This window comes from Budorcas taxicolor, chromosome 17, assembly GCF_023091745.1.
Source record: "Budorcas taxicolor isolate Tak-1 chromosome 17, Takin1.1, whole genome shotgun sequence".
In the NCBI taxonomy this organism is placed as follows: Eukaryota; Metazoa; Chordata; class Mammalia; order Artiodactyla; family Bovidae; genus Budorcas; species Budorcas taxicolor.
Window position 1 is genome coordinate 29,918,577 of NC_068926.1, and position 246,641 is coordinate 30,165,217.

The window sequence follows — 246,641 nt, forward strand, 5'->3', positions numbered from 1 at the left end:
TCCATGACTAGGGTGGCCAACTCACCCTTCTCATTGGAAGTCCCATATCCCTGGAAAAACCTCTCAGGTCTATGCAAACTGGGATGGCTGATCAGCCTATTCATGGTGCAGATATGATTCAAAGTAACTTAAAGCTGTTATCAAAGCATATGTTCTCTACCTCACTTTCATTTGCAAAATTCATTATTATATGATCAAAAACTGGACCAGATCTTGCTTTCTAATACCATTCTCCTACAAAATGAACCATGGCTCCCTGTAGAAATGGCTGATTCTAGGGCTGGTCCAACAATATACAAGATAGCCCAGAGCATCCTCTAGCACCAGAAAACAAGGAAGTGCTCCAAAAACAAAAATGACGGGTACATATCAAAGAGACACAGGAATTAGCTGAAAGAGTTTCCAATGACCAAAGCTGGAACTGTCTGGAAAACAAAATAAATAACAAAGTATTTTATTATAATACAAAGTATAAAGCAAATATAATGTGTTCATACTGGTACAAATAAATGATTAAATAGGTAAGAAGAGACAAGTCTCCCTTACAGCAGAATTCACGATAATACTTTCCCCCTCCAACAGAAGAAACTTAATTTTCCACCCTATTACTCCATTTAGAGTAGGCTGGCCCTTAAGACTGGCATCAAAAAGTAGAGTATTGAAAAGGAGTAAAAAGTAACTTTGCAGTATAGAAACCTGACCACTGTGGCAAGGTTAACATCAACATGATGAGTCATGTTGACTATATGTAACCTTAATATGATGTAATAAGAGTGGCACTACTCTTCTGTGGTCTTCTTCCCCAAAACCCTTGTCTAACCATGAGAAAAACATTGAAGAAATCAAGATTGAGGGACAGTCTTAAAAAAAAAAAAAACCCCGACTAACACTTTTAAAACTGTCAGGGACACCAAAGACAAGAAAAGTCTGAGAAACTGTCACAGACCAGAGGAGGCTAGGGAGACATGTTAACTAAACATAATGTAGTGTCCTCTGTGGGATCCCAGAATAAAGAAAAGGACATTAGAGAAAAATTGGTGAAATCTGAATGAAGTGTCAAGTGTAGTTAAGAATAATGTACCAGTGTTTATTTCTAACTTGTGACACATGTACATACTGAAATGTGATGTTAACAATAGAGGAAAACTGGCTGAGGTGTTCTCTGTACTATCTGTGTAACTTTCCTGGAACTCTAAAACTACTGTAAAATTTAAAAATTATCTTTAAAATAATAGACCAGTTCATGTTCTAAAGGAAAGCCCCACTATGAAGAATGATATGCCTTCAACCATTTCAAAAACTTAACCTAAAAAAATACACTATAGAAAGGACGGATTTTATGCATTTTATACAGTTTCTGTATAAAGTAACATGCAGTGTAGTGTCATCTGTCTGGACAACTTTTCCCAGTATAATTGGAAGTTAGCTGTACCATAAGATTTGATTGACCTACTTAGAATTTCAGTTCTTCTAAACATTCATTAAACTTACAAACTAAATTAATGCTTGTTCTTACATGTCTTGGCAGAATAAATTAATACTATGTGAACAAATTAATAACCTTGGCTCCTAACTCCTGTGATTTTGGCAGGTTATACTTTCAGTTTCTAAAGCCTATACACAGAGGAGTCCTGAGGTAGGGAACTGCTCTCCTGTCTATACCCATATGGAGTTATCCTTAATGAGTGTTAGAAGCATGCCCCAGAGGAAGAGCAGACCTCATCATACCTTCTTGTCAAAGCCATGAAAAGTTGGCCTGGTGCCCTATTAAGAGACTTAGATGACAACGTAAAACACAAATCCTCACAGTAAGGAAGCAACTCATTCACTCAACAACACTTTTCTTAACACCTGAGCTAAGAATACAAAAATGACAGACACTGAAGGGTTTCCATTCTTACTTCAGGGGCAAAATAGCAACATGTTGTTAAACAGGAGGTGTAGAGATGTTAAACAGATGAAACTGAGTTCTTCAAACATGCAACTGAGTATTTCTAGTATATCAGAAGCAGTGTGTAGTAGGAGTAAATACACATTTCATGAAAATACACTGATCATGTGTCTCCCATCAACTGCCTCTTCTAAGCCCAATAAAGGTTGCAGATTAGGACACAGTCCATGTCCTCAAGGCACTGGCTGTGTCGTAACCGAGATGGAGGAAGTACACCATTAGTTACAAGCACAAAGTAGAAGTTGATATGTCCCCCCAAAAAAGTACAAAGTGCTCTTGGATGTCAAAGAGGAAAACATTAAATCTAGTTACAAATAGGGAAGTACAGACAGCATTTTGAGATAGGCTTAAATTGTGGTACAAACTAGATAGGGTTGAATGGGAGTATCACAGACAAAGATATAATCTCAGCAAAATCACTCAAGTTTTCCTCTTTATTAAGGGTATGTATATGTGAGTCTTGAGAAATGTGTTTTTATAAAGAAACCAAGACAGATGCTAAGTCTAGAGGAAAGAGTAGGGTAAGTAAAAGTGAAGTTGCTCAGCCGTGTCCTACTCTGCGACCCCATGGACTATACCCTACCAGATTCCAGTCCATGGAATTTTCCAGGCAAGAATACTGGAGTGGGTTGCCATTTCCTTCTCCAGGAGATCTTCCCAACCCAGGGGCTGAACCCGGTTCTCTCACATTGTAGGCAGACGCTTTACCATCTGAGCCACCAGGGAAGTCCCAAGAGTAAGATAAGGAGCATACTTATCCTCTATGCTCATAACACATCTCTCCTCAGAATGCTTACCAGCTGTTAATGGGGAAAGTCGCAGCCATACTGTGCAGAAATCAGATACTTTAATCAAATGATCAATATTAACATGACCAATGAGGAACAGATAGACATCATGTGACTCCAGATGCCACATGCTGAGAAGAACATGACATTTCTTTTGTAGTTTTCTAGCCAAACATTTAATTTCCTCAGGAAGAAATCTGAATCTTATCACAAAGAAACATCAAACAAATTCAAACTGAGGAATATAAAATAACTGGTCCATATTCTTCAAATATGCCAATATCATAAAAGACAAAGAAAGGTGGGGAAGATTAAAGGAAACTAAAGAGACAAGATGACTAAATACAATATATGACCTTGGACTGGATTCGGAACTGGAGAGGGGCAAATGCTAGAAAACAACAAGGTTAGGACGATGGACAGTTGAAATATAAACTGTACATTGTTTCAAGTTTCATATATCCATGTTAAATTTCCTGAATTTAATAATTCTACTGTATGTACACAAGAGAATATTGATGTTTTTAGGAAAAATGCACTGAAGATTAAGGGAGTAAATGGGCATGATGTACCTGCTACTCTCAAATGATTCAGGAAAAATATGTACATATATAAGGAAAGAGAGAAAGCAAGTAAAACAAATAAAACAAAATGTTAAAAATCAGGGACTATAGGTATAGGGTCAGGGAGAGTTACTGACATCATTCTTGCAACTTTTCTGTAGTTCAAATTATTTCAAAATAAAAACTCTTTTAATGTTTTTAAAACAAAATAAAGTCAAAATTATTTCCAGGGACTTCTCTGGCAGTACAGTGGTTAAGACTCCTTGCTTCCACTTACAAGGGGCACAGGTTCGATCCCTGGTCAGGGAACTAAGATCCACCATGCTGTATGGCCTAGCCAAAAAATTTGAAAAAAAGTTAATTATTTTCATTCATAAAAATTTCATAAGCAATTTCTTCTAAGGTATAAACTTTTCACATAAGTAAAAATTACTATTTATAGTACTTAAAATAGCAATAGAAACTTTAGGATCTTCTTTTTTGTTTAATATTGTCTTATTTAAACATTTCCATGTAAAAACTTGGCCACATATCAATCATTTTTAGTATCTATATATTCACTATGATATAATCATTCTCCTATTGAACAGTTGTTACCTCCAATTTTCTCAATTATAATATTACTGATATGAGTATAGCTATAAAAACTACTTTACTTCCTTTGAGAACATTTGCTAGGGATTTTAGAATAATTCTGTAGAACGAGATACAAAAAGAAGACTACTATTTTAGATGTCTAACTTACATGAATTGAGATCCACTCACTCTAGAGGACATTTTCCATACTTTTGAATATGGAATAGGTTTTGAAAATCACTCATGAACACTGGCACCATTGCCAGACAACAGCTCTTACACATACACACGCCATTCACCAAGCCTGTAGAGTAAACAGAAAGAGAAAGAGAAGGATGCACAAGGAGCCAAGCTGACAGACTACATTGTGTTGATTCACCACCAACTCAGCTGGAAAGCTTTTCTAGTTAACACAAAGCACAGCAGACCAAAGATGCCCATGCTTAGATACACTGCCTTTAGTCAATACATCTTATTCTTAACAAAACTTTCTCAAGACTTTAATACAAAAACTGCTTGCTGCTGCTGCTGCTAAGTCACTTCAGTCGTGTTCGACTCTGTGTGACCCCAGAAATGGCAGCCCACCAGGCTCCGCCATCCCTGGAATTCTCCAGGCAAGAACACTGGGAAAAAAAAAAAAAAACCATGTATACTTTGACTCTAAGTGTGTATGGGGAGCTTGAGCAGCAAACAACTGAAGAATTCTTTTGTATGTAATAATAATTATGTCAGATGGGGAAACAGTGTCAGACTTTATTTTGGGGCTCCAAAATCACTGCAGATGATGATTGCAGCCATGAAATTAAAAGACGCTTACTCCTTCGAAGAAAAGTTATGACCAACCTAGACAGTATATTCAAAAGCAGAGACATTGCTTTGCCGACTAAGGTCCGTCTCGTCAAGGCTATGGTTTTTCCCGTGGTCATGTATGGATGTGAGAGTTGGACTGTGAAGAAAGCTGAGCGCCGAAGAATTGATGCTTTTGAACTGTGGTGTTGGAGAAGACTCTTGAGAGTCCCTTGGACTGCAAGGAGATCCAACCAGTCCATTCTGAAGGAGATCAGCCCTGGGATTTCTTTGGAAGGAATGATGCTGAAGCTGAAGCTCCAGTACTTTGGCCACCTCATGCGAAGAGTTGACTCATTGGAAAAGACTCTGATGCTGGGAGGGATTGAGGGCAGGAGGAGAAGGGGATGACCGAGGATGAGATGGCTGGATGGCATCACTGACTCGATGGAAGCGAGTCTGAATGAACTCCGGGAGTTGGTGATAGACAGGGAGGCCTGGAGTGCTGCGATTCATGGGGCTGCAAAGAGTCAGACACGACTGAGCGTCTGAACTGAACTGATAGACCAACTGGAGTGAATGATAAACAATGAACACCAATTAGCAATTTCATCAATTAGAAACTGGTTTGCAAAAGGATAAAAAGCTCATGGGACTTTGTGAAAATCCTATTTCTGTCTTCAAGGAAGTATACACACACACACATTAAGATGTATCTTTGCTTAGATAGGTAAAATGTATGGATACACATAAAATGTAAGTACTTGAATTCTTACTAATACACACAAGGAAAGTTTTCAGAGTTGCCTAATACAAGGGAATGTTCAGGAGCAATGGAAATGATTTTTATCACAAGAACTAAATCATCTATATGGTTCTGAAATTGGTTACATGAGTACATGCATTTGATAAAATTCTCAAACTATTCACTTAAGATCTACAAATTACTCCACGTAAGATATGTCTCAAAAATGCAATAGAAAGCACACAAAATCAGCAGAACTGCTCTGTCACTAACTAGTTTTATGTGCTTAAGCAAGTCATACAACCTCAGTTTCCTCATCTGGAAAAACAAGAAGATAATCTCTTTAACATAATCCCTAGATTCTTTACCAGCTTTAAGAGTCTAATTGACAATTTTTTCAAGTAGCAACAAATTTATGGAAATTAATAACCTGACTAAGGACTTTCACAATTTTAACTTTACAAGTTTCAATCACATTTAATACATGAATACATTATCATCATAAATAAAAGTTCTCGCAATCCTAGAGGGGACTTGTCCTGCCAGGTTTCAGTGCATTCTTCTAGACATTTTCGTTATTGCTGCAGAGGCAGTACAGCTCTATGGATGCACATGAAGACTGTGGAGTAGTGTTGTCTGGCCCACAGCCCAGCAGCACCTCTAGCCAGGGTAGACCTTGTTGAAGTCATCCAAAATCCCTGTGCTTCAGTTTCCCCATCTAAAAACACCAACAAAACTGGCAGCCATTCCTGGGGTTGTAGTGAGAACAACATATGATATACATAAAACACTTAGAGCCTGGCACCCAGGAAGTGTCACTTACTACTGATAAAGTCTTCACTATTTCATAATAAAATATCTACACTTGTTCCTTAAAGAATAAGTAATTCAAACACTAACTCTACTTCAAAGTCACTTAAAATGCAACACTAAATACAAAGGCACTCAGAAAAATAGGTCTCTTAGCATATTTAATCATTGGTCTTGAGCCAAAATATTTCTTCAGTATCATTCAATGCCAGGCCCATCAAATTTCTGTTACCAATATTTCAGATTTTTAAATATAAAAAGCATTAAATGAGTGAGGTAAAGTGAAAATTGAATTCAACAGAGACACATCCTGTCTTATCGCTGTAGGTCTGCCCCATCACTGAAAATCACCAAGCAGTCATGATACCTAAGGAACCAAGGATGCCATAAAATGCTGCAACACACAGCCTGATGAATGACTGAGCTTTGTATCTCGAATTGGGAAAGGGGGATACAACGTGCTTCCTATTATCCACTCTGCATTTACTCTGTCAAATTTTTTCATTTCCTAATGCAGAACCCTTTAGTGAAGAAAAAAAAAAGCCTGCCTGGTAGGATTTGCATTTATTATTTCAGTGACACAGAAAGACATGGGAACTAAACTTTCAACTGACATGAGGGAGAATAAAACGCCACATTTTCTTCCAATCAATTTTTCACCTTTTTGTAGAGTGATAAGAGCCTGAGCCAAAAGTTCTTGACTCTATCTACGTGAAAAGACTCTGACAACCATTTAGTCCACAAGTCAACAGCCTTAAATATCAAAAATGTGAGGACTCTGAATGTGGATTAGCACAGTTCGTGGCTCTCCTGGAAACTGTCTGTTTCTGGAACGACCTACCTGCAGAGGGTAGCCAGGTAGTGCCCTGCTAGAGGTGAAGAGAAACCAAGAGGGTGGGGAGAAAGGCCTGGAATTGCCCTTTAACCAGACACAAGCATGTCTCCCTGGTTTTCTTGGCTGAACATCATATCAACGTGTTTCCAAGAACAACAGCTGACCTCGGGTAGCAGAGTGAACTATGCCCCTTTTGGTTTGATTTAAAGATCCCTCTGCCCCAAATTTCCCCTCACTCTCCTTTGCAACTGCCTGATAGCATGTATTTGAGACTTATTCCTTTAGTTAACATGCATTGTCTTAGAATGCCAATGACAGTTTTTTCTTTTTTAATTGAAGCATAGTTGAATTACAATGCTGTGTTAATTACTGCTGTACAGCAAAATGACTCAGTTATATATACATATACATTCTCATATTCTTTTCCATTATGGTTTATCACAAGATATTGAATATAGTTCCCTGTGCTATACAGTAAAACTTTATTGTTTATCCATTCTATATATACATCAGTTTGTATCTGCTAATCGCAAATCCTCAACCTAACCCTCTCCTACCCTTCTCCCCCTTGACAACCACCAGTCTGTTCTCAATGTGGGACAGTTTGTTAATGCACTAAGTCATCCATCAGTCACTCCCACTAGGGCATGTGTGCATTTATCCATTCTTTCCTTTCTACTACATGAAGTCGCTCAGTCATGTCCGACTCTTTGTGACCCCATGGACTATAGCCTATCAGGCTCCTCCGTCCATGGGGTTTTCCAGGCAAGAGTCCTGGAGCAGATTGCCATTTATCACCAAATCTACAGGATAAGAATTACTGGGTTATGGATTGTGCATAGTCCATAAATGCATATGGATTATGCTTTATTTCTGCCATTCTGTTTTATCTTTTGACTCAGGAGAAGACCTTCAAAGGGAGGGAAAGATGATTTTGGAGCATGGAGCACTATCAAGGAAAGAAGAGGAGAGAGAGGTGACAGAGTAGGCAGCTGAAGGACAGCAGGAGAGACCTGACGCCCCAGGGTGAGGAGAGGAACCAGGAAGTGAGTTTAACTCAAAAAGCCCCAATATTTCCCAAATTTGGGACCAGTTCACTTTCAGGGAATACTATTTCCAGATCTGGGCAATGACCTAGAGTTGCATAAACTCTGCTTATCTTTCAAATTAAACCACTGAGTTTAATGAGGGAGCAATTATTCAGTGCATAAACTGACTTTTAAACAACCCAATAACCACATGAAGAAAGCATTAGAAAAAATTCTAAATGTACACACATCCCATCATGTACATAATTGTAATTTCAGCGAGGAGTAGAATCCTGGAGCTGCAAGCGACACAGAGAAAATTACCCATCTACACATTTTTCCCTCTTCACTAAGGCAAAGTGACGGCTGTGGGCAGTCTTCTGCGTGATGACTTTGGGTGGGTAAGATGATCTTTCCACCTGGTCTGATCTCCTGTGCTATATTTCATATGGCCATGGCCACAACAGCTATGAATTTGCTTCAAATAAACTATTGTTTCTCAAGTCTGCTTAGACTGTAAGAATTGTCCAGGGTGCTTATTTAAAGCATGCTGTGTGCTGTGCTTAGTTGCTCAGTCGTGTCCAACTTCTTTGTGACCCCATGGACTACAGCCCACCAGGCTCCTCTGTCCATGGGATTTTCCAGGCAAGAATACTGGAACGGGTTGCCACGCCCTCCTCCAGGGGATCTTCCCAACCAGGGACCGAACTCAGGTCTCCCACAATGCTGGTGGATTCTTTATTGCCTGAGCCACCAGGGATGCCCAAGAATACTGGAGTATAGGGTAGCCTATCCCTTCTCCATGGGATCTTCCCGACCCAGGAATCGAACCAGAGTCTCCTGCATTGCAGGCAGATTCTTTGACAGCTGAGCTACCAGGAAAGCTCTGTTTAAAGTATCGGTCAGTTCAGTTCAGTTCAGTTGCTCAGTCGTGTCCAACTCTTTGTGATCCCATGAATCACAGCACGCCAGGCCTCCCTGTCTATCACCAACTCCCAGAGTTCACTCAGACTCACGTCCATCGAGTCAGTGATGCCATCCAGCCATCTCATCCTCGGTTGTCCCCTTCTTCTCCTGCCCCCAATCCCTCCCAGCATCAGAGTCTTTTCCAATGAGTCAACTCTTCGCATGAGGTGGCCAAAGTACTGGAGTTTCAGCTTCAGCATCATTCCTTCCAAAGAAATCCCAGGGCTGATCTCCTTCAGAATGGACTAGTTGGATCTCCTTGCAGTCCAAAGGACTCTCAAGAGTCTTCTCCAACACCACAGTTCAAAAGCATCAATTCTTCGGCGCTCAGCTTTCTTCACAGTCCAACTCTCACATCCATACATGACCACTGGAAAAAACATACCCTTTAAAGTATACTATTCCTCAAAATTCAGATTCAACAGGCCTGGAAAGGATCCAGAAAATTGTTTTTCACCAACACTTTAGATGATATTTATAATCAGGCAAGTTTTACAAATACTAAGATAAGAAATCCACAATTTTAGAAAGAAAACTAGGAAAAGGGAGAGGCCAGAGGAAGTTGTTTATCCTCTGAGTTTGGGAATACATGTTGCTGTCCCTTTGAAAGAATTAGGTAGATTATTAATTCAGGCCCCATCCACTGCCTATCTTGAGCTGAGAACTTTTCAACAATATACAGGAATCCAAGCTAAAGAGGGAATTCAACTCTTATGTGTAAAGGCCTATTAATACCCATAAACTCACTATATACAACAAAACATACAATGAACACCTAGTATTGTATAGCTCTTCTTCCATGCTGCTGCTGCTAAGTCGCTTCAGTCATGTGCGACTCTGTGTGACCCCATAGACAGCAGCCCACCAGCCTCCCCCGTCCCTGGGATTCTCAAGGCAAGAAGACTGGAGTGGGTTGCCATCTCCTTCTCCAATGCATGAAAGTGAAAAGTGAAAGTGAAGTCGCTCAGTCGTGTCTGACTCTTAGCGACCCCATGGACTACAGCCTACCAGGCTCCTCCGTCCATGGGATTTTCCAAGCAAGAGTACTGGAGTGGGTTGCCACTGCCTTCTCCTCTTTCATGTGCTGATGGTAAAGTCATAGCCCCACCATCAACACCAAAAAAAAAACAAAAAACAAAGATACATCTCAATACTGTAATGGTGCCACCAAAGTTCTAAGATACCAGATTAAAGCTAGCTAATTACAGTAAGTTAAATGTGGGTACTACCAGAGCTGGTTTGAAGCATAACCCTCAAATGGAACACAATTTTTCATAAGAATTCCTCCACCACAGAATTGCAATAGGAACCTCATTTAACAGCTTCACAAACACAGAGCCTAGGCCTAGAAAAGAACATTGGAGAATAATAACAGTAATTATAAGTGAAGTCTTTCCATATTTTTTTCCTTCATTGTTATTTTAATGATATGTCATAAAAAATTAATAATTGTTGATGCATTACTTACCACTTTTCCTTTGTTTATTTGTTTTTTGGCCATAACTCCCAGCTTGTGGGATCCTAGTTCCCCGACCTGGGCAAAGTGTGGAATCCTAACCACTGGCCCACCAGGGAATTCCCCAATGCATTACTTACTATTAATATTTTTTAATCACTATTAATCAGAGAAGGCAATGGCACCCCACTCCAGTACTCTTGCCTGGAAAATCCCATGGACAGAGGAGCCTGGTAGACTGCAGACCATGGGGTCACTAAGAGTCGGAACCGGCTGAGCGACTTCACTTTCACTTTTCACTTTCATGCATTGGAGAAGGAAATGGCATCCCACTCCAGTGTACTTGCCTGGAGAATCCCAGGGACGGAGGGGCCTGGTGGGCTGCCATCTATGGGGTTGCACAGAGTTGGACACGACTGAAGCGACTTAGCAGCAGCAGCAGCAGCAGCAATCACTATTAACAAATCACTATTATGTCAAACAGAAAATTTAAGTATTCCTTCATGACAACTGAGTCAGTTTACTAATTGCTCCCATTGATGGAGATATTATATTCTATCAACACATTTCTTTGTCACAAACTTCATATTCAGACATAGAAGTGACATGAGGTATTGAGAGTCACATCCCAATTTCGGGCAAAGCATTTAATATACTATAAATACAGAATTAAACGTTTATTAAAATAGTACTAATTAAAAACAGAATTAAACACCTATTATTCTCAGGTAAAATCTGATATTATATATTTATACTTTCATTTTATAATAACTGGAATTACTACAACTATTTTTATAATATAATATTGACAGCTTATATACAGGCATATCTCATTTTATTGTGCTTCACTTTATTGTATTCTATAAATACATTTTTTAAAATTTGAAGATTTGTGGCAACCCTGCACTGTCAGATGATGCTTTGCATTTCTTAGCAATAAAGTATTTCTTAATTAAGATTGTATGTTAAAAAAATGTTATATGTTGTTTTTTCAGACATAATACTATTGCACACTTAATAGGCTACAATATAGTGTAAAGATTACTTCTATATAAACTTTAAAATTAAAAAAAATTCATGTAACTAGCTTTATTGAGATATTTACCTTATTGTTGTAAGCTGAAACTGAACCTACAATATCTCTAAGGTATGCCTGTAGATGAGTTGATTTTATTTTCAAGTAATGCTGCTAGAGCTTTACAGCTGTAATAGGCAGTTAGAACACTTAAGGCATCAAAAGCAGCCAAATGAATGAATAAAAGAGAAATAGACAATGCATACTACATCTAAGGACGATGACCAAGATGTAACCAACCACAGCAAGTATTTTGACAGCTCCCATTTTAATAGTCAGTGCCCCCTTCCCAACAGGAACACACTATAATGTATCTGCACACACACCCCTGAAGGGAAGAGTCCCTGTCATCTCCTCTCTTCCAGATTCCCTGGTAACGTGGGCTTTCTTTCTCTGAAAGTACCTCTGAATCCATAATTTCAGAAAGTTCCTAGCAAAACAGTCATGACATATAGAAAATGTGTGCTGGCAGAGCCTCACTACGAGTGCAAAGAAATTAGGAGCCTAGCTCCTGAGCACAAGAGTAGGAGAGCACAATGGTAAGTCCTGGCCCTACTGGCTGGTGATCTTGAACAAGTGACTTAATCTTTCTAGGTCTCAGTTTCCTCATATGTAAAATGAAGATGAAACTGCTCCTACCCCATAAAGTTGCTGGGAGAACTGGTGAGATAATGTAGGTAAAGCACTTCCTTCATTACCTGGCAGGTAGTAAGGACTCAATGGGTGTCAGCCATTGCAGCCTTTGGAGATTGCTGAGTGATAGCAGCCATGTCCCACAAGAATACTGTGGGACAACTTAGGCACAGGTGCCAGCATGGGAGAATCCTGACCCTCCACTGAGCCCCTGCAATGCCATGTCAGGGGAGTCCACATAGTACAGACTGCCTGGATGCAAGTGATCAGGGTTTAGTTGTGTGACCTGCGATGGTTGCTTAACCTCATTGTACCTCAGTTTGTTCATGTGTAAAGTTGTGATAATAATAGTACCTGACCAACACATTATTGTGAGGATTAAAAGGAATATATGTGTGTGTGTATGAACTTGCACAAACATGTATGAACAAGTCTGGCAAACAACTGTATAAATTAGCTGCTATTATTCTAAGCCACCCTCAGTTTTCACTTGCTACCAACATCTCTGTGTTGAAGTAGACAGATAAATGACATTTTATGTGGTCACTGAGGGAAATTTAAAATATCTTGCTATATTTTTCAAATAATCTGAGAAATACTCTGCATTCTATATTTCTGTTGGAAGAAGTCTGAGACGAGCATATCAATAAGTCCCTTTCTTGTTTCAAAATATTTATTATTAAACTGAAAAAGCCTTGAACAGTATGTGACAATGTACAAGAATTCATATTTTTCCTAAAAAAATCAGACTCTTCTGCCCCTAAGTGTTTCAGACAGTGAAAGAGAAAACTCTAGCTTAAGAAAATTGTTTTGTCGAATAAAAGTGGCCTCAAAAGTGTTTACAGTTCTCATTTGATTATTCTTACTGCTGAAAAAAGTGGAAATGCTTATGAGGACTTTAAATAAAACTTTCATTACATGCAAAGGAAATGGTACAAACTATACACTAGACTGTTCTCCAGTTTTTTAATTAAGTCAAGTAAAGTAAGGAAGCATTCAAGATAAGGCTGAAACACACCCTTCCCACTGGTTATCTGCCACTCCTGATTAAAAAAAACTGTAATTGAAGCCAATCCTGGGAAAAGCAATGTCCTGGCAAAAGGCACTATTTCCTCCTACAAATATTCACAGCAAGGTTGTACCAAGCCATTTTTTCACGCAGTGCTTTCTCAGTCACTAAGCGTCCACCACCCCCACACCCTCCTCTCTCCCCTGCTCTTGTCTCTCTGTCTCTCTCTCTCACCCTGTGTCTCTCTCCCTCTCAAACACATAGTCAGTCTCAATGATGGTTTGGAGCAAAGATGAGAAAGAATAGACTGAACAGCTTTTCATACAGTTGACATGCAGAGCTCTGTTGTAAGTACTGAGATACTTAGCAGTAACCAGCTCTCCCCACCATCCTTTCCTGGCCAGTTTCCAGACATGAAAGAAACAATCCCTTTAAAAGGCTATGTCAAAGATAGCCACAATGTCCACCTAATTTTGCACATTCCAGAATTCTTCAGAATTCAACTGAACAACACAGGTATGAAATGCATGGATCCAACTTATATACAAATTTTTTTAAAATGGTAAATATTAGAATATAACACAATCCACAGTTTGTTCAATCCATAGATATGGAGCTGCTGATATGGAGAAAGTGTACCCATGAAGGGAGAGCCAATTTTAAGTCATATGGGGACTTACAACTCCACCAGAGGGTCCCCCAATTACACCATCAGCCCCCTGCCATTGCTGAAGGGTTAACTGCAGCATTTAATGAACCCTAGAAATGTCAGACTATTAAAATTCTTCTGGTAGTCATACCTAGATGTATGACTGTTGCATCTTAAGCTAGACTAGGGAGAAAACTTTTGTTGACCACAATGGCTACTCCATTTCTTCTGAGGGATTCCTGTCCACAGTAGTAAATATAATGGTCATCTGAGTTAAATTCACCCATTCCAGTCCATTTTAGTTCGCTGATTCCTAGAATGTCGACGTTCACACTTGCCATCTCTTGTTTGACCACTTCCAATTTGCCTTGATTCATGGACCTGACATTCCAGGTTCCTATGCAATATTGCTCTTTACAGCATCGGATCTTGCTTCTATCACCAGTCACATCCACAACTGGGTATTGTTTTTGCTTTGGCTCCATCCCTTCATTCTTTCTGGAGTTATTTCTCCACTGATCTCCAGTAGCATATTGGGCACCTAATGACCTGGGGAGTTCCTCTTTTGGTATCCTATCATTTTGCCTTTTCATACTGTTCATGGGGTTCTCAAGGCAAGAATACTTAAGTGGCTTGCCATTCCCTTCTCCACTGGATCATGCTCTGTCAGACCTCTCCACCATGACCCGCCCGTCTTGGGTTGCCCCGCAGGCATGGCTTGGTTTCATTGAGTTAGATAAGTCTGTGGTCCTAGTGTGATTAGATTAACTAGTTTTCTGTGAGTATGGTTTCAGTGCGTCTGCCCTCTGATGCCCTCTTGCAACACCTACCGTCTTACTTGGGTTTCTCTTAACTTGAGCATGGGGTATCTCTTCACGGCTGCTCCAACAAAGCACAGACACTGCTCCTTACCTTGGACGAGGGGTATCTCCTTATCGCCGCTGTTCCTGACCTTCAACGTGGGATAGCTCCTCTAGGCCCTCTACCGCTCCTCGGGATGCTCCTCCTGGCCGCCGGCCCTGCCCTCGGGCATGGGTGGCTCCTCCCAGCTGCCACCCTTGGCCTCGGGCTCGGGGTGGCTCCTCAGGGTCACCACCCTTGGCCTCCAGTGCGAGGTGGCTTCTCCCGGCCGCCCCTGACCTCAGATGTGGGGTGTCTCCTCCTGGCCGCCGCTGACCTCAGACGCAGGATAGCTCCTCCCGGCCGCTGCCCCTAACCTCAGGCGCGGGGTAGGTTCTCTCGGCCGCTGCCCCTAACCTCAGAGGCGGGGTGTCTCCTCCCAGCCACCGCCCCTGCAGTACTTGGATGCAATCTCAAAAAAGACAGAATGATCTCTGTTCGTCTCCAAGGCAAACCATTCAATATCACAGTTATCCAAGTCTATGCCCCAACCAGTAACACTGAAGAAGCTGAAGTTGAATGGTTCTATGAAGACCTACAAGACCTTTTAGAACTAACACCCAAAAAAGATGTCCTTTTCATGATAGGGGACTGGAATGCAAAAGGAGGAACTCAAGAAACACCTGGAGTAACAGACAAATTTGGCCTTGGAATGCGGAATGAAGCAGGGCAAAGACTAATCGAGTTTTGCAAAGAAAATGCCCTGGTCATAGCAAACACCCTCTTCCAACAACACAAGAGAAGACTCTACACATGGACATCACCAGATGGTCAACACCAAAATCAGATTGATTATATTCTTTGCAGCCAAAGATGGAGAAGCTCTATACAGTCAACAAAAACAAGACCAGGAGCTGACTGTGGCTCAGATCATGAACTCCTTATTACCAAATTCAGACTTAAACTGAAGAAAGTAGGGAAAACCGAAAGACCATTCAGGTAGGACCTAAATCAAATCCCTTATGATTATACAGTGCAAGTGACAAACAGATTTAAGGGCCTAGATCTGATAGAGTGCCTGATGAACTATGGAATGAGGTTCATGACACTGTACAGGAGACAGGGATCAAGACCATCCCCATGGAAAAGAAATGCAAAAAAGCAAAATGGCTGTCTGGGGAGGCCTTACAAATAGCTGTGAAAAGAAGAGAGGCAAAAAGCAAAGGAGAAAAGGAAAGATATAAGTATCTGAATGCAGAGTTCCAAAGAACAGCAAGAAGAGATAAGAAAGCCTTCTTCAGCGACCAATGCAAAGAAATAAAGGAAAACAACAGAATGGGAAAGACTAGAGATCTCTTCAAGAAAATTAGAGATACCAAGGGAACATTTCATGCAAAGATGGGCTCGATAAAGGACAGAAATGGTATGGATCTAAGAGAAGCAGAAGAACTTAAGAAGAGGTGGCAAGAATACACGGAAGAAGTGTACAGAAAAGATCTTCACGACCCAGATAATCATGATGATGTGATCACTAATCTGAAGCCAGACATCTTGGAAAGTGAAGTCAAGTGGGCCTGAGAAAGCATCACTACTAACAAAGCTAGTGGAGGTGATGGAATTCCAGTTGAGCTATTTCAAATCCTGAAAGATGATGCTGTCAAAGTGCTGCACTCAATATGCCAGCAAATTTGGAAAACTCAGCAGTGGCCACAGGACTGGAAAAGGTCGGTTTTCATTCCAATCCCAAAGAAAGGCAATGCAAAAGAATGCTCAAACTACCGCACAATTGCACTCATCTCACATGCTAGTAAAGTAATGCTCAAAATTCTCCAAGCCAGGCTTCAGCAATACATGAACCATGAACTCCCTGCTGTTCAAGCCGGTTTTAGAAAAGGCAGAGGAACCAGAGATCAAATTGCCAACATCCGCTGGATCATGGAAAAAGCAAGATAGTTCCAGAAAAACATCTATTTCTGCTTTATTGACTATGCCAAAGCCTTTGACTGTGTGGATCACAATAAACTGTGGAAAATTCTGAAAGAGATGGGAATACCAGACCACCGGACCTGCCTCTTGAGAAATCTGTATGCAGGTCAGGAAGCAACAGTTAGAACTGGACATGGAACAACAGACTGGTTCCAAATAGGAAAAGGTGTACGTCAAGGTTGTATATTGTCACCCTGCTTATTTAACTTCTATGCAGAATATATCATGAGAAACGCTGGATTGGAAGAAACACAAGCTGGAATCAAGATTGCCGGGAGAAATATCAATAACCTCAGATATGCAGATGACACCACCCTTATGGCAGAGAGTGAAGAGGAGCTAAAAAGCCTCTTGATGAAAGTGAAAGAGGAGAGCAAAAAAGTTGGCTTAAAGCTCAACATTCAGAAAACGAAGATCATGGCATCCGGTCCCATCACTTCATGGGAAATAGATGGGGAAACAGTGGAAATAGTGTCAGAGTTTATTTTGGGGGGCTCCAAAATCACTGCAGATGGTGATTGCAGCCATGAAATTAAAAGACACTTACTCCTTGGAAGAAAAGTTATGACCAACCTAGATAGTATATTCAAAAGCAGAGACATTACTTTGCCGACTAAGGTCCGTCTAGTCAAGGCTATGGTTTCTCCTGTGGTCATGTATGGATGTGAGAGTTGGACTGTGAAGAAAGCTGAGCGCCGAAGAATTGATGCTTTTGAACTGTGGTGTTGGAGAAGACTCTTGAGAGTCCTTTGGACTGCAAGGGGATCCAAGCAGTCCATTCTGAAGGAGATCAGCCCTGGGATTTCTTTGGAAGGAATGATGCTAAAGCTGAAGCTCCAGTACTTTGGCCACCTCATGCGAACAGTTGACTCATTGGAAAAGACTGATGCTGGGAGGTATTGGGGGCAAGAGGAGAAGGGGACAACCGAGGATGAGATGGCTGGATGGCATCACTGACTCGATGGATGTGAGTCTGAGTGAACTCCGGGAGATGGTGATGGACAGGGCGGCCTGGCGTGCTGCGATTCATGGGGTCGCAAAGAGTTGGACACGACTGAGCAACTGAACTGAACTGAACTGAGGGAGAATACTTAGGAAATTTTAAATTCTAGCTCCCTTAATAATGTCTATCGTTTATCATCCAAATTTACCGTATGTCAACTTTGGCAGCTTTTTAGCAGCCTATGTAAAGAGTCAGAGTGCTTAGTCCAATTCCAGGCAACTGATGTCCAGGTCACATACCACCTGTACTCAGGACAGCTCTGGATACAGTGTTCCCCTGAGGCTTGCTGCTGCTGCTGCTAAGTCGCTTTAGTCGTGTCCGACTCTGTGCGACCCCATAGACAGAAGCCCACTAGGCTCCTCTGTCCCTGGGATTCTCCAGGCAAGAACACTGGAGTGGGTTGCCATTTCCTTTTCCAATGCATGAAAGTGAAAAGTGAAAATGAAGTTGCAGAGTCGTGCCCAACTCTTAGCGACCCCATGGTCTGCACCCTTCCATGCTCCTCCGTCCACGGGATTTTTAGTGGGTGACAAAACAGTCCAGAACAAGGAAACCCAGAACCCCACAGAGTCAAGAGGAAAGCTAGTAATGAAGAAGGGTTCCAAGAGGAACAACTGGTGGGAGGAATTCAGTATCTTGTTGTGTTATGGTCAGTTCCTAAGTCATTTCTGACTCTTTGTGACCCCATGGACTGCAGCAAACCAGGTTTTCCTATCCTTCACTATCTCCCAGAGTTTGCTCAAATTCATGTCCACTGAGTCAGTGATACTATCTAATATCTTGTTGCAATAGAGTAATGGAAAGTACTGTTGGACTAGAGGAATGAATGTATGTGTGTCTGCCAGGCATTATAGTCTGACAGGAGGGAACTTTTAAAAGCATATGCTTTCTCAGCCCACAGAAAATCTGGGGTCCCAGGAAGCACACCAACCCAGAGAGGGGACCAGCTGAGGCCAAGTCACCAATCATAGTGAAGTGTGCCACATCAGATCTTTTCAAGACTTAGTGATGGTATGGTTAAACACATAAATACATAAAACTATACATGAGAGAAAAACTCTAGAAATTATAAGATTAGGTATCTAGTCTCATGTTTACCCCTTCTAAGTTAGGTGACCTTCAACAAATCACTAGGCCTGTTTCAGCAGCTTTTCCTTTTGGCTGCATCATTCAGCATGTGGGATCTTAGTTCCCAACTCTCTGCACTGAAAGGGCAGAGTCTTAATCACTGGACTACCAGGGAAGTCCCTATTTCAACAGCTTTAAATGGAAACAATAACCATTATAGCTATTGTATGTGTTGTAAAGTTCTGATACAAAGACAGATGTGAAAACAGTTTATAAACCAGCTCTAGACCTGTGACATGGCTTCTTTTCACTTTAGTGCATATCCAAGGGATGCTCTGGACTTGCAAGAGGAACAGCGGCTGACAATGTTAGGGCTGTCACCACAGCAGGAAGTAGGGAAGCATTTGGGCTGGTAAAGTCTCAGAATCTGTGCAACTCTTTAAAGCCTCCTCCTGCAGACTTTAATGCCCTGCTGCCCTACTCTGCCCCAACAAACACATATTGAGAGTCAGTCCTCTAGTCCAATAGTATTTTCAATTACTCTATTGTCAACATAATACTTGACTACCCTATTGTATGCTGAAACTGGAAGCGTGGAGACCCCAAGGCCCACAGATGTGCTTTCCTTGGCCTTCAGTTTGGCCTACAAAAGGCACCTCTGCTCCCACCCAACAAAAATTACACATATCCTCTAGTTTTTACAATGTTTAAAAATCATGAGACTCCCATAAAAATTTACTTTTCTAGCTTCTCTTGAAAAATCAAAAGATCTAGCAATACTGGGCCCAAATTCCCAGAAGGCAACACTCAAACTTTCAGGAGTATAATAATCAAAGGGAGAGATCATTAAAATACAGATTGCAAGACCCCATCCTAAGAGTTTTTGATTCATTAGGTCTGGGATGGGACTGAAAAACTGCGTTTCTAACAAGTTCCAGGTGATTTTGATGTTGCTGGTCCAGAGATGATACTTTGAGAAGTACTGTGCTAGATCCTTGCAAGGGCTATTCCTGTTAAATACGGACTCCAGTTTACCAAAGTCCACACCACCTTCTACTGTCAGTGACAAAAGTATCTGTTGTTAATTACCATGTTTACTCTGTAGTTTCTCTTACACATGCAAAGCCACTTAACTAACTTATTTGTCTGACCTCTTAAGTGTTTGAGTTACCAGCAACCTCTGCTATTTGTGGGCAAGAAGTCTGCCTTCTGCACCCCCTCCTCCCTCTTCAACCCCTGTCTCTCTGCTTCTCTCAAACATACACCCTCACCGTCTTACAGTGACTTACACATAGCGTTCAAATATGTTAGTTGATTTGAATACTGCAGAAAGTCTGAATCCTTCAAGGCCTGAGCTGATAGCAAGACTTTTTAGCCAGGAACTAGTTTAGGTTTCCTTCCCCTCATCTACTGTATCCTGATCTAAGACACGATGCTGCCTCAAATGTGGAGGTGGAAGGCAAAGAACCAACATCATCATGCAGGATAAGCGTAAGTTCTCCCAAGACCCACTTCTCCTATTTAGCTTCTTGGACTCAGTACTTAGCCCCAAATCCTCAAATTAGTTATTATCCAGGTATATTATCAATTGATCGATTCAACCAACTGCTTTCACTAATTGGTTTCATGATCATCAGCTCGAGGGCAGGGGACAGGCCTGAGTGATAAATCTAGGTTCCCTCTAACTTTCTTTTCTATCTGCCCACTAATGATGACTTAGAATGAATTTGGTTGTACGTTTTAAAATCCACCAAAATGCAGGCCAGGCCCTAGTGTCTATTCCCAATCCACACATGCTCTATCTTGTATCCTTGGCCCTGAGTTGTGGTTTGCATACAATGGTCTCAAATATATAATTTCCACTAAGAGTTTAAATGTTTCTCTTTTTGATAATGAAATATAGGCAGTTCATTCCAGAAAGCTGTAAAGAATGCCAGTCATTAAGGTTAAGAAATTTTATCCTTCTTTTACAAGCTGACAGCAAATGAAAAGAGTTTGTTTTGCCAAAAGGGATATCAAGGTAATTTGTGAAGACCTGATCTCATTAAAATATTCTTGAAATGTGACCAAAAAGGAAGAAACATCTAAATAAACTGTTAGAAGCCTATCCCATGTCAAAAACTGGCCTCAGAGCAGTATTATCACTTCTATTTTATGATAAAGGGCCCTGAGGCTTATAATAACCTCCCCAGGATTATACAGCTGTAATCAAAGACAGAATCAAACCTCCTCTTGAACCTCCTCTAAAGCCCACAACTTCCCCATTACCAAGTTATCTTCACTATCCATAAGTCTTACACCCAGGGCATATCTTCCCTCTAAACTGCCTCTAAAAAGTTTAAGAACTCAGAGGCTAAAGATGACTCAAAACACAGAACATAAAATAGAAGAGGCCATGGTAGTTGCTTCTTAAAACTAGGAGAAACAAAATGAGCACATAGTAAATAAGACCAAAAATATGCAAACGCATTTTTGTAAGTTACAAATGACTCACAGGCCAGAAAGGCTTTGCTGGAATGTAGTAACAAATCTCAAGAAAACAGATCCCTCAGGAGACTATGAAGTAGCAGCAAAGGTAAAAGAGCCTGAGAAAAGTCATCAAAGACCATTAAGCACTCTTCAAGGAGAGTCCTAGCTGATTGCTCCAACTCTTAATAAAGAGAGATGCCTAAAACCTGTTCGGAGAAGGCAATGGCACCCCACTCCAGTACTCTTGCCTGGAAAATCCCATGGACAGAGGAGCCTGGTAGGCTGCAGTCCATGGGGTCGCTACTATTTGGACATGACTGAGCGACTTCACTTTCACTTTTCACTTTCATACATTGGAGAAGGAAATGGCAACCCACTCTAGTGTTCTTGCCTGGAGAATCCCAGGGACGACGGAGCCTGGTGGGCTGCCATCTATGGGGTTGCACAGAGTCAGACACGACTGAAGCGACTTAGCAGCAACAGCAAAAATCCAAGAAGCTCAAAAGCCATGAGGGAAAGACCAACAGATTTGAGCACAAACCAATTAAACTAAAGGATGCCTTAAAAAGGCGAATGAACCAACAGAAGAAAATATTTGAACATATGTCAGAAAAAGGGTTAATACTACTGCTACTATAAATATGTTCCATCCCCCCAAAATGATCAAAGTCAAACCATCCAACAGAAAATATGAACCTGAGAGGAAATTAATAGGCAAATCATGGAACAGGAAATACAAATATCTCAAAACACACAGAAAAATTCTCAAATTCATCTATAGTCAGGAAACTTGCAAATCAAAACAAATGTGCACTGTTCCTACTAACCAAAGAACCCTTCCCCCAAAAAAACCAAACCTAAAAATATCAGTATCATCAGAACTACTGAGGAACACACTACTATCCCATGATTTTGGGAAATATAAAATTGCTACACAATCCCTGTAAAATAATTTGGCCATGTACTAATTTAAAAATAAGTATGACCTCTGACCTCAAATCCCACTTTGGAGAATTATATATTGAGGCATTTTAAGTGGCAAAAACAACCTCAACATTCATCAACAGAAGAACTGAAAAAAGTCTGCTGCTGCTGCTGCTAAGTCACATCAGTCGTGTCCGACTCTGTACAACCCCATAGACGGCAGCCCACCAGGCTCCCCTGTCCCTGGGATTCTCCAGGCAAGAACACTAGAGTGGGTTGCCATTTCCTTCTCCAATGCATGAAAGTTAAAAGTGAAAGTGAAGTCGCTCAGTCGTGTCTGACTCTTAGAAACGCTATGGACTGTAGCCCAAAGTCTGGGCCCCCATAAAAATATTATATAGTCACTGAAATGAACAAAAATAGCATTATTTGGGAGACAGCAAAAAGCAGTGGACTTGAGAACCACATTGCTCAAGTTCAAATTGCTGCTCCCATTATCTTTGCAACCTAGGGCAAATTAATTACATCTCATTTCCTTGTCTACACACTGGGGATAACAGTACCTACCTTATATGGTAGTTGTGGCATAAATACGATAAAGCATAGGGCCTGGCATTCAGCAAACACTGGATATCCTGTTGGCAGAGCAGGAGAGAACTATACAAATTTTATAGCATAGATATATTTTAGTTGAAAGTATATATATTTCAAAGCACACTATGTATGTATGTGTGGTACTGAAAAGAAAAGAAAGTTTTTGTGCAAACTCTTTCTTTGCACATCTCTGGGTTGTCTGTCTTGTTGCAAAGAACATATATTGCTTTACAGTTTGGAGGACTAATCCAACAACATTTTTTGAAAATGGTGTGAGTGAGAGTGATAGCAGGAGACAGGCATACAAAAGCATAATTAAAGACTGGGAAGTGAATCTGGAATCTGAGAAGTTTGGCGTGTCTGAAGCACAATGTGCAATGGAAGCAGCAGGCTGGATCAATGAAGGATCATGTGTTCTCAGAAAAGGAGAGTAGACTTTCTCTAGATATTCATAGAAAGTTCTTTGGGAAAAAAAAGAAATGCGAAGTATCAGCTCTACTTTGGCAGGGTTAAAGATGTACTCTGCCCCTCCACCAAAACAAAAACTTTCAGTGGCTCCTTTTACAGGGAGAAACTCCAGACCTGCTTAGGTCTGTGAGGAGCTCCCCCATGGCTCAGCGGTAAAGGATCCACTTGCAAAGCAGGAGATGCAGGAGACACGGGTTTGATCCCTGGATGAGAAAGATCCCTGAAGAAGAAAATGGCAACCCACTCCAGTGTTCTTGCCTGGAGAATTCCATGGTCAGGGAAGCCTGGGGGCTGCAGAGCATGGGATCACACAGAGCACACACGCACACACTTAGGTCTGTGAGTCTGAAAGCCAGGCTTCTCATCCCACCTCCCTGAACTACTTGTAATGCTTAGAAAGTTGTGCTCTCTCCAGCTTCCAGATCTTTGCTCAGGCTGGCGTTTCTGCCCGCAGTGCCCTTCCCCACAGCCACCCCACCCCCTGCTGCCTTGTTCTGCCTGACTGACTTCTCAGAGCTCAGTTCAAATAACCCTATCTCCTGAGAAGCTCCAAGGCTTGATCCCCCAAGGCTCAGTTTCCCTTCAAGGCCCTCCTATGTCACCCTGGCATTAACCTAAAAAGAGAAGTTTTGACACTGGTTTTTAATTGTTGGTTTGTTGTCTGCCTCTCCAACTAAACTGCAGATCCAAAAGAACTGGTGCTTAATAGTATTCCTTGTTGATTCTTCAGTGAATAGCGCAGAACACAAACTGAAGTCAGAAATATATAAACACTTATTAGATGAACATTTTGAAACAGATAAGATATCTGACTCTTTCTCCTTTTTTGTATTCTATGTTTTCCCCAAAAGTTTCTCATTTAATGCCCTATCTTATGTATATCAGTCCATAGCCAAGTCTGGGTCCAAGTGACAGTTATACTGCTCACTGAAAACTAATAAATTGGCATATGGATTTTATATGTCAATCTTATACTTTGGTTAACATAAGTTCTGCCCTTGAGGAAAAAAACTCCATGCGCTGGCAAAAGCTGACATCTGAGCATTTAAAACAAAGGGCCACAACCCTGAACTATGGTAAATTACTAATGCAAAGGCCTCTTGGGAGGCCCCCTCGGGCTACATCTGGACTTGAGTCTTTCATTCATCCAGCAAATATTCAATAAACTTCCACTAAATGACAACCTTCATTGCAAGTTCTGAGAGTATAGCAGGGAACAAGACAGATGAGCTCTACCCATTATGGAGTCACATTCTACTGGAGGTTAGTAGAGAGATAGATAAAAAACATGAAAAATAAGATACTTTCAGGCAGAATCAAATACTGTGAAAACAACTAAGCAGAATAGGAAATGAAAGTTTGGGAGAAGGGGTAACGGGCTTTTTAGTGTTTTCAGGATAAGGCTTCTCTGAGAGATGGACATTTTGTGCTAAGTCGCTTCAGTCGTGTCCAACTCTGTGATCCCATGGACTATAGGCCACCAGGCTCCTCTGCCCATGTGATTCTCCAGGCAAGAATACTGGAGTGGGTTGCCATTTCCTTTGCCAGGGGATGGACATTTTAGCTGAGACCTAAGCAACGAGAATGAATCAGTCATGAGAAAATCTGGGAGCAGATAATTTCAGGCCTGAAAAAGAGCAAATGCAAAATCTCAAAGATAGGAATGAGTTTGGAGCACTCAAAGACAGAAAACCAATCTGACTGGAGAACAAAGAGCAAGGAATGTGACTCAAGAGCAATCAGAGGGTAGGTGCAGAACAGATCATAAAGGCCGTGATTATGAGTTCAGATTTTAATTGCAAGGTAAAAACATCAGTGAAGTATAGGTAAGGAAGTGATAACCTGATTTATATTGTTAAATGGCTAATGACTGAAAGTAAACTCTATGAAGGTAAGAGTTGCAACCCAGGAGCCAGACAAGAGGCTGCTGTCATGGACTAAATGAGAGCTAATGATGGCTTGTACCAAGATGGTAGCAGCAGACATGGTGAGAAGTGGTCAGTCTAATTTGGAATAATATTTTAGAGCTGGGATCAACAGGACTTGATCTTTGATCGGATGTTGCAGACAAGAGAAAAAGAAGAATCAAAGCAGTGATCTTTTGGTTCATCTCATCAGAAATTCCTGTACCTGCTTGCCAATAAAAATCTGTATTCTGCTGGAGAACCTCCTCTCAGTAACCATAACAAAGTCAAAGCCAGTCAAAATTTCCACTAGCATATGACAATATTTGAATTATGCATGCCAATTTATGACAGAAGATTCAAGAACAGTTTATACTGCATTAACCTAAGGCTTTAATCTCTTTTTTTTTTTTCAATCTAAAAAGCAGATCATTTTCTAAAGACCCAAGTTGCTTACAAAGCAAAGACTGGGTCCCTTTAAAAAGTGTTAGTTCCCCTGAAATATTAGAGATCTATAGGCTCAGAGCTTCTATTATAGTTATCAGATATTTATTTTGTCTTATATTTTCTCATATGAGGGCCATCTTTTATATTATGATTTTATGAATATTAAAAGGCAGAGCAGGCCAAGTAACTTACAGCACAGGAAGAATGGCAAGACTGATCTCCTTAGAGTCAACCCCTTAACATATTCATTCACCTTATTTGAAACTTTGCCAATAGTGTGTCTTGAAGAACCAACTGTTTAAGGCTATCGAGCAATTATCTTTCTCCTGAACTTAACTCTTCTGATGTTTTATATACCGCCCAATAACAGTCCTTTAGAAAACATTTTGAAAACAAACTATGCTCATTAATATGTATAGACCTATAAAACACATACAAAAGATTATTAGAAACAAAAAGGCTGGATTGAACATAATTTCTTGACTTTTTCTAGGAAAATTCACAGTAGTATTTGCTGTGTTAATATGAATAGCACTGATAAAGACTGAGAACCTTTAGGGGACTCTTCCTACCAAGTTGTGAGCCAACCGAAAAACAGGAAAAAGAGTAGACAGCTGAGAACACCACTCATACTGATAAAGTTGATCCTGGAGGCAAGATGGCACCAGTGGGCCTTCCAACACTGATCCCTAGGACAAGGCAGATTTACAATGGAGTTGTTGACTGGCAGAGCAGGATGAGAGAAACTCTCCTGCCCACCTACTCCAAAGATCTGTCTTTATAAATTCTGCAGCAAAAAGGAACGTACTGTAAGTCATGATTCCTGGTAGCCTGGCCCCAAGATCAAGACTAGCCAAAGGGCTGACCTTTCTCACCCACTTCCTCACTAGCATTTTACTCAATAGGAAAGAGAAAGGGCTGGCCCAAGATGCCAAGAATGTTAATAAAACCCACAACTTACATCACACTGCCCCATAATTTCATTCTCTTAACCTAGTAATCTACAAACTGGAATAACTCTACCCTGGGATTCTACTTTCCAACGGGAATACAAGCACAGATAATATTATCAACTTTCACCTACTCTTTCCTAAAATTGAGTTGTCTAAAATATTAGTGAGGTTGAGATGTCATCTCAATTCAGTTTTTCTAATTCCATTTTAAAATCATTCTTTCCTCACTTATAAAAGACAGGCATCCTCTCACCCATCCCAGATCCTACTATGACAACTTGCTCCCATGTGCAAAAAGCTTCTAAGGCACCAGACAAAGGAATAATTCTGAATACTGATGTCAATATTTACTTTAATCAATGCATCATAAGTAGCAAGGAGATTTCTTGGCTTTCTTTCCTTATCTTAAATATATTTCTATTATGAAAACAGCATGGCATTAGAAATTGAGTATTTTGGTCTGGGTTGGAATGTTCTGAGTTCAGATATATTGCAGAGTGGGATGGCAGGAGTTATGATCATTTTTGTCTAATACCATTTCCTCTTCCATTCCCTGATAGTGTTAAAGAAAACTGTTGAGATAACAAAAAGGAATGCTGAAGGGAGCCCTACTTCATATGGGTAACAAACTCACAGTAAAGTTTCATGCCCCATATATCTCTCTCAGAATTCAAAAATGAAAGATCTGTGGAAAACATTTTGGGAAATATCAGTCAGTTACAAGGTTCATCTGCTCAATAATGAGAGAGAACTCTGTGTCTTTCTCCTGTGTCTCAACTGCATATTTCAGATAATTTCAAGGAAAAGGATGTTAAAAAACTCCAAATTTCCATCCAACAGATCAACATTACATATAAAAGGAACATATCTCAGAGATACATTAATGTTTTACAGTGTTTTTTGAACAACTATACAGACTTATGGGAGAAAATATTTTCACTAGTTTTCATCTGAAGATTACTGAATACAGTAAGTCTATACTCATTTTTTTACCCAAACACTGTTGTAAATAATGCACTGAACAACAATCATTTATTCATCTTTTGTAAGCCCCAAGCCTAACAGTCCCCCAACATGTTTTCTTATTCTGTGTCCTAGCAGAAAATTGGGCTTCTCAAATGGCTCAGTGGTAAAGAATCTGCCTGCAATGCAGGAGACAAAAGTTCGATCTCTGGGTCTGGAAGATCCCCTGGAGGTGGAAATGGCAACCCACTCCAGTATTCCTGCCTGGAGAATCCCCATAGACAGAGGAGCCTGGCAGGCTACAATTCATAGGGTCATATAGGGTCAGACACAACTGAGCACACAGCACACCAGAAAATTATATTCAGGAACTAATTGGAGAAGGGGAGTTACATCCATTTCATTGTAATAATTATAATAATAACTCAATCCAAAACAAATTTTAGAAAGTTTTGGAACTTTTAAAAATTATAAACAACTTTGTAATCACCTAAAAAAAGGACAGCATAGGCAATAAAATACATTTGAGCATAAAATATATTTTTAAGACTTTTGTGGGGAAGTAAAATAAAAATACAAATTAAAAGAGAAAAAAAAAAGAATAATGTAGGGACTTCTCTGGCAGTCCAGTGCTTAAGACTCTGTATTCCAAATGCAAGGGGCACTGGTTCAATCCTTGGTGGGGAAATTAAGATCCCATGGCAAAGCACTCCCCCAAAAAACAGAGAATGCAAAATTTCTGTAAAAATGGAGACGTGAGTATTCAATTTCTATTGGATTTAATTTCACTAAATGCATTTTTAAGTAACATAAACCTTTTTACTTTAAAATAGTCATATTTACATTATACCAGAAATTACATTTTTTGCCACTAAGGACAAAACCTTTACACGTGAAGCTAAAAATTATTTTGGGTGGTATGTTAGTATAAATGTATGAAGGTCATTCCCTTAACCCTTTCAGCTTACCCACTGAGATTACCTTGGGATATGGTTAGCTCCCTTGGGTAAGAAGTCAGCAGTTAATTGGAGTAGTCCTGTTCCCATCTTCATAAGACCACTTCAGTACTAATTTCACTTTTTTTGTGGAATCTCATGGGACCACTGATAAAGTATAGGTTTTGTTGTCAGAATGCCCTGACTGAGTCAGAACAATACACCAATTAAATGAGCTCCCATGTCATTCTGTACATGGGAGCTGTAATTCACAACCTGTTCTATTGCCACTTCAAATTATGTCCCACTATCTTGTTCAACATTACTGGAACAAGATCAAATGGTAACATAAAAATACTCTAAAAATTAAGAGCCAAAAAGATGTCTTTAATCTGATTATGATCGACTCCCAATATGAATTTTCCAGCAAGAAATGAAAAGCTCAGAAATTACATTATCTTGCTCTGCTGAATTATAGCCCAAAGTAATCAGGACTGACTTGATGTTAAAGTCCAAAATTATTAACGTCCAACTTGTTAACTCTCTTGCTCTTGTGAACTTAAGTTCAAATAACAGATTTTATCACTTCTTGCCAGTGAACTTAGCTCCAGCCTGAAGTTTCCCTTCCCCCAGAGCACTTAAACTATTAAGCTTACCCAAGCCTCCCTTGGCCTAGACAGGTCACCCTCGGCACGGGCAAACCACTGTAAAACTTGTGGTATGAAGCAGCAGGGTAGAAAGCATACTTTCTGTGGGCGGCCTGGCTCCCATGAGAAAAGAGAGAGGAAGGTGGGCTGCACATGCCAAACTTACACATCAGGAAACTTGCTAGAAGTGCTGGAATAAAGTATCAAGTGTTATGTTAGTGGCACCCCCTCCATACTTCAAGAAACATCTGATGTGGGAAAGAAGTGTTTTCTCCTAAAATAGAGAAATAGAACAGAATTATAAGAAACAGTCTCTCTTATTTAAGAAATATTTATTCAGCTCAAATTTCTAAGCTAGGTTTGCTGAGAGATTCCTTGGTGAATCAGAGCTGGATGCTGCCTAACAACCAACCAACCACCATTTGTAACATATTCATATATGTCAATGCCATATATTTTAGGTTTTTGTTACAGCAGTGCTCTACATCCAGTACCAATTTTTGTATTAGGTCAGTCTTCATTTGCTACCAAACAACCCCAAATATCTCAGTGACTTAGTATACAGAAACATATTTCTCACTCATACAACAATATGTGTTAACTAAGGACTCTTTTCCACTTCATTCTGACTCTCAGACCCTGGCTGATGAAAGCAGCCACCATGTGGAACACTGTTAGGGTGGTAGATTAAATAAGGCTACAAATTCTTTGTCACTCTTCTCCCAAGTCCCCATCAAGAAGTGGACTTTATTTCCCCTCCCCTTGAAACTAAGTTGGCCCTGTGACAGCCTTAACCAATAGAATGAGTTATTTCCACACCTAAGTCTTGGAAATAGACTGGAAGGATCTGAACACTTTTGCAGTTTTGAAGGGTCCTGAGCCACTATGTAAGAAGTATACTCTGCAGGAGAAGCCATGGGAAGTGACGCCCTGGAATAACACTGAGAAAAGAAAGGCTCAGTCATTCAAGCATCCCTGTCACACCTCCAAATTAATCCAGCTGGACAATACCTGGCTGGAACCACATGAGAGACCCCAAGCAAGATGAGACAACTGCCCGTGAGACCATTCAATCCCCAAAACCAAGAGAGATTATGAAATGGTTATAGTTCTAAGTCACTAAGATTTAGGATGGTTTGTTATGCAGCAATATATAACTAAAACATTCAGTCACTATGCCAAAAGGAGACATGGGAAACTGTGCACAGGTTCCTATATTAATCACTTTTGCTTGCAAGTGACACAGATCACTTCAGTCACATTTCAGTGGCCATGCTGAGTTCAAAGGAGTAGGGAGATTCAAGTCTGCTACGTGTCTGAGAAAAGAAATGGAAACATTTGTTGGTTAGTACTAATACCTCACAGAAAGGGGTCAAGCTTAAAGAGGTATATCTTCCACAGAAATGACAAGTTAATCAGTAAGCACTGGATTACATTTGTAAGGGAAAGGCAGGGAAGCCATTTGTGGATTTACAGAGTGCCAACAGAGTTTCTGAGTTGGGTGAGCAGCACTGGAGATAAAGGAGTAAAGGAAAATCAGTATACATGACTAGTCCATGTAGGATTGGAGGGAAAGACAGAGCAGGCCACCAGTCTGAAAGCTATTGCAGTATTCAAAGCAAGAGTATCCTACTGGGAGAGAGATTTTCCTGTGGGGGGGAGAGGTGAGGGGAGAAGACTTAAAAAAGAAAAGAAAAAAAGAGAAAGGTTTCAAGTGTAAAACTGAGGTATTTATCAAGAATATAAAAGAAAATGTTTAATTCTCATGGCAGACAATGTTAGTTACCTATTCAATATTCCCTCTCCTTGCCATTTCCTTGACAATGTAACTTCAATACTGTTTGACTCCTCTCTTCCCTCCAAACCAATCAGAAACAAAAAAAAAATCTATACACACATAACTCAGTTCCAAAATAAATTCCAATTGGTCTAAGCCAGTGGTCCTTAACCACTATCATCTCTTGAGGGGGTGTGTGGGGGATAGAGGGATTTGGTTGGTTGGTTTTTTTTTGGGGGGGGGGGGCGGTGTCACAATGTCTTGGGTTGCTACTGACATTCAGTAGGAAGGCACCGGAGATGCTAAATGTCCACATTTTTGTGTAAGAACTGTGAAAAGCCAGAAAAACACTAACAAATCAAGGTAATCCTATGCTCCTTGTCAGTAACTGGTTTAGAAACTAGCTAACAGCCCAACTTTGGAAAAATAACATACAAGGAGTGACTTGCTACGAAGCCTCTGGGGAGATTTTTGTCCACTGATGTTGTATGAACTATGTGACACCTGGGACTGCTATAGTCATCTTCCACCAAAAACCAGTTTCTTCCCAAGCTCCCTGTTTCCATCATTGGCACCACATCCTTTTTACCAGGTCCTAAGGTAGCTTTGATTTCTCTTAATCTCTAACCTTATGATGACTACATGAGGTTTGTCTGGGACAATTTTCACTCCTATTCTCCCAGGGTGGTTAGTGAGAAGCTGCGACATAGATTTAACCGCTTCACGCCCCGAAAAGGGGTGTCTTTTCTCTCGTGGGCGCCGTGACGCCTGTCCAGAAGCCCGGAGCGTGGGCGCGCAGGCAAAGCTACGGCCCAGAAGTTTTGGCGACGTGCTGGAGTCGCCTGGCGCCAAGAGAGTGCACGGAACTCGCACTGGGATTGTTTGGCGAAAGGAATCTACGTGCTGTCTTCGAGGACACCAAGTAGCCACTTCCCAGTGGTTTTGGCCAAGGCTGCTCCTGTAGAATTTTCTTTCACATTTTAGACGAAAAGTGTCGTTATTCCTTAAGTCGCACTCACTGGGGCAGTAGGGAAGTGGATAGGGTGAGGTGGTCGTCCAGTTCGCTTATTTAGCTTAATCTACAGTTCCATCTACCTAGGTCTTGTAGTCTTAACCTTTCGAGTCCGTAAAATTTCGGTGTAAATATCACCTCTGAACCCTTACACTGAGCCCCTCACCTCACGCTCTGAACTCCTTTGTTGTGCTCCCTCTCGCCCTAGTTTGTTTTGTCACTAGTTCCCCGACCCCTACCCCCTCGCTGTAAACTACCCTTGTGGTGAATGAGGTGTGTCAAGGGAGTAACAGTTTGCCTCATAGAGGAAACCAGCCATAGAAAATACTTAAAGGAATGACTGGCTGTATTCCAATATAACTTTATGGACACTGAAATTTTAATTTGATACAATTTTCGATACCATGAAATAAGTTTTTCAGTCACTTAAAAGTGTAAAGAACTTTGTTTCTTAAAACCTTCCAAAGGTATAAATTTGAATTCCCTGGCGGCTCAGAAGGTAGAGTCTGCCTGCAATGAGGGAGAACCAAGTTGGAACCCTGGGTCAGGAAGATCCCCTGGAGAAGGAAATGGCAACCCACTCCAGTATTCTTGCCTGGGAAAATCCCATGGACAGAGGAGCCTGGCGGGCTACAGTCCACGGGGTTGCAAAGAGTCTGACACGACTGAAGTGACTTCACTTCTTCATTCTCCCAGTGTAGTTAATAGTGCCCACTTTCACTTTAAAAAACAGCCTAGATTGGAGGGTTACTCCCCATTGTTCACTCTGCCTCAAGAAAATACGTTTAAAGCAGAGGTTCAGCCCATGGACTGCTTTTATACCTCTGAAGTGAAGTCGCTACGAGGCAAAATTGAGTACCTGTGACAGAAACACCTAAAATGTTAATATCTGGCCCCTTAGATTCCCGCACTTCCTGCACAAATACCTTAGCCGGCTAACTGATTTCCCATTCTTTTCCGCACTCCAACCCTTCATACCAATCCTAGTAGATAATCGCTCTAGGGAAGAGTTTTGATCCTACCGCTTTCCCTTCAGTATCTGCTGAAAGTGAAAGTGAAGTCGCTCAGGGACTCTGCGGTCCCATGGACTATAGTCTACCAGGCTTCTCTATCCATGGGATTTTCCAGGCAAGAGTACTGGAGTGGGTTGCTATTTCCTTCTCCAGGGGATCTTCCTGACCCAGGGGATCGAAGCCAGGTCTCCTGCATTGCAGGCAGACGCTTTACCCTCCGAGCCACCAGGGAAGCACCAGCAATGTAAATCCAAGCCAATCCCATGATACTAAGATTACAAGCTTAGTTTTCCAGACTTCACTCCTCTGCGGTACTTAAAGCCGAAATGGACCACTTGCTGTCTCCCTAATTAGCATACCATACGCTCCAGTTTGCCCACGTCTCTCCTCCATTCCACAGGTTCCTCAAGATTAAAACAAGTGAAATCGCTCAGTCGTGTCCGACTCTTTGCGACCCCCTGGACTACATGTAGCCTACCAGGCTCCTCTGTCCATGGGATTTTCCAGGCAATAGTACTGGAGTGGATTGCCATTTCCTTCTCCAGGGGATCTTCCTGACCCAGGGATTGAACCTGGGTCTCCTGCACTGTAGACAGACGCTAAACTGTCTGAGCCATCTGTTACTCCCTTGACACACCTCATTCACCACAAGGGTAGTTTACAGCGAGGGGGTAGGGGTCGGGGAACTAGTGACACAAAACAAACTAGGGCGAGAGGGAGCACAACAAAGGAATTCAGAGAGTGAGGTGAGGGGCTCAGTGTAAGGGTTCAGAGGTGATATTTACACCGAAATTTTACGGACTCGAAAGGTTAAGACTACAAGACCTAGGTAGATGGAACTGTAGATTAAGCTAAATAAGCGAACTGGACGACCACCTCACCCTATCCACTTCCCTACTGCCCCAGTGAGTGCGACTTAAGGAATAACGACACTTTTCGTCTAAAATGTGAAAGAAAATTCTACAGGAGCAGCCTTGGCCAAAACCACTGGGAAGTGGCTACTTGGTGTCCTCGAAGACAGCACGTAGATTCCTTTCGCCAAACAATCCCAGTGCGAGTTCCGTGCACTCTCTTGGCGCCAGGCGACTCCAGCACGTCGCCAAAACTTCTGGGCCGTAGCTTTGCCTGCGCGCCCACGCTCCGGGCTTCTGGACAGGCGTCACGGCGCCCACGAGAGAAAAGACACCTCTTTTCGGGGCGTGAAGCGGTTAAATCTATGTCGCAGCTTCTCACTAACCACTAGCCCGCGACCTCGGAAAGATGTCTGAGAGAGGTCGCCTCAGTAGCCGCCTCAGCGCACGTGAGACTCTCACGCGCAGCGCAGGCGAAGAGGCGGGAGCTGGCGGACGCAAACCCAGACCAGGGAAGGGGCGGGGTTCGTGGGCGCATGCGCAGAACCAGAGCACTGGCCAGGCCGTGCCTCCCAACGGGTTTGCAGAGGAAAGGAGAGCGCGTGGCGCCCCGGAACTCGCGCACGCGCTGTAGCCTCGCCCCGCCCGTACGCGCGCGCGCGCGGCCGGCGCAGAATCTTCTCTTCAGACCCGCCCCTCTCTTGTACTTCAACTAGAGGAGGAGACAGGCGAGAGCAGGGAAGTGTGGGGCGAGGTGGGCGGGGCGTCGCACGCGAGCGCGGCCAGCAAAAGGAAGGGAGAGGGAGAGATCCAAGACAGCGTTACCGCGTAAACACCCAATCGAGAGCCGGCCTGACCCCGCCCCCTACCCTCACGTTATTGGCTAGGAACCCCCCATATGGGCGGGGCCTGCCGTGGGGTTGGGGAGGGCAGGGGGCGGGGAGGAGGAGGAAGGCGCTGGCGGGCAGTGATGGCGGCGGGTGATGGGGACGTGAATTTAGGCACCCTGGGGAGTGGCAGCGAGAGCAGCAGCGACGGTAGTAGCGAGAGCCCAGGCGGCGCGGGAGCAGCAGCAGAAGGGGGCGGCTGGTCGGCAACGGCGTTGGCGCTTCTGACGGGGGGCGGGGAGATGCTGCTGAACGTGGCGCTGGTGGCGCTGGTGTTGCTGGGGGCCTACCGGCTGTGGGTGCGCTGGGGGCGGCGGGGTTTGGGCGCCGGGGCCGGAGCGGGCGAAGAGAGCCCCGCTGCCTCTTTGCCTCGTATGAAGAAGCGGGACTTCAGCTTGGAGCAGCTGCGCCAGTACGACGGGTCTCGCAACCCGCGCATCCTGCTTGCGGTCAATGGGAAAGTCTTCGACGTGACCAAAGGCAGCAAGTTCTACGGCCCGGGTGAGGAGGAGTTGGAAGGGGAGGGTGAGGACCCCCTGCAGCTCAAGCTCAACCCCCTTCTGATGGGGAGGCCCATGGGCACCGGGTTAGTTTGCCAGCCTTTTGACATCTGGACCCCCGAGCCTTATCTGCCGCACCTAAGACGGCCTGCCCCCCACACGCCCCAGCCGCGGGCCCCACCGGTGTTTACCCTTCGAATTCGGATCCCAGTGTCGCCCGAGCGACACTGAGTTTTCATCTTTTTCCTATCCCATTTCTCCTCTCAGCCTTTTCTTGGGCTGAATTTTTCAAAATCCTTTTAGTTGTCGCCAGTCACGCTGGCCCTCAGCCTTTACTGAGCTTTCTGATTTCTGGAATCGTTGCGGGGAAAGAAGGAAGATTTCTGAAGTAGGGACTTAAAGTTTTAGACCCTGTAATTCATAACTTTCTTTACTTGTGTGTGTGTGTGTGTGTGTGTGTGTGCGCGCGAGCGCTTATCCACTAGTTCCCATAAGGCCACGTTTAAGTACACGTAGTTCCAAGTCCCAGCCTTTTAGAATCTATTAAATCCGGTCCCATATGCAGAACCTTGACTTTTTTTAAAAAACCGGTTTTGATACAAAAATGCTTTCCAAGATTAACAGTATATGAGGGATGAAGCTGATCAGAATGCAGATCCTAATAAATACTGGCAAGGTTATTCGCCCTGAGTTTTGGAGGTGGAACTCATATACCCAGCAGGCGTTCTTGTCCAGTTGTTTTTTTTTTTTTTTTGTAGCAGGAAGGCAGGTATTCAGATACACGTTGATTATCACTTACTTTGTTTTCACTGAGGAGAAAGAACTTTATAAACAGCTATAAATTCATATCACCATGCACCAGTTCTGCAAGTTAAATGTTTCTAAAGCTTTGCTTTCAGAGAACTGTGTATGTAAGGTGGTTTGTTTAGAAACCCTTTAACAGTGTAGTTATAGCAAACGTTTCAGTTCAGACTCATGAAACCTGTTGGCCTACCATAAAATTGAGCAACATTGTACATGCTGGTTGTGTAGTTATTCTGAGCTTTTAAGGAGTTACTACAGTCAAAGTAAATAAAATTAGAGACCTATAGTGACCTGTTATTTGAAAGAGGACATCCAAGTCTTAAAGTCAAGGGGTTGGCAAATCTAAAAACAAGTTGGTTTCCTCTAATATGTTAGTCCATGTTGTTTATTGACACCTGCAACTATACACCTATGATTTATGTGCTTAGTGGATGGAAGATATTTTAGAAGTGTTTTGGTTTGTTGTTTGTTCATTGGATTAGAGAAGAGAAATGGGAGATTCTACACCCGGTAACAACAAACATGTTGAACTATATTTCTTAGTTACTTGTATTTTGTGTATATATTTACATTCAATTCAACCAAGTCACAGATCGCTTATAAAGTACTTGCTTCTTGTATAAAAAGAAAACCTGATGTCTACCCACTCATATCAGCTGAAGCAGTTAGTACATTTTTGCTTACTTAAGCAAATATGGGTAAGACAATGGGGCCAAAGGACAATATTTAAAGGAACAGACCAAATTAGTTAATTTTTTTTAATCGCGAATTTATACAGTATTATGTATTCAGTGATTAGAAATTGTGTACAGGTTTAAGTTTTTAATACAGAACTTACCCAGACTAAAAACTCTTGCTTCTGTAGCCCCTATCTAAACGGACAGTGAAGCAACCAAGTGTTTAGTGCAAAGAAGCCTATCAATCCTCACACATTAATGCCTTGCCACTATCTGAAAATAGCAAAGAGAGACAGCCATGGACACAATTTGGCAGCACCCAGTGGCAAATGTTCTGCAACAGAAATTTTTAAATTAAGATGAGAGTCATAGTTATAATACAGATAGCCTTTGTGTGGCTTGAGCCAGTGCTCGGTTTTAGGTTAGCTTTCACTGATTTCCATCCAGGTCCTTCCTGATGAACAGGCAGAGTGATACCCCATTATTTCATTCTAAGTAGTTTTGAACAACCTAAACAGATACTTGGAATATTTTTTTATTGAAAGGAACCTTAAAGTTAGCCAGATCAGCTTTATGGATTTGGAATGTATTTCACATTAAGAGGAGATCTAACATTTCCCAGAAGTCTTGAAGCAAAATTTTGGGCTATAAAACAAATTCAGTTTTTATTTTAATTTTTTTCATCCTCAAATCAATTAAGGAATTTTGTAGCAGAGTAATTCAGAAGTAAAAATCCTTATATGAGACTTTGTAGCTTGAAAGAATGAGTTTAGGGAGTCTAGCCAATATCCACTCCCAGTTCTCAATAATGGTTTTAGAGTTAAAAGATTACTTGTGAGGCTTTTTCTGTGTTGAAGTTATTTTTATTTTTAGTCATAATTTTTAAAGTTTGAGTTCTAAAAAACGTGGATGTTGGCAGTTTAATTTAGTGGAGTAAACAGACATTGGGAAACAGTTGGCATTAGCTACCTTTGTCAATATTAAGTTCAGTAACAGTTCAGGCACTTGGCCAGTGTGTGAGGAAAGTGGATCATGTAAGAAGCAAAGAATATAGGAGGAGAAAGGAAGCAGACTTGTTAAGCAGCTACTACTTCAAATCTATTAATTTGTCATCTCCATCTCCACAGTGCTTCAGTGAGGTTAGTGAACATTCCTGTCCTTAAGAGAGAGAGCTTGGGGTTTAGGAATTTGGGGTAAATTGGCTTGGATCACACAGACATGGTATTCAAATCCAGATATATTTGACCACAAAGCCTGTCTACTCTATTTCAGATAAACTGCATTCTGAGATAAATAGAGAATCTGTTGTTATTTTTATACTCTCTCCTGGTTCCCATAAGGATTTAAAGCCTCAGAGAAACGTACTTTCATGGCTTCATGTTGTGCTGTTCAGTATGGTAGCCACAAGCCGCATGAATTGAGTTTCTCTGTATTACCCATATTTCAAGTGCCCAAACAGTGCACTTTATAGAGCGTTTCCATCTTCCCATCAAGTTCTATTCAATAGCATTGATTCTAGAAGTTAAGGTAGGAGGAGGAGGAAACTCCCATTTGGGGCTTATTATCGTTTAATTTCCAGACAGCTCTAGGAGATAGGTAATGTTCCCATTTTACGAATGTGGAAACTGAAACTCAGAGATTTTGCCCAAAATCACATATCTAGTAAATGGCCAAGCTAGAAATCAAACACACTCTAACTGGCTTCACAGGCTATGCTTCCTACTATATCACAGCATAATATAATTTCATGTTTCCAGCATCATAATAGATGAGGAAGACTCATCTATCATTTTAAATATTATTAATTATTAATAATTTGGTGTAATATTTCTGCAGTGGGATTCTAGCAAAACTGTGTTTTTTTATTATGTAGAATGGCAAGAAATTATAGTTTATAATAGTTTATTCACATTTCTGGTATTAAGATACATAGCTTCCCCCTTATTCCATGTAGAGTATTCTTTGACATAACAAAGCTGTAATTTCTCCAACATACCATTTAAATTCCACTGGAAAGAAAAAGAAGTTTGTAAGCAGTACCCCCATGAGATGCCTAATGTTTAGGAGATGGGGAAAAGGAGTTCATACACCTTTTATGTGTTCTTCCTCCTTTTTTAACTTCATATTCACATGTTAATTTTATTTGTAGTTTGCAAAATTGCAGCTGAAGCAAGAGTTGCAACATATAGACAAACATATTCTTTCACGAATGTCCTATTGACACTACCCAACTTTCATCCTAGTCTTTTGTTTTGAAGCCGACTGGGTCTGTGTTAGGTCTACTGCCCATGCACATTCATTACCTAACAATCAGGTAACAGGACCAGCTAAGTTTACTGATGAATTTTGATACTCTGCTCAAATTTATACTAATTTCTTTTCTTTTCTTTTTATTTGGCTGTGCCATGTGGTTTATAGGATCTTAGTTCCCCAACCAGGAATCAGACCCACCCCCTGTATTGGAAGTTCAAAGTCGTAACCACTGGCTTGGCAGGGAATTCCCTTTACTAGTAATTTCTACAGTACCTAGTTGGTTGGCTTCTCTGAGTTCAGCATCATTCCATTGTTTTTAATCAAAGAGGGAATTGTATTAAATACTAACACAGAGTATAAAAGGATAGCTTAAAGCATGTATGAGACCAGAAGATGTTATTCAGGTTGAAGAAAAGGAATAGATTAACATCTGGAGGTAGCCCTTTTTAAGTTCTTTTCATAGTTCTTTCAACCATGTGGCAAAGGTCACTCATCCCCCACATACATACTTGTGAGATACATCACTAAATAACTACTGTACAAGAGCCAGCATTTTGTCTCAACATCAGTTCTCAGAAGGAGTTACCTGGATTTCATCACACTGTTGCCTAGATAAATGTTTTGAGTAATTCTCTGGGTCTGCAAAACTTGTACTTCCCAGCTCTCATGGAGTTTATGTTCTGTTAAGAAAGACAGATAATAAACAATCATTCAATACATGATTATAATAAAGGACTTTATTTATTAGCATTAGATGGTAAAGAGAAGTACTTATTTATGTTGGTTTGTCAAGAAAGTGGAGATTGATAACTTAAACAAAAACCTGAGGGAACCAGCCTTACGAAGATTGGGTGTATCATTGTTTTGAAACTATCTCACAAAGGTCCGTCTAGTCAAGGCTATGGTTTTTCCAGTGGTCACGTATGAATGTGAAAGTTGGACTGTGAAGAAAGCTGAGTGCCGAAGAATTGATGCTTTTGAACTGTAGTGTTGGAGAAGACTCTTGAGAGTCCCTTGGACTGCAAGGAGATCCAACCATTCCATTCTAAAGGAGATCAGTCTTGGGTGTTCTTTGGAAGGAATGATGCTAAAGCTGAAACTCCAATACTTTGGCCACCTCATGCAAAGAGTTGACTCATTGGAAAAGATTCTGATGCTGGGAGGGATTGGGGTCAGGAGGAGAAGGGGACAACAGAGGATGAGATGGCTGGATGGCATCACCGACTCGATGGACATGAGTTTGGGTGAACTCCGGGAGTTGGTGATGGACAGGGAGGCCTGCTGCTGCTAAGTCGCTTCAGTCGTGTCCGACTCTGTGCAACCCCATAGACGGCAGCCCACCAGGCTCCCCCGTCCCTGGGATTCTCCAGGCAAGAATACTGGAGTGGGTTGCCATTGCCTTCAGTGCATGAAAGTGAAAAGTGAAAGTGAAGTCGCTCAGTCTTGTCCGATCTTAGCGACCCTATGGACTGCAGCCCACCAGGCTCCTCCATCCATGGGATTCTGCAGGCAAGAGTACTGGAGTGGGGTGCCATTGCCTTCTCCGAGGGAGGCCTGGTGTGCTGCAATTCATGGGGTCGCAAAGAGTTGAACACGGCTGAGCGACTGAACTGAACTAAAGCACTAGATCTAGAACTGATACCATGTTAATCAGAGGAAGAAACATCCTTATCACCTTGCTGATTTTCAGATTTGACTTCAGGCTTCATTTGATAAGTATTACCTCAGCAGTTCTTTTTCCATCCTTTTAAGCAATCTTTTATTTTTTTTATATAAACAACATTACCTGGATTTTTAAAAACTAAATTTAATGCCAATACTGTCTTTTAACAACTTAATCAATTTATATTTTTTGTCACTACTCACATATTTAGATTTATTTCTACTATCTTATTTAGTAATTTCTCTTGTCAACTTTTCTTTGCCTTCTTTCCCACTGTTTTTTCTTAGATGGATTTTTTATTCCACTTTTTCTCCCCTACAGATTTTTGTTATTTCATTTTAGTATAGTTGATTTACAGTTGTGTTAATTTCTACTGTACAGCAGAGTGTTTCAGTTACATACATACATACATTCTTTTTCATATTCTTTTCCTTTGTGGTTTCTCACGGGTATCAAATATAGTTCTCAGTGCTATATAGTAGTACCTTTTGTTTATCCATTCTCTATATACTAATTTGCATCTGCTCATCCCAAACTCCCAATCTCTGCCACCCCCGACTCCACCCATCCCTTGGAAGCCAGAAGTCTGTTCTCTATATTTGGGTATCTGTTTCTGTTTCGTATCTCCCTGCTAATTTGGATGCTGTCTATTTGTATTCTTTTGGTGACAAGAGTCTTTTCCTTTAATTTTTTCTATAGGCATTGTTACTCTGAACAATATATGAATGTTAACCAAACATTCTTGTACGAATTAGAACTGTCACTTTAAAACACTTTACTGCCATTTGACCGTATTTCTTAATATTAAATATACAAAACAATCGTGTAGAAAAATGTGAATGGTGTCCCTTGGAGTTGTACACAGCCATATGTTGTGGCCTTGGTTAGAAAGCTTAAACTCTAATCCCTCCCCACTCCATTTTCTACGTTATTTTTATTAGACTTAGAGTTTTACTGTAGTTTTTCAAACACTACCCTCAAACTGAATAATAAACTTTTTTTAAATAGCCAATTTTCATTTAAATTTACCCAATAGAGTTACCATTTTCTTCACTCACTGTCATTTCTTGCATCTCATACTTTTGTTCAGAGTTCAGTTTTAATTTTAGTGAGGTATGTCCTATAGTTTTGTCACTGATAGAAAAAAAAAAAAATCAGTTCCTATCTGCCCTCACTCAGGAATTATAGTACATATCCAGTTCCAGTTCAGTCATTTCCCAACTCTTTGTGACCCTATGGACTACAGCATAAGCCTTTCTGTCCATCACCAACTCCAGGAGTTTATTCAAACTCATGTCCATTAAGTCAGTGATGCCATCCAACCATCTCATCCTCTGTCATCCCCTTCTCCTCCTGCTTTCAGTCTTTCCCCGCATCAGGGTCTTTTCAAATGAGTCAGCTCTTCGCATCAGGTAGCCAAAATATTGGAGTTTCAGCTTCAACATCAGTCCTTCCAATGAACACCCAGGACTGATCTCCTTTAGGATGGACTGGTTGGATCTCCTTGCAGTCCAAGGGACTCTCAAGAGTCTTCTCCAACACCACAGTTCTTTGGTGCTCAGCTTTCTCTATAATCCAGCTCTCACATCCATACATGACTACTGGAAAAACTATAGCCTTGACTAGACAGACCTTTGTTGACAAAGTAATGTCTTTGCTTTTTAATATGCTGTCTAGGTTGGTCATAACTTTCCTTCCAAGGAGCAAACATCTATTTATTTCATGGCTGCAGTGGCCATCTGCAGTGATTTTGGAGCCCAAAAAAGTAGTCTGTCACTATTTCCATTGTTTCCCCATCTATTTGCCATGAAGTGATGGGACCTGATGCCATGAACTTGGTTTTTACTTTAACAATGCAAACCTTTAACAATATTTTAATATATTGAGAGCCTTCCTTATGAGTATATCATTTAATAGTCCACTTTTAATGAATATTTGTTTCTAGTCTCTTGTTATTACATACATGCATGCGTGCTCAGTCACTTTAGTCATGTCCAACTCTTTGTGATCCTATAGACTGTAGCCCACCAGGCTCCTCTGTCCATGGGATTCTCCAGGAAAGAATACTAGAGTGGATTGCCATTTCCTCCTCAAGGGGAACTTTCCTACCCAGGGATCAAACCCATGTCTGCCAGAGCCTTCTGCATTGCAGGCAGATTCTTTATCTACTGAGCCACCTGGGAAGCATGGTATCATGTACATACCATTTCAATGTGTTACTAAAATCATAATTATCTATTAAATAAATTCCTAGAAGTAAAACTACTGAGTCTTATGTTATGGACCTTTTTAATTTGGATACTTCTTTCTAAATTGCCCTGCAGAGATGTTGGACCAATTTACAATCACATGAAAATGCCTATTTCTCACTCTCGCAAAAAATGTGATATAAAATTTTTTGGTCTTTGTCAATCTGAGAAGTTAAAATAGTATTTCAATATTATTTTAATTTACGTTTCTCTTTTTCTCAGTGAATTTTGGTTAGTTACATTCGGAATTTATTTAAGATGTAAAGTAAGCATCAACTTTTGTTTTTGTTTTCTTACAGTGGGCTATTCAGTTGTTGCAACACCATTTATAGAATACTTTTTCTTCCCTAATACTTGTAGTTAGGAGATTATCTTGTTTGACCTCCACAATTTTAGGCATATAAAATTTGCCTCAAATGTAGAGTGTGGCCTCGAACCCAAGTATCTTGGCTTGGAAGAGGTATTCTTCCAGTTTTACCATGCTGCCTTCCCTCTAAAAGTCCTGGGAGTTCCTCGAACCAAGTATAAAAAAGATGTATTAGTTGGATTTCATTTAATCACTTTCATATATGGTTTGATTTGTTCCTAGGTCCATTATAACCATATTTGGAATAAATTACTCAGTGTGCACATGTGCTCAGTTGTGACTGATGCTTTGCGACCCCATGGAATGTAGCCTTCCAGCTCTTCTGTCCGTGGGATTTTCCAGGCAAGAATACTGGAGTGGGTTGCCATTCCCTTCTCCAAGGATCTTTCTGACCCAGGGATCGAACTTGCATCTCCTCCATCTTCTACATTGGCAGGTGGATACTTCACCACTGAGCCACCTGGGAAGCCCTATACCAAGTATTATTAGATTTTTTGTTTTTAACTTGCTTTAATAATCACAGAAGACTGTTGTCAAAACACACCAGAAAACTAGGCTGTTTAACTTTTAATGAATTAAAGTTTGTCTCTGAGCACTATGGTTTTTATACCATGAAAATAAATATTCCTTCTGGAATTTTCTTCTCTTCATAAATACTAATATATTCATAGATACATACTCACCCTAGTAGAAAATTATCTCTTAGGTATTTTAGATGTTTACTTTCTCCTGGAGTTTTTTGCTCATTAGTGTTTTACAATAACCATATGTTGTTCCCTTTTCAAAACTATGTCACTCCATTATATTTGACTGTATGATAGTAAGCAGTTTCAGGATGTAATTGATTTTTGAACTTCATAAAAATTTTTATCATAAGTTATGTTAACTCTTAAAACTATTAATGAAATCTGGATTCTAACTAGTATAATGTCTTTTTGGTATATTTAACAGTATCATAGAAGTAAGATTTATCTGTAAAATGATGTCTTAGAATATTTGTTTTATAAATACATTTAAAAGAATCTGTCTTGGCTAAATAATTGGGTTCATTTTTTGTAGCAAGAATATTCTTGAAATAGTAAATCTAGTTTTATATCAGCATTATATTTTAGTTTTTTAGAAGGCAAGAGTTTAATTCTTTTATTATTACTGAAATGTTAGTGTTGAAATGAATGTTAATAGTTAAAACAATCTGATTAGTTTATATAAGCTAGCCTTTTAATTTTTTTTTAATAAATTATACCATACCAAAAGACCTAAGAGCATTTAAAATATGCTTTCCTTAGGTAGTTCTCTGTTATAGTATTATGGATAGCCAAGAGTAGTCACCAAAATATTAGAATCATAACATTTAGGTCAGTTATATAAGGGGGTAACGGAAAGGGGAGGTATTACTGAACTCTCGGCAGAGGAATATACTTTAACTGGACTTCAAATCCTTTCTCAGCAGGTCATCCTTTTCCAACTCTAGTTCTTAGTCTTAATATGACATTCTTTATGATCTTACAGGAAAAAGAAAACTATTTTCAAGAAGACCTTTTCAGAAGTTAAATGCTTCCTGTAGGAAATTTGAAATATGTGGAGAGGTCATTCTTTTCAATAGTTAACAACATCATTTTGTCTAGGATTAGGCTTGCATTATTAACTGTTGCCTCTAGTCCACTCTTCAGTTAGTCAAACCAAAAAACAGCATTCCCTCTTAGGGAAGTTGGCAGGAAATTTTACTGGTATGTTATCCATATACTCAAAGATGGAGGTTCTTATGACTGCTGTTCTTATAGTGATCATCTTTTTGTCTCTCCTTTTTACCATTTGGATGTGTTTAAGGTTGATGAAGTATCCTCAAGTAGATTGAATTTTGTAGAGCAGGCAGGTAAATATTATATAACATAATGCTAAGAAAAGCTGTTGATTTCTACAGCTTTTTTTGGTTAATGTTCTTCCATTTTAAGAGGTATTTTAAAATAGCCATTCCCCTGAAATTTTGTGATCAGTGAAATGCTCCAGTTTTCAGGGTTGTCATTTCACCTTTGGGTTTGTGTGTCCTCTGTGTTTTCTCAAGATGGACTGTTCGGTGTAGTTGGAAAAGTGGTTGATTCTGTTAGTAACTTTAGGCAAGTCATTGAATACCTTTGCATCTTTTCATCTGCCAAGAAGGGAGGGCAAAACTATCCCTTCTACTTCGTGATACTATGAGAAGGAAGTGAGATTGCAAGGAAATTCTTGAAAAAGTTGAAATTCTCATTTTCTAGTTGTAGTTTTTTATAGCCTTAATCAGTTTTATTTTTTCTTTTATGTTTGACTCATCACTGTTTTAAGTTTGTAAGCATTGGTCCAGTCAGCATTAAGATTTTTTTGGTCATTATTGTTTCTTAAGAAAATATTAGTGTTATATATATATATATATATATATATTTTTTTTTTTTTTTTTTTTTCCATCTCTTGAAAATAGCCATTGCCAAGTGGAGTTATACCACAGAAAAACTAAACTGCTTTAAGGTGGACCACTTTTCTTTCCCTCAGGACTGTTCTCGCTTAATTTTAGTGTTGGGTTTTTGTTTTTGTTTTTTTAACTTGCTTAGTTTTAAAAGTTAATGTTAGGAATTCCCTGGCAGTCCAGTGGTTAGGACTCAGTGCTTTCACTGCTGGCGCTGGGTTCAGTCTCTGGGGTCTTGCAAGCCACATGGCTTGGTCAAGAAAAGCAAAGTTAACGTTTCTCATTTTTTAAAAAAAAAGAAATAATGTCATTTGCAGCATCATGATTGGACCTGGAGATTATCCTAAATGAAGTAAGTCAGAAATATTATATGATATCACTTACATGTGAAATCTTTAAAAATGATGCAAATGACTTACTAATAAAACAAATACAGACATAGAAAAAAATTTTTATGGTTACCAAAGGGGATGAGGGGAAAATAAATTCCGAGTTTGGGCTTAATGTATATACACTACTATATAAAAGCTTCCCTGGTAGCTCACTGTCTGCAATACAGGATACCTGGGTTCATTCCCTGGGTTGGGAGGATCCCCTAGAGAAGGAAATGGCAACCCACTCCAGTATTCTTGCCTGGAGAATCCCATGGACAGAGGAGCCTGGCGGGCTATAGTCCATGGGGTCACGAAGAGACACGACTGAGCGACTAACCACAAGGACAATATAAAAAACAGGTAAGCAAGGACCTAGTATAGCACAAGGAACTAGACAACGTCTGTAATAACCTGTAATGAAAAAGAATCTATATATACTTTTTAAAAATCACATTTTAAAAAAAATTACTTTGCTCTACACTTGAAACTAACACAGCATTATAAATTAACCATACTTAAATTTTTTTAAAAAAGTTAATGTTTCTCCGAATCAATTAACTCCAATTAAAGAACTTCAGATTTTACTTTGTAAATAGAAATGTACTACTGTTTACTCTGTTCAGTTCAGTTCAGTCACTCAGTCATGTCCGACTCTTCGTGACCCCATGGACTACAGCATGCCAGCCTTCCCTGTCCATCACCAGCTCCCAGAGTTCACTCAGACTCACATCCATCTAGTCGGTGATGCCATCCAGCCATCTCATCCTCTGTTGTCCCCTTCTCCTCCTGCCCCCAATCCCTCCCAGCATCATAGTCTTTTTCCAGTGAGTCAACTCTTTGCATGAGGTGGCCAAAGTACTGGAGTTTCAGCTTTAGCATCATTCCTTCCAAAGAAATCCCAGGGCTGATCTCTTTCAGAATGGACTGGTTGGCTCTCCTTGCAAGGGACTCAAGAGTCTTCTCCAGCACCACAGTTCGAAAGCATCAGTTCTTTTGGTGGCGCTCAGCCTTCTTCACAGTCCAACTCTTGTGACTGTCATCCATACATGACTACTGGAAAAACATAAATAGTATTAAATTTCTTTATCTTAAACATTTAAATACCTTTTTGAATGTCAGTTGAGATGATGGGCAATGTTTGAAAGTTACCAATATTGACCAGTTGTAAGTAGTGTCCCATTTTCTTATATAGAAGACAAATTTAGAAATAGAAAATGGTAGCCTAAGTTTATATTAATGGGCTTCCCTGGTGGCTCAGATGGTAAAGCGTCTGCCTGCAATGCAGGAGACCTGGGTTCGATCCCTGGGTCAGGGGTTTATGTTAATTAATAGGTATATCCATTCAGTGAGAAAATACATAATGATTAAGTGAGAATTGTGATATTCAGCTAATGTTAAGGAGCAATATGGAAAGTACTTAAGAATGGAAAAGCAGGATAAAAAAGTACTTTACTGGAAGTATTACCTTTATTTTTCTGTTAATATATTATTGCTTAATAATGGTCCTTAAATTTATTGCTAAGGCTCCTTTTTTGTTCCATACAAGAAACTTGAAGAGAATGAATTTTCCTAATTCATTCCTAAAACTCGTTAGTTTTCCTAAGTAACCCAGTAAGCTTTATAGTGCAGTGCTCACTGTAGTTCAAACTAAGGTTCATAAATCTTTAGAAATTTTTGAATTTTCTTCTTAAAGGTATAGATGCTTTTCTGACACATAACCTTCTATAATCATTATTTTACTCATTTAAAAATCAGGGAATTTTTTTTTGTACTGTGTACTTCTCACTAGAAAATACTTTACTCTGTTAAATGGACAGTAAGTTTTTTCACTGACCACTCTGTGGCTCATAATAGTTAAGCAAGCAAATTTGGTCTTTAAACTGTTTTCTCTACATTTCTTTTGTCATGTATTGATAACTTTTCAGACTCAGGAAAGAAATTTTTATATATTAAATCACTCAGTCGTGTCCAACTCTTTGCGACCCCATGAATTGCAGCACACCAGGCCCCCCGTCCATCAACTCCTGGAGTTCACTCAAACTCAACGTCCATTGAGTCGGTGATGCCATCCAGCCATCTTATCCTCTGTCGTCCCCTTCTCCTCCTGCCCCCAATCCCTCCCAGCATCACAGTCTTTTCCAATGAGTCAACTCTTCGCATGAGGTGGCCAAAGTATTGGAGTTTCACCTTAATCAGTCCTTCCAAAGAACACCCAGGATTGATCTCCTTTAGAATGGACTGGTTGGATCTCCTTGGAGTCCAAGGGACTCTCAAGAGTCCTCTCCAACACCACAGTTAAAAAGCATCAGTTCTTCAGTGCCTAGCTTTCTTCACAGTCCAACTCTCACATCCATACATGACCACTGGAAAAACCGTAGCCTTGACTAGATGGACCTTTGTTGGCAAAGTAATGTGTGCTTTTGAATATGCTATCCAAGGAGTAAGTGTCTTTTAATTTCATGGCTGCGATCACCATCTGCAGTGATTTGGGGGCCCAAAAAAATAAAGTCTGACAGTTTCCTCTGTTCCCCATCTATTTCCCATGAAGTGATGGGACCAGATGCCATAATCTTAGTTTTCTGAATGTTGAGCTTTAAGCCAAGTTTTTCACTCTTTCACTTTCATTAAGAGGCTTTTTAGTTCCTCTTCACTTTCTACTTCTCAAAACGTTTTAAACAGGGAAATCTACATAGTCTGTTCTACAAACTAAGATGAAAAAAAATTAACACTTAAAAGATTTATATTATAAATATTGTTTTTTAAATAGCCAGACTTGGGAATCCTCTGGCAGTCCAGTGGCTAGGCCTCTTAACTGCTGAGGGCCCAGGTTCAATCCCTGTTCAGGGAACCTAGGATCCCACAAGCTGTGTGGCATGGCTAAAAATAAATAAGTAGCCAGGCTTAACCAATTAAATGAAGTAAAACTTTCCTCTCCATTCCCCAGAAACATTACTACTGTTAAGTACTTGGTTTGTATTCTTCCTGGTGCTTTTTTTGTGCATATACAAATATGGGTTAAATGTGCATGTATGTGCATCTCTTTTAGTTCAAAGGAGGTCATGCATACTGCGGACTTCTCTGGTGGCCCAGTGGTTAAGACTAGGCTGCAGGGGGCATGGCTTAACCCCCTGCAGGGGGCTGGATCTCTGGTCCAGGAACTTAAGTTCCCACATGCCATACAGTGCAGCCAAAAAAGAATAAAAATAAAACTAACTAAATGAATCATACTGTGTAATCTAATTGCTTTTTTCAGTCACTATATCATGGACTTCGTGCATCTGTACATAGAGTTACCTCATTCTTTTTTATAGCTATGTGCTATTTCATTAATGACCTATGATTTATGTAAGCAAATTCTTGATTCAGAAAGTTCGGTTGTGTGGAGTTTTGTCTGTTAGTCTGTGTTTGTTTTGTTCCTGCTTTCTGTCAGGCGCTGTGGTGAGCATTGAGGACACAGAGATGTGCAAGAGAGTTGCTGCTCTCAAGGACACACTTTGGGAATGACTTGCTTCTGGTAGCCATTCCTCCCTAGACAAGGTGGTTCCTGATTCTTTACACTAATTATTTTGTGTCCTTATAGCCATATATATATCCAGCCAGTGTTCTGTTGATTCTTTTTAGATGCCACAACTAATTAACAGTAATCAATAAGGCATCGTTTCCCCTCAAGAAAACTGGCTTCCAAACCTAACTCTTCTAGGTTTCCTCTTTTCTCTAATACCTCACAGTCTTCATGTTTAAATTTTTTTTTTTTTTAATATCTAAAGTAGTTGAAATCTAAATTTTCAGTGAAAAACTTTACTTTGGTCAAAAGGTGGATTTCTAAGAAATTTCTTCTCATCCTGTTTAGTGTCTGGGCATGTTTTGAAATTAAGGCTGAGTACCAGATAAGAGACATGAAGTTTCTTTTATTTGACATTTTCGCTTGAGACATTCTAAAATATTTTTAGATAATCTAAATAATTTCTTTTTTTTTTCCCCAGCGGGTCCGTATGGAATATTTGCTGGTAGGGATGCCTCCAGAGGACTGGCAACATTTTGCCTAGATAAAGATGCACTTAAAGATGAATATGATGATCTCTCAGATTTGAATGCTGTACAAATGGAGAGTGTTCGAGAATGGGAAATGCAGTTTAAAGGTACCTTCATTTTGTTGGGTTCTTTACAAATACTAAATTTATGGCCAAAGAAAGTACATACCATTCCATTACTCCTTAAGAGTCTTAGGATGCTGTTTTCGTTGCCATCATTATTTGATGATAAGCATAGCTAACTATCAAAATGACTGTTACATGTGCTTATTGTTAATAAAATCCATATTTAAAAATTCACTTGTTACAAACTAAAATTTATAAAAACTTGTGACACCTTTAGGCTTGTTCATTAAGATAAGAGTTTTTTCAACATAGGTTCATAGTTAAAACTGAGTTGATTACTGATACTGAATTTTAGTTTATTTTTAAATGATTTAATTTATCTTACCTTCAAACCATAAAGGAAAAATGTCATTCTCATTCATTATATGCTTGTGACATCAGTTTTTACTGCCTCAGTGAACACTCTGGACTGCTACTTATGTGACTTATGGATCCCTTGAAATATCTCTTCTGGCTTCTTGGCACTTGTACTGGTTCTGCTGAACCAAGCAGTCCTTCTATTTCATCCTCTTGATTTGTCAGTTAATTCACTTAAACTCAGTTCAGAATCCTGACCAAGAAATGACTAAATATTACCATAAACATAACAATGGGTATAACAGTGTTCTAAATTAAACACATGGTAACATAAAAACAAGTCACAAAAACATGTCACATCTAAGAGATTTTAATAGGAGAAAGAAAAATAATATACTGAGAGTCACATATCGGAACCTCGAAGAACACAAGATAATAAGTAACAAGTGAATTTTCATCTGTTCGTTTGGTTTGTTTTCTTAGGGACTAGTACGTGTGTCACATTTTCTCCCCAAGAATATGTCCAGGTTGTATTTACTTTCCATGTGATTTTCCACCTCATATTCTTCTCCCTACTTCTTCAGCCCCAGGAAAGTCACCATTAACTTTTTTAAGATCTTCTCACTGTTGGAAATGCCCTGTGTTTGCCACCTTATTTATTTAATTACAATAATTACAGTTACTTTGGGTTATTAAATTTAAAGATCTGCTCTGAGACTCAGTGCACATTAGAGGTAAACCAGTCATCAGACGTATTCCAAGAGCCTGGCCTGGGTCCTGGACTCAACATATATTTTTAAAATATCTTCAGGTGATTCTGAGGCAGTGTCCTTGATTAAGAACTGGTTGTATGAAACACTTTCCTCCAAAGCACAAATCCGAAGCTTTATAAGTTCCCTGATCCTGTTTTCTTTTGTCCAAGCCTTACATGAGTATAAAAAGATGGGATAAGGTAAATGATAGGGAAAACTTACCTTATTCTCTATGACTGAAAGAAGCATACACCTTCCCTACTGTATAATGGAATTGTGAAACAAATTTGATTGCTACTGATTTTCTTTTGATGTATCTTTCAGAAAAATATGATTATGTAGGCAGACTCCTAAAACCAGGGGAAGAACCGTCAGAATATACAGATGAAGAAGATACCAAGGATCACAATAAACAGGATTGAACTTTGTAAACAACCAAAGTCAGGGGCCTTCAGAACTGCAATTCTTACTCCCTTTCACAGAATGTCCAGCATCTTTGGGTTTGGTTCACCTGCTGCAAAAAACATTCAACAGATTGTACAAGCTACATGAGTCTCACTATGAAGATTTGAATACTAGACATTATGTGTGCTGCCAGACTCATTTGTTGCAGTTATTTGTAATGTCTGGTGGGGCTTCATCCTGAAAGGAAGGAGACAGGGATATTTTTAAAGAGCAAGAGAGTCACAAAATTACTTTCTCCTTTTTTTCTTTCCTTTATTTTAATCAAAGACAACCTGATATGTATTTGCTACTTGAGTGTATAAGAGATTTTTTTGAAATCTCTTAAAAAACACACAGCAAGGAATTTCTATTTCATGTGCTGTGTTTTTGTTTTAGCAGTGAGGAAGAGAGGAGACCTGGGCAGGAGAGGTTAGGGTGTGCATCAGTTTTAAGTGGTTAAGGCTACTGAAACATTAAAATGGTAAATGTGAATCCCAAGGTTTTCTTTTTGGGTTTTGTCAGGGAAAAGAAGAAAACCTTTTATTTCTAAGAAATCTTTGGAAATTAGAAGAATGGATTTCAGGTGGATTTAAGTCAAAGCTAACTCCCCAACAGCAAGATCATTTGAAACTAGTTTTTATCCCTTTCCTTCCCCTAGATCAAATCAATATTAATTGTGCCTTATTTCACTTACATAGACTTGAATTATTTTTAGGGAAAGCCCCTATGTGAATTCTGAAGTCACTACAAGCAGCATTGAGACTGAAGTTGGAATATTCTGTTGACTGCGAAACCTTGATGTCATTCTGTGTATATAGAATGTAAAAGGAATATTCAGTGTTACTGCCATATATATGTTAATATACACAAACTTCATTAGCATTATAATGGCCAAATGTATTCCCCCATGCTTTTCTCTTTTCAAAAAAAAAATTGAAAAACAAATCAACAACTCTGTCCCCTAACAGCTGCCTAGTTTTAAGAGTCTTGACTCTCACATCTCACTGGTGTGGGTGCATGGGGCTGTAGTATGGATGTCGTGTGGGTGTGTCTTGAGTGTGTGTGAGAGCGCCTTGGAAGGGACTCTGCTGATACTGTAAATACCCGTACCCTTTTAATAAAGCATGTACAATAAACCAAAATAAGCTTGAGTTGGACTTTATATACAAACTGTAAACCAGTGCATTATAATATGGTAGTCAAGATTGTGTATTTGATTCAAGATAAGGAAAAATATTGGAATGAAAGGCAGGCACTGGTTAACCAAGTTGTACACATTGTACCACATTCACTGTAACTTTAGGAAGAAATTCCACTTTGTGGAACATTCTCAAGAGATCTGAGATTATTCAGGTAAGAAATGATATATTAAAATGTACATATTTTTACTTTATATTTTGATGCCAACTGATTATACTAGAAGTAATAGCACTTCAGGTGGTAGTTACTGAACACAGAACAATAAAGGATATTATACTGATAGGTTTTAAATTCTGTTGTTTGAAAATGCTCTTACTAAAAAGCCCTATATATGTATCATTTGATTTCATCATATCATGACTGTTTAGGTTCTTAATTGGAGACAAGTTATACCCCAAAAGACCATTTTATTTAGTAAGTCACCAGTTAGAGAAAAGAATTCTCCTGCTGTATGAGTATAATATATGCAGAAGCCATCAAAGAAAGAGGAAGTTTTAATTGCAATAATAAGCTAAAGTATGTAAAATACTACATTCTATTGTACTCAGTCTTGGAGTGTTTTGTAGAAAATGATGAGTTTCAGCCAAATCTTTGCTGAAGGCTGGTTGCAACAACTGAAGAGTGTTGTAATGCTTTGTGTGTTTTTATGTAAAATATTTTCTAAACAGATTTGTTAAAAGTACGTGTCCTCTGGAGTAAATTGATATGGAGAAATATATATATATAATGAATCATTTCAGCCTAAAGTAAATTTACAGTTGTGAATAGAGAAACCCTAAATATTCATGCAGTAAAAATTATACAGTCTGTTAAGAAAAATGATTAATTATGTGTTTTGGACTTGAAATAAACAGTGTTCTATGGATAATTCCTCAATTTCAGTTGAGTGGTCTCATTCTCAGGTAGTTTGATGGGCAGTCATCGAGTATGGGGATGGGAGCTGTGGTGACTGGTGTTGCTGCTGTTTCTCCCTCTCCTCCTCCCTTAACCACTATTTCCCCAACCTGCCTGGTTATTAGAACCACTTGAGGTGCTTAAAATTCAAATTCTTGGTCCGCAGTCCAAACCTGCCACCCAGTGAGCCAGAATGGAAAAAGTGAGTCTCGGACTGTAAGGAGTCCCTTGGTTAATGCTTATGATCAGGCACAGTTGAGAACACCACACCAGTCTTCAAGCTATACAACTGACCTTTGAACTACAAGGGTTTGAACTATGTAAGTCCACTTTTATGCAGTATTACTATATGCGATAAATATTATAGTACTTTATGATCCGCATTTGGTTGAATTTGTGGATGTGGAACTGTAGAATTCAGAGGGCTGTAAGGGGAATTTCTGTCAGCACAGGTTGGTACCTCTAAACCCCCACATAATGTTCAAAGTTCAGCTGAATTGTCTGTCTTTGTCTTCTACTTGAAAGAGACAACCTTTGAACAATTTTGATCTGATTCGCTGTATTTCCTTTTTTGTTTAATTACCTAAACGTCCATAGTGGTTCTGAGTAAAAAATGAGATTTCACATAAAAATGTGTGTGATTTTTTTTAATAATTTTATTCTCTTCAGTTTACTTTTTTTGATAGTGTCTTTAAGTTGGCATTATGTTTCCCAAATAAAGACTATCCTGTGTGTACTAGCCACTTTCTCTTCATTAGAAGGTGAACCCATTCATATTACAGGTCAAGTTTTTTAAAACTTTGACTGTGGTGCACGTTTTCCTGACAGTGATTCTACCTGCCGCCTTTGAAATCTGCAGAGTCTTAACACATTTATCCCCACCTGTGATCAGAAAGCAAAAGTTAATATATTGAACTAGTACTGGGGGAAATTATTCTATTGAAAACGAGATAAATCAGACTCCTCACCCAAGTAGCCTGTTTACATCTTGATACCTGAGAAGTGCTACACATTGCTAGAAATAGATATCTCTGGCATATTAACAGTGTAGCCTTGCTTACACTGTGCCTTTATGGATTAGAATAAGCTGAAGGAGGAAACTTTAATTTGCAAAGACACCTGTACCCCAATACTCATAGCAGCATTGTTGACAATAGCCAAGACATGGAAGTAACCTAAATGACTTTATCAATAGATGAATGAATAAAGATGTGATATATATACATGGAATACTACTCAGCCATAAAAAGAATGAAATAATGCCATTTGCAGCAACATGGATGGACCTAGAAATTATCCTATTAGGTGAAGTTATTTATATGTGGAATCGGAAAAGATGATATAAATGAACTTATTTGCAAAACAGACCCACAGACATAGAAAATAAACATGGTTACCAAAGGGGAAGGGAGGAGGGAATAAGGTGTCTAATTAACATATACACATATAAAAGAGAGAAATGACAAGGACCTGTAAAACACCAAGAAGTATATTCAATAGGTTATAACAACCTATAATGGAAAATAATTTGAAAAAATATATACATAACGTATAGGTATAACTGAATCTATTGTACACTTGAAACTAACACAACATTGTAAATTATACTTCAGTTTCTTAATGGTTTAAAAAAAGCTGGGTAGTAGTAAATAATTTATTAAATGTGTAAATTGCTTTGAGCATAATGGAAATAAGACTGAAATGAGCATGGTTCTTTTCTTCTAATGAATTAAAAGTAGCAAATGTTCATTGATAGCTTTTGAGTATGTATGTTCCATGTAGGTCAGCTATCAATCTGCTAGGTGATAGTAATCACAGAGTATGATCTATTTGTTGTGGCAAGGAAGTTCAAATGAAAACCACCCAACTTTTCGTTACTGTTTTTAGGCAAAATTCATCATTCCCAGGCAATGTCAGAGAAGCGTGAAACTTCTCAGACACACTTGTGAGTTACGTTTCTGATGAGACACTGGGCTAGATATTTCCGGTTTGCATTTGTTCTGCCATCAATGGTGACAGAACATTAGGAGTGCCTAATGTTCATTCAAGAAAGCACTTAACATGCTGTGGACACTTTATTCACAAGAGATTTTTCTGTTTTACTGTATCTACAGAGTCCAACTAAACCAAATTGTGAAGTTTAGTGTAAGAAAACTGGTAAATTATTGCATTTTTCTTTCGCAATCATGATTTTTAGTGGCTGCATAGTATTGTTAGTGAAAATGCAGGTTATTACATGCTATGCTGCCAGTTGGGTTAAAGAGCAAAGTTGGAAGATAACAGACTTTATGCCTTTTCCCATTTAGAAAAGTAATATATGTTTAGTATACAGAAAAAGGTTAAGAAAAATGAGAAGCAAAATTAGTTTAAGCAATCTCTTAATTTAATCTCTTAAACTAATCTTCCCACATCTCTTTTTATTATTTGGCTGCACTAAGAGGCTTGCGGGGTCTTAGTTCCCTGACAAGTGGTTAAACCTGCACTGTCAGCAGTAAAAACTTGGAGTCCGAACCACTTAGGCTTTTTCCCTTAGATACCCATCTGATCATGCTGGACATCTGTACCTGGAACCTCAACGTGATGCATCCTTTTCCTCCCAGACTTGCCTCTGCTCTCATGTTCTCTTATCAGAGAGCTCCTGCTCTTGACTCTCCTGGCTTGTCTTCCTACCTCTCTGCTAGTTCTCATCAAGGTCATTGTCCCTATGGGCAATCTGAAATAAATTTGACCTCTTTGTTTCCGTACCTCAAGGCCTTAAGTGATACCACCTTACTTTCAATTTCAAGACAGGGAGGGCTTAGGCCTCTTCATCAGTTCCCATTGAACTATTACATAAAATGCCTAGTAGCTTCCAGAATATACCTCTAGCTACTTACCCACTCCATTTTTCAGTCTATATTATACTCTTCCCCACACCTTTCCAAGTTTTAACTGCCCTCCTAGCTAATTGGCCCAGTCATAGAGACTCAGGCTCACACTCTGAATTCACCCCCAGACTGAATTAGAGAACCCCAGTTCCATGGCTCCAAGTTTCACAGGTAATTCTGTATCACTGAATTTACTATTGTGCTGTAATCATCTGCCTTCCCTGATAAACCAGGGACCAGAGCATACCCGTATTTTAGGCCCAGTGTTTTTCCTAAGGGCTTCCCTGGTAGCTGAGCTGGTAAAGAATCCACCTGCAATGCAGGAGACCCTGGTTCAATTCCTGGGTTGGGAAGATCCCCTGAAGAATGTGTGGACCACCCCCTCCAGTATTCTTGGGCTTCCCTAGTGGCTCAGACAGTAAAGAATTTGCCTGCGATATGGGAGACCTAGGGTTGATCCCTGGGTTGGGAAGATCCCCTGGAGGAGGGCATAGCAACCCACTCCAGTATTCTTGCCTGGAGAACCCCCATGGACAGAGGAGACTGGTGGGCTACAGTCCATGGGGTCACAAAGAGACAGGACTGAGCGACTAAGCACACTTTTTCTAAACTTAGTACAGTGCTAGCTAGACACAATATTTGTTCAGAATTTTTTGTTAAGTTCATAAAATGAGAGGGTAGACTAAATCAATAAACTTTAAATGAGGGCTCCAAGGAAATATTAGGAACTGAGGGGAGGCACTTCTTACTCACTCCCAGCTGAGGCTGCTGAGGTGCCTCAGTCCACTGATACATGATTTTCTACCATTTCTTGGCAAAAATGGCAACCAGAGATGCTGTTCTGAAGTGATTGTAGCAGAAAGGTGCAGAAGCAGATCAAATTATTGAAGCAGCAAATTGCTCTAATTAAGGAGAAAGAAATTTTGCAGACAGAGAAGAGAAGAAACTTCGAGTTGAAAATGCTAAATTGAAGAAGAAGGACTAAAATGAGCTAATTAAGGCAGAAATTCAAAATGGAGTAAAATACCATTTCCATCTGGTACTCCACTAAAAGCTGATTCTACAGTTTCTGAAAATGAGATACAATCTATACCAATAACAACCATATCTTCTGGTGCTAAAGAGCAAGTAAAAGAGGAGGAGGAGGAGAAGAAAAGATGAAAGAGAAAACTGAAAAGAAAGGAGAGAAAAGAGAAAAAACAGCAACCAGTAGCTGACTCTAAGCCTGTTGATGTTGCCCCATCTGGATCTTCGAATTGGGTGTATCATCACTGCCAGAAAACACCCTGATACAGATTCTTCGTATGTAGATGAAGTAGATGTTGGAGCCCCAAGAACAGTGGTCAGTGGCCTGGTGAAGCATGTTCCTCTTAACAGATGCAAAAACATGGTGGGTTTACTTTGTCTCAGGCAATGGTGATGTGTGAAAGTTCACCAGGGAAAGTTGAAATCTTGGCACCTCCTAATGAATCTGTTTCTGGAGACAGAATTACTTTTGTAAGAAGCTCGGCAAAGTAACTTTCTTCTTTTGAGCAGATGTATAGCACATTCTTGGGAAGGCCATGTGGAAGGATGCTCTCCAGTCCAGTCAAATGATCCAATCCCACTATTGTCTTAGTCCCCTCTGAGTTTTTTCCTACTTGCCACCCCTCACTGTACAGAAAACAGCCAAGCACCATGCAGGTCAGTCATCAATGGTGGGTAACCAGAAGGCCATGTTAGAACAAGCGCTGGCAAAGGTCATGAACTTGGGGTTGAACTGCAAACAGGTAATGGGGCCTGTGTGTTTGCCATCCAATACAGCTACTTTTATACCACTCTCTCTATTCCAGCATGGATCTTGCCATCCTCTGAACCAATCATAATAAACTGGAAGTCTGGGGTAAATGAGACCTCCAATGTGACAGCCTTGCTTTTAGCATAACCCCCAAACATGCATCACCACTCCCTTGAATGCATCAATCAGACGGATGAGGCTGCCATTGGTGGAGATGAGGATGAGCTTGTCATCTTTGCTGAACTTAATCCCTGTCCACTCACAAGTCCAATCATACTTCATCTTAAATGTCACAAATGGCCCCTTATCAAAAGAGCAAAGATCATAAAGTTTGACCATTCCAGAATTGACACCTGCAGCAAAATTAATTCTTCTGGATCAAAAGAACAAACTGGTTTGCCCTGTATATGCATGAGACCCTGGCAGTTAGGAGAGTGGAGATCCCAGAGCCGAATGGTCTTATCAAGAGACCCAGAAATGAAAGCGTCATCCACAGGTGACATGGACAAGGCCATCACCCTTTTGCGATGTCCAGGAAAGTACCTGATATATTTGAGGTCATGCAAGGACAGGTAACGAACAGTATCGTCTCTTTTGTTAGAGCTGTTCAGTTCAGTTCCATTCAGTCGCTCAGTCGTGTCCGACTTTGTGACCCATGAATTGCAGCATGCCAGGCCTCCCTGTCCATCACCAACTCCTGGAGTTCACTCAAACTCACGTCCATCAAGTCGGTGATGCCATCCAGCCATCTCATCCTCTGTTGTCCCCTTCTCCTCCTGCCCCCAATCCCTCCCAGCATCAAAGTCTTCACATGAGGTGGCCAAAGTACTGGAGTTTCAGCTTTAGCATCATTCCTTCCAAAGAACACCCAGGACTGATCTCTTCTAGAATGGACTGGTTGGATCTCCTTGCAGTCCAAGGGACTCTCAAGAGTCTTCTCCAACACCACAGTGAAGTGAAGTGAAGTCGCTCAGTTGTGTCCGACTCTTTGCGACCCCATAGACTGTTGCCTACCAGGCTCCTCCATCCATGGGATTTTCCAGGCAAGAGTACTGGAGTGGGTTGCCATTTCCTTCTCCAGAGGATCTTCCCGACCCAGGGATCGAACCTGGGTCTCCCCCATTGTAGGCAGATGCTTTACCGTCTGAGCCACCAGGGAAGCCTAAACTACTGTATTTGCTGCATGAGTGTATCTGATGAGATCCACGCCGTATTTCTTACTGTACGGGGTTCTCTTTGGTTTGCCCTCCTGGCAGTCATAGAGCGCGATGGAGTTGTCGTCGCTGCTCGTGATGACCATCTTCCCGTTGGAGCTGAAGTCGAAGCAGTTGATCTTGTCAGAGTTTTCGTGGAACACCTTGGCGACGCGGAAGCTCCGCAGCAGGCTGTTGGTCAGATTCATGGCGGCGGTTGCCCACCATGACAAGGAGCTAAATCCTAAGACGATTTCGGAGCAGATCCAGCCTGATCTTTACACTAATGATGAATGCGTGGCTACATACAAAGGCGCTCCCTTTGAGGTGAAAGGAAAGGGAGTGTGTAGGGCTCAAACAATGGCCAACAGTGGAATAAAATAAAACACTTCAGTTTCTGAAATACATTAGAGAAAACAATAAAAAGAAATACATTTGTCAGTCATCCCTTAAAAGAAAAAGAGACAGAACTGAGAAAAGAGCCTAAGAGCTACATCAGAGCAGCACCTCTTCTTTGTTTTGTTTGTAGGCTTAGAAATAAGTTTGAAAAGGTTTTTGTGCTATTAAAAAAAAAAGTGAGAAAATCACTGGACTAGATAATCTCTAGTACCCTTTAGTTTATAAATACAATTCAAGGGAAGAACCATATAGTCTTATTCACATCTAGCAATGCAATATGACAGCAGAATACAGATTCGTCTTCATGACTAAATCAAGGCACAAGCACCATAGAGCAATTTTGACCTGAGTGCCTATTTAAACAAAATTTGCAGGAACAACAGCTTACAGGCTTCACTGAAGAGGTGAGCAAAGGAAAACCAGAGGAAAGGAGAGGACTCCCTTTTCTCTTCTCTTATAACTAAAAACACTCATCAGTGCCTTGAAACCCCACCCAGGGCGTTGTTTGCACTCTCCCACAATGACCCCTGGTCTCCACCCCCAACATTCCCATCACTGTGGCACTGATTGCAGCTCCTGGTCTATTCCAGTGGTGATGCAGAAGAAGGCAAGTAAGGCGAGACACAGGTTTAAATTTGATCTAACCAAAGACAAACTGCAAAGTAATAAAAGCATACTGAAAACAGTCCCACCTGCTGCGCTCACCTGGAAAGAAATGCCTTATTTGTGGGGAAAGACCTTTACACTTAGTACTGTGCTAAAGGTGAGAAAGGAGACAAACACAAGATAAGAATAAATCACCTTTGTTATGTGAAGAAACACCAGAGCAAACATTTTAGTTCCTTCAGCTGGGTCTTAGAGGAAGTGTTTAGGCCTTGAAGGGAATCTGCTGTTTTCTGGTGACCTTGAGCAAGTTTCTGAATTTATGAGCCTATTGGGTTTCCCTGGTGGCTCAGACGGTAAAGTGTCTGTCTGCAATGCAGGAGACACAGGTTTGATCCCTGGGTTGGGAAGATCCCCTGGAGAAGGAAATGGCAGCCCACTCCAGTATTCTTGCCTGGAAAATTCCATGGACGGCGGAGCTTGGTAGGCTACTGTCCATGGGGTCTCAAAGAGTCGGACACGACTGAGTGACTTACTTCACTCAATGTTCCTATTAGACATTACCAGATGGTCAATACGTTGATTATATTCTTTGTAGCCAAAGATGGAGAATCTCTATACAGTCAGCAAAAACAAGACTGGGAGCTGACTCCTTATTGGAAAATTAAGACTTAAATTGAAGAACGGAGGGAAAGCCACTAGGGCATTCAGGTATGACCTAAATCAAACCCCTTATGATTATACAGTGGAAGTGACAAATAGATTCAAGGAATTAGATCTAATAGACAAGAGTGTCTGAGGAACTATGGACGAAGATTCACAACATTGTTCAGGAGGTGGTGATCAAAACCATCCCCAAGAAAAAGGAACGCAAAAAGGCAAAATGGTTGTCTGAGAGGGCTTACAAATACCTGAGTAAAGAAGAGAAGCAAAAGGCAAAGGAGAAGAGGAAAGATACACCCATTTGAATGTAGAGTTCCAGTGAATAGCAAGGAGAGATAAGAAAGGCTTTTTAAGTCAATAGTGCAAAGAAATAGAGGAAAACAATAGAATGGGAAAGCCGAGAGATTTCTTCAAGAAAATTAGAGATACCAAGGGAATATTTCATGCAAAGACAGGCACAATAAAGAACAGAAATGGTATGGACCTAGCAGAAGCAGAAGACATTAAGAAGAGGTGGCAAGAATACACAGAAGAACTATACAAAAAAGATCTTAATGACCCAGATAATTATAATGGTATGATCACTCACATAGAGCCAGACATCCTGGAGTGTGAAATCAACTGGGCCTTAGGAAACATCACTCCACACAAAGCTAGATGGAATTCCAGCTGAGCTATTTCAAATACTGATGCTGTTAAAGTGCTGCACTCAATATGTCAGCAAATTTGGAAAACTCAGCAGTGGCCACGGGACTGGAAAAGGTCAATGTTCATTCCAATCTTAAAGAAAGGCAATGCTGAAGAGTGTTCAAAGTACTGCACAATTGCACTCATTTCACATGCTAGCAAAGTAATGTTCAAAATCCTTCAAGCTAGGTTCCAACAGTATATGAACCGAGAAATTCCAGATGTACAAGCTGGATTTAGAAAAGGGAGAGGAACCAGAGATCAAATTGCCAACATCCATTGGATCTTAGAAAAAGCTAGAGAATTCCAGAACAACTGCTTCACTGACTTAGCTAAAGCCTTTGACTGCATGGATCATAATAAAATGTGGAAAATCCTTAAAGAGATGGGAATACCAGACCACCTGACCTGCCTCCTGTATACAGGTCAAGAAACAACAGTTAGAACTGGACATGAAACAATGGACTGGTACCAAATTGGGAAAGGAGTACATCAAGGCTGTATATTGTCAACCTACTTATTTAACTATATGCAGAGTACATCATGTGAAATGCCTGACTGGATGAAGCACAAGCTGGAATCAAGATTGCCAGGAGAAATATCAATAACCTCAGATATGCAGATGACACCACCCTTACGTCAGAAAGCGAAGAGAAACTAAAGAACCTCTTGATGAAGGGAAAAGAGGAGAGTGAAAAAGTTGGCTTGCAACTCAACATTCAAAAAGCAAAGATCATGGCATCTGGTCCCATCACTTCATGGCAAACAGATGGAGAAACAATGGAAAGAGTGACAGAATTTAATTTCTTGGGCTCCAAAATCACTGTGGACGGTGATTGCAGCCATGAAATTAAAAGACGCTTGCTCCTTGGAAGAAAAGCTATGACCAACCTAGACAGCATATTAAAAAGCAGAGATATTACTTGGCATACAAAGGTCCATATAGTCAAAGGTATATAGATGTGAGAGCTGGGCAATGGAGAAGGTTTTTCCAGTAGTCATGTACAGATGTGAGAGCTGGGCAATGGAGAAGGCCGAGCCCCAAAGAATTGATGCTTTCCAACACTGGTGCTGGAGAAGACTCTCCAGAGTCGCTTGGACTGCAAGGAGATCAAACCTGTCAATCCTAAAGGAAATCAACCCTGAATATCCATTGAAAGGACTGATGCTGAAACTGAAGCTCCAATACTTTGACCACTGATAAAAAGGCCGACTCATTGGAAAAGACTCCTGATGCTCAGAAAGAATGAAGGCAGGAGAAGAAGGGAACAACAGCAGATGAGATGGTTGAATGGCATCACCAACTTAATGGACACGAATTTGAGTTTGAGGAGATGGTGAAAGACAGGCAAGCCTGGTGTGCTGCAGTCCATGGGGTCACAAAGAGTTGGACACGACTAAGCGACTGAACAGCAACAATTTTCCTGTTAGTCTCTTCAGAGACACTAATAATACCTATCCCACAGATAAGAAATAAGACAAATGCCACCAACTCCATGGCATACACCACACACTATTCCTTCCTTTGCAGTGGCAGAAAGACATTTAAATGTCTTTTAAGTGGTATATAATTTTGTTCTTATCTGAAGGTAACAACCTTTTGTTAATTAAATTGATAATTCTAATGACACTAGTTTTTCTTCAGTTTACCAGTAACAAAGAATTGATGTGTTTACTAACAGAGCATCAAGGCAATACTAAACTTCAGCAATAATGCCAGGGGCAACAGATCCATATTTATTAATATTCTCAAATGCCCAACTCATAATTTATTTAGAATCCACATTCAGGTTGAGATTATCCTGAAATCATTGGCGTAACTTAGTTAACCATTTGTGTAACTTGCAGATGAGATGTCAGAGAGAAGTAAGTGATTTTATCAAGTTGAACACACCTTATTACTGACCAGTTTCACTGTAAAGCATAGTCACATTGTATCTAGGCTAGCTATCTTTAACTAAGACCAAATGTGAAAATGCATGATTATAGCAATGAATTCAGTGTGTTTACTGTTAGCTTTACAGATTTGTGTGCATTGTTTTAGTTAACCTTATTTCGACTGCCATGAAATAATTCAGAATTATCTCACAACCTAGTTTGTGTTAAGCAAAACTGGTGATTAGAATAGCTAAATATATTGCAAATGCACTATACAAATGTTTTTTTTTTCAAATGACTGAATCTTTTAAAGCAAATTAGAACGTCAGTCATCCTAAGTGAAAAAATCACTAGACTTTCTGTAAATCAATTATCCTTCAATTAAAAAATGAATAAATTTTAAAAAATGAAACAACAAAAAAGAAGCAGTATTGTAACAAATTCAATAAAGATTTTTTTTAATGGAAAAAAAATCACTAGACTGGCATATCTCTAACATATATTTTTGAGCAGTCAGAATTTAGTTCAAATTAGACTTTACTCATATGGTTAACTGTGTTAACCTGGCTGGGGCTTCCCAGGTGGCATGGTGGTAAAGAATCTGCCTACCAACGCAGGAGACACCAGAGACACAGATTCAATCCCTGGGTTGGGAAGATTCCCCTGGAATAGGAAGTATTCCAGTATTCCAATATTCCGAGTATTCCACTCCAGTATACTTGCCTGGAGAACTCCATGGACAGAGGAGTCAGGTGGGGCTACAGACCATGGGGTCCACAAAGAGTTGGATATGACTGAGCATGTACACGCATGCACACAAATTGGCTAGTCTATGATGCCCAGTTGTTTGGTCAAACAGTAGTCTAGATGTTGCTGTGAAGGTATTTGTGTTATGTGATTAACATTTACAAGTCAGTTGACTTGAAGTAAAACAGATTACTCTCTATAATGAGGGTAGGCCTCATCCGATAAGTTGAAGATGAGGTTTCTGCAAAACAGAAACAGTTCTGCCTCAAGACTGCAACATATCAGTATAAACCCTGCCTGAGTTTTCAACCTGCTGACCTGCCTTGTAGACTTCAGACTCCAGAGTGTATCAACTTTTACCTGAGTTTCTAGCTGGTCAACCATGAAGACTTCAGGCTCACCAGTTCCCCACAAATGTGTAAGCCAATACTGATTCTCTCATTATCTATCTAGCTGTCTAGAGAGAAGATATAGATAAATAGATATCTATAATTTCCCAAAGATTTAGATCTGTATTCGAAGATTAGACGTACCTCTGTCTGTATCTCCTGTTGGTCTGTTTCTCTGGAGAACTCTAACACACTACTATTTTCTAATTATTAGTACATATGAGACTTTAACAGAGAAGGCAAGGGCACCCCACTCCAGTACTCTTGCCTAGAAAATCCCATGGGCGGAGGAACCTGGTAGGCTGTAGTCCATGGGGTCTCTAAGAGTCAGACATGATTGAGCAACTTCACTTTCACTTTTCACTTTTATGCATTGGAGAAGGAAATGGCACCCCACTCCAGTATTCTTGCCTGGGGAATCCCAGGGACGGGGGAGCCTGGTGGGCTACCGTCTACGGGGTCACACAGAGTCGGACACGACTGAAGCAACTTAGCAGCAGTAGCTGCATGAGACTTTAAAGTTCCACTTCATTTTTGTAATTAAATGACAAATCCCTTCTTGATTTAGTTCAATACTTAATACTTGATCTGATATGGCTACCTGGGCTTCAGTTTCTGAAGTATCTCTGAAAGATACTTCAGCCATGTAATATAATACTCTCACCAATATGCATCCCATTGTTCCAGACAAAACCTGAAATAGCTTTTTAGCTAATCTCTGAAATAAGATTCCATCAGAGGTTATGAGATGGACAAAGAGGAAAGAGTAACACAATTAACGCTTCTACTCCCAAAGATACCAAAGTCAATGTGAAATTTAGGAGAAGAGCATAACCTAGTGATTTTATGCAAAATCACTTCCACTGACCACAAGAATTTAAAATAATTTTTACATTAATTTAACAGAAGTAATCTGAAATCATTATCCTGGGGGAAATCTCTTTGGGGAGAAACGAAACCCTCAAGCATTGTAGCTAATGGAATATTTGACCTGCCCAGTCTCCAATTCCTGATTTCTTTCCAAATGCAACCATGATTTTCAGTTTAGTATATATCTTTCTGATCTTTTTTCCTAAGCATTTACATTCATTTAGCTGTTCCTGTGGAAATATTGCAAAACTTAAGTTCCAGAATCTATAGGCAAACCGCCCTGGGTTTAAATCCTAGCTTTGTGACATTAGGCAAGACACTCAACTTTGCTGTTTTCAAGTCTGTAATATGGGAATGATAATTATAGTACCCAAGTCATGGAGATGTTTTGAGTGTCAGTGAGTTCACCTACGTAAAGCACTTGGAGAATGGTGTCTGGTATGGCACATAGTAAGTACTACAAATATCATCTGTGTGTTAGTCATTCAGTCACATCCCGACTCTTTGCAAGCCCATCGACTGTGCCTGCCAGGCTCCTCTGTCCATGGAATTCTTCAGGCAAGAATACTGGAGTGGATAGCCATTCCCTTCTACAGGGGATCTTCCTGACCTAGGGATCAAATCCAGGTTTCCTGCGTTGCAGGGAGATTCTTAACTGTCAGAGCCACCAGGGAAACCCTAGCTATTATCATTTCACCTCCTTTTTGAAAACCATATATGGCATCCTACTACTGTATGTTACTTTGCAAATTTGTTTAGAACAGGGACTCTCTTGTGGCCCAGTGGCTAAGACTGTTCTCTCAACACTGGGCCAGGTTCAATGTCTTGTCAGGGAACTAGATTCCCCCATGTCACAACTAAGAGTCCAGCTAAAGATCCCACATGCCACAACTAAGGCCTGGCCCAGCTAAATAAAAAAAAATATATTTAATTTGTTTAACCCACTCATGTATTTTGGAAATATTTCTGTAATATTATAAATAAAATCTACCTCTTCTTTTTTCAACTATTTCAAGTCTCATTTTCCATGTAGTGATTTCAATCTACTCCTCAGTACCTAAAAGAAATATCTACATTTATTTACCCGAATAGTTCTTTTCTTTTTCTGTACGGTTCAGTGAACTAATGTATCTGGGGCCTCGGGGTGTGGGAGGGAAGTGCTTGGTGAACTAACAAGCATTATGGAAATATTTGTAGATGTCTTCACTGGGTATCAAGTGGAGGAGATAAGACTCCGCCCTTATCTGGGTCATACCCATTACTACCCTAGGTAGCCTCCATTCATTTTTGAGGCTTGGTTTTCATTTACTAAAGGTGGTGACTCATCAAAGATGTAAGCAGTCTTTGGCAAAGCTACCATACTCTGACTGTTCTATTTTTCCGTTCTTCCATTTGAGTTGCTGCCTCACTGCCTTGAATGAAGCAGCATGTATGTTTAAAGAAAAGCAAGGGAGGACAAATGATTGGCATGGTTGAAGGTGATGTTTACATTGCAGTTCTACTTCTTTTTGAAGTTCCCCTTTGAGGGCATCTCCTCTTTTGGACACAAAAAACGTTAGGAAGTGCTGCCACCTCATCTGGTGCTGTTGGAGCCCACTGCAGAGGGCCAGGTGAGAGAGCAAGGGAGAGGGCAAAGGGAGGCATGGGATGCTGCTGCTTTGATCTTCCTTATGTTACCCTCAGGCTGTTCTTTAAGTAGACACAGCATCTGATACAGTTCCTAGAGCAAAGCAGGCAACTGGCAAATGTTTGCTGATTAAATAAATGAATCAATTAAACCTTTACTTGCCATAGCAGAAGAGAGTATATTTTCACATTATAAAAAAGTGGGGGAAAGGGTTCTGTATTATCAGCATCTATTTTTATATCTCTACCCCTTCCCTCTCTTAGATCCTCACCCTACGACATTAACTCTTAGGAGCAGAAATTCTGTCTTATCTATCTTTGTGTCTCTAGCCCTAGGACAGTATCTGCTTATAAATATTAATGAACAAATGAATAAATAATTTTAGCTAAATTAGGTTTGTGGTAAAGCAATACTTACTTTTTATTGATAGGTTAAATACAGAAATACAGAAGCCCCTGAGAGTGCTCCAAAAGGCAGAAGACCTAAAGTGAGGCTCACTCTAGCTTCCTCCGGGGAAAACTCACCTTTATGAGTCTGAGTCAGACTAGTCAGTCTGCGAATCCTCTAAATATTGGGAAACAAGGCAGATGCTCCTGGGGCATTCTGTTCTTTTGCCATCCACCAAGCTGCAAAGTACTCCTCATTCTTAGCCAATTAAGTCTTTGAACTGATATTTCTTCCCAGTCACAAGTCTGAACTGATGCAATGGTGTTCTAGAGGTTATAAGAGAAAAGTTGCTGGCAATCATATCTGAAAGACCCAATCCTTACTTCTGTTTATGTGGCAAAGGTTTTTCACAACAATCAGCCTTCTCAAGAAGTGTACCCACAGCTTGCCTGACCAGGCCTCAGTGAGAGACAGAGTGTGAAGCCATGGTCAGGCAGAAAACACTGTTTGCACTCTTGAGAGAATAACATCACTGTCAGCACACTTGCCAGGGTGCTCAGAGGATGAAAAATGTATATAGTGCCTTAGAAGAAAGAAGAACAGAAGTCTGAGTCCTGGTGAGAGTTTTCAAGTGGATCCCAAGGCTAAAGAAATGAATGGTGTGTCTCTTCATACAAATATAGCTAGCAAAGGAAAAGGATGGAACACTCAAGTGGGCCCAGCAAAGACACTGAATTTTCACTTTTACAAATGACACTGTGAATGTGAGAGCTGAAAGTCGGGAGGAAAGTTAAAATGGTGTGGTAGCAAACAATTGCTTCCTTTGCCTCCCACATCTTGCAGTGCTCATGTTTGTCTAACTTGGCAGAAATACAGGATCCGAATCCATTTCATCACCACATGTGAGTTCCCAGAGAATCCTGGGGGAGATAGGACTGATCTGATGTGTTGAGGCAGAAGGAAAGGCAACTCAAAGAGAGGAAAAGGGCCAAAACAGCATTTTTCAAATTAAGAATTCTTCCCCTGCCTTCATTTCTAAGAGCAGAAACTTTTATTTTCGTGAGGAGATCACAGGAAAGTTTCCTGGTGTAAACTACAAGCTCTTCCACATTGATTTTTCAGAGGATATACCAAACTCCAACTCTGCCCTGCCCTATGTCATTTTGGATATGGTATTTGAAATAAGAGTGTTTACCATTTCCCTCTCCGTCGGCTTTGTGCCTGCACGTTAACTTGGCAGTCACCAGGACTTCCATTGCATTTACCTTCAGCCAGGCCTTACCTTGCTAAAACAAATCATATATTGTGAACTTCACATAAAGAAAAGATAATTTCACAAAAGTTTTACCCTTTTTAGAACTTAGATAAATTATGACCCTAGGCTATTCAAAAGTCATACTCTTTATGTGGTGGTGGCGGTTTAGTTGTTAAGCTGTGTCTGAGACTCTTTGTGACCCTAAGGACTCGAGCCCGCCAGACTCCTCCATCCATGGGATTTCCCAGGCAAGAATACTGAAGTGGGTTGTTGTTTCCTTCTCCAGGGGATGTTCCTGACTCTGGGATCATCCTGCATGTAGACTGATTCTTTACAGACTGCACCACCAGGGAAGCCCCATACTCTTTGCATATCCCCTCAAAACAGGGCCTAAGCTTACGGGGCTCTAAAGATGGATTTCTTGCCTGGGCATCTACCAAGAGCTGAGGCAGCCAAGAAATGACTACTGCAAAGAGTCAGGAAGACACCCTCTCTGCAAGCTCTCAATCCTGTCAAAACATACCTCACAAAGACATGAACACTCTGTTCAACACAGCCCCTTTGAGACCAAATGGAGCAGTTTCATATTCAAACCATATAATCAAGAATATAATATATAGAACTTCTTTTTTTCCTATAAACCTGTAACCCAATTAAATCTCTATTTTGAACTTGCATTTCCCTTCATAATGGATATAAAGAGGCCCCAAGTTCTTTGTAGCTATTCACACGGAGGTGAAATCCATTTCTGCACTCCCTGAATATGGAAGGGTCCTGCGACTTGCTTTGACCAACAGAACGTAGTAGAAGGGCCAAGTGACTTCTGGTCTTGACCTCAAGAGGCCTCACAGCTTCTGCTCTTATCTTTTTAGAAAGCTTCCACCATTCTGTGAAGAAGACTGTGGAGAGAGAGGCCCAAATGTCCCATCTGAGGCAGCAGACCTATTAATGACTCCACGTTGGATGGTCTAGTCTCATGCAATCCCCAGATAACTGCAGTTCCAAAAGTGACCTCAGGCAAGAATGGCAGAAGAGCCTCTCCAGCTAGGTCTGGCCCAATGTCAACCAATAGAAACTGTGAGCAAATGAATGATGGCTTTTTAAGCCATTAACGTGGGATGATTTGTTATGCAACTCTAGATAACTGATACAACTCTGGTGGTTGAAACCATAATTGTAGCCAATTCCAGAAAAGTGAGTTTGATTTAAACTCAATCAATTTAAAATTTCCTCATCCGTAGCCTTCTCTCAAAGTGGCATATAAAGTTCAATACGATCTGAACAATGTACTTGATTTACTCAAGCTATTACATAAAATGGTACATTCAACAGAGAGTACACTTTAAAGGGACCCTGGCAATCCAGTGGTTAAGATTCTGTGCTTCCAATGCAGAGGGCACAGGTTCCATCCCTGGTCAAGGAAATTAAGGTCCTACATGCTGAGTGGTGAGGCCACCAAGCACACACACACACACACACACACACACACACACACACACACAAAACAACAAACAAACAGAATACAAAGTGAATCTCATAGATTTGGGGCATACACATAGTGTTTCCACCATAGGGCTTACAGTCCATGGGGTTGCAAAGAGTTGGACATGATGGGCAGCATGGTGGCAGGGGTGGCTGAGGTGGTGGCAGCCGTGGTAGAGGTCGGCTCAGCCTGGCAATTTGAGGAGCTGCTGCGCCTCAGAGCCAAGTCCTTCCTTGTGGTCCATTTCTGGGCACCATGAGCTCCTCAGTGTGCTCAGATGAACGACGTGATGGCAGAGCTTGCCAAAGTGCTCCCACAAGTTTCATTTGTGAAATTGGAAGCAGAAAGTGTTCCTGAAGTATCTGAAAAATATGAAATTAGTTATGTTCCCACCTTCCTGTTTTTCAAGAATTCTCAGAAAATCTACTGATTAGATGGTGCCCATGGCCCCAGAGTTTAAAAAGTTCAGCAACATGCATCTAGTGGCTCCTTCTCACCCAGTGGTAGTGAGCACCTGAAGGAAGACCTCAACCGGCCCCCGAAGAAGTTATTTCTCGCTGCCCACTGCATGCTATTCATGAAAGGAACACCTCAGGAGCCACACTGCAGTTTCAGCAAGTAGATGGTGGAAATTCTTAACAAACATAATATTCAGTTTAGCAGTTTCCACATCTTCTCAGATGAAGTTCGTCAGGCCCTCAAAACCTATTCCAGTTGGCCCACCTATCCCCAGCTCTATGTTTCTGGAAAGCTCATAGGAGGACTTGATATAATTAAGGAGCTAGAAACATCTAAAGAACTAGATACGATTTGCCCCAAAGCCCCCAAGTTAGAGGAAAGGCTCAAAGTAAGGACAAATAAAGCTTCTCTGATACTCTTTATGAAAGGAAACAAACAGGAAGCTAAGTGTAGCTTCAGCATACAGATTCTGGAAGTATTATATAGTACTGGGGTTGAATATGAGACATTTGATATATTGGAGGATGAAGAAGTTCAGCAAGGATTAAAAGCTTACTCCAATTGGCCAACGTACCCTCAGCTGTATGTGAAGCGGGAGCTTGTTGGAGGACTGGACATCGTGAAGGAAGTGAAAGAAAATGGGGAGTTGCTGAAAGGAGAAAATTAATGAACGATAGACTTGGTGCTCACCCACTGCAGGAAGGCTTCCTCCAGTGGAGCAGTTCATGATTTAGTCCTCAGAAATGGACTAGGAGGAAAAAATGCTCCTCCCCAGTATCACTTTGTGTATTTCACAAGGTTGTGCTAAATAACATATGTGACCTTTTTTCCACCAAAAGTAGAACCCAATATACATCTTCAAGTTCAATTTTTTAAAAAAAGTGGAAATGACTTAGTGACTAAAACAACAACTAAGTCTTTAAGGTAAGTCTTCAAGCTTCGGTGTCCTGGAAGTTGAAATCAAAATTATGCCCATGATACCAGGCCTTCAGTTTTTGTAAAGGTTGCCATCCTCCCATTTGTGATTGATTCTGAAAGTCTTCTCTTAGACAACTACAGAGAATATCTGAATGTCAGGCTATGCGAGACTTTTTGTATTTAATTTTCTCCTGTTCAGCTTAAAAGAAAAATTCAGGTTTTATTGAGGTACTTGTTGTTCAGTCGCTAAATTGTATCCAATCCTTTTGCAACCCCATGGACTGTTGCCCACCAGTTGCTTCTGTTCATGGAATTTCGCAGGCAAGAATACTAGAGTGGGTTGCCATTTCTTTCTCCAGGGGATCTTTCTGACCCAGGATCATAGCCATGTCTCCTGCACTGGCAGGAAAATTCTCTACCATTAGCCACCAGGGAAGCCGTTTATTGAGGTACAGTTGACATATAAAATGGTAAGATATTTAAAATGGTCATTGTAGTGAAAGGATCCCCCTCATCTTAATGCATCTACCAGATTCCTGCTCAACCTTTACCAAAAGTCCAGTTGAAGGAAATATGCAAAGTATACATCTTGAAGAATGTAAGCCTTTTCCCTAGATGCCTCAATTTATTCCTTGGATTATCATAGAGTTGCATATGAAATCCACTGTCTTCCTTCAGTCTGAGCATTCTTTGGCATTGCCTTTCTTAGGGATTAGAATGAAAACTGACCTTTTCCAGTCCTGTGGCCACTGCTCAGTTTTCCAAATTTGCTGGCATATTGACTGTAGCACTTTCACAGCATCATCTTTTAGCATTTGAAATAGCTCAGCTGGAATTCCATCACTTCCACTAGCTTTGTTCGTGGTGATGCTTCCTAAGGCCCACTTGACTTCACTTTCCAGGATGTCTGGCTCTAGGTGAGTGATCACACCATCGTGATCATCTGGGTCGTGAAGATCTTTTTTGTACAGTTCTTCTGTGTATTCTTGCCACCTCTTCCTAATATCTTCTGCTTCTGTTAGGTCCATACCATTTCTGTCCTTTATCGAGCCCATCTTTGCATGAAATGTTCCCTTGGTATCTCTAATTTTCTTGAAGAGATCTCTAGTCTTTCCCATTCTATTGTTTTCCTCTATTTCTTTGCACTGATCACTGAGGAAGGCTTTCTTATCTCTCTTTGCTATTCTTTGGAACTCTGCAATCAAATGGGAATATCTTCCCTCTTCTCCTTTGCTTTTGGCTTCTTTTCTTTTCACAGCTATTTGTAAGGCCTCATCAGACTGCCATTTTGCTTTTTTGCATTTCTTTTTCTTGGGGATGGTCTTGTTCCATCTCCCGTACAATGTCACGAACCTCTGTCCATAGTTCACCAGGCACTCTATCAGATCTAGTCCCTTGAATCTATTTATCACTACCACTGTATAATCATGAGGGATTTGATTTAGGTCATACCTGAATGGTCTAGCGGTTTTCCCTACTTTCTTCAACTTAAGTCTGAATTTGGCAATAAAGAGTTCATGATCTGAGCCATAGTCAGCGCCCGGTCTTGTTTTTGCTGACTGTATAGAGCTTCTCCATCTTCGGCTTCAAAGAATATAATCAATATGATTTCAGTGTTGACCATCTGATGATGTCTATGTATAGCATATAAAGTAACACTAGCAAAGTAATGCTCAAAATTCTCCAAGCCAGGCTTCAACAATATGTGAACCATGAACTTTCAGATGTTCAAGCTGGTTTTAGAAAAGGTAAAGGAACCAAATTGCCAACATCCTCTGGATCATCAAAAAAGGAAGAGAGTTCCAGAAAAACATCTATTTCTGCTTTATTGACTATGCCAAAACTTTTGACTGTATGGATCACAACAAACTGTGGAAAATTCTGAAAGAGATGGAGAATACCAGACCATCTGACCTGCCTCTTGAGAAATCTGTATGCTGGTCAGGAAGCAATACTTAGAACTGGACATGGAACAACAGACTGGTTCCAAATAGGAAAAGGAGTACATCAAGGCTGTATATTGTCACCCTGCTTATTTAACTTATACACAGAATACATCACGTGAAATGCTGGGCTGGATGAAGCACAAGCTGGAATCAAGATTGCTGGGAGAAATATTAATAACCTCAGATATGCAGATGACACCACCCTATGGCAGAAAGTGAAGAGGAGCTAAAAAGCCTCTTGATGAAAGTGAAAGAGGAGAGTGAAAAAGTTGGCTTAAAACTCAACATTCAGAAAACAAAGATCATAGCATCTGGTCCCATTTCTTCATGGCAAATAGATGGGGAAACAGTGGCTGCCTTTATTTTTTGGGGCTCCAAACTCACTGCAGATGGTGAATACAGCCATGAAATTAAAAGGTGCTTACTCCTTGGAAGAAAAGCTATGACCAACCTAGACAGCATATTCAAAAGCAGAGACATTACTTAGCCAACAAAGGTCCGTCTAGTCAAAGCTATGATTTTTATAGTAATCATGTATGGATATGAGAGTTCAACCATAAAGAAAGCTGAGTGCCAAAGAATTGATGCTTTTGAACTGTGGTGTTGGAGAAGACTCTTAAGAGTACCTTGGACTGCAAGGAGATCCAACCAGTCCATCTGAAAGAAAATCAGTCCTGAATATTCATTGGAAGGACTGATGTTGAAGCTGAAACTCCAATACTTTGGCCACCTGATGTGAAGAACTAACTCATTTGAAAAGACCCTGATGCTGGGAAAGATTGAAGGTTGGAGGAGAAGGGGATGACAGAGGATGAGGCAGTTGGATGGCATTACCGACTCAATGGACATGAGTTTGAGTAAACTCCGGGAGTTGGTGATGGACAGAGAGGCTTATACTGCAGTCCATGGGGTCGCAAAGAGTCGGACACGTTCATCACCATCTCACGGAGTTCACTCAGATTCATGTCCATTGAGTCAGTGATTCCATCCAGCCATCTCATCCTCGGTCGTCCCCTTCTCCTCCTGCCCCCAATCCCTGCCAGCATCAAAGTCTTCTCCAATCAGTCAACTCTTCACATGAGGTGGCCAAAGTACTAGAGTTTCAGCTTTACCACCATTCCTTCCAAGGTAATCCCAGGGCCGATCTCCTTCAGAATGGACTGGTTGGATCTCCTTGCAGTCCAAGGGACTCTCAAGAGTCTTCTCCAACACCACACAGTTCAAAAGCATCAATTCTTCGGCGTTCAGCCTTCTTCACAGTCCAACTCTCACATCCATACATGACCACAGGAAAAACCATAGCCTTGACTAGACAGACCTTAGTCGGCAAAGTAATGTCTCTGCTTTTGAATATGCTATCTAGGTTGGTCATAACTTTTCTTTCAAGGAGTAAGCGTCTTTTAATTTCATGGCTGCAGTCACCATCTGCAGTGATTTTGAAGCCCCCCAAAATAAAGTCTGACATTGTTTCCACTGTTTCCCCATCTATTTCCCATGAAGTGATGGGACCGGATGCCATGATCTTCGTTTTCTGAATGTTGAGCTTTAAGCCAACTTTTTTGCTCTCCTCTTTCACTTTCATCAAGAGGCTTTTTAGCTCCTCTTCACTTTCTGCCATAAGGGTGGTGTCATCTGCATATCTGAGGTTATTGATATTTCTCCCGGCAATCTTGATTCCAGCTTGTGTTTCTTCTAGTCCAGCGTTTCTCATAATGTACTCTGCATAGAAGTTAAATAAGCAGGGTGACAATATACAGCCTTGACTCACTCCTTTTTCTATTTGGAACCAGTCTGTTGTTCCATGTCCAGTTCTTCCTGACCTGGATACAGATTTCTCAAGAGGCAGGTTAGGTGGTCTGGTATTCCCATCTCTTTCAGAATCTTCCACAGTTTCTTGTGATCCACACAGTCAAAGTCTTTAGCATAGTCAATAAGGCAGAAGTAGATGTTTTTCTGGAACTATCTTGCTTTTTCCATGATCCAGTGGATGTTGGCAATTTGATCTCTGGTTCCTCTGCCTTTTCTAAAACCAGCTTGAACATCAGGTGGTTCACGGTTCACATATTGCTGAAGCCTGGCTTGGAGAATTTTGAGCATTACTTTACTAGCATGTGAGATGAGTGCAATTGTGCAGGAGTTTGAGCATTCTTTGGCATTGCCTTTCTTTGGAATTGGAATGAAAACTGACCTTTTCCAGTCCTGTGGCCACTGCTGAGTTTTCCAAATTTGCTGGCATATTGAGTGCAGCATTTTGACAGCATCATCTTTCAGGATTTGAAATAGCTCAGCTGGAATTCCGTCACCTCCACTAGCTTTGTTCGTAGTGATGCTTTCTAAGGCCACTTGACTTCACTTTCCAAGATGTCTGGCTTTAGATTAGTGATCACATCATCATGATTATCTGGGTCATGAAGATCTTTTTTGTACAGTTCTTTTGTGTATTCTTGCCACCTCTTCTTAATATCTTCTGTTTCTGTTAGGTCCATACCATTTCTGTCCTTTATTGAGCCCATCTTTGCATGAAATGTTCCCTTGGTATCTCTAATTTTCTTGAAGAGATCTCTAGTCTTTCCCATTCTGTTGTTTTCCTCTGTTTCTTTGCATTGATAGCTGAAGAAAGCTTTCTTATCTCTTCTTGCTGTTCTTTGGAACTCTGCATTCAGATACTTATATCTTTCCTTTTCTCCTTTGCTTTTCGCCTCTCTTCTTTTCACAGCTATTTGTAAGGCCTCATCAGACTGCCATTTTGCTTTTTTGCATTTCTTTTCCATGGGGATGGTCTTGATCCCTGTCTCCTGTGCAATGTCACGAACCTCATTCCATAGTTCATCAGGCACTCTATCAATCAGATCTAGTCCCTTAAGTCTATTTCTCACTTCCACTGTATAATCATAAGGGATTTGATTTAGGTCATAGCTGGATGGTCTAGCGGTTTTCTCTACTTTCTTCAGTTTAAGTCTGAATTTGGTAATAAGGAGTTCATGATCTGAGCCACAGTCAGCTCCTGGTCTTGTTTTTGTTGACTGTATAGAGCTTCTCCATCTTTAGCTGCAAAGAATATAATCAATCTGATTTCGGGGTTGACCATCTGTTGATGTCCATGTGTAGAGTCTTCTCTTGTGTTGTTGGAAGAGGGTGTTTGGTATGGCCAGGGCATTTTCTTTGCAAAACTCGATTAGTCTTTGCCCTGCTTCATTCCGCATTCCAAGGCCAAATTTGTCTGTTACTCCAGGTGTTTCTTGACTTCCTACTTTTGCATTCCAGTCCCCTATAACGAAAAGGACATCTTTTTTGGGTGTTAGTTCTAAAAGGTCTTGTAGGTCTTCATAGAACCATTCAACTTCAGCTTCTTCAGTGTTACTGGTTGGGGCATAGACTTGGATAACTGTGATATTGAATGGTTTGCCTTGGAGATGAACAGAGATCATTCTGTCGTTTTTGAGATTGCATCCAAGTACTGCATTTCAGACTCTTTTGTTGACCATGATGGCTACTCCATTTCTTCTGAGGGATTCCTGCCCACAGTAGTAGATATAATCGTCATCTGAGTTAAATTCACACATTCCAGTCCATTTTAGTTCGCTGATTCCTAGAATGTCAACGCTCACCCTTGCCATCTCTTGTTTGACCACTTCCAATTTGCCTTGATTCATGGACCTGTCTTCCTTCAGATCACCTTTTTGAATGATGTATGTTATATCTTTGGTTTACATAGAGGAATGGTAGAGGAAACTACTGAAAGTATCTACTATCATGTTTATTGAGGAACATTAAAGATGTCCATGTGGCACTTGCTGACCACACATGAAAACCCATACAGATGTCTTACAGACCTAAGAAACAATAAAAGTTTCCTTTCTCCTAAAAAGCTGAATTGTCATTGCTTTAACTGAAGTTTTAACCTATCATGTTTCTCTTTTTACCTTAGCTATTAAGCAGCTCAAAAAGATATTTTCATCCCAATTGTAAGAACAATAAACTACTTTAATCTATAAATCTGCATGCTATCAAAGCTTTAAAACTCTAGTTTTTTAAATTTCCACTTATCCTAAGGTTAAAATTCTTGTAAATCACCTCAATTCCTTTATAGAATGAAGTAGGCAAACATAAATTTTAAAAATGTCTCCCCAAAATTGATATTTGTTGGTCTTCCAAGCTGGTGAGTTATATCTGGCAAATTATTTTCACTCTATTTAGTGCTTTTCAGTTTTCAGTTTCCAGGACAAGAATGTTACCCACAAAAGTGGCTTGTCTGACCAGTCACAGACTCTCTGGAGGCTACCAACTGAGTAAACCACAGGCATCCTAACATCAGGTGTTTCTTGCAACCTCTGTTAACCCAGTCCTTTCAGTCAGTTCAGTTCAGTCAGCTCAGTTCAGTCATATCCGACTCTTTGCAACCCCATGGACTGCAGCACGCCAGGCTTCCCTGTTCATCACCAACTCCCAGAGCTTGCTCAAATTCATGTCCATTGAGTCGGTGATACCATGCAACCATCTCACCTTCTGTAGTCCCCTTCTTCTTTTGCCTTCAATCTTTCCCAGCAACAGGGTCTTTTCCAATGAGTCAGTTCTTCACATCAGGTGACCAAAGTATTGCAGTTTCAGTTTCAGCATCAGTCCTTCCAATGAACACCCAGGACTGATCTCCTTTAGGATGGACTGGTTGGATCTCCTTGCAGTCCAAAGGACTCTCAAGAGTCTTCTCCAACACCACAGGTCAAAAGCATCAATTCTTCAGAACTCATTCCTTTAGAGGCCACCTAAGGAGCATCTGGGAAGGAAGACAGCTGTTCTCCAAGGGGCCCACGCCCTCCCACACCTTCATTAGACTGCTCTTTTGTGAGTAGTAATCCTGCTTCTCAGGGTGCCAGAATGTTCTTAACCTTATTACAGATCTGATCATTCCATAGATGTTCCTCTCAAGAGAAAAGAGATTCACCAAATATGGTCAGATAAGTCTAACTGCAATTACTTCTTCTAGACAAACACTTAAAGGTATTAGAATGACCAAATGCAAAACACTGCCAACACCAAACGCATGTGAGGATCTGGAGCAATAAGAACATTCATTCCTTGGTGGTAGGAATGCAAAATGATACAGCCACCTTACCTTGGAAGACAGTTTGAAAGTTACTTGCAAAACTAACCACGCTTTATTTATATAATCTAGTAGTCCCCCTCTTTGGTATTTAACCAAAGGAGCTGAAAACTATGTCCACACAAAAACCTACACACAGATGTTTGTACCAGTTTTATTCATAATTGCCAGAACTTATAAGCAACCAAGTTATCTTCCAGTAGGTGAGTAGATAAACTGTGCTATACTTAATGGAATACTATACAGCACTAAAAAATAAGTGAGCTTTCAAGTCATGAAAAGACATGAAGGAACCTTGTTCATGGAAGTGTAAGTTGCTCAGTCATGTCTGACTCTGTGACACCATGGACTGTAGTCCAGAAGGCTACCCTGTCCATGGAATTCCCCAGGCAAGAATACTGGAGTAGGTAGCCATTCCCTTCTCCAGGGGGTCTTCCCAACCCAGTAATCAAACCTGGGTCTCAAACATTGCAGGCAAATTCTTTACTGTCTGAGCCACCAGAGAAGCCCTGAGAAGGAACTTTAAATGCATATTACTAACTGAAATAATCCAATCTGAAAAGGCTATATATTGCATGAGTCCAACTATACAACATTCTGGAAAAAGAAAAATTATGGAGATAGGAAAAAGATCAGTGGTTTCCAGGGTTGTGGGAGGGATGAATAGGCAGAGCACAGAGGATCTTTAGGCAGTGAAAATACTCTATATGATACTATAATGATGGATACATACTATTATACATTTCTTCAAACCCATAGAATGTACAACACCAAGAGTGAACTCTAAACTATGGACTTTGGATAATTATGATGTATCAATATAACATATCACAATTTATGTGATATGAGATCTTTTTTTTTTACCAAGGGTGTTTTTTACAAGCATCCTTGGTTAAAAAAAAAAAAAAAAGAAAATGTACATTCTGGTGAGTGATGTTGACAGTGGGGGAGGCCATTCATGTGGGGGGGCGGATACAGGAAATCTCTGTACCTTCCTCTCAATTTTATTATAAACCTAAAACTGTTCTAGGAAAAATAGTCTTTTTTTTAAATTTTTTTTAAAGCATGTTTAGAAACCCTCTAGGAAATACTCTGGAAAGGTATTCAGGAAATGAATGGAGAAACAGGGAGAAACAAGTGGGAAGAAAGACTTTGTCCATATACTGATGTGAATTTTGAGCTGTGTGAATGTAATGTCTATTCTAAAAAGAAATAATTTTTTAAATATATTAAGATCCAAATTTGGAAGGCCTAAATACTACAGAATTTCTTTTCAGCAACACTGAATGACATGATTAAAGTGGCATTTATGAAAGGAGGGTCTCGCATTAGAGGACAGGCTAGAGAAAGGTGGGAGGGACTAGACGAGGCTTTCCTAGACACTTTGAAAGCAAGGGCTTAAACTTCTATTTGTAGCCCTGGCTAGTAAGCCTGCCCCTAGTAGGCTCTGGTAACATGTCCATTGCTCCTGGGTTGTTATTGCTATGTTATAAATGTTGACGGAGGTGACAGCAATGAGGGCAATGACGACACTTGGTGTGGTAGGGATTCAGGAAGCTTTTGGAGCAATTCATACATGCTGTTTGATTCTCACTTCTCTAAGTCCCCTCTTCTGTTCTGACAACCACTGCTCCAGTTTAAATCTGACCCAAAACAATGAATAAGATAGTATCTTCGCTACTGAGAAATTCACAAATGGTGGAAGAGTACAAAAACAATCCATTAAGTGAAACGTCTTCTATGGTAGTGAGTGCTTTAGAAGTCTCAGCCTCCAACCGTAGCAGAAAGGATAGAGCAAGCAAAGAACAACGTAAAATCCTTAGGTATATTCAGAATTTTCCAACTCAAAAAATTCTTATTTAATAATCACCGTAAGCCCGGGAGGTGGATACTGTTGTTCCAGTTCTTAGCCAAAAAAGTTGAGATCAGCAAAATAAGAGCAGGGGTTCTGGAGGTGATACTAGGTTTTAAATCCTGGCTCTGCCACTAATTAAGTAAATTCTTGAGCAAGTTATTAACCTAAAATTATGTTTCCTCACACAAAACATTAGGTTCATAACAGTATCTACCACACAGAATTGCCATGAGGATGGAACAAAAAAGTGTATGAAAGTTTTCTCATGGAGTCTGGTAACTCATAGTACTCAATACTTCTTGCTCTTTTCCTTCTTTATTCTTCAGCCTTCTCCATAAAGCTATCTCCAACTCACTCATCTTGGTTTCAGCCACTCAAGGGCTGTCTCCCTCTTTCCAACTAATTATTTTCTGAGAAATTACAAGTTCCTGCTTCTGTATCTCTACAAAGCACCTAGCTCATAATTTATTTTGTTTTATATCCAAATCTTTTTATAGTGGTAAAATATACATACCATTAAAATTAAAAATAGTATCATTTAGCATTTTTAAGTGTATGATTCAGTGGCATTAAGTACCTTTGTGATATTGGGCAACTGTGCATTTTCAAAACTTTTTCATCAAGACTTCCCTGGAAGCCCAGTGGCTAGGACTCGGCACTCCCAATGCAGGGGGCCCAGGTTGGATCCCTGGTCACAGAACTATATCCCACATGCTGCAACTGAAGATTCTGCATGACGTGACTTAATATCCTGCATGCTGCAATGAAGATCAAAGATCCTGCATGCTATAACTAAGACCCAGTGCAGCCAAATAAATACATAAACTTAAAAAAAAAAACTTTTTCATCAACCCAAACACAAACCTTATACCCAATAAGCAGTGACTCCTCCTCTCTCCAGTCCCTGGTAACCTCTGCTTTCGTTTCTGTGAATTTGCCTATTGTATGTGCTTCATCAGAGTGGAATCATATGCTATTTGTCCTTTTGTGTCGGCTTCCTTTCACTAAGCAGAATGTTTTCAGGTTCACCCATGCTGTAGCACGGGCTTTTTTATGACTGATTAATATTTCACTGCATGGATAAACTGCATTTTGTTTGTCCATTCACCTGTCAATGGACATTTGTTTTATTTCACATTTCAGTTACTGTGAAAAATGCTGGTGTGAACATTGGTGTACAATTATCTGTTTGTTTCCCTGTTTTCAATTATTTTAGGTATATACCCAGAAGTAGAATAATTGGTTCTTAGGGTAATTCAATGTTAAACATTTTGAGAAACTGCCAAACTGTTTTCCACAGCAGTTGTACCATTTCTATCAGCAGTGCACAAAGGTTCTAATTTCTCCACATCCTTGCCAACACTTTCCATTTCTTAATTTTTAATTTTTTTTGAAGTATAGTTGAATTACAATGTTGTGCTGTTTTGTTTTTATAATAGGCTTCCTAATGAGTATGAGTGGTATCTCCTTGTGGTTTTGATTTGTAGCCCCCTAATGGCTAACAATCCTTTAGGTTAGTACACTGATGCACTTGAAACTAAGGTGGAGTTAATATTTTGAAAACAAGGTGATTTGTTCTGATGGCTTAATGAACACTTTACTGTTACTCTTTTGCACTGAAGTTTGCATATTTCTGGGAAGAGGTGAATTTGTCCAAGGAAAAAAATTCCACAGTTCACAGGGAAAATAAGTTGTCTGTAGTATTGATATAATGTCACTTTCTCATATGATCATGGTTTAAAGGATTATCTTGGTTCAATATGTATTGGTTAGATGTGTAAATGCTCATATCGTTAGCACACATTAAATGATTTTATACATAGTTTCCAAGGGTGGGTTAAGAGTGGCTTGTGAAGCAACTGCAAGCAAATGGTGGCACAGAGACTATGCAGGGAAGACTTTGTGATAAGGGTCTCTCATAAAGAGAGCAAGGGAGAGAGAGACTGTGTAACAGTTATTATTATAGATTCACTACATGCAAAAATATTTTCCAGAATTATGAATTAACAGCCTAGAATTTTTTTTTCATACTTATGAACTATGTAATGAAGGACTGCAAGGCATTTTACATAGCTTTCATTTCTTTAAAACTGCTGCTTTCTAAAATTCTCTTGTTTTCACACTTTGTTGGGGAATCCAACTACTTGAGTTTCAACCAAGAAATAGCAATAGTTGGACATTTCTGAATTTTTCCATATTGCCTTTTTTCTTGTTATATTTATGCTTGATTTTGAAGGATTGCTTATGCTTGTGTCACTGCAAGCAATCAGTACCCAGTCATTGCATAACACATAATGATACTTATTGTACAACAAAGCCTGAGTTTTATCAACTGTAAACACTTAGAGTTAGGTGTCTCCCTCCTAATCCATTCATCTATACCATGGCCTTTTCTCTTCACATTCAGCAGATTCATAAGGTTATTTGCCTTTAGTGATTTTACTTTCTTACAGTATGAAATGATGAAGGTTGATAAAAGGAGAGATTACATTTTAAAAAAATTAATAATAAAGAACAGGAAAGAAAAAAAAGTGAAAAGTGAAGTCACTCAGTCATGTCTGACTCTTTGCGACCCCATGGACTGTAGCCTACTAGGCTCCTCTGTCCATGGGATTTTCCAGGCAAGAGTACTGGAGTGGGTTGCCATTCCCTTCTCCAGGGGATCTTCCTGACCCAGGAATTGAACTCAGGTCTTCCACATTGTAGGCAGACGCTTCACCCTCTGAGTCACCAGGGGAAGTAAAGAACAGGAAAGCAAAGCTAAAAGAAACAGCAGCTCTAGCTTATTTCTCTGTGAGAGTCTCAGGTGTCCTTAAGTGTTTTCCTGTTTTGGCTCTTCAAATCCAGCCTAAGCTAAAATGAAGAGGTATGATAGATGCTGTTACACATATGTGCAGATCCCAAAGGTCCCAATAGGGTAAAGACCAAAAGGAAGCAAAATTAAAATAAGATAAAACAGGAGAGCTGGGTTTGCTCCTGGTTTGGGAAGATCCTCTGGAGAAGCAAACGGCAACCCACCCCAGTATTCTTGCCTGGAGAATCCCATGGACAGAGGAGAGCCTGGTGGGCTACAGTCTATGGGGTCGAAAAGAGTTGGACACGACTGAGCGACTTTCACTCACTCACACTCAATGACTAATGATGTTGGTCATCATCTCACACGTTTACTGGCCATTTGTTTATCTTCTTTGGTGAAATGTCTATTCAAGTCTTTTACTCATTTTTGAATTGGGCTGTTTTTGCTGTTGAATTATAGAGGTTGTTCACATATTCTGGACATTAATCTCTTATCAAACATATGATTTGGAAGTATCTTCTCCTATCTTGTAAGCTATGTTTTCATTCTTTTTACAGTATCATTTGATGCATAAAAGTTTATTTTGATAGTGTGCAATTTATGTATTTTTTGTTGCCTATGCTTTTGGTGTTATATTCAAACCATCAACAAATCCAAAGCCATGAGGATTTTCTCCTATATTTTCTTTTTACGAGTTTTATAGCTTTAGCTCTTAAATTTAGGTCTTTGACTTATTCTGAGTTAATTTTTTTATGTGGTATAAAAGAAAGGTCCAACTTCATTCTTCTGCATGTTGGATATCCAGTTTTTCCAGCACTATTTTTTGAAAAGATGGTCCTTTCTCCATCGAATGATTTTGGTACCCCTGTTGAAAATTCATAGACTATATATCTGAGGACCGTTTCTAGGCTCTGTATATATTCCTTTGGTCTGTATGTACATCTGCATGCCAGTATCACATGTTTTGATCATAACTTTGCAGGAAATTTTGAAATTGGTAAACATGAGTCTTACAACTTTGTTCTTTTCCAAGTTTCCTTCGATAGCTCATAACCTGTATGCAGATAGATTTGAATATGTAGCAGATGCATTCAAGACAAGAAGGGAAAAACTCAAACTCATGACCTCACAGTTCTCCACCTGTGACAAGGTCCCAGTGAATGCCTTTTTAATCACGCAGGTCTACTCTGCACTCCTAGAGGTTTAGTGCAGTGTTGAGGAGGAAGAAATTTTCCTCTCTCCTTCTAGGTTCTCTGGGATGATCTTAATTAATTCTTTAATTCTTAATTGACATAAGAGAGATTAACAGGGAAAAAATAAACGTTTCACAACATGTGTACATGGGAGAAGCCCAGGAAAGCTGATTAACTTGCCCAAATGGCCAAAGCCCTCACCTTAAATACCATCCCCAGGCTAAAGAGAATGCTGAGGGTGGGGAGAGTAAGTTAAGTGAGTACAGGGAATGAGAGTAAGACTTATTTGGCTTTAAGTCCTTGCCTTCTCCAATGATGAGTTCTTAAAGATTAGTCATTCTCCTCTTCTAGGTAGAGGGAGCTGCTGCTGCTGCTGCTTACAAATGGTGATTTCCCTTACAAATGTAAATGTTTCCTGCTGCTGCTAAGTTGCTTCTGTCCTGTCTGACTCTATGCGATCCCATGGACTGCAGCCTACCAGGTTCCTCCGTCCATGGGATTTTCCAGGCAAGAGTACTGGAGTGGGTTGCCATTGCCTTCTCCTACAAAAAGCCAATTCCTACTTGGCTTTCAGAGTCCTTCCCATGTCTGTATATGTTTATCAGAAAATAACCAGCTTAAAACAAAATATATTTTAGGGTGGCAAATTCTGCTCCCCTACAGTAGCTTGTGGTCACATTACAAATAAATGGTCATGATGCTACAGTCAAAAAAGATCTTCACGACCCGGATAATCACGATGGTGTGATCACTCATCTAGAGCCAGACATCCTGGAATGTGAAGTCAAGTGGGCCTTAGAAAGCATCACTACAAACAAAGCTAGTGGAGGTGATGGAATTCCAGTTGAGCTATTTCAAATCCTGAAAGATGATGCTGTCAAAGTGCTGCACTCAATATGCCAGCAAATTTGGAAAACTCAGCAGTGGCCACAGGACTGGAAAAGGTCAGTTTTCATTCCAATCCCAAAGAAAGGCAATGCCAAAGAATGCTCAAACTACCGCACAATTGCACTCATCTCACATGCTAGTAAAGTAATGCTCAAAATTCTCCAAGCCAGGCTTCAGCAATATGTGAACCGTGAACTTCCTGATGTTCAAGCTGGTTTTAGAAAAGGCAGAGGAACCAGAGATCAAATTCCCAACATCCGCTGGATCATGGAAAAAGCAAGAGAGTTCCAGAAAAACATCTATTTCTGCTTTATTGACTATGCTAAAGCCTTTGACTGTGTGGATCACAATAAACTGTGGAAAATTCTGAAAGAGATGGGAATACCAGACCACCTAACCTGCCTCTTGAGAAATCTGTATCCAGGTCAGGAAGCAACAGTTAGAACTGGACATGGAACAACAGACTGGTTCCAAACAGGAAAAGGAGTGAGTCAAGGCTGCATATTGTCACCCTGCTTATTTAATGTCTATGCAGAGTACATTATGAGAAACGCTGGACTAGAAGAAACACAAGCTGGAATCAAGATTGCCGGGAGAAATATCAATAACCTCAGATATGCAGATAACACCACCCTTACGGCAGAAAGTGAAGAGGAACTAAAAAGCCTCTTGATGAAAGTGAAAGAGGAGAGTGAAAAAGTTGGCTTAAATCTCAACATTCAGAAAACGAAGACCACGGCATCCGGTCCCATCACTTCATGGGAAATAGACAGGGAAACAGTGGAAATAGTGTCAGACTTTATTTTTGGGGCTCCAAAATCACTGCAGATGGTGACTGCAGCCATGAAATTAAAAGACGCTTACTCCTTGGAAGAAAAGTTATGACCAACCTAGATAGCATATTCAAAAACAGAGACATTACTTTGCCGACTAAGGTCCATCTAGTCAAGGCTATGGTTTTTCCAGTGGTCATGTATGGATGTGAGAGTTGGACTGTGAAGAAAGCTGAGCGCCGAAGAATAGATGCTTTTAAACTGTGGTGTTGGAGAAGACTCTTGAGAGTCCCTTGGACTGCAAGGACATCCAACCAGTCCATTCTGAAGGAGATCAGCCCTGGGATTTCTTTGGAGGGAATGATGCTTAAGCTGAAACTCCAGTACTTTGGCCACCTCATGCAAAGAGTTGACTCATTAGAAAAGACTTTGATGCCGGGAGGGATTGGGGGCAATAGGAGAAGGGGATGACAGAGGATGAGATGGCTGGATGGCATCACTGACTCAATGGACGTGAATTTGAGTGAACTCCGGGAGTTGATGATGGACAGGGAGGCCTGGCGTGCTGAGATTCAGGGAGTCGCAGAGTCGGACAGGACTGAGCGACAGGACTGAGTGACTGAACTGAACTGAACTGATGCTACAGTACTGTAATTAAGTGGCATATGGAGAACCCTTTGTAAGGAGACCAGAAGTGAAACAGGAGGACCCTGTGGGGCTTCTGGGCATGGAAGTGTTTTTGTCCCCCATTCCCTGTAGGCGGGACTCCAGCCTCCATGACCTTCTGAGTTCCATCAAACAGTTACTAATCAAAGAAGCAGCAGCCAAGAAACCACCTGAGGCAAGATTAAAGGGACCAGAGAAGCTCATCAAGATTAGGAGACCTGAGACTAATCTTCTCAGCAACACTGCCCTTGAACTACTGCTATAAAACAACTCATCAAATTCTTCTTGGGACACATAGCTTTTTAAGTGTGTGCCCCTTTGCCTGGTATAGCAATAAATCTATCCTTTTCTACTTTTCCCCAAACTGTGTCTCTGAGGTTCAATTCAGCACTGGAATACAGAGATGCTGAGCTTTCCACATCGGAATCAGGATTCTAGTTCCAACTCTGCACTTACAAGCAGTAACTTTAACAAATATCTCATCTCTCAAAGGCTCAATTTACTGATTTTTATTGATCTATAAAATGGAGATTATGTACCTCCCCTGCGTACCTCATGGGGATAGGTACACAGAGGTTCAAGTGACAGAAATGTGTGGCAGGCTTTGTAGACATAGGAGATCCACCCATGTCCTTTGCCTGCCTCTTGTTTTAGAAAAGTTGCAGTCTCCCAGGCTTCTAAGTCACAAAAGCCTGGCTCAATGATTGAAAGGATATGAACATGTAGCAATAAAAATAGCAGTTGAGCCAGGAGAATGGGTAAGAATTCAAACGGTAAATCAGCCATATGGCAGTCACAGAATCTTTAGTTCCTCTCTGAAGTACCTAGATAACAGTATCTGATGCACCAAATGGAAGAAGTTAACTACTTGATGACCATGAGCACACAGCCCCCAGATCTATTGGAGCCTGAGCATTAATAATGCTAACCCTTGTGACACTACCCTATTACCTCACCATCAACCAATCAGAATTGTGCATGAGCTGATCACATATCCTGAAACTCCCCTCGTTCATCTTGATTTTAAAAATGATTCCCTGAAATTCATCAGAGAGTTCAGGTTTTTTGAGCATTAGCTGCCCCAGAGTCCTTGTCTGGCACTTTACAATAAACAATGCACTTTCCTTCACCACAATGTAGTGTCAGTCAACTGGTTTCACTGCCCAAGGACAGCAGAACCAAGTTTGGTTTGATAACAAACAGAAACTGACTGATAAAGAGAACAAATTAGTGGTTACCAAAGGCACTTCCCCTGGTGACTCAGAGGGTAAATTGTCTGCCTACAACGCAGGAGTCCCGAGTTCAATCCCTGGGTCAGGAAGATCCCCTTGAGAAGGAAATGGCAACCCACTCTAGTACTCTTGCCTGGAAAATTCCATGGGCAGAGGAGCCTGGTAGGCTACAGTCCATGGAGTGGCAAAGAGTCGGACACGACTGAGTGACTTCACTTCACTTAAAGGCAAGTAGGGTTGGGAGAGGGGCAAAATAGATGAAGAGGATTAAGAGGTACAAACTATTGGGTATAAAATAAATTATAGGGCTATCAAGTACCACACAGGGAATAAAGCTAATATTTTATAATAATTTGCATGGAGTATTATCTATAAAATACTGAATTACTATGTTGTGCACCTGAAATTAATATTGTAAACCAACTATACTACAATAAAAAAATGAATGAGTTCATCGTTTTAGTTGGCATCTTTTTAACCCATTACATTTCACGTCAACAACCAAGAGAAAGTAGACTCCATAATAGGCTGTGAAGGGGAACAGATTTTGATGCCCCAAAATATACCTATTTTAAGCTATTTTTTGTTTTCTCTTTTTTTTTTTTTTTTGGCTGTGCCATGTGGCATGTGGGATCTTAGTTTCTAGACCAGGGAATCTAATCCAAGCCCCCTACAGTAAAAGTGCAGTGTCTTAACCACAGGACTGTGAGGGAAGTCCTTAAACTATTGTTGTTTTTTTGATATCAGAAATGAGAGAAGTTCTGAAAACTGAGTTAGAAATCAGCTTTTTGTAAGAAACATTTATATATGTTAGAAAATTTTCTATTTGTAAGGGTGTCTCCCTCTTTATATCTGGAAGAGGAGGATCACCAAATCTCTGGGAACTTATCACAGGAGAAAGGCAAGACTTCAATTTTCACAAATATCCTTGTTTACTGTACTTTTCCTGATAACCTCCCATAACTAAGTCCTCACCCTAAACATCTTATTTTATATTTAGCTAAAGATAGTGAGGTCTTCCGACATTTTGGTGAGTTACTTTTTCTGGGCATCTTCCATGTATATATGTGTACATGGAGGTATACATGTTATTACACTTTTGTTTTTCTCTTTTACATTAATTTATTAGGACGTCAAAGAACCTAGAAGAGAAGAGGGAAGTTTTTTTTCTGCCCTTATAACTGCTTTAGTCTATCGATGTCATATAGATAAGTGAGGACCCTGTGAGAAAAGCGGAAGACTGTGGGAGATAAAACTCACAAGCATCTGGGAAAATCCCTTATTCTGTCTCCTGAACCTGAAAGGAAATATACAATTGCATACTCATTTATGAGAATCTTTAGCTGGTGAAATAGCAAGGGCTAGTCACAACAAGCCTTTTCAAAAAGACGAAACAAGTGAAAACAACAAAAGCCCTTCCCATTAGCTGTTGGTTTCACTATAAGCAATTACCAGGACTCTGGCAGCAAGTCATTTGGGGCCCTCTTGACAAGATTCAGACACGATCTGCAGAAGGTAGGGAGAAATCTCCTCATCTCTGCATGTTAATTAAGGAAGACAGATGGCCCTGTGATTATTCAACCATATGTAGGTCAAGACTAAATGAATTAATAAGCAACTTAATTCTCAGCCGGCTCCAAGAGCTTATGGGGCATCTATGAACAAACAATTGCCACAGTATCCTGGGAAACAGGAGATGGGAGTGGGAAGAGAGATTAAATTTCTCCCCATTGCACACTAAGTTCCACAGCCTGGACAGGAACAGCTCAGTCCCTCCACTACACATTATCTTCTATATTGTATTTGCAATGTTAAATGAGTCACGTTATAAATCTTAGTTTCCCACATATAAAACATAGTTCACAGGGTCACTCTTTTTTTTTCTCCTTGAAGTTAAGCTTTCCTTAATTGATCATTTTAGGACTGAAAAAAGCACAGGAACTAGAGCCTAGAGCCAAAAGGAGAAATGTAACAAGACAGGCAACACATGCTGAAGGCGAAAGGTTGGTGTGTGTGTGTGTCAGAGAACAAGTTCTGAAAGGGCTCAGAGGACCAGGGGCTGTGGGAGGGAGAGCTTGATCTGGACCTGGAAAGGCAAATGGACAGCAGTGGGGTGGGGGAAGGGGACCAGGAAAACTGCAAAATGCAGGAAGCCGTGCAAGGCATGCCAGGGACGGTGATCAAACCAGTGTGACAGGATGACGCAGGAGAATCAGGAGAGAGGGCAGTTGGTAAAGGTGTTTAACAGCTGATAGAGCCCTGGATGCCAGCAGTGCTGGGTCTTTATAGGAGAAATCAGCCTCTCTCCTCTTCCCAGCATTGCTACCACTCCCCAGGGCAGAAACTAAAAACCCTCCAGGAGTCTGTACTGGAAAGAGTTATTTCTGTGCTTCTCTCAGCTCTCAATCTTCCTGTGCGAGTGACTGGTGAGACTGGCAAAAGAACTGAGTTGCCCCACTCAGCTCCTCTCTCCCTTCCTCTTACCAGGTTGAATTCCATGTAGAACTAACCAGTTTTCTGTCTTAACCTCCTCTCCTCTTCTAAATCGTGAGCCTCTTGCCTCTGAGGAGAGGCCTGAATTTGTCCACTTGTCTCTGGATGGGCAAGTTTAATTTTTTGAGCAAAGGTGTGAGTATTAAACCCAGTTGTCAGTGTTAGTAGTAAGTGATAGATATTTTGCTCCCTTTCTGACTCTATATACCTGAGTTTGTTTGGAGCACTGAAGAGGGAAAAAAAAGAAACATAATTTATTATCTCTTGTGTAAAATCCCAACATCCAAAAATGGGGAAGAGATATACATAGAATTGCTGTACTAGTCACCTTACAGCAAAACCAAAAGGACATATTAAGATGAATCAAAGTAACAAATCTTAGTTTCTTAGCATTGTGAAGCTTAGGAACTTAAAAAAAAAATCTTTAAAAAATGTACACATAACAAACAGGTTATATAGCTCAATATTAAAAAAAACCAAACAACCCAATCAAAAAGCAGGCAGAAGACCTGAACAGACATCTCTTCAAAGAGGACACAGAGATGGCTAAAAGGCACGTGAAAAGATGCTCAACACTGCTAATAATGAAAGAAATGCAAATCAAAACTACAATAAGGTATCACCTCACACAGGTCAGAATGGCCATTATCAAAAATTCTTCAAATAATAAATGCTGGAGAGGGTGTACAGAAAAAGGCACCTTCCTAAACTGTTGGTGGGAGTATAAATTGGTGCAGCCAGCATGGAAAACAGTATGGCAGTTCCTTAAGAAACTAAAAATAAAGCTACCATATGATCCAGAGATCCCACTCCTAGGAATATATCCAGAGAAAACTGCAATTCAAAAAGATACATCACTCCAATGTTCAAAGCTACATTATTTACAACAGCCAGGATATGGAAGCAACCTAAATGCTCATGGACAGATGAATGGACAAAAAGGAATATTACTCAGCCATAAAAAATGAAATAATGTTATTTGCAGCAACATGGATGGACCTAGAGAGATTATCATACTAAGTGAAGTAAGCCAGACAGGGAAAAAATAAATATCATATAGTATCACTTACATGTGGAATATAAAAGGAAAAAAAAAGAACAGATGAACTTATTTCCAAAACAAAAAGAGACTTACAGACAATGGAAAACAAACTCATGGTTAACAAAAGGAAAAGAGAGGTGGGGGGAGGGACAAAATATGAGGCTGGGAATCACATATATACACTTCTGTGTATAAAATAGTTAACTGGGACTTCCCTGGTGGTCCAGTGGTTAAGAATCTGCCTTCCAAAGCAGGGTACTCAGGTTCAAGCCCCAGTCAGGCAACTAAGCTGCCACTCTGCAATTACTGAGCCTGAGGGCCACAACTAGAGAGCCCACATTCCTCAACGAAGATCCCACCTGCTGCAACTAAGACCTGATGCAGCCAAAAATAAATAAAATAGATAACTAACAAGGGCCAACTGTATAGCACAGGGAACTATACTCAATATTGTTATGTAGTAACATATAAGGCAAAAGAACACATATAATATACATACAACTGCTACTATGCTATATCCCTAAAACTTATACAATATTGTAAATCAACTATACGTCAACAGAAAAACTTTAATGTACACATGGCATAACAGCATTTTGAAAGCTATTGCTAAATTTTCAATCATAGAACTTTTATACCAGTTTATACTCCTACCAACACTAACATTTTTCATAATGTGGTTCTGACTTTCTATGATCCCTTCCCTAAATGCAAGAACTCTAGTGATAAATCCAAATTTTAACAGAAAGGTCGGCTGACACCAGGTACTGCATTTGCCCTGTCACCAGGCATGAACTTCCCAGTTCAATAGCCATCACAGCCAGCCATGATGACTAACATTCATCTGCTGAGTCAATAGGTTCACACTGTGATCAGAGGTATTAGGTAAAGGAACTGCCATACTTAACCTCTTGAATTCTCTCAGAGATTTAAAAGATTTACGAAAGAAACAAACACAGGTGGCAGTTGACCTAGTTAATTCTCTGGCATCACTTGGGATCTACTTAAAATAGAAGTCACACACAAGGGAGGAGATTCATAAAGCACATGCTATTTATGATACATATAAAATAATTACACCAACTTAAAAGCAATCTTTTGAGTAACTTTAAAATGTAAGAGCTATTTTAATTGCATGGTAGGCTAGAATCAACAATGTAAGTTAAAGCAAATTTATGTTTCCTTCTTATTTTTCTTTGACAAACAGCCCTGCCATCCTTAATATCCTCTCAAGTAAGGTCCCTTCCAGTGCCATTTTGTCATGTAACAGAGCTTCTTCCCTTGCTTCACACTCTAAAATTATCCCTCCTTTCCAAAATAAAAGCTTTTCACCCTGTATCCAATAAATTCACTCTCATATATAAGGGATTTGATAAATTGTTTTTCACCTGGAGTGGCTAGTTACATATACATATACAGTGGCTATTACATATACATATATCCTTTTTCAGATTACTTTTCATTATAGATTACATGATATAATTACCTTGTTGTTTATCTATTTATATACAATAGTGTATATAAACTAGATATAAGTTCCCAAACTCCTAATTTACCCCTCTTTCCTCATTAAGATTCTTAACAGCAAGAGCAGGTTAGCACCAAATGTTGTTGTTGTTTAGTTGCTCAATGCTATCCGACTCTTTGCAACCCCATGGACTGTAGCCCACCAGGCTCCTTCTCCATCCATGGAATTTTTACATGTATTTTCATTTAAATACTAGAGAAGAATAAGGAAAGATGGATTAACCTTACTTGTCCACTGATCCAGCAGAATCAAAATTTGGATGCAGAGCTACATAACTCCAGAGTCTGCACCTTCCCCCCTCCCATCAGTGTGCAAACATTTTTCCTTGAAAACCTTGTAAGATAATTTTCATAAAGGTATGTATCCCTCACAAATTTTAAGTTGTTTAAAATTTTTCAATTTAATAGCTGCAAAGGTCATAACTTTCAGCATACTATAACTACAGTCTTACAAAGTTATAAATATCACTTTTTCCAGGCACTATTTTTTATAAAAACGCATAGTATCATTTTTCACTCTTTAAAATCACATTCAAAAATCAGCAAAGGAATGCCCCGGGGAGTGTAGATGGGAGGGGAGGGCCCGACTCAGCCCCAGGGGAGGGCGCGAAACCACAAGGCACTTTTTAAGTAAATTCAATGAAACCCAAATATAATATTTAAATCCATTTTCAAAAAGTGTATAAGCAAGCTCTTCTTTAACATTTAGAAAACTTCTACCTTTCTCTTTTCCCCTTGAACTTGTATTTCCATTCCATTTTCTCCAGATTTTAATCCTAGTACATTTTAATGTTTGAATGTCTTATTGAACATCAGATATTTATCTACAACAAAATAAGTATACAATTAAAATTTTTTATTTCCTTCTGACCATAAGTGGCTTTGACAAACATTTTTTTTTCTTCTGTATTGGAGTCATTATTACAAATAATAATACATAATGATTGAGACAATATATATACATAGGTAGTAAACTTTTCATTATCAGTAAAGATAATACTAACTACTGTAACTCCAAGCTCTTGATGGCTTAATAGATGACTATTTTTTTTATAATATAGAGTCTCATAAGACATTAGTAGAGATAGGGACACGGGTTCCTCCATGTGGAGGCTCTGCTTTCTTGAACATGTGGCTTCCACACACTCAAAAAAGGAAAGACTGAGCATGGAGATGGCACTTAAGCAGGTCTTAAAGTAGTGCCCCTTACCTCCTCTGCCTTTCAGTATCCAGAACCAGTTATACTGGCAAGTTTAAAGCAGAAGGAGAACGAGCATGCAGTGTGACCAGGGGAAGGAGAAATGAACTGGATAAATAACTTGACAATCCTCACCACAAGTTTTATGGTAAATGCTTATCGTCAGAAGAATCATGATCTAACATTTTAATGAAATTTAATGAAAGAGGTTTTCGCCAGCTAAAAACAAATCTGCTTGGCAGCTATTTTTAAAATGATGTATCTTATAAATAGGAAGTGGAAAAATTTAAACATTTTATCAGGTGAAATTAGATGAGGACCGACAGTAATTATAGTATACATTTTGTATGATTTGGTAAAAACATGTTCTAACTCTCATTAAATAACACATTGAACACCAACCAAAATTACACACAGAACCTTCTGTTACCCTTAACAGAAGTATTTATAAAGCAGAGAAATTCAGCAAGTCTTATGAGTTTATGAGAGCCCAACAAATCATTAGATTTCAACCTTTATGTGGCCCATGATGGCCTTCACATCTAGAGTAATATTTTGGATGGGTAAGGGCAATGGCTTTCTTTTCTAACATAGGGAAAAAAAGACTATTAGGAACTCGAGCATATTATTGGATAAATCAATTTTAGTAAAGAGTACTCATGTAACCTGAGAATCTGGACACTGATTCCTTTAAAATGATCTATAACTATGTAAACTCCTCCGCAAGGATTTATGTTCTCCTGGGCATACGCCGAACTTGACAACTACTACATTTACACCATAGTTCCTAGATGACCCAACACAAGCTCTGAAAGTGTGTTTTTAACAAACTTGTGAGATATTTCGATGCCTCCCTTGGCTCTTGCACTGTATACTCTGCCTCTTACAAAAGAAAGTAAGTGGCAATGAATGGCAGTGTGGCAGTCACTGGAGTGTGTCTGAGTCTGGGAGAGGCATGGGCCATGGAAAGGCAGATTCTCATGTCTTGTTCAGGGACTGGATATTTATGATGAGGCAGAAGTAACAGATTGTGGTGAGGTTGGGAAAACACAATGAGCAAAACTGTTAACTGAATAATTTAAAAAAAGAGGCAAGAACTAAAAGTGAGACATTTCCATAATCAAATCTATGACATGGTGACTGCTTCATGGAATTCCTACCCTTGTCAGTTGTTCAGAGTCAGCAGAAATTTAGCAGCATCTAAGCACCCTACTTCTCACATGGAGGTAAGAAAGGCAGAAAAGTATTCATATGTTATTATCCCAAGACAATGAAACGATAACAAGGAATCTCATTTTTTTCTACTGACTAAAATGTTTTAAATAAATTAACTTCACATGAAGATTTAAAATGAAATTCACTGTTTACCGGAGAAAATATCTTTACAAATGTGAAGATAATCAGTCCAGCTCTTAATCCTAATAATAGCTAATGTTACTGAGTGCTTATTGCATGTCAGTTACTGTGTTAAATGCTTTACATTTAATCTTTATAACACTATGAGGTAAGTGCAATTTTGTAGATGAAGGACTGTAACTTAATGAGGGGAGCCAGGATTCATGTTTCTAATAAATAAGTTGTTTCTAGAGAAGTGGTTATTAAACTTATTTGGGATCATAAATCCTCAGAGAAATCTGATAAAAGCTATGCATTATTACCCCCAAAAGTATGTAAAATCCTACATATTAAGTTTTGGGGTCTCATAGACCTTCCCTCTCAAAGCCCTTCTATTGACTCATTAAAAGTCAGTCTCAGATTATACTCAAGGACCCTCAACTAGAAACCAGAAATTTTTAACATTAAAAACATTACAGTACTATGATTATGTTCATGCTGTAATGAAGGTCTAACATACCTTAAAATACCCTGAGAAAGGTATTCAGTTTTGTAGATCTATTACCTGGAAGAAACAAAATCAACACAAAAAACAGCACATTCTGATTTTTTTAAATCTGAAGCAAATGTGTATAGTGTATTGGCAGAAACCAGTCTATTAACCAAATCATGTCTTTAACTGGACATGTTAAAAGCAAGCTCATTCCCTGGAGAAGGACTTGGCAACTCATTCCAGTATTCTTGCCTGGGGAAATCCCATGAACAGAGGACAGAGGAGCCTGGCAGGCTAAGTCTATGGAGTCACACTACCAGCATGCAAAACAAAATGAAATATTAACAAAAATTGGAAAATAAAAATTATTTTAAAAATTTAAAAAGGCTCATTGTAAATAATTCAGAAAATTTTTTTTAAAAGTACACGTTTTAAAGCCAGAGGTGCTTCCTGTTAATTAATCATGTCGCATATTTCCTTCAAGCTTCTTAAAAATTAAAACACTTATTTCTAAATAGTACAGGATCTTATATCTGTAGTTGACAATAATAACTCTAATGTAATGCAAAATTTCTAATCATATTCTGAATAAAATGTTTACTTTTTATTTTACCTTACCTAATTCTAGGAAAATATTGAAACACATGAATGATATTGTCATTAACCATGACTCATTTAATATATATATAATTATTCCACTAGACCACTCGTTACTACAGAAGATGCCCAAGATAAAACAACATTAGTCTTAACCACAAGAATCTAATCTTGATTTTATAATAATTAAGAATCACAGCATTCTGAGTTTTAGAGTCAGGGTTCATATGTTTCAATATTTCAGGCTATTAAATAACAGTCTCTTTAGGATGAAGAGCTTGAAGTCTGGGCCAGACTACTTGAGTTCAAATTCTTGCTCTGCCATTCAACTAACTGCATGATAACTTTTAGTTCAAGTCATAAAAGTACCACCTAGTTTTAAGTTTCTTGTGTTTCAGGAAGGATTTAACTACACAGCTTAGGTTAACTAGACAAATTAAACAGATACATCTTACAATTTTCTTGCTTTGTTTACATCTCAAGAGTTAATCACAAATAATGCTAATGAAGTACTACAAATTTTTAATGAAATTACCAAAAAACCCAAACCATTTTTATCTTTAATCATAAGTAAACCTTAATTTATCTGTATTTATTTACTAATAACTAAGCAGCTTGGCATCACTATAACAAGGTAATCACAAGCTGTTAACATGTGACTATTAGGAATGCAAGAGTAATTGATATAATTACATATTACCACAAGATGGAGTAAGAGTGGAGTGAGAGTTACACACACACACACACACAATCACAAGATGGAGTAAGAGTTACACACACACACACACACACACACACACACACACACACACACTGTCAAAAGACTTACAGATCTGACTTATTCCATTCTGCCATCTAGTGGTGATAAAATTAGGTATTACTCTGTTAGATCAGTCTCCTATGTAATAAATTAAAGCAGCTTCATAAGAGCTAAGAAATTAGGTGAAAGATAAGATTAAGCACAGAAAGGAAAGAGGTAATATCATTTAGTATAATGGCAAGAGGAAGCATCAGAGAATATTAGTGTGAAGTTCCAATCTGGCAAAACAAGTTAAAAAAATCTGTTTAGAAACTAAAATGATATCTCTGTTAACACGTAACTTTCTTATTTAATTCCTTTTAGTATAAAGAATTCCAAAGATGGTTTCAACCATTCCTTTAAAAGGACAAGCAACTTAATTTAAACATTTTAATGTTGCCTTTTTTATTTAATAAAACTGAAAACTACAAAATCCCAAGGACAGAAGCATCTAAGGTCTCCAGTGCTGTGCCATGCTGTGCGTAGTCGCTCAGTTGTGTCCGACTCTTTGCGATCCCACAGACTATGGTCCGCCAGGCTCCTCTGTGCATGGGAATTCTCCAGATAGGAATACTGGAGTGGGTTGCCATACCCTCCTCCAGGGGATCTTCCCAACCCAGGGATTGAACCCAAGTCTCCAAGGTGGATTCTTTACCATCTGAGCCACCAGGAAAGCTCTCTAGGAACTTACATAAATTTTAAGTAGGACTATTTAGATTTATAGTCAATAATGTTTTTTTTTTCTTTGAATAGCAATGCTTTTATTTGCTTAAGTTTCACATTTGGCTTTAAGTGGTATAATTTTTTAAACTTTTACCAAAATAATGTACATATTATGTCAAATATACATAAACAAAATTAGAAAGCAAAGGATTAATAGTCTTGCTAAGTAAAAAAGCTCTATAAATTAATCAAAAAGATAAAATCACGCTAAAAGGAAAACATAAAAGATATGACCAAGCCATCTACAAATATTATTATAATAAACAATAATATTATCATTCATTAGTAACTTGATTAAAATGATGACCTTAATAATGACATTAAAATAATATGTTTTGCTTCTCAATCTATCAAAGATTTATAATAACCAGTAAAAAGCAGATGCTATTGGTAAAAGGGTAAACTTTACAACCATTCTAGAGTACGTTAACTGGGAATATATTTTTACTTAGAATTTCAACCTCTAGGAGTTTATGTTAGGCAGTAACTCCAAGTTTACACACAGATTTATCTGTGATATTATCAATTAAACTGTTGTTTGTAACAGCCCAAACCTGGCCACAGACAAAATTTCAACCATACGTGATTTAGCTAAATAAACTATGACACATCCGCATGCTACAATACTATACAACTTGCAAAAGTCACGGTGCAGAAATATTAATGAGCAGAAAACGCTCACCGCCACAAGTAAAAGCAGGTGATAGTGCTCTATGTATAGCACGATTCTGATTTTGTTTTTTCCTTTTTTAAAAAAGTGCTTTATTTTCATCTTTGTGCTTTTCTAAATTTCTCAATGTACATGTATCGTTTTTATAATCAAAATAATGATAAAACTACTAATTTATTACACATCATAAAACTCTTGATTATTGTATTTTCACATAAAATATACAATTTTCATATACAAATTTCAAATATACATTTGCATATTTAGGTGAGTGGAAGTAATCTTAACATTAAATACAGGTTTCAGATGCAAGTGTTCAACACAAAAAGGGTATTGAGAAAGATTTTTAGATCAATTCAAGAGAGTCCTTAAAGCTAATAAGCATGGTTTGGAAAGTCCTCACTGAAAAGCCAGAATGTATATGCATTCTGGATGCATGTAACAAAACATTTTTAAATGTATTATCTAAATCTATTTGTTTTACTTTTGATTCTCTTCCCAAGATCTAAGTAGATTTTCTGAATATTCAAATTTGACAGTTTCTTAGAAGTAATATATCAAAATGACTTCCCAAATACTAAATATTATATAACTGCAGATTATTACTTATTCATGGGAAATAAAGTAATGAAAATCTCTTATTTATTAAAGGCTAGTCCATTTATCCAAAGAAAATATGTATTTCAATACTGTCATTCTATAAGAGCAAGACATCAAAGAGAAAATAAATTAATTTAGTGTATTAAATTAGTTGCTTCTTCCCAATACAGGAAAATATATGTTAAATAAAAATAGATAAAAGTTTAACACTGAAACTTCATTCACAAAATACAATGGTCTTCTACTAGAATTTGAAAATTACAGCTTTTCAACTATATTCTAAACAAAAATAATTAAAATTCAATTCAAATAATTTAGAATAAGTGCTTTATTTTAATTCCCACAAAAACTAAAACTATCATTTACATCAGTTGCAACAGTAATAAAAATTAGAAGTTTGTTTTTTAAAACACTTATAAGCATAAAACAAAACTAAAAGACACAAAAAAGGAAAAACTAGGTATTCCTTTTAAACTGAGGATATTCTGACTACTTGTGACATACAGACCTGCAGATGTACAAAGAGCAAATGCATTCAAAACAGTGCAAGATTTAATTAACTTAGGACAGTATTCCAACCAATCCCAACTCCAATTTCAATTACTTGTGCAGGTTTATATAGTCACAAAAAGTAAATCAATCCTAATATGTAACTGACTGATGTCAATTCAGAACACTCCACATCAACACAACAATAACTATGGAAGTCATGAAGTATGACTTGGTGGGGGAGTGGAAGCAAAACCCAACATCCAAGGTGCATATACTTCAATATAACTGCAATATATCTCTACTTTTGTAAAAAAAATTTTTTTTAAACCATACATCTAAAAGCAAAGCAAATGCGGTATTTCATTCTTTTTCTGAATTAAAAAAACACATATGTAATCTTCCTTTGTTTTTGATAAGTTCAAATATGAATTGATGATGGGGTAATTGGATTCTTTAAGAGAGCTCTACAGAAGAGATGAATACAACATACTATATCTTCTTTAAGAAGTATGAGCTGTAACGTTAGGCATTCCTTGTGATGTTTTTATATATATTTAAGGAAGGCTGTTCTTGTAAACAATGGCTTTGAAAAAGAAATACTGAGACTAAAATATATTACTAGAGGATCTCTATAAAAGGTTACCAAAACTATCTTTGGTGAAATCAAGGCAACATTTTTAGAATTTATCCTGCTAGAAAAAAATGCTACCATTTTTCTTCCTTTTTCTTTTTTCTGATTATCACAATTAAACATCAGAAGATTTTCCCAAATAAATACTGATGTAAATGTTGATTTCAAGGGTAAACAACTTTTGTTAAGAGTCTATTTCTCAGGCAGTTCACCATTTGTTGGGACTGAGGCAGCATTGTTCTGGTGTGAACTGTCACTGGACTCCTGTGAAGTGTTCCTTCTGGGAGAATTTATTGGAACCTGAAGCTGATTAGCAGGTGTAGGCTTAGCAACACTTGGTGGCTTTGTAGAGGAATTAGATGGAAGTCTATGACGATTACTCTCCTCACCAGAAGTAGATGAATGTCTTTTTCTTCCAAACTCCTCACCAATAGGGGGCTGCAAATTATGAAAGACAACATAGTGATGATTTTACTATTTTCTTCACCCTTCAAAATCTAAGGTCAGAATTTTCTAACAGAGGGAAACTTTAGTAGATTTTATTAGTATAAGGAAAATTTAACAGAAATTTAAGGTATTAAACTTAAATTTCCTTCCTGTCAGTTAATTCTTTCATTCAACACATGTTTATTAAGCTTCTCCTATTTTTAGGGCTTGAACTATATGGTAGAGCATAAACATACACTGGGTTCCATAATTCTGGGAAAACGTTTCAGAGAGGCTATTTTTGTTCTTTATGCCACTTTCATCAAGTGCAAAGCATTTATAACTCTAATCTTTTCCTTCTCCAAACTTCTACTGTATTTAAAAGCAGAGGTCTGAATTCTTGAACGCTCTTCAGATAGGGCCAAAGTCATTATAATATTATAAAGCAAGGACATCTTTGTGACAGAACTGGCCGGACCATTCTGGAAACACAGCTCTTTAATTCCAGAGATGTCGGCACTTTTATTAACTGCACCCCTGGGTTATCAAATCTATTTACACAAAACTGCAAGACAAATTATAGTACCTAGTTTACCTTTCACCTCTCTCTTTTCTGCTCCTTTTGATTCTTCTTTCCTTTTTTCTCTTTTCTCTTCTTTCCCCTTTTCCTTTATCTTATGCTCATTCCATTCTCTAAAAAATGTTTCCTTTTCCTCTTGAAATCAAATTGATCAAAGTGACTGACAACTCCACTGTGGTTATGTAAGATATTAACATTTAGGGACTCTGGGTAAACTGAGTATATGGGAATTCTCTATACAATTTTTGTACCTGTTTTGTTTTTTTCTTCCCTTTTTGGCCTCACGGTATGTGGGATCTTAGTTCTCTGACCCAGAATCAAACCTGTGCTACCCACATTGGAAGTGTAGAGTCTTAATCACTGGACTACCAGGGAAGTCCCATTTTTGCACCTATTTTAAAATTTGATTTCAAAACTAGAAAGTTGAATTTTTAAAATGAAAGTTAAAAAATAAAAATTATAAAATTAAAGTTAAGAAAGTCACTGATAAGCCCAAATAGCTCAAATATAAGAGTAATAAAAATAATACAGTGAAAGAACTTAAAACTTACATCAACACGGAAGTCTTCCAGCTTCTTAAAGCTACAGAGGTATTCCTGAAGTTTGGGGTCAATAGATTGTGTTTTAGATTGAGAATATTTTAGATAAGCCCAAAACTTTTCTAATCCATACAGCTGACCTAGTAACAAAGAATATATACAATCAAATATATAGAATCTTAAAAAATGATTCATATTGACTATGATCCTACCAGCATTAAGCCATGTCTTCTAATATACACTTTATCTAGATCTTGAGGCTAACACTGCAATGAATAACGGCAGCTAACATTTATTAAGCATTTGCTATATAACAGGTATTATTTAAGTGGTTTATTGTATATTAAACTAATCTGAACTATACACCACCCTGTAATATAGGTGCTCTTGTGTAAATATTACTGATGAGTCAACTGATCAGCAAGTTAATAGCAAGTTAAATAAGGTTAAATTAAGCAACTTAAGCATGGCCACAGAGCTACTAAGGGGTGGAAATGGAATTCAGACTTAGGGATCTAGCCCAGAGCCTGTATTCCAAGCACACTTGCTCATAGTACATAGAATTTTCACATAATGGAACATCAGTGAGTAGTCATGTAAGTCAAAGGAATAATGACAAAATGCAAATCCATAAAGAAACTCTTGGGAGTGATTATTTTCCAACATCTCACATGAAAAACCTTCTTACTATATGGTGCTCCATCCTTTATAACAAATCATAATAGTGGTACCACCCCCCAAAAAAGGATACAATCTCCCTGTTTATTGACAGATTCACATTTACAATTTTCAAATTGAATAAGGTTATTGTTTTTTTTTTACCAGATTCGTAGTCTTTCTTGGTTTCTTCTTGGAAATCCTTAAAAATTTCTTGTCTGAATTTTTTTTCCAGTCCATAACTATAAAACCTGAACAGACATTCTAATCCATACCTGCAGCGGGGGGGGGGGGGGGGGATGGTTTATAATAAAATTTTCACTGTGACAATGCAAATAATAATACTTAATAGCACTGACATAAGCAAACATGGCACAAATAATCCCAAAAAAGCATGTTTAATTGTATGTAGTTTTTTAATCCACGGCTGGTTTTCCTATTTTTGTTGACTTGGACACAGTATCTCATGGAGGTATACTGGAGATGTGCAAAATAAGAGGCAGCCCATGAACAACTAGAGCATGGCTTCTTTGAACAGAGGATCTCTTTCTGTTATTTCTGAAGAACTCTTGGTATTTCAAAAGATTTAGTGACAAATTGGCAGTTTTAGATTTTTTTCCAAACCAAGGCTTGCAATGGTGTTTTAGTACATGGTATTAAATGCTCTTAAAGGAGCATTTAATTTCCTACTCTAGGAAAAGCATTTCCTACTCTAGGAAAATAAAGACCATACTCTTGGGTCATAGACCCTAGGTGTGGTTGACTCAATCAACTATAAAGTGAAGTGAAGTTGCTCAGTTGTGTCCAACTCCTTGCAATCCCATGTAGCCCACCAGGTTCCACCGTCTACGGAATTTTCCGGGGAACAGTACTGGAGTGGGCTGCCATTTCCTTCTCCTGCGGATCTTCCCAACCCACAGATGGAACCCAGGTCTCCCACATTGCAGGCAGATGCTTCACCGTCTGAGCCACCAGGAAAGCCCCAACTATAAAGGGACAAACCTAATTAAAACTGTCTTCTAAGAGTACCTTCCTGTTTATAAAGCACATTAAATAAAAGATAATTTTCCAGAAGAATTGTATCACTGCATAAATCAGAAAGTAAATTTCTTTCTTCTTACAACCACCTAGAGAACCTGAGACAAGTTTTGGACAATGGATCAAGAAACTACATGGGCTCAACCTGCAACTAACGGGGATGAGCAGAATCCATGAGAGTGGACATGGATAAGTTGATGGACAACAGAAAAGGTGCCATCTAGCTCATTCAACTATAACATGTTACAATTTAAAAAACTTCCTCAGTTAGAATCTCTAAATCATTCTGGACACCTCAGTGGAGGAGAGGCAACATTTCTTTATTCCTGGTAACATAACATTGCCTAGCTATTATTCACAAGAGGACGTGTGTATGCATGTCTTTTGTAACCAGCTTATTTAAAATGGAGTGACAGTCTGCCTGGAAGAATAAACAAATTTCTTGGCAAGGTGCCAAGAGAAATGTGGGCTTACCAACCACACTAACCTGAGTCCTTTCCTTTGGTAGCCATAAATGATGCTTTTCCTTGAGTTTGTCTGACTGAAGACTCACGAAACAACAGTTAAGAATGAAAAACCTATCTTAAAACTCTTCTTAATGGAATCATATTATATTGATACCAGTGGTCCTCACCTTGACTACATATATGGACCATCTAGGGAGCTTTTTAAAAAATGCAGGCTCCACTCCAAACAAATGAAATAATAATCTCTTGCAGAATTGAGAAATTTTAGGTTATACTGAGTGAATGATATTTTAAAGGAATATTAGGATTCTTAGATTATTGGTAAAGGACAACTGACTACTACAATATCTGGATTCCCAGTCTAATTTTTTTAGAAAACTAATTTCAAAGATCAAAAGCATGACATTAATACTGCAACTCAAATATGTAGCATAACTGCTGGAGGAAAGAGTAGGGGAATATGACCAGCCTCTCAGCTGTCATTTATTCACTGACACATCACTGTGAGACAGCTTAGATGAGTGGAAAACAAAAAAGTTGAAAACCAGAAAGAACTATATTTGAATTCTAGTTTATAATCATATCCCTAAAAATGAGGGTAATAATATCCTACTTTTCAATGTCAGATAATATTTGTAAAGCACTAAAAAACCAGACCTGGCACATTGCAGATATCTATGAAATGTTGTTTCTCTCCTTCCTTCTTGAAATCATCTTATGCTAATGTTAGTTAATGGATATATTTAGTACTGATCTTTCTAATAAGAATAATCATTTATTGAGCATATCAGGCAATATGTTAAGCCCTTTAAATGTTGTGTTTTCTTTTTTAAATCTTCACAATAACCCTATGAGGGTATCTACCATAGTTTCCCCCACTTTATAGATAAAGAACCTAAAGCTTACTGGGATTATAACTTGCCAAGGTCACAGTAAGTTAATGGGTTTGATTTGAAAGCCTTCAGGTGCTTAACCATTGAGCTATACTTGCTAAGGAATAGCTAATGCAGTCTCATCATGAACACTGCAGAAATAGATCAAAATTATAACACTGTTTTAAAAATCTATATACAGGATAGCACAGGAACAAAGAAGGAGAGCTGCCAATCTATACTTGGGTAGAAAAGTTACTAGAAAGTCCTGAGGAACAAATAGAAATTGTTTGCATAAGTACCAAAATATGATGAGACTAATTATAACAAAAGCCTTAAAACTTAGTTCTAACAGTAAGAAAAATACTTTACCTTGTGACAGTCAATACAACACCTATTTGTATACATAAAAATATACATAAGTTTCACAAATAATTTAAAAATTTGCATTTATCTATGAATTGTAAAACATATTAACTTCACTATCATCAGTGAAGTCTCATATTTTCTATGTAAAATGAAAATTATTTACTTGGCAGTACTTGGGTGCATCTTAAAAATGACAGAATGATCTCTATTCATTTCCAAGGCAAACCATTCAATATCACAGTAATTCACATCTATGCCCCAGCCATTAATGCTGAAGAGGCTGAAGTCAAACAGTTCTATGAAGACTTACAAGACTTTCTAGAACTAATAAAAGATGTCCTTTTCATCATAGGGGACTGGAATACAAAAGTAGGAATCAAGAGACACCTGGAGTAACAAGCAAGTTTGGCCATGGAGTACAAAATGAAGCAGGTCAAAGGCTAAGAGTTTTGCCAAGAGAACACACTGGTCATAGCAAAGACCCCCTTTCAACAACACAAGAGAAGACTATGGACATCACCAGATGGTCAATACTGAAATCAGATTGATTATATTCCTGGCAGCTGAAGATGGAAAAGCTCTATAGAGTCAGCAAAAACAAGACCTGAAGCTGACTGTAGCTCAGCTCAGGAGCTCCTCATTGAAAACTGAGGCTTACTTAAATTGAAGAAAGTAAGGAAAACCACTAGACCATTCAGGTATGACCTAAATCAAATCCCTTACGATCATACAGTGAAGGTAACAAATAGATTCAAGGGATTAGGTATGGTAGACAGAGTGCCTGAAGAACTATGGATGTAAGTTCATAACACTGTATAGGAGGCAGTGACCAAAAACATCCCAAAGAAAAAGAAATGCAAGAAGGCAAAATGGTTGTCTAAGGAGACATTACAAATAGCTGAGAAAAGAAGAGAAGCAAAATGCAAAGGAAAAAGGGAAAGATATACCCAACTGGATGCAGAGTTCCAGAGAATAGCAACTAGAGATAAGAAGCCTTATATGAACAGTGCAAAGAAATGGAGGAAAACAATAGAATGGGAAAGACCAAGGGAACAGTTCATGCAAAGATGGGCACAAAAAAGAAGAGAAATGACAAGGACCTAACAGAAGCAGAAGAGATTATGAAGAGGTTACAAGAATACACAGAAGATCCAAATAATCATGATGGTGTGGTCACTCACCTAGAGCCAGACATCCTGGAGTGGGAAAGTCAAGTGGACCTTAGTAAGCATTACTACAAAGGCAGTGGAGGTGATGGAATTCCAGCTGAGCTATTAAAAATCCTAAAAGATGATGCTGTTAAAGTGCTGCATTCAATATGCCAGCAAATTTGGAAAACTCAGCAGTGGCCATAGACCTGGAAAAGGTCAGTTTTCATTCCAATCCCAAAGAAAAGCAATGCCAAAAAATGTTCAAAATGTCACACAATTGTGCTCATTTCACATGCTAGTAAGGTAATACTCAAAATCCTTCAAGATGTCTTCAACACTACATAAGCAAAGAACTTCCAGATATTCAAGCTAGATTTAGAAAAGGCAGAGGAACCAGAGATCAAATTGCCAACATCCGCTGGATCATAGAAAAAGCAAGGGAATTCCAGAAAAACATCTACTTTGCTTCATTGACTACACTGAAGCCTTTGACTCTGTGGATCACAACAAACTGTGGAAAATTCTTAAAAGATGGGAATACCAGACAACCTGACCTGCCTCCTGAGAAACTTGCATGCAGGTCAGGAAGCAACAGTTAGAACCAGACATGGAACAAAGGTCCGGTTCAAAACTAGGAAAGAAGCACATGAAGGCTGTATATAGTTACTCCGTTTATGTAGAGTACATCATGCGAAATGCCGAGCTGGATCAATCACAAGCTGGAATCAAGATTGCCAGAAGAAATATCAGCAACCTCAGATATGCAGATGATACCACTCTAATGGCAGAAAGCAAAGAAAAACTAAAGAGCCTCTTGATGAGGGTGAAAGAGGAGAGTGAAAAGGTTGGTTTAAAACTGAAAGGTTGTTGTTAAGCCATGAACGACTCCAGTATTCTTGGTGTCCTGAGGAGAGGAATTCCATCTGGGGCTAGTGATGAGGCTTGATCGCTCAGAGCTTTTGTGTGATAAAATTTTATTAAAGTATAAAAGAGATAGAGAAAGCTTCTGACATAGACATCAGAAGGGGGCATAAAGAGTGCCCCTCCTGCTGATCTTTAGCCAGATGTTACATAGCTACTAGCAGTTAGCTAATTAGAGAAAGGAAATGTCTCCAAACTCAGAGACTGGCACCAGGCCCCTCACCCACAACATACATTTTGAGATAACAATGGCACAAGGTGAGTTGCCCCAGCCATAAAATGATGGACATGAATCTTGAAGAAAGGCAGGTTTCCAAGCAAATACAGTCTCATTAACATAGCTTAAGAGAACATTTGCATGAGTAAAACATACTGGTTTGTCAAGTAGGTTCATGAGTCTTAGGCAGAAACAACTTGAAGACAGAGTCTAGGATCAATACATAGTTCATTAACATAGCTTAAGACAAACATTTCCAAAAGAAAAACGCATCTCATCAGCTAGCTCAAGGTTTGAGAAACGTTACGTTCTGGTGGAGCCAGGTGTCCTCACAGCAACACAGAATTTTAAAAGAAACCTCTTTTTAAATTTGGTTCAGGTCAGTTCAATTCAGTCGCTCAGTTGTGTTTGATTCTTTGCAACCCCATGGACTGCAGCATACCAGGGTTCCCTGTCCATCACCAACTCCCGGAGCCTACTCAAACTCATGTCCATTGAGCCTACTCAAACTCATGTCCATCGCATCAGTGATGCAGTTCGACTATCTCATCCTCTGTCATCTCCTTCTCCTCCCACCTTCAATCTTTCCCAGGGTCTTTTCAAATGAGTCAGTTCTTTGCATCAGGTGGCCAAAGTATTGGAGTTTCAGCTTCAGCATCAGTCCTTCCAATGAATATTCAGAACTGATTTCCTTTCGGATGGACTGGTTGGATCTCCTTGCAGTCCAAGGGACTTTTAGAGTCTTCTCCAATACCACAGTTCAAAAGCATCAACTCTTTGGTGCTCAGCTTTCTTTATAGTCCAGTTCTCACATCCATACATGACTACTGCAAAAACCATAGATTTGACTTGATGGACCTTTGTAGGCAAAGTAATGTTTCTGCTTTTTAATATGCTGTCTAGGTTGGTCATAACTTTTCTTCCAAGGAGCAAGCATCTTTCAGCTTCATGGCTGCAGTCACTATCTGCAGTGATTTTGAATCCCCCCAAAATAAAGTTCTCACTGTTTCCATTGTTTCCCTGTCTATTTGCCATAAAGTGATAGGATCGGATACCATGATCTCAGTTTTCTGAATGTTGAGTTTTAAGCCAACTTTTTCACTCTCCTCTTTCACTTTCATCAAGAGGCTCTTTAGTTCTTTGCTTTCAGCCATAAGGGTGGTTTCATCTATGTATCTAAGGTTATTGATATTTCTCCCAGCAATCTTGATTCCAGCTTGTGCTTCATCCAGCCCAGTGTTTCTCATTATGTTCTCTGCATATAAGTTAAATAAGCAGGGTGACAATATACAGCCTTGACATACTCCTTTCCCCATTTGGAACCAGTCCATTCTTCCATGTCCAGTTCTAACTGTTGCTTCTTGACCTACATACAGTTTTCTCAGGAGGCAGGAGAGGTGGTCTGGCATTCCCATCACTTAAAGGATTTTCCTCAGTTTGTTGTGATCCACACAGTCAAAAGCTTTGGCGTAGTCAATAAAGTAGATGTTTTTTCTGAAACTATTCTGCTTTTTCGATGATCTAGCAGATGTTGGCAATTTGATCTCTGGTTCCTCTGCCTTTTCTAAATCCAGCTTGATCATCTGGAAGTTCTTGGGTCATGTACTGTTGAAGCCTGGCTTGGAGAATTTTTAGCATTACTTTGCTAGCGTGTGAGATGAGTGTAATTGTGTGGTAGTCTGAACATTTTTTGGCATTGCCTTTCTTTGGGATTGGAATAATAATGGACATTTTCCAGTCCTGTGGCCACTGCTGAGTTGTCCAAATTTGCTGGCATATTGACTGTAGCACTTTCACAGCATCATCTTTTAGGATTTGAAATAGCTCAACTGGATTTCCATCACCTTCACTAGCTTTGTTCGTAGTGATGCTTCCTAAGCCCCACTTGACTTCACATTCCAGGATGTCTGGCTCTAGGTGAGTGATCACACCATCGTGGTTATCTGGGTCATGAAGATCTTTTTTGTATAGTTCTTCTGTGTATTTTTGCCACCTCTTCTTAATATCTTCTGCTTCTGTTAGGTCCATACCATTTCTGTCCTTTATTGAGCCCATCTTTCCATGAAATGTTCCCTTGGTATCTTTAATTTTCTTGAAGAGATCTCTAGTCTTTCCCATTCAATTGTTTTCCTCTATTTCTTTGCACTGATCACTGAGGAAGGCTTTCTTATTTGGAACCTGTTTTTGGAACTTTGCGTTCAGATGGGTATATCTCTCCTTTTCTCCTTTGCCTTTACCTTCTCTTTTCTCAGCTATTTGTAAGGCTTTGTCAGACAACCATTTTGCCCTTCCTTTTCTCAGGAATGGCCTTGATCACTGCCTCCTATAAAATGTCATGAACCTCTGTCTTTAGTTCTTCAGGCACTCTGTCTACTGGATCTAATCCCTTGAATCTAGTTGTCACTTGCACTGTATAATCATAAGGGATTTGATTCAGGTCATACCTGAATGGTCTAGCGGTTTTCCCTACTTTCTTCAATTTAAGTCTGAATTTTGCAATAAGGAGTTCATGATCTGAGCCACAGTCAGCTCCCAGTCTTGTTTTTGCTGACTGTATAGAGCTTCTCCACCTTTGCCTGCAAAGAATATAATCAATCTGATTTCGGTGTTGACCATCAGGTGATGTCCATGTGAACAGTCTTCTCTTGTGTTGTTGGAAACTGGCTGAATAATATTCTTATGACTGAATAATATTTCACTGCACATACATACTGCATCTTTTTTATCCATTCATTCTCTGAAGGGCATTTAGGTTGTCTCCAGCTCAGTTCAGTTCAGTTCAGTCACTCAGTCGTGTCCAATTCTTTGAGACCCTACGGACCGCAGCACACCAGGCTTCCCTGTCCATCACCAACTCCCAGAGTTTATCCAAACTCATGTCATCCAACCATCTCATCCTCTGTTGTCCCCTTCTCCTCCCATCTTCAATCTTTTCCAGCATCAGGGTCTTTTCAAATGAGCCAGTTCTTTGCATTAGGTGGCCAAAGTTTTGGAGTTTCGGCTTCAGCATCAGTCCTTCCAATGAATATTCAGGACTGATTTCCTTGAAGATTGACTGGTTGGATCTCCTTACAGTCCAAGGGACTCTCAAGAGTCTTTTCCAACACCACAGTTCAAAAGCATCAATTCTTTGGCACTCAGCTTTCTTTACAGTTCAATTCTCACATCCATACGTGACTACTGCAAAAAGCATAGCTTTGACTAGATGAACCTTTGCAGGCAAAGTAATGTCTCTGCTTTTTAATATGCTGTCTAGGTTGGTTATAACTTTTCTTCCAAGGAGCAAACACCTTTTAATTTCATGACTGCAGTCACCATCTGCAGTGATTTTGGAGCCCCCCCAAAAATAAAGTCTGTCACTGTTTCCATTACTTCCCCATCTATTTGCCATCTTGGCTATTGGGAACACTGTGATAAACATGGGAGTGCACTTCTCTCTTCAAAATACTGTTTTCATTTCCTTTGGGTATATACCCAGTAGTGGAACTGCTGGGTCACATGGCAGATCTATTTTTAATTTTTTGAGGAAACTCTTTATTGCTTTCCATAGTGACTGGACCAATTTACATTTCCACCAATAGTATATAAAGGTTCCTTTTTCACCACATCCTCAACAGCAACTGTTATTTTTTGTTTTCTTGATGCCATTCTAATGGGAGCATAACTCTTAAATTTTTAGTGTGAATGGAGAGATCACTAGCTAAGGCTAGAGGGAAACCCATTCAGATCTTATTCAAAAATTGCATTTTGATGAAGATGATGAAACAAACATACATCCAGACATAACGTATCCTTCCTCTTTCCAAGCAGGTAGGTCCAAACTTATCCACAAACATCAGAGACTCTCTCTTTCTAAAATTATTTTGATTATTTCTCTTTTTTCCTCAGATAATAGCTTAATCAAAATTTTTTCAGTGCCCAACCCCAATTCCTCAAGCTTCACTTCAGCCTTATTCCTGCTCAGTCTTCCTTTTTTTTATTTTTTAATTGGAGGATAATTAACAATATTGCGATCATTTATGATATACATCACTGCTCAGTCTCCTTATTTATACAGAATAAAGAAGCCTCTCTAGAAACAGATTTAAGAAGGCACTCACCTTCTCCTATGTGACCAAGTCATGCACTCATCTCCTGTGAGGCCACCAAAATTGCAACTAGCTGGTTAATAACCATCAACAGGACACTGGAACCCAACAATGACAAAGGACTAGGAATCCCCAGCGAATCTGACTTCGAAGGCCAGCAGGACTGACTGCAGGACTTTCACAACTGTTCATTGGTTACACCTCAATAAAGATTAATAAAAACTTTTTTTAAGAAAATAAGTCTCTAAAAAACCATTCAAAGAGTTGAAGCCAATGCGAAATTCTCTTCTCAATCACTGCTTTCTCACCTTCTTCTCATCTCTGTATTCAGGCCTAACTCTCCTTTCATCTTCTCCACATTCCACAGGAAAATAAGCCTATTCTAGGAGTCCTAGGCATTCCTTGGGCTTGTGGTCAATACCTGCAGGCACCTTTGTTGGCAGGATTTTCAGCAAAGTGGCTGGTGAGGAACTTGCTTGAAGATTAATAAAGCTGGGGGAGGGCTTGGCTTGACAAAGAGGCACAGTATTACCCTCCTCTTTGGCTGTGGTGTTAATAGAAAGCCTCAACTCCAGCACCCATCCTTGTAGTTGACACACATGCGTAGTGGTGTGCGGGCCAATAGTCCGAGCCTCTGTGCTTGCGCGGAGGTTTATGTTGCACATGGCCACCCTATTTAAATTTGCATAGAAAAGGTGAAAAAATCTAGACACTTGTAGTTTGTTTCCTCCTGCTGCTTAAGAGATAGAGAAAATATGTCTGACACTTGCAGTCTATTTCCTCCATTTGGAGACCCCTGGCCTTCCTGCCTGTTACCCTCTCAAAACTCAACATTCATAAAACTAAGATCATAGCATCTGGTCCCATCACTTCATGGCATATAGATGGGGAAAAGGTAGAAACAGTGATAGAATTTATTTTCTTGGGCTCCAATCACTGTGGACAGTGACTACAGCCATGAAATGAAAAGGTGCTTGCTCCTTGGAAGGAAAGCTATGACAAACCTACACAGCATATAGAAAAGCGGAGACATCAGGTTGCTGCTGACAGTCTGTATAGCCAAAACTATGGTTTTTCCAGTAGTCATGTATGGATGTGAGAGTTGGACCATAAAGAAGGCTGAGTACTGAAGAATCAATGCTTTGGAATTGTGGTGCTGGAGAAGACTCGAGAGTCCCTTAGACGGAAAGGAGATCAAACCCATCAATCTTAAAGGAAATCAACACTGAATATTCATGGCAAGGACTGATGCTGAAGTTGAAGCTCCAATACTTTGGCCACCTGATGCGAACAGTCAACTCATTAAAAAAGATCCTGATGCTGGGAAAGATTGATAGAAGGAGGAGAAGGGGGCAACAGAGAATGAGATGGTTGAATGGCATCACCGACTCAATGGACATGAGTTTGAGCAAACTCTGGGAGATAGTGAAGGACAGGGAAGTCTGGTGTGCTGCAGTCCATGGGGTTGCAAAGAGTCCGACACGACTGAACAACTGACCTACAATTTATTTGGCTGAGTCAGGTCTTAGTTGAGCCACATGGGTTCTTCATTGCATCATGTGGAATCTGTAGTAGTTGCAGCATGCGGACTTAGTTGCCCCACAACATGTAGGATCTTAGTTCCCTGACCAGGGATGAACCCACGTCCCCTGCATTTACTGTTATTTTTAAGTAGGTTAAAACCACTAAATTGATTTCAACCCATTAATGGGTAGCATACCACAGTTTGAATGAGAATATCTAGATCAGGCACTATGAAGAACAGTACAGAGAAGAGTGAAAAATAGAACTACCATATGACCGAGCAATCTCACTCCAGAGCATATATCTGGAGAAAACTATAATTGGAAAAGATGCATGCACCCCAATGTTCACAGTAGCACTATTTACCATAGCCAAGATATGGAACCAATCTAAATGTCCATCAACAGATGAATGGATAAAGAAGATGTATACATACATACAGTGGAACCTACTCAGCCGTAAATAAATAATAAAATAACGCCACTTGCAGCAACATGGATGGACCTAGAGATTATCATACTAAGTATAGTCAGACAGAGGAAGACAAATACCATTTAATATTATATATGGCATCTAAAAAGATGATACAAATGAACTTATTTATAAAATAGAAACAGACTCACAGATCTTGAAAACAAACTTATGGTTATCAAAGGGGAAAGGTGGGGGTAGGGGTCAATTAGGAGGTTTGGATTAACATATACACACTACTATATATAAAACAGATAATACAGGAAACTACTCAACCTATCTGGGCAAAGAATCTGAAAAAAAAAATGGATATATATAAATGAATCACTCTGCTGTACACCTGAAACACAACACTATAAATCAACTATACCCCAATATAAAATTTAAAAAAAATTTTTTTAAAGAAATGGCAAATTTTGCCTTTTGTGCCAACTCAGATAAACTGGCAGTAGCCATTAAAGGTGTGAGAAGAAAGACTATAAATCTGAATTTGAGAACAATATTAAATAATGCTGGGATTGATTAGAGATGTCAGTAATGAGGTATACATGCCATTTATCTATCATTCCTGATCAAGATTCTAGATGAAAACTAAACAGGCTTTATTTTTACACAAGTTAGAGCAAGTATAAAAAAATTTTTTTTTCAGAAAAAAGTTTTTGCAGCATCTTGTATTTCTCTTGAAGATCACAACTTGATTAACAATGGATTCTTATTTGAGCTTTATAAAAGAAATCCACAGATCCAATCACACATAGATTATGTAGTACTATAGTATTTACTATTGAAAAAAACATGCAGATAAGTGGACCCATTCAGGTACAAATTGGTATTGTTGAAGGGTCAACTGAAGTAGGAAAAAATGAGATTGAACAGGTGAGTCATGAGGTATCATGAGAGGCCTTACTTCTTGTCTCAAGGAATCTTAACAATTGGTTTGGCTCTAAGCATGTATCAATTTGGGGATGTATATATGCACATCCAAGGGAAATCTGTAATGGTGAGGGCAAGAGAGAGAAAAATGTCTCTCAAATTTCATTTGGCTTTTGTACCAGCCACTAAGACAGTTCCAAATAGTCCCACCTCCTGATATACACAAACCTGTGTAGCTCCCTCCTATATTATACCAGGGTTGGTTTGTGTGAACACAGTAATATGGCAGAAGTGATGTCACTTTCAGGTGTAGGTTATGTCAGACATTGATGCGTCCATCTTGGAAGTTCTCCTCTTTCTTAGATCATTCACTCTGAGTGAAGTCATATGGTGAAATGCCTATGGGGAGGCCTAGGTGGTGAGGTACTTAAGCCTCTTGCCAATATCCAAGTGAATGAGCTTGAAGAAGATCCTCTATCCTCTTCAGAGACGGCAGCCCTATTCAATACCTTGACTGCAATCCTACAGGGGAACTGAGCCAGAGAAACTCGGTTAAGTTGTTCCTGGAGCCTTGACCCTTAGAAACTATTACCTAATAAATGATTGTTATTTTAAGCTTTTAATTTCTGGGGTATTCTGCTATGCAGCAACAGAAAACTAATACAGTCTTTTCCTTAGCTATCACATGGTATTTTCACAGTCCAAAATCAGACTACTTCAGGGACTTCCCTGATGGTCTAGCGGTTAAGAATCTCCTGGCCAAAGCAGGAGACATGGGTTCTATCCCTGGGTCAGGAAGATCCCACATGCCACAGGGCAACTAAGTCTGTGAGCCACAACTACTGAGCCCACTTGAACCAGAGCCTGTGCACCGAAAAGAGAGAAGCTACTGCAGTGAGAAGCCCATGCACTTGGTGCAACTAGAGAAAGCCCATGCATAGCAATGAAGACCTGGTTCTTCCAAAAATAAATCAACTTTAAAAAATAAAAAATTCCCTCCAAGTGTAAAAATATGAGAAAATATTTGACCTGTAATTTTCTTTTGCATCTTCCCAAGCAAGTTGTCTAAATTCCTCATACATTTTTTTATTGAAGTGATCTCTGAGGAAGAAGGACCAGAAACGAAAGAGGGTATTCATTTCTTGGGACTGGCCAATTCCCAAACATTTTCTCTCTGGAAAAAGTCAAAATGGCAGAATTTTACATAGCATAAAATAAAGAAAGCTGAAATACATTAATCTCCAAAAACATATTTGGGTTTCTTCTAAACAAAGAATAATCATTTTTCTGACTCATTGCTCAAATTTAAGCATTTGTCAATGGTAATGAGAATACAGTAAACTTTATTCCCTAATGTATCTAAACTATAAAATACATGAATAAAGAATATATAAAAACATTTAAGGTAATTAAAACAAAACAAAATAAAAGAATATTTAACCTGATATTAAATGTTACAAATTGAATTTGCTACAATTATGTTTTAGTCTTAAAGCTGACTATATAAAGGAAAGCATCTTACCACTTAGGCATCTTCTACGATACTTGTGGTACACTTGTTGGGTAAAGCCGTTTTCCTTCAAAAGTTCATGGGAAGGGTGCTGGAACTTTGGGAATGAATGAGGAGTACATCCATAACTTCCTATTAGTGGTGTACCTTCTGAAGGCGAAGCATTTGAACTGCTGTTTGAGGAGGGGGAAAAAAACCTTCAAACTGAAATATCGAGAACCAAGTGTTTAAAACAATTTGCACTGTTTGCTACTGAGAGTTTGAACAGTGAAGGCATTAGCCCCTAAAACTCTCCTAAACTAATGATATACAGCTATTCATGTTCAACACATGGTTTAATTCAGAAGTTGATAAAGGACATGGTCATAAATCCTCAAACTGAAACAGTAAATAGAAGCAGATAACTCACCAGCTAGCTTACTCCTCTTTTCCAGATCTGTTAATTTAGTTTACATTTTTTTTTCTTATGGTACTGGAGAAATTTTCAATTTTTATGAGTAATTAGGTTAATAATACAAATTGAATAAGTAGAAATGAGGAATAAAATCCGGCAGACAATATTTTCATTATCCTAAAGACATACCTGCTGCTGCTGCTGCTGCTGCTGCTGCTGCTGCTGCTGCTGCTGCTGCTGCTGCTAAGTCACTTCAGTTGTGTCTGACTCTGTGCTACCCCATAGATGGCAGCCCACCAGGCTCCCCCGTCCCTGGGATTCTCCAGGCAAGAACACTGGTGGGGGTTGCCATTTCCTTCTCCAATGCATGAAAGTGAAAAGTGAAAGTGAAGGTGCTCAGTCGTGTCCGATTCGTCGTGACCCCATGGACTGCAGCCTACCAGGCTCCTCTGTCCATGGGATTTTCCAGGCAAGAGTACTGGAGTGGGGTGCCATCACCTTCTCCAAAGACATACCTACATCTCTGTAGATCAATTTCACCTCTGAAATTTCACCTTTATCCATCTTTTCCTTTTCATCTTCACTCTATTATTCAAATTGAGATTTTCTTTCTTTCACTTGAACTAACTGGTGTCTGGGTTTTCCAACCTCCTTCCTCTATGCTGTCACCAAAGTGATCTCCCTAAAACTGATTTAAATCACTGGTTCTCAATATGTGGTCTGCAGATACTTAGAGGGGTTCCTAAGAACCTTTCAGAAAGCCTGCAAGGTCAAAACTATTTTCAAAATTTTAGACATTATTTGCCCTCTTCGTTGTGTTCACATTTGTACTGATGGTACTAAAGCAATGGTGTATAAAACTGCTGATGCAAACTGAAGCATTGGCACCAAACTTTACTTACTACTGATTGTATTATTCACTGCTATGTAATACTTGAATTTTTTTCTTTTGCCAGTTTTATCTTAAGAGATCCTTGATGAAGCAAACAAAATTAACTTTATGAAATCTCAACACTTGAGTACATCTTACTGCGTGTGACAAAATGGAACAGAAGCTTTAGTTTTGCAAAATGAGAATGTTCTGGAGATGTTTCACAACAATGTGAATATACTTAACACTGCTGAACTGTACTCTTCAAAATGGTTGAGATGGTAAATTTCATTCTGTGTGTTTATTATAACAATCAGGAGGAGAAGAGCACTTTTGAAGCATATCAAAGTACGATGGCTGTTGTTATGGACTGTTTGTTGACTTCCTAACCCCCAATGGGATGGTTTTAGGAGTAAATATGTCATGATGGCAGAGCCTTCATAATAAGTGGGATTAGTGCCCTTACGAGAGGAGATATAAGAATACTTGCCGTTCTCTCGGCTCTCTGCTATGTGAGGATACAACAAGATGGTCATGAGCAAACTAGGAAGCAGGTCCTCACCAGACACAGGATCTGTGGGCACCTTAATCTCAGATCTGTGAGAAATAAACACTTGCTATTTAAGCTCCTCAGTCTATAACATATTTGTTACAGCAGTACTATGACAGTTGTACTAAGTCAAAGCACTCCTGGAAAAAAGTTGTGACCTGGACTAGCTGATTTTTTTCATGGAATACCATTTTTAATTAGAAGATTAACCAACAACTTATAGTTATTCAGACTTCGTTTTGGCTCAGTCATTTCCTTGAAAATGAACACATGAATCTGTTTGTTTCCTCAACAAAATGTTGAGGAAAAATCCAAATTTCATGCAAAAATAAGGATTTTGGAAACTTTTTGTTTGTTACCATAAGCCTAGTAGTTTCCATTCATACCTAAACACTTACCTAATGAAATCAGTGGTGGGTTTTTTTTTTTTTAAGACTTTGTGTGTAATGTAAAATATATATGATATTTGTAATTTTAATCATTCTTTAGTGTAGTGGCTCATCAGCATTAAATATTCACATTATATCACTACTATATCTACCAAAAACTTCTTTATCATCCCCAACAAAACTCTATTCATTAAATAATAATACTTTCCCTCTCCCTGTAGCCCCCAATAAATTCTATTCTACTTTGTCTTTGAAATTTGACTGTTCTAGGTACTTCATATAAGTGGAAGCATACTAAATTCATCCTTCTGAGTCTGCCTTATATCACTAAGCATGTTTGTTCTCAAGGTCCATCCATGTCGAGGCTTAAATCAAAATATCATTATTCTTTATGGTTGAACCACATTCCATTGTATGTATATACCTATTGTGTTACCTAGTCATATGTTGATGGATTATGTATTGTTTTCACCCTCTGGCTATTATGAATACTGCTTCTATAAACATGGGCATAAAAGTATCTGTTCAACTGACACTTTTCATTTCTTTTGGATATAGATTTGGGATTAAAATAGCTAGGTTATATGGTAATTTTATGTTTTACCATTTTGAGAAAATGCCAAACTTTTTTCCACAATGGCTGCAGCATTTTATATTTCCAAGAGCAAAGCACAAGGTTCTAATTTCTCCACATCCACACAAACATTTGCTTTCAATTTTTAAAATCATACACATCTGTACTAGTCAGCTCAACTGCCATAACATGATTCTGCAGACTGGGTGGCTTAAACAATAGAAATTTCTGCTCTCACAGTCCTAGAGGCCTGAAGTCCAAGATCGTAGGGCCAGAAGTTTTGGTTTCTCGGGAGGTCTCTATTTCTGGCTTACAGAGAGCCACCTTCTCAAGGTGTCCTCACAAGGCCTTTCCTCTCTCTGTCTACATGCAGAAAGAGAGAGATCTCTGGTGTTTCTTCCTCTTCTTCTTAAGGTCACCAGTCCTATCTTATTAGAGCCCCATTCTTACAACTTCATTTAAGCTTAATTTCCTTAGAGGTCATATCTCAAAACACAATCACACGGCAGGGTTAGGGTTTCACCATATAATTTTGGAAAGACAATTCAGTCCATAACACCATCATAATGGGTGTGAAGGGATATCTCATTTTGGTTTTTGATTTACATTTCTCCAATAATTAATGATATTACACTCCTTTTCACAGGTTTATTGGCCATTTGTACATCTCCTCTGGAGAAATATCTATTCAAATCCTTTCCCTATTTTTGAATTGGGTTTTTTTTGGTTACTGTTGAAGTTGTTGAAGATTTTTTTAGACTATTAACCCCCTTATCAGATATATAATTTGCAAATGTTTTCTCTCATTCACTAGGTGGGTGTCCCTGGTGGCTCAGATGGTAAAGAATCCACCTGCAATGCGGGAGACCTGGGTTTGATCCCTGGGTGGGGAAGATCCCCTGGAGGAGGGCATGGCAACCCACTCCAGTATTCTTGCCTGGAGAATCCCCATGGACAGAGGAGCCTGGCAAGCTACAGTCCATAAGGTTACAAAGAGTTGGACACGACTGAGTGACTAAGCACAGCACATTCAGTAGGTTGTCTTTCCACTTTGATAGTATTCTTTTTTATACAAAAGTGCATAATTATGATGAAGTAAAATTTATCTATTTTTCTCTTTTATTGCCTGCGCTTTTGTGTCATGCTCAAGAAACCACTGTCAAATCTAGCATCATAAAGATGTTCCCCTATGTTTTCTTCTAAGAGTTTTATAGTTTTAGCTCTTAGGTTTATGTCTTCAATCCATTCCGATTAATTTTTTTGTATCTGGGGTAAAGTATGGATCTCATCCTTTCACACACTGGATATCCAGTTTCCCAGCACCATTTATTAAAAAGATGATCCTCTCCTTCATTGAACAGCACCATTGTAGAAAATAAACTGACCATATATGACAGTGTTTATTTCTAGATTCTTTTTACAATTCCATTAGTCTACATGTCTGTCCTTGAGCCAAGACCAAACTGTTTTAATTACTGTTTTGTAGTAACTTTCAAAGTTGGCAAATGTTGGTCCTTCAATTTTATTTTTTAAAGGTCATTTTGGCTTTCCAGGGTTCCCTGCAATTGTATAAAAAATTGAGGATAAGCGTTTTCCATTTTTGTAGGGACTGTGTCAAATATATATAGATCACTTAGAACTGTAATAATGTCTTAACAATGTTAAGTCTTCCTATCCATGAAAATGGGCTGTCTTTCCATTTATTTAGGTCTACTAAATTTTCTTAGTTTTCATCATGTGTCTTTTGTTTCCTTGGTTAGATTATTCCTAAGTATTTATTTTTTTAAGATGCTAATGTAAATAGAATTGCTTTCTGAATTTTTTTCAAATTGTTCAGTGCTGCATATAGAAAGACAAGTGATTTATATGTATTTTGTACACAGGAATTCCAGCACAACAGTGAATACCAGTGACAAAAGCATGTATCCCTGTCTTGTTCCTGATTTTAGGATGACAGCTTTTAGTCTTTCACCAGAGTATAAGGCCCACCATGGTTTCTCATAAATACCTTTTATCATGTTGGGGAATTTTCCCTCTAATTTTTGCATTCTAAGAGTTTTTAATCATGAAAGGACATTGGACTGTATCAAATAACTTTTCTATGTCAGTTAAAATGATTACATAGTTTTTTCCCTTTTTCTATTAATATGATGCATTGTATTTATACTACTGGGATAAATCCCACTTGTCAAGGTGAATAATCCTCTTAATACACTGTTAGATTTAATTTGCTAATATTTTCTGAGGACATATGCATTATATTCATAAGGGATACTGGGATGCATTGTATTTTCTTGTGATGCCTTTATCTGGCTTTGGTATTAGGGTAACGCAGGCCTCAATAGAATAACTATTCCCTTCTCTTCAGATTTTTGAAAGAGTCTGAGGAGAGTTAGTGCTAACTCTTCCTCAAATATTTGGCAGAATTCACTAGTGAAACCATTTGATTCAGAATTTTGTTAGAGGTTTCTGATTACTGATTCAATCTCTTTATTTCTTATAGGTGGGTTGAATTTTTTATTAAATTAGTTTAGGTAATTTATGTGTTTCAAGGAATTTATTCTAGGTTATGTAATTTATTGATATATAACAACTTGCTCATAGTATTCTCTTGGAATCCCTTTTATCTCTGTAATGTCAGTAATAATGCCTCCATTTTCATTTCTGATTTGAGTTTCTTGCATCTTCTTTTTTTTCCTTCATGGATGAGAAATCCATGGATATGGAGGGTCAAATGTATTTTCTAATTTCCACTGTAATTTCTTCTTTGACCCATGGGGTACTTAAGAATGTGCTATTTAATTTCTACGTATGTGTGAATTTTCATTTTCCTTCTGTTAGGGATTTCTAACATCCCATTGTTGTCAGAGAAGATACTTTGTGTGATCCCTCTTTTAAAATTTATTAGAAATTCTGTTATGGTCAAACATATAGTCTATTGTGAATGCCCCACATGATCTTAAGAATTTGTATTCTTCCACTGTTAGGTAATTCGGCCTTCCCTGATAGATCAGTTGGTAAAGGACCCACCTGCAATGCAGGAGACCCTGGTTCCATTCCTGGATCAGGAAGATCTGCTGGAGAAAGGATAGGCTACCCACTCCAGTATTCTTGGGCTTCCCTTGTGGCTCAGCTGGTAAGGAATTCGCCTGCAATGCAGGAGGCCTGGGTTCGATCCCTGGGTTGGGAAGATCCCCTGGAGAAGGGAAAGGCTACCCACTCTAGTATTCTGGCCTGGAGAAGTCCATGGACTGTACAGTCCATGGGGTCACAAAGAGTCAGACATGGCTGAGTGACTTTTCACACTATTCACACACCATTGTTAGGTGAAAAATTCTTAAATGTGTTAGGTCTAATTACCTTATAATGTTGTTCATGTACTCTATTTTGTTAATCATTTTATGTTGGGTTGGCTGATCTATGCATTATTGCAAGCAGGGTATTGAAATCTCCAATTATGCTTACAGAATGTTTATTTTTCCTCTTAATTCTGTCCATTTTTGTTTCATATATCTCCTGAGGGGCTGTTATTAGTTACATAAATGCTATGTCTTCTATATTGAACCTTCTATTAATATATAATGTCCTTATCTCTTGTATTTTTCTTAGATTTAAAGTATAGTTTGTCTGATATTAAAACAGCTACCCCAGCTCTCTCAAATGTGCATCTTTTACCATCCCTTCACTTTCAATCTATTTGTGTCTTTGAATTTAAATGGCAACCCACTCCAGTATCCTTGCCTGGAAAATCTCATGGACAGAGGAGCCTGGTGGACTGCAGTCCATGGGGGTCGCAAAGAGTTGGGCACAACTGAGCGACTAACACTAACTAACACTAACTAGTAGATGTATATAGTCGGATCATGTTTTTTACCATTCTACCAATCTCTGTCTTCTGATTGGAAAATGAAGTCTATTCATATTTAAAGTAACTGCTGGTAAGGAAGGACCTGCCATTTTGTTATTAGTTTTCTATATGCCTTAAAGATTTGCCGTCCCTCACTTCCTCTTACTGTCAACTTTTGTGTTGTTTCTTTTCCTTCTGAATAAAATATTTTGACTCTCTTATCATTTCCTCTTATATATGATCTATATATTTTTTCTTTGTAGTAGTCTTGAGGATTATAATTAATAAAAACTCTACTCAACATATCTGTTCCCTACTTTCTGTTACTGATTAAATTAAATCTTTATATACTATATAACAAAGCAGTAATTTTTTAAAAGTTATTTGTCTTTTAAATAACATAGAAAGTAAAAAGTGGAGTTATAAGTTAAATTACAGTAAAACTCTTACCAAAATTGCTTCTTTCTTCATATGTCTTCACGTTACTGTCAAGTGTCCATTCATTTCAAACTGAGGACTACCTTTAGCATTTCTTACTGGGGAAATCTAGCAAACTCTGAAAATCTAGCAAATCTAACAAACTCCTTCAGCTTTTTTTTTTTTAGTGAATATTTTATCTTTTAAAGAAACATTATTAGCATTATGGCAAATTGAATGGAAGGCATAGAAATTTCCCTTATACCATCTATACTTCCTGCTCCCCAGACCATGACCTCCTCCACTATCAACATCCAGCATATCTACCACCAGAGTAGTAACATTTGTTACAAATGACCAATCCACACTGACAACATTATAATCACCCAAAGTTCACAGTTACATTAGCCTTTACTCTTGGTGCTGTGCATTCTATACTTTATAACAAGAAGTAGCTATCATTACAGTGTCATACATAGTATTTTCACAGCCTAAAAATCCCCTAAGTTCCAACTATTCATCTCTCCTTCCCCTCAACCCCTAGAAAAAACCGGTCTTTCTATCCATAGTTTTCCTTTTCCAGAATGTCAAATAGTTGGAATTTTACAGTGTGTAGCCTTTTCAGATTGAATCCTTTCACTTAGTAATATGCATTTAAGGTTCTTCCATGTCTTTTCATAGTTTCATAGCTCATTTCTTTTTTACTATCAAATACTATTTCATTGTCTGGATATATCAGTTTATCCACTTGAAAGACATCCTGGCTGCTTCCAAATTTGGGCAATTATAAATAAAGTTGCTTTAAATATCCATGCACAGATTTTCATGTGGACATAAGTTTTCAGCTCCTTTGGGTAAGTACCACGGAGGGTGACTGCTAGATGGTATGTAAGAGTATGTTTAGTTTTGTAAGAAACTTCCAAACTATTTTCCAAATGGCTGTACCATTTTAGATCCCAAAATATTGCCAGTGAATGAGAGTTTCTGTTAATCCATATTCTCACCAACATTTATTAGTGTTGTCAGTGTTCTGGATTTGGCCATTCTAACAGGTGTGTTGTACAATCTCATTGCTGTCTCACTTTTCCAATTCCCTGATAATATATGATGTGGATGGAGTATCTTCATGTGCTTATTTGCCATTTGTATATCTTATATCTTTGGAGAGGTACCAGATAGGTCTTTGGCCCATTTTCTAACAGGTGCTTTTTAATTTTGTTTGTTTTACTGTTGAGTTTTAAGAATTCTATAAGAGCTTTATTGTTGAGTTTTATTGTATATCATAAACAATAGTCCTTTCTCAGATGTGTCTTTTATAAATACTTTCTGCCACTCTGTGGCATGTCTTTTCATTCTCTCGTCAGTGTCACTCACAGAGCAAAAGTTTTCCACTTTTATCAAGTTCAGCTTCTTGATTTCTTCCTTCACATATTTCACTTTTGGCATCATATCTAAAAAGTCAACATCCAACCCAGGATCACAGATTTTCTCCTGTTATCTTCAAGGAGTTTTATAGTTTTGTGAGGTCTCTGATCCACTTTGAGTTAGTTTCTGAGAAGCACATAAGATCTATGTTTAGACTTGTTTACATATGAATGTTCAATTGTGCTAAGCACCATTAGTTAAAAAGATTATTTTTGCTCCACTGTATTGCCTTTGCTCCTTTGTCAAAGACATTTGACTTTATTTATGTGGATCTATTTCTGGGCTCTCTAGTTTGTTCCATTCATATATTTATCAAATTTTTCACCAATATCACACTGTTTTGATTACTGTAGTTCTACAGTAAGTCTTGAAGCCAGGTTATATCAATTTTCTAACTTTGTTCTTCTTAAATATCATGTTGGCTATTCTGGGTCTTTTGCTTCTCCACAAAAAATTTAAGAATCAGTCTGTTAACATGCGCAAAATAACTTCCTGGGATTTTTTTTATTGGAATTGTTTTGAATATGTAGATCTAGTTGGGAAGAACTGACATCTTGACAGTACTCTTTCTATCCATGAACACGGAATATAACTCCATTTATTTAGTTTTTTAAAAAATTCCTTTCATCAGAGTTTTATACTTCTCTTCATATAGATCTTGTACATATTTTGGGCAGGGTGATCACGCAAATAGTATTTTGCCCTTAATTTCAAATTCTACCAGTTCATTGCCAGTACATAGGGAAGTGATTCACATTTGTATGTTAACCATGTAACCTGTAATGCTGATGCAATTGCTTATTAGTTCCAGGAGTATATTGATTATTTATGACTTTCTACATAAACAATCATGTCATCTGTGAGCAAAGACAGTTCTGTTTCTTTTTTCTAAATCAATGTATCTTTTGTTTCTTTTTTCCCCCTTCAGGCTTTATCTCTGACTGTCTTTCAAATCTGAAGGGCAGTTTTGCCAGATAAAGAATTCTTAGTTGACAGGTTTTTTCCCCCCCCTGCACTTTGAATATATCAGTTTACTGGCTTTTGGCCTACAAGGATTCTGCTGAGAAATTGGCTGATACACTTACTAAGGATCCCTTGTATATGATGAGTATCTTCTCGTGTGCTGCTTTCAGGATTTTTTCTTTGTCTTTGGTTTTCAATAGTGTCATTATAAAGTGTCTTGAAGTTAGTCTCTTCTGGTTTATCCTACTTCAAGTTCATTAAGGTTACCAGATCTGTAGATTCATGTATTCTGTCAAGTTGAGAGCCACTATTCTTTCAAATATTCTTCTTGCCCCCTTTCTCTTTTCCTTCTGAGATTCCCACAGTGTGTGTACTGGTCTAGTTCATGTATCTGACAGATCCCTTAGATACTGCTTGACTTTTTCTTCATTCTTTCTGTTCCTCAGATTTGATAATTTAAACTGTTCCATCTTTAAGTCTGCTTATTCTTTTCTTTCTGCTTGATGAAAGCTACTTTTGAACCCCCTTGTGTATTTTTCATTTTAGTTACTGTATTTTCAGCTGCAGAATTCCTTTCTGGTTCCTTTATATAATTTCTCTCTCTTGGTCATCTTGTTTTCTTCATACATTGCTTTGCCATCTTTGTCTATATCTATTTAACTCTTTGAGTATCCTTAAAACAGCAGTTTTAAAGACTCTGATTAAGAAAAATGGGAATCAGAGCTTCATTAGGTACATTTTCATCAATTAATTTTATTCCTTCAAACGGACCATACTTTATTTCTTTGTAAGCCTTGTGATTTTTTTGTTATTTAACAATGAAAATTTGAATCTTATACTGTGGTAACTCTGGAAATCAAATTCTCCCTCTTGCCCAGGGTTTGCTGTTTTTTTTTTTTTCTCAACTGTTGTAGGGTAATTCTGTGCTGAGGTAAGTCTGAGGTGAAAGCTTAAAATCTCTTAGATCTTTTTCTGAGCCTACATCTTTTCTTGGGCATGGGTGATCGTTTTCTAAATTTCCCTCCATTAGTGGTTGCTTTTGAATGTCAAAACAAAAAAAAGACATTCAGCCAGTGTGGAAGAAACAATGGCCACCGGACTCTGTCTGAACTTTGTTGATCAGAAGCAGTTAGCAGTGAAGAATCAAAGCTACTCCATTTTGTAAGGTTCCAGGAAAAGAGCCTTTGGAAATCCCCTGACCTCACCCCACCACCTGTGAACCAATCAGAACCCTTTGCCAGCCTGGGAAATTCGAATCAAGCCTGGGAAAGAACCAATCAGAACTCAACACCTAACCCTTCACCAGAAAGTGACCAATCAGACCCGGAGACTCCAGTTTTTTTAATTTTTCAGGCGAGAATACCCTATATAAGAAATGTAACCCAGAGCTCAGGGCTCCTCCCTATAGCTGCTGCATCGGTATCGGTGGGAACCCCAGCTCGAGCTTGGTAATAAAAACTCTCTTGCTTTTGCATCGGATATCGGCTCCCTGGTGGTCATTGGGAGATTTTGCAACTTGGGCATAACAGCAGTCGGAATACAAACTCCAATATTTGGAGGACAAAGTCCTTATTGCCTATTTTGGATCCAGCAAGTCATACCAGAGTGGGGGTTGCCATCTTCCCAAACGCCAGTTACAGGGCTGGGGGTGGAGGAAGATAGACAGCTGCTACTACACAAAAGGCTGACATCAACCAATATCAACAATTTACCCAACATGCTTTCCTCTGGAAGCTTTAAGTGTTTAAAAAGACTGTAGAGTTCCAAAACTGTTGATACAGACAATTTCTGAAAATATAACTGTTGTTTAAGTGGTGAGACAGATACCTACCTATTCCTTCCCACTCTGTTATCTGCCTGACATTACTCTCCTTAGTGTGTTTATTTTAAGGCACCAAGCAAGGCATCCAGGAAGTTAATGCTTCAAAGACCCGAAACTCCCCAATGGCTTTCAGAGAAAGGTTTTTAAAGACAGGGTGAGGCAGACCAAGATCAGATATGTGGTTACCAAGGTAGAAGGAGAGGGCGAGAGGGATGGTCTGGGAGTTTGGGGTTGGTATATCCACACTATTACACTTAAAATGGATAAACAACAAGGTCCTACTGTATAGTACAGGGAACTATATCCAATTGCTTGGGATAAACCATAATGGAAAATATGAAAAGAAAAAAAAAGAATGTATAATAGGCTTCCCAGGTGACTCAGTGGTAAAGAATCTCCCTGACAATGCAGGAGACGCAATCCCTGGGTCAGGAAGATCCCCTGGAGGAGGAAATGGCAACCCACTCCAGCGTTCGTGCCTGGGAAATTCCAGGGACAGAGGAGCCTGACAGGCTACAGACCACAGGGTCGCAAAGAGTAGCACACGACAAATGTGTGCAGCACAGCAGCACTTATATATGTGTAACTGAGTCACTTTGCCGTACAGCAGCGATTGCCACGATACTGTAGACTGACTATACTTCAACAATAACAACAAAGAAAGACAGGGTGAGGGTGGGGGATTGTGGGGTACATGATCAGCTAGTTCTCATTTTGCTGACTGGTTGGTGGGGAGGTGTCAGGAGTTAATTTTGGTTCCAGTGGGTATGGGGTATCTATGCTTATGGGCAGCACACAGTTAACTTCTTCCACCTGGTGGGGGTTTCAACATCACCTTTGATAGATGCTGCTGCCCTCATGGGGTCTCTATCATGAGATTTGAGAATCTTCCTTCTGCACTTGCAGTTTTGAGGCCTTGTTTCAATAAACATCCAGAACTGTGTGTACTCCTCAGTGCCTGCCCACCAGGCTGGCCTTCCTCTCTTCATCACATATTTAACGCTGTGTGTTAGGCACGTGTGATATACTCATTCATTTTGTGTTGGTTGTATTTTCTCTTGGGATCCTCTTAAGAAAATACTGTAAGCTAGCCAGCAATAACTTTTTAATGGTTGCAGAATTCTTTGTATCTTTGGAAAGCAATATGTGTAACTGATGCCCTATTGTTGGACATTCATGGTGTTTCCTTCTCTCTTTCTTCTCTCTTTTCTCTTGCTTCCTCTTTCCCCTCCTCTTTTCCTCCTTCTCCTCCTCAGGGGTGACTTTTTAAAATGTGATTACTTTGAAATTTTATTTTGAGATATGTCATCATTTAGAAGTCTGCATAACTAAGTTAATCAAGTTTTCCAGGTGACCAATGACTCATGATGTTACAAAAGCATGCATGACAAAAGAGCCATTCAAAGTGGAAGAAGTCCAGTGGATTTTAATGTAACATAGTATGAAAACTTCACTGAGTATAAGAAAGTCATTAACATATGGTTTCAGATTCCATATTGCAACTAATATTTTCAAAACTACCACTTGTTCAACTTTGGATAAAATCAAAGAATACCTACTTTGGATAATATCAAAGAATAAATTTTAATTATCTGAAAAGGCTATTAAAACATGTCTCCCTTCCCTGGATTTTATTATTCTATTTCAACAACAAAAAAACCCCACAAATGACAAGACTGAATATAGAAACATATGAGAATCCAGTCATCTCACATAAAACAAAACATTAAACAAATATGTAAAACTTTAAGACAAATACCACTTTATTCAGGAATCTTTTGTTTTGAGAACTGTATCTCATTAAAATGTTTATTTATGTTAATATAGAATATTTATCATTGTTATTTTAAATGAATGTTTAATTTCTTTCAGCTTTACTTTTAAATTCAATTTAATTTTTTATTAAACATTTCTTGTTAAATAAAAACTAACAGAATTCATTGCCAATAGACCAGCACAAGAAATATTTAAGAAATGAAGAGCATTGTAAATGGAAAAAATGAGAATATTTTTCAAACTTCCTTTTTCCTGTTAATTGTTTTAAAATCTTATTGTCTAAAAAATAATAATAACAAAGGATGGGAAGAGATGGAACTTTACTATAGTAAGGTTCTTATCCTATACATGTAATGATGTATCATTTGAAAGGAGATTATATGTTATAATGTACACTATAAACCCTAGAAGACTAGTTTAAAAAAAGAGAGAGAGATACAACAAGCCAATAGTAGAGATAAAACAGAATCATTACAAAAACCAAGCTGATCCAAAATAAAGTAGGAAAAAAGAAAAAGAATAGATAAGACAAATAGAATACAAGATGACAGATTTAAATCCAATCAATACTTACATTAATATAACTGGTCAAAAGATTTGTTAAAGCAATTAAATAACCCTTCAATTAAAAATAAATAAATTTTTTAAAAAGATATGAATGTTTATAGTGGGGAAGGTTATGGTGAGGGAGGCAGGCAATGCAAAAGGTATAAGGGAACTCTGTACCTTCCACTCAATTTTGCTTGTAACTAAAACTCTACAAGGTAAGTTAATTAAAAAAATTCACCCCTCATTATTGTAATTACATATTTGTCTGCCATCTCCAAATTAAGGTTTGTAAAGGCAGGGACTATATATATCGTCTTCTCTGCTATATATCAGTGCAACATTTTTCATCATTATCTACTTATCTCTAAACATACTCCTCCAATAAAAAATAATAATTAAAGAAACAAACTCTGAAAATGACTTAGAATACAAAATAACTAAGTAGACAATAGATGTGCAAGAAGAGCATATAGACATTTTATCTTTTAAGGAAAATATATCTAATGAGAACAAAATGAAAAGTATCACATGAATATCCCTGAAAAGAAATACTTCGAGATTTTCAGATCATGATAAACTCTCTAGTTTTTCTTTGAATAAAACTAATTCTTCCCTTATAGTAACCAGTCAAAAAAGATTTGTTTTCCTAAAACTCATTTTCCAATTAGAAAGTTGATTAGATAATTATTTTGAAAATATCTATAGAAATGCAAGACAGGTTTTCAAGAAACACAAAGCAATAGTAACTTACCTCTGCAATCACTGTACAGGACATAGCATAACCATATTTTTATAATGTATTTAACTGGCATAGTAAAAGTTCATTCTGTCATCTCTTTTCAGATAAATAATAGTCTTTTGTAAAATTAAAGCTAAAAGAAAAATAACCAGCTAATCTAAATTATTTTCCCCCAAAGGAAAAACTCTAAAATATTAATGTGTTTTATTTCCATATCCTTTACATAGTTTGAACAGATTGTTTAGCACATTAACTCACTAAGAACCTACTGTGCCACAAAATATCTGGAATCTTTCCAAAGATAATAACTTTAATAGACCTAAATATTTTTAATCTAAGAGCACACATTTGTGGAAATTACTTCAAAAAGGGGAAAAAAAAATAACTATCCTACTGAATTATTCCTTAACATACTTATTGTAAAACTGTCCCACTTATTTCCTCTTCTTTGGCTTCTTTTTACTATTTTCCTTGTTCTATAACTTGCAAACATATCAATTTTTAAATGTTCCCAAATATCTAATTAGTTAACTGTTTCCAGTCAACTTAAAATCAAGAACAAAGCAATGTTTGACAGATACAGTACCTGACAGAGGATGTTCTTGGTCCGTGATCTCTGGAGTCCATTACCCACCCAACATGACACTCTACAGGGGGATTTGTACTATGTCTTGTTTTTCTCTTTCTTGGACTCTAAGCAAAAAGAAGTCAAACATTGCAATTACTTTCAGTAGTGTGAACCTCACAAGTAAATTAAAACCCTCTGACTATAAACCAACTCAGTTTCAGACTGTAGATGACACATTATGAAATCATATGAAGTCACAAAACTCAAACATCTCACATACAAGTTACAAAACTTAGCATGGCTAAGGTTTCAAAACAAGGATTAAAGAAAACACAGCTTAAAATGATTCTTTATTATACATTCTGATCATCTTTAATTAACATTATCCATTGTAAAGAAGTTATTCCTTAACCTGAGAAGACATCACTGTGGTAAAATACCATTTTTTTAACGAATTCCTGCAACTTAAAATACAATTTTTTTATTGTGATAGAAACTAAAAAAGTTTCATTTTGTAATGGTGAAGTATACAAAATGTAGGCTTTATATTTTTGGTGTTCTGTATACCTTTACATCAATAGCTTTGGGTTCTTTAACAGGATAAAATCTTGGTGTTCTGTTTGGATCTTGTAATCGAGGTGTTCGCGGTGTCTTGGGTGTCCTTGCAGGGTAAATTCTGGGAGATTCTGGAACTGCTGTGGGCAATGAACGGGCCATTGTTGCTGAAGATTCTTCTGAAACATCAAACAGCTTCTGAGCTAATTCATCAGTCAAATCTGCGAAAAAAAAAAAAACTGTTAAAAGTATTTCAATGCTAGAAAAATTATTTTATTACTGAGAACAAGGATAATTCTGAAATTCTCTATTCTCAGAGTACTTTTTTCATTAGAAATATTTCAAATATACAAGAAAAAATTTAAAAAGAAAAAACACTTGTCTACACATCATCTAGATAACTAAATTTTAATTCTTTGTTCCAAACTTTTTTTTTAAAGAAAAATATGCCTAATAACCTTTCCTAATCCCATTTTGTTTTTCCTCCTCAGAGATAACCAGGCTCTTATATTTGATATTTTTATCTATTACTCTATATATGTAGTAATATTATTTTGCATAATTAACTTGATATAAATGGCATCACAGTATAATATCATTTTGCAGGCTTTTTCAGCCAATATTTTGTTTGTGACCATTACTCAAGTTCTATTCATACAGCTTTGGTTTATTCATTTACACGGCAGAATATCATGTTGTATACAAAATATTAAAATTTATTCATTCTCCTGAAGACAGTGTTTTCACATTTTTGGTATAATCAATAGTGGTGCAGTGAACATTGCTGAACATGTCTCTTTGTACAAGTATGAGTATTTCTCTAGGGTTTATATCTGAAATGGAAATACTGAGTCAAGCGCAATGTGCATCTTCTGGTTTACTAAATACTGTTTGCCAATCTGCTTTCTATAGTGGTTTCACCAATTCATACTTTGACTAGCAGTTATCCTGGTCAAGGCTAGGTTTTGCTTAGACTTTTAAATATTTTTCCATCTCAGGGGATTTAAAAGGTATTTGCATTTCTTTGGCTACTAGTGAAGCTGAGCATATTTTTATATAGTCAGCACTCAGATTTTCCTTGTGTGAGCTTGCCATTCATATCCTTTTGATTATTTTTCTGTTGGGTTGTTTTTATTAATTATTTTGTGAAAATCTGAAGGTAAAACACTAAGTAAGCAAGCAAACAAACCAAGTTAAAGTGTCAAAACTGCAGGCTCTATTTCTATGTGGTTTTTATTCAGACTTATCAACTTCTTTTGATTCATACAATAAACTTTTGTTCACTCAACAAATATTACTGAGTACCTAATACATTCCAAGTACTATTTAGACACAAGTTTGTAAACTCAAAAGGGAACAAACCCACTCTGTTACCTAGTCTCACTATCTTGGTATTTTCCTTCCTAGTCCATTATCTTTACTGTTGCCAGAATAATTATTCTGAGAAGCAAATTAGGTCATTTCATATTTCTGCTTAAAAATTTTCAGGTTTTTCCCCATTGCCTCTAGGAGAGGCATAGGCTCTTTATCATGGCATATAATACTCTCCTATTTTGCTTAAGTTTTGCTTCTATTGTCATTCTCCATTTCAATCTTGGTGCCCCAAATAGCAACCTACTTGTTATTCCTATTTTCTGTTGCTCTTGTTTTCTTGCATCATATCTTTTCATATGCTTTTTCCTGTATCTAAAAGTCCCTTTCCCTCATCTTTTTACACCCAACTAGACTCATATCATTCCTTTAAAATCCAGCACAAATGCTGAGTACTTTCTCTGGGAATGTGTAGCATTCTTCAAACATCTTCTGCCAAAAGAATTAATCATTAATCAATTTTTTTTGTGCCACCTCTGCATTTTTATCCATTTATTTTTAGATTTGTTAAATTGAAATTTATTTTCTTATACATCTTCCATTAAATGCTAGCAGTAAATCTCAGTGCTTCTCTGAAAGCAAGGGCCACAATCTATATATGTACACCGGGATCTACAATTGTGCCTAGGAAAAAGTATATCCCCATCCAATGACTGAAAAACTTAACTGAATTGTGTTAATGGTATTTTTCTGTATGGTAAGATGATACACAATCTCAGGGGTTAAAAGTAGGAGCATACACTGAAAAATATGGTAAATCCAGTGCCCTTGTAAAAGAAATATTCAAAGATAAAGGAGCAGTAACAACCCAGAAATAGTAAGCTTCCTAGCATATAGATTATGGCTTCTAAATTCCACTTCCCACTGATCAGTCTCCTTAAAAAAAAAAAGTTGGAAGCACAAAGTATTATAAAAGCCTAGGAAATCTTGAGCCAGAAAGCAATGAAGTTAAAAATGAAAATATTAGCATGGTTCATGGAGATATAGCAGCAAACTTTAGGAGACACTGCCAGTCAAAACAATGACTGAATTGGCCTAAGAACATCAAATAAACAGACCCCATGAGTTCAAAATAGTTACTTTAAAATTTAATCAAATTTCTAGGCTGCTATGGCACCAACTCATTATTCTGAAAATGATCAATAGAATATAAGGAAAGAAAAAAGAATTTAACCTGTCTTTTTTGTAAACTGAATTCCAGACTAAATAAAGAGTTAATTAAAAGAAAAAATTCTTCCTTACAGAATTCTAGGTTAAGAAACATAAAAGGAATAACAAAATTAGAAGATGACTATATTGCAACTCTAGTGAAATAGAGGATCAGGAAAATATTCATCAATATCTGCTAAAATCATTGGTAAAATGCTGAGGAGAGATTTAACGACCCATGAAAGAAATATAAGTTAGTTGCTATACTAACTTCTGTAAAAGGAAAAACTTCGGCTTTGAGAACACCACTTTGAAAAGAATAAAAAGACAAGCCACAGAATGTCAAACAGTATTTGTAAAACACACATATGATAAAGGACTATTATCCAAGATATACAAAGGACCGTCAAAATTCAACAACAATAACAACAAAAACCTGATAAGAAAATGGACCAAAGACCTAACAGAAGCCTTACCAAAGAAGAGATATAGATGGCAAAAAGCACACGGAGATACTCCACATCAGATATCATCAGGGAACTGCAAAGTAAGACAACAATGAGATTCTGCAACACATCTATTAGACTGGCCAAAATCCAGAACACGGACAACACTAACAAATGCTGATGAGAATATGAAGTAACAGGAACTCTCATTCACGGTGGTAGTGTAGAAATGAAAAATGGTACAGCCACTCTGGAAGACAGTTTGGAAGTTTCTTACAAAACTAAACATATTCTTACATACCATCAAGCAGTCACCCTCCTTGGTATTTACCCAAAGGAGCTGAAAACTTACGTCCACACAAAAATCTGCACATGGATATTTAAAGCAGTATTATTTATAACTGCCCAAACTTGGAAGCAACCAGATGTCCTTCAGTAGGTAAATGGATAAATAAACTGTCATATAGCCAGACAATGGATAGTTATTCAGTGAAATGGGCTATCAAACTATGAAAAGACACAAAAGAACCTTAAATGCATATTACCAAGTGAGGGGATTCAATCTGAAAAGGCTACACACTGCAAAATTCCAATTATTTGACCTTCTGGAGAAGGAAAACTATGGAGATGATAAAAAAAAAAACCAAACAGTTGTTTCTAGGGGCTGGTAGCAGAGATGAATAGGTAGAATCCAGCGCAAGTTTTTAGGGCTGTGAAAATGCTATATATGACACTATAATGATGACTACATTTCATTATACATTTATCCAAATCAACAGAATATACAACACCAAGAGTAAATGCTGGGACTTCCCTGGTGGTCCAGTGGTTAAGAATCCTCATACCAATGCAGGGGACACGGGTTTGATATCTGATCTGGGAAGATTCCACATGTCACAGAGCAACTAAGCCCAGGAGCTACAACTACTGAGCCCACATGCTGCAACTACCGAAGCCTAGGGCCCATGCTCTGCAACAAGAGAAGCCACCATAATGAGAAGCCCTCACACAACAACTAGAGTAGGCCCCACTCACTGCAAATACAGAAAGTTCACACACAGCAACAAAGAGCCAGAACAGCCAAAAATAAATTAAAAACTTTTTTAAAAGAATAAGAAAAACAGAAACTAAAAAAAAAAAAAGTAAATGCTAATGTATCTATGGACTTCTGCTGATTATGATGTGTGAATGTAGGCTCATCAATAGTAACAAATGTACCACTCTGATGTGGGCTATTGCTCTGAGGAGGCAACCTCTTTCACCAGATGGGTAATAGCAAGTAAGCTAGGGTCAGGGTGTAAACGTGAAATCTCTGTACCCTCCTCTAAATTTCGCCATCAGCCTAAAACTGCTCTAGCAACAAAAGCCTTGGGGAAAAAAAAATTAAGGAAAACTTTATGATGAATAGATCTGGCTGATAACATCTAAACTCAGTGATAACACCAGTAAACATGCTCAGGTGCTTCAGTCCTGTCCAACTCTCTCAAAGAGAGAGTCCAAATATCAGGGACTATAGCCCTCCACGCTCCTCTGTCCATGGGATTCTCCAGGCAAGAATACTGAAGTAGGTTGTCATTTCCTTCTCCAGGGGATCTTCCGGATCCAGGGGACTGAACCTGAGTCTTCTGTGTCTCCTGCATTATGGGCTGATTTTTCATGGCTGAGCCACAAGGGGAAGCCCAAGATAAGTACATGGGAGTTCATCAACAGTTCTCTCTGCTTTTATTTTTATCTGAACATTTTCATATTAAAAAGTTAAAGTTTTATTTCACTTTTACATTGATTTTATTCCAAGTTGAATTCGGCCTGAATTTGACCCATCACCAAGAGCAGATATATCAATGTTATGAAGATTAAGATCTATAGAGTACTTTTTGTTATCTCAAAAGAAACATTTTAAAAAATTTGTATAGTGTATCATTTACCAATTTATAATATTTTGACAAAAAAATTACCAAAAATAGTTAAGAAAATTGCAAGTACATAAAATATATTCAGTATGAAAATTACATTACTAGAAATATAACTAGTTAGGAAATAAGAATATATTAAAAAGAATTTTTTTTATAAAATACAAAGATGACATACAAATATCATTTAGATATTATAACTTCTTTTTAATTAAAATCATGGGCCATCTCTTATATGTGAATGTTCAAAATAGCATTTTGCATAATAGCCAAAAGTGGAAAAAAAAACCCAAATATACAACTATTTAATGGATAAACAAAATGAAATATGTCCATACTACAGAACACTACACCTTACAAAAAGGAGAGAAGTACTAACATAAGCAACAACATGGATTAATGTCAAAAATATTATATTAGTTGAAAGAAGCCAGACACATTGACTACAAATCATATATCCCATTTATATGAAGTTTCTAGGAAATGCAAAAACATAAAGACCAAAAGCAGATCATTGGTTATATCAGACTGAAATTGAGTGCTGACACTGACTGCAAATGATTGTGAGGTAACTTTCAGCATGATGCAATTTAAAAATAATTATGGGGGACTTCCGACCCCAAGGGAATATGGTGGCTAAGACTTCATATTCCTAATCACGGGGCCTGGGTTTGATACCTGGTCAGGGAACTAGGTCCCATGTGCTGCAACTAAGACCCAGCACAGTCAAATAAATTTTTAAAAACAGAAACAAAACAACTAGATTATGGCACTGGTGTACAAATATACAAATTTACTGACATTAATCACACTATACACTTCAAGTGAGTTAATTTTGTGGAAATTATACCTCAAAAAAGCTTTAAAACACAGAAGACCAGGCCATCTACTCTTTGGGAATATCAATTGTGATTGTCTACCATACAGTTTCTGAGAAAAGTTTATCAGAGAAGACTGATATTTCAAGAATTAGGCTAAAGTACTATTTTCAAAGTGTAGTCCCAACCAGTGGGAATAGGAAGAGAACTAGAATTATAAGTGGAGACTGAAGATGTGACTAAATTGCTGTAATCTCATAAGAAAGTGGTTTCTTAAGATAAGATCTACTTATTCCTAATGAAGATGCTGTGAAGAATGTTGAAATGACAACAAAGAATTTAGAATACTGTATAAACTTAGTTGATACAGCAGTGGCAGGGTTTGAGAGGACTGACTCCCAATTTTGAAAGATCTACTGTGGGTAAAATGCTATCAAACAGCATTAAATGTCACAGAGAAATTGTTCATGAAAGGAAGAGTCAACCAATTCAGTGGACTTGATAGTTCTCTTATTTTAAGAAACTGCCACAGCCACCCCAACTTTCAGCAACCACAACCCTGATCAGTCAACAGCCATCAACACTGAGGCGAGGCCCTCCACCAGGAAAAGGACTATTATAACTTACTGAAGACTCTGATGATGGTTATCATATTTTTTAAGCAATAAAATACTTTTAAACTAAGATATGCTCATTTTTATTTTAGACATAATGCTATTGCACACTTAATAGACCACAGTATAGTATACACATACTGTATACAGACTGTAAAACCAAAAATTCTTGTGACTTGCTTCATTGTGGTATTTACTTTATTATGGTGGTCTGGAACCAAATCCATAATATCTCTGAGGTATGCCTGTATCTCTAAAGACCCTACAAACATTGAAAGAATAAAAAAGGAATATTACTAAAAACACCCCCCAAAACAGACAAACTCTTTAATATATAAACTACAAAAGTTCACTCAAGAAAACCTAGATTACCTAAATAGGCCCATGTCTCTTTAAAAAATTAATTAGTAGTTAAAAACATTCCAACAATTTCAGACCCAGGTGACTTCACTGGCAAATTCTACCACTCCCATAAGGAATCAACAATAACAACTGTATACAAACTCTTCCAAAATACAGAAGAGGAGGGTATGTTTAGTAACTCATTTATGAGGCAGTATTCCCTGATACCAAAATCAAGCAAAGATAATCCAAGAAAAACCAATATTCTTCATTCCTCTAAAAAAAAAAAGCAAATGGAATCTAACAGTGTATAAAAAGGGTAATATGTCACAGTCGAATAAAGTTTATCCTGGGCTCATTATTTGAAAATAATTCAATGTAATTCACAATATAAATAAGCTAATTAAAACAAAACATGTAATCATTTCAAAAGACCCAGAAAAAATACCCCCCCACCCAAAATCAGCATCCATTCATGATTAAAAACTCTCAGGAGAATAGCACTGAAACATGTATATGTCAAACAGATCACCAGTCCAAGTTCGATGCATGAAACAGGGCACTCAAAGCCAGTGTATTGGGACAATCCAAAGGGATGGGATGGGGAAGAGGTGGGGGGCGGTTCAGGATGGGGGACACACGTACACCCATAGCTGATCCATGTCAATGTATGGTAAAAAACCACCACAATATTGTAAAGTAATTAGCCTTCAATTAAATAAAAATTTTTTAAAAACTCTCAGTACGCTGGAAATAAAATCTACAACTAACATCATACTTAATGGTGAAACACTGAATGCTTTCCTCCTAAAATCAGAAACAATGCAAGGATGTCTTATAACTTCTATTCAACATCATGTTGGAGTTCCCAATCAATGTAATAAGACAATAAATGAAAATATATAAAAATAAGCAATGAACTGCAGCTATTCACAGAGAACATGACTATGCAGAAATCAATCAATGTAAAATATATCAAAGAATCTACAGAAAAAGCTACTAGAACTATTACTGGTAAGTTTATCAATATCACAGGATACAAAACTGTATTAGTCAGGATTCTCCAGAGTAAAGGAACCATTAGGATAGAAAAGAAGATTTAATATGAGGAACTGGCTTACAAGACTATGGAGGATGAGAAATCCCACAATCTGTCATCTATAAGCTGAAAACTTAGAAAGGCCAGTGGTGTAATTCAGCTCTGAGTCCAAAGGCCTGAGACCTAGGGAAGTCAATGATATAAATACCAGCCCAAGATGAGATGAGACGTTTGTCTAGGGGGTTGCACAGAGTCAGACACGACTGAAGCGACCTAGCAGCAACAGCAGCTCAATGAGACAGCAAAAAAGGAGCAAATTCCTCCTTCCTCCACATTTTTGTTCAGACCTTCAATGGGTTCGATGATGGACTGAGGATGACAATCTACCATGCCCAACAATTCAGATACTATCTCATGTAGAAAAAGCATCACAGAGACACCCAGAAGCAATGTCTAACCAGACATCTGGGTATCCTCTGATTCAGTTAAGCTGACACTTAAAATTAACATCACAAAGAATAATATGAAAAATATCTATCCTATTTCTATATAATAGCAATAAACAATGGATAATAAAAATTTTAAAGCACCATTTATAGCGATACCAAAATCATACTATACTTAGGGACATGGGCAATAAAATGTGTACAAAACACAACAAAAACTATAAAACACTGAAGAACAAACAAATACTTAAAAGGAGAAGTATATCATGTTCATAGACTGGAAGATTCAATACTGTTAAAATTTTATAATTCTTCCTAAACTGTAGATTCAATGCAATTCCTATCAAAATACTATTTGGAGTTTTTATAGACATAGATAAGCTATATTTTTTAATAAAAACAGCTTAACAGATAAGCTACTTTTATAATCTATGTGAAAATGCAAGGCAACTAGAATAGTCAAAATATTTCGGAAATAAAAAGAGAAAAAAGGTGGATGGCACATATTGATTTTTAAGATTACAGTTATAAGGACTTCCTTGGTGGTTCAATGGTTAAGAATTTATCTTCCTATGTAGGGGATGTGGATTCAATCCCTGGTCAAGGAATTAAGATCCCACATGCCACAAAGCAACTAAATCAATGCACTGAAACTACAGAGCCTGTGCACTGCGACCAGAAAAACCCCCTTGCACTGCAACAAAGACCCAGTACAACCAAAAAAAAGAAGTTCTGCTCTTCAAAAGGTGCTCTTTTTTTGGCCACACCACGCAGTTTTTACAGGATCACAGTTCTCCAACCAGAGATTAAACCAGGCCACAACAGAGAAAGTCCTGGATCCTAACCACTAGACCACCAAGGAACTCCCAATAGGCATTCTTAAGAAATGAAAAGACAATCTTTAGATTGGGGGAAGATATGTGCAAATTATATAGGTAATAGACTTGGATTAGAATAAAGAACTCTGAAAGCTCAGCAAGGAAACAACTAAAAGAAAAAAAACAAATCTCAAAACACTTGAGCAATCACTTCACCAAATATATACCAATAGCAAAAAAAAAAAAAAAAGCTCACCACTGTTAGTCATAATGAGACACTGCTGCTGAGTAGCTTCAGTCGTGTCCGACTCTGTGCGACCCCAGAGACGGCAGCCCACCAGGCTCCCCCGTCCCTGGGATTCTCCAGGCATGAACACTGGAGTGGGTTGCCATTTCCTTCTCCAATTCATCAAAGTGAAAAGTGAAAGTGAAGTCGCTCAGTCGTGTCTGACTCCTAGCGACCCCATAGACTGCAGCCTTCCAGGCTCCTCCGTCCATGGGATTTGCCAGGCAAGAGTACTGGAGTGGGTTGCTACTACATACCTAATAAAAGGCAAAAATATTTTAAAACTTTGCAATACCAAGTGCTGGTGAAGACATGGAGCAATGGGAACCCTCATACATTACTGGTGGGATGCAAAATGACATAGCCACTTTGGAAAACAATTAGTTTCTTATAAAGTTAAAAACACTTACCACAAGACCCTGCAATCCCACTCCAAGTATTTACCCAACTGACATGAAAACTTATTGTCTTACCAAAACCTATTAAGCAAATATTTATAGCATCTTTATTCACAATCACCAAAAATTAAAAACAAGCCACACGTTCTTCAACTAATGGTAAATTGCTTACATCCATGTGATGGAATATTACTTACCAATTAAAAAGGACACATAAAATATGGTGAATCTCAAATGCATTACAGTAAACAAAAGAAGCCAGACACAAAGGGTTACACTCTATATAATTCCATTTATATGATATTCTGGTAAAGGCAAAATTATAGGAGTAGAAAACAGAAAACAGGCTGCCAAAGGCTAGGCATAGGGTTGGCTACAAAGAGACATAGGAGAATTTGAGCAGAGTAACTTAGCAGCAGCAACAGAACTGTGCTGTAATTTGAGTAGGTGGTAATTGCAAGACTATGTATTTGTTAAAATTCCCAAATCTGTATATGCAAAAAGTGAAATTTACTGAGTATAAATGATATCTTATCTTTTAAAAAAAGAAATAAAAAAGACAATTTTGGATCCCTGTAAAGTAGAATGAAAGGAAGGAGAAAGATTAGGAGTTATTATAATTAACCAATGTAAAATGATGGTAGCTTTTGTAAGAGTGATAGAAGTAGTGAAGATGAGAAGTGGTTAGGTTCTGGGTATATTTTAAAGGATAATGGAAATAATCTGCCAAGGAATAAGAAATAAGAGGTTGAAAAAGAAAGAGATCAAAAATAATATCAAGATTTTTTTCCCCCTGTACAACTAGAAAGATACAGTTAACATATCATAGAGGTGTGGAAGTCTAGCAGAATTCCTTGGAAAGGGGTGAGAATTAAGACTTTGAATTTTCACCATATGAAGTTTGACATGTTTATAAAATATCCAAGTGAAACTGTTGATACACAGTTATTTATTCAGAATACAGGATGGAATCTATACATATAAATTTGACACTCATTAGTATAAGGATGCCATTTTAAAACATGAAACTAAATACTATTACCTGCAGAGTTACTGAGACTCAGAAAGAAGAAATTTGAAGATTAAGTGCTAAAGCATCCAAAGCCTGGGGAAATGGGAAAGAAGCAGCAAATAAAAGACTCCTTGAAGTTGAATGAGAACTAAGCAAACAGTGTCTAGGAAGAAGAATGTTTCAAGACAAAGAATGACTGATCCATTGCTGTCAGGGAAGATGATGTTGACTTGACCCATCTTAAACACAAAGATCTCTAGAGGCACTAGCTAAAGCTGATTTGGGGTGTGAGGGCCGGAAGTGTGTTTGGATCAGGTCTAGAGGATAAAAAGGAAGATAGATATTAACGACAGTGAAAACAAAATACTTTTTTTTTCACCTCAAATTCTATTTTTTAAAGCAACAGCAATTCTTTTTTATTACTATCAGTGTTTTACAGCCTTTCCCAACCTTTCACCTTTCAATCTTTGTGTATACTTATGACACACAAACAGCATAGAGCTGAATATCCTTTGAATCCAATCCATAACTGTCTTTCTAACTGAAAGTTAATCTAGTCAACATTTCTTAGCAATATATTGGATTGATTTCTGTCTTCTTAATTTGTGCTTAATTTTATTTTTGTTCATATTTTTAAAAATTGGAAATTATAGCACATGAAGGTTTATACACACACATACACACACACAGACTTTAAAATACAGTTGATTTAGAAATGAAAATGAGAACAAGAAACTAAGTATGGAAAAAATTCAAGTTTTCCAAAAACACTGGATTAAAAAAAAATCTTTTGGTAAATATCTGAGACTTTACTCAAAGAGCATAATCATTTTATGTGGGTACCAGGTTGGTACCCAGAAACCCACCAAGGCCAAAACATAAATTTCAGATGCAGGCAAACCATTTGCAGACTCTCCAGACAGAATTCCATCCGTTTCTCAGGAATTAAACACTGTATATATATTAAACACTATATATATATTATGGATGAAGCACAAGCTGGAATCAAGATTGCCAGGCATACAGCACAGTGACTCAACATATTTATGGATTTTATTCCATTTAAAGTTATTACAAAACAGTGGCTATATTCCTATGTACTGTATATTATAATGTATAATGTAGCTTATCAATTTTATACATAACAGTATGTTTTTCCTAGGGATTTCCCTATGGCTCAGATGGTAAGTAATCTGCCTGCAATGCAGGAGACCCGGGTTCAATCCCTGGGTCAACAAAGAGATTATTGTGAACTATAATAACCTCAGATATGCAGATGACACCACCCTTATGGCAGAAAGAGAAGAAGAATGAAAGAGCCTCTTGATGAAAAGTGAAAGAAATGACTTAAAACTCAATATTCAGAAAACTAAGATCATGGCATCCAGTCCCATGACTTCATAGCATATAGATGGGGAAACAATGGAAACAGTGACAGACTTTATTTGGGGGGGCTCCAAAATCACTGCAGATGGTGACTGTAGCCATGAAACTAAAAGACACTTGCTCCTTGGAAGAAAAGCTATGACCAACCTAGACAGCATATTAAAAAGCAGAGACATTACTTTGCCAACAAAGGTCCGTCTAGTCAAAGCTATGGTTTGTCCAGTAGTCAATGTATGGATGTGAGAGTTGGACTATAAAGAAAGCTGAGCACCGAACAATTGATGCTTTTGAACTGTAGTGTTGGAGAAGACTCTTGAGAGTCCCTTGGACTGCAAGGAGATCCAACCAGTCCATCCGAAAGGAAATCAGTTCTGAATATTCATTGAAAGGACTGATGTTGAAGTTGAAACTCCAATACTTTGGCCACCTGATGTGAAGAACTGACTCATTGGGAAAGATCCTGATGCTGGGAAAGATTGAAGGTGGGAGAAGGGGATGACAGAGGATGAGATGGTTGGATGGCATCACCGACTCGATGGACATGAGTTTGAATAGGCTCCAGGGGTTGGTGATGGACAGGGAAGCCAGGTATGCTGCAGTTCATGGGGTTGCAAAGAGTCGGACAAGACTGAGCGACTGAACTGAAACACTATATTAAATGTTTTAAATTAATTCCCCTTGCTCTTTATGGTTTCTACAAGCTATCCATGTATCCATGAATTTTATGTAAGACAGCACTAAATTTAGTGAACTGATTTTTTACATCCTCTACTTTTAAGATTAAACCATCACAAATAGCTTTAGATCTTTTATTTCCCACTATTGCATATTTTTCCTTTATGTGAATATACCAAAGAGGAGAGTGAAAAAGTTGGCTTAAAGCTCAACATTCAGAAAACTAAGATCATGGCATCTGGTCCCATCACTTCACGGCAAACAGATGGAGAAACAGTAGAAACAGTGTCAGACTTTATTTTTTGGGGCTCCAAAATCACTGCAGATGGTGACTGCAGCCATGAAATTAAAAGACACTTACTCCTTGGAAGAAAAGTTATGACCAACCTAGATAGCATATTCAAAAGCAGAGACATTACTTTGCTGACTAAGGTCCGTCTAGTCAAGGCTATGGTTTTTCCTGTGGTCATGTATGGATGTGAGAGTTGGACTGTGAAGAAAGCTGAGTGCCAAAGAATCGATGCTTTTGAACTGTGGTGTTGGAGAAGACCCTTGGACTGCAAGGAGATCCAACCAGTCCATTCTGAAGGAGATCAGCCCTGGGTGTTCTTTGGAAGGAATGATGCTAAAGCTGAAACTCCAGTACTTTGGCCACCTCGTGTGAAGAGTTGACTCACTGGAAAAGACTTTGATGCTGGGAGGAATTGGGGGCAGGAGGAAAAGGGGATGACAGAGCATGAGACGGCTCGATGGCATCACTGACTCGATGGACATGAGTTTGAGTGAACTCCGGGAGATGGTGATGGACAGGGAGGCCTGGCGTGCTGCAATTCATGGGGTCGCAAAGAGTCGGACACGACTGAGCGACTGAACTGAACTGAACTGAACTGAACTGAAAATGAGTAACATGAAGAGTGGCAGATATGATGCAATTCAAACTGCATATGGGAGAATATTTACTTTTGGCAATGGAAGATACTAATGGTTGACTAGATCACTGTCTTTAAGAGGGCTCCATTTTCAAATGAATCACATGTATTTTTGTAGCTGTGAACCATATCCTCTAGGCTTCTTTCCTTTTGAAAGTAGAGTGCTATATTTTTTCCCTTTGCACAGAGCAATACATTTGCCCAGTTAACAATAAAAATTATTGATATTATCAGTGGATCAGAGGGTAATCTATAGTTTATTCCAAGACTTTACATATTTCTTTAATAGTTCTCAGAGGATATAGCCCAAGGTGCCAAACCAAACAAAGATGCTAACATGAAACCTTTGTTTATTTAAAATGTGGTCACTTCTAAACAGACATTTCTCTAAAGAAGACATATATACAACTAATAAACACATGAAAAGCTGCTCAACATTGCTTAACATTAGAGAAATGTAAATCAAAACTACAATGAGCTATTGTCTCACACCAGTCAGAATGGCCATCATCAAAAAATCTACAGACAATAAATGTTGGAAAGGGTGTGGAGAAAAGGGAACCCTCCTGCACTGTGGTGGGAATGTAAATTGATACAGGCACTGTGGAGAACAGTATGGAGATTCCTTAACAATGAATAAAACTACCATAAGACCCGGCAATCCCACTCCTAGGCATATACCCTGAAGAAACCATACTTGAAAAAGACACATGTACCCCAACGTTCACTGCAGCACTATTTACAATAGCTAAGGACATGGAAGCAACCTAGATGTCCATTGACAGATGAATGAATAAAGAAGTTGTGGTACACATACACGTAAGTGTATACTTGAATCTTATTCAGCTATGAAAAGGAACGCATTTGAGTCAGTTCTAATGAGGTGGATGAACCTAGAGCCTATTATACAGAGTGAAGTGAAAGAGAAAGACAAATACATATATTAATGCATATATACGGAATCTAGAAAGATGGTACTGATGATCCTACTGCAGAGCAGCAAAGGAGATGCGGACATAAACGACAGACTTTTGGACACAGTGGGGGAAGGAGAGGGTGGGATGATTTGAGAGAGTAGCATTGAAACACATGCATTACCATATGTAACAATAGACAGCCAGTGGGAATTTGCTGTATGATGCAGACAACCCAAAGTCAGTGCGCTATGACAACCTTAGAGGGGTGGGATGGGGAAAAAAGGTGGGAGGGAGGGGACATATGTATATCTATGGCTAATTCATGTTGACATATGGCAGAAAATATCACAATATTATAAAGTAATTATTATGCAATTAAAAATAAAATGAAAACATGGTCACTTCTTTAACCATGAAAAAAATACACATGCTAACTCTGACTTTAATAATCACTTTAAATGACTTTGAGTCACTGAATTTTAAAACTGCATTGTATAGCATAGCATAGTTTATAAAAAGTTAAAAGTGGATCCCAGGAATTTAAATAAATAAAAAAAAATAAAATATACCTCATGGGACTTTAATTCTATGATGTAGGGAGGGGCATAAATTTTTAATTTTAAGGTATTCAAATTAAACAACATGAAAAATCTTATAATTACTCTGAAGATCCCTATTGGAATACCCTAAGAACATTTTTAAAGTTTAAAAGTATAAAGTTTTAAACAGTTCAAATTTTAAATGTTTAAAGAACTTTAAAACAAGTAAGCTTTTAGTATTTACAGTAATATTATTGTTATTCTTAAATTATTATAGGATAAACAATTCTGTTACTGTACATAGGAATATTTTTTATGTAAGTAAAAAGTGGTACAAATATAAAATTTAATAAAACCTTTAATATTAAATGTGAACAAAAATTATTAACGTAAAATCATAATGTAATTTTCCTTAAAAAAATTTCCAAGCTCTTTCAGTGGAAAAGGCCTAGAAACAATAAGCAACTCAGTAGTAACTAGAATACTGACAAAGCTTAATTAACATCAGGCCAGCTTGCAAATAAGACAGTTAAGAATCCAACTCCATTATCACAAAACAAAGCAATGAAAGGTAGATAAAGTCAATAAACTGATCAACAGCACAAGTTATCAACAAGATGAGAGTATAATTCATCTAATACATTTAAGAGATCATCAGTTCAGTTCAGTTCAGTCGCTCATTCGTGTCCGACTCTTTGTGACCCCATGAATCGCAGCACACAAGGCCTCCCTGTCCATCACCAACTCCCTGAGTTCACTCAGCCTCACGTCCATCGAGTCAGTGATGCCATCCAGCCATCTCATCCTGTCGTCCCCTTCTCCTCCTGACTCCAATCCCTCCCAGCATCAGAGTCTTTTCCAATGAGTCAACTCTTCACATGAGGTAGCCAAAGTACTGGAGTTTCAGCTTCAGCATCATTCCCTCCAAAGAAATCCCAGGGCTGATCTCCTTCAGAATGGACTGGTTGGATCTCCTTGCAGTCCAAGGGACTCTCAAGAGTCTTCTCCAACACCACAGTTCAAAAGCATCAATTCTTTGGCGCTGAGCCTTCTTCACAGTCCAACTGTCACATCCATGCATTACCCCAGGAAAAACCATAGCCTCGACTGGATGGACCTTAGTCGGCAAAGTAATGTCTCTGTTTTTGAATATGCTATCTAGGTTGGTCATAACTTTTCTTCCAAGGAGTAAGAGTCTTTCAATTTCATGGCTGCAGTCACCATCTGCAGTGATTTTGGAGCCCCAAAAAATAAAGTCTGACACTGTTTCCACTGTTTCCCCATCTATTTCCCATGAAGTGATGGGACCGGATGCCATGATATTCATTTTCTGTATGTTGAGCTTTAAGCCAACTTTTTCGCTCTCCTCTTTCACTTTCATCAAGAGGTTTTTTAGTTCCTCTTCACTTTCTGCCATAAGGGTGGTGTCATCTGCATATCTGAGGTTATTGATATTTCTCCCGGCAATCTTGATTCCAGCTTGTGTTTCTTCCAGTCCAGCGTTTCTCATGACGTACTCTGCATAGAAGTTAAATAAGCAGGGTGACAATATACAGTCTTGACGTACTCCTTTACCTATTTGGAACCAGTCTGTTGTTCCATGTCCAGTTCTAACTGTTGCTTCCTGACCTGCATACAGATGTCTCAAGAGGCAGATCAGGTGGTCTGATATTCCCATCTCTTTCAGAATTTTCCACAGTTTATTGTGATCCACACAGTCAAAGGCTTTAGCATAGTCAATAAAGCAGAAATACATGTTTTTCTGGAACTCTCTTGCTTTTTCCATCATCCAGAGGATGTTGGCAATTTGATCTCTGGTTCCTCTGCCTTTTCTAAAACCAGCTTGAACATCAGGAAGTTCACGGTTCACGTATTGCTGAAGCCTGGCTTGGAGAATTTTGAGCATTACTTTACTAGCATGTGAGATGAGTGCAATTGTGCAGGAGTTTGAGCATTCTTTGGCATTTGGGATTGGAATGAAAACTGACCTTTTCTAGTACTGTGGCCACTGCTGAGTTTTCCAAATTTGCTGGCATATTGAGTGCAGCACTTTCACAGCATCATCTTTCAGGATTTGAAACAGCTCAACTGGAATTCCATCACCTCCACTAGCTTTGTTCATAGTGATGTTTTCTAAGGCCTACTTGACTTCACATTCCAGGATGTCTGGCTCTAGGTGAGTGATCACACCATCGTGATTATCTGGGTCATGAAGATCTTTTTTGTACAGTTCTTAGTGATATTTTAGTCAAAGTATAGCTGATGCACATTATATAAGTTGGAGATGTACAATATAGTGATTCACAATTTTTATAAAGATAATACTCCATTTATAATTATAAATAATATTGGCTATATTCCCCATATTATACACTATACCCTTGTAGCCTATATCACACATAATAGTTTGTATCTCTTAATCCCCTAACCTCATAATCTCCCCCATTCCTTCTCCCCACTGGAAACCACTAGTCTGTATCTGTGAGTCTGTTTCTTGTTTTGTTATAATTCACTAGTTTGTTGTATTTTTTAGATTTCACATATAAGAAATATCATAGAGTATTTGTCTTTGTCTGATTTATTTCATGTAGTATAATGCCCTCCACGTCTATCCATGTTCCTGCAAATCACAAAATTCTGCTCTTTTTTTTATGGTCATCCTAAAGGATTGCAGTCCTGGGTGTTCATCGAAAGGACTGATGTCAAGGCTGAAACTCCAATACTTTGGCCACCTGATGCGAAGAGCTGACTCATTGGAAAAGATCCTGATGCTGGAAAAGATTGAGGGCAGGAGGAGAAGGGGACAACAGAGGATGAGATGGTTGGATGACATCATCGACTCGATGGACATGGATGTGGGTGAACTCCGGAAGTTGGTGATGGACAGGGAGGGAGGCCTGGCGTGCTGAGGTTCATGGGGTCACAAAAAGTCAGACACGACTGAGCGACTGAACTGAACTGAACTGAGTGTATCTATACGTACCATACCTTCTTTATTTATTCATCTGTTGATGGACACATAGGTTGCTATAGATTTGTAGTATAGTCTTAATTAGGGATTCTGATTCTTCCAACTGTTATTCTTTCTCAAGATTGCTTTGAGTCTTGAAAAATAATCATTTGGCACCTTTCGTGCTTCCAATTTATTCTAGCCCTGTGACAAATGTCATTGGCATTTTTTTGCAGGGGGGTGGGGCCCTGCACTTGGTCTTCATTGCTGTGCATGGGCTTTCTCTAGTTGTGAAGATTGAGGGCTAATACTCTCCAGTTGTGGTGTGTGGGTGTGTCATTGTGGTGGCTTCTTTTGTTGTGGAGCACTGGCTCTAAGGTGCGAGGGCTTCGGGAGCTGTGGCTCACGGGCTCAGAAGTTGCAGCTTGTGGATTCCAGAGATCAGGCTCATTAGTTGTGGCGCAGTGGCTTAGTTGCCCCACAGCATGTGGAATCTTCCTGGACCAGGGATCAAAACCTGTGTTCCCTGCATTGGCAAGCAGATTCTTTACCACTGGAATACCATGGAAGTTTGTCATTGGGACTTCATTGAATCTGTTCATTGTCTTGGACAGTATGTTCACTTTAACAATATTAACTCTTCCAATCCAAGAACATGGTATATCTCTCCATCTGTCTCTGTCCTCTTCAATTTCTTTCATCAGTTTCTGACAGTTTTCCAAGTACAGATCTTTCACCTCTGTAGGCAGGTTTATTCACAGGTATTTTATTATTTTTAATGTAATTATAAATGGGATGGTTTCCTTAATTTCTCTTTCTGATACTTTCTTGATAGTATACAACTGGTATCTATATATATATTAATTTTGTATCCTGCAACTCTACCAAATTTATTGATGAATGAATAGTTTTGATCATAGTGATAATTTTTAAATTATTATTAATTATTAAATTTAAAATTTTAAAATCACAACCGAAAAGACTCCTCATTGCTCACCAAAGAAAGATGTAGACAACCAGCTCATTACTTTGGAAACAGTAAACAAAACAAAGAATTAAGTATTTATTCCTTTACCTGTTAGGACTCTATCTCAGGATAAACAGTCAGTTAACGGAAATTCTCTTTACAGATGTAATCTACTAAATTAAGAAAGAATTATGAAAACAGAGTTATCACTATTTTGAAGCCCCATGTGACCCAAAAGCTACAAGCAATGACTGTCAATAGCTAACACCAACACAAAGAAAGAATCAAGCATTATGTGCCTCATGGTATAGTTTTCAAAACAATATATGACATATTCTTACAGAAATGTGAGCCTCAGTCTGTTCAAGCCTCTGTATCAAAATCACAATTAAAGAAAATTCAGGACCAGAAAATGGCTGGATGACCATGGGGATGCAATCAGCAAAATCCAGAATGTAAGATACTATACAGGGCAAACAATCTAGTTTCTACAACAATAAAGTTCAAGGGGAAAAAAAAAAAAAAACCAGTATGAACCTATATACTAAAAGAGACATATCAACATATTGCAATGTTTGGAACTTTTAAGGATCCTGATTTTTTTTTAAAGTGAGGAATGAGAAAATCTGAACACCAACTAGATATTTCATATTAAGGAATTTTACTAACAATTTTAGTATGATAATGGTACTGGGTTATTTATGTGTTAAAATAGATGTCCTTTTTAATAACATATATAAAAATATTTACAAATAAAAAATATGAATAATATGATTAGGAGTTTGCTTCAAAATAATTCAATGGGAGGTAAAGAGAATGAGTGGAGTCAAGATGAAATAAAATTGGCTACAAGATGATTAAGTAGCTAATGCATAGGTAGATAATGGGTAATGGTATTTCATTATACAATTTGCTCTATTTTTACATATGTCTGAAGTTTTCCAAATTAAAAGTTTTTCTTTAATCTGCCTTCCAGAAAAACTATAATAAAATCAGTTACACTTGTCTGAAAATATCAGATTCAATTTATGAATCTCCCAAATGTATTTCCACTTTCACACAAAGCTAAGGCTTTAAAGCAAAAGAATTATACTGATGGTGTATTTTAAGAAATCAGCAAGTCAGTGAAAATTTTTCCTTATTTCACGAAGAGAAGGATTCCTAGCAAACTTAAAATCAAGAAAGACACATAAAGAACCAACCAATTCAGCTTACTTTTTAAGCAAGCATTTGAGTTTGAGCATGATCTAGTAATATAATAGACAACTCCTGGTTCACCTGTGTCATTGATTACCTGCCTGTTTACCAAGAGTAAGATGGGATTTCAACTATGTCCACTTACTACATGGCTGTCTTACCAAATTTACAATCTGTATTTTTTAAGGCTTTAAAATGTTTTGAAGTTCATCAAAGGATATATAAAAGCTGAGTTTTAAAATTCTAGCCTTTTATCAGACATCTAAACATTTTCCACAAATAACAAAGCAGCAAACTTTAAAAACAATTTAGAACTGCTTTAATATTATTTAGACACTTACAGAAAATCAGACTTACATACCTTGCCTGGACTGTGAAGCTGCTACAGGAACTTCTTGGTTTGGCTCAAAAGGAAGCTCAGGTGTTAGGTTTTCAAACTGCTCTTTACTAATGAGATTTAGCTTCTTAAAGTTCTCAACTTCTTGCTAAAGTAGAATGGAGGAATCTAATTACTAAACTGGCTAAGAGAGTAACCAACAGACAATAACTGATACCAACCTCAAAATAATGAGTTTTAAAAACCGGAATTGATTGCAACAGAATAAAAAAAGATGTTCCAATAAAGAATCCAGCATCATACTTAAAAATAATTAATATTCAGAGTCTAAAGGTGGCATCAAGAACCCTAAAATGTTATAAACATTTTATAATTAAAACATATTATAAGAACATACATTCTTATCATTAATTACTTATCGAGCATTGAGACACAAGACCATTAAGGTATTATAGAGGTTACAAAGTAATCTAATACACATTTCCTATCCTTAAGGAATTTACCAGTTAGATGGAGAGAAAGAAATGTACAAATAAAAATAATATTAGACAGTATCTGAAAAGTGTAATATTTGGTATAAGAATTGAGATCATAAGGGAGGCATCACAGAGGAGGTGAGACAAAAGAAGCTCCTTAAATGAGAATTTAGAGAAAGGGAAAAGAATCCTAAATTAGGTACTATGAGCACAGATGAGAAGCTTGGAATAAATGGTCATTTATTAGAAGATAATTCAATAAATGAGAGAATTTATTTAGAACTAGTGGCAAAAAGCCCTGATAAGGAAGTTGGAGAAATGCAACCCACTCCTGTACTCTTGCCTGGAAAATTCCATGGATGGAGGAGCCTGATGGGCTGCAGTCCATGGGGTCTCTAAGAGTCAGACACGACTGAGCGACTTCCCTTTCATCACTTTTTCCTTTCATGCACTGGAGAGGGAAATGGCAACACATTGCCTTGAGAATCCCAGGGACGGGGGAGCCTGGTGGGCTGCCATCTATGGGGTCGCACAGAGTCAGACATGACTGAAGCGACAGCAGCAGCAGCAGTAGACGTTTAATACTAGTCCAAGAAGTTTCTACCTCATTTTCTAATAGGGGAAACATATGATGGAAGATAAATCTAGATGGATCTGAAGATTCATTTCCAAACCCCTTTTATAAACTTAGCAGCAAGGATGCCGAGTAGGTCTACGTTGTTAGCTCTAAGGAAGAATGGGCCCATACATGTCCCTAGGCCCCCTTCTAATTTCTGTTACATAATTACTTAGATTTTCCTTGCCCTGAACTACAAATATGCAAAACATTACAAAGGTAAAGGCCATTCTCTACTGGAAGGTCATTTGGCCATAGTGCATGAAGACTATCCAAGCCTGGCCGAAGCCATGAGGGGAGGGGGGAAGAGTTTGAGGGGCTACTTACATTGTATTACGTCTGGTTATTTTCCCCAATAAACCCTATATCATGTCTACATTACTCAGTGCTAATATGTCCATAACCTTAAAATTTACAGCGTAACATCTAAAAAGAATGGACACAGGTAAAAGACAAAGTTATCTGTCTGATGAATCAAATTAAACAACATAATTCCAAAGTAGTTGTGACATCTTGCTCTTAATAGCTAACCAAACAACCTTTTCCTTCTGTCTTCAAATATGAATAGCTACTTGCCAGTTCACACCATTTATGAGATCCAATTAGCCTTTCAAAATAGGATCTGTCTTTTTTCCATGAAAATGTCTTAAATGATTACTTCCCAAAATTACATACCAAAATTACTTTCCCAAAAGTCTTCAATAAACTCTTCAAGCTAATTCAGAGTTATTACTCTTCACTGGCCCTTCTCTTGCTATAGAGCTTGCTATTAGCAGTTCTCACTTCAGTGAACATTTATTGTATGCTTCTCACATGCCAAAAATGAATAAACAGTTCTATTCTGACAGGAACACAAATTATATGTTTCTGTTTTGTTTTTAATTTTTAAAATTAACTAAGGTATAACACAGCCAAATTTATATATACATATACACATCATTGAGGACATAAATCATAAGTTTATATCTCAATGAGGGGTCAAAAGTGAATGAACCTGTGGGATCACCTTTTGGGTAAAGACATAACTAAGCACTGCAGATGGTGATTGTAGCCATGAAATTAAAAGACGCTTACTCCTTGGAAGAAAAGTTATGACCAACCTAGATAGCATATTCAAAAGCAGAGACATTACTTTGCCAACAAAGGTCCGTCTAGTCAAGGCTACGGTTTTTCCAGTGGTCATGTATGGATGTGAGAGTTGGACTGTGAAGAAAGCTGAGCGCCAAAGAATTGATGCTTTTGAACTGTGGTGTTGGAGAAGACTCTTGAGAGTCCCTTGGACTGCAAGGAGATCCAACCAGTCCATTCTGAAGATCAGCCCTGGGATTTCTTTGGAGGGACTGATGTTGAAGCTGAAACTCCAGTACTTTGGCCACCTCATGCGAACAGTTGACTCATTGGAAAAGACTCTGATGCTGGGAGGGATTGGGGGCAGGAGGAGAAGGGGACGACAGAGGATGAGATGGCTGGATGGCATCACTGACTCGATGGACGTGAGTCTAAGTGAACTCCGGGGCTTGGTGATGGACAGGGAGACCTGGTGTGCTGCGATTCATGGGGTTGCAAAGAGTCGGACACGATTGAGCAACTGAACTGAACTGAACTGATAACTAAGCACCCTAGAAGTACCCTTCATGCACCTTTCTATTACTACCCTCTTTCTTCCTAAAGATAGCCAACACTCTGACTTTAATTCTACAGATTCATTTGCCTGTTTTTCAATTTTATAAAAAAGTAATAATAAAATGGTTTCTTTTACACGAAAATATCTTTACGAGATTCATTTATAGTTTGTGACCCTACACCAGAGATCAGCAAACTACAGCCCCTAAAAGCCAAGTTTGTTTTTGTTAAGTAGTTTTATTGGAACACAACACACCTATTTGTTCATATACTGCATATGGCTGGCTCCAGTGCTACAATTGCAGAAAAAGCTTGTCCATCCCTGCAATGATCAAACCATGATTTTTAAAAAATCCATTCCACTGTTGATGAGCATTCAGGTCCTTTTCAGACTATAGTCATTATAAAAAATGTTACCATAACTGTTTTTACAGAACACTTACTTTGGTCAACAGATATATTTTTTCCCTCTTTTTAAAAAATTCTTATAGGCATATAGTTGATTTACAATGTTGTATTACTTTCAGGTGTACAGTAAGTGAATCAGTTATATATATATTCACTTTTTTAAGATCCTTTTCCCATTTAGGTCATTATAGAGTATTGAGTAGAGTTTCTTATGCTATACAGCAGGTTATTATTAGTCATCTGTTTTATATATAGTAGTCTATATATGTCAGTCCCAGTCTCCCAGTTTATCTCTCCCTCTGCTCTATCCCCTGGTAACCATAAGTTTGTTTTCTATATCTGGAACTCTTAAAATATAGGTTTCTTTCTTTTCTCTCTCTCTTCTTTTTGGCTGCATAACAAGGCATGCAGGATCTTAGTTCCCAGATCAGGGATCAAATCCATGCCTCCTGCAGCAGAAGTGTGGAGTCTTAACCTCTGGACCACCAGGTTAGTCCCTTTCTCTCTTTTTCTTTTAAACTGAAGTATAATTGACATTTATTTTGTGATTGTGAAAGCTGGACCATAAAGAAGGCAGAGCACCAAAGAACTGATGCCTTCAAACTGTGGTGCTGGAGAAGACTCCTGAGAGTCCCCTGGGCTGCAAGGAGATCAAACCAGTCAATCTTAAAGGAAATCTACCCTGAATACTCATTAGGAGGACTGATGCTAAAACTGAAGCTCCAGTATTTTGGTCACCTGATGCGAATGACTGACTCATTGGAAAAGTCCCTGATGCTGGGAATGATTGAGGCCAGAAAGAGAAGAGGGCATCAGAGGATGAGATGGCTGGATGGCATCAACGATGCAATGGACATGAACTTGGGCAAACTTTGGAAGATGGTGCAGGATAGGGAGGTCTGGCATGCTAGAGTCCATGGGGTTGCAAGGAGTTGGACACAACTGGGCGATTGAACAATAATAATTGATATATAATATTCTGTATTATAAGGGCTATCCCCAGGGGCTCAACAGTAAAGAATCTGCCTGCAATGCAAGAGACTTGCAGGATATGCCAGTTCCATTCCTGGATTGGGAAGATCCCCTGGAGTAGGAAATGGCAACCCACTCCAGTATACTTGCATGGAGAACCCCATGGACAAAGGGGCCTGGTGGGCTAGAGTCCATGGGGTCACAGAGAGTCGGACACAACTGAGCAACTAAACAACAGTAAGAACAATTCTATGTGATAGGGGTACAACACAGTGGTGCACAATTTTTAAAGGTTATATTCCATTTATAGTTATTATAAAGCATTGGTTATATTCCTTGGATATGTACAACATACAAAGGATATGTACAAGCTACCAAGGATAAGGTAGCTTATCCTATACTCAATAGTTTGTACTTCTTACTAACCCACCTCTATATTGCCCATCTCTCCTTTCCTCTCATGCTGGTAACCACTAGTTTGTTCTCTACATCCATGAGAATGTTTCTTTTTTGTTATATTCTCTAGTTCACTGTTTTTTAGATTCTGCATATAAATGAGATCATTCTTCCTCTGACTTACTTCATTTAGCATAATGCTAAGTCCATCCACATTGCCACAAATGGCAAAATTTTGTTCTTTTTGTGGCTGAATAGTATTCCATTGTGTCTGTGTGTGCACATAAACACATATAAATACATACACCACATCTTTATCCACTCATCTGCTGATGCACATTTTGGATGCGTCTATATTTTGGCAATTGTAAATATTGCTGCTATGAACACTGGGGTGTGTGTATCTTGTTAAATTAAGTGTTTTTGTTGTTTTCTCAGATATACACCCAGGACTGGAATTGTCAGGTCACGTGGTGGTTCTACTTTTAGATTTTTGAGAAACCTCCATACTGCTTTGCACAGTGGCTGCACCAATATACATTCCAACCAACAGTGTAGGAGGGTTCCCTTTTCTCCATACCCTCACCAACATTTGTTATTTGTGTTCTTTTGGATGAGTATCATTTTGACAGATGTGAGGTGATATCCCATTGTGGTTTTGATTTGCATTTCCCCGATGATTAATCATGCTGAGCATCTTTTCATGTGCCTGTTGGCCACCTGTCCTCTTGGGAAAAATGTCTATTCAGTTCTTTGATCCATTTTTTAATCTTTTTTGTCTTTGTTTTCCATATTGAGTTGTATGAGCTGTTTATACATGTTGGATACTAACCCTTTACTGGTCATATAATTTGCAAATTATGTCTCTCAGTCAGTAGGTTGTCATTCCCTTTTGTTGATGATTTCCTTCGCTGTGCAAAAAATTTTTAAGTTTAATTAGGTTCCATTTGTTTATTTTTGCTTTTATTCCCTTTATTTTAGGAGATAGACACCCCCAAAAATATCCCTGTGATTTATGACAGCAGACATGACATACATTTTTATTGAGTATTTACTAGGAGTGGAATTGCTAAATTAGGTGGTGCACTTCAATTTTGGTAGAAATTGGCAAATACGCTTTCATAGTAGTTGTGCCTATTTATATTCCAACTAGCAATATGTAAGTTCATATTGCTCTACATCCTCATCACCACTAGAGATTGTCAGTTTTTAAAAATTTAGTCCTTTTGAAAAGGATGAAACTATGGATATAAACATTCTGAATGGACCTCAAGGGCATTATGATTGAAAAAAATGTCAATCTCAAAGGGTAACATGCTATATGATTCCATTTATGTAACATTCTCAAAATGATAACATTGCAGAGATAGAGAACAGATTAGTGGCTACCAACGATTAGGAATAGCAGAAGGGAGGCAGATGGGTGTAAGTTTAATAGCAGAAGGGAGATCTTTTTTTTTTTTTTGAACACAAGGGAGATCTTCATGCTGAAAAACCAATTCAGTGCCTTGACTTTGAGGGTAGTTATGTGAATCAACATGTGATAAAATGACACAGAACTACACATACATATTATCATTGTGATAATGAACATCAATTTCCTAGTTTTAATATTGTGCTTTAATTATGGTTTATCTAAGATATTAGATTTAATTATCTAAGATGATAACCTTTCAAGGTTATCTGGATGAAGCGTACAATGGACCTCTCTGAACTATTTTTCCAACTTCTTATGAATCTATAATTATCCCCCAAAACTTAAAAATTTAAATATTTAGCCACTCTGGTAGATATGTTATCTGACTGCGGTTTTAATCTGTATTTCTCTGATGACTAATAATGATGAAAACCTTTTTACAAGTTATTTGGATAGCTTTTTTTTTGTGGTAGGACTATTTAATTCTACTGCTCATTTTCCTATACAGTTGTCCTTCTCACTGACTTTTAAGAGTTCTTTACAAGATGTTGTAAATGGTTTTTCCCCTACTCTGAACCTTGCCTTTTCACTCTCTTATGGTGTCTTTTGTAAGAGACAAAAAGTTAAATGTAGTACATTTTATCAATCATTAGCATCATTGTGTTATATCCTGGTTAGTAAATCTTTCTGTACCAAAAGATCATGGAAATAGTATCTTAATCTTCAATTCTCACAAAGCCTGGAACATAACTGGCTATTAATGAATATTTGTTGAAAAAATAATAAATGCTATCCCTTTGGTTCAGCACTTCATTTCATCCCTGGATTACAATTAATGAATTGTAACTCATCCTCTGCCCTCCCCTACTCTGACCTAAACTAATGCCTCTGTGAGATTAAAACCTTATTAAACCATATTTTGATCATACTACTTTTCTTTATAAGAAGTACAATCGCTCCTTATTCTAAATTTCTACATAGCTTTTAAGACACTTCACAATCTGCTCCCATCCCATCTACCCAAACAATCTTTAGCTTCAGTACATTAAAACAATATTGATATTTAACTTATAGAAATTTGATTTTACTTGTTCAACAACAAAAACTTTTTTCAAGTTACTATTTTTTAATGCAACAACCATTTTACTCAAAGAACATATGCATGCACTGGAGAACTTAAGCCCTAAAATGTTACCTCCCATAAAGAAAAACACAACAAAAGGATATATACATTTTAATAATGTCTTAACCATGAAAAGATAAAGTGTTCAGGGAATCCCCTGGTGGTTCAGCAGTTAGGATTCTGCACTTCCACTGCTGGGAGCCCTGGTTGGATCCTTGGTTGGGAAAATACTATAAGCCATGCAGTGCGGCCAAAAAAAGGATTAAAAGGTAAAGTGTCCATCCAAACAACTATAGTTTCACTGAGCACCATCACCATGTTTTTTTTAAAAAGTTGAGAACCATAGAGAAACACTAACTAAATCTAAATATCAGCTCTTAGGAAAAAGATGACCATGAACAGAAAGAGCCACCAAGTTAGAATCTTCATAAATTTGCTCCAGTGCTTCTAACAGTGAAACACTTGAGTGTTATATAAATATGATCCTGCTACATTATCAAACACATAATAACTTTACATATGCATATTATGATATGATGTTGTGCTTAAAACCATATACATACTTTATAACTGGTTAAAGGGAATTTTACGAGGATTTTGGCCATACTCAATTTTCAACTTAAAAAGGACTCTAGAACCAATTCCCAAATAATTTTTGACTTCACTGCATTAGAGAAGACACAGTTATGTCTTCTTAGACCAATCAATCAAAAGGTTGAGCAACTTATCTTTTCTTTACTCAAGAAAGTCATTTAAAAATTACAAACTATATTTTTCTTTTTTTTAAATCTCCCATTTAATTTATTTTTTAATATAAATTTATTTATTTTAATTGGAGACTAATTACTTTACAATATCGTATTGGTTTTGCCATACATCAACATGAATCCGCCACGGGTATACATGTGTGTATTTTTCATAAATTATCTTTTATCAAGATATTAAAAAGTACACCTGTGTTACACATCACTGGAATTCCATCAAAGAAGGAATAGGTCAGAATTTTTATTTAGAATTTCATAAACTACATATTTCATTGTAACAGCTAGCTTTAACATTATCTTTGAAGGAGATATTTTAGAAACTGATTTGCTTTTCATTTATTGACATATTATTTTAGTGTTCTTGGTCATTCTTCAATCCACTTTTTTAAAACACAAGATTTTCATTATCATTGTTCTTAGCAATAATCACAAGATTTTAACATTTCTTAAGAGATAGTTCACCCATTTCCAGCACCAGTGGCTACTTTCTGTCCTCACCTCTCTTTTCTCCGTTTTCCTGCTTCAAGTCAACTGGCTACCTTTGCTAGCTGGACTATCTATTCTGATTTTGTACATTTCCAAATACTGCCTAAAAACCAAGACTAAGCTCTTGCCTGCATCAAGGGATGAAAACTTGATAGAAGTTAAAAGGGGGCAAAACTTTTCAACCACTGTTTTAGCAGTTGTAAAAACATTTCTCTGCCACAGAAACCTGTAAAGGAAATCAAGCAGAGTCCCAGGAAAAGGCAAGATATGAGTCAGTTGTAGGGCTGACTAGTCTATACCTTAAACTGAACATACAAAAGAGGTTCCTAGTCCAACTTCAACAAACAGGGGAAACATAAAGGACCTTGGGCCTGTAAATGCCATGGCAGCAGGAACTTTTTATTTAACTCAACACTGTATACAAGTGCCTACCAGTATACCTGACACCTCACAGGTAGTCAGATATCTGTAATGAATGAACAAATGAAGGACGGGGTGAAGGACAGGGGAAGGGACAGTTAGGGAGTTTGGGATGGGCATCTACACACTGCTCTATTTTAAATGGATAACCAACAAGGACCTACTGCATAGGACAAGGAACTGTGCTCAATGCTATGAGGCAGCATGCGTGAGAGGGGAACTTGGGGAAGAAAGGATACTTGAATATGTATGGCAGAGTCCTTTTGCTGTCCACCTGAAACTATCACAATATTGTTAATTATAGTCCAATAAAAAGCTAAAAAAAAGTATACTGTATGGTAACATTTAGATAAAGTTCAAAACCAGGCCAAAAGGGGAAAAAAAAGATGGTTGTAACAATTTAATCTAGCACTACCTATAGTATCTGAGTTCCTATTGCACTATTCTTTACAAAGACTGAATTGTCAGACTAACTTTATGATGTAAGAGTTATGATCTTCTGCTTCTTCATATGATAGAGGGAGCTGATACAAGCCTATTTCTCCCAATGAAAATAACTGAAAACCAATATAAGACTCCCTAAGACATAGCCAAAAGTGGCTGCAGTGAAACTGAGCTAAAGACATATATTAAAGGCCAATAGAGTTGGAAAAGGAGATCAGCCCTGGGTGTTCTATGGAAGAAATGATGCTAAAGCTGAAACTCCAGTACTTTGGCTACCTCATGCGAAGGGCTGACTCATTGGAAAAGACTCTGATGCTGGGAGGGATTGGGGGCAGGAGGAGAAGGGGACGACAGAGGATGAGATGGCTGGCTGGCATCACTGACTTGATGGACATGAGTTTGAGTGAACTCTGGGAGTTGGTGATGGACAGGGAGGCCTGGTGTGCTGCAATTCATGGGGTCGCAAAGAGTCGGACACGACTGAGCAATTGAACTGAATTGAGTGTTGGAAGATGATGACATATAAACCCAGTTGAGAATGGAGACCCCTTGTTAACTACTCATCAACACGCAAGGGATCCAGTTGAGATAACCTTAAAATTAGGCCATGCTATAGAGTAAGGCCCACACCCTACAGTAAGACTTACTCTAGATTCTCTAGCAGAGGTGTAACCCAATACTTGACAAGATTTTGAGGGGGCACAGAGTTTACAGGTTAAATTCTATCAAGTTAGAGGTTTTTCAAAGATCTGATCCAACAAAGAGTAAAATCAAGCCAAAAAAATTTTAAGTTGGGCAACCAATAAGAAAAAAGAATCAACATTCCTCAGAGAAGATAACAATCTATAATCTCTACAGTACAAACAGATAATATCTATAATGTCTAGTAAAAAGACATTTCTCATTTAATATTTAAAATGTAAAATAAAACAGACAATTGTAACACACAGTCCAGAAAATAACAGTCAATAGAAATTGTCTTCCAGATATTTCAAATGTTGGATTTTACAATAGGGACTTAAAAATAACTATCACAGAGTTATGTTTGAGGCACTAAAGGAAAAGATGATCTTAATGAGTGACGAGATAGGGAACTGCACCTAAAAAAGTAAGACTACAACAAAAATGAAGCAGGGCAAAGGCTAATAGAACACACTGGTCACAGCAAATACCCTCTTCCAACAACACAAGAGAAGACTCTACACATGGACATCACCACATGGTCAATACCGAAATCAGATTGATTATATTCTTTGCAGCAGAAGATGGAGAAGCTTTATACAGTCAGCAAAAACAAGACTGGGAGCTGACTGTGGCACAGACCATGAACTCCTTATTGCCAAATTCAGACTTAAATTGAAGAAAGTGGAGAAAACCGCTAGGCCATTCGGGTATGACCTAAATCAAATCCCTTACGATTATGCAGTAGAAGCAACAAAAGATTCAAGTGATTAGATCTGTTAGACAGAGTACCTGAAGAGCTATGGACAGTGGTTCATGACACTGTACAGGAGAGAGGGATCAAGACTATCCTCAAGGAAAAGAAATGCAAAGAGGCAAAATGTTTGTCTGAGGAAGCCTTTCAAATAGCTGCAAATAGAAGAGAAGTGAAAAGGCAAAGGAGAAAAGGAAAGCTATACCCACCCGAATGCAGAGTTCCAAAGAATAGCAAGGAAAGATAAGAAAGCCTTTCTCAGTGAGCAATGCAAAGAAATAGAGGAAAACAACAGAATGGAAAAGACTAAAGAGCTCTTCAAGAAAATTAGAGACACAAAGGTAACATTTCAGGCAAAGATGGACACAATAAAGGACAGAAATGGTATGGACCTAACAGAAGCAGAAGATATTAAGAAGAGGTGGCAAGGATACACAGAAGAACTATACAAAAAAGATCTTCACGACCCAGATGATCATGATGGTATGATCACTCACCTAGAGCCAGACATCCTGGAATGCGAAGTCAAGTGGGCCTTAGGAAGCATCACTATGAACAAAGCTAGTGGAGGTGATGGAATTCCAGTTGAGATATTTCAAATCCTAAAAGATGATACTGTGAAAGTGCTGCACTCAATATGCCAGCAAATTTGGACAACTCAGCAGGCCACAGGACTGGAAAAGGTCAGTTTTCATTCCAATCCCAAAGAAAGGCAATGCCAAAGAATGTTCAAACTACTGCACAATTGCACTCATCTCATTTGCTAGCAAAGTAATGCTAAAAATTCTCCAAGCCAGGCTTCAACAGTTCAAAGTTCAACGTGAAACGTGAACTTACAGATGTTCAAGTTGGATTTAGAAAAGACAGAGTAACCAGAGACCAAATTACCAACATCCGTTGGATCATAGAAAAAGCAAGAGAGTTCCAGAAAAACATCTACTTCTGCTTTATCGACTACGCCAAAGCCTTTGACTGTGTGTATCACAACAAACTGTGGAACATTCTGAAAGAGATGGGAATACCAGACCACCTGACCTGCCTCCTAAGAAATCTGTATGTAGGTCAGGAAGCAACAGTTAGAACTGGACGTGGAACAACAGACTGGTTCCAAATCGGGAAAGGAGTATGTCAAGACTGTATATTGTCACCCTGCTTATTTAACTTATATGCAGAGCACATCATGAGAAACACTGGGCTGAATGAACACAAGCTGGAATCAAGATTGCTGGGAGAAATATCAACAGCCTCAGATATGCAGATGACACCACCCTTATGGCAGAAAGTGAAGAGGAGCTAAAAAGCCTCTTGATGAAAGTGAAAGAGGAGAGTGAAAAAGTTGGCTTAAAGCTCAACATTCAGAAAACTAAGATCATGGCATCTGGTCGCATCACTTCTTGGCATATAGACGGGGAAACAATGGAAACAGTGAGAGACTTTATTTTTGGGGGGCTCCAAAATCACTGCTGATGGTGACTGCAGCCATGAAACTAAAAGATGCTTACTTCTTGGAAGGAAAGTTATGACCAACCTACACAGCATATATAAAGCAGAGACATTACTTTGTCAACAAAGGTCTGTCTCAACAATGCTATGGTTTTTCCAGCAGTCATGTGTGGATGTGAGAGTTGGACTATAAAGAAAGATGAGCACCAAAGAATTGATGCTTTTGAACTGTGGTGTTGGAGAAGACTCTTGAGAGTCCCTTGGACTGCAAGGAGATCCAACTGGTCCATCCTAAAGGAGATAAGTCCTGGGTGTTCATTGGAGGGACTGATGCTAAAGCTGATACTCCAATACTTTGGCCCCCTGATGCGAAGAGCTGATTCATTTGAAAAGACCCTGATGCTGGGAAAGATTGAGGGCAGGAGGAAAAGGAGACGACAGAGGATGAGATGGTTGGGTGGCATCACCGACTCGATGGACATGGGTTTGGGTAGACTCTGGGAATTGGTGATGGACAGGGAGGCCTGGCGTGCTGCAGTTCATGGGGTCGCAAAGAGTCGGTCACGACTGAGTGACTGAATTGTACTGATCTCTCTTCATGTATTGCCTCTGCCCCTTCTTTCCCTGCTTTTTCTGGAACTCTAATTACATCTGTACGTTCTATCCCCAATTCCTGAAGCTCTTTCATACATTCCCTTTCACTCTGTGCTTTATCCTGGGTGATTTCTTCTGACCTCTCTTTCAATTTACAAATCCTCAGTGTCTCATCAACTTTGTCTCACCTGCTATTAAACCCAACCATTGAATTCTTAACTTCAAATAAACTTTTACTTCTTAAAGGAGCTTTGTTCCTTTTTTTCAAATCTGAACTGTTAATTTTCCCCTTCACATATTTTGAACCTCAGTTCAGTTCAGTTGCTCAGTCGTGTCCAACTCTTTGCGACCCCATGAATTGCAGCACGCCAGGCATCATTCGTTAATTAAACCATGTAAACATTTATATTCTGTGACTCTTCTGTGCTTTGATAATTGCAGCATTCAAAGGACCTATGGGTCTCTTTCTGCTGTCATTTCAGCTACAATAATACACTTGCTAACTTATTTCCTTGCCTGCTTAGCCATTTTTTTTCTTTGATCACTTAATTTTCCTAGAAAATACTTATGGCAATATTTGGAGGAATATTACATTCTAATAATATTAGAATGAAGTCATTCTACATCAATGGGCCAAATTTGGCCTGTAGTCTGTTTTATGTAGAGCCCTCTAGCTAAAAACAGTTTTTACAATAAATGGCTACATTTAAAAACAAAACAAAAAAAACATGAAGCAAAGTACATGCTACAGAGAACCGAAATCCTAAGTAGCCTGAAAGGCAGAAAATACTTACTACCCAGCCCAGTACAGAAGAGTTTGCCAACCTCTGAAATAAGTTCCTCCAGAGAGGATATAGGCATGCTTATGTCAGACACCTGTGATGATTAACAGTCTAGAACTACTTTATATTCTTAGCTCTAGTTTTTTCAGACAGAGCTATATTATGAATTTGAGCTGCAAATCTACAATGTCTGACCATCAAGTGGTTACTTCCTACCTGCCTCCATTCAGAATCAAGACAAAAACATGCAATTTTTCTTACAGCTTCTTCTCTTTACTCCTCAGTTGAGTGGTACATTTAAGATGTACCCCAGTCTCCTACTTTACTTCCTAACTTGGGTGAATCTTAGGGTTTCTCTACAGTCTCATGCTGATGAGGATGTGAATTTTAAAACTGAGTTCATCTGATTTACTACATTTCCTCTGAGTATATGCTCATTTCTGAGCTCAGTTTCTTTTCTCTGGGATCTCATTTTCAATCTGTGAAATGAGCATACCCTTATTGTTTTGTCTAACCAAGTCTGAAACACGACTAGGAGTTTGCGTAGCAAAGATGATAGAGGCAAAAGCATTTCAAGGGTTTGGAGAAACACATGTAAAAGCTTAAAGATGAGAAGAGTATCTTTGGGAAACTTCAAGTACTTCAGTGTACAGAGAAAAGAACAGTAAGATGAAGCCGGAAATATAGAAGAATTCATGAAATTTGAGAGTAATATAAACAAGACTACTGACTAATGTGAGGCAACAGGGATATATCCATGCCAATCAATATTCAGGGGCTGCAGATCCAATCACCAAGATGGGAATCATAAATCAACTGGGGACTTCTGTTAAGTTGGAAGAGGAAAAGGAACAAAGAAGCAGGTTCTGAATGGAGAAACTTGGTTTGGGGCATGTTGTTTTTTAAAGAACTATACAATAAATATGATGAAAATGTCCCAGGAAACAGCTAGATCCATTGTATCTGAAATTCAGGGTCAAAATCTAATTTAGATATAAAAGAGTTGGGATTTAAAAAAACAGTGGTAATAGAGTCCTGAGTAGAAAGAGTGCTTAGGGAGAGCAGTTAACAGTAAGAATATAGAGGGTTTAAGTCATAAACCTAGAAATTGCTGAAAATTAAGGAACAGATGGAAGATAATTGTAAATCTGATGGAAAAAAGAATGGCTACAGAAGTAGAAGGAAAAGCAAGAAAATGTGGTGTAATGGGAAAGTCAAAAAGTTTCAAGAAGTTAACAGCTTTATGCTCGTGACCAAGTAAGATCAAGACAGGATCTTATCTACCATTTTTAGAATTAAATCAAGAAGTATCTTGGTACTGTCCTCCATTTTCCTGTCTGGTCTCTTTGGTCTAAAGCCTCTCTAGTAAAATTTCTGCAAAAGAAATAGTCTGTAGCCCTGCCCCGCAACTGCTCACCAGGAATCTTTGATTTTTCTAAGAACCTTTTTCTCCCGTTCTACAAAAATGACTTTTTAACTTTGTCACTCTCGACCCTTTGACCAACCACATACCCTGACTCATTTCATTGAGAAGGGTAAAATCATGAGAAGAAAATTACTTTTATTACCAACTAATCTACAAACCCATCTACACACTCATGTTCTATTTCTTTCCTCCAGGTAAAGAAACCAAAGCCTTTCTTTAAAAGACCAATACTTCTATATCAATTATTCTCAACTAGAGGTGATTTTGTGCACATAACTCTCTTCAAGGTACATTTTTTAAAAACTGTCATGGGGGTGGGGTACTTCTGGTATCTAGTGGGTAAAGGCCAGGGATGATGCTAACCATTCTCTGTTGCACAAGACAGCTTCCATGAAAGAATTATCTTGTTCCAAATGTCAACAGGGCCAAGGCTGACGAATTCTGATCCATATGCTCTGAATCTTATTCAGTTTCACAACCTCAAGAATTTAACTCCATTTTCTATTTCCTTTTATATCCTCAACTCTCCCATTCCACTGGACCATTCCGATAACCATATAAAATGTTCCAGTGCTTTCCAATCTTTAAAAATATATTAATACACAAATACACACAACTTTGACTCCTTATCTCCCTTTGTTGCAGGGAAAAACCAATTCTGCTTCTTTGACTTGCTTTTTGTTTCTTTTGTTACTACAATAATACATAAAATGGCCTGCCTCAGAGGACCCTGTCCCACTGCCTGGCTGTTAAACTAAAGAGCCTTTGTTCAGCTCACACAGAGATAGTCTCCCCTGCCCACCTGTGAATAGCTACAACAAAAAGAAGAGATTAACACATCCCTTCCAAAGGCTGACCCTTCCAGGAGATGTTTTGCAAGACTGAAGACTATTTACTTCCTCACTGCCTCTCCCTCCCTATTCTGCCTTTTGACTTTAGTTCCTCATTGCTTCTCTTTCTGACTCTATAAAAGAACCTGGCATCCAGATCCAGTAAACAAGATGCTTACTTTGAGACATTAGTCTGTCATTTTCTCTGTCAGCTTACTTTCTAAATAGTATTCCTTGCCTCAGCATGTCTCGGGGATTTATTGGCCTGTTGTGGGGCGAGCTGAGCAAGCTTGGACTCAGCAACTTTTAGGAACTGCCATTTCTCCAATATATTACCAAGCTTCAATATTCATATTATATTGCTAATATTCAATACTTACATATATCTGAATGTACTACATTCTTCCACTTGTCATTTCTTTATTCAGGCTTTTCCCTTAACTGTTCCACTGCGATAACTCAGCAAGTTTCTTATTTCCTATTTGTGAAGCAACTCATAACTAAATTCAACAGTCAATCATGGCAGTTATCTATTATCTAAATTTTCAGGATTAATTATCTCCATCTACACTTTCACCAATGTCACCATCCTGAAATACCACATTTCTAGCCCCCAACACACAGCAGGCACTCAAACATATGTTAATGAATGAATTCCTGACAAAGAGTTAACTTAAAACAAAGCTACCATACTGTACCAAGGCTGTATATTTTCACTCTGCTTATTTAACTTATATGCAGAATACATCATGAGAAATGCTGGACAGGATGAAGCACAAGCTGGAATCAAGATTGCCAGGAGAAATATCAATAACCTCAGATATGCAGATGACACCACTGTTATGGCAGAAAGTGAAGAACTAAAGAGCCTCTTGATGAAAGTGAAAGAGGAGAGTGAAAAAGTTGGTTTAAAACTCAACACTCAGAAAACTGAGTTCATGGCATCTAGTCCCATCACTTCTTGGCAAATAGATGGGGAAACAATGGAAGCAGTGAGAGACTTTATTTTGGGGGGCTCCAAAATCACTGCAGATGGTGACTGTAGCCATGAAATTAAAATATGCTTGCTCCTTGGAAGAAAAGTTATGACCAACCTACACAGCATGTTAAAAAGCAGAGACATTACTTTGCCAACAAAGTCCATCTAGTCAAAGCTATGGTTTTTCCAGCAGTCATGTATGGATGTGAGAGTTGGACTGTAAAGAAGGCTGAGTGCTGAAGAATTGATGATTTTGAACTGTGGTGTTGGAGAAGACTCTTGAGAGTCCCTTGGACTGCAAGGAGATCCAACCAGTCCATCCCTAAAGGAAATCAGTCCTGAATATTCATTGGAAGGACTGATGTTGAAGCTGAAACTCCAATACTTTGGCCACCTGATGTGAAGAACTGACTTAATGGAAAAGACTGTGATGCTGGGAATGATTGAAGGCAGGAGGAGAAGGGGACAACAGAGGATGAGATGGTTGGATGGCATCACTGACTCAATGGACATGAGTTTGAGTAAATTCTGGGAGTTGGTGATGGACAAGGAGGCCTGGCACGCTCCAGTCCATGGGGTTGCAAAGAGTCAGACACGATTGAGTGACTGAACTCAAACCCGAACCATATTTGAAGTATGTGTATTAAAATAAGGATCTGACTTGTGCAGGGGCTTTGGCTGGAATTAAACAGTGAGCTAAAATTAGGTTTATTTCACTTGTCTCTTCAGCAGGGAGAAGTCAAATCAAAACCATTTCTAAAGAGAGAATGACTATAGTTGATATGAGGCCTCATGTTGAAAGGAAATTTGAGGAAGTCTTTCAGAGAAAGATATTAGGAGGAAGAATTAAAAGAGTTTTGCATTTTAAAATACACAACACAAAAGGACTAATTATGAAAATATCAGACCCTATAGTACTTCCCTGGTGGCTCAGAATCTGCCTGCAATACAGGAGACCCAATCTACCCAAACTACCCTGGGTCAAGTAGATCCCCTGGAGGAGGAATTAGCAACCCACTCCAGTATTCTTGCCTGGAAAACTCCATGGACAGAGGAGTCTGTAGGGCTACAGTCCATGGACTTGCAAAGAGTCAGACATGGCTGAGTGACTAACACTTTCACTTTCACAGTGCCTGTAGAGGGGAAGACCTCTACAGACTGCACTTTGATGTCACAATTTCTATGTAATGCCTGAAGTTTCGGCATTGTCTTTAAATTCCTGATCTCACCTCCACTTTTTTCATTATTCCTCCATATAACCATATGGCCTTTGTTCTTTGTCACACATGCTCAGTCTTTCACAGTTTTCAAAAGTCTTAAAAGCAATTTCCCTGGTGATCCAGGTGCTAAGATTCTGCAGTCCCAATTCAAGGGTCCCATGTCACAGAACTAGATCCCACATGATGCAACTTAAGAGTTCACCTGCCTCAACTAAGACATGATACAGCCAAATAAATAAATAAACAAAATATATTTTTTTAAGTCTTTAAAACCCATTGAGGTAAAGAAGACGAGAATGATCCTCATCTGGGGTAAAAAAAAACAGAATGATCCCCATTTGAAGTTCAGAGAAGTTAATTTTTGGTCCAGAATTGCACACAGTGAAACTTGCACACAAGTTGACTCCTGGTCAAGAACAGTCCCCAGCTTTTGGCAGAGAGGTTCCCAAGTTGGTGTCCTTCTCTAGTGAGAAGAGGAACAGCTCAAATGGTGGTGGTGACTCTTGGCTTGCCTAGTCAAGATGATGTCATGCTTCTGTCTGCCAAGTGATGATGTGGCATCTCCTGGTGAATTTGTACACCACTTCCAGCTACATACCAAAGACTTCACCACAACTGAAGTTCCTCTCACCATGTGCAACGAATACAAAGAGCTGCCTGTATTTGTAAGGGAAATGCAACAGAAGACGCAAAGTAATCTACAGAGTAACAGCCATCAGGTCTCCCAAGGCTTTAGGCTCCACACACTCAGAATAGGTCAAAGCAGAAGAGAGCCTATGTCCAGTCTACCCTCTCAGCAATGAGCCTGCTGATGGTCTCAGTCATCCAGCAAAACTAAGTATGTTCTGTCATACAATACAAAGGCAGGAAAGCCAAGGAGAACTCTGGAAACTGACACAAAGACCTGTGTTAACTTCACATAATCCTCGCAGAAGTACTGGGCAAAACTGACATACTGCACAACAGCAAATGCTGTAAGCCTAAAGATGAGACTGACTGACTGACCAGTATAATTCAAAAGCTTCTAATTTGAAGATTCTTCCTGAAATGCTAGAAAACAAGGCATGAGCATGTTTAGGTTTCCACACAAGCAACTTGGACAGAGGGTATAATGACTGAGGAACAGGTTGTGATGGTTTCTCTCCTTTGTTCGGCAGTTTCAAACTCAAGATTTCTCATTAGGGAGAGGTATCATGAGAGACAGTAGGCTGGACAACTCTTTACCCTCACAAGCCCAGAAGCCAGCCAGCAATATGAGTGACAAGATGCAGAAGCCCAGCAGCCTGTTTCTTCAAAGAAAGCCCTATCTTTAAGTCCTCTGTTAATAAAGCCTTCAACAACATATCGCTTTACACCACCACCCAAAGGAGACTGCTGAACAGGAATACAAATAGTTGTAAACAAAAAACGAGCACAGGTTCAACATTACACCTGAAAATAACACAACACTGTAAATCAACTATACTTCAAATAAAAATTAAGTTTAAAAAAAGCCGGGGGAGGGCCAACCTAACCTTGATTTTAGCCCAAGAACAACCTTGAAGCTCCAAGAAGTAAATAACTCATCTTTGGCTTACCTCTTCTTGTCCCACACATTCCCATTCCTACCAGCCTGTTCTTTGCATTGTCATAAAATATGCCACATAAGAAAATGTGTTATACGTACGTGTGCAACTTGTTTAGAAAACTAGTATGTAAAAGCTACTAGAAACATAACACTGTTAGTACATTGGAAACCTTGTGTATTTTATTCCCCACAAAAACAACTCAGATTCTGACTTACATGATCATTATTCCAGACTTTTTCTTTATATTATATGTATGCTTGTACATATTTCTAAAAAATGCACCTTTGAATTGACTTGTTCTCAAGAGCTTTATGGAATCATAGTCTGTAAGCAACTGTACTTAACTTCTTGTACTCAGCATTGTTTTCTAGATTAACAAAGATGTGTACTACCTGTCACTCATTCTTACTACTATATAGTATCACATTGTTTACTGTACCACAACATAGCCAGTCAATTGCTGCTGGACATTTTGGCTATTTCCAGTTTGTGAATATAATGAATAATTTTGCTATACTGTTATATATTGTTCCTGATGAACATTTCTTGGGTTCTGCTACAGAAGTACTGTTCAATACATACATATCAAAAAATCACAATTTAAAATTTTCCAGTAGCTACATTAAAAAGGTTTTTTAGGGACTTCCCTGGCTGTCCAGTGGTTAAGATTCCATACATCCAATTCAGGGGACACAGGTTCAATCCCTGGTTGGGGAACGAAGATCTAGTGTGCTGTGTGCTACAGCTTAAATAAAGTTTTAAAAACAGTTTTTAAAAAGGTTTTTTAAAAGAGCAATATTTTACTTAACCAAATTTATTATCATTTCAATGTGATTATTTTAAAAATTGAGATTTTTTTACATTCTTTTTTCTTACTAAGTCTCTAAACTATACATTTAAAGCACATCTCATTTTAGACTATCCACATTTTGAGGACTCAATAACCACATGTGGTTATAACAGCTATGACATTTGAACAATGCAACGCAAGAGCATATTGAGATGGTAAGCATAGTACCTTTGGCATTACCACAGACAGATTAATGAAGTTCTCCTTCTAAATACTCCCAAACACTTCTGCCTAATGTTTTAACTTTGCTAATGTGCTTTTTTACAATGAAATTTTAATTTGCATCTTCTTTACTAATAACTTTGAAGACCTTTTCATGATTTCAATTACTTGGACTTCCTCTTTTGTGAAACATTTGTTCATGTCTCATAACTAGTTTTTACTGACTCTTTCAGTTTTGTTTTTTTTTAACTTCTGTATACATTTGTTTTATACCTATCAAATCATGAATGAGAACCATCTCTTCTTCACTTTGTGAATTATGTATGCCCTCTCTTTGATGTTTAATGAAAAATTCTGTTTTTAAATTTACCAATCTTGTCATTTAAGATTGTGATTTTTGTGTCCATTCAAGAAACTTTTCCCTACTCTGAGTGCATTAAGACATTTTACTGTTAACCACTAATAATGTTTTTGCCCTTCACTGAAGTAGATATGAATGACACTGTAAGCCATTAGTCTGTAATTTCACTTTTTCACCAACAACTTTTCCAGCACTATTTATTAAAAATCAGCTCTTTGATACATAATCATGTCATTTGCCAAGTGTGCACAGATGAATCCAATTGTTTCTGTACTTCCTATTCCATTCTTAGTCTGTCTCATATCTTTAATAAATTGTACCTTTAATTTAATAAAAACAAGTTGCCTCGCTTTTAGGAGTGTGATGGGTTTCCTGTCCCTTACATTTCCATATAAATTTTAGAATCAGTTTATAAAATTCCTTAAAAAAAAAAACACTGTTGAAATATTTATTGGAATGTAATTGACCTTTCAATCCATTTGGGGAAAATCACCTTCATCACATTGATTTCTCAAACATGAACTGTGCTATTTCTCTCATTTGTGTCTTCACTAAAAACTTAAAAAGTATTATAATGCTCTCCTTAAAAGTGTGATGCATCCTTCTAAAGCTCTACCTTATACTAGGCAGAAGGGTCTCTCATAGATGTACAGATCCCAATCTCCACAACATGTAATTACATTGCATACATGGCAAAAAGGACTTTGCAGATGTAACTGAGATTTTCTGAGTGATCTTATTATGCAGAAAACTTTCTCCAACTACAGGCAAAAGAGATGTGGCAAGAAAGATTCAAAGTAGGGTTCCACCAATTGCTGCTGATTTAGAGTGACAGTGCAATCTGACCAAGAACACAGGGGGTCGAAGGAAGTTGAAGGCACCAGTCTGCCAAAATGGAAATGAAGGCCCTCAACTCTACTGCAGATGGTGATTGCAGCCATGAAATTAAAATACGCTTACTCCTTGGAAGAAAAGTTATGACCAACCTAGATAGTATATTCAAAAGCAGAGACATTACTTTGCTGACTAAGGTCCGTCTAGTCAAGGCTATGGTTTTTCCTGTGGTCATGTATGGATGTGAGAGTTGGACTATGAAGAAGGCTGAGCGCCGAAGAATTGATGCTTCTGAACTATGGTGCTGGAGAAGACTCTTGAGAGTCCCTTGGACTGCAAGGAGATCCAACCAGTCCATTCTGAAGGAGATCAACCCTGGGATTTCTTTGGAAGGAATGATGCTAAAGCTGAAACTCCAGTACTTTGGCCACCTCATGTGAAGAGTTGACTCATTGGAAAAGACTCTGATGCTGGGAGGGATTGGGGGCAGGAGGAGAAGGGGACGACAGAGGATGAGATGGCTGGATGGCATCACTGACTCGATGGACGTGAGTCTGAGTGAACTCCGGGAGATGGTGATGAACAGGGAGGCCTGGCGTGCTGCGATTCATGGGGTTGCGAAGAGTCGGACACGACTGAGCGACTGAACTGAACTGAACAACTCTACATGGAGTCACAAAGAACTGAATTCATTCAAACGATCTGAATGAACTTGGAAGTAATTTCTCACATGAAAGTACAGATAAGAGCCCAGGATTTTTCTTGTAGGCTCAGAGTAGAGAAACTGGCTGAGCTCAGACTTCTGATTTATAAAATTAAATGATAAACTCATGTTGTTTTATAGCTGCCAAATTCATAGTAATGTGTCATGGCTGCCATAGAAAATATATAGATTCTTTCACAGTTGTTTCATATTATCATAAAATAAAATCTTAAAAGACCATCATTTGTATTTTCATGAATTTCTCATTCATATTCTCTTCAGGTGTTAGTATCAAGGTTATGTTCTTTTCATAAAATGAATCAAATATTTCCTCTTTTCACCTCAGCTATTCAACAAATATTTGAATATTTACTATTAGTCACTGGAAACTGTGTATGGCTGAAATTATTCCAATTTTAGAAGAACTTGCTAATAAACCTAAGTTAAATCAGAGTTTCAAGATTATTTAAAATGGTCTTTAGCAACTTATATTCTTTTCTAGTCAGTTTTGTTAATTTACATATTTTCTAGAAAATTTCCCTTGAATTTAAATGTTCAAATTATAGGTCAGAAGTACTTTTTAAAATAAAAATTTATCCATAATCAGTAAGTACACCCCCACTTTCACTGCAGCTAAAAATGTACATTTTCCTCTATATTGTCTTCCTAAGTGTAATCTTAGTTTTCTGAAATAATTGTATGATTAAAACCTCTTTTAGATCTAATTATTTCTTTCCATATACTTTCATGGAAGTTTCACCCTAGTAAAGTAATGCTCAAAATTCTCCAAGCCAGGCTTCAACAATACGTGAACTTCCAGATGTTCAAGCTGGTTTTAGAAAAGGCAGAGGAACCAGAGGTCAAATTGCCAACATCCACTGCATCACTGGAAAAGCAAAAGAGTTCCAGAAAAACATCTATTTCTGCTTTATTGACTATGCCAAAGCCTTTGTGTGGATCACAATAAACTGCGGAAAATTCTAAAAGAGATAGGAATACCAGACCACCCAACCTACCTCTTGAGAAATCTGTATGCAGGTAAGGAAGCAACAGTTTGAACTGGACATGGAACAACAGACTGGTTTCAAATAGGAAAAAGAGTACGTCAAGGCTGTATATTGTCACCCTGCTTGCTGCTACTGCTGCTAAGTCGCTTCAGTCGTTTCAGTCATGTCCAACTGTGTGCGACCCCATAGACGGCAGCCCACCAGGCTCTCCCATCCCTGGGATTCTCCAGGCAAGAACACTGGAATGGGTTGCCATTTCCTTCTCCAATGCATGAAAGTGAAAAGTGAAAGTGAAGTCACTCAGTCGTATCCAACTCTTAGCGACCCCATGGACTGCAGCCTACCATGCTCCTCCGTCCATTGGATTTGCCAGGCAAGAATACTGGAGTGGGTTGCCATTGCCTTCTCCAAATAGGTTCCAAATAGGAAAAAGAGTATGTCAAGGCTGTATATTGTCACCCTGCTTATTTAACTTCTATGCAGAGTATATCATGAGAAATGCTGGGCTGGAGGAAGCACAAACTGGAATCAAGATTGCCAGGAGAAATATCAATAACCTCAGATATGTAGATAACACCACCCTTATGGCAGAAAGTGAAGAACTAAGGAGCCTCTTGATGAAAGTGAAAGAGGAGAATGAAAAAGTTGGCTTAAAGCTCAACATTCAGAAAACGAAGATTATGTCATCTGGTCCCATCACTTCATGCAAATAGATGGAGAAACAGTGGAAACAGTGGCAGACTTTATTTTGGGGGGCTCTAAAATCACTGCTGATGGTGACTGCAGCCATGAAATTAAAAGATGCTTACTCCTTGGCAGGGAAGTTATGACCAGCCTAGACAGCATATTAAAAAGCAGAGACATTACCTTGCCAACAAAGGCCTGTCTAGTCAAAGCTATGGTTTTTCCAGTAGTCACGTATGGATGTGAGAGTTGGACTATAAAGAAAGCTGAGCGCCAAAGTATTGATGCTTTTGAACTGTGGTGTTGGAGAAGACTCTTGAGAGTCCCTTGGACTGCAAGGAGATCCAACTGGTCCATCCTAAAGGAGATCAGTCCCGAGTGTTCATTGGAAGGACTGATGTTGAAGCTGAAAATCCAATACTTTGGCCACCTGATTTGAAGAGCTGACTCATTTGAAAAGACCCTGATGCTGGGAAAGATTGAAGGTGGGAGAAGAAGGGGACGACAGAGGATGAGATGGTTGGATGACATCACTGACTCAATGGACATGTTTAAATAAACTCCAGGAGTTGGTGATGGACAGGGAGGCCTGGCGTGCTACAGTCCATGGGTCGCAGAGTTGGACACAACTGAGTGACTAAACCGAACTGAACTTATGGAAGTTTATTTTGCTAACTTTTGTAACTTCATGAGAAATTTCTACCTCTAGCTTTATAAAAGCTCTAGTAGATTCTATTAATATTATTGTTCACAGCCCAAATTTCCTAGATTAAAAGATCATGTAATTGTCTTCCATTTCACCTGAGCCTTTACAACTCCAGCCCATACACTTAGCCATGTGATTTGCCTTAGCTGGTGGAATGTAAGTAAATATACATAAACCCCACAAAAGCAGCAATTTTGAATACAACAGTACACTATAGCTCATCCTCCTGTTCACCCCATCTGCTGTATAAATGAATGAGCAAATGGTGTATAAGGGCTCCTCTTTCAGAATGAATACCAATCAAACAAACCACACACACACACTCACCTGCAGCAGCCACTATCAAGCAGTGTGAGAAATTTTTAAGGCTTTGAGACTTGGGGGGAAATTTTTATACAGAAAAGATAATAACAGTGATTGGTTTATTGATTTCAAGCATTTTACCTAATATTTGCATTTACCTAAGAGAGAGTTGATGCTTTTAAACTGTGATGTTGGAGAAGACTCTTGGGAGTCCCTTGGACTGCAAGGGGATCCAACCAGTCCATTCTGAAGATCAGCCCTGGGATTTCTTTGGAGGGAATGATGCTGAAGCTGAAACTCCAGTACTTTGGCCACCTCATGCGAAGAGCTGACTCAGTGGAAAAGACTCTGATGCTGGAAGGGATTGGGGGCAGGAGGAGAAGGGGACGACAGAGGATGAGATGGCTGGATGGCACCACTGACTCGATGGACGTGGGTTTGAGTGAACTCCAGGAGTTGGTGATGGACAGGGAGGCCTGGAGTGCTGCGATTCATGGGGTCGCAGAGAGTCGGACACGACTGAGCAACTGAACTGAACTGAAGAGAGAGTCTTATCTCTCTAGGTGCATCGTTAAAATTTTGCTAACATTCGACTTAGATTTTCTAATTTTCACTATGATTTCTTCCTTGGTGAGTTATTTATAAAATATAGCTTTGTTACAAAACAAAAAGTGTTTTATTTCTATTATTAAATACTAAATTATTTTAATGTGTTTTATGCATTATTATGTTTTATGTATTATGCTTTAAAATTTGCTATACTCTGCAGTTGCTAGGTACAGAGTTGTTTATCAAATTATTCTTTTTAAATTACTTGAACATTCCTTATTTACTTAGGAGGTAAATTAAGTCACTATGACTAGATTTGTTCTATTAACTCTTTGCTTCACATATTTGAATATTCTGCATTAAATACATCAAATTTTAAGTTACACTTTTCTGATGAATTTCTTCACTTTTAATCATTATTTAAAAAGACACTCTCTAGCACTAGTAATTCTTTTTGTCTTCAAGTCTACTTTGTAACCTTATTCTGTCTGATATTAATATATGTACAAAAGTTTTTTTCTTTACTGTTTATTTGATAAGTGGCTGGGTTTCTAATTTTCACCTTTAATTGGGGTTTAAAAAAAGCAAATAACAAAATTTACCATCTTAACCATCTTAAGTGTATAGTTCTGTAGTGTTAAGTATATTCACCATGTTGTGGAACAGATACCAAACTTTTTTTATTAAGCAAAATTGAAATTCTATTCCATTTAATAGCTCCTCATTTTCCCTCACCCCATAACTACCACTCCACTCTTGTTTCTGTGAACTTCACTAGTTTAGTACTTCATATAACTGGAATCATGTATGTCTCAGTGACTCATTTCATTTAGCATATCTTGACTATCGATGTAGTAGCATGGGACAGATGTCCTTCTTCCTTTTGAAAGTTGAATAATATCCCACTGCACATATACACCATCACTTTGTTTATCCATTCATCTGATAATGGACATTTTGAGTTGTTTCCACTTTTTAGCTATTGTGAATACTGCTGCTCTTTAGTTTTGTAACTGCCATATTGTTTCCCATAGGAGCTATACTATTTTATGTTTCCACCACCAATGCAAGGTTTCAATTTCTCCACACCCTCTCCAACAAATTTTCTGTTTTGCCTTTTATTTTGAAAGTAGACATCCTAATTAGTTTGAGGTGCTAACTCATTTGATTTTGATTTGTATTTCCCTTGTTGGGTAATGATGCTGAGCACACTTTCATGTGCTTATTGGCCATCTGTATACTATTTTTGGAAAAACATCCATTGAGTCCTATGACATTTTCTAAACTGAGTTATTTTGTTGAGTTGTTGGGTTTCTTTAAACATTCAGTAGTATTAACATCATCAGTTATGATAAGCAATTATTTTATTGTTTTGCAGACTGTCCTTTCATCCTGTTTTGTGTCTGTTAATACACATAAGTTTTTGATTTCACGACTTCTAACTTATCCATTTTTGTTTTTTTCACATGTGCTGTTGGTGTTATATCCAAGAAATCACTGTCAAATCAAATGCCCCAAGGCTTCACTCCTATGTTTTCTTCTAAAGACTTTGGGTTTTAGGTTTTAGTCTTTAATCTGTTATTAAAATGTTTAGGTATTATGGTGATATAGTAAGGGTCCATCTTCATTCTTTTGCATGTGAATATTCAGTTTCCCCAACACCATTTGTTGAAGAGGTTGTCCTTTCCCCATTCGGTGGTCTTGGCATTCAAGCTCAAAATCATTACACCATAGAGTCAACTCAAGGGTTTGTTTCTGGGCTCTATAATTCCATTTGTCTATGTCTATGTCTATCTTTATGCCAGTGACACTGTTTTGATTACTGTAGTTCTGAAATGTATTTTGAAATCAACAGCAGGAGATTTCCAACTTTATTTCTTCTTTGTAAAGATTGTCTTTGGTTCTTCAGGGTCCCATGAGATTCCATATAAATTTCTTTATCTGTTATCCTATTCTTGCAAAAATTGTCATTCAGGGATTGCACTGAATCTGTAGATCACTTCAGGTAGTACTGACTTCCAATCCATATACACAGGATGTCTTTCCATTTACTTGTTTAAAAATAATTTTATTAAGATAAAATCCAGATATGGTACAATCTATCCCAGTGTATAATTGTTTTTAGTATACAATTTTGCAACCACCATCATAATCAATATTTCAACATTTTTATCACTCCAAAAATAAACCTAGTATCCACTAGCAGTCCCTATTTTCTTTACCCATCCCAAAATCCACCCTAGGCAGCCACCAATTTAATTTCTCTCTGTTTGGGGTTTCAGGTGAAGAGAATCATATAATAGGTACTACTTTGTGATGGGCTTCTTTTATTTAGCATGATGTTTTCATGTAGCATTATCAGTAAATTCACTTTTTTCTATTGGCAAATAATGTTCCATTGTATGGCTATACCACCTTTATTCATTCATCAGACAAAGAATATTTGAGTTCTTTACACTTTCATAATGCTGTATTGAAGATCTGTGTACAAGTTTTTCTGTGGACATATGTTGTCATTTCTCTCATGTATATACCTAGGAACAGAATTCCTGGGTCATATAATAACTCCGTTTAACATTTTGAGAACTGCCAAACTGCTTTCCAAAATAGTTGAACCATATTACATTCTAACTAGTAGCCCATTAAGACATTTATTTTTAAATGGGTATCCTCCAAACTTGAAAAATAATAACTTTTAAAACTGAAAAATAATCAATTATCTTTTCAGACACAAAAGTATCTTTAAGTACTTTCTCTCAGTTTGTGTTAATGTTAATCTGTAAGACACAATTATTATCTTATACAGTTAATATTTATTTAGGTTTGTTTACATATTTATCACTTGCTTTGCTCTATACTCCTTTCTGTACCTTTGGCATCTGGAATCACTTTTATTTCCATTTTGGAAATTCCTTTGATGAGGTTCTGCTGTTTGCAATTTCTCTTATATTGCACTCTCTTACTTGAAAGATATTTTTGCAAGGCATACAATTAGGTGTTGGTAGTTATTTTCCCTTGCTGTATTAACATCATAATTCCATGGTGTGTTGCATTCAAATGTTACTAGTGAGAAGTCAGCTGTCAGTTAACTGTCCAGCTGCTCTTCTTTAAAGTAACCACTCTTTCCCTCGCTACTCTACTCTGGTACTTCTCTGCAGCTCAGAAAATGTCCTAGGTATTACCTATTAAAACACTGACTCTGTCCCATTTACTCTCTTTCCTTCTGAAACTCTGAATAAATATCTATCTTAGACCACGTTTTTTACTCTATATTCCATTTCCTTTTTACTTTTCTCAAAAATAAAAAGATTTATAATAAAATCCATTAAATGTTAACTTACAGAACTAGATTTGAAATATACCAAATAATAGCAATGACTTTCTAGAATACCATTCTATACCCTCTTTCATATATTTTATCTCTTTGTCTGTTGATTTCTGAATACTTTCTTGTAACCTATCTTCCAGTTCACCGATTCTTTAATTGTATCTAATCTGTTGTTAATCCCTTTAATTAACTGAATTTTTAATTTCAGCCTTGAACTGTTTTTACTTCCAGAAGTTCTACAAAGGTTATTCTTTAGAATTTCTTTTTCCCTGCAGATATTCTTTAAACATAGTAAGCATAGTTACTCTATACTATGCTTAATAATTCTACTACCTAAATTTTTTCATGGTATGGGCTTATTGTTTGCTACTGCTGTTCATTCTCACATGTGATACCTTGCTCAGCACAACTAAGAAAATATGCTTTGTAGTCCTCTAGAGAAGCAGATGAGAAAGCAGTTATACCCTTTCACTAGGGTATAGTTTTCAGGTACCAATTCAATAGGGGAAGGGACTCCTGTTAGAACCCCTGACTCTGACTAGGCCACAGGTTTATGTTTTACTCTATATTTTGGGTGGCTTTTGAAAAGCTGAACTTCACAAACTACCAAAATTTCAAAATGCTCTCCCAGGCAAAACTGGTTTTAATCCTCTACTTCTCTGTGGTTTTATTCTGATAACTTATCTTTCAGAGCTGCAAGGATTTTAAGTTCATATTTTCTCATTTATTAGCAGGTCATTTTAACTGTCTTTAGCAATAAGGACATGTCAGAAACAGAAGGCTTATTCCTACTCTTTGGTACATACACTTCAACATAGCTTATGGATTCAGCAAAACTCCCTTCACAAAGGCAGAAATGATCACCAAACAACCCTACCAATTTGGCATTCTTTTCATTCATACCTAAACTCAATCTGTCCAGCTTCCAGCATATCTGATTATTCTCTCCTCATGAAGACAGTGTTCAGCTTCCACACCACCAGTTTCCTATACAACTCCTAAATGGTCCTTCATCAAGATTCAGACCTGGGTCGTCTAATTTCTACACTTCCTTTGCCACCAATTTATCTTAAATTACCAACATACACCTCCTGGACTACTTTAATAGACTCCCAACTGAATTTCATCTGCCACTCTTGTCCCCATCTAATCCATTCTCTGCCTTAGTAACCAAACTGGTATTTCTAAAATAAAAATTAGATCACATGCTGTTGCCTGTATAAAATTCTTCAAGGTACTCCATTTGAACTTCAGGTAAATTCCAAATTACTTAACAAGGCCCACATGTTACCTTCTATGATCAGATACATGCCTATATATCTATAACTGTTCTCTTGTATAAATACTATAAACACTTTTTTTAGTTCCTCAAATATACCAAATTCTTTCCCATCTCATATCCTTGACACTTGTTATTCCCCTTTCCTAGGATATGGTTTATCTGTTATTTGCATGGTTCATTCTTAACTATACTTTCTATCTCACTATAACTGTGACTTTCTCATAGTCATTCCCTTATAGCCTAATTCAACAGCACCTCAGGTACTTACTGTGGTTTATTTTAATGTCTATTGTCCCCAGTATATGTAAGAATAGGCATGTAGAAATCCTGTTATCTTCTGATTTCATGCCCAGTACCTAACATGGTGTCACATACACACAGTAGGAGTAATAAATAATTAAATAATTGATTTCTCTCCCTCTATACAGACCCACAGAAGAAGTACAATTCTAATGAGAAAGTATATGCTGAGCACAGAATTAGAGAAAGGAGGAATAAGTTAAACAATAGGGATTAGGTAAGACATAATTATGAACAGACCCATAATGCTTAAGAAACATATAGCCAAGACTTTTTTCTCTGGACCAATATTTTTTGGCTAAGGCAACAGATGAGGTAATTGAATTGAATTACTCCTGTCTACACTTTCAAGCAAATAGTCACCTACCAAGAGCATTTGTTTCAAGGTGACCTGAAATTTCATTATCTGGACCTCTGAAAATATCTTCTCTTAAAACCAGTATTATACACAGAGGTTGGTTCTTCTGGTTAGTTCATAATGTTTAATCTGTAATTCAATATCCATTTTAACAAATATGAATTGAGTACTACTTTGCATCAGGAACTCTAACAACTGTGCTACAACTGGAGATATGGCTGTACAAAAAAACAGGACAAAAATCCCTTCCTCACAGATCTGACATTTACATGATCAAAAGTGCAATACACAGAACGGCAGATGGTGAAGAATGATGCAGGATAGAGGAATAGGGAATGGAGGTAGGGCAATCTTAACCTATTGTAAATTTATTTTCTATCTCTTTCTGTTCCCAAAAAGATTTAAGTTAGATATTATTTACAGAACATAAGTATCACAAATAATGTAACAATTCTTACACAAGTTAAGATTTCAACCAAGAAACTTTATAAAAACATACTTCCTTTCCCATAGCAGTAGGACTGTGAGAATTCCTCAGGCTCCAATTTACTGACAAGCTACCATATCCTGAGGCAAGATCTTCAAAAAGGCAGTGGCAAGACAAGAGGATAAAAGCAGTGATGGAAATTCCAGGAAGAACTGAGAAGGAAAGCATACTTCTTGATGATATGAAGCTTCACATACAGCCAGTACTGTAAAACCATGAGTTGGCTGGCTTTTCTAAAACTCTATTTCTAAAAATCTTTCCTATTTGGTATATTATACAAATTTTCCTCATTATTCTAACCTCAAAGTAAATATTTAATTTGGGGGAATTTTCTAATCAATTTAATGGCAGAAAAAGATCCTTTTAAATCCCTATCTATACCACTAAAAGTCATATAAAAGGAATGCAGACAGCCAGTAGACTACTCTAGACTCTCATATTTTATCTTAGTAACTGGGGTAGATACCAGGAGGTTGGGTGAAATTCAAGATGAAAAACTGGAGCAAACTTTCAAACAGGTCCTGCAACAAAATAATGATCAATAAGGAAAACAGTCAGTGTAATCTTGTCTACTTGTCAACAAGTTCCACTGTCACAGAACATGCACCATAGACTAAGGTAAGAAGCACACAAAGGGCAACTAAAGTAACTACTTTCTGAAACCCTGCTCACACAGCTGAAGTGATTATAGCCATATATGTAAACAGCATATAAACTAAGCCAGTCCATAACTTTAGTTTTTATTTCTTCTAATGAGGAAAGGCCTTCTTATTACTTTCACTTGAAAAAAAGGTAGGATTTTTTAAATCAGGGAGTGCTAATATTTTTTGGTAATAAAAGCACTTATTCACTGTCATTTTTTTGTTTGTTTGTTTTTCACTGTCATTTTAATAAAATAACTTTTTCAGGTTGTAAATATCATATATTTCTAGGAATTTTTCAAATTAAATATAATTTATTTATACTCAAAATTTCATAAAATAAGGTCTCAAGTTTAGGAAAACCTAAGCAGCAACATGCAATCAAAACAAAGTTATCAATAGAAAGATGTTGGCCATAAACAATTACCTTTATGGCTGTGTGTTTGTTTTCATATTCTTCCATCCACAGATCCTGCTCATAATAATATAAACCATCGTTGATAACTTTAGCAAGTTCAGATGTAATTTTTGCTTGAGACATGTGGTAGCCTGTTCGATCTCCTCCAGGATGTTTTCTCATGTAAGGAGGTGTCTGAGTTACAATCAAAATCTTATTTAAATCTTGATCATCAATTTCATAATCCGAATCATTATCAGACCAATCAGTAAATGTGTTTTTTTGACCTTCTATTTGTTCCATCTCTTCATCAAAGAAAAAATCAAGTTCTTCTTGTTCTTGTTCATCTGGAAGACATAGTTGATTTGATGCCTCTTCAGGAAGAGATGGTGGTTCCTAGAGGAAGGAATTGGTATTTTATATAAAAACATTATCATCACTTTTATAATATATGCTGTGTAACAATGTTAATGTAAGTAATATCAAGACTGTTCAATAACTGGATTAACAGTCAAATGCTAAAAGAAAATCATGCCAGTATTATTCTGGCCCAATAAATAGTAAGCAATTGCTAAATACTAAGTTCAAGACTAAAAAAACCCACAAAATTGAATAAAAGAAAGATTATATTAAAAATTCCCCTAAAATTAAGATGATCCTTAGCACATTTATTACAGCATACCAACTTATTTTACAGATAAGGGAAGAAAAGGCCCATAAATGTGACATTGTTGGTCCACAATCTCAAAATTAGTCTATAAGTATGAACTAGACAACCAAAGTCATCTTTTAGCATATCATGTGGGATCCTAGTTGCCAGACCAGGGTTCAAACCCAAGCCCCCAGCAATGAAAGCGCAGAGCCCTAACCACTGGACTTCATAAGTATTCCCAGAAAAAATAAGGTCTTCAGACTTCCAGATTCAATGATTCTCCCTATTCTCAATCTTTTTACCTCAAAATTTCATGTTAAATTCACTATCACTCGCCGAATTATTTATTGAATTTCCACCCTTGTGAAAAATGTAAAATAGCTTACTGTTGGGTGACATATATAAAGTCCAAATTTGTAGATTCTAGATCCTCTAAAGTCTAACTTAATCTAGATTTTCAAACTCTCAACACAAAGAAATAGATTTTTCAATGTTCTCATCTTCCAATGCCAGGCTCTGATCAATCCTTATCCTTCAGTAAATGCTAACCAATCTGTCCCTAGAATAAGACAGTTGTTCTCTCCAGAATTCCTATTCATGTGAATCTATATTCATTCGTTTGGTCAATAATTATCTGGGTCCTCACGTGAACTGGGTACTGTTCTAGGTAGGAGATTATAACAACAAATATGACAGCAATTCTGCCCTGATGGAGCTAACATTCTAGTAAATAGAAGTTATTACTTTTTTAAAAAAGTAAGCTTTAACACTCTGTGAATATAGTTAAAAACAAAACTACATATACTAGTTTTCACATTTGCAAAAACATAAAAAAAGTCTTAGAAAAACACCAAACTGTAATAATGATAAAGCAAGGAGACAGTCTTTTGTTATTTGATATCAGTTATATATAAATTTATATTTTATATATAATTTTTTATAATTTATGAGGAAGAGACCAAAAAAAGTAGGGGTTAAAGAGTTTTTTTAATGTGGAGGAAAAAAATGTAGATCTTGGAATAACTGAAATATAGTACAAATTTTTTCCAGGATATGATCCTCCCAGGTTATCTAGGTTCGCCATGACAAATACAGAAATTAATCAGGATCTTCAGAAAATCCCTTTTTGATATACAATGGAGAAAAGACAATCTCTTTAACAAGCGGTGCTGGGAAAACTGGTCAACCACCTGTAAAAGAATGAAACTACACTTTCTAACACCATACACAAAAATAAACTCAAAATGGATTAAAGATCTAAATTTAAGACCAGAAACTATAAAACTCCTAGAGGAAAAAATAGGCAGAACGCTTACAGACATAAATCACAGCAAGATCCTCTATGACCCACCTCCCAGAGTAATAGAAATAAAAACAAAAATAAACAAATGGGACCTAATTAAGCTTAAAAGCTTTTGCACAACAAAGGAAACTATAAGCAAGGTGAAAAAGACAGCCTTCAGAATGGGAGAAAATAATAGCAAACAAAACTGACAAAGAATTAATCTCAAAAATATACAAGCAGCTCATGCAGCTCAATACCAGAAAAATAAATGACCCAATCAAAAAGTGGGCCAAAGAACTAAACAGGCATTTCTCCAAAGAAGACATACAGATGGCTAACATATAAGAAGATGCTCAACATCACTTATTATCTGAGAAATGCAAATCAAAACCACAATGAGGTACCATCTCACGCCAGTCAGAATGGCTGCTATCAAAAAGTCTACCAACAATAAATGCTGGAGAGGGCGTGGAGAAAAGGGAACCCTCTTACACTGTTGGTGGGAATGCAAACTAGTATAGCCACTATAGAGAACAGTGGAAATTCCTTAAAAAACTGGAAATAGAACTGCCATACAACCCAGCAATCCCACTGCTGGGCACACACACAAAAGAGAATTCAAAGAGACACGTGTACCCCAATGTTCATTGCAGTGCTGTTTATAATAGCTAGGACATGGAAGGAACCTAGATGTCCACTGGCAAACGAATGGAAAAGAAAGTTGTGGTACATATACACACTGGAATATTACTCGGTTATTAAAAAGAACACATTTGAATTAGTTCTAATGAGGTAGATGAAACTGTAGCCTATAATACAGTGAAGTAAGTCAGAAAGAAAAACACCAATATATTAAACACCAGTATATTAACGCATGTATATGGAATTTAGAAAGATGGTAACGACGACCCTATGTGCAAAACAGCAAAAGAGACACAGATACAAAGAACAGACTTTGGACTCTGTGGGAGAAGCTGAGGGTGGGATTATTTGAGAGAATAGCACTGAAACATGTATATTACCATATGTGAAATAGATGACCAGTCCAAGTTCAATGCATGGAACAGGGCACTCAAAGCCAGTGCACTGAGATGACCCAGAGGGATGGGATGGGATGGGGAGGGAGGTTGGAAGGGGGTTTGCGATGGGGGGACACATGTACACCCATGGCTGATTCATGTCAATGTATGGCTAAAACCACCACAATGTTGTAAAGTAATTAGCCTTCCATTAAAATAAATTAATTTAAAAAATCTTATTTTGAGAAGCTGCCTTAGGCTTTTAAAATAACCCAAGGAAGAAAACCTTAAGTATGCTGAGTGTAACCACCATTGCTAATTCAAAAGCTATCTTTTCAAGACAGAAAAGACTAACAGACATAAAAAACTTATGGTTACCACAGGGGACACTGGGGGTTGGGGTGGGATAAATTAGAATTTGGGAATCAACATACACAATACTATAGGGGCCACAGTGGTGAAGAATTCACCTGCCAATGCAGGAGGAACAAGAAACAAAGGCTCAATCCCTGGGTTGGAAAGATCTCCTCCATGGAGGAGGAAATGGGAACCTACTCCATTATTCTCGCCTGTAAAATTCCACGGGACTAAGCAAGCACACGTACACACACGTATAAAATAGATAAACAATAAGGTCCTACTGCACAGCACAGGAAACTATATTCAGTATCTTGTGATAACCTATAATGGGAAAAAAATCTGAAAAAGGATATATATATATATATATATATATATATATATATATATATATATATAACTGAACCACTCTGCTGTACTCTTGAAGCTAACACAACACTGTAAATTTAATGTATTCCAATTTTTTTAAAAAATGGCAAATAACTAAGTACAAAGTTATCTTGGATCAGGGCTTCAAACTCAGGATTAATGACATGCTGGGCTTGATAATTCTTCAGGATGTGTGGTGGAGGTGGAGGTGCCCTGTGCACTATAGAACACTGAATAGCATCCCTGGCCTTCACACTCACAAGATGCAGTAGCACTTTGTTCTAACAACCAAAAACTGTCTCCAGACATTGCCAAACATCCTATGCTGAGGTGAACTATCAACATCCTTTCCATTCCTCCAATGAAGAAACACCCTTAAGTCCTTCATGCTTTCTTTCTTCACACTTTAATCTTAGGAATAAAGAGCCCTACCACAGTAATCTTTAATATTAATGATAGCCTTCTTCAGTCTTCCTACATTTGGGTCTGTTATTTTTTGTGACCTCTTCCTTTCAGAGCTTACTTTGAATATTTGAATTATTTTAATGGCACTATTACCAAGTTTATTTTCAGTAAGCTTTTTTACTTTGAGTTAATTGTACATTCACATATAATTATAAGAAATAGAAATCTTGAGGACTTCCCTGGTAGTCCAGCACTTCCAATGCATGGGTTGTGGGTTTGATCCATGTTTGAGGAACTAAGATTCCACATGCCACACAGTGCAGCCAAAAAGAAAGAAAGAAAACAAATCTCGTGCACTTTTTACCCACTTTCTCTCAAAGTTAACATACTGTAAAACTATAGCAGACTACCACAAGATAAACATTGATGTTACCTATCAACCTGACTAGGATTTCCATTTTACTTATACTCATTTGTGTTTGTAGCTTACATCAGAGCCATTTTTTAAAATCACATTTCAAGTTCACGTATCCAACCATCAGCCAAAAATACAGCAGTTCTATTGCAAGAAACTCTCGTATTGTTCCGTAACTACCATCATCTCACTTCCTTGTGTGCCCCCAAGAAATTATTTTTCTTTCTTACTGTAAAATCACCAAAACATAAACCAGACATGTATTCTTTACAAATAATTATATGTAAAATAATTCTACAATTAAGAAGGTTACATATAATGCGGCAGTTATAAATTCAAAATTTAGAAAAATGTTGTCATCTTTAAAAAAACTGAAATGTATTCAAATTTCAAGTGAAAAGATTAAAGCAGAATATTTTAAAATCATACTCATAAATAAAATAATTTTTTAAAATTGATACAATTATTTTCAACTACTTGGTAACCTGTAAGTTTTTACTGAAGGGCAATGGTTCCAAATTTTACCATTGTTTTAAACTTCACCAAATTTTATATATGTAACTGAGAAACAGTGGCCTTACAAGCCACTCAGGATATAGAATACAAACTTCACTTGGGTCATAACAACTTACCTTCAGTTTCACTGGGGATGGATGATGTCTCTTTTTTACTTCTATCCAAGGTTCTGAATCCAAGTTGGGCAAACTGGTAGATAAACCTCTAGACATTCCTTGAAGATTACTTGTTTCTGCATTTTTCTTTAGGGTCAGTGGACTTCCAATTCTTGGAGAATTTGGGGCAGACTCTAAAATTTTAAGTTAGTTCTATAGTTAAAATAATGGTTTACTTACTTATAAAGCACATTTTTTCTTTACTTGGGCTTGATTTTTTTCTTCACAAAAACATGATAAATCAATCTCAATTATAACCTTTCAATGATATTCAAACCCAAAGGGCTCTGTAAGATGTAGAATGAAGCCAATGAATAAGAGCAGCAAATGTTATCAACCCCTACAGAGACACATTCATTCCAACCTATCAAGAACATCGACGCCAGTCATTTACTTATTATGACAACACATTTATTTCAGTCAATTCTCTGTGAAATCTTAGGTTCATAAACTGCAATGAAATTAAGGAATCTTAAAAAACGCTACTAAGCAAATAAAATGTCACTGGTTCTATTAGAATCTACACTAAGGCAGCCTTTTCTCCTTTTCCTAATAAAGTTTACTTAAATCCAGTAAACTGAATACTGTAAAAAGCATAATGTATCACATCATTAAAGTGCACTGCACTGGCAATAATATTTAGTTAGAATATTTTACAGTTCTGCTGGAATTTAAAATGCCTTTCTCCACAATTTAATGAAAGTAATTATATAATTTATAAAATACAAATCATAATTTCCTTTATAAAAATTTTTTTTCAGAAGTGAAAGAATATTAAGTTATAATGCATTATGCACTTGCTTTGGACAAAACGTGTTTCAGAAACAAATTTATACTGTAAACTTCTAAGCATTATTTACTCCTCAAAGCCAATTCCTTGAATATACTGCAAAGCAGAATATTACATAGAGAAAGTTGAATAAATGAATACCAACAATCCTTTTAACTTACTAAATGAAAATGCAAGGGCACATGCCAGGAGTTTGAGAAGAGTATTTCAAGATTTTACGTTCATCTACTACATACTACAATTAGATGGATTCATTATCGTTTCCATGGACATGGTTAGGTCCAAGATTCAACCACCAAATTACTATATTGCTTTAAAAAGAAGCATATTATTTCGTAACAAAAAAGGCTCTTAAAACTGCACTGTTCAACACAATAGCCACTAGCCATATGGAGGTACAGAGCACTTGGAATGTGGCTACTCCTGAAATGTGCTCAGGATATAACTATAAAATATGCAGCAGATTTCAAAGACTTGGCACAAAAGTAACATTGATTCATAATTTTTAATGTTCTAACATTTGGATATATTAAAATTAATTTCATGTTTTACAGCTTTTAATACTATTTAAATTATTAGGATTACATGTGTGGCAAACTATTTCTACTGGACACTGCTGCTCTACAACTTTAATGGTACAAATTAATTGATCCAAAAAATTAGTATGAGTGAAAAGATTTGGACTGTTAGTATTAACATTGAAAGTTGTACAAAATGGGAAGAACATTAACTTCAGATAACTCTATTACTGGTGCCATGAATTGTTTCTATTCATGCAGTGAATTAAGAACCAGCACTCTAGTAACTGGGAGAATTAACTAAATCAGTATGCAGAGTTCATGTATATATTAGAATAGTATCTGGCACAAGGCAGAGAAATCAGTTATCTACTATTTTTAACACAGAAATTGAAGAAAACCTGTAAAAACCTAAGCTTATGATTTAATCATCTCTAAATGCTCTTTAAGCTTGAGTAATGTTTTTGCTATGAAGTTATTTGTCTCACGATATTCACAACACATGTGCTTATATGTTAAATGACATTAAAATATCAAAGAATTTGGTTAAGAAAACTTAAGAGTCTTTGATAGTTTTTAAAGGGTGTTCACTATATAAACTAAACATATGTTCTATATGATTTTCTATATCTTTTACAAAGAAAAGACTTCAAACTATGTGTGTGTAAATTTTAATAATAATGTGTGTGTGTGCTAAGTCACTTCAGTTGTGTCTGATTCTGCGTGACCCTATGGACTGTAGCCCAGACTCCTCAGTCCATGGGATTCTCCAGGCAAAAATACTGGAGTGGACTGCCATGCCCTTACCTGGGAAGCCCATTTAATAGTAATAGTAAAACCCTAATCTTCCAAGATCAAATGAGTTTGAGTATGACGGATTATTTGACATTAAACTTGTTTATAGGAACTCATTGGCTGTGCAGTGGTTAGGACTCTGCACTTTCATTCACAGATTCAATTCCTGGTTGGGGAACTAAGATCTCAACAAGCCATGGGATATGGCCCCCCCAAAAATTAATACCACTTAGTCGTAGACAAAAATTAGACACGTATTTTGAGACACTTAATAGGTTCTAATTTGTGAGAACCTAGAAAAAAGATTTTTTTCCTAGTTGAAAATTGACAACATGACTTTTGAGAGATAAATTACCATATATATTTCATGATATCTATTTCATGACATTTTTATCCACCTTGAATCATAGCTTTGGGTAACTATACAGATTGACTTGATTCAGACAATACGTGTGTGTGTGTAAATGAGTATATATTTAAAGAAACACAAAAATGTACAAACATTGATTTTATTCTTGTAATTTTATTAATAATACATAAATGATTAATGGACAGGCATCATCAACTTGACTATCTTACCTACCCTGTTTCTATTTTACAATTGACCTAATGCCTGTTCATAAGGTTAAATGTATCATCTTGGACCCCAAGTTTATACAATAAATTAATCTAACTTATACAATCAGACATCATATATTTTTTTAAAAACCTAAAAAAAGTCACTTGAAGTTCTCAAACTTTTAAAACACCTGCCCAAATTGCTTTCTAGGCAGAGAGGCACAGAGGGCTAACAATCAAAGAAATACTCAATAAAAATATCTGTGAGACTGTCCATCAGTGCTTTATTGATGGCAGGTCTCTACAATGGTATATCAAAAATAGATTTCAAAGAGTAAAAAAAAAAATACACTTGTTCATTTCTTAAGATTTCTTATCCTTAATAGTCCACATTAATAAATCTCATAGTCCATGTGAAATATTATGACAATAGGTGAGTTACACAATGTACACTATACTGAAAACATCAAAGGATCTAACAAACCGGGAAATTCCACTCAAGCCTATTTCTGCTTTATTGATCTGGACACAAGTACAGAAGTCTGGAAGGAAAAGACAGAATCTTGCAATATTTCCAGAAAGATAATTAACTTTCCCACCGTGAATAAACTGCACATGCAGCCCAGGCTAATTACAAACAAATGGGCAGCTCCTATTAAAAACAACAGCAGTTCTCGGGTCTGTCTTTCATCATCATCACAAAGGTGTTATCTCCATTGTAGTGTTGGCCCAACCTCCTCCACAAGGAGTGGAAGTAGACAGTCTTGCAGAGAAGTCTGGTCGCTTTCATTTCTGCAGCACGATTTGTTCCAATATTTATAATGGTATTTCATTGAGTCACCTATTCCTCTGCATATTCCGATGAAATGACATCCAAGAGCATCAGTAGATCATCACCCTGACTGAAAAAAGTTTAAGCACACATATTTTTTTCCCAAGAGGGAATGTCTTAAAAATGATCCAGGAAAAAATTCTTAACATTAAAGCAATTTGGGGAAATTCTAAATACCACCAATTCTTTAACATATAATTATAATAACTTCAGAAGAGATCCCCAATTCTGCTTTAGAATATAGGTCATCTTATGATTTCAAGACAAAGTTGAAGTACATTGGAAAAAAAATTAAAGGAAGGCTACCCCCACTCTTGAGTGTAAGACTTTTAGACTACTTCAATCTTACAAGGGGAAAACAGGCAGAATATATCTATACCCATTTAGTAAAATTAAGAGAGGAAAAAACTCCAAACATGACAAAGTATACAAATAAGAATAAATAGAGCAGAGCGCTTCCCATAATTCCTAAATCCCTATTTAACTCATAGCTTTCTGTGGGAGGCATTATGAATAAAACATAAAGCATCAAAACATTAAATTATCTTTAATTTTCTACTGAGTCTAAATAAACTTTTACAAAGATAGGTAAATTGGAGTAAATACCCCACTGATAATGCTGTTTGCTCTAGAAGAAAAGTTGTTACCTGTATGTGAACCAAAGGCTTGCCCTGGTACGAATTCTGGGCAATCAATCAGTTGAGAAAAGTCTGTTTGTGGCACACTCCGTGGAGGGGGGCCTGGAATCGGCCATTTTTCTGGTTCTATCTTTTTTCTCATTTTCTCATCCACAATTTCCACTTCTGTGCTATCTTTCAGTGCCTATAAATAGGTATTTTTTTAATTATTAAAGCAATTTCATTCAAAAAATTTAATTGTACACCCTGTATTTCTAATTTAAGTCTGAAATCAGCATATAGTATCATGTTTTAAAAAACATCCATGAACAGAAAAAATTTTTAAGTCATTTGTGCCTGCAAAGTATGAAATATCCTGATTTAGCATGTAGCAGATTATTCTAATTGTGAAAAAGTTTCAATTAAGGAGTATTTTCAATTAAGTTCAACTATAATTTTATTGTCAATTTTTTCCTTGCCTATTAATATTTCCTTTTGTTTTCCTTAATATAATATCACCAAGTAAAATTTAGGCAATATATCTAATTACTGTAATAAATCCCACCATTATTGAATAATAAACACACATATGCAGAGATTCCTCGTAACACCTTGTAAATTTAAGCTGGGATTCATAACACAAGAAATTGAGGCTCAAAGAAATAAAGTAGGGTAACTTGATAAAGGTCACAGACTTAGTATGAGGTAATACCAGGTCAAACTATTATCTGTCCCCCATCTGTGTAACTGAGGTCATTGATATTTCTCCCGGCAATCTTCATTCCAGCTTGTGCTTCCTCCAGCCCAGCGTTTCTCATGATGGACTCTGCATATAAGTTAAATAAGCACGGTGACAATATACAGCCTTGACGTACTCCTTTTCCTATTTGAAACCAGTCTGTTGTTCCATGTCCAGTTGGAACTGTTGTCCTGACCTGCATACAGGTTTCTCAAGAGGCAGGTCAGGTAGTCTGGTATTCCCATCTCTTTCAGAATTTCCACAGTTTATTGTAATCCACACAGATAGTGAAGAAGAACTAAAGAGCCTCTTGATGAAAGTGAAAGAGGAGAGTGAATAAGTTGGCTTAAAGCTCAACATTCAGAAAACTAAGATCATGGCATCCGGTCCCATCACTTCATGGTAAATAGATGTGGAAACAGTGGCTGACTTTATTTTTCTGGGCTCCAAAATCACTGCAGATGGTGATTGCAGCCATGAAATTAAAAGATGCTTACTCCTTGGAAGGAAAGTTATGACCAACCTACACAGCATATTAAAAAGCAGAGACATTACTTTGTTACCAAAGTCGGTCTAGTCAAGGCTATGGTTTTTCCAGCGGTCATCCGCTGGAAAAACCATCATGTATGGATGTGAGAGTTGGACTATAAAGAAAGCTGAGCACCAAAGAACTGATGTTTTTGAACTGTGGTGTTGGAAAAGACTCTGGCGAGTCCCTTAGACTGCAAGGAGATCCAACCAGTCCATCCTAAAGGAGATCAGTCCTGGGTGTTCATTGGAAGGACTGATTTTGAAGCTGAAACTTTAATACTTTGTCCACCTGATGCGAAGAGCCAACTCATTTGAAAAGACCCTGATGCTGGGATCGCAAAGAGTCGGACATAACTGAGCGAATGAACTGAACTAAACATGACAACTCTTAGCCCCTAGGATATGCTGGTTCTCAAAAATAAACTTCAAAAAAATAAATAAACATGGCATAATTTAAGGGAAAAATAAAACTTTAAGAAATTTTCTTTGAAATAAAAATTAGAGTCTTACTAATTTGAATCTTAACTGAAATTCAAGGGGACTCACCTTTAGAGACAAGGAAAAAAGACAAGTATAAAAACTCAACATACAAAGTGTTAACATAAAGATTAAAAACTCACTGTATTTTAGTTGGAGAACACATTATATTTATTACTTAAAGTATCTTACACTTGTATACCTTAATATTAGCATCATGCTTACTTCTTAAGTTATATTTTCTGTAATTGGACATTAATAAAGTTAGTATTGAAATTTTTAAAAACAAACTCTTGATGAGACTCAGGATAATCACTGAAAGAGAAGAGTCTGAAATATGGAATGAAGGAAATAAAGAAGAATCTTTTTTTATTTCTTTTTTCTTACTCATCCTTGTATTTTATCTTATTACTATTAATCTTTGGCTGTACCAGGCAGCTTGCAGGATATGGGATCTTAGTTCCTTAGGTGTCGAACTCAAGACCCATGTATTAGGAGCACACAGTCTTAACTACTGGACTGCCAGGGAAGTTCCAAAAAGGGTTTTGAATTAGTGATACATGTATTTTTTTTTTTTAATATATTTTCCTAGTTTTGTCCACTGAACCGTCTGGAAGCAATGACACCCTGGTAGCAAAGCAGTGGACCCCAGCATCCAGATCTTGCAACAACATGGATGAATTTTAAAAACTATAAATGATGGAGAAGGAAATGACAACCTACTCCAGTACTCCTGCCTGGGAAATCCCATGGATAGAGGAGCCTGGTCGGGCTACAGTCCATGGGGTCACATAAAGGATTGCATATGACTTAGTGACTAAACAACTTTACCCCAGATCCTGTTGATACCTGAAGTTTTCAGTTCAGTTCTCATCATGTGGCTAAAGTATTGGAGTTTCAGCTTCAACATCAGTCCTTCCAGTGAATATTCAGAAATGATTTCCTTTAGGACGGACTGGATGGATCTCCTTACAGTCCAAGGGACTCTCAAGAGTCTTCTCGAACACCACAGTTCAAATGCATAAATTCTTTGGCACTCAGCTTTCTTCATAGTCCAACTCTCACATCCATACATGACTATTGGAAAAACCATAGCTTTGACTAGACAGACCATTGTTGCCAAAGTAATATCTCTGCTTTTCAATATGCTATCTAGGTTGGTCCTAACTTTTCTTCCAAGGAGCAAGCGCCTTTTAATTTCATGGCTACAGTCACCATCTGCAGTGATTTTGGAGCCCCCCAAAATAAAGTCTGTCACTGTTTCCATTGTCTCCCCATCTATTTGCCATGAAGTGATGGGACCAGATGCCATGATCTTAGTTCTGATGTCTGGTGCTGCCTTTTTCCATCCACCAGAGGGCAATGTTCTACTCTGCCTGATACTCAGCCTCCCCTTTGAGACCTTCCCTTTCAAATCCTAGTGTTTCACCTCCTGAAGTGATCCCCAGTGTCTCAAAATTTGATTTGACCTTTAGAAATACATCTTACATTGGAACCTCATAGAGATATACATCCATATGCAACTTTGTATGTACATATGTAACAAACGTTTCATAAAATAACCCTTGTCTTCACAGAGAACAAACTTGTGGTTGCCCACGGGGTTGGAGGAGGGATGAACTAGGAGTTTGGGATCAGCAAATACAAACTATTATATAGAGACGTATGGATAAACAAGGAACTATGCTCAATATCCTGTCATAAACCATAATGGGAAAGAACAGGAAAGAATATATATATATGTGTGTGTGTGTGTGTGTAACTGAATCACTTTGCTGTACAGAAATACACTGTAATCAACTATATTTCAAATAACATTACATTTAAAAAAAAAAAAAACACTACAAATGAAAAGAGCCAGGAGACAGAAAACTTCCATCTATACAAACATAAATAACAGACAAATCTATGATAACAGAAATCACAAAAACGGTTTGGTTAGGCAGGGCAAAGGACCAAGAGGATAGGGAACTGACTGGAAAGGGCCACTGTGGAAGTTTTTAGAGTAATGAACTATTGATATATCTTGTTTGGAGCAGGCTTATACAATTTTCAAAACTCAAACTGAACACCTAAAGAGTCCTGCATTTTACAGCATGTTACTTATTTTACCTGAATTTAAAAAAGAAAGAGAAACATCTCCTTAAAACTTCCCTATGGGTTTAGTTTTTCAAAATACTTTGAATAAAAACTACCAATGGTGTTCACTGGGATGTGAAGACAAACACTTGAATGGCAATAGTTTCAACTGGCTCAATACTTTGGAAAAATGTTTAGCAGTATTTACAAACACTAAGCTCATATACTATATATATATATATTTGTATACACACACACACACATATATATATCCTGTTACCTATCAATTTCACAGGACAATAAATATATATATCCATCCAAAAGGAAATGGCAACCCACTCCAGTATTCTTGCCTGGAGAATCCCAGAGACAGAGGAGCCTAGTGGTTTGCCGTCTATGGGGTCGCATAGAGTCGGACACGACTGAAGCGACTTAGCAGCAGCAGCAGCAGCCATCCAAAAGTATGTACAATAACATTCACAACAGTCATATATTCATACTGTAAAGAACCCAAATGTCTATTAATAGGAGCATGAAAAAATAGTGTATTCATAATGATACAATTAAATATTACTGCAGAATGGAAAATAAACAACTGCCCCACGTAACAAAAAGCCTCTAGAGAAATAATAAGCAAAAGTCGGGTATAAAAAAATTCAAATACTTTATATAATATTTTAAACTGGTGAGGGAACTCTCTAAAAAGCAGCTATGTTTGAGGAGAGCAATGATTCTGACTAGGACGGGGTACAAGTGCACTCTCTGGGAATGTGAAAATGTTCTACCTTAATCTTAATACTTAACATGAGTACCTATATAGGAGAATAGAAAAGAAAGAGAAAGTAGCTCAGTCATGTCCAATTCTTTGTGACCCTGTGGACTACACAGTCCATGAAACTCTACAGGCCACAATACTGGAGTAGGTAGCATTTCCCTCCTCCAAGGGATCTTCCCAACCCAGGGATCGAACCCAGGCCTCCTGCATTGCAGGCCTGAGCCACAAAGGAAGCCCAAGAATACTGGAGTAGGTAGCCTATCCCTTCTCCAGCAGATCTTCCCAACCTAGGAATCAAACCAGGGTCTCCTGCATTGTAGGTGGATTTTTTACCAACTGAGCTATCAGGGAAGCCAAGCTTCCTTAAACTTAATACTTAACATGAGTACATACATAGGGGAAAAGAAGTCATCCTTAATCTTATAATTTCTTATTTATTTAGTGTTTAAGCTATGTTACAATTTAAGAAAAAAATTCAAGAAAAAATTAAAAGTTCTTTATACGGAATGATATTCCAATATATGCTGTTTTTATTAAAGGAGCAAAACAGCATCATGTAGTAAAACATGCACAACCTCAGGAAAAATACATAAAAAGGCATAACACTACTTGCCACACCAAGGAAGGTTTAACTAGTTCACCATTGGTGAAAGATGAGAAGGAAATTTTTCACTATATACCCACTGAATCTTGAATCACAGGGGATTCTCTGCTGGGGGGGCGGAAATTCAAGAAAATAAAGAAAACAGAAAGGAGAAAAATTGTGGTTCAGGCCTTAAAAGACTCATAGCATACCCAAATTAAGGAAAAGATCTAGACAAAACAAGTGTTAAGACATATTTTTACTAAAACCAAATCTTGTTATCCTGAGCTCTGAAACAATGAGTCAGTTATTTCTGAGTCTCTGTTTTTTCTGTATTTGGTCCTTTTTTTCTGTATTTGGTCCTATTATTATGAGCAACCAGCAATGCTGGAACATATAGATGTTATATCCCTAGGTCCAGGTCCTATGACTGGTATTAAGAGAAAGACTAGCCTGTGCAAAGACAAGAAAAGAGCAGCACACATTTTGTGGAACCGCAAGGTCAGCCAATTTGGGCAACAAGGTTTGAGATGAGAGTAGCAAGCACAGTTCTAAGGACTTTATGATTATTATATTAATGATTCCTCTAAGTCCTCATACTCTATGATAGTTTAAGCACTTATTTGTTGTATTTTAACAATGAGAAAACTTTAGCATGTAAGACGTTAAATAACTTGAATACAACTGACTAAATGCAGAGCCAGAATCAATTAAATCTAACAAAAAAGGAAGACACAAGTAGCTCAGTTTTGGAGCAACTATCAAGAATGCAATAAGCTGGATGAATCACATGATCCACCAATTCCACTCACTTCTAGGTATATATCCAAAGAAAATGAAAAATATTCAAAGAGATACATGCACTCCCAAATGTATTCAGCATTATTCACAGTAGCCATGATATGGAGACAACCTAAATGACCTCTAAAAAATGAATGGATAAAAACCATGTGGTATATATACACAATAGAATACTACTGAATCATGAGAAAGGAGGATATCCTGCTGTTTCTGACAACATGGATTAATTTTAAACACATTATAGTAAGTGAGACTAAAAAGGCAGAAAAAGACAAACACAAGTATTGTATGATATAACTTATATGTGGAATCTAAAAAAATGAAACCTGTTTTAAAAAAAAAAAAGAAGAAAATGCTTACCAGGAAATGGATGAGGGGATAAGACTGATGTTGTTTACTACTACTTACTTATAAGTAGTAGTAAATAAGAGACCAATATAATGCACAGTACAATGACTATAGACAATATTGTACTATAACTGTTAAGTGACAATGCTACAAGAGCAATGAAAATACAATATACATATGTAAATAAGTAAAAAAAAAAAGAGAGAGAGAAAGAAAAAGAATTCAGTATGGTGAAAATGAATGGGAAAGGAGGAAACAGATGCAGTAAGTGTGGCTATGTAGACATTCTCAACCAAGGTAGATATGGGAAATAGCTAAAGTATATTTTGCTTCCTTTGATAGCTTTTTCAAGAAAGTTAACACTTGAGCATATTCAAATACATATTTGAAAAAGCTGATTAAAAGGAGTAATAAATAGAAGGGTATATAAGTAACAGTGAATTTTTATTTAGAGCTTAAGGTGCATGCCAGATACTGTCATTACAGATTTCATACCCATAACAACCCCATGAAGTCCACTTTACAGAAACCTCAGAACACTGCCTGAAGTGCTTGAAGTCCAGAGCTATGAGGATATGTATGCAGGTCCTCAAGTCCATGCTAACCAGTATAGTAATGCAAAAGTTCTTTTAAAAATATCCCTTCCCCACTGCTCTAAGTTTTATAATAGAAGTAGACAATCAGTGATATAAAAATTAAGAACTTAATGGGAATATGAACAGACCAAAAAAGGATGCAATGAATTACAACCAGATTCTTACAGAGGTAGGGAGACCAGAGGAAATCGATAACTTCATTGAAAATGATAGCGGAGCTAGAGCTTGCTTAGAGATCTGAGTACACTCAGTCACGTCTGACTCTGCGACCATTATTCAAAAAACCGAGAATACCATGTGCTGATGAGAAGCAAATATAATTCTCATACAAAATGGCAGCATGCAAAATGGTTAAATCCATTTTGGACAATAGGTTGGCAACTTCCTATAGTTAAACATACACTTACCACAGATTCCAGCAATCACAATCCTCAATATTTACACCTATGCTTTATTCATAATCTTCAAAAACCAGAAACAATCTATATGTCTATCAACAAGTGAACTGTATGCAGTGCATCCTTACTATGAAATACCAGTCAACAATAAGAACAAACTGATACATGAAACAACAAGAATGAATCTCAAAAGCACTATGCTAAGTCAAAGAAGTCAGAAACAAAAGGCTACAAACTAGTGATGTATAATTTATTCACATGATAGTCTAGAAAAGGCAAAACTAGAGGGACCAAAAAAAAAATCAGATCAGTGTCCCAAAGGGACTATGGATGAGGAAAGAGATTGGCTACACAGGTGGCACAAGTGTGTAAGACTGCCAAAATTCAGAAAACTATATAGGAAAAAGGGCAAATATTATGTATATATGTAGGGAATGGAAAACCAAAAATGCTGAAACCATTTCTACAACAAAACAGACAAGAGATTTAATAAAAGCTTTAAGAACACATCTGGAATAACTATTTTAAACTAGCCCTTGGTATACAGGAAAATTTCTCAAAATTTTAATGATGAGAATACAATCTCTATAGCAACCTAAATACTAAAGGACCAAGAATACCCAAGAATGTTTAAGTTTGTTTTGGGGTTCAACCCAACCAAGAAGGATCAAATTAAAAACAGGTGGAAACATCAGTAATCCTTTGAGGGGTTTCCAAGGTTAGACATTTATTTGGATTTTATAAAATGGCAAAAGAGCCTTGAGATACAGTAAGAGTCTTAGGTTACTGCGCTGTGCTTAGTCACTCAGTTGTGTCCACCTCTGCGATCCTATAGGCTATAGCTCCTCTGTCCATGGGGATTCTCCAAGCAAGAATACTGGAGTGGGTTGCCATGCCCTCCTCCAGGGGATCTTTTCAATCCAGGGATCCAACCTAGGTCTCCCGCATTCCAGGCGGATTGTTTACCATCTGAGCCACCAGAGAAGCCCAAGAATACTGGAGTGGGTAGCCTACCGCTTCTCCAGGGAATGTTCCAAATCCAGGAATTGAACCAGGGTCTCCAGCATTGCAGGCCAATTCTTTACCAGCTCTGTTACCAGGGAAGAATGTTTTTGCTTTTTTCTTAAAATTACTTAATAGATTTATTTTTTATAGCAGCTTTAGGTTCACAGCATAACTGAAAGTACAGACTGTTCTGTATATGAATAATTACCTCCAAAATGAGATTAAGGTTTGTAGTGAGAGCCTGAACACGGTGGAAACCAGCAATCAGGGAAATAGGCAAGAAACCTTGCTCGTCCATCTTTCTCCTAAGAAAGAAATCCCGTTCCAAATTTTCTATACTGAAGTAATACTCACTGAAAAGAAAAAGAAATAAATATAAATTTCATCAATTTATTCAATTGGAAATTAAAACGTCTATTGCTTAAGGTATCAACTGCTATAAAACTATTTTGATTTATTGTAACATTATACACATTTACTGTAACATAGGGTAAATATAAATAGCTGTAAAACCCTACTGTTAGTAAATTCTCTTATACAAATAGAAAGAAATTTAGAATACTATCTTCTCAAAAACTAACTTCTACTTAGATCAGCTTTACCTACGCATAAACAATTAAAGAGTGTTATTCTTTAAAAAAAAGCTCAATAATTAACTTTCTAGTGAGTCAATTAAGTGAAAATTTCATTTCAAACCCATATTAACCATATGTAAAATAGACAACCAACGGGAATTTGCTCTGTGGCTCAGGAAACTCAAACTGGGGCTCTGTATCAATCCAGAGGGGGTGGAATGGGGCAGGAGACAGGTTCAAAAGGGAAGGGTTATATGTATACCTATGGCTGATTCACGTTGAGGTTTGACAGAAAACAACACAATTCTGTAAAGCAATTATCCTTCAATAAAAAAAAAAATTTTTTTTTAAGTCACATTAACTTGCTTCATTTAAACAGTAAATAACAAAGTTAAACATGTCAACAGACTGCCTTCCAACTTTTTCCCATCACTGAGAATAATGGTATATTAGAAGCAGTTTTTATCAAGTTTACAGAGTAGATTAGTTTGCTGTGTTTTCTAAGCTGGTAGGGTAATGACATTGTTTAATATATCCAAACTCTAGCATACAGCACAATGTTTAGTAACAGCTGAGTGAATACACGGACACAGATGCACACACCCAATTTTATATTTGAATGATTCAAGACCCTCAACCTCCCCTTTGAGAGGGAGAACTATAAAAGACCTTAAAAGTGAACAGAACATAGCTAAATAAAGAACATCTATAACACCATGAAGTACAAACATAGGCGAAAAACTATAGAAGCAAACTTTCACACCTTAATTGTCTCTCTAGGAAAGTAGAGAGGGAGATATAAATGAACAAGCTGTGGGATCAACAAGTTCCAACATATAAAGATAATATGAAGAATACATATAATAATGGCATTTCAGAAACACTTGTTTAGATTACAGCTTGCATATTTTTAAAAATGAAAACAAGATTCTAGAGAAACAAAACGAGGATAAACGGGGGGAAATGTAGAAAAGAATAATACAAAAGAAATACATGACATCAAATGATATGGCTTACAGTTTAACAATCCGACACTATATCCAAATCACAAAGCAAGTTTTCAAAGGGTGGCAACTGGGTGACTAAAGATACCCTTGAAGTATTTAGGTCAAATTGTTAATTTTGAAGAAATAATTACCTATAAATGAAAGCTGGCTTTGAGCTACCTTTCACTGCATGGGAAAAAAAATCTCATTTTAGAAATGTAAATACCCAAGTTGTATTTTTACTCTGATATTTTCCAACTATCAAAGTGCAAAGCTCCCTTAGATCAGTGAAATACAACTAACATCTCAGTAATACTAGGTAAATCATTTACTCTCCTTAAACACTGAAGAAAATTTTTTTAAAAATCTAAGTCTTGAAGAAATTTCTTGAAGAAACATTCTGATTTTTGTTACACCTCAAAAGCCCTTTTCACAGTGCCTGACATGTGGTGGGCACATAATACGTATGTTTAAATTTGAAAATTTTCAGACATTAAGACATCTAGCCTCTTCAAAAATATTTAGCATAATATGCCACAAGTACAAGAAGTTTTTCAGGAACTTCTCAAAGACAAAAATCTAAACACTAATGAATGAATAAGCCTGTATATGTATGAGAAACCTTAAAGATACAAAGGCAAAAAGCATGACTCCTCAAATCTAGATGTGCACTAATCAGAGAATGATTAACAGTAAACAGCCATTCTAAACTTGGCGCTCTAGTACCTGTCAAAAACTCTGCTGCTAAACAATGACAAGAAAAGAAGTCTTGCCTGGTGCTGTGTCTAACATTTTGTCCACTGTCCTAGGGGACATTATCATGTCCTACCTGAGCTCTGGATTCTACACTGCATGGTCAGAAATTTCGTCAACACTGAAGTAGCTGTTCTCCTCCCTCACCTGTATGAGCACATTGGAAGGCCAGTTACCCTGACATGGAGTTGCCTGTTCACTGTCAGGTCTCAGAAGGGACCTGGTAGCAAGAGTTACCAAGACAAACAAACGAACAAACAAAAAGGAATAATAATTTGAAGTTGATAGCCACATGCCAGGCACTTTCTGCCCATAAAAAGGCCCTTTTCTTCAGTGTTTTCATCAACTGTAACAAAAGAAGCAAGAAAAAAATAAACAAGTTGCTTCATATTGTAAGCCAATCAAATCCATCATGATGGCATCCAAGGAAGATGGCTAGTTGATGCTGATGAAAAAATTATTTTCTGGTAATGGGCCAAGGTTCATTTTCTTTTTTAAAATAAAGGTAGATATTTTAAAGCTGCTATGTCCTTTCAAAAATAGCCTTTACCTTCCCTTTATAAGAATTTTAAGTTGAAATTTTAGCAAATTAGATATGCATATGCAAATCATTATATAAACATGCAAAACATCCTACACAATACTAATACACAGAGGGTTTTTTTTCTTGCTTAAAGATAATAGAACAAACAATATTCTAATATCAACTTCAATATTCAGAAAGCAACTACTATAAAAAGTCTGAACTAAAAAGATTAAATAGTCTCCTTTTAATATGTCACAGAAAACTTAAAAGTTAAAAAACAATCAGAATTCTGAAATCAATTGTGAAGAAAGTCAGAAGACAGCAACCATTTTTTTGCCATTGATGTTCATCTGCAAATTTTAATATATACATTTATTTGCAAATTAGCTAAATTTCACTTGTTCAATTTTAAATATATACACTCGTTTTCTCAGTGGCTCAGATGGTTAAGAATCTGTCTGCAATGCAGGAGACCCAGGTTCGATCCCTGGGTTAGGAAGATCCCCTGGAGAAGGTAACAGCAACCCACTCCAGTATTCTTGCCTGGAGAAGCCCATGGACAGAGGAGCCTGGCAGACAATAGTCCATGGAATCACAAAGAGTCCGACACAACTGAGCAACTAACACTTTTACTTTTTAAATTTTTATATTTAATCATTCACATTATGCTTTTTTCACTAATGTCCTTGTAAGCAGAGAAATATCTCAGTAGAGAAAGCGGGAGTCATATAAACAACAACATGAACCAATATAAATTTTCTAAAATACTTTATATACTTTACTAATATTTCCTAGAAATAAAATATAAAAGACTATTAAAATCCTCTAATTTTACTAATAAACAGCTTATAAAAATGTGTTACATTCATTATTAATGATGTTAAAGTTTGGCATTATAACAGATTTTCCTACCCCATCTGTTCAGTGACTTACATTTGGCGCTTAATATACTCTTTGAGCACTGCTTCTTCCACAGGATACACCTGCACACCTGTACCGTCATCATAGTAATACATCATATTGGCATTAAGCTCTGTTTGAAATGGTTGATCAGTCCTTTCATCATGTTCTCGATAACCATATGAATAATCAAAGTTCACTTGAAGTAGCAAAGAAAGAAAAATGATCACAGATTGAAAAAAAAAAAGTTACTATAAAGAAAAATTCAAAGTGAAGTTTCTCAAGGGTTAACAAATACAAAACCATCTTTATTATCAGACAAAAATCAGTTGAAACACTATATGGTATAGTGGGAAGAACAGAGGATCTGTACATTTTTCAACGTTCATCTAAGTTAATAAAACAAAAATCATGTCTTACATCGAGGATTTCCTCTGCCCCGGCCTCTTCCTCGTCCTCGGCCTCGTCCTCTAAAGGAGCCTCGGATATTACCACCCTCACTTCTCACACTGGAAACTTCATCTTGATCATCTCTCTTTTCTCTTTCACGCCTCCAACCTTTTTTAAAATAAAAATATTTTTATATATTCCAGTTTGCAACTATGATTAACATCTTATAAAAATGTGGTAACCACCCCACCCCACTTTGTAACCAGTTATTAGTAACTGGTCATTCTTCAGAAAGATAGAAACTGAAGAGATTACATAGTAGTTTGTCAAAATCTCTGCCATAAAAGGGACATCTTATGTTGTTGTTCAGTCACTAAGTCATGTCTGACTCTTTCCAACCCTATGAACTGCAGCACATCAGGCTTCCATCACTATCTCCGTGAGTTTCCTCAAACTCATGTCCATTGAGTCAGTGATGCCCTCCAACCATCTCATACTCTGATATAATAATAATATCTTATTAGAAGATATTCTAATAAGTAAAATAACATACTACAAAGATAATGACATCCTTTCCTAAAATTGTACTGTTAAAAATTCAGGAAGTTCCAAGGTAACTGAGTTTTATACAATACAAAACTCCAAAAGAAAAAAAAAGAAAAGACAACTTGTTTTCACCCTAACAACTTATTTTGAGAAATATGAATTTTGAAGGAAACGATATTTCTATTTAAGTAAAAGACTTCTTTCTTTTTTTAAGAAAAAAGGAAATGAAAACAGAAAAACTGAGAGAAGATATCAGAAGCACAATACACAAATTATATCCAGCATATATACAGAGCTCACAAATGTATCTCATGCACACGCACATTCTCACACATGCAGTGACTTAGATGGAAAAAACCATTAAAAGATTGGAAGGGCAAACAAGGAAATGTAAAGAGACAATAAAAAAAGATGCTCAGTGTCACTGGCCTTGAGAAATGCAAGTTAAGACAATCAAAGAGTATTTTCTAATCTGTACCAGTGTGAAAAATATTTTAAGGTCCTATAATATCAAACATTGACCAAGATAGAGAAATAGAACTTTTGTATAATGCCAGAGTGAAAACAAATACATTTCAATTTTGAAAAACTGAAACAATGAAATAAATGTAAAGGTTTGTATACCCTAGAGACCAGGGTTTTTCACCCATGGCATTACTGACATTTTTGAATCAGATAACTTTCTAGTGTGGGGGCCGTCCTGGGTACTGTAGGATATCTTCGTGTTATTCTTCGTTTCTACTCACTAAATACCAGTAGCAAGATTTATAATTTTATATAAGTCATATTTTGTGGACAATTGAGTAAATATAACTATTAACTAGATTTTAGATGATATAAGGGAATTAGTGTTGATTTTCTTGGATGCTGCATTTTCTTGGGACATCAGTGCTCAAGTGTCACAATATCTGCAAGTTACTTTCAGACGATTCAGCAGATGAATTAAAGATAGCCAAATTACTAAATCTAGATGGTGATTAGACAGGTATTCGCTGTACAATGCTTTCATAGGACAACATGCCTTAAAAATTATTAGACTCAGTAGAAGGGGCTTCCCTGGTGGATCAGTAAAAAATGCACTGGCCAGTGTAGGGGACACAGGTTTGACCACCAGTTCAGTATAAGTTTCTGCATGCTGTGGAGCAGCTAAGCCTATGCACCACCACTACTGAGCCTGCGCTCTAGAGCCCATGATCCAAGTCAAGAGAAGTCACTGCAATGAGAAGCCCATGCACCACAACTATAGAGAACTACCCCCCCACCACAACTAAAGTAAACTCACGCAATCAAGATTCAGCACAGTCGAAATTAAATTAAATATTTTTAAAATAAAAAAAAATAAAAAGATTTCAGTAGAAAACTACAAAACTAAATCAGGGAATTCCCTGATGGTCCAGTAGTTAGGCCTCTGCACTTTCACTGCCAAGGGCACAGGTTCAATCTCTGGTCAGTGAACTAAGATCATGTTGTGTGGTACACCAAATATATGTATGTATGTATGTGTGTGTGTATCTGTGTAAGTGTATATATATGTGTGTGTGTTTATATATACATACACACATTTACCATACCACCTAGCAATCCCCTCCTAGATGTTTACGGGAAACAAAGACATATGCCCACAGAAAAGCTTGTATACAAATGTTGATGGCAGCATTAGTCATAACAGCCAAAAACTAGAAACATGCCAAATATCCATGAACAGATGAATGGATAAAGGAGTATATCCATTCAACAGAAAACTGTTATGCAATAAAGAGGTAGAAATTACTGATATATGGAACAATACTGATGAATGTGAAAATCATTACGCTGAGCAAAAAAAAATACAAGAGGATATAATTTATATTGTATAGTTAAACTTATTCTGAAAAGGTAAATAAAATCTGACACAAAGTAAACTTAGACTTGACAGTAATTTCAGTGTAGTTTCTTTGATTATTAGTTCAGTAAAGTTGACTTTTTAAAGGATCCAGAAACAAACATATGAGGCTCCCAAGAGCCAACTCTGGGACAATTTGAGCATTAAAATTAAACAATCATGGTAATGATTTCAACCGCTGAAAATATAAGATGACTTTAGTCCACACCAATAATAACAGGGAGTTGTTTCTTACAGTGGAATGCCAATAAGAAATGCTGCAATAGCTAAATTAGCATTTGTAGCCATCGTGGTTAATACCTCAGTCATGTAAGAATAAAAATCATCAGTGGAAACTAAAGTGAAAGTGAAAGTGAAGTTGCTCAGTCGTGTCCGACTCTTTGCGACCCCGTGGACTGTAGCACACCATGCTCCTCTGTCCATGGGATTTTCCAGGCAAGAGTACTGGTGTGGGTTGCCATTTCCTTCTCCAGAGGATCTTCCCGACCCAGGGATTGAACCTAGGTCTCCCACATTGTAAGCAAGACGCTTTACCTTCTGAGCCACCAGGGAAGTATGAAAAAATGGGTATTCTCACATTCTCAAAGTCTCTGACCACAAATTACATATTAATCACCAAGGGAAAAAAGAGTATCTTTATCATAAAGAAACCTGGAGTACCTCATCTTAACCAAGTGCTCAAAGTAAGTATCACCAATAATAAGATACACCAATATTATATGTATTTTCAAGTTACACACTTGAAAGAAAATCATTTAACCTTTACAGTATTCTTGCCAAAAACTCATAACCCAATCATGAGGCAACATCAGAAAACATAACCCAATCATGAGGAAACATCAGAAAACCGCAAGTGAGGTACGGCACAGACACATAACTGTCCTATGTCTTTCAGAAAAAGATCATCATGAAAAAACAAAAGTAGAACTATCTCAAACTAACAGAGATGAAAGAGAAGACAAGTAAAAGCAACGTGTGATCACAGATTAGATTCTGGGAAAGACAGAAAAACTGCAAAGGGCATTACTGAGAAATTCTATCTGTGGACAGACAGACTGTGTTACTGTTCTTATGATATAGACTCTTTAACTCTGAGTAAGGGGCACAATATCTTCAACTTACTCTCAAATACTTTATATTGTATACATGGTTATTACAACAATGAGCATTAAGGCTAAATTAGTCATTTTTCTCTTAAAATGTTACTTACTTTGTGTGTCATTTCTCCTATTGTTATGTGATGATTTATTTGCTTCAGGTTGACATCTTGAGCTATTCCGGGACCCTGGTCTTTCTTGACTCTCTGGTCTTACATCTTCTAAGTGCAGTGGTACCCATCTGTGCTTATTAGCTTGAAGAAAACAAAATAAAATCATTTAAGGGCAATGTACAATTTTCATTAAAGCTTTGCAACTGTGAAAGGACTCTAAATTTTAATTAAGTAAACGGAAACTGCAAAGTTTTTAAAGCTCAAGTTAAAAGACAATGATAGAATATAACTGGAATTCTTTTGCTTTTAAGTGAAATGCATACTCTTCCATTTAATTCTGACAAAGAAGTTATAAAAAAATATTAAGTACACACACTACTTTCATCTAATACTTGATACTTAGGCTTCAGAACAGGGTACACCTGAAAATTATTTGAATATTGATTCAAAACACTTTTAGTTTAAAATAACTGCCTCAAATTTTAGTTTATCCAGTATAACTACTAATGAGCTTTTTCAAAATGAAGTTTAACTGCAAATCTAACTTCATTTGATAAATCTTTGTATTTTCCTAAGTTCTTCAGAGATATAAGCAATTTGACATTTCTTGTTGACTAAATGATAGTGTAATTAATAGCTGTAGTACAGTGAAATCTTTACCAATTCATGGATTGCACAGTTAAGGTTTCAAAATGTTCAGATTTCTGCCCAATACAATTTTCAATTAAAACAAAAAGATTCATGGGAAAAGGAAAAACTACCAAATTAATTAAGAGAATATTAGTGTATTAATTTCCTACAAATATGGCAAACTATGGACAGATAAGGCAAAGGGAATACGAAAGAATCTAAAAGTTCTCTAAAGTCTATACTCTAAATTCTAATGAGTATCAGTGAGATTCTTTGAGGATAAATAAGCCCTCGTTTTAGGTTTCCCGGGTGATAAAGAATCCACCTGCCAGTGTAGGAGACACAAAAGATGGAGGTTTGATACCTGGGTTGGGAACATTACCTGGGTTGAGAAGGAAATAGCAACCCACTCTAGTATTCTTGCCTGAGAAATCTCATGGACAGAGGAGCCTGGCAGGCTACATTCCACGGGGTCACAAAAGAGTCAGACACAACTTAGTGACTAACAACAAATTGCTTGTTTTAAAGATAAACGTGTGCTCTGTGTGTGCTTGTGCACTCAGTCACTCAGTTGTGAAGAAATCCAAACTACTCACTGGTGACTACCAGCAATCAACTGATTAAATAAGATTCTTCATTACTACAGCTCTCTTTAAATACTTAAAATCAAAATGAAGGTATAAACAAACTAACCTCTTTTTCGTTGATTGCTTAACTGAGCCTCATCCTCACTGACATTTTCACCAGGACCATCTAATTTTGTTTCCCGGTTTTCTTTGCTTTCATTGTTAACACTTCTCTTTTCAACCTTGTCTTCTCTTTCTTTTCTATTTTGTGGCTTCTTATTTCCTTGACTGATGACACTCTGACACTGCAAAAGGTTTTACAGAGTTAAATTTTCATGAACATTTTCTCTAACATATTCCCAAATTTGTGGTAATACCTTACCTACATATCGTAAAACAAATGACAACTTTTATCAAAAATAAAAAACTACAAAAGACACTGTTAAGAGAAAAGTCAAGTGAAAGACAAGGAGAAAACAGTTACTAAGTATCTGATAAAAGGACTTGTATCCAAGATATATAATGAACTCTAAAATGCAGCAACAAGGAAACAATTAAAAAGTGGGCAAGGGTTAAACAGACGTTTCATCAAAAAGATATACTGATGGCAAATGTACATGAACATGTACTTGACATCAATAGAAAAGTGCAAAGTAAAACTACAATGTGATACCATCACACACCTACAGTAAGACTGACCACGTCAAGTATTAGGGAGAATATAGAGCAATTAGAATTCTCATACACTACTGGTGGAATAAAAAGTTTGGTAATTTAAAATTTTAAATAGCTACCATAAAATCCACCTATTCTACTCCCAAGAAAAATAAAGGCATATATCCTTGCAAATTGTGTACACAAATGTTTATATAGTAGCTTTATTCCTAACAGTCAAAAAACTGGAATCAACACAAACGTTCACCAGTAGGTGAATGGACAGTATTATATCCATCAATTGACTACTACTCAATAAATAAGAACAAACTACTCATACATATAACATAAATAAAACTCAAAATAATTAAGCTAAATGAAAGCCAGGGGCAAAAAAATATACATGCTGTATAACTCCACTTACATAAAACTGTAGTAAATACATTGTATATCAACTATACTCCAATAAAAAATTCTTTTTAAACTGGAGAAAGGGCAAATTAACTAAGTACAGCTTATCAGTGGTTGGGATAATGGTGTGGAGAGGGACATAACAGGGAAGAATTACAAATCAAGCTCATTATCCTGTTTGTGGAGAAAGTTTTACAGGTCAAAGGATATCAGACTGTACCCTTCATATACAGTTTATTATGTTGTTTATTCATCAATTAAATTGTTTCATATATATTAAACTATACTCCGATATTACTGCACAAAATACAAATAACAAAATGTACAGTGTCAAATGAAACCATGGAACCAGATGACTATATACACTACTTCTTTAAAAAGAAAATCCTCTTTATTATTATTTTTTTTTATTTGGCTATGGATCCAACATGTGGGATCTTAGTTCCCCAACCAAGGATTGAACCCATGCCCCTGCCAGTGGAAGCATGGTCTTAACACCCAGACAGCTAGGGAAGGAACTAAAAAGCTTTTTGATAGACTATTTCAGAATATCTTTTTAGAACTTCTTTCATAGTTAAATTAGAAATCAATTTACTAAGACTTCCCTGGTGGTCCAGTGGTTAAGAATCACCCGCCAATGCAGAGGGCATGGGTTTAATTCCTGGTCCGGGAAGATTCCTCAGGCCTGGGGTCAACTAAGCCTGTGCACCACAACTGCTGTGCCTATGCTCTACCCCTGCTCACCATAACTAGAGAAAGCCCAAGAGCAGCATAAAGATCCAACACAGTCATAAATAAATAAAGCAAACATAAAAATCTAAAACTGTTTTAAAAAATCCATATACTGAACATCTTTTGATATGTTATACATATAATATGTATGTGTATATAAAGACTTAATACTTCAACACATTGGAAAAATTTTACTCAAACGTATATAAAATAAATTTTGAAATACAAAATGGGCTTCAATTAGACATTACATTAAAAAATACTCTATTTGTAGGCATAACATGAAGTTGACATCCCAGTATACCCCAACCTCTCCAAATATATGGTCCTGAGAATACAACCAGAAGAAGGCAACAGGATGAAAGAAATCAAAGTATTTGAAAAATGAGTACTTTATCAATGTGATTCTCTAAATTTGAAGTAAAATAAAGTTGGCATGTGAAATGAGAATACTTTCCCTTTATTAAAAAAAAGGTTTTAAAAGAATACTCACTTCAGTGTTCACTAATTCACTTGGTGTTGGCCAGTTTGCCATATCGCTGAAATCACTAGCCTAAGAAGTAATAAAAGAAGTGTTATACAAATTAGGAATTTTTTAAATAGAAAAAGATTTTTCTAAAAGTAAATGTAACTTTTAAAATCATCTACATTCATCGATATGTAGGCATTTGCCAAATTAATCCAAAACTTTCTCCCAACAACAGAACCCAGAAAGAACGCTTTGGTCTTATAATCCAGCTCCTGGCACGATTAACAACTTTGACTAAACTGATAGATGCAGGATAACATATGCATATGGAGATCTGGAAAAAGCTACAATTCTCTAGTATATTAACATCAAACATTAATGACAGAAGAGAAAAATACACAGTAATCTGAGGAGCTCCTTTCAGAATAGTCAAAAATTATTTATTGTCAAGTATACCTTATTGGATTTCTTTGTCTTGAGTTTTCCTGCTTTTATAATTTTGGGGGAACTGAGCTCTAAAAAAAAACAAAACAAAGAACTGTTTTTTATAACTGTATCACTTAAAATATTTGACAAAATAACAATTAAACCAATTTCAGTAAGTCAATGTAGTCATTATTTTCAACAAAATGCAAAGTTCTAAGACTCAAATTCCTAACAAGAAATCAACCACATTTCAAACATGGACTGAAAGTGGTCTTCAGTGTTCAAATAAAGAAGAAGAAAATATTAACAGCTTACTGAACTGACAGAACCAGTCCTTTCACTATCAGGTGTAACATGGAAAAATTAGAAATATAACACATTTTTGTAAAGTTGGTGAATCAATTCCCAATGGGATGTATTTTTCTATATACATTATATATGTTGTTGCTGTTTAATTGCTAAGTAGTGTCTGACTCTCCAACCCCATGGGCTGTAGCCCTCCAGAGCCCTCCTCTGTCCATGTGGTTTCCCAGGCAAGAAAAATGGAATGGGTTACCATATTTCCTTCTCCAGGGGATCTTCCCAACCAAGGGATCAAACCCATATCTCCTGCATTGGCAGGTGGATTCTTCACCACTGAGCCACCAGGGAAGCCATATATTATATATATTATGCATATATTTGTATATATAAATATATTCACATACATCAAGAAGCATCCAGAAAATAAGTCAGAAGACTTCAATTTGTCTTTGGAAAAACCAAAATAGCTTATCTCTAGAATCAAGCCATAAAAAATAAAACAGATGTCTGTAAAAGCATGTGTAAGACTATCACAGTATCATCACCTGTCCCTATCTTGAATCAGAACACAATGAAGGTTAATAATAGTCTCCAAATGAAGCTTTAAAATGTCTTTTTCTCTAGCACGATGATTATCTAGTTAAACATGCCCTAAAGTAAATATTAAAGTCGAATAAACAGAAAACACAATAATTTAGTAAACAATGAACCCCATAAATCATGGCAATGACCAATTCCGAGTAAAATAAAATGATTTCTGAGTTAAAACCAGAAAAATTCAAATAAGATATTATGAAAGGAAGCTGGATGAAGGATGACGACATCCCCAGGGATGGGCACACAAGGAGTGTGAATATTGTAGAAATTATATTTCTAAAGCAGATAGTGAGTACATGGCTATTTGCTCTACACTTCCTTATACTTTAGGGACACAAGTAAATGTGTAAGTAAATGTCAGTCGCTCCATCATGTTCCACTCTTTGTAACCCCATAGGCTGGTAGGCTGCAGACCATGGGGTCGCTAAGAGTCGGAAACGGGTGAGCGACTTCCCTTTCACTTTTCACTTTCATGCATTGGAGAAGGAAATGGCAACTCACTCCAGTGTTCTTGCCTGGAGAATCCCAGGGACGGAGGAGCCTGGTGGGCTGCTGTCTATGGGGTCGCACAGTGTTGGACACGACTGAAGCGAGCAGCAGGCTGTAGCTCACCAGGCTCTTCTGTCCATGGAATTCTCCAAGCAAGGGTAGCCATTCCCTTCTCCAGGGAATCTTCCCAACCCAGGGATCAAACCTGGGTCCCCTGCACTGCAGGCAGATTCTTTACCATCTGAGCCACCAGGGAAGCATATTGTGTAGTCACTAAATCGTGTTCGACTGTTTGCGACCCACGGACTGCAGCTAATCAGGCTCCTCTGTTCATGGGATTTTCCCAGGCAAGAATACTGGAGTTTGTTGTCATTGAGGAGCTTTCCAACCCAGGGATCCAACCGGCATACCCTACATTGGCAGGAGGATTCTTTACCGTTGAACCACAAGACTATTATTAACCTAATGAGCAATTCACTCTCAGGTCCAACTATCCTATTTCAACAATTTTCCACCACAATTATGAACTCAAAATTTTTCAGTAGCAAACACAGTACAGTTTCATTTTTAATATGACTACTTAGCACTGTTTCGAAAACCCTGGCAATTTTCAGCTTATCAATTATTTCATAACAAAAAATTCACAATTGTGCTTCCATTTATAAATAAATTCCCCTTCTCCAACTTGCTTCACCTCTTCTTAAAAAGTCTACAGAAACTACTACAGGGAAATGTATACATCATGCAAATATGCATAAGGATAAATACTTCATTAAGAAAAATGAGATGCAGAAAAAAATACGATGGACGGGTAGGACAAAAAGGGAGGCAGGAAAAAAATCGAACAAAAACAGTATTTGTCAAATATTATCTGGAATTTGACTAAGGTATATTCTATAAACAGCACATGTATTTTATGAAAGTTACACAGTGTCAAACATTTGAAAGACTTTTCCCTCAGCCAAGTAAAAACACATTCTAAAATATTGCTAAGTCAAGTAAATTATTGCCTGGTGGTTACAAAACACAGCCTTACACAAACTGTTTGATGTAATGGGAAGTAGTTAGGGGTAGGCCACAAAAGTGAGTTTTATTACAAATCAAGAAGACATTAATAATCACAAAATTAAGGTCAGAAATTTAAAAATTATTCTGACCACATAAACTTTTAAACTTCAGTATTAAATGACAAGTTATTTACAAACAAAAATATTTGAATGTAAGTTAATAATCATTTTGATTTAAAAATCAACACGGTGCCATACCCTACACAGACACTGATTATAACCTCTGGCTAAAAGAAGTTGGGGAGGTAACCCAATACTGTAAATCAACTATACTTCAAAAAAAAAAAAAAAGTTGGAGGTAACTCCCTGGCGATTCAGTGGTTAGCACACAGTTCTCTAACTGCCAGAGGCCCGAGTTCAAACCGTGATTTGGGAACAAAAGATTCCGCAAGCCATGCAGGGCAGCCAGGAAGGAAGAATCTTGATCTTTATTTCTTCACACATTTAAAAATAAAAGGAAGAGAGATTTTTACTTCAACCAATTATTTTGTTTAAATTTTAATCTCTCAACTTTAACTCTTCCTCAGGTAATATATGAGAAAATAGGCCACATTTAACTCTGTGCCCTCTATAATTCTGACATTTTATTGACAAGAGTATCTTTAAGTACACATTGTAATTTGGATATATAGTTTACCAATATGGTAATTTATTTTCATCAAAAGATATTTGACAAACTATGCTGGCCACTGTGGTTGGATACTCTGGGATAGGAAAGAGGGATTTCTTAATACTGGTTACCAAGTGGCACTTATAGTTAATTTACTTTTTTAAAAGGAAGACTGTCCTGGAACATTCCTGTTCCCAAGTCACAATTGTTTCCACAGAAACAATGTTTCCTGATTAATGAGTTTAGGAAAAGAACTGACTTGCAAAGCTAGCACCTTTCCCCTCTTTCCTTTGGGAGCTAGCTGTCCACAAAAAGTAATAAGCATTCTGGTCTGTTCCTTCATGCTATCAACCACACAGGGTAGACTACCCAACAGAGGCAGAAAGGGAACACGCAGTTGTGCAACGCCAACTGTGAATACATTTGTCTAATTCCCAAATTCAACATAAGGAAGTCCTTTGTGCTGCTCTCTTAGACCACCTCATCAACCCACTCTTTTTTCAGTTAAAAGAACGACATGAGCTTTAAAAAAACAAATCTGAATCAAAGATAAACACGATTCAAAAACGAAATAGCAGTGGCCAAACATGAAATGGCACTAAGAAATTTAAGTGAAAACAATTTTCACCTATTATTCTGACAAAAAAGAAAATGCCAAGCGTTGGGAAGCCTGTATAAATGGACATTTCTCTCATGCTGTTGGAATGAATATGAAGTAGTAGAATCTTTCAAGGATAATCTGTCATTTAAAATGTATATACTATTTTTGGAATGTCCTGCCAATCCAGTAGTTAGGACTCTGCTCTCACTACCAAGGGCCTGGGTTCAATCTCTGGTGGGGGAACTAAATAAAACCCCCAAGCCACATGGCAAAATAGTAATACTACTACTAATATATATATATATATATATATATATATATATATATATATATATCCTTTTAAAAGATAAGCAACAAGGACCTACTGTATAGCACTGGGAACTGTACTCAATGTTTTATGATAACCTATATGAAAAAATAATCTGAAAAAGAAAGAATATACATTCTGAATCACTTTGAGGTACACCTGAAACTAACACAACACTGTAAATCAACTGGAATCCAATAAAGTTTTTAAAAATTAAATTAATAAAATGCATACACATTTTAATGAAAAAATTCCATTTCTTAGAAATTATCTGAGAATCAAGACAAGATACAAAGATGTCTGTATAAAATTTTCATTGTAGGGATTTCTGGCAGGCTAGTGGTTAAGACTCCATGCTTTCACTGCAGGGGACGTGGGTTCAACTGGTCTGGAAACTAAGATCCTGCTTACCGAGCAGCACAGCCAAAAAAATATGTTCATTGTAGCAGGTAAAGGGCTTCCTAGGTGGCTCAGTGGTAAAGAATCTGGCTGCCAATGCAAGAGACACAGGAAACACAGGTTTGATCCATGGGTTGGAAGATCCACCAGACTTCATTAAAACAAATAACCTCTAGGAAGTTCCCTAGATAACTGTATTTAAATAGACATCCTCTAGGGAGGTCCCTGGTAGCCTATAGTTAGGATTTATGGCTTTCACTGCCGTCACTGCTCTAGAAAACTGTTCCAGAGATCTCACAAGCTGTGTGACATAGCCAAAAAATAAATATGTAACTCCTATATTCAACAATATAGTAGTTATAGTATTGGTACATTTATAAAAAATTATGCAAAACTTAAGAAATAAGACAAATCTGTATGTATTAATACACCAGATTCTACATATAATTTTATACACACATATAGAACATGTAAAATAAGACCAAGAAAATATTTTCATATTCCCATGTTCCAAACAAAATGGAGGAAGCTGTTCTCCCAGTATGTCATTAGATAAAAATCTAAGACTGAAAAAGAAAGCCAACCTAAAAATTTAGAAATACAGAAACTTTAATTAAAAATTTTCAGACAGAGGAAGCCTAAGAAATTTAAGCTCCAATATATATATATACATACAGTGTATATATATATATACACACACACACACACATATATATATGTGTATATACATATGTATATATATCTAACATATACACACACATATATACATACATGTCTCCAAGTATATATGTATATATAAACAAGTACGTGATCTTCATATATCCATTTTTCAATTATTGGTGAGCCAAAATACAACTTTGAGTATTACTGTAATATCTTAATCTATAAGGAAACAATTCCTGATAAGAAAACAATTCATTTGAAAAGCTTGGATAGTGAGAACAAAAAAATTCAACATGATAGGTGATTTTATTCTAATTTTCATGACTATAATCTTTAGTAAAGTTTTAATTAAGAAAAGGCATTGACAGTTATCAATCATTAATCACATGGTTTTATTATATTTAAGGGAGAAATGTCATCAAATGCCATTTTATTATAGTAAATGAGTACCTTAAAAAAATATGTAAAAAAGCCTACTTACTTCTCAGACTCTAAAATTGAGACTCAATCTGTAGTCACTTTAGAGAACAACCTGTCAACAAATACACTGTGACCTAACAATTCCACATAGCTATCCTAGAGTAAATTAGACAGTATATAAGAGAAATGCATAAAGATGTTTGAAACAACCAGGACGTTGATTAATGGGAAAATGGCTAAACTGACCACATCAGTTATAACTGACCACTTCTCTGCAATTTTTTAAAGTTTAGACTAAAAAGCATCAACTTTATCACAGGAAAAAAATTTTATAAAAAGTATGTAGATGGTAGTTAACTAAATATATGATGATCATTTTGCAATGTTGTTTAGTTGCTAATTTGTGTCCAACTCTTTTGCAACCCCATGGACCATAGCTTGACAGGCAGCTTTGTCCATGGGATTTTCCAGGCAAGAATACTGGAGTAGGTTGCCTTTTCCTTCTCTGCAGCATGCTAAGTCGCTTCAGTCGTGTCCAACTCTGTGGGACCCCATGGACTGTAGCACACCAGGCTCCTCTGTCCATGAGATTCTCCAGGCAAGAACACTGCAGTGGGTTGCCATTTCCTTCTCCAGGGTATCTTCCCTACCCAGGGATCGAACCTGTGCCTCTGAAGTCTCCTGCACTGGAGGCAGGTTCTTTACCACTAGCATCATCTTGATTTTCTTGACCCAGGGATCGAACCCGCATCCCCTGCATTGGCAGGTGGATTCTTTACCACTAAGTCACCAGGGAAGTCCACAATATGTATATGCAAATCTGAATCACACACCTGAAACTACTGTTAATATAATTTAAAAACTCACTGTAAAGAAAAATAAAAGGATCCGGTAAAATTTTAATTTGAGAAAAGTCTAAATGCACATACAAAACACTGTATTTGGAAATAATTTCACAGAAAGGTCTGAAAGGATATTCAATAAACTGGTAACGTGACTATTTTTCTTTTTGAAGGGAACAGCAAATTTCTGTGTTTATAAAAACATTTATGTATAATTTATATAATTTAAGTAAAAGGTTATTAGATTTACAGTAAGCTTATTTGAGGTTTCTGGGAAACACACTTGGAGAAAAGGTTGATGGGGTCAAGAAGACTAAAGATGAAAAAGAAAAAAATAATTTTTTGTATTGTGACCCAACCTCTCAGCATGAAGGATAGTTCCCCAACCAGGGATTGAACCAGGCCCTCTGCAGTGAAAGAGCCAAATCCTAACCACTAGGTCACCAGGCAAGCCCCCAAATCAATATTTTTGTGAGTAAAAATTAAATTTAGAAAGCTGGTTTTTAATATGCAAAATATAACCATGGGTACAAGGTAAGTGACTCATAAATCCCATACTGTAACTTTAGTAAAGGTCTTCAAAATAAGTAAAATGCTTTAAACATGGATCGAGGAACAATTCTTTCTAGTCTCCTGACAAGAATCTAAGACCACAATGATACTATTCTAGTACCATTGGGCTGGGCTTTGGCTGAAAAGAGTTTCTTATCTGGATTACCAGAAACACCAATACACAAGCCAGAACCATTCCCAAAGTGAAGGAAAGTGTGTCACAGGGCTGAAGAATTCCTCACTTGCAATTCAGTTAGAACTCCAGGTTCTAACAAAAAAATCATGACTACAAGTCCAGAAATACTTTGCTACATTTCCTATGTTTCTATCTCTGGTAGTAAACTTTCTGGCAAAAATTTTATGGATGGAATTCTGGTACTTTATTAAGTGAATGACAGTAAATCCTGGTTTGGCTAGGAAAAATGTAAGTTTAATTCTGATATTATAGCATAATTAATATCCTCTTTCCCTCTCATGAATCTCTTGGTTTATAGGATAAATCACATAGGCTTCCAACGAAAAAGATTATTGTACTAATTTAACACTCCCCTAAGTTTGCACCTATTCTGGACTCTGAACCATAATCATTATTCTTGAAGTTGCAAATTTACTTAGGAAAATAGAAAGCTGGCAGATTTAGGTTACAGAAGGCCCTTTGGTATTAAGAAATGAAAGAAAATATATCCACTTCATTCATTTTCAAGGCCCAGAAATCTTGCCGAAAGTCAACTAGCTAGATAGTAGCTAGTCGGGTCTAGAACGCAAATTGTACAGTTCTACTCCACAAACTCTTATCTAAGTTACCTAGACAGAGTTTTTCAATTTTGAATAGAAGTTGCATAGAAGTACAGAGTCAGTGTTGAGGATAGACTATGAAGTTACTACAGCACTCTAAGTATAAAGAACAGTATTCCTGCAGGTACCGAATAGATTCCAAGAACAGAAATGTTGCCTACAGAGAAACATCAGCAAAATTAAAGTCCCTATGAACCACACCTGGTTCATCAGCAGATGCTTAATCTGCAACAAACAAAGATTAAGGTCCCTAATGAAGGCACCTGCAGGCTAATTATATTAAACTGTTAAATATTTTAGCAAGGTAATCTCCAATTAAAATTTGAGTCTTAAAACCTGTCAAATTAATTGTAAAATCAAGGTTTTTTTTTTTGGTAGATCACTGACTATAATGTATAATATGTGTAAGTCTCAAAGTAGGGAGGTGAGACAGACATTAAGATTCACTAAAGTTTTCGAATTAAGACTTTTGTTCTCTTCACTTAGTAACAGTGGTAAACAAATAGAGCTTTGCAGCTAGGAGAGAATGGTGGCAAGTTTAAATTCAGAGAAAAAATTCTGAGTAGATTTTTTTGTGTTAAGGTTTATCAAATGATAATTTAAAGACCATTAAACCTCTGATGTAAAATAACTGTTTAAAGTTATACTTTAAACTATTTGTTTAAAGTTCTGCAGCATTAAAAAATGATTACTACTGTGCAAACCAACTAACACTTATCTCCCTCTATTGGAGTTCCTTAGAAGAAATGTTACTATAGCTGCAATATGTCTATAACTATCACCTTATATTTGACCATTCCTTAGTCTCATTTGATCCTCACAACCCTGTAAACACGCTTGAATTGTCCCTGTTTCACTGTTAACCTTTAAGAAAAGCAAACACTTGTAAGTAAACAGCTGTAATTTCTATATGAGAAGTTTAACTCACTACAACTTAATTAGACAGCAAAACTAGTTTGTCTTAGTTTTATTTGGGATATCTATTTAACTTAAAAAAAACCTGAAGTTGTTATAACCAAAATAAATCTCTAGGGAACACAGGGCATTGGTCAGCATTAAATTCAGTGGCACAATCTTACCTCCTCTAGGAAGGACAGGTAACTGAATGTTTGTTGTTATATAGTCGCTAAGTTGTATCCGACTCTTTGCGACCCATGGACTGCAGCCAATCAGGCTCCTCTGTCCATGAGATTTCCCAGGCAAGAATACTGGAGTGGGTTGTCATTTCCTTCTCCAGGGGATCTTTCCGGCCCAGGGATCCAACAAGCATACCCTACATTGGCAGAAGGATTCTTTACCGCTGAACCATAAGACTACTATGACTACTATTCACCTAATGAGCAATTCACTCTCTGGTCAACTACCCTATTTCAACAATTTTCCACCACAATTATGAACTCAAAACTTTTTACTAACAACTGCAGTATAGTGTCTCATTTTTAATATGACTTAGCACCGTTTTGAAAACCCTGACAATTTTCAGCTTATCAATTATTTCATAATAAAAAATTCACAACCGCGCTTCCATTTATAAATAAATCCCCCGTCCGACTTGCTTCACCTCTTCTCAAAAAGTCTACAGAAACTTCTGTAGGATGAACTGAACATCTACCTCAAGTCAGCTTTCCCAAGTCACTACCACGTGGGGGCAAGACAAAACTGAGGCAGTGCCAGCGGAGTGGCTCAGCTCCATCGCTCCCGCCGTGCCCCCACTAGTCAAGGAGAACCCGAGGTCCCACCTCTTCCTGTCGCTCCCTTCCCAGATGTCCATTTATGTAAATAGGCAGAATGAATGACACCTTGGAACGAAACACCTCCGACTGACAGGGCAAGGAGCCCTGCCCCTGCCCCTGCCCCTCCCCCAGCCCCGCGGAGCCTTGGTCGCCACGAGTCGCCCCTGCACACACCCTCCCGGTGCCCACCGCAGAGGACCCACAGACCTGCCTCCAAGGTTTCCAGTGGGAGCAACGGCAGAGGCCCCGTCCCAGCGGGGGACAGGTGCTGAGGAGGCTTTCTGGTCCAGGGATTCTCCTTCGGCGGCGGCGGCGGCGGCTGCAGCTTTTCCTCAGAGCTGGCCGCTGCCTCCTCCTCCCGGGCGTTCTCGGCCGGCGGGTCCCGCGGCAGCGGTCGCGGCGGCTCCCCGCCAAAGGGGCCCCCTGGCCCGCGCGCCTTGTGCGCCAGGTGCAGCGCCAGGGGCTTCACAGGCACCGCCGCCTGAGGCACGCTGTGTCCCAGCACCGGCGCCGGCGACGGCTCACCCCGCGCCCCCGCGATGGTGGCGGTCGCGGCCCTCTCTTCCCTCGCCGCCTCCTTGCCCTCCCGTTCGAGCGGGGCTAGCTGCTCGGCCTGCCGGCTCGCCGCGGCCGCCAGCGACTCCCTCTCAGCTCCTGCCGCGGGAGGCTCCTCCCGAGGGTGAGCGGCGGGCACTGGAACGCGAGCAGACATGGTCCCCCTGCCCCAGCCGCCCCAGCCAGGGGGGGCCCGGGGCAAGGGAGCCCGGCTGCCCGTCGCTCCGCCGGGACACCGACTGGCTCTGGCCTGAGGAAGAGAACCCGAGAACCCGGCCGCCGTCGCCACGGCCGCCCGCGTCGGGTGAGGAGGCCGTGCAGCTCTCGGCGTGCCGCCCCTCCCCGCGTCGAACGGGGCGCTAACCGCCCGTCGGCCCAGCCTGCCTCAGCGGCGCTAGCCCCGAGCCTGCCAACACGCGCCGGGCGTCGCAGCCCCAGCCGCGTGCCCTCACCCGGCGCGGGCTGAGGCAAAAGCACCGCAAGCCGAGCCTTGAGGACCTCTAGCAGAATCGGAGAGGCGCGAGCTACCTCTGCCGGTAACTGCTCGCGGGGGTGGAGGCGGGGCCAGGAAAGGGGGCGGTCCGAGAGGACGGAGCGGGGGCGGGGCCTCCCGGAGGAGCGTGACGTGGCTACTCACCGGCTCCGGACCTCGCCAGGCCGCCGCCCGCGGTGGGTGACTGACGAGCCCGCCTGGGTGCCGCCCTGCTTGAGGGCCGGCCCCGCCCCAGCGGCCAGCCGAGGGGAAAGGAGGGCGAACAGGGCGATTCCCCGGCTCCCGGGCCACGGCGGCCCTTGCTCCGGGCACAGGGGCGGGGCGCGCACCAGGCCTCTGTGACTCGCAACGGGCTTGCGCCTCGCTCGGCCGGCTATGAGGGAGGGGCGGGGCGCCCGACGCACGTGGCTCTGGGCAGCCGAGGGCTCGGGTCGCTTTACCACGGGCCCTGAAGACCAGTTCCCTCGGGGCGAAGTGGGTAATCTGCGCGGCCGACCCCGGGCCGCTCCCGAATGGGCCTTAGGGTCCCTCCTCCACCACCGGGCCAGTTTGCTCCCCTCGTCCGTCGCTTCGCCCGGTGAAAAGATTTCCCCTGGCGTTTTCAGGCACTGTGGTCACCTGTGATCTTGAGTCACGTCAAAAATAAAAAAACTGTAATTTATAGGTAACATTAAGAAACCTTTGCCCCGGGACCAGAATTAGTGCATTTCCCCGCCCTTATTCCCACCCACAATCCGAAATTTTTTAAGTGCTTAGGAGTAAAACAGATAATACTAAGCCGGCTTAAAAAAATAAAAAAAAAGTTACAGGTTTTGTCTGTGTCTTTTAAAAAAAATTTTTTTAAGTGTTTCAGGTGTACAGCAGGGGGGTTCAGTTATATATATTCTTTTTCAAATTATTTTCCATTATAGCTTGTTACAAGATATGGAATATAGTTCCCTGTGCTATATGTTAGGTTCTTTTTTGTTTATTTGGGGTTGTGTTAGGTCTTTCTTGCTGCGAGGGGTACTACTTTTCTAGTTCCAATGGTCAGGTTTCTCACTTCATGGCTTCTCTTGTTGCAGGAGCACAGGCTCTAGGGCTCCAGGGCTTCGTAGTTGGGGCTCCGACACTAAGGCACGCGCTCAATAGTTGTGGACCATGGGTTTAGTTGCTGGGCATTTGTGGGGTCTTCCCTGACCAGGGATCTAACACATGTCATCTGCATTAACTGGCGAATTCTTTACCAGTGAGCCGCCAGGGAAGCAGTGTTTGTTTTTATACAAGGTTTTGTTTTGTTTTGCTTTGTAGAGAACCGTTGTTTATGAATTAACCCGTAGTCCAAATAATTTTTCATGGAATGGATATATGTTCAGTTCATTTCAGTCGCTCAGTCGTGTCCGACTCTTTGCAACCCCATGAATCAAGGCGCCAGGCCTCCCTATCCACCAACTCCCGGAGTTTACTCAAACTCATGTGCATCGAGTTGGTGATGCCATCCAGCCATCTCATCCTCTATCGTCCCCTTCGCCTCTTGCCCCCTATCCCTCCCAGCATCAGAGTCTTTTCCATTGAGTCTCCTTGGACTGCAAAGAGATCCAACCAGTCCATTCTATCAGTCCTGGGTGTTCTTTGGAAGGACTGTTGCTAAAGCTGAAACTCCAATACTTTGGCCACCTCATGTGAAGAGTTGACTCATTGGAAAAGACTCTGATGCTGGGAGGGATTGGGGGCAGGAGGAGAAGGGGATGACAGAGGATGAGATGGCTGGATGGCATCACCGACTCGATGAACATGAGTTTGGGTGAACTCCAGGAGTTGGTGATGGACAGGGAGGCCTGGCGTGCTGCAATTCATGGGGTCGCAAAGAGTTGGACATGACTGAGCAACTGAACTGAAGCAACCTTATAAACCTTTTTCCAGTTATTGTTCTTTAGTTGCTAAGTCGTGTTTGACTCTTTCGTGACCCCATGGCTTGTAGCCAGCCATGCTCTTCTGTGTATGGGATTTCCTAGGCAAGAATACTGGAGTGGGTTACCATTTCCTTCTCCAGGGACTCTCCCCGACCCCAGGATCGAACCTGCATCTCTTGCATGGCAGGTGGATTCTTTACCTTTGAGCTATCAGGGAAGCCCGTTTCCAATTAATTAAGTCATTGTACGTCCACCTTAAAGTTTGTTTCCAGAGAGGCACCATCTTTACTGGGCTTCCCAGGTGGTGCTAGCGGTAAAGAACCTGCTTGCCAATGCATGAGATGTAAGAGAGAGATATAGGTTGGATCCCTGGGTCAGGAGGATCCCCTGGAGAAGGAAATAGCAACCCACTTCAGTATTCTTGTCTGGAGACTCCCATGGACAGAGGAGCCTGGCAGGCTACACTTCATAGGGTCACAAAGAATCAGACAGGACTGAAGCAACTTAGCACGCACCATCTTCATTTACTCTTATTGGTGAAGCCTTATGCTTTTACCTATCAGCTAGGTGATCTTCCTGTTATAATCAGCCTTTTGGAATTTCCCCAGGTACTTCTTCAGTCTCTTTTACAAAAGCCTGTTAAAATGGTATCTGTTCTCAGTTTAGTCGCTCAGTCAGATCCAACTCTGCACCCCATGGACTGCCGCAAACCAGGCTTCCCTGGCCTTCACCAACTCCCAGAGTTTGCTCAAACTCATGACCATCGAGTCGATGATGCCATCCAACCATCTCATCCTCTGTCATCCCTTCTCCTCCTGCCTTCATTCTTTCCCAGCATCAAGGTCTTTTCCAGTGAATCAGCTCTTCACATTAGGTGGCCAAAGTATTGGAGCTTCAGATTCAGCATCAGTCCTTCTAATGAATATTCAGGACTGATTTCCTTTAGGATTGACCACTTTGATCTCCTTGTAGTCCAAAGGACTCTCAAGTCTTCTCCAACCACAGTTTGAAAGCATCAGTTCTTTGGTGCTCACCCTTCTTTATATTCGAACTCTCACATCCATACATGACTACTGGAAAAACCATAGTTTTGACTAGACAGACCTTTGTCAGCAAAGTAATGTCTTTGCTTTTTAATATGCTATCTAGATTTGTCATAATTTTTCTTTCCAGGAGCAAGCATCTTTTAATTTTATGGCTGCAGTCACCATCTGCTGTGATTTTGAAGCCCAAGAAAATAAAGTCTAACACAGTTTCCATTGTTTCACCATCTATTTGCCATGAAGTGATGGGGCCAGATGCCATGATCTTTGTTTTTTGAATGCTGAGTTTTAAGCCAACTTCCTCACTCTCCTCTTTCACTTTCATCAAGAGACTCTTTAGTTCTTCTTTGCTTTCTGCCATAAGGCTGGTATCATCTGCATATCTGAAGTTATTGATATTTCTCCCGGCTATCTTGATTCTAGCTTGTGCTTTATCCAGCCCAGCATTTTTCATGATATACTCTACATATAAGTTAAATAAACAGGATGACAATATACAGCCTTGACATACTTCTTTCCCAGTTTGAAACCAGTCTGTTGTTCCATGTCCAGTTCTAATTGTTGCTTCCTAACCTGCGTACAGATTTCTCATGAGGCAGGTAAGGTAGTCTGGTATTCCATCTCTTTAAGAATTTTCCACAGCTTTTTGTGATCCACACAGTCAAAGGCTTGGTGTAGTTAATAAAGCAGAAGTAGTTGTCTTTCTGGAACTTTCTTGCTTTTTCAATGATCCAACGGATGTTGGCAATTTGATCTCTGATTCCTCTGCCTTTTCTAAATCCAGCTTGAACATCTGCAATTTCTTGCTTCACATTGTGTTGAAGATAATTTTGAGCATTACTTTACTAGTGTGTGAGATAAGTGCAATTGTGCAGTAGTTTAAACATTCTTTGGCATTGCCTTTCTTTGGGGTTGGAATGAAAATGAACCTTTTCCAGTCCTCTGGCCACTGTTGAGTTTTCCAAATTTGCTGGCACATTAAGTGCAGCACTTTCACAGCATCATCTTTTTGGATTTAAAATAGCTCAACTGAAATTCCATCACCTCCACTAGCTTTGTTCGTGGTGATGCTTCCTAAGGTCCGTTTGACTTCACATTCCAGAATGTCTGGCTCTAGGTGAGTGATCTGGGTCATTAAGATCTTTTTCGTACAGTTCTTCTGTGTATTCTTGCCACCTCTTCTTAATATCTTCTGCTTCTGTTAGGTCCATAACGTTTCTGTTCTTTATTGTGCCCATCTTACATGAAATTTTCCCTTGGTATCTCTAATTTTCTTGAAGAGATCTCTAGTCTTACATTCTATTGTTTTCCTCTATTTCTTTGCATTGATCACTGAGAAAGGCTTTCTTCTCTCTCCTTGCTGTTCTTTGGAACTCTGCATTCAGATGGGTATATCTTTGCTTTTCTCCTTTGCCTTTAGCGTCTCTTTTCTCAGCTGTTTTACCATTTATTTAAATAGAGTGGATTAAAGATGTAGATTCAGTTGAAAAGAAGGGTATGTGGAGTGGTTCCTGAGGTTAGATTCATATGGACTACTTAACCATGGCTGGTGGTTTTGTTTGTTTGCGGTTTTGTTGTTGTTTCTGAAGTGAAAAATCATAATGCTTTATTGAAGAAACACAAAAGGACTTTCTTGGCAATAAGTTGTACTTGCAAGGAGAGAACTGGAGGGTTAGTGTGTGTTCAAAAGGTCTGCAAAGAACTGAAGATGATAGGGTATCTTCACTGTAGTGTATTACCGCTAATGTCAGTGAAGGGAGCTGGCTATTTGTTGTCCTCTTTCAAACACGTTACTAACTCTTGCTTCCACGTAACTCACTGTTGGAAACAACCTCACCTATCTCCTATTTGCTCCTCCATATCTGCTCTCCACCCCTTCCCTGCTCTTGTGTCAGGAAGAGCTGACTCTGCCTGGATTACACCTGTGATAATACCTTGTCCTACTTGGTATCTCTGTGGATTCAGGTAGTGGGAAGTATCTGCTGGAGATTCAAGGCCAAAAGATAGTGGGGTCATAGTCCTTATTCCCTAAGATGGATCACCAAGGGTTGACTGCAGACTCTAAGCATTCGCTTTGCCTCTAGAGGCCAAAGTGTAATAATAACCGCTAGCCCTTGAGATGGTGCACCATCCCTTGTTGGTTTTCCCTGACTCTTACCTGCACCTCTGTAAGTAATTTAATGTATGTGTGTGCTCAGTCGTGTTTGACTCTTTGGGACGCTGTGAACTGTAACCCACCAGGCTACGTCTGTCCCTGCGATTCTCCAGGCAAGAATACTAGAGCAAGTTGCCATTTCCTCTTCCAGGGGATCTTCCCGACCCAGAGATTGAGCCTCCTGGGGTTCCTGCGTTGGTAGACAGATTCTTTACCACTGAGCCATTTGTTGGGAAGCCCTCAAATAATAATTCTCTTCAAATTATTCAGTTTGCGCTTTCCACCTGATATCTGATGGGAATCTAACTGATCTCATTTGCCACTGCTGAACCTCTGTTAGGTTAAGTCATTTGGCCTGTCCTCTGCCAGATTCTGCCTCTGCTTCTTAGTTCAAAATAAATGAAAAAAAATTCGATTTAATTTATGTTTTGTACCCCGATCACACAGATCATTAGCCATCCCATGAATTATTTGCCCTTGGGTAGGCTCCCTATCTGGCCTGGAGAAACAAGTTATTTGATTCAAAATACTGCCATCAAGGCAATGGGGATGGGAAAACCAGCTACCAGTAGGAATGTGAGAGAGGTCCATACTTTAACCAGGTTTCCTTCCCTTTTCCCTATCATAGTGAATGTACCACCATATAACCTAGGAGTGACCCTTTCACTCCCTTAGCCCTCTCTCCATAATCTGTTAATTTACAAATATCTCTCAAGCATCTGCCAAGCAGTGTTCTAGACACTCACCAAGACCAGTTGACTGTACCTCCTAAGTGTCTATCACAAAGTCTTACTTTCTCCACTGCCACCACCCTACTCTAACTGCCTTTATGCTTCTGTAATACTGTTGCATTGAAAAGACTAATGCTGAAGCTCCAATACTTTGGCCACCTGATACTAAGTGTCCACTCATTGGAAAAGACCCTGATTCTGGGAAAGATTGAAGGCAAAAAGAGAAGGGAACCGCAGAAGATGAGATGGTTGGATGGCATCACAGTCTTGATGGACATGAGTTTGAGAGAACTCTGACAGTGAAGGACAGGGAAGCCTGATGTGCTGCAGTCCAATGAGTTGCAAAGAGTCGGACATGACTTAGTGACTTAACAACAATACTGTTACAACTTTTTAACTGGCCAGCCTCTCTCCCTCCACTTCTACTTATTTAATATAATTAGTGTGAAGATTACATAAGATAATATGTGTAAAATGCTTACCGAGAGCTTAGCTCAATAATACTACCTATTTTTATGCTTTTAAATGCATATGCTTAACCAAGCATTTATTTTACTGTGTTACCAAGATTAGAAGTCTGATCTTTTTTTTTTTTTAATGGGAAACTGGAATCTAGAACAGAGGTATAGGATTATCTTTTCAAAAAAGAAAGACTGGGTCTCTAAGGCTCAGAAGTAATGGAATATCTAAAGTAATTATACAAACTTGATGATCACATGTTCAAATGAACCTCTAAGAGATGAATCTTGTTTTTCCTGTTTAGAATATGTTAATATATATCTTCAAGGGACTTTCCAAAGTCCTAAATTTCAAGGAGAAGATAAAACTGAGCTCAGATTTTTTTTTAGACTTTTTTTTTGGTTGTGCTGGGTCTTCATTAATGTGAGAGGGCTTTCTCTAGTTGCAGAGATTGGGGGCTTCTCTTGTTGTGGAGCACAGGCTCTAACCACACAGACTTCAGTAGCTGTGGCGCGTGGCTTAGTTGCTCCATGGCGTGTGGTATCTTCCAGGATCAGGAATAGAAACTGTCTCCTGTGTTGGCAGGGGTATTCTTAACTACTGGATCACCAGGGAAGTCCCCTAGAGATTTTTTTTTTTTAATTCATATATTTTTGGCTGTGCTAAGTCTTCATTGCTATGTGCAGACTTTGTCTAGCAGTGGCGAGTCAGAGCTACTCTCTAGTTGTGGTGCACCAGCTTCTCATTGTGTTGGCTTGTCTCATTGCAGAGCACAGGATTTAAGACAGGTGGATTTTAGTAGTTGTGGTGCACAGGCTTAGTTGCCCCTCTGTATGTGGGATCTTCCCAGACAAGGAATCTAACCCATGTCCTCTGCACTGGCAGGCAGATTCTTAACTGCTGGACCACTGGGGAAGTCCCAAGTTTGTTTTTGTAACTACCTATAAAATAACATTTTTTAAAAAGATTCTTTAACTAGATATATTGAGCCATTATTACCTCCTATTGGAGAGCCTTAGACTCTGTTTATTGTAATAATTGCTTTAATAATGAGCTAATTCTAAGGTAACTAGTAAATGCTTCCACTTATCTCTAACCTTCAATGTAGGGTCAATGATAATGTGCTTTGCTCCTTCACTTCACTTAATACAACTGAGGTATTCAATGTCAGATAAAGTGAGAATAAAAGCACCTTTAGAAAAAAATTGCTTTTTTTTTTAAACCTTATCTGTATCATACAAATAGGTGAAAACACTGTGCTTATCATAGCTTCAAAACAAAACTGGGCTACCTTTCAGCCAGATTGCCATTCCTGAGAAGGTAGATCTCTCTACTTTTATGTAGGTTTTAACACACTAGTTTAATGAAAGTGAAAGAGGAGAGTGAGAAAAACTGGCTTAAAACTCAACACTCAAAAAATAAAGATAATGGCATTTGGCCTCATCACTTCATGGCAAATAGATGAGGAAACACTGTAAACAGTGACAGACTTTATTTTCTTGGGCTCCAAAATCACTGCAGATGGTGACTACAGCCATGAAATTAAGAGATGCTTGCTCCTGGGAAGAAAAACTATGACAAACCTAGACAACATATTAAAAAGCAGAGACATTACTTCGCTGACAAAGGCCCATCTAGTTAAAGCTATGGTTTTTCCAGTAGTCATGTATGGATGTGACAGTTGGACTGTGAAGAAAGCTGAGCACTGAAGAATTGATGCTTTTGAACTATAGTGTTGGAGAAGACTTCTTAAGAGTCCCTTGGAGATCAAACCAGTCAATCCTAAAGAAAATCAGTCCTGAATATTCATTGGAAGAACTGATGCTGAACCTGAATCTCCAATACTTTGGCCACCTGATGTGAAGAACTGACTCATTGTAAAAGATCTTGAAGCTGGGAAAGATTGAAGGCAGGAGGAGAAGGTGACGACAGAGGATGAGATAGTTTGATGGCATCACCAACTCAATGGACATGAGTTTGAGCAAGCTCTGGAGTTGGTGATGGACAGGGAAGCCTGGTGTGCTGCAGCCCATGGGGTTGCAAAGCGTCAAACATGACTGAGCAACTGAACTGAACCAAAAATGGGAACTTTCAAAAGTTTAAGTGTCTTGCTTGAAAACTCTCAGCCAGTTATGCCTAGAGTTGACATTCAACCACTGTCTCAACTGTCTGCCTTTCCTGCCACACTATTTACTCTTTGTGCTTTTACAATAACTTGAAATAACACAAATAATAGTTAAGTAATATTTAATCTTTTAAAAAATGTTTTAAAAGTATAAGCTCAAGGAAGCATACCTTTTTCTGTTCCAGTTTTCAAAGAACAGATTTTCAAATAGTAGGGTATACAACAAATTAATAACCCTTCTGAATTCTTCATAACAGTTAGATTTAATATTAGTATAGCTTTATGAATACTGGCACAAATTCAAGTTCAAATCAGTGGTTGACATAAGAAGAAGTAAACTTTGTAGAGAAATTAAGGAAAAATTTTTAATCACCTTTTTAATATTTACCATAGTTTATTATTGGTAAGTTAATAAATATACACTGTGTACTTACTGTGATCCAGTGGCTGGGCTAGACCCTGGGAATACACTGGTGAACCTGGTCACTGGTCAGTTCTGAAACTTATACAGAAAGGCAGAATGCACAGTACAGTAGCTTTCACACCTTGTGACTATATATATATAAAATTGAGTCAAAAGCTTCAAAACCAGTACTTATCCTTACTAAATGAGTAAGGATTTATTCTATTCCATTTTAATTTTTTTCAAGAAGCCCTAAATTTCTTGACATATGTACATACAGATTGTAACCTACAGTTAAAAAAAAAATGACAGTGGCACTGGTAAAAATGAAGGTAGACTGCCTGCTCAGTCGTTTCAGTCATGTCTGACTATTTGTGAACCCATGAACCCCTCCAGGCTCCTCTGTCTGTGGGATTCTCCAGGCAAGAATACTTCGGTGGCTTGCCATGCCCTCTTCCAGGGGATCTTCTCAACCCAGGGATTGAACTTGTGTCTCCTCCAACTCCTGTATTGGCAGGCGGTTTCTTTACAGCTAGTACCCCTGGGAAGCCCATAACTAGATTGTCGTTGTTCAGTCATCTGGGTTCAAATAGCAGCTCTGCCACTTTCTAACAGTTGTTGTTGTTCTGTCACTCAGTTGTGTCTGACTCTTTGCAACCCCATGCACACCAGGTGCCCCTGTCCTTCACCATCTCCCGGAGCGTGCTCAAACTCCTGTCCATCGAGTTGGTGATGCCATCCAACCATCTCATCCTCTGTCATCCCCTTCTCCACCTACCTTCAGTCTTTCCCAGCACCAGGGTCTTTTCCAATGAGTTACTTCTTTGCATTAGGTGGCCAAATTATTGGAGCTTCAGCTTCAGCATCATTTAATTTTAATTGGTTTATGTTGTGTTCACCATTTAATTTTAATTGGTTTATTTTTTCAAAAGTTGTGCCCTGCCCCTTCCCTCCTGTTTCATTTATGGTCCACCTTAAACTGTCATAGTGCCTGTGGATGTTTCATTTAGCTTGCTATGTGTAACAATGAGCCTATACTGCAGTTCAAGGTTTAGTGGAAGATGACTCATCTGCCTTCTTGAACCTATTTCGTTCTAATCAGTTTATGTCGTCCTTGGGCTATATCATTCTTTTAAATGTTATGCCCTGCCCTCCTCCCCTCCTGTTTTATTACTATTATAATAATTATTATTAGAGGCAACTAACAAAGAGCAAACAAACTCAATAATTGCAGATTATTGATAAATGTTATGAAGGAAACAAATAAGGTAAAATTTAACTAAGAATTAAAGGATGAGAAGAAACAGGCTCTGGGACAAGTATTTCGTTAAAATGAAAGAAGTTTGGTGTTAAGGACTGAAAGAAGATGAGTGAAGAGGGCGTGTTTTTACTGAGGCCTGGTAAGAGGACTGTAGCTAGGACACAATAAAGCATGGGTTGGAGAGATTGGAGAGAAAGCCTAAGGCAAACCTGCAGCTTCCAGAGGTGGTGAAAGTCAAAGTGTTAATTGTTCAGTCAGGTCTGATTCTTTGTGACCCCATGGACTGTAGCCTTCCAGGCTCCTCTGTCCATGGAATTCTCCAGGCAAGAATACTAGAATGAATTGCCATTCCCTTTTCCAGGGGCTCTTTCTAATCCAGGGATTGAACCTAAGTCTCCTGCATTGCAGGCAGATTCTTTTCCATCTGAACCACCAGGGAAGCTATAAGTGGTAGGGCTTGAATTTTATTCTCAGAGTAAAAGGAAGCCACCAAAAGGTTTCTATCATTGAAAACAATTGCTGCAATATGGAAAATAAAGGGAGATGGGCGTGGCAAAAGCCAAAGAAGTGATCGTGGCAGTCCAGGAATGAAGCATTGGTCTGGATTCAAGTTGTGGCAGTACGTATGGCAGTAGAGTGACTTAAGATTCATCTTGGAAATAGGACTTGCTGATCTAATAGCTGTTCGAAGAGGGATAAAGAAAAAAATCAAGTTCTAAGTTTCTCCCTAGAATAACTGATAGGGGTTGAGATTGGAATGTGGGTATAGACACTTTGCCTCATCTTCTTAGTATCCTTAGCATGTAATTAAGTCAGAGAAATTTTTAAGAATTGATCGAGAGTAAAATCAGAGAGAATCAAAATGTGAGGAATAAACGTGAAAATCAGGTCCAACCTCTTTAGAAATTAGGGGAAAGCATGGGAATTCCCAGGCAATTTAGTGGCTAGGACTCCAGATTTCCACTGCAGGGGTCACTGGTTGATCCCTGGTTGGGGAACTAAGATAAGAGCTTTGTGGCATGGCAGAAAAAGAAGTCAGGAAAATACAAGTTAAAACCACTATAACCCATCAGTGTGGCTACAAAAAGGTCTGATACTTTCAAAATTATTGATGAAGATGGGGATTAATGAGAACTTTTATACAGTAGTAATATAAATTAGCACAACCATTTTGGAAATCTGTTTGCCAGTACGTAGTATGGTTGAACATGAACATATCTCTGACCCAGGCATTTTACTCCTATGTATATACCCAACAGTAACTGGTGCACCAAAAGACATGAACCAAATGTTCATAGCAGCATTAGTTTGGTTTTGGGGGGGCTGGGGTGCAGGGGAGGGGTATGCCATGGGGCAGGTAAGGGATAGAACCTGTGTCTCCTGCAGTGGCAGTCCAGAGTCCTAACCACCAACCAGGGAATTCCTACTAGTATTTCTTGCAATGAGAGTAGTTTTGAATTTGAACATCTCAAAGTTGTGAACTTATCTGTCCACCATAAAGTACGCAGGCATGAAGATACCTCCTAACTCTTACTCTCCATTGCTCTTGAGTCTACGATGACCAAACCTGTCTTTCCATCAAAATTTGCCTATTGAGGACTTCCCTGGTAGTACAGTGGATAAGAATCTGCCTGCCAATGCAGGGGACATGGGTTCAATTCCTAGTCAGGGAAGATTCCACATGCTATGGAGCAACTAAGCCTGTGTGCCCACAACTACTGAGCCTGCATGCTGTGACTGCTGAAGCCCATGTGTCTAGAATCTGTGCTCTGTAACAAGAGAAGCCGCAGAAGTGAAAAGCCCATGCTGTAACTGGAGAAAGCCTGCACAAAGCAAAGAAGACTCAGTGCAAACCAAAAATAAATAAATATATAATTTTTTTTTTTTTTAATTTGCCTATACAGAAGGGATTTAAGGATTATCTTGATCAGGACTTGGCTAACTGTAACCTCTGGATCAAATCCTGTCCACCACTTATTTCATTACAGGTGCAGTATAAGAGTAGTTTTACATTTTAAAATTTTAATTTGATTTTTATTTTATATTGGAGTATAGTTCATTTACAGTGTTGTGTTAGTTTCAGGTATACAGCAAAGTGATTCAGTTACACTTATTCTTAGATTCTTTTCCCATGTGGGTTATTACAGAATACTGACTGGCTTTTACATTTTTTCCCTCTTTTTTGTTCCTTTTTTTTGGATCTTTGGATTTTTTTAAAGATAAAATTGTACATATTTAACGTATATAGTATGATGGTTTGATATACATAAGCATAGCAAAATGACACTTCAGTCAAGCTAATTAATATAGTTTTTCCTCACATAGTTACCATATATTTTTTATGATGATAGCACTTAAAATTTAAAAATTTAAAATTTTAGCAAATTTCCAGTATTTGATAGTATTGTTTTTTAAAAAAATATCCATTTATTTTTTTGGCTGTGCCAGGTCTTAGTTGTGGCAAGCAGGATTTTTTGTTTGTTTGTTTTGGTACTAAGTTTATTTGAAGGAATAGTATTAAAGAAAGAACTTAAGTAGATGTTTTGGTACAACTTATAGAAAAGATGAATATAACCCAAATATGCATGTACTGCCTTGGTGACCAGGGAAGTCACCCCTGTGGCTACGGGAAGCCAGCCTGAGGCTTAGCTCTCACTGTGTCCCAGGGTGTGCTTGTCAAAGAGGTACTCTGCCATGCCAGATCCAGGGGCCCAGATCTTGCACACATGGGTTTTGTGGTCACCAAATTCTTTGATGGCTTCCACCTGCTCGTTCAGGTAATGAGTCTCAATGAAATCACACAGATGGGGGTCATTTTTTTCAGTGGCCAGTTTGTGCAGTTCCAGTAGTGACTGATTCACACTTCTTTCCAAGCACGGTGCACATTCCATTGCTTTCAGCCCATTCTCGCAGTCATCACGGTCTGGTTTCTTGATATCCTGAAGGAAGATTCGGCCACCTCGTCGGTTCTGCAGCTTCATCAGTTTCTCAGCATATTCCCTCTCTTCATGAGATTGGTGAAGAAAGTATTTGGCAAAGTTCTTCAAAGCCACATCACCGCGGTCAAGATAGTATGAAACGGACAGGTAGACATAGGAGGCGTAGAGTTCCAGGTTGATCTGGCGGTTGATGGCGGCCTCCGAGTCCTGGTGGTAGTTCTGGCGCATCTGCGACGGGGATGCGGTCGTCATCGCAGGCGGCTGAGAAGAGGCGGTGGTGAAGGCAGCTGTGCGGCACTGGAGCAGCGGCGGGGACCTTGGGTCGGTAGGAGGGCGCCGTCAGGTGGTGAGGAGGGCTGGCTCTGCGTGGCCGGCCGGGGCGGGGACGAGCAAGCGTGGGAGGAGCTACCGGGTTCCCTTCAAGCACCTTTGGCGCAGGAAACCCCGGCAACTCTCCGCGAAGACTGTCCATGCAGAAATTTCAGTTGCAGCATGGGAACTCTTAGTTGTGGCGTCTGGGACCAGGGATTGAACCAGGGGCCCCTGCTTTGAAAGCCGAATCTTAGGCACCGGATCACCAGGGAAGTCCTTGACACAATATTAAGAACTGTAGTCATCATGTTGTATATTAGATCTAGACTTAATAAGCCTAACTTTTGAACTACTTTTCCTTATTCACTTTACTCTCCCTCCCCCCACCCCACCCCCCACCCCTACCAGACTCAGTTATTTGCTTATCTTCCAGCAACTGTCAGGAACGCTTACAAGTAATGCAGGAAAACCTGAGAAAATCAAATTCCTGAGCTAACTTGCAGACAGCTTATAATGAAAACCCCACTCCAGGACAGGAAAGGGCCAGCTTCTGCCTTTTCGTACTTCAAAAATTGTCCCCGAGGGGGGTGCACTGTTTCTGAAAGTACTGCAGTATCAGGTCGTGAACAGAGCAAGTTCCTATTTCAACTCTCTGCTTCAAAAATCCATTTAATATATTGTTCTCGGATAGAGGATGTATCAGATATTAAACTGATAAAAACATACTACACTTGATCTTAGCCAGAAGGCTGAGAAGCCATAAATTCACTGTTATGTATGATAATGGCTGGGGTCAATAGCTATTAGCTTGGAATTTGACCTCCATCAATGTAATAATGGAGAAGGAAATGGCAACCCACTCCAGTGTTCTTGCCTGGAGAATCCCAGGGACGGGGGGAGCCTCATGGGCTGACGTTTATGGGGTCGCAGAGAGTCGGACACGGCTGAAGCGACTTACCAGCAGCAGCAATGTAATAATAGCATATTGCACAAAATTTAGAAGTCTAGAATATATTTGATGCAAGCTTTAAAAATATTGGACCTTAGACATCTTGTCGAGGTTCCCCCTCCAAGAAAACCAAAGCCATAAAGTCAATTGTATATTTGAGCAGCTTTTCAGAATAAAAATCTAGCTCCTTCTGGCCTCAACACCTTTTCTAATCAGATCTTTCAGCCTAAAGGCCTGAATCTTAATTTTCCTCTTAACTTGTTATTATATCTTTTAGTATTAAAAAGTGAAAGGAAGAAGTTTTCATGGTACATAAAAACTATATGAAATTTAAATTCCAGTCCCATAAATAAGTTTTATTGGGATGCAGCATGCTCATTCATTTATGTATTGTCTGTGGATGCCTTTGCATTACAATGGTAGAGTTGAGTACTTGTGACAGAGACCATATGTGGTGCTTTCACCACTTTGTACTATTGCTAAAAGGCAGATATCCAGAGAGTAGAATCTAATCAAATGCTATAAATGGCTTCCAAAGGATGATGAATATGTTTAATTAAAAGCATTTGCCTTAAATGGATATCAGTTGTTTGGCAGTACATATCTGCATGAAAAGTTGCTTTTAAAGTTGAAATATGTAAAATCTCGTTACGGAACAGCATTTACAGATGACTATTTGGAACAGATTTTGATGTAGATCTGGAGTGTTTTCTGACATCACCCATCAATTCTATTTCCTGACTCTCCTACACCACCTGGGTGTCCAAGAATTCAGTTCAGTTCTGACATGAACTACTTCAGAAGTTAAAACACCCAGTCCCATAAGTCTGCCCTCACTTTAGTTTTTATCATTTTTTTTCTTTTTTTTTAGTTAAACTTATTTTGCATTGGTGCATGGTCGGTTAACAATGTTGTGATAGTTTCAGGTGGATAGCAAAGGGACTCAACCATACACATACATGTATTCATTCTCCCCCAAACTCCCCTGCCCTCACTTTAGGCATCAGCAACAAACAGGGTACTCGGGCCACCAACACTTTTGCCCAGCCACTTATAAATCAGAGGTTCCCACATCCTCCTCTTTAGGTTTGATAATTCATTCAAATGGCTCATACCACTCAGGGAAATACTTTGTTTACATTTATTAATTTATCATGAAAGATACAACTCTGCAACAGCCAGATGAAAAAGATGCACGGGGCAAGGTATGGAGGAGGAGGGACTGAGTTTCCCTGCTCTCTCCCAGCATGTCACACCCACCCTCCTCTTCATAGCACTTTGATGTGTTCACCAACTCAGAGCTCTCTAAATCCCACTGCTTACGGGTTTTTCTGAAAGTTTCATCACTTAGCCATGGTTGATTAAATCATTGGCCATTGGTAATTAATTCAGCCTCCAGTCCCTCTCTCCCATTGTACTGACTGTACAATAAAAGCCAAAATAATGTACATGCTGCCAAGGTAACCTACAGGCCCACCGTGTATATCAGCCGCAGAGGTGTCTGTAAGAACTCCACAGAGCTGGCTCGCGACCTGTTCACTAATTTCAGAGAGAGAAAGGGAATTATAAGATGTGCGTATAACTGCATGAATACAGGCAAAACCAGAACCAACTAATGGGGTAACAGAGGGAGGGAGGCTCTTCTTTGGATGTTTGACTCTAGGGCAGCAGGGGCCAGGTCGAACAGAAAAGAGAGCTGCACTAAAGCTCCCCTCCTTTTCCTGAAGGATCTCTCAGGATAACAAGCAAAACTATGACCAGGCCTCCAGTCTGGCTCCAGATCATCTATGGAAAGGAAAAATGTGCCCCCAGACTGGAAAATGGCATGGCAACTGGAGGAGGGCGTGGTAACCCACTCCAGTAGTCTTGCCTGGAGAATTTCATGGGCAGAGGAGCCTGGCGGCCTACAATCCATGGGGTTGCAAAGAGTCGGACACAACTGAGGCGACTTAGCATACACACACAGGCAGGGGCCACACTGTCACCTGGAGCCCTGTTTGTCCCTGCTGGCTTTGCCACTGAACTGACTGTGTCACAGAATCTGCAAAGGTGTGAGTTTTCTAGCCAGGAAACTGGAGGTCTAACCCCAAACCAGCAGCACTCCTGCAGCCAGAACTCAGGCTTCACAGGAAAAGTTTCAACTGCTGCCTTAGAAGCCTGCCTCTGAGAGCAGTTCTTTCCAATCTCTCCTTCTTCACTAGAAAAGTGACAAAACCAGTTGTGTGGGGTATAAATCACAGGAAGCAGAACTTGGGTGGCTCCGCTTAATCCAGAGGAATTGGAGCTAGGGCGGCTTTTGTGGCGTGGCGGGGGAAGTGGGGACTGAGCCACCAGGGGGCCAGTGGCGGCATCCCCACTGCCTGGGGTGGAGAAGGTGGGGGGCAGCCTAGCTCAGGGGGCCAGCACAGCAGTGACGGTGATCCCCTGGTCACCAGTGTATCCTCTGTCCGTGTGCTTCAGGGCCTTCTTACCTCCAAAGGGATTGATTCTCAAACTCTACTATGTGGCCTGCAGATAGATTGAGATGCTTTCTTCATACAGGCATTTTCTTTGTGTCAGTCATTTAAATTTTCCCACGGGTGGAGAATATCTCCATGACAAGATCCTTCATCACATGCTTCATCAGCTTCCCTATACACACTTTGTGGGGTTTCAGGAAAGGTCTCTGCTTTTTTTCCTTTTTCAACTCTTTTAGGTGGTTTGCATGGGAAGCAGGAACACCACCTTTTGGCACATGTGCGTTGAGAGAGACTTAAGTGGCACAGGAGCTGCTGGGTGGGAGCTGGAGGTACTAGACGGACTGACTTGCTGAAACTTTCCCTGGCCCTTGAGCCGCTGCTAGTGCTGGGGTCGCAGCTGGAGGTGAAGCAGGATGAAGATCTGCTGCTACCCTTGGAAGCACTGTGTCTATTGTTTTACCCCTATCTCAATGCTTCTCACTTTACTCCTCGGTGCTCCTTTATCTTTAGAGCGATCCTTAGATGTCTCATTTCTAACTTGAACCTGGGAAAGTATCCCTAAAAGATGGCAGTTCTCACCAAAGAACAGGATCTTCCACCAAGGCCATCACTTCCCTCTCTCCTCAGCTGATGAATCTAATATACAGTTGATCCTTGAACAACAGACTGTTGAACTGCTTGGGTCCAAAAATACCTGGACTTTTAAAAGAGTAAACACCATAGCACTGCAGGACCAAAGCAGTGTTGGTAGAATATAGGAATGCTGAGCAGGGAATACTTTGGAGCCAAGTACACCTAATGTGCGGAGAAGGCAATGGCACCCCACTCCAGTCCTCTTGCCTGGAAAATCCCATGGAACGAGTAGCCTGGTGGGCTGCCATCTATGGGGTCGCACAGAGTCGGACACGACTGAAGCGACTTAGCAGCAGCAGTGGCAGCATACCTAATGTGGGGCTGGCTATAAATTATAGAAGGATTTCTTGCTTTGCAGAGGGTCAAAGCTTCTAACTTAACCCCTGAGTTTCAAGGGTCAACTGAGGTTTAAAATTACAATCTGGTACACGGAAAAGAGCGCTGCACTCGGAATGGACCAGCTGGTAGTCCTTGAACTATGCCAGGGAATGCCCGCATAAAAAGTGAGTCAGACCTGCTTGTGTTACAGGCTGGGTTTGGAGAGGGTGGGGCAGACAGTTGAGTACTTAAATATGATGAGATAAGGGTAAGATAAAAGTAAGCTCTGGGGGTTACAGAAAGAAAAGATTAGAATCTTTATTGATGTTCAGTTGCTCAGTTGTGTAAGACTATTTGGGAGCCCATGGAGTCTCCTCAATCAGGAAGATTCCCTGGAGAAGGAAATGGCAACCCACTCCTGTATTCTTGCCTGGAGAATCCCCATGGACAGAGGAGCGTGGTGGGCTACAGTCTATGAGATTGCAAAAAATCAGACATGACTGAGAGACTAACACACTAAAGTGGACATAATAATTCTAGCCATTATTGTCAACTCATTTGTTATGATACAGCAAGATAAGTGAAAATATTCTTAAAATTGCAAAACATTAATAAATGTGTTAACATGAGCATCCATTTTAAAGAAACTTTTTTAGTGTAAAACAACTTGAAATTTATTGAAGTGCTATACCAAAGCCTTTGACTGTGTGGATTACCACAAACTGTGGAAAATTCTGAAAGAGATGGGAATACCAGACCACCTGACCTGGCTCTTGAGAAATCTGTATGCAGGTCAGGAAGCAACAGAACTGGACATGGAACAACAGACTGGTTCCAAATAGGAAAAGGAGTTTGGCAAGGCTGTATATTGTCAACCTGCTTATTTAACTTATATGCAGAGTACATCATGAGAAACACTGGGCTGGAGGAAGCACAAGCTGGAATCAAGATTGCCGGGAGAAATATCAATAACCTCAGATATGCAGATGACACCGGAAAGTGAAGAAGAACTAAAGAGCCTCTTGATGAAAGTGAAACAGGCGAGCGAAAAAGTTGTCTTGAAGCTCAACATTCAGAAAACGAAGATCATGGCATCTGGTCCCATAACTTCATGGGAAATAGATGGGGAAACAGTGGAAACAGTGTCAGACTTTATTTTTGGGGGCTCCAAAATCACTGCAGTTGGTGACTGTAACCATGAAATTAAGACGATTACTGTTTGGACGGAAAGTTATGACCAACCTAGAAAGCATATTAAAAAGCAGAGACATTACTTTGCCAACAAAGGTCCATCTAGTCAAGGCTATGGTTTTTCCAGTAGTCATGTATGGATGTGAGAATTGGACTGTAAAGAAAGCTGAGCACCGAAGAATTGATGCTTTTGAACTGTGGTGTTGGAGAAGACTCTTGAGAGTCCCTTGAATTGCAAGGAGATCCAACCAGTCCATCCTAAAGGAGATCAGTCCTGAGTGTTCATTGGAAGGACTGATGTTGAAGCTGAAACTCCGATACTTTGGCCACCTGATGTGAAGAGCTGACTCATTTGAAAAGACCCTGATGCTGGGAAAGATTGAGGGCAGGAGGAGAAGGGGATGACAGAGGATGACATGGTTGGATGGCATCACCGACTCAATGGACATGAGTTTGGGTAAACTTCGGGAGTTGGTGATGGGACAGGGAGGCCTGGTGTGCTGCAGTCCATGGGGTCGCAAAGAGCCTGACACAACTGAGTGACTGAAGTGAACTGAACTGAAAGGAAGTAGCAAGATTTCCCAAATGACTTTCTTTGAGCTACACCTAAAATTTTAATGTAACTATGGTTCATTTGTCAAAACTAAGAAACACTGGCAAAACACTATTAACTAAATTATAGACTTTATTCAGATTTCAGCACGTTTCCCACTAATGTCCTTTTTCTCTTCCAGGATAGAAAACAATGGTTTTTAATGAATCATAGAATGAAAAGTTAATATGGTTTGAGAAACCACATTGCATTGTTTAAGAAACTACCACTTGTGGTATTTGGGTGTAGTATCAAGGAGGAATATCCTCAATTGTCTAAAAAGGAAAACACTTTTCCTTCTTCCAACCAGATTTTCTTCACACCCTTTTAACCTTTCAGAACAGATCAAATGCAGAAGCAGATATGGCAGTCAAGCTGTCTTCTGTAAAGTTAGATATTTAAAAGTTTCACAAGACTAAAACAATGCTACACTACTCACTAAAAATATTTTTTTGGGGTATTGGAAAACAAGTTACTTTTTATTAAAATTGTTAACATTCATGGGTGGTCCGGTCTTTAAAAGTATTTATTAATATTTGACTGCATCTGGTCTTAGTTGCAGCTTGTGGGCTCTTCATTATGTCATGTGAGATCTTTTGTTGGGGTGCACAGACTCTCTCATAGCTTCCCTTGTGGCTCAGCTGGTAAAGAATCCGCCTGCAATGTGGGAGACCTGGGTTCAGTGCCCGGGTTGGAAAGATCCCCTGGAGAAGGGAAAGGCTACCCATTCTAGTATTCTGGCCTAGAGAATTCCATCCATGGAGTCCAAAGAGATACAACTGAGCGACCTTCACTTTCATGGATTCTTTACTTGTGACACACAGTTTCAGCTGCTCTGTGATATGTGGGATCTTACTTCCCCGACCAGGGATCAAACCTGTGTCCTCTGCATTATAAGGCAGATTCTTAATCATTAGGTCACTAAGGAAGTCCCAAGATAAGTTCAAGTCTTAACCTCCAGTACCTTGAATATGATCTTAGGAAATAGATCTTTGCAGATGTAATCAAGTTAAAATCAGATCATACTGGATTAGACTGGGTCCTAATCCAATGACTGATGTCCTTCTAAGAAGAGGGTAATTTGGACGCAGAAATGAGAATGCCATGTGAGGAAGGAGGCAGAAATTGGAATCATGCATCTACAGGCCAAGGAATGCTACAAATTGTCCTCAACCACCAGGGGCTTCCCTGGTGGCTCAGAGGTTAAGGCGTCTGCCTGCAATGCGGGAGACCTGGGTTCAGTCCCTGGATCAGGAAGATCCCTTGGAGAAGGAAATGGCAACCGATTCCAGTGTTCTTGCCTGGAGAATCCCACGGACGGAGGAGCCTGGTAGGCTGCTGTCCACGGGGTCGCAAACAGTCGGACACGACTGAGCGACTTCGCTTCACTTCACTTGACCAGGAGCTAGGAGCGGGGCATGTAGAAGATCTTTCACTGTAAACTTCAGAGGGAGCACGGACCTATGGACACCTTGACTTTGGCCTTCTAACCTCCAGAACTGGGAGAGAATTTCTGTTGGTTGCTGTTGCTGCTGCTAAGTCGCTTCAGTCGTATCCGACTCTTCGCAACCCCATGGACTGCAGCCTACCAGGCTCCGCCGTCCATGGGATTTTCCAGGCAAGAGTACTGGAGTGGGTTGCCATTGCCTTCTCCTTCTTTTGGTTAAGGCCACTCAATTTGTGTTACATTTCTCACAGCGACCCTAGAAATCTAATACAACATGTATTGCTTTATTATTTTAAAATTAATAAATATTTTAAAATATTTCTTAGTTTCAATTTGTAAAGTGGTAATATTGATAACTGTAATCCACATAACTGAAAACTCCCTAGGGCCTTCATGTCTTAAATGTATAAAGGGTTCCTACGATGAAAAAGAGAACCGTTGTCCTTTTTCTTCCCTGCTGCTAAGTGGCTTCAGTCATGTCTGACTGTGTGACTGCATAGAAGGCAGCCCACCAGGCTTCCCCGTCTCTGGGATTCTCCAGGCAAGCACACTGGAGTGGGTTGCCATTTCCTTCTCCAATGCATGAAAGTGAAAAGTAAAAGTGAAGTCGCTCAGTTGTGTCCGACTCTTAGGGAACCCATGGACCGCAGCCCACCAGGCTCCTAACCATACCTATGATATCAGTTACCCTATAAACACTGGTGATTCCATGTCTTTTTTTTTTTTTCCCCCTTCTGTCCAATTCTTTGTTCTGAGTCTCTGATTTATATATCCTACTGTCTATTTTTTAGACATCAAAAATCTGTATATGCCAGACTAGATTCTAGATGCTTTCCCTGACACTGGTCTTCTTCCAGGGTTCTCTCTTTGAAAGGCTTATACCTTATACCACTCCCTTATACCTCATTCCAACTCATCACCAATCCATCATCCGAAATCCATCCAGCTCTCTCTGTATCCACCCACTGCTATCATAATCTTAGCTATAATCATTCTTCACCTGGGCCACTTTAATAGCCTTCTAGCTTATCTCTGCAAGGA

The 246,641-nt window shown here is 38.4% G+C and overlaps 3 protein-coding genes and 4 pseudogenes across 3 annotated transcripts; 3 read left to right on the top strand and 4 right to left on the bottom strand.

Moving 5' to 3' along the window:
* The first annotated feature begins 34,534 nt into the window (after positions 1–34,534).
* Positions 34,535–54,141, top strand: PGRMC2 (progesterone receptor membrane component 2). Its single transcript, XM_052654584.1, has 3 exons — positions 34,535–35,112; positions 49,919–50,074; positions 51,466–54,141. Exons 1-3 carry the CDS (start codon positions 34,623–34,625, stop codon positions 51,561–51,563), a joined length of 744 nt encoding a protein of 247 aa, XP_052510544.1. The 5' UTR covers positions 34,535–34,622; the 3' UTR covers positions 51,564–54,141.
* A 3,225-nt stretch (positions 54,142–57,366) lies between these two features.
* Positions 57,367–59,900, top strand: LOC128062420 (aminoacyl tRNA synthase complex-interacting multifunctional protein 1-like; annotated as a pseudogene).
* LOC128062419 (WD repeat-containing protein 82-like) lies at positions 58,231–59,725 on the bottom strand (annotated as a pseudogene).
* Positions 59,901–70,640: 10,740 nt separating the features above from the next.
* On the top strand, positions 70,641–71,630 carry LOC128062517 (glutaredoxin-3-like; annotated as a pseudogene).
* A 29,494-nt stretch (positions 71,631–101,124) lies between these two features.
* On the bottom strand, positions 101,125–224,355 carry LARP1B (La ribonucleoprotein 1B). Its single transcript, XM_052654583.1, has 19 exons — positions 223,851–224,355; positions 214,296–214,354; positions 213,864–213,923; positions 211,701–211,878; positions 210,378–210,518; positions 206,770–206,907; positions 206,383–206,548; positions 202,818–202,962; positions 194,308–194,482; positions 190,129–190,301; positions 185,025–185,390; positions 152,645–152,768; positions 132,087–132,295; positions 131,538–131,644; positions 116,648–116,808; positions 116,155–116,299; positions 103,300–103,409; positions 102,490–102,617; positions 101,125–101,370 (listed from the first exon to the last, which is right to left on the bottom strand). Exons 1-19 carry the CDS (start codon positions 224,353–224,355, stop codon positions 101,125–101,127), a joined length of 3,336 nt encoding a protein of 1,111 aa, XP_052510543.1.
* A 13,050-nt stretch (positions 224,356–237,405) lies between these two features.
* Positions 237,406–237,951, bottom strand: LOC128062463 (ferritin heavy chain-like). The gene has a single exon (XM_052654941.1). It carries the CDS (start codon positions 237,949–237,951, stop codon positions 237,406–237,408), a length of 546 nt encoding a protein of 181 aa, XP_052510901.1.
* Positions 237,952–238,593: 642 nt separating this feature from the next.
* Positions 238,594–238,772, bottom strand: LOC128062661 (uncharacterized; annotated as a pseudogene).
* Positions 238,773–246,641: the final 7,869 nt, after the last annotated feature.

Excerpts from the sequence above, each read along its gene's own strand:
- PGRMC2 (XM_052654584.1), top strand. The coding sequence starts at position 34,623 with ATGGGCGGGGCCTGCCGTGGGGTTGGGGAGGGCAGGGGGCGGGGAGGA. Across the intron at positions 35,113-49,918 it reads CAGCAAGTTCTACGGCCCGG|CGGGTCCGTATGGAATATTT; the intron begins GTGAGGAGGAGT and ends TTTTTTCCCCAG. Across the intron at positions 50,075-51,465 it reads ATGGGAAATGCAGTTTAAAG|AAAAATATGATTATGTAGGC; the intron begins GTACCTTCATTT and ends TGTATCTTTCAG.
- LARP1B (XM_052654583.1), bottom strand. The coding sequence starts at position 224,355 with ATGTCTGCTCGCGTTCCAGTGCCCGCCGCTCACCCTCGGGAGGAGCCT. Across the intron at positions 132,296-152,644 it reads AGCTTCACAGTCCAGGCAAG|ATTTGACTGATGAATTAGCT; the intron begins GTATGTAAGTCT and ends TTTTTTTCGCAG. Across the intron at positions 102,618-103,299 it reads CAAGAAAGACTACGAATCTG|GTCAGCTGTATGGATTAGAA; the intron begins GTAAAAAAAAAA and ends CTTTGTTACTAG.
- LOC128062463 (XM_052654941.1), bottom strand. The coding sequence starts at position 237,951 with ATGACGACCGCATCCCCGTCGCAGATGCGCCAGAACTACCACCAGGAC.